The sequence below is a fragment of the Chamaea fasciata genome, unplaced genomic scaffold (genome assembly GCF_029207755.1).
Source record: "Chamaea fasciata isolate MVZ Bird 193981 ecotype frontalis unplaced genomic scaffold, bChaFas1.0.hap1 SCAF_2, whole genome shotgun sequence".
NCBI lineage: Eukaryota > Metazoa > Chordata > Aves > Passeriformes > Sylviidae > Chamaea > Chamaea fasciata.
Genome location: NW_027094087.1, coordinates 20,976,219 through 21,250,281, shown reverse-complemented (window position 1 = coordinate 21,250,281; position 274,063 = coordinate 20,976,219). Strand labels below are relative to the sequence as shown.

The following is a 274,063-nucleotide window of genomic DNA, read 5'->3' as shown; positions in this document are numbered from 1 at the left end:
GGAGCAGCCCATCTCCCAAAGAGACACAGTGGAGAACAGGAGAGAGAAGGGACTTTTTGGGATGAGGCCATGCGGGGTGCTGACCCCACCATAGTGCCCAGAGGCGGGCAGGCACCAGCCTTCCATTCGGGCTGATAAAGGGAGATGTCTGTGGTGCTGTGGGATCCGAGGGAAAAGCCACTCCACACTTCCTTGGGCACAGCCAGAGGCACTTTTCTTCCTTACTGGGACACCCATGTCCCAGAGCCAGGAAAATAAACTGTGAGGGAAAAGTGTGAGACAAAAGGTGTCTGCCTCAGGAAGGTGGAAAGGCTAAGGAGAAGCCCTGATCCAGGGGCCACTGGAGTCCACGGGAAGGATTTAAGGGCAGGCTCCCTGCCACCCTGCTCGGCTCCCAGGACCGGGACACCAAGGCCCAGTGACAGCTGCAGGGGCAGACCTGCGGCATTGGAGGCAGCCAGGTTGTCCTGACATCTCAAGTTTTTTTAACTGGTAGCTCTTCTGCTTTCATTTACCACTTCCCTGCACTTCTTTTTTTAATACACTTGAATGAGGTGTCACAAAAATCACCCTCCAACCTCACATTTAGTAGCTGGGTACAGTCCTAAAGCCCTTCAGAAATTGAAAATAAGGGATTCCTTCCTCTAGTAACATGGAGATTTCAATGGAGATGTGTTCCCAAGCCCTGGCCCCTTGGCTGTCCCAAGGAGAGGATTGAAGGCTACCAGCCATATCCCCAGCATTGCTTCTAGTAGGACAAAAACCTACCATGTAGGCTTTGTGATCAAATCAGGTTAAAAATTACAAACTATCATTAATACCAGGTAGCATATCTACCCTGGTGACCTCAGAAGAGCTATTCCAGTCTTTTGGTGTATTTCCTTTCCACAAAGTCAGGAAGTGGTTTTATCAAAACATACATAAAAACTAGGGAGAAGGCTCTTCGCTCTCTTTTCATGCTGCCATTTCAGTTACTGCTTACAACAACCAGGGAAATATTCATTCAGAAATTATCCTTGGATGGGTTTTAATGCCAAGCAGAAATCTGCTGAGAAACAAGTGCAAAACCAAATCTACAGTGATGGTTTATTAGGAGGGGAATAGTTTTATACACAGTTTAAGGGAATTTGCCTCCCACAGGAGAACACTGCAGCCAGAATCCCAGCCTGTTATTGCTCTCTAGGGTAGCCCATTGTGCTGGGAAAGGGGAGCTTTCCCAGCACAATGTGAAGATAGAACAGCAGTTTTCCTTTTGAACAGTTAAAAAAGCTTTCTCCAGTGCTTCCACTGCTTAGAAGTAATCTGTCCAAACCAGATAGCAGTTCCCAAATCATTTACCAGAGCTGCAAAATCACAGACCAGGATCGCAGATCTCAAGCCAGAAGGAACCCATAAGGATCAAGTCCCATTCCCTGTTCCTTGTAGGACTTCCCAGCATGAAACCCAAGATCAGCATACCCCCTGCTATCCTCAAGCCCAAGGCTTTGGGCTACAAATGCCAGCTTGTACTGAGATGGGACCATGGGTAGTCAGCAAAGCAAGGGTATTTCATCTTTCTGTGTAATTTCTCAGGGTCACACTAAATCAGATTATCTGCAATGACAAAGACTTAGTTCTGAAATCTCAGAACTTTTTGCAGAATTTCAGAACTCAGATTCTGAAATCTGAGAACTTTTGTCTCAGAACTGTGACATGAATCATGGCTGCTTTTACAGTGAAAAAGAAGAAAAAATACTTTACCTGTTCATTTTGATCATTACTCAATTCTTTCAGTCCTATGGGACTATCAGGAAGGCTAATTAGATGTTCCCCTACATTGTTTGTTTGTGAAATAAAAATGCAATTTGAGTAGCATCTTTTAATCACTCATGTATTATTGCAATGCAGTATTAGGGATAAGAAATTATCCAACTCATCAACCATGAAGGAAGCATTGCAAGTCCTGGAACACAGAGAAGCCATCACTTGCCTGCTTTTTAGCATCTTTTTGTAGACTCTGTGTGGTGTGTCTGTGGGGAGCTGAACAGCCAGAAGAGGGTAGCATAAGTTAGTTAATAAACTTCATCTGTAAGGCAGAGTTATTTTCGAGAGAAACACCTACTTACATTTCTTGCCACAAGTCAGAGAAACAAAACATTGAAAAACTCATCAGCAAGCTGTTGTCAGAACGTGGGAAGGCAGATTTGCAGTCAGAACTGACAAGGATTAGGCTGATAGCAGGATGCAGAGCTTTCTGCACTCTATTAACTCTTGTTTGACCAATGCCTCTATTAATAAAAATACACACCCAAAGCAACTCCATTACTTTGATCTTAGGGGATTGCAGCACAAGCCAGCAAGACTAACAGTGTCACTGAGTACATTCTGGCACATGATCTTGCCTGAAGCAGATCTGAAAAGCCAGATGGGGAAGGCATGGAAAGGCATAACACCGAGAGCAACTTAAGGGGATGGTTCTGGCCAGGAAATAGAATATCAAACTTGCTGAGTTCACCAGGCAGATGCGTATTTGACAACCTGAATCAAAAGGCTCCTCTTGCTGCTGCATCTAATGTCTACCCAAAATAGAATGTTGCTCCCAGAGTCTGTGTGCAGTAAATGAGTATTCACAAAGGGAATGTTGCTGGATCTAGCAGAAGCAGAGGCATCAGACCACAGGAGCTTTTGAGAATCCTCTTCTATGCTGGGGATTGTCCCTTATCCATGCATGTGACTCTAAACAAGCCAGAATTGCTGCTGGACATTCCATTATACAGAGACATATCTACATGAGTTAGCTTGCAGTTTTTTCTTTGTAGAGGCCAAACAGCAGAACCCTTTTCTGAGAATTTGATAGGGTGTGCCTGAGGAGTACATGAAAGGGCAGGGAAGACTGGGGGATGGCTGTTGTTATCTGCATCACAGTAGTAGTCAGAAATCCCATACAGGATCTGGACTCCACTGTGCTAAATATTGTACACTCACACAGGATGGGAAAAGCCATAGCCTGAAAAAGGAAGCTGAAGCAGACAGAATGAGAAGGGAAACAGGTGTGAAGACATGAAATGTCATGCCCAGGAGCTTACACCCAGTAAGCTAACAAGGAATAGAAAATTCCTGTTCTGTCAACTTGCTTCTGGCAGTGCTGCTTTAAATAGCTCAGAGGTTGTTAGGTGAGAAAGACCATGTGTGTGTTTACACCTTGGAAAGGCACTGAGGAGATAACACAACATGTATTCATAGTTTATTTGTACTGTATAGCTGAAGCAAAGTGGAAATCTTTTTTTATAATTCTTTTCCCTCCACCCTTTCAAAAATAGCACATATTGAAAACACTGGAACTTTCCGTTTCAAAGACTGTAACATCAGACTCTAAATGCTAAATCAGTTGCCCTTCACCCTGCTGCTACAATGCAGCCACTTTTACAGCTTGAGTGTGCCCACTGTCCCCGTGGCACACACACAGCAAACAGCAGCTGGAGAAGGGAAGGGGACAGAGAATGCTCTATGCAGGTGGCATTAGGATGTCAGACTAATTTCATCCCCTGAAGGGATTTAGTTTCAGGTATTGTGAAAACCTCTATGTAAGAGGTTTTAAAGCAGTGCTGCCCCTTCAAATGGCCAGTTACAAACTTGCTCACAATTTTCCCTGGACTTGGCTGTTAGTTACAGAAGGAACTTCTAAAATGACATGCAAGTATCCAGCTGCCATGTCTGCTTCACTCAGTCCCATATCTCTGACCACTTTTAATGTGATATAGAAGCAAAGCTAACTAAAAAGATTCTTTCTGGACATCATTCTGAATGATGCATAAAAGTTGCAGTAACAGGCTGGTTCCTATAATATTTCCTGCCTTTGCATTTTGGCTTAGCTGGCACACAAAAGTACATTAGGAGAAGTGATGAAGTCCTTTTCCTGCATACGTTCTGCTCTGCGCTGCACTCCTCACGGGTCGTTTGCCATTTGTGTCACTCTTGGTTGGCTGAGCCTCCCTTGGGAGCTGCCTGTCCATTAAAAGGAGTGTGAGGATGTCCACGTGGAGTCAGACAGCCTGCTGAGAGTGCCTTCCCCTTGTGCTTCCATGCTGCCAGACACCATTCCCTGCAGAGGGATTTGCACTGATGATGCAGCAGGTAAGGGGACATTGCCCCTTAAAAACACGCTTGGAGGGCTGCTGTTCACCTCGCTTCCTGGGTTGGCAACATTCACAGCACTGTTGCTCACTGTCCACAGGCAAGGGTAGTGGCTGAAAAAAAAGTAGCACAGATTGAATGACTTATTTCAAAGCATTTAGCCAGCATAAGACTTGCCACAGTAAAATCAATTTCATTGTCTGTTCAAAGGCAGCTATTCAAATCAAGTCACCAAACTAGATCAGCCTTGAAGATCTTAAGTGAAAAATCACTGGCAACTGTCACACCTGGTGACCTTGGAGGGAGGCATGGAGAGGAATGTACAAGTTTATGTGAAGTTTCAAAATTTAGGGATCTTTTTATGTGGCTCTGTGACTTCTTCCCATCTCAGGAACTGAGTCAGAAGAGCTTCTAGTGAGGGAGGTCACAAAGTCTCAGCAGAATGCCTAGCTACGATGGTATAAACACTGAGAAGAAAACCTACTCAATCAGTAACACTGCATTTGAAATTGCAGCTGATTCTCCTGACACCTAAGTTGAGAGAAGAAATTATTGCATTCATTCATTCATTTGGGGAAAAGAAGAGAAAATATTTGAAAATTAATTGATTTTCTGGGTCCAAATTCCATCTACTCCTAGAATAGGATCCTCATTTCATGCTAGATATTAGTGAGAAATATATGAAGAAAAATAATTTGGTTTTAAAATGTTCACAGATTGTAGAGACCAGAGTTCTTTGTGGGTGTTCCAAGATCCTGGTTTTCAGCAGTGCTGGGGAAAAATGAAGCTCCCATAGATTTAAGAGCAGAAGAAAGATCTGCCAAGGAGTCTTGTTTGGCCACTTAGGGCACATTTCAAATCCTGGACATTGATTAAAGTTTGAAACAAAGGGCAAATCACCAAAACAGTCCTACAAGCCTCAGTGCTCCTCGTACCAACAGTTTCCTGTAACCTTACCTCGGTCCAGGACTGGCACCTCCCTTTGTGTGTGGCACTGAGAGCAAATTACTGTGTGGAGAGGATGGCAAAGTCCAGCTGTCATGTCCTGAGAATACCTGAAGATTATTGCTGGAGCTCTCCAGTAAGTTAACTTTGGGGAGGGGAAAAAAAAAGCAACAAACAAATCCTCAGTGACAATTACAGACATTGTCTTAAGACAGCAAAACAGACAGGCTTAAGGCAGCAATCTGATCATGAGGTCCCCAACCACAGGTAATAGGACAAAATTTCCAGCCACAGGGAAAAAGGCAAAATCCCCTTGTGTTCATTTAGAGAGCAGCAAGGTGCCATTGCAATCCCAAGTGTGATACATGAGAAGGTACAGCATGACAGACACAGGATTTGCATTTTTGCAAGCCTGACTAATAGTTTTTCATAATTGACATATATCAGGCAATATTTTGATACAGATTTCCTTATATTTTGAGCTAAAATACTTCATGAAGTTTCATAAATACTGCCTCATTCCTGGAAATTTTCAAGGCCAGGTTGAATGGGGCTTTGGGCAACCTGGTCTAGTGGAAGGTGTCCCTACCCATGGCAGGGGGATTGCAACAAGACGATCTTGAAGGTCCCTTTCAAGCCAAACCATTCTATGATAAATACTTCCATTAAACAGGAAGCCTTGCTAAATTATAATTAGCAAGCAAATTACTTCACCCCTACTCTTCTCTCTGACCCACTTCTTCTGATCAAAGTAGAATCAAATTCTGGAACTCTGCACCCAGATCTAGAAAGTGAAAGGGACTCAAAGGATGTTCTGACAGTACCAAAATGCCTCTGCCTCTCATCAGCTCCTGCCTGAGAGCTGCTTTGACTTGAGAGCTCAACTGCATCATGACAGGACACTGAAAGAAGACCTGCAATGCTCTTTTTGTGCAACTGGAAGCTGTAGTGAAAGCACGAGCATGCACTCTCGTTTATCATTAAGAGCGCGCCCAGCTCTTGGTACCTCTTGTTTTGCTGCCTCAGTCACCCTGGGTGCGCAAAGGGCTCTGTGCAGGCTGTTCCAGGGACTCACCGTGCCCTTTCCCAGCCTCAGCTCGGGCTCGCTGCAGCGCTTGTGCTAACCTACGGCAAGGGGCGGGCAGGCAGAGGCAGCGGAGCAGTGCTCACCTGTAGGGGAGTGATTCCTCGGGATGCAGGAGGGTGGGTAGGGAGCAGCGCGGTGGCCTCGCAGGGATGAGAACCTCTCGCAGCTGTGGGGAGCCTGCGGGGCGGGCAGAGGCAAAGGTCCGCCGTACTGGTAATTAGAGCTTCCCGAGGCACACATTGGATCTGGGTTGGAAATCAACCAGCCGCCCACTTCGAGGGAAAAGCGAGAACAGAACTATTACTACTGCTGCCTTGAAGTGCTACAGTACAACTAAGAAATAACCAGCCTTCTTGCAGAATCAGCTGTGCCTCAGAAATACCGAGCAGATTCCAAGTTACTGCTTTGTAAAACAACTGACGAAAACATAGCAACCCTCCACCCCCTTCCCAACCCACCAACTCTCAAAACAAGACCTGAAAGCAACCAGAAAATGTCACAAATATGAAAGAACAAATGAAAGAAAAGCTATCAGTAAAGTAAATGCAACTTCTGCTCCCCTTCATTTTTTTACCTGTTTACCTATGAAAGATAATTTTATAGGTGACAAAAACATTCGCAAATACAAAACCAAAGGGGTAAGAAGGCCCCTAAGATGTCATATATCTTCTTGATTCTAGATTCCTTTTAATATTGAAAAACTGGATTGTATGGAAAATGTTCCTTTTGCAGGACCTCTCACATTATTTCCTACTGTGAGGTCTCCTCAATCTCCTCATTTTTTTTTAAGGGTTCCTCTCAATGAACACAATTCAGGACTCAGTAAGTGATGAGTATGAAACAGTTAAGCAAGGCCCAGGTTCCCAGCACCCATCATATCTCACAAAACTTGCAGCCGACATGAACAAAAACCTTACAGTGAGAATATGTCACATGTTGACCCTCAGAGACTGTCTCTGGAGCATCCTTAGAGTGGTTTCTGAAAAGCAAAATACTTAGTGGTAAGTGTTCTCACTGAAAAATTACAAAAGTTATAACTAGAACTATTCATTAAAAATTGGAGCATTGAGTAAAAAAGGAGGGAAATCCCTCTTCTTTAACCTTGCTAGGCAGCAGCAGACCTTCCTACGTTCTGCCATAAAGGAATCAGGAGCTTTTGTTTGATGACATAAACAAAAATGTTCCTAAGTTTGTGCCATACTCGGGAGCTGAACATGGAATTCTAAATCTGCCTATGGGCACCATTCCTGCTTGCAGGTAAGCTGAATGCAGCATTCCCCCTTCCCCAGCTGGAAACCCTGACACTTAGCAGCTTCTTAAGTGGTGAGAGGAATGAAAGGAAACACAGATTCTCCTGCAGGTACATGGGACACTTCACATGTCAGAAGATAAAGCAGGTCCAAACAAAATTAATTTGAAATTATGGGCTGGGATGCATCATTTGGATGCCACTGTGCATTAACGTGGGTGATGCAAGGAAAATGTTGCAAGATAAACTACAATTAATTTCTGATGGAAGCATCTCTGACATCTTACCTTTAATAAACCCATCATAAATGATCACACAGACTTAATAGCAGCAGTGTAGTTACATTACAGTTACACTGCAATTTCACTTCAACCATGCTTTTTGACACCTGGAGTTAACATTTTTTCTCCCCAATCTATCAAATTACAGGATTCACTGGAGTGCAAGTACACTGTAGTGAACATGTCTGGGGTATAACACTACTGGGGAAGCTCACACCATCTCATTTCAGGCTTTCTGTGCAGACAGAGATAAGTTCCAGGATCCCCAAGAGCATGTCAACCCCCTTCAGCACATATTGTAATAATTATATAGTCTCCCCAGCAATGTAATTGGAGTGGCTCTGGATTTAAGACAGCAGAAACAAGAATCAGTTATGTAATTTATCTTTCATATGATGATGTCACAGTTTTAACCGTATCAGCAGCAAAAAGCTACTGGATCATTAAAAGAAAAGATGAACTCACCTTTCCTTTGCATCCAGGAAGGCTTTGGCAAAGGGATTATACTTGATTTTGAGAGCTGTTATCTTGAGTTTGCAGAAAACAAGGCATGTTAGTGAAGGAAATTTGAAATAGAAACTTGACAAAACATATTCCAGAGTAATCTGAGTGGAATTGTCTGGGTTAGCCTAAAATATATCCCCACACTTTATGTTTCCAGGACTGGGTAGGAGACAGCTTTGCTGTGCACTGATCAGTGCCACAGGCAAAACACCACTTGGGGCAGCCTGGCATGAGCTGGTCTGGTAAATCTGGTGGAATGGTGGACCCTTTCAAGAGGGTTTAAACACTGAATTCCTGTCAAGTACAAATAAAATCTGCAGCACCATTAGCTAAGGGATGTGGCCCAGGAGTTAGCAATTCTTACAATCCAAAGCGTCCCTCAAGGGCAGAAATTTTCCCATGAAGTATTGTGTTGTTCTGCAGTTGTATGTATTACAGGGAACATGGAGAGATTTGGTTATCATTATAATTATCAGTTATTGCTGGAAAAAAGCTATTTGGCTTGGCTGTAGGGCTGTTTGGCTTTTTTTTTTTTTTTTTTTTTTTTTTTTCCCCAGTAAAGGGTTGGGGTGCTGGGGCAGATGGACCACTCTGGATCAGCTGTGGCAGGATATTAAACTAAAGCTGGCTTAGTACTGGATCCAGACATAAGATTAGTCAATGTTCTACTGCAGAGAAAAGACAAAGTATTCAACTGGATAGAGTGTTACACTGCATGGGACTGGTGAGGAAACAAGAAAAAGGCACACTGGTCTTGTAGTCAATGAGTTTCTAACAGACCTCATGGGTGGTGAGCAGAGCACAGCGTGGCACCCTCCTACCTCCTCATTCTGGTAGGCAGTCACTGCTATGAACTGGGTCTCAGGAAAGGAGCAGTTCATCACCATCCGGTGGGGGCCTCCTACGCGGACTATGTGCACCTGGGGCTCGTATTTGTGCAGAGAGTTCAGCATTATCTGCAGGAAACAAAACACAGAGACAGCCCCCAGTGCCACTCTGGTACCTCACAGCCACCCCCTGGCTCTGTGGCAGAGCTGCTGTCACTGCTGAACCTCCCCAGCCTGTGACTGCTGAGGCAGGAGGGCAGGTGCCTGCAATGACCACAGGGCTGAAAACAATGAGGCTTCACTGGACTGTATTTATGGCTTTGGATGCAGCAGCATCAGTGAGTATTTGTGCTAGCAGCTATGGCCCTCAAACCTCTGGGCTTCCACTGCACTAGAGGCTGCTGAAACGGCTCAGAGGACTCCCTATCTTGCTTCTGCTGTCTGGAAGGCTCAGAATCACCATCACAGAAAACATGCCAGGAGGAAGCCAAGGCAGTCATCCAGTCTCCTCTCTGGGCAAGGTGAAGTGTATCTAAACAAGCCTTGGCAGATCATCTAACTTGGCACTAAAAGCTGTGAACAGCATTGATTCCAGGAAGTCTATTAGGTTCTTTAATTTGCTCTAGTGCAAGAAAAAGATTATTTTTTTAAGGTTGTACTTTGCAAAGTGATGTATGCATAAATACATACACATATACCTATATATGTATATATAAAATAAAGAATATAGCTATTAGCATAAAGCACTGATAATCATCAATTACTTTCTAATATGCTCACAGAAGGGGCGGCTGAAGCACAGAGCGGGGACATGCTTTAACACTGTGGTCATGATTTCAAAAGAAAGCAAAGGAAGCTTCAGTTATTCGTTATGTAGTAACTTTTGTTTGGGTTCTGTTTCTCACATGGCTTTTCCTCTCCTGCTTTCTGCTATTTTCCTCTCCTTCATATATATACACACACTCTTTCCCTGTTTTTTCCCCAGGGACTCTTTGACCCTCCAAGTTTCTTGTCGCTTTTTTTCCCCTCCATGAATATTTTTCTGAGGCTTTTGACTTTTCTGAGATCCTGGACACAAGGCAAGCATTTGCAAATTCAGATCCTGTTCTATGGTCTACAATAATTCTTGTGTGCTGGCTCTACATATGACTAAGGAAAAGTCAGATCATCTTCCTGTTCTCTTATCTGTAAAACCTGAGATAATTTCCTACCTCATTAGAGTACTAAGCTTACAGAGGTACCTCACAAACCTAATGGAAATAACAGATTGAGAACGTATAACATTTACATGAAAGAAATTGATTCTGGGCTGACAAGTATCATCCACCGTAGGAGTTTTGTACAAAACAAACAAGCGAACAAAAGGTCTTGTGCAACATTTTGCCTTTAGATGCATCATCAAAAATAAAATATGAAACAAAACTAATTTTCCTGTTTGCATTTTTATGGGTTTCAAAGAGAAAGTCACTTATTTCTGGTACATGTGGTTTCTTTCCAAAGGCCAAAGCTGATTCAATAGAATATTGATAATTATCATGATGCAGAAGCAGACATAGTAATTATTTAATTTAGGAGCAGCCTTTTATTCTGCCATCTGACTCCTGCCAACATTCCACTTACACCAAACAACATTGGGGAACACAACAAAAACCTAATACCCATGTCCATTTTTCCCCCCTTTCTCTGAAGTCCTATGTAAAAATCCCCAGCACACAAGACCAACTCTGAAAAGACCCCTGACGATTAAGTAAACCACAGCACTCTATCTCTCTTAACATCAAGAAGTCCATTAAAATCCGAAAGTGCCAATTAAGGCCTGTTTATCCCTGTTTACATTTGGCCTCCAGAGAATAATTGGCATCTGTGGGTGAAGAGGCCTGTAAGGGCTTCTATAATTACATAAATGCACCCTTGATATTTCTTGATTGGTAGGTGCTTGCAATTGAAGCCAAGAGGTGATGTGGAAACATCAGGCCATACCTGCCCACTCCCATTGAGCTTGTTGGTAAGTTTGACTTTGCTGAAGGAAATGGCAGCTTTCATCCAGTGGGCCCCAAAGTTGGGAGAGTCGGGGTGGATGTAGACACAGCTGTGGTTCGGTGGCTCTGGTTTCCCAGCTGGCACCCACTCTCCATTGACGTACTTCCAGCGATGGCCATCAGTTGGAGCGAAGTCCAGCAGGAAGGAGTACATGGCGTTTGGATCCAAGCCCGACACGCTGATCTTCAAAACAGGGAACATCCGCCTGGCCAGGGAAACAGAAAAACGGGACACCGCTGGAAACTGGTCTTGAAAGACTCTCCTCAGTATGTTTGTTTCCAGATGCTCACTGACTAGTTCAGAATAAAAAAACATCCTCCCTTCCTACAATCCACCCTTGCCATCAGACCTTGGACTTGGCAGTTTCTCCAGTAATTTGGTCCCATACTTCCATATTCCCTGACATCACCAGTTTGACCATGTCCTTTTGCTTTTAGTTCAGTCTTACACACAAGCTCTAAACTTCTACCCAGCCTTTCGCTATCTCATATGTTTAAAACTGAAATCCAGCCTTTGTTTAGTTTTGGGAAAATGCTCCTTTTGTGCCTAAAGGTCCAGTGCCACCTTTTCTCAATCCCCTTTCATTTAATTTTTTTTTTCTTTTGTAAAGGAGATTTGCAGGAGCTCACAGCTTGTCTTTCAGAGGTTTTCTTTCTGTCCCAATGCCTGTGATCAATGCCACACAACTCTGAACTGGCACCTCAGTGCCTGAAGTCTGCAGCAGTAGAGCTAGTAGGACTCCAACACTTTCAGGAGCTGGGAATAATGTGTGGACATCAGAATAGAGGTGTCATCCAGCAAAGGTATCCTATTCATTAAGCTTCTTAGCTTGTCAAGGAATATATGTAATTGCTGTTACATATCACTTCCTCCATTCCTGTTCCATGAGTAACTGGCCTCCCTGCCCCAGACACCTCCATACTGACCTCTCCTGGCAACTGCCGTTTCTCCATGCCACGTTTTTATGGGCCATAAATGCCAATGAAGGCCAATGAATCGTTGAGCTCCTTTTCTCTATGGCTACAGAGAGAGTATACCAAGCAACCAGAGGAATGGCCTGAGGTCCACAGCCATGGGGCTAAGGTAAGGTATCTCTCAAGGCTTAAGCAGCCGTACAAGACATCCAAAATACATAAGAAGAGAGCTGAAACTCCAGGCTGGCTTAAAGGACTGGAAGTCTCTGGCCCTGCAGTCTTACTCTCTAGTGACTCCCAAATGCAAATTGCTAACAATCAGTCTCCCACGACATCCTATTCACCTTTCTGGATACTTTTATATGGTTTTTGCTGCATACATTCAGCATCTTCTGCTGACAGGAAAAGACAGAATTTGAGAAGTTTGAGATTTTTCATCTAATTTAAATACTTGCTGATACAGGGTCAGTGCACTACTGAAGAAGATATCATAGAATGGTTTGGGTTGGAAAGGACCTTAAAGATCATCTTGTCCCAGTCCCTGGATTGGTGACCCCAACACCTTCCACTAGACCAGGTTGCTCTGAGCCTTATTCAATCTGGCCTTGAACACCTCCAGGGATGAGGCATCCACATCTCAGGGCAGCCTTTTCCAGCACCTCACCACCCCTTGCATCACTCCATGTCCTTATAAAACAGTCCCTCTCCAGCTCTCTTGTAGCCCCCTTTAGGTACTGGGAGGCTGCTGTAAGGTCTCTCTCCTCTCCAGGCTGAACAACCACAGCTCCCTCAGCTTTTCCTCAAAGGAGAGGTTCTCTCCTCTGGACTTGCTCCAACAGGTCGATGTCCTTCCTGTACTGGAGACCCCAGAGCTGGATGCAGCACTCCAGGTGGGGTCTCATGAGAGTAGAGCAGAGGGTGGGAATCCCCTCCCTCACCCTGCTGGCCACACTGCTTTAGATGCAGCCCAGGATGTGTTTGGCTTTCTGGGCTGTCATTGCTGTGTTGTGTTGTGCTTCCTGTCCACCAACACTCCTGAGTTCTTGTCCTCAGGGCTGCTCTGAACCTATTCTCCACCCAGCCTGCATTTTAATGCAGAACCATAAAGTTCACTCTATGAGGTTTGCACAGGCCTCACTCTCAAGCTTATCTAGATCCCTCTGGATGACATCCCTTCCCTCCACATGTCAACCAGAGCACATAGGTGGGGGTTGCTGGGAAACTTGCTGAGGGTGTGCCCCTGTCACCAACAAAGATAATGAAAAGCTCAGTCGCAGTACTGACCCCTGAGGAACAGCCCTCCTCACTGGTCTCCAAGGTACTGTGAACCATGACCTTTCTAATTAAATAGAAGTTTAGCCAAGGATTTATACACTACATGTGCCTTTCTGAGCAGGATGCACCAGCTACCAAGCTGGGATATGAAAAAAGTATGGAGGCATTGCTCCTTCCAACACTTAGATCTCCCCCAGTCAATGTTCAAAGTAACACATTTGGATACATGGCTGAAATTGAATAAGAGGGGAAAATTAATCCACATGAAAATTCAATTTCACTAGATTGCGCAGAGCTGTTTGTGTTACACACAGATTGTTGATTCCTCTGCCCACAATGCAGGCAGGCTGCTCTGCCTTTTTATCTGAGAGGCTCAAGTTTATCCCCAAAGGTCCTATAGACCAATCCAGAAGAGAATACAGTCACCGTCAATTTTAACCTCCTGTAGCACTAAGATCAGAGCACTTCCCTGTGTTAACCAGCTTCACACCCAGTAATTCCCTGCCTTGCTTGGACCAGCATGTTTTGGCTGTACAGGCTCTAACAATGGAGAACTTACCACCTAATATGTTCTGCTGATTAAGTGGCTTTACTGTTAAAATCTGTCTTTTGGCATGGCAAGTTATGATCTCCCCAAATTTGTTTCAGTCAGAATGTTTGTTTCAATGCTCAGGTAGGTGAACACACGTCCTCCATTGATGCAATAGATGAGCACTTCAGCCTCTTCAATTTATTTAGAGCAAATGTGCTGCAATTACTCCACAGTACAGGCCTTGAGTGGGAAGATGTTTGATATCAAACTTGAAAATGCAGTAACCAGTAAAGTTGCTTTAGCATTCAAGCCTGGAAAGGGCTTCTTTTCCCTCACTCATGGCTGCCTGCACTGATCCCCTACGGATTTTCCCCATACACAGAGGGGAGCAGTGGCACCTTCCTGTCTCCAGGCAATAACAGGGATTACAAAGTCTCAGGATACTGCCCAGCTAATATGGTATAAACACTGAGAGGGAAAACCTACTCAGTCAGGTAACAGTGCATTCGATATTGAAGTGTCAATCTAAAACAATAGATCTGAGTAAAATAGGAGTTTCCCACTGCATCAGCTGCACCCGTTGGGATGTATTTTGTGATACAGCACATGGTTTAATTTTAATGATGTCTATCCTGTTCAGAATATATCTGTCTCCTCTAGGCGTATTGCTAAGGCAGGTGATTCTCATAATGATGTATGATACAGCCACAGAGACATATTTGTATATTAACACTGAAGATCATCTAACTGTGACATTTTGGGACCCTCGGTACCAATTAGAGGTGACTCAGAGCAGATAGAATTGTGCATGCTAGAATTTGACACTTGAGGATCACTAATCAATTAGACTTTCATTCTCTGGGATACTCCTGTATCAGGTTTCTGTTTAATTTCTGAGCTTTGCTAACAATGCGTCTGTTCACATCAACTGTTTCAGTTTTCACACACAAAAGTTCAGGCTGACTCTTCTCTTTCATTGTAGAATACAGTTTTCGAAAGCATTAATCTACCCTTCAGCAAGAATGGTTTAGTTGTACTCATTTAGCAGCAGCAGAATAAGATCAATATTTTTTCTACTGAGAATCTCTCTGGAGACAATCACTGAAGAATCCTGAACCTGAGAAAAACTCAGAACTGATAGGAAATTGTCTCAAGTTTGTCTCCTTTTGAATAGCATGGTTCAGAGTTCTTTGCTGCAGGCCACAGTCTGTATTTTCTCTGTTTTATTCTGCTGTTGTGTCTTTTGATGAAAGATACTTTCAGAAATGTAGAGATCCTTTTTCATAGTCTCTGATGCTACAGTAGCTATGTTAAAAGGATTAATGCAAATGACTCTGTGACATATTTTTCTAATTTTTTATTTTGAAATTGCTGTAGTTTGATCATAAAGAACATATTCCTGCTCTCACTGACATATCTAGAGATGTCACTGGCTATACGAAAAGTAGAATCAGGCTGATAAGGAGTATATAAGTTAAAATAAAAAAATCGGGCAGTGATTGAAATAAAAAGTACCCAGGCATATTCAGATAACGAATGATTCCCTTATCAACGTTATAAAAAGATTTTATCTATACACTCACCCTGACATTTCAGAAAGAACCAGCATCAGCATGAAGTCAAGATTTTCATTAGCTGCAAGGAAATAAACTGAAAAAACCCTGTTGGTAAAGTGTGATTCTTTGTACCAATTTAACTAATCAGAGGCAAACCCATCTTAGGTCATTTTTAGTCACTTACACTGCTAAGGAGCCAGTTTAAGCAACAGCACAGCAAGTGAAAGTCCACTTACAAGTTTGCTGTAGCCTAACAGCAGTTTTGAAATCAATTCAAATGAAGGAAAAGCAGTTTCACGATCTAAAGAGAATCTCAGCAGCAGATTTCTATCAGTGTAAGTTATTAGGAGGAATCAGAATGGCAACAGGTACTCCTACACCAAGAGCTGGTACTTCGGGAAGGAAACTTCTCTCTGCACAATCACCTTGCCGAGCCAACAGACCAGATTTTTCATTTTTACTGCTTTCATCTATCTCCCTCATCAAGCCACAGTCAACAGTAATTTCATCCACAAATTCTGCTAAATCAACATCTGCAAAATTAATAAAACTCACACCACATGAGTAAATCTTTCTCTCCGTCTCTTAATTCCTCTCTTCTATGTGGATTTCCTCAGAGGTCTCACAAAATATGTGCATGTTGAGGGAGCGGCTGAGGTGGGGAGCAGCAGAGGGCTGGCAAGGATAAATTAAATAAAAACCTTAGTGTCACTGTGCAAATCTTATTCTGGTAGCTGCTTGGATTTTATGGGCTGGACTCTGCTGCCGCCCAGTTCAGAGCATAAACTCTGTGGAGAGCCTTCTGCAAGCCAGTGCCTGATTCAGAATTAGCATCCTTCTCGCCAGATTTTTCACTCTTTCCCTGTGCCTTTCTGTGTTCCCCAAATAGTAAGACGTGATCCATTCATACCACAATGTTTTGTCCTTCTAAAACTGTGTATGTTAAGCAATATTCCACACTTCTTTCTAAGGGCACCAGCAACGACTGTGGGACCATGCAACTCAGACTGCACATGCATACAGAGCATGGAGAGCAGTTTTCTTGCACCCATTCTGGTACAGACTGCTTGTACAAGCTGTTAATACCCAAGGCCAAAGGGATGGGAACTGCAGCTTTTGATAACAACCCCAATCTGCTTCTGTGCAGTAATTTGAAACCTACAGGTGAGGACTTGCTAATACAGAATGATGATTATTAGCATAAGAAGTCATTCCAAAGGTTTCGAGAGGTATTCCCTTGCAAAAGTTTCCTTTTTGTGCAATCGTAAGTTAGTCAATATATTTTTTCCAGCATGCTTCACAGGAGGAATGGTTTGGCAGTGACCAGAAGAAAGCAGGGTCACCCCACCTTGTTCATACACTGGTTTTAGCAGACTGCAAGGCTGCAGTCCCCTAAAAACTCTGGCGTGCTCATTGCAGTTCTCTCGAGTGTGCACACACAGTTTATTATTATTAGAACCTAACCCCCCTGGCTGTCACCTCCAGTGAGCCCGCAGTGCTGAGCAGATCACTCACCTGCCATTCTTGGTCACAATCATCTCATTAGTGACTTCCCTGAATCTCTGCCAGAGCGTGGCATCCTCCAAGACAACCTGGAGCTGTTTCTCCGTGGGGTCTCCTTTGTCTCTCCCAGCCCGGAGTTCACTCTCCACTACGCTGAGGAGCCTGGAGACGGTGCAGTCGCTGGTTTTTTTGCAGCCCAGGTCTGCCATGACGGCTTTACTGCCAGGAACTTCAGGTAGCTGCTGAAAAGACAAAAATAATGAGCTAAATAAAAAAAAGAAGTCAGTTCATTGGGCACCGTCTGACTAACGTGCTCTCCTCACTCTTTTGCCACTGCCTAGCTCTTTCCCCTCGAAGTCCCAATGGGCAGTGACACCAGTGTGTGGAGGTTTACGCACACGCTCCACACAAAAAGAGGACTATCTCCTAATTACCTGTTAGACAGTCAGGTGGGTGGCTGGCTGATGACTCAATTGGCTGCCTTGAAAGAAGAGTCCTCCATCCAAATTAGCATGCTTTTATCTTTTTTCAACCTGAAGTGGGTCTAATTGTTCTGCTTGAGAACCAGGTTTCCATTAATGAAAATTGTTTCATTTCCAGACTGAAACAATGCATGGAAATTGCATTCACGCTGGTGCGGACTCTAACTGAAGGAGCTGGGAAGAGTCAAGATAGTTACACAGAGAAGGTTGTCTTAAAATATTTTCCCCAAGAATGTTGCATAAATGCATTAACCTCATTCCTCTACATTCCTAAATCAAAATATAACAGCGAGAGAGCTTTCTGCACTAAAGTTTCAACGCACAGGGAGAAGGCAGCAACCGTACACTCCATTGCCGGTGGACATTGTGTCCAACCCTTGGTCCCACCGTCATTCAAAAAGCCCCTGCTGCACCTTACAGGTGGCTGAATGCCTCTCTGGCTGTGTTTCCAGGGGCAGACTGCACACTTCTGGGGCTGGTATAAGCTTAATTGCCTGAGGCCTGGCATTGCTCACCAACTCAAGGTCCCCCTCATGCAAAAGCTCCCTCAGCATCCCAAAAAGTCATTCCCTCTAACCTCATGTTGAGACCTTCTCTGACAAGCCTGATCCAACAACACACGCCCTCCACAAAAAAGAGCCACCATTTTACTGAGGACTCCAACAATTTCAGTATTCAGCCAAGGAGACGAGAGATGTGGGTTCAGTCCCCTGCTGGAGGGGGGAAGCCCCACAAATAACAGTGACTGGTAAACACTGGGCTTTGGTACATAATGAATGCTGGATTACCTAATTTCTCCTGATACATGTATCTCTGATAATGTCTTTAAAATTTGTGATCTGTTGGACATGACACAATCAGGGACTTAATGATGAAAACGTAGTCCTAGAGGTCATTTTTAGAGAAATACATTTTCTGTCTGCTTATTGAGAACTTTGCATTCTTTCAATTCAATTGTCCCTGTTGAATTTCTGTGCTTCTGTCTCTTTTAGAAAGACAAAATGACTTGGTGGATCACTGCTGGGGTTTTTACAGACAAGAAAGAGTATGGCAGACTTTATAAAACAGAATTTAAGTTAAATCCATCATTTGACAAGGCTCAACAGATTTTGCCTTTAAAAAACTTGAGAGGTACCATCCACCTAAACAACAATGGCCTGAGCTTGATGGCACCTTATTTGGCACCCTTCCAACCCAAATCATTCTATGATTCTATGCTGCTTTTGAACTTCATACTCTGACACCTCTTCCCTTCTTCTTTTATTGAATTGTCAACTCAGAACAGAAATACCTAGATTATTTTTTAAGTGAACTCAGGTGAGTTACATTAGCAGGCATCAGATAACAACTTCTAGTTGATAAACAGCCCACTTTCACTGCTGAACAATTAAAAAAATGCACTTCAAAATCTGTAGGATATTTAGGTACCTGGAAGGTACACCTGGAAGTGTACCTTAGGTACACTTTGCATTTGGAAAAATAATTCCATCTCAGGGATGCTAGTGGAAATGAAATGTGCTTATGTTTGGGTTTCCCTCTCCAAATACTCAAAGAGGAGAGAGAAGCTACTACTGTAATTTTTCCCTGCATGTGATCAAATGGCATAGGAATTGCATAGGAGATTATGTGAGACAGTTTTAAATTTTATTATACTACAGATGCAAATAGACAGAGAAATTGGAGCTGGTGGAAGTGCCGTGAATTTCAGTTGAACATCTTCAGGTTTTCAGTAAGTTCTAAAAAAGGGGCATGTTACTTTGGGAGTTTTTTTGCTGAAGCCCTGTTTCCATACAGCCTTTTTAGATACAGTTGCACAGAAATCAGGAGATTCAAAGTTAGGGCAGGTAAAGAGACAACAGCTCATAAAAGTAATAATATTCCAGTAGTTACACACAGTTCTTTCTATAGACAAATAAAAAGAGAAGCAACCTGGCTTTCAGATGTACTCACTGCCCACCTCACCTGCAGGGCTTCAAGTGGAGTGATACTGGGTTAGGGCCTCCAAAAATCAGATCCCATCTACCTTCCTCAAGATGCTTAGAACTTAAAGGAAACCAAAAGCATGCAAAAATGCAACAACAGTTCATGTTGGTGGAAGGGTTTTCATAAGAGGACGTGAAACTCTCTCAGCAGCAGACACTGGTGCATCACTAGAGGTAAGGAATATGCTCAGCAAAGATGGATTGGAAATGGAGGCTGCCACAAAGCAAAAGAAAGGGAGGTCCTGCTTGGAGTGCACTGCTTGCCCAAAGCACTCCTGGGATGGAGCTGTAGAGAAGGAGGGGTATATGGAAGGAATGGACAATGGACCTGTTCCAGTAGTGGGTTGGGAAGAGAGTTTTTCACCCGTAAGACTGGACGTTTTTTACAACTAGCATCCCTAAGGGAGAAGCATGAATGTTTTTACTTTGGAGTATCATACTAAAACTTGTATCTTGCATAGTAATTAAATGTACTTTCAGATCCCAGAAGTGGGTAACACTCACATGCTTATGGTTATCACTCATAAAAGGTGTCTGATTGTTGGACAGAGGAAAAAATAACAAATAACAAATAAACAAAATAACAAATCTAACAACTTAAAATACCTGACTTTCACACAGTTTGAATTTTAGTAACTATGTTGTCATAGCTCAGGACGCCTGAAACTACATCATCTTCCAAAATGAGAGTAGTTACCTGTGGTTGGTTAGTGGGAACAGCCTAATTACTATTTTCAGCATGGCAAAGGTTGTTTCATCTCTAAGACAGCAATTTGTTTTGTATGTAGCAGAAGGCACAGTTCGCCACTGACATATCTTTCCAACCTAAAAGAATTAGCCAAAAAAATAATAAGTTTACAAGTATGCAAGCACATGATCAGCTGAATGTACTTGGGCCTGAGATTTTACTTTAAAACACACTTCCAGATTCCATTAATGAAGCTTCTTTGCATTGTGCACTGTTTCTGTGTCACATAGCTGTCATGGGAGAGGGCTGCAGACAGAAACCGGATTGATTCAGTCACATTTTTTTTTCTTATTGTTGGCTTTTCATTTAACAAAAATACTATTTGTGGAAATTTACTTTGAATATTTAGCCTGTTCTGGGAGAAGTGAGAGACATCCTCTAATCTTCTGTCCCACTATTCACCTAAATAACAGCTTGGAATACTTTCCAAGCAACCCTTCTTTCTCCTACTTTCTTGCAAGATTAATTTTTCCATGTCTACAGGTGCTGAAACAGAGGCACAAACAGATTAAGGTCACTGGCTGTAGGTATTGCCAGGGCACAGAGAACAACCCATTTTCAGACGTGGGTTATTTCTTGGCTGAAAGTAAAATCTCCCTGAACCTGACATCTGAAGAAAAGGTAGCTGGACTTACAGAGGAGCACCGTAGATGTTCCTGGTGACTGACAGCCAGTGCCACTGCAATTGGGACACAGCAGGACCAAAGGAAAGAGGACTGTTTACTGTCCCTCTTGCACTTGTCACCCATTTAATTAGACAAGCAAATCAGCAGGGGTGGCAGAAGGAACAGAAAGTGCCCCTACAAAACCTGCAAATTTGTAAGCTTTCCCTGAAACCCAGCTGGGAGAGCTGGGCACTTCCAAGCAGGGATTAGACTCCTTGTGGCTCATAGACAGACAGAACTATCTCAAAATGCAAGCACAAAACTCACCATCATCTCCAACTTACTAATAAGAATTTAGTAACTCATATTTTAAATGAAGCAATGAGGACTGGGAAGAGCAGTGAAAGAAAAATCACAACAATCCTGCAACACTTATTGGACTTCACTCACCAAGTTACAGCGGGAAAAAGCAAGAGGTTATTTTTGACTTTCTAATTAAGGTTGTTCTTAAATGCCCCTGGCCACCAGCTGGTGAGGTACACAGAAAGAAGGAGGGGGGGGGGGGGGGGGAAGCAAACAAGAAAAAAGGTAATTAAAGAGGCTTTTCTTGCCTTGACACTGGATAGCTGTTTTTTGGCCTTTAGCTGCACGTTTCCAAAGAAAAGACAGCCCTTCATCATCAGATGAAATTGCAGAGAATAAGACTCATTCTTTCCATCTCCAAAGCTCCCACTGCAGCATTCAACTAACCCCCCTCTGAACACGGAGTCCCAACAACACAGGGAAATATAACCTCCATCACCATGACACTCCCAGGAAATCAACACCTATCAACTACCACGGAATAATTAAGAATGGATAAAAAGACAGCTGCTTTCCTTCTGTTTTTTAATCATGTATCCAGCCCCTTAAGAGATTGCTAGGCTAGAGGAGATTTAAAGAAGATTAGCCTTTTCATTAATGTGGGGGTGAGGGGACAGTTTCAATAACTTACCCCAGGTATGTTTTTACCAGAAAGGAAGGCAGCTTGAGTGGTACCTCCCAGTCTGGTGATATAACTGAGATTATACTGAGATGAATTCTGAGCCCAGAGAGCAGGGAAGGCTTTCCACAGCAATCTTTCTGCTTTTTAAAAAGAGAAGGAAGAAAAAAACCCAACAAACCCAAAGAAAAAGACTAATGTAGTGCGATGGATTAACCCTGGATGGGTGCCAGGTACCCGCCAAAGGGTGGGTACTACTCTGTGTCTCCCATCCTCTGCCCTCCTCAGCAGGGACAGAGAAAATACTACAAAAGGCTCATGGATTGAAATAAGGACAGGGAGAGATCACTCATCAGTTATCATCATGAGCAAAACAGGCTGGACTTGGGGAAATTAGTTTAATTTATTATCAATCAAAACTGAGTAAGCTAACAAGAAATAAAACCAAATGTTAAAACACCTTCCCTCCACCCCTCATTTCTTCCCAGGCCTAACTTTCCTCCTGATTTTCTCTACCTCCTCCCTACCAGTGACCTTCTCAGTGGAAGGACTCCTCACATTCTTCCCCTGTTCCACCACAGGATTCCTCGTATGGAAAACAGTCCTCCATGAACTTCTCCATCAGTCCTTCCCACAGCCTCCAGATTTTCACATAGTGCTCTAGTATGGGTCACTTCCATGGGGTGCAATCCTTCAGGAACAGGCTGCTGCAGTGTGGATCCTCTGCAGGGTCACAAGTCCTGCCAGCAAACCTGTTTTGGTGTGGGCTCCTCTGTCCAGGAGTCTGCTCCAGCTTGGTCTTCCCACAAATCACAGCCTCCTATGGGCATCCATCTGCTCTGGCAGGTGGGTCTCTGCATCCCCATGGACCTCCAGGGGCTGTGGGGCACAGCTGCCTCACCGTGGTCAGCACCACAGGCTCTGGTACCCAGAGCATCTCCTGCCCCTCCTTCTCCGTTGACCTGGGTGTCTGCAGGGCTGTTCCTCTCACAGATCCCCTCCCATCTCTTTGGCTGCATTAGTGCAAGGGTTTTTTCTCCTCAAATACATTACCCCAGAGGTGCTACCACTGTTGCTGGTGGGTTCAGCCTTGGCCAGCAGTGGGTTCATCTTGGAACAAGCTGGCCTTGGCTCTATCAACAGATGGAAAGTTTCTGGCAGCTTCTCAGGGAAACCACTCCTGCAGCCCCGTCACTGAAACACTGACAGCAAACTAAATATATGTAATCGTGCTGGTGATAAATGTAACTTAGTTTGTTTTACACAATAATTATACTTTTCCCTAATTTGTTTATTTCGACTTGAAGATCTTCAGTGATGTTTTCAGATGTGAATTATCACCTAGAGGAAGATACTATTACTGTTCTCATCTTTAGGATAAGAAAATAATTTTAAAAGTAAGAGATTCTAAGCAAAGTTTTAAGTTCTACTTACAACATCTCAGAAGGAAAGTAATGCATTCAGTGTTTATTGGGCAAACCAAACATGCACTTTTGACTTGGATGTGGAGGTTAAAGCTTTCTGCTAACGATGAGGGGTAACAAGTTGCAAGTGTAACTCCGTCATAGCAGTTGATTCTCCAAAAGCCATGAACCTGACACATCCTGTTACACACAAACCACAGGAACATATGCCTATGACAAAATATTTTCTTTTCACACCACATATTGCATCATAGAATGGTTTGGGTTGGAAGGGACTTTCAAGATCATCTTGTTCCAGCTCCTCTGCCATGGCCAGGGGCACCTTCTGCTAGACCAAGTTGCTCAGAGCCCCATCCAGCCTGGCCTTCAACACTTCCAGGGATGGGGCATCGAGAGCATCTCTGGGCAATCTGATCCCGTGCCTCACTACTCTCACAGCAAAGGATTTCTTCCTAATCCTTAATCTAAACCTCCCCTCTTCCAGTATTAAGCCATTCACCCTTGTCCTGTCACTATGTGCCCTTGTACAAAGCCCCTCTCCAGGTTTCAGTACTTCCCCAGCTCCCAGGGCATGACAGCCCCTCAGAGCTGCAATGAAATCACGCTGACCAGGTGACACTTTCATCGTACCATTTTTACACTACACCCATGTTACTCCACACTTATTCCCATGGAGGTTTTGAAGCACGAATTCTTAAGAATAACTTGTCTTAGACATGCCACAAGGGAACGCAAGAGAAACTTAAAAGGGTTTCAACCAGGCTAACTTAAAATAGCAATCCCAAAGATTGGCAGCTTAAATAGACTATTCCATCTCTAATTCACCAGCAGCTTTCTTCTGAAAAGTGAGAAAAACAGAATTTTTTCCCTTTAAGAATCTCCAGCACTTCATGGCTGGGCAGTTACAAGCCTGTACCCCACACATATCGCAACCAAGGCTGAGGTCAACAGGAAAGGTACAAGCAAGGGATGGAAATAACTATCAACCCCCACCTTTGAATGACTCACATCCATGAAATACCTTCTCTTGCAAATCAGACCCTGGGGAAGAAGGGAAAGGGGCAGACATTACAGCAGCTTTCCAAGAGCCTTGTCACTGAATTTGAAAGCTGGTGACTTTGCAAGGTAATGGGATTCAGGGACTAGATGCTGTAGCACAACTGACAAACTCTTTCAGAGCATTTCTAAGGAGCAAATTCATTAATCCACAAGAATGAGCTTCAGGGCAGCTGATCGTTTAGGAATTTCAAATGAAGATTTCACTTTATTTTTTTAATCATTCAAGTATTAAGACCTCAGCATGAGAATGAAGTGGCAAAGTTCAACAGCTTTTTTGCTATGCAGGAGGTTGAGTTAGGCAAGAAAAATACCTTTAAACTATTAGACATGCAAAGGGTTTATTGCCCTTTGAGGAATTACAGTTGTCTTGATACGACACAGATATATCCAGCTTTCCTGACATTCCTGGGACACTCTAACTTTTTCAAAAAGATAAATTGCAAGCCCCTAGGTTTCTATACTGCAGAAGACAGGCTGCTGCTTGTATTCCAAATGCAAATTTGGAGTTTCTTGTAGGACAGAAATTTCAGTTCAGTCAGTTGCGAGACAACTTTCTCAGAAGAACAATCAAAAAAATACCAAGAAAAAAAGATAACTGAAAACCTAACACAGTCTCCCACGGCACATAAGTCTCACCACCACCCTTGCAGACAGGAAAAAAACCCCACCTGCCTGTCAATTAGGAGACAGTGTAACATACCCTGAACAGCCTGATGCACACACAGCCTGGATACACTGCCAAAGAATATTAAACCACAGCAGGTCTTTGGATGCACAGTAGGCACACACTTGAACAGACCAGCTTTTTGAAAGTTAAAAAAATAAAATAATTGCTTCTAATTATTTTAACACACCTTCATAAATCATTGATATTTTACTTAACTTACATTTTATTGAGTGTACATCAGCACTCAGAGCACTATTTGTTTCAGAGGCATTATGCTTCCTGATTTCTTTGCTGACAGAATAGCACCAGGCATTATTTTCTCTCTAGCATGGACTAAAGATAGCTTGTTGGCATACCTAGGCTGAGTGTTGAGGTAAAAAATAAGAAGTAATAAAAATATCATTTCATCTTAACAACTCCACTCTGGCCAACCAGGTGCCTGCAACTGCTGGGTGAAGCTGCTGCAAAACATTGGTGACAGAAAAACTCCCCCCAGCAGTACAAGTTGTGTGCACAGCAAAGAAAGCGAGGACAGACAATTTTAATAAAACCAAACACACTAACAAAAGGAAACAAACTATCCATAGCAATTTCAGCATCATCTGGAGAACCAGCATCATTTAAAAAGCCATAAGAACATTAAGAACACTAACCACAAGAACAATTCATTTAATGCAGTGATAACTTTATTGAAGGAAATGAACAGCACTTGTAAGGGTTTCACTTCATTACAGAGAAAGTTGTAAGTCAGAAAAAGAGATGTTTATCAAAGTAGAGATCAAACAGTGTAAATACATAGAAAAAGCACATCAGCAAACAGAATCAGTAACAGTATAAAACATTGCAGAGAATTTCTGAGTTTGGTTTTTATTTTACAAAACAATTCCACAGCTGGTAAAAAATTTAGTGGTCACACTACAGTGAGGCACGTGGTTTTAAGACAGTAAACCATTTGTGTGCTTTCCCTCCAAAATGGTCAGCATTTGCTATGGTTGTAAACATCAGTATTTAAGATAAATGTGTTTAAACGTCCTACTCCTTCTCAGTTTGCAATAGCACGGTGATCTCACTTTCATAAACATGATTAAGTACCAAAATGAAGCAAGAGCTGTTCTCAGGAAGTTGGAAGCACACATAGAGCCCAACACATTTTCCCCTTTAAAAACACGGTTTCTGAAAAGAATTTCAACTTGTGGCAGAAAATTCTTTCTTGGTTTTTGTAACAACTTGTGAACAATCTTATTACTGTAAATACTAAATGAGATTAAATTGTTCACATCATCAGTGTAGAACCATTTCAGATAGTACCAGTATTCATAACGGACTTCATCATATAAAACAGAGCAAAACCTTGAAGTAGTGAAAAAAAATTCATATTTCAATGTATAGAGTCTCAGTACATTGGGAACAGATAACTACCACCCTCCCTATTTCCCTTTCTAATGTAGCTGGAGAGTCAGCTGATCCAGGATATAGAAATTTCCTGCCAGAACTGTATGCTAAGGCTGCTTGGTTGAGGTTATGTTATCTGTACAGCAAAAAGTTTTAAAAAAAAAAAGTGGACAAATTGGTCAACAGGCTGAGCAAAAAGCACTTTCTGTTAAAACACCAAATCCCACTGAGATGGGCACCCAGCACCAAAGAAGTTTCCTTAGAGGGATCAGCCTTGAATTAGGTGCTGTAGGCAACTGAGCAAGGACTTTGGGAAGGAAGGAGCTTTGTGATTCAAACCACAAACTGTCTATTTGCAGTAGAGTGAACACAACAAACATTTCTGCCCTCAAGGACAGTGAGATGGAAAGCTTCAGAAATACCCACCATGCTTCCTGCCAAGCACATAACCAAAGCTGATGATGTCAAAACATAACACAAAGTAGGTTTAATGACAAAAAAAAAAAAAAAAAGTATAATGGTGTAATCTAATTTAGATTGAAAACTACTCAAGAGGGAATATTCATATAGTTTACTCCCCAGTTACGTAAAAATCATATAAAATAAAGTACTTCAGTAAAGTGGAAATTTCTTTTGCTGCTAAATTTGCCAACAGTCTCACTACTACTATTTAAAAGTGAGTAAGAAAGAGTTTTATTCTGGGGGAGCAATTTAAAATAAAACTGCTTGTAGATGAAGCAACAAACCCTGAGTATGTTTCAAATATTGGCAAGAATATGGCAAGTCTCTCCTACTGTCTGATGTCCCCAGGAACAGAAAACAACACCAAAGGGCAACAAAAGTCAAATTCCATTATCATGGCTGCTGAACCTGGAATGATGATCGGGGTTAATGTAACTTAGCTGGAGAGGGGAAGGAGAAACAATGGATACTGTGCTTGTAGCTTTTTCCAGGAATATTCAGAGATGTTAAAATTAAAGGAATATTGGAATGTAAAAGGCATTAGTGCTGCATTTCAATTTCCCTTATACAACAGAGTTCTGTAAACATTATCAAAGTCCTAAGAAAAGACAGGCATAGGTCCTTTGACAGATGTAAATTAGGTTTTGAACTTACTCCCTGATAAAAAAAAGACACACATCAGTTTAGACACTTGTCTTAGATCAGCCAGGGAAAAGAAGGATTGGTTTTCTTTAATTCCCAGTCTCTCTTGGGCATTTAACCAAATCTTCTTTTCAAGGAGAGTAATAGTCAACATATTTATTTCAACACTAACTTCTAAATCCTGGGAGATAACAAAAGCACCAGGACACAGTGCTTGAATCTGCCTAATTGATTCATCCCAACATCAGTGCCATCTTTCCAAGGTGGCATTTTCCATTCAAATGCCTTTGCAACAGTAATTCTAGCCACCTGGAATCCACAGAACACTTGCCAAAATCTCCCTTTCATACCATTTGCAAAAGGGAATCTTTAATTTTCTTTTTATTTTAGAGGATCCTTACAGGTGAGTAGTACGGAGCTTCATAAATTATCAGCAGGACACTTAAATTTAAGATTTTGGATTAATTAATTTCTTAGTAACTTTCTGGAAGCTGTAGAACTATTTGCCTTCACTGTGAGCTTATACTTTACAGCCAAGTAGGTCTAGGTTTTTCCTACATTAAAATCTTTGTGGTACGAGTCAAGGTTACACTTGCCATGCAAACACAATGCTCTTAAACAACAAAACTCTTGGAAGATTGAGGAAGAGATGCTTCAGTTCCCACTAGAGTACACTGGAAAACCATCATCTTAAACACTGGCTCCAGCAAGACAGTTTGGTAAAAGGAAAGGGGAAAGCAGTTAAACACTATCTCACACAGCAGAAGCAGGAATCTGTGCTCAGATATTAGACTGACCACTGCAATGCTGTGGAAGTAAATGATTACATGTAGCTCAGAAGATAAACAGAATACAGAGTGGCCTTGGAATTTGGATACAGACTGCTCAGCGCTTGTTTGGAACTGGGATTGTTTCATGGTTTCCTGACTACCACAGGTAATAGTATATTGTGCTTTCTCCACCATGCAGAGAAGTTCTCTGGTGTGTGCAAGAGTTTTAGCAGAAAGAAAACTGATTCCACTTACAAAGAAACAAAGAGAAAAGCTGGAGTTTTAACTTATTTACAAGTTCAGAAGAAAATGTCTTCTCCCTGACGAAGGCTGCTTAAAAACAATAGCCCACTTCGACATTATGGCAGTTTGTCCTTTGAGAAAGGACATACATAAATTCTTTTATTGCTTGCCTACCATGCCCTTTGCATTGTTCTTATGCTACAGCTGGAGGAGAAGAGAAGCACCTCACTTCATGTGAAAACTGTCAGCTTCCTACCTTGCAACCATGAGCAAGGAAAAGAATTCAGGTTCCTGGTAGTGAAAACATCGATGAACCTCATTTTATGAGTACTTTTCCAACAGGAAAAAGTTTTTTCAGATTAAATATCTCTTTCATATATTTTAACGAAAGACTATCAGTATAGACCGAGAATTAAGTACTTCATTAAAGATGCAAACACTTCATGGTTAGTCCAGAACTGTTTGCCTTTAGAAGTCTCATAAACCTAAAATTTTGCAAGAGAGACAGGAAAAGAAAGAATACCAATATTTCATTATCCAAGGCAAACAGTGTGAAGATTAAGTGACATAAGGCTATTTAAAAAAATCCCAAGTTGTTGGTAAAAAATCAGTTTTCAACTCTAGAACTGGCCCGTACCCATCAGAGACAATGTCTTCACTTTACATACCTCACACATTACTTTGAAACTTTTGCAAAACCAAATGCATGAATTTATGCAAGAATCACCACCAAACTGTGGACCTCGGCCCAGTTCTTCTGCCAGACGGTATTTCATTTGATCACAAGCCCCTGTCCCACAGACACCATGGCTTACAAACTCAAGCAACTGCAGACACTGGGTGGAACACAAGGAGCTTCTAACAAGCAGATGAAAGGCACGTGCTCAAAACAGAAGTAGGAAACTACACAACACAGTGATCTCAACACAGTTCTACCTAGAACTTCCTAGAACTTTGTGAGGCATCCAGTATTCCTGTTAGGACAGACAGACTGAAACACATTTCTTCACAGCATCCCTATAGGCAGGAGAAAGAAAAAAACACAAGAGAGTCAGAGTCACCTCAGTTACATTACTGGATAAGAGTCATTCCATGCTGCTACCCCACTGACACTGAGGACTGTGGAGATCACCTGACCATGTATTAATTGCACTAATATGATTTGCAAACAAACGCCTTAGATACAAGCAGGTCTGCTCAGTGGCCACCTGCTGGGGAAGTGACACCAGCAAGGCTGCACGGAGGCAGCGCACTGCAGAAGGGTGGGGCAGGAGACACAACTGTGTGCTCACACAGAACAGTGCTCACGGGGGAGAACAGGACAAAAGGGACACAGAAGAATCCACTTGTCTAGTAGCAGTTTGGACCAACATTCAGGCATTCCAAAGGCAAGCCTTATGCTCAGCATTTGGTCAGCAGGCTTACATTTTTCTATGGGAAGCACTCTCATTTTCTCCATTTGTGTTCTCCAACTAGAGAAGATGCTTATTTTCATTTTCAGATGTAACCACTTGTATTTCCTGCACCTTGGAAAACCTTATAAAGTACACATGACAATGCTTCTCTAAACTTATCTTCTGTATGCTTAAACCTCAAAATGAAAAAGAGTAAGAGAGTAGGGAAGCTTACCTTGCATATGGTATGAAGGAAATGCTGTACCTAAGAAGACAGATTTTGGAAGTTACTTTTCATGTCAGATTTTATTAGAGTCACAAACAAGAACAACCCTTTTGATACTCTAAACTGCAAGTTACAAACCCAAAATGAAGCTTTGAGTTTGTGAGTAACAGGAAGGAGTATCATTGCAAGCCATCTTAGCCAAGCCAGGCTATGAAACACTATGGCAAAATAGAGGGGGATGTTGTGAAAGCATTTTAAACACAGCTCTCCTACATCCAGTATTCTTCATGCTCCAACACCTACAGGTAGGCAAGATTAGCACTGAGGGCTGGCTAAGTGTCCATATCAGTTTGTGCACTCCTTTGGTGACCTTGCACAGACCGTATGTTAACATGAAGAACACCGACAATTTGATTGGCATAACTGGGTCTCTGAACGAGACAAATTCAGGAGAGTGTAAAAGAGGAACACCAGATAGTAGGCAACAATTTGATTTAAAAGGGGAGGAAAAAAAACAAGCTCAGTTCAAGCTCAGAGAAATCAAAGGAACTTTCCTCCAGAAATGAAGCCCTGAGCTCTGTTTCCAAAGCCTCTGAAGCAGTGTGAGAGATCAAGAAGTGGGAACAGGCCAGCTCCTCACTGACACATTGTCTTGAATCTAAGGTATTGATAAGGTAAAAATTTTCCTTCCACCTAACTCAACGTCAAAAACCACTCACAATTCAGCTACTGATGTCAGGTGCAACAGAAAGTGGAGTGTGTAGGGAGGAAATCACTCACCATGCCATGGCAAAAAACTGTAAGATGCAGAAAAGCAGCGCGAGTCCTGCCTTACGCCACTGGAGAGGGGAGGGGATGGGGGAAGAAACACAGCAGAGACAACAGTGTAAGAATCTTACTTTTAAAATATTCTCCAGCTATATTAACTCCAGTTATATATACATACAGGACTCCAGTACTCACCCAGAAAGCAGAACACAGTGTTAGTATGAGGCACAGCTAGAAGAAAACAGATTACTTCAATTAAAAATAGAAACAACTCCAGTTTCTATAAATATTGCAACACTGTAATGGGTTCCTTCACAGAGACAGAAATCAATTACATCATTTCACAGTTTTATTCAATTCTGCACCATAAGAGTTCATTGTATTTAAAAGTTCCTTGTATTTAAAACGCTTTCGCTATTACATTTCTGAAGTGAATTAAAGCAATCAGGAAATATCAGCCTGGTATCTCCAGAAAATGATTTTATGGCTGCAAAGGAGCAAGAGGAAGAGGTTCCTACAGCTCTTTTCCAGGTCCCTGCTCCATCCCACACACTTCTTGGTGTCACAGCCACACACCACATTTCATCATTTTGCATAAGTAAGACTTTTAAAATACTTTTTAGTTACCACTCTTAGTCTTTCTGCTTCAGCACAGTTCCTGATGATTACATGGTTACCACAGCATTGAAGTTATGTCATTACTTAAAAGCTCACCAATTAAAACTACGCTAGACTTTCAAGAACTTTGGGCTATTGCTTAGTAGTTCTCTGTATATATTTAAGTAAGGCACAGTCATTCAAACCAGCACTTTTTCTGTTTTCAGAGTTGCACTGTGTCTTTCTTTCTTTACTACAGGTAAAATCTTGGGGGTAGTAGGATTGTTTTCTGCTTTAACTCCCAGTTTTAACAGAAGCCTCCTATTAGTTTGCATTTTCAGTTTAAGACATGACAGTTCATTTATCTACGATAGATACTGATAATTCATGTTCCTTCATCAGCACCTAACAGCCTTTACGTGCACCTGTACCATTGTGCTACTAGAGGTTATAATGTCCATCTTTCTGCTAGAATGGAAAGAACCCCATATAGTACTGCATATTCAGGCACCAAGACATGCATTGCCAAAGAAATCATACACTTGAGCTCAACCAGTACTGACAATAAATGCAGCTCTTCCATTACTTTTAATGTGGTGATTTGTATATTGGTCTAAATACTGCATCATACATCTAATGATGGGCTTTATCCCAGTGAACAACATTCCAGGAATTCTCCTGACTCTAGGCATCCTGAATGCATACTAAACACACACACACCACACAGTAGCTTCTTGCTTGGATCTGCAAGCATACACGGTCAATTTCTCAAGCTCCGCAGCATCTCTGGATGCATAAAGAGAAATTGAGAAGTGCTGATGCCAAGCAAACACTCTGAAGACATTCAGACTAAAAGTAGGAGTTTCATGCAAGTTAAACCACCTTTCAACTCTTTGACTTGCCAGGAGAAAACAGGAAAGCTGCAGAGACAAAAAAAAATCCATGTACTTTAAAGAAGAGTCGGTCTGAAACTTAGCAGCAACTTTCAGACACAGAAACACACACAACACAACGTTTGCTATAACTTCCATCTTCTGAAAAGAAAATAATTCCAAGGGTCACTCCACTGAATGCTGAATTTGCAATTTCATTCTGAAGCTATCAGCCAGTTGGGATGATCCCAAATGCAAGGTGACCAAGGCACAGTTTCCCCAGCTGCTTTGTCATGAAGACATGACTTTATCAAGGTAGAAATACCTACACAGCTCTTTCAAGGCAATCAGACAGAATATATAAAGACAAAATTACGCAAAATAAAATATCTAGCAACATTCATAGGACAACTTAAAAAACCCCTAGTTTCCCCATCATTCACTTCTTAGGCAACACCTAAATATAATGTTGTGACCTCAAGCACCCTAAAAAAGCACATGCATGGTTCACACACACCAGTCACAGATCCTTAATGCCCATTTAGCAAAACAAGCTGGCTTCAGCTCAGTCCTGCCTAACAGAGAGGCCCTCTTCTGGTCCTACACTCACCTTTCCAATACAGCAGATACACAATGTTTGACATTTTAAGAAAAGACAAAGAAATACGAACCAAGAAACCACGCCCAGACACATGCTGAGCCATAGCAATGGATCTGAAAGGACTTCACAATGAAACTTGTTGCCAGGTTTGTATGAGTTAAAAGCGACTCCTCGGACACTTACTAGCATAACAATAGTAGCGATCAAACGTGTAGGCTCAAACATCCGCTTCAATTGTTTCATTGGTCCCATAAGAAACATAGTGCTGTGAAAAACAGGTCGAGAAGAACACAGAAATGAGAAAGGCAAAAGTGAAACTTGGTAAGACTGAATTGTCTGCTGCCATAGGGGCATCAGTTCACTGTGTCGTTATGGCAATCAGTGAGGCATAACAAAAGAAATGGGATTATACAACGAGACAAAATCCATTCACCCTTTTCTCTGTGCAAGTATTCACAATTTTATTCACACTTGTTCCGCTAAAATTAACAGAAGCAGAGCGGAACTATCAAGTTCGAAGCATAGGCCAAGGTCAGCTCCAATCAGATTATCCTTGACAGATGCTTTTCTAACCTGCTTTTCAAAAATGCTTTTAAAATCTTGCTTTTCAAGAACACCATCCACAGAGTTTCTGCATGGATTGCCAGGTAATCCAGCTCAATTCCTTTACATAAAAGGCTGTTTTCAGGCCTGGATCCATTCTCTGATCCTTTACCAGATCTGCAGCCTCATTGAGAGCCCTAGTGATGGATACTGGATCAATTATACAAGGTGAAAGTTTTATCTAAAGTGATATTTCTGCCTCATATACTATATTATTCTGCCTCATTAGCACATTACTTCCAGTTCCATTATTTATGCTTTCTTGCATCATGCTAACTTTCCACAATCACAGAAAGCTGGGCCTGTCAGAGTATGTAGGGCTCTGCCTCAGGAACCTGGATGGCCATGAAATTTTTACTCCATATGTTTGCCCTGACAGACAGACTACCCCAAACATATTCACCAAAACACACAGCACACTTCCAAATGCAAAATGGCAAAGAATTATTTTTATCTGGGGGAGGAGGAACCACCAAAATCAAAAAACCTCAATGCTCAGAGCATGAGTGTGATTCTTGTTTACTGATGAGCAACTTTTACCTTGACTGCATTACTAATAACAATAAACAAAACTAAAATTTTATTCACGATTTCAGAGCACTGTTGGGGAAATGCTGTTCTGTAGAATTTGACAAGAAAATTATCGACAAAAGCAAATCTGCAAATGCAACAGTTTCTACCACTCATGCACTATCATTCTGCTTTTGTTTCTCATCTGTATTAGGGAAATGATATATAAAGACTGTTACCTCCCAATAGATGCAATATTCCCCAGGGTATAAAACACTGCAAAGAGTACCAGCCCTTTCTTTGGTATCCACAGCAGACAACTACCCTAAAAAGGAAAATTGCGAGAAAGGGGAGGAAAATTAACAGGTTTTAAATTGAAACAAATATATATATATCCAAGAGATGTCACGTCACAAAAGAAATCTTAGTAAAACTTCAAGCCAAACTGCAGAATTACATGCGCGAAAGTAAATCGCATTTATTGGCATTCTTGTTAAGAGTCAGTGTATTGCATCTAACTGGAACCGAGTCAAAAGTCTCCGCAGAGACTCGGAAAAATCAAGCAACAGCACAGAAGGAGGCTGCAATTATCTGGGCTGAAACTCAAATATTGGGGAGATCTGGCAAAAAGTCCTTACCAAGATCGAGCACAGGCATCCGATCGCAAAACACGCAATGAAACCTTTCACTCGGGTGCCCCAACCTAAGGAAGTCGCATCGATAACCTGGAAACGAGGAGAAAAACAAAAGCGAAACTTGTTTACTTGTAGCTCTTGCCTCCTACCAAGGGCGAAAACTTCCTCTCAGGCGCTGCGCTGCTGTCCCGGCACCCTGCTGAGTGTCCCGCGGGGAGCGGGGGATGCCGAGGCACCGGGGGATGCCGAGGCACCGGGGGATGCCGAGGCACCGGGACGCGCGGGGCCAGCGCCGGCGGAGCCCGCTGGGGACCGCCCGCCGCCGCCGCCCTCTCCGGGCTGGCTGCTCCGCCACCGCGCCGAGCACACCGGGGACGGGCGCCCGGGTCCCCCCGCCCGGCAGCGGCAGCGCAGCGCTACCTCGGCCAGGCCGCTCGGCTCCTCCGCGTCGCGGCCGCTCAGCACCCGCTTCAGCTTGTCCATGGCTCCACAGCCCGCCCGCCCGGCGTGCCGTGCCCTGCCCTTCCTTGCTCTTCCCTTCCTTCCCCAGGGACTACCAGCCCCGGCAGCCACCGCGCCCACCTGCGCGCCGCAGGTAGGGGAAGGCCGGCGGGGCGGCGCGCAGGCTGCCGGGGGATGTAGTCCGGATGTGGATGGATCCTACCTCCCCCCCAGCACTTTCCAATCCGTCACTTGGCAGTAGGAAAACTCATTTTCTAGTCCGTGAGGTTTTATTCTATTCCCACGACTGTGGCTCTTCTCCCGCTCACTTTATCTTCGTAACGAGACGAGCAGTCTCCTGCCAGACAAAGGTATGTGGATGCAATGTCCTACTAGCAGCCAAAATTCAGCATCACAAGTAGTTCTTTCAGTTTATTTTGCTCAGTTAAAAACAGAACTATAAAATGTTTGGTACGTTTTATTTAGCAACATACAAGGAACAATATAAACTGCCACATAAAACTCGACACAAAACGGCTGGAGAATCACCCCACTCCCTCCCCCCTAAAGTTATTTATTCAAAGTGGTATTTTTCTGTGGAAATTTTGTGCCAGAGAGCTTGCTGTATGCCAGTTTATACCGCTGCTTCTTGGTAATCTGCGTGGTGTAAGAAAGTCACAAAGTGCTCCAATTTTGAACTTGTTCTAACTGTGACTTCCTAAAGGTGTTCTTGTGATTTCCCCAACACGAGTGTTCCACTGAAATGCACAGCACCCTTTAGGATAGATGGAGAGCAGGTATCTATAGAGTCAGGATAAAAGTCCATTCCATAAAACTTTACCAACGGGTCACAAATTAGGATGTATGATGGACAAGAGAAAACACACAGTATAAGCTAAACATGCAGAGTTTCCTTTCCACTGCTCCCTCCCAACTCTGCGGCTTTCCCCCCACACTCTATTTCAGCCCGAAGGAGTTTAATGTTAGCATCACTAACCAAGCCCAAATCACCGTTTGAATTAATGAATGCAGATATAGTTTCCTTCATGTCAGCACCACGTGAACTCTGCTCCCAGTCATACCAGCTGTAAAGTGTTTTTATAAGCTCTAAGGCATGTATACTAATATATGCTTACACTAAAAGAAGTGCCATGATTTACTTCTACCAGAAAAGTATCTCTTCACCCCCATTTGTTGTTCCCTTTTCACTCTTTCCTCATTCCCCTCTATCACTGGAATGGACCCAATCTTCTATTACAGAATGGATTTTAACCTCTTCCATGTTGCATTCATTTGCAGCCCCCTTCTTCATCCTGACACTAAAATGTTTAGGAAACAAGGGCAGGAAGATGAAAAAAAGCCAACAGAATTTAGGACTGTAATTGGGAACATACAGGATCTTACATCTATTTCAAAGTGGCCATAAATTCATCCACCCAGATGATGTCTAATAATTATCACGACTGACAGCTTCTTTCAGAAACTGTTTCATTTTGGTTCTCTTCACTCATCCTATGGATCATTTTTTTGCAGTAATCCTTTCCAAAGGATTCCAAAGATAAGGCTGAAGGTGTACTCAGAAAAAAAAATATTCTAATCAATAACTTCGTACAAACTAATCCTCACAGTCTCTCTGTGAGGTAGGCATATATTAACTCTCATTTTAACATACAGGGAATGGAGGCACAGAGAAATGTCTTCCCCATGGTTAGAGTAAATCAGTGACACAGGAAAAACTGCAGTTAGTTCCTGCCTTTCCACCTGCTGTAGAATTCACTAGATCAGGCTGCCTCAAATAAAAGTGAAATTAGTGTGTTGTTTTTACTAAGGAAACAGTCACTTAGATGGCAGTAGACTTTTTTCCCCCACTGAAAACCTGAGGATCTTTACATGAAAACCATTTCACAAAAGGTATGGTTAAATACTAGGTTTTATGGTGTGTTGCTTCTAGTAAGCCATGCAGTGTAGAAAATGAAGCTTTTTAAACAAAAACCCCAAGACATCAGAAATTGTACATGTTCTTATCTGCAAGCACCTTGCAACACAAGGCCTGCTTTTCACTGGAGTTACTTGCTTCCTGCACTGAGTGTCAGCAGCAAACCCAGATAAGCCTGCTTAGCTGCCCCATTCTTAGGCCAAACCAGTAATATATTGCAGGATCTCCAAAAGCAATACAAGTATTTCAGTTTCATCTACAGAGTGTTGAAACCATGACTATACAAGCGATCACACTTCTATCAACATTAGAACTCAGAAGAATTTTAAAATAAACCAAAATTATGTATCTGGAATATATGTTAGCATCTTTCTAAGGCCATACAGGATCTCCTTTCTCAAACTGCAAATACCAGCATCCTTTAGGGATCAGACTTCCCCAGCCTTAAGCCACACTGCAGTTTTGCAATTTGGCTGTCAGGGCAGTAGAAGTGTCACATGTGGGCACATCCAAGAGAAGGCCACTGCAGGGCAATGCCTTTCCAGCATCATACATGACTGGAGCAGCACAGGGACCCCAAGTGAGAGTCCCAGAACAGCCCAGAGTCCCAAAACTGCCCAGAGAACTCCAGCTGACATCAGATTAAACCAGCATTAGTGAAGAGACTTACCAGTGTCTCTGTCAATCTCCAGCTCTGCTCCTGCTCAGGAGTTAATGCCTCACAAATAATTTTACCTTTATATAGTGTTAAACAAATGTACTTTTTTCCCTACACTTAAACCTATCCTCAGATGAAATGAATGTTCTTTGGTGAGACTCTGGATCAGGAAGTACAAAAAGTAATTTTCTTGGTTATCAGTAGGGGAAGCCAAGCCAAATGGGTAGTTTAGGACTGACAGATCAAAATAAATGCAGAGGATTTTTTTTTTTCTTTTTTTTCTTTTTTTCTGTGGATTATTTCTCAATAAAAATAAAATCATGCCAGTTTTACAACTCTGGTAGTTTCTTAGTATCTGAAGCTTCAAAATCATCATAGAAGTGTCAGCAGATGTGGGTCCAGACAATACTCCTGCCTGTTTGGTGAACTAAACAGAATCCAGACTCCCAACAGTCATTTCTCCAATGCTGCTGAAAACTGTAACTCACCACCAGTCTATCATCAACTCCAGACACAGGTTAAAAAAAATCCAAACAAAAAACACCATTAGCAAAACCCGCTTGAAATGTTTTCTCTCAAGGCTACAGAAAAATTAGCCAAATTCTTCATTCCACTAGTAGTGAAACGCCCCCCATGACAACAACTGTGATCACATTATCTCCAGTCTACTTCAAGTCCTTATAAAGTCACATTTATTTAGACTTAGCACATGTGGTTTCCAGTGATGTTTCTGGTTTGGGCTCCAGTTTCTCTGGGAATTCTAGTTTTTCACAGATTGTCTCCTTTATGGGTAGATACTGAGAGATCTCGTTAGGTTCTGTGAACAGCGAAGGTGGAACGTTCTAAAAAGCAAAAATTTTATGTGAAACGAGTGAAAAAAAAAGAGGGGATAAGAAAAATTATTCCAACCCCAAACTTCTACAGACAATTAATTTATCATTTACTGGATGTAAACACTACTACTAACTTTTTAGAGGCAAAGGAAAAATAAGGGAGAAGGAAAGGTACAAGAAAATGAAAGTTCAGGTGTTTGTCACAAATAAAAATCAAGAGTTGCAACACCAAATGTACCACAAATTATTCTGAGCCATCACCAGAATTTTAAGGCGACCAATTTACCTCAAATATTTGAGAAAAACTGAGACAGTCTATTACCAAACAGATCCTAACCCCTAATGTTGCTTGGAAGCACACAACCAGCCATGAAATTTAACATCATGGGACCTGGAGTACCTGATTTTGCAGCTGAACAGTTCTATGAAAACATAATATAATAAAAACATTTTATTAACTCAATAGTAGAAAAAATTACCTAATCCCATACCTTGTCATGTGATCTGAGCATTCACAAAATGCAAATCTGCTCTAAAATCACCAAAACAAAAGCTACATAAGCAAAAAGAATTTTCTTCTGTACTAATTCCAAACTGTACAAAGAAGGACTTAGAGAGACAGCATTTTCTATGCTGACCATAAAGATGAAAAACAGACAGAAGGAAAAGAAACAAAGTTTTAAAAATGCAATACCTTTAAACTCGATATTTTGCTTTCCCTGGATGTGTATTCTCGCAACATGTAGGTCTTGTCAGCCTAATGGAAAAAAAGCAATAATCTGGTATCAGTACAAACTAAGCATTTTAAATACATTGAATTTAGTAAGCATTGGAATTTGGTTGACCACATATTTTCACCTAGGAGAATAAATGCACATTCAAATTCATGAAGACAGATGATAACAAACTTGTTTTTCTTCCAAAAACCGCCTGTGTGCATGCTTCAAAAAAAATTCTATGACTGAATGTGCTGGTTAATTTTTACTCAGCTAGAACTCCTACACATCTACACAGAATTACCAAACCACAAATCTTAACATCCTGTATTATTTATAAGATACCATAACTCAATGTACAATGGACAGTTATTTGCAAGTTACACTTGCAGTCTAATTCTATTAGGCAAGTCAAAAATAACACACTTGGAGACAAGACAGTATTGAACTCTATTTACTGTTGCCTTACTTTTCCTCTTGTACTCCCTTCTCTAATCTGTGTTTGTCAAATGTATTCAAATGATTACATCACATGAGGAGTAGCCTACTCTGCTCATACACCACGGCATCCAGCACTTGGTTGCCAGCCCAGCACCACCACAATAATAAAATACACTCAGAAGTTTTTATGCCCCCAAACATCAGTATTAAATTAGAGGAATATCACCAGGCCACTGGAAGTAAAATGGCAAGGGAACCTCTGCAAAATAAGTCATGATGGAAAGCAAAGGTCTACCTCATGATGAAGCCTTGTATCATTCATCCTGATGAGTACCCCGTCCACTCGCAAGAAGAACCTCAGCAGCACAAAAAAGCTGGAAGGCATAACTCTCTGCAAAAATAAAGATGGCCCATTCAACACCTCACAAAGGCTTCCTTTAAGCATGTACTTGTCTACATTCACAATGGAAGACAATATGAGAAGTTTTTAAGAATGAAGTCAAAATGTGGGCTGTTGATTTGCTACAGCTATGGCTGGCCAGCAGGGCAGACAGTGTCTCAAAGGACAATTTAGGTAGGATGCAGAAGGAGGGAAAAGACTGTCCCCTGGAGCAAATGACAGATGGCAAAGGTTTCAAGACAACACCATTTCCAGTAAGATCATATTTCTAAGAGCAAGGATGAAGAAGTTTGTGCTTTGAAGTTTAAATCCCAGAAGGAACAACATGCAAAAAGCAGCTGTGTTTTGTATTAATCAGCCAACTGAGTCCCCAGGTATCTTTTATACACCTCCCAATACTCACTACTTTCACACTCAAACTTGATACTCCATGATCATGGAGTTCATCTTCAAACAGGAGTACTTCTTCAAAAAACATAATTTGTTCCCTGGCTTTCAATTTCTCTGTATTTATGTGTTCTGTTGTAGGAACAACCTAGAGAAAAAGATTAAGAACAGTTAGCATATTAATTTGTTGCCAAACTACATAAAGTTTGTCCTGATATTTTGAATTCCACAGTTTTAAAAAGGAAAAAACTTCTAGAGCACTGAGCTTAAGACACCCCAAATTTCTAAGAGAAAAAGTTAAACCAAAGTTTCCAAGAGTTTCTTCTTGGAAATAACATGAAGTAAAAGCAAAAACTAAGACTGGAAAATTCTAAATAAACTTCTCTCTGGGTACAGGCTCAGTAGGGTTTCAGCTGCAAACAATTCTGCTCCCTTTCTTTCAAATCATTTGAAGATGTCTTGTGTTTAACATATGTATGAGAAGTTCAGGTTTATAAAGAGATTTCCATGCATTTAGCACCCCTAGTTCACTACGCACTTTGAAAAGGATTCCAGTAGGCCTTCCCATGGAAATGAAGTGCCTATATGTTTTCCATCTCATGATCTCCATAGACACTACTGGTATCTAAAGATTACGGACTAACATTGTTTATTTCTATGCTGTACTTTTAATTCCAGCACAACTCAAGTGATCCCTAACTAAAGCAATTCCAGTGAATTAATACAGATTATCTGCTTAGTAGCAAGCAACCTGTATGCACTAAAGAGAAGCTGGGAACTTTAAGCCTTATTTTCACAAAACATAAAGACATCAGGAGGGCCTGTGAGTTTAAATATGAGGAGTTAATGTTGCAGAAAAACATCAGGCCATTGAAAGCAGCCAGGTCAGAAAGCACACAAACTTGCAAGCAGCAGAGCATGAAGGCACTACAGAATGACACAGCTGATAGCTCTGCTGTGTGTGAGCAGCTCAGGGCCTCAGAGCAGCCCCCAGCAAGAGCTGAAGCCTCCCATGTGCTTTAATCCTAAAACACTTTAAGACACCACCCACCCCCGTTATTAAAATAAGCCATGATTTGATTAGGATAAAATCATGAGCTGAGAGACATGAGAAGGCCAAATTACACTTTGAAATCAGAAATTATGAAGCACAAAAGATTTTACAGAAGCCTACTGAAAGGTAAATGACAGCTTTATAAAAAAGATTGACTGAAGCAAGATGCAGTCAGCAATTAACAAGAAGAAAATTATTACCTTTAATGTTGCAGTATCTCCCAGCAAAGTTCCTTTGTAATCTGTTGTGTAAGTCCAGTCATATGGCTTGACAACTTCCTTACTGTGTTCAGTCTCACTCCTCAACAGTGAAAGAGAAAACAGCTTTGTAGTAATTGCTTTGTAGCAATTCTCAAAAAATTACAACCTCACATAAGACTGTGCATTAGAATTCCCACGCTGTTCCTAAAGAAAAACAGCAGCATTGTCTGAGCTGCAATCAAAATGTCAAGACTTAATCATGGTTTCACATCTGTTTCCATAATAACTTGGGAAACAATTGTGAGAATTCTCGATCTATCTCAGTTCTATGACTCAAATTAAGGATTTTCATGCAATATTGCTGAAAAAAAAATGTATTTCAAGATCAATTTTTCTTTTAAGTAGGCAGAAAGTGATCTCTTGACAGCACACAGCAATCATTTACACTGCAATTCAGCTTAGTTTTCATGACAACTTTGCTTTCTTTTTGCGCTTTATTTCCAGGTGCTCTACAACTAATCCCATCTGGTAAATACTAAGCATCATAATTAGCTCTCATGCATGGTAATTGTTCTGCTTTATTCCTAAGGCTAAGATTCTGAGCATGTACAGCACTTTGCAACCCCACACAATGCAGTCTTGTAGTGCCCGAGGCCCTATGAGTTTGAGTAACAGAAACAGCATTAAGTCATGTTAAACTTGAAGTTTACTCTAAGAAAGCCACGACACAGCTGAAAAATACAGCTGACCCAATTTAACAGAAAGCATGATGACAGCAAAGAAAAGCCAAGTGACTTCTGTGATCACATGCTGTATCTAGGGTAGAAGCAAATGCAACGTGGTCCTCAAGAGTTCAGTTTGTTCCTTTAACTACTGTATGACAGTTTCATATACAACACCACCAGTACTTGCCCACTGTTGATAAAAATACTGTACCTGCTCTCTTGCCATTCCTCTGCACAAGCGACTTTGATCATACCTTGACAATTATTGACACATTTTAAAGCATCTGTAGCATTGAACTCAATTCCAAAACCATGGTCATGCTGTATTCTTAGGACATTGTCTCCAAACATCATCTCCGGCAGGGAAGGCATGTGTAATTCCTCAGCCAACCTGCAGAGGAAAATAAAAGAGGCATCAGTCAGCTACAGCTCTGTGAAAGCAGTCCTTGTTTTGGAATAAGGACTCTTCAGACCAGGATGACTTAGAAGACACACCATCAGTATGTTCTGAGACTTCGTTGTTTTCCCAAGTTAATCATTTCACCTGAAATGCAGAGTCATTGATCCAAAGTGACTTTTCCACCAAAAAAGTATTCCTAAAACATGCCTTTGCCATCAGGCTCAGACAAAATTCTCACACGAGGAATCAAGAGTATCTGAGAAGCATGCAGAAGAAATTTTCCACTTGTGTTAGCAAATCCCTGGATGATCAATGGACCAACTTCAGTAGGTGCTCAAAGAAACTTTCAGGAACAAGGACTCATCATGAGCAAGTCTGAATTCACTGCACAGTGGTCCATACCTCCAAATTTAGAAGCCTACAAAAAAGATGCTTAAGACAACCCTGGCAGAGTATGTAAAAAGTGTAGAAGACACTACTGCGCTCTATTACTTTTTCAAGCTGGTAGAAGGCATGTACTGGTACGCTTCCTAAACTTTTCTTTTCCTCCCTACCTACCTGACTTACCAATATCAAAAAGGAATACATGACAGCTGGAAAGAAGAAAGCTTTAGGAAATACATTCATTTGAGTGAGGGGAGGGAGAAGAGTGTTCTAATCATAATGTCCACATTGATAACGAAGCACTCCTGAACAAAAGTGTTTATTTCTGTAACCCTGAATACAAAAGAACATTGTTACCTAACTAAAATAAAAAGAGCAAATTCACTATTCATTCAGACCTGGAGAATAAGATCCTATGTTTTTCCCAGAGAAGGCAGAATAACATTATGAACTTTTCCATTTCATCAAGTGTAGGAACCCCTGACCTGCAAAAAACCAGTCCCTGCACAGAAAAGAATTCTTGGCGATGGCACATTTAATCCTTCACCTTTCCACACAGGTTGCTGAGGGATTTTTACAATATATATCTGCCAGAAATAAAATTCCTATAGATACTAATAATGTTCTCCAAGCAATGAAAAAGACAAAATGGGTCACTGTGACTTTGTTGCACGTCTTACAATTGGCCTCAGCCCACTGATCCAGCCTGTCCAGATCCCTCTGCTGATCCTTCCTACCCTCCAGGAAAACAACACTTCCACCTGACTTGGGGTCATCTGTGAACTTACTGAGAGTGCACTCAATCAGCTTGTCCAGACCATCAATAAAGCATTTGAATAGGACTGGCCCCAGTACTGAGCCCTGGGGAACGCCACGGTTGACGGGCCACCAGCGGGATGTAACTCCATTCACCATCACTCTGAGCTCAGCCATCCAGACAGTGTTTTACCCAGCAAACAGTGCACCCATCTCAGCCACGAGCAGCCAGTTCCTCCCAGAGAATGCCTCATCAGCCTCAGAAAAGGTTAAAAGCAGGATAAATGAAAGCACATTTAACAAGACTAATGAGATTCCCACGTATATTGAAATTTATTCCAGAAAATGAGACTGAGAAATATCTGCCAAATCCATCTGCCACTAAGGTCAGTTATGGCACAGCTGAACTCTTCAGTTCCACATTAGCAAATCTGACTTAAGTACTTGATGTTAATACAGGAACATTTCCTCCAATGATTTCACTGGATTGGAAATTCCTACAAGAAGAGAGCAAATTATAAATTTTTAATGAAAACCACTATCTTAAGACAGCTATTACCAAGACATGGTATGAGACATTGAAAATACCCTTTTTTAAGAGTAATTAAGAAAATCAGACTTCTAATTAGCAGGTCTCAGTTCACAGACATCCAGAGATCCAAAACCACTATAACCATACAATCACAGAATGGTCTGAGTTGGAAAAAACCTTAAAGGTCAAGTTCCAACCCCTCTGCCATGGGCAGGGACACCTCCACTAGACCAGGCTGCCCAAAGCTCCATCCAATCTGGCCTTGAACATCTCCAGGGACGGGGCATTTACAGCTTCTCTGGGCAACCTATTCCACTGACTCACCATCCTCAAAGTCAGGAATTTCTTTTCTAGGGTCCAATCTAAACCTCCTCTCTTTCAGTTCGAATCTATTCCCCCCGTCCTCGTACTACACGCCCTTGTAAAAAGTCCCTCTTCGTCTTTCTTGCAGGCTGCCTTCCGCTATCATTAAAACAAAATTTTGGAAATCGCCTGTAACTCAAATGGCCCCAGTTTCTCCAGCCAAGGAATCAAGCTTGTAGAGAAGGAACTCCCCCAGTTTGCCTTGTAACTGGGCCGAACAGCGTCTCCCCCGCCCCGGGAACGCTCCGTGTTTCTTTCGCGAAGTCACCCGACGCCGCCAGCCCCTCGCTGTGCGGGCCGAGGCCGCAGCCCCGCGATGGCTCCGCGAGCAGCAGGGACAGCGTGCGGGGGTTCCCCGAGCAGCGGGGCGCCGTGCCGTGCCGTGCTGTAATGCGCTGTGCCGTGCCGTGCCGTGCCGTGCCGTGCTGTAATGCGCTGCGCAGTGCAGCGCTGTGCTGTGCTGTGCTCTGCTGTGCCCCCCTGCGCCCCCGGCCCGCAGCCCGCCCCACCTCTCGGCCTGCGCCGACTTCATGATGTGCGTCCGGGCGGCGCTCAGCTTCCACGGCCCGAAGGTGAAGTCGCGCCGGCTGCTCTGGAAAACGGGATGCATGGCGGCCTCCTCTCCGCCGAGCAGAAGGCAGGAGGCGGCGGGAAGCGGCAGGAGGCGGCGGAAGGGGCGGCGGCGGAGGCGGCGGAGCCCCTCTCCTCCCGTCTCTTCCCGCACAGCGCTCAAGGCACCGGCGGCGCCCCCGGAACCGCCGCCCCGTGGTGTTTCCGCTTCCCGGGGCGCGGATTCCACCCGGCGGCGGTGGAATCCTGGGATGCATCAGGAAGAGCGTTGGCAGCAGGGCGACGGGAGGGGATCCTGCCCTGCTGCTCAGCTCTAGTGAGCCCACATCTGCTGTCCAAGACACATCCTGTTCTGTCCAGGACAGGACAGACATGGAGATCCTGGAGCGGGTCCAGCGGAGGGCAACGAAAATGATTGACTGGGGCATCTCCGTTAGGTGGAAGGGCAGAGGGAGCTGGGCCTGTTCAGCCTCCAGAAGAGGTGGCTGAGAGGGGCCCTCATCAATGTGTACAAATATCTAAAGAGGGGATTCCAAGAGTATGGATCCAGGCTCTTCTCGGTGGTGTCAAGCAGTGGGACAAGAGGCAACGGGCAGAAACTGATGCACAGAAGTTCCACCTTCCCCACCTGAACATGGGGAAGAAATTCTTTACTGTGCAGGTGACTGAGCACTGGAACAGCTTGTCCAGAGAGGTTGTGATGCCTCCACCACTGGAGATATTCCAGACATGTAAAGACACAACCCTGTGCCATGTACTCTGGGGTGACCCTACTTGAGCAGGGAGGTTGGGGATCCACACTTCTCTGTGCTGCTGGAGCCACGGTCAGGAGGGTGGGCTCTCTCATCTCCCCTGCCCAGGATGAAGATCGAGCAAGCTCACCCAAGCCCCTGTTCTGCAGCAAAGCTGGGCTGCAGAAGCCAGTGGAGAATGTTTGTGTGCCCCACAAGTGCTTGTGCCTCCAGCCACTTCCCTGTGGATATCTCGCTGAGAGCAGTGGGACAGCTGGGTAGGAACAATTTTGGGGAGCTCTGAAGCCTTCAGTGTGGTGACCCTGGACCATCTCCATGGCCACACTCAAAGTTGCAGCAAGCATTACGTGGCTCTATCACACAGGTTTCCTGGTGCCCGGTGCTGTGTTAGATAGTACGCACACGTGTGTGCACACAGAAACACATCTGGGCAAGGTTAGAAGGGGCCACAGTGGATCATCTGGTCCAACTTCCCTGTTCAAGCAGGGTCATCCCCAAGAACATGGCACAGGATTGTGTCTAGACAGGTCTGGAATATTTCCAATAAGGGAGACACCACAACCTCTCTGGGCAACCAGTGCAGAGTCACTTGCACAGGAAATAAGTTTTTCCTCACATTCAGGTCGAACTTCTGTGCATCAGTTTTTGCTCATTGTGGGATTTCTTGTGCTGGTTCAATATGTTTTTGAATGCTGTCAAAAGATGGTCTTTTTAAAATGTGGAAGTGCAATGGCGTGGTAAGCTTAAAAAAGTCCTGTAGAAAAGTATCAGTAGAACTGGTTGAAAATGATACATCAGCTTACTGTTCCAGCACTGATGGGTGGGTGCGTGTCTTGCTTTTCTGCGTCATCAAAAGGGCAGAGTGAGTCCCTATGGACTTCCCCTGGCACAGGAGCAAGACACACAGTCCAGCTCCTGTTGTTAGAGCATGGGACTGAACTGAGGCAGCAGCCACAGGAAAACTGATGTCCACAGCGTTAAAAACTCCACAGAGCAATCGAACCAGCACAGCTCACATCAGGGCGGTCACCCTCCGCGCTCAAGGGCGTTGCCAAGGAAAGGCAGGAACTAGGGATGCAAAAGCACGGCATTTAATTATTGTTCACCCTTTATACTGTCACCAGTATCTGAAGACTCGCTTCAGATGTGCGTGCGGGAAAAACCTCTTCCACAAATCTTCTTTTGTGTTACTTTTAATAGTGTTTTGGGATCGAGGAAGTCTAGCACTTCGGCTCTACGACTGCCTGGCACTACGAGCCGGAGGAAATCACTTTAGCTCATCCATGTAAAGTACTTTTCCCCCCGCCTTTTAAGTGAGCTCCCGGGGAGCGCGCGGGCCGCCCCGGGACGGCCGCGGGAACATGGCGGGCGGGGAGGGGGCGCGGCGGGCTGAGGCGGCGGGGCGGGACGGCGGGAGGGGCAGGCACAGGGCCGGGGCAGGACGGGGTCGGCGCCGTGCCCATGGCGGGGGAGCTTCGGGCCGCGGCGGCTGAGGGGCGTCCCGGGCGCCCCAAGCGGAACATCCCGCTCCCGCGGCGGCGGGCGGTGAGTGCGGAGCCGGGGGCGGGGGGCAGAGGCGGCGGGACCCGCTCGCCGCCGGCCGGTGGGGGGAAGGCGACGGATGCCCGGGGCGGAGGACGCCGTTCCAGCCCTTTGTTCGCTGCCGGAGGGAGCGCGGGGGCAAAGTGGCAAAACCCCCATTCCCCACCGTATTTCCAACTCGGTCCCACCCGCTTTGTGCGTGCGGGAAGCCTGGCCGCGTTGCCCGCGGCTGGGATGGGACGGAACGGGACGGGATGGGATGCTGTCCCCGCCCCGGGTAGCCCTGCCCCGGGGAGGCCGCCTCTGCCAGAGGCCGCTTTGCCCCGCCGGGTGCAGCCGGGCCCTGAGAGGACCGGGAGCGCCAGGTGCCCCGAGCATCGCCATCGCAGGGAGCGGCCGCGGGGCTGAAGACGCCTTTCCAAAACCCGCTCCGGCCAAAAAGTGTTGGAAAGGCACACAGAGGTGGTGCCGGCATGCTGAGAGAGAAAGAAACTCGAGGGGAAGCGTTTTTGCACACATCCTCAGTCAGAGGCTAGGGAAGAGCTAAGTTACGTTTTTACAAAGCATGGCCCAGTAATGTCTTTAATTATGTTCTTAGGAAAGTACAGATAAAAATGGAAAAAAGGCGTCTTTCCAGACTGACAGTTCTTCCTAATGCCACGGCAGCCACGCAGATGGAAGCATTTCTGTGAGTACTCCCGGCTGTCTGGGACCCATGTCTGGCACAGTTGCAGAATTAGCTGAGATAACTTTCCTGAGTCCTTTCCCAGAAATGCTAAAATCAGCTTTATATTCATTGGCGGACTCTTTTAATTTTTTTGGTCCGCATATTTGGATTTTGTGGTGGTTGTTGTTCTGTTCATTATGCTGTCCTGCAGATGGGTGAAGGACTGAATGAAGTAGGAAGTGAATGCCATTTGGGGGCAGCAGGGAAAAGAAGAATAGCTAAGGAATGGAAGAAGTAACAAGGTTTCACAAAATGAGGCTGTGAATAAATGGGATGGATGCTAACACTTGAGAAGTCAAGGATTAAAGGTTCTCAAGCATTTCTGTAGCATGGACCTCATCTTAATGCAAGAAAATGTCTTTCAAACCTCATGTAAAGAAAGCCAATTCCTCCAGTCCTTTGGTGCTAGCAATAAAATGCAGTCAGCACTGTAGCTAAGGTGATTATGAACATGGAGAAATGATGTTGGGAGAGTACGTGCAGTGGTCCCTGAGTCTTTGAATGTTACTTAGCAACTGTTACGGAAGAGTCAGCAGGGTATGACTAGCCAGGCATCCAGAGACCACCAGCTACTGCTGTATAGGTAGAATACAAGGTAACTATTGGGACAGGCAGAATTTTTTTAAAAAGTGACTTTCTTTAAAGTAAGAGAAAAAGACTGATAGTGACATTCTTGTTTCTTCACAGCCCAAGTGAAGGGGCTGGTAAGTAGGACTTAGAAACAAATAAGATCTATGGGAAATTTTAAAGTTAAACGTGCCTATTTTCTTTCTTATTTCCCCCCTTCATCTCTTCTTGTCTTCGCTGTTCCAGGTTTGGTGTTGTCCTCTTCGGTGTGCCCACAGGCAATTTACTGCCCCTTCACTTGCCCATCTAAAATATGCAGTTTCCTGCATACTACAGGTAAATTTTAACAAGGGCAAAAGGGCCTCCAGTGATTTGAAAGAGTTTGAAGAACTATTACCTGAATGTTTCTGAGCGTTGTTCTGCTTCTAGCTGCTCAGCATGTCTTGGCTGCTCCAGGTCTGCACGCTCTGACCATGAGCAGCAATTCCTCCCTGAGCAATGGGAAGGGCCTGAGGAACCTGACCGCAGAGGAAGATGGGGCAGTCAGAGTCACCGAGTCCATTGCTATAATTGTCATTGCCATCTTCATCTGTTTGGGCAACCTGGTGATTGTTGTCACTCTGTATCGCAAGTCGTACCTTCTCACCTTGAGCAACAAGTTTGTGTTCAGCCTGACCCTCTCCAACTTTCTACTCTCCGTGCTGGTGCTGCCTTTTGTTGTCACCAGCTCCATCAGGCGAGAATGGATCTTTGGGGTTGTTTGGTGCAATTTCTCAGCCCTGCTCTACATGCTGATCAGCTCAGCCAGCATGCTCACCCTGGGACTCATTGCTATAGACAGGTAAGCTGCTCTTTGGTAATGAATTGTAACAAATTGTCTGCTCCTCTCATAGAGTAACTCACTGCCTGTTCATAGAGTTCAGAAGCACTGCAGAGGGTACATGGTGTACTGCTGGAGCATCATTTTTATTTCAGCCCCTCATGAAATTTTGATGTGGACCAAGAGAAAGTGATGTCATCAATAATGGAAAATGCAGACATTCATCTCGAGTATTTTAAAGCTCTTGATGGTATAATAACATACTATTTGATAAACACGAAATAGTGACTTAAAATTCCAGATTATACCTTAAGCATACAGTCACACATAGGAACAGATTAAAGGGTTGCATGTGTGCCTTCAGCCAAGTTTGACAGTCTTGACCGCAGCGATACCTACTTTCACATGCAACTGTTTCTAGAAACAGAGTTTCTGAGCATGTTTGAAGAAAAAAGTACTAGATATTAGCATCATTAAAGCGTGTTCTTTTCTTTCTTGTATGTTTTTTATGCTCCTGTGGATTACTTCTTCTCTTGCCCCGCAGGTACTATGCTGTGCTGTACCCGATGGTTTATCCGATGAAGATAACGGGCAACAGAGCGGTGGTAGCTCTTGTGTACGTGTGGCTGCATTCCCTCATTGGCTGCCTCCCTCCCCTTTTCGGCTGGTCCTCTTTGGAGTTTGACCAGTTCAAGTGGATGTGTGTGGCAGCCTGGCACAAGGAGGCTGCCTACACGGCCTTTTGGCAGGTCTGGTGCGCACTGCTGCCGTTCGTGGTCATGATGATCTGCTATGGATTCATATTTCGTGTGGCGAGGATTAAGGCCCGCAAGATCCACTGTGGGAGCGTTGTCATTGTGGAGGAGGACTCGCAGAGGAACGGGAGGAAGAACTCCAGCACCTCCACGTCCTCCTCTGGCAGCCGAAGGAATGCTTTCCAAGGGGTTGTTTACTCAGCCAACCAGTGCAAAGCTTTCATAACCATCTTGGTTGTCATCGGGGCTTTCGTCATTACGTGGGGACCTTACATGGTAGTGATAACATCAGAGGCACTTTGGGGTAAAAACAGTATTTCCCCTGCCTTGGAGACATTGGCCACGTGGCTGTCCTTCTCCAGTGCCATTTGCCATCCACTAATTTATGGGCTGTGGAACAAGACGGTGCGCAAGGAACTCCTGGGAATGTGCTTTGGGGATCGATATTACCGCAAGTCCTTTGTTCAGCGGCAGAGGACGTCGAGGCTGTTCAGCATCTCCAACAGGATCACAGGTAAGTTGTGGCTGCAAAAGACACTTCCTTAATGCCACCAAGAGCAAGGCTTCCTGTCTGCCTGTGTTTGTCACGTTTCAGGGCTCTGTAAAGAGAGCTGGATGTTTCTGGAATTTTCAGCAGCCTTCTATCAGTCAGGTTATAGGCATTTGAAAGGAGAATTTTTCTCTTTTTTTATAGTTAACGTATTTCTCCTACTATAGTAAAACTTTCTCCGGCAGAGAAGACATAGTGATGAGGTTAATAAAAATAATTTATTTTCTTCTTTCTCAGGCATTTCCTTTTGTGTGCCTTCCATTTTGTGTTGCCCAGATTTGAGCTCTACCAACAGTACTTTTTACTGCACTTTCTCTTTGATTAATGGCCTTATGCTACAACTGTCTAAAATCCTCTAAGGTTTCACTGGCATAACTCTTTCTGCAAGTTCAGCTTTTAGGCTTAATGGTTGGGAAGAAAACATCATAAACAAAGTAAAACTGTGTAAAACCTTAGAAGTATTTGGTGTGTCCCCAAGTTGTAGACTGAGACCGCCAGTTGCTCAGTTTGGTTATTTGTTTTGGTTTTGTTTTTTTTTTTAAGCAGCAATGCAATGACCTTCAGATTTTTAATAATTTCCCTGGTCATGTTCAGAAGCTTCCAAAAAGAGAGCATCTTGAAGGGATATTTCATGCAGAGGCAGGAACTGAAATTATTTAATTGGGAAGGATGATCTAAAATACAGAAGGAAGATGAGAGCAGCAAGGCATCAGTTATCTTTTCTGCAACCTGTGAACATTGGGAGAGACTGTCATGTAAATGAAAGAGTTGTGGAGCTGTGGTCACATCATAAGCTCCAGGAGCTTCGGCAAGTCTGTATCCTGGAAATGCTATGGATTAATACATTGGAAACTGAGGTGGGGAGGGAAAAGACAGGAAAATTCTTTCTTTTCCCAAGCAATAAACTTGAAGCTGTCAGCTCCTTACCAGATGTCTTAGCTGGAGGCTGACAGGGGAAAAAGACCCCCGAGAAGCTCACAACAAAATCTCAAGGTGGGATCCAAAGCAGCACCTTTGTAAAAATCCCATGATCTCCTCCCTTCTTGTTTTGGAGATTTGAAAGAAGTTGGGCATCTCTGTGCCCCAACCTTGCTCATAAGCTTCTTCCCACACTGCTGGCCTGGCACGGCTGCTGGTGGCTACCAGGTTATTCTCTGTCTAGAAGATGCCTGGCAAATCTCCCCATCCATGTGAGAGCATATGCTTGGTGCTCAGCCTGTCTGGCTGATAAAACACACACAGTTGCAACAAGAGTTGGAGGGAGATGGTGCAGAGAGAAAGGAGACTTGCTTTTCCAAACCTGAGAGCTGCTGACTGGATTTCTAAGATGAGAAGTCCAGAAGCTGGGCTCTCTACTTCAGCAAGGTAAGTTTTATATGCAGAATAATAAGTGAGGCAGTAGAGTGGGTGTTACCGGAAGAAGTTTTTACCTTTGCAAACTCCTTAACCATCCACTGTGTAACAAAACCAAAACTTTGTTGCAGATTTGGGACTATCTCCTCACCTTACTGCCCTCATGGCAGGTGGGAGGCCACTGGGAAACAGCAGCAGCACAGGAGACACAGGTTTCAGCTGCTCGCAGGATTCAGGTAACTGCAAGTCTCTTGCTCCTCTACTTGGGCAGAAGTTGGCACTTGGCAGCAGTCTCGTGGACAGCCAGTGTTTACACCCACAGATGTCTCCTGGTGGACTAATGACATGAAGCATCTGTTCCAACAAAACTGCTGCAGTTGCTTTTTTCCTCCCTTGCTCTCAATAGATTTACTTGCAAAATGCTGCTTACAGAAGGGTGACCCTCCCCTGGTAATGTGTCCTGGGAACAAGACTCACTGCTTTTGTGCCCTTCTCCTTCAGTTTCTGTTGTTCTTTTGGAGACTTTCTCTGTATCCACAAGGAACAGAGCAACAAAGTGCTGTGAAGAATGTGCTTCTCTGCTTCCTATTCTGTAAGAGACCTTGACTTGTTCATCCTGCAGTGTAAACATAAACACTTAGGATGGCTTCAGCTTATGATTTCATTATTACTTAAGATCTCTTAATTGAAGATGGTTTGAAAAAAGGAAAAAGAGTTGTGATGGTAATTTTTTATCCAGATCTGTTGCTAGATTTTTCTGGCAGTTAACTCAGCTACCAGTCCTTAACTGCAGTAGTTATTTTAGAGAGTATTTCTGCTCTAGAGACACCAGAGGGTGATCTTTTAAAGGTTGCTTAGTGTAAGGGTTTTGTTTCCTACTTTTGTAAAGGAAGTCTGTGGAGCTGGGATTTATTTTTGGTAGTTGTTTTGTGCTGGTAGTTTTCTGCCTGTTGTGGATATTCTGCAGTTGTATGTGATAAAGGAGAGCAGGCTCCTGGTAAACCTGCCTCAGTTAAGAGGATGTGGTGTTACCATCTTGTGACAGCAGTTTAAGCAAATGAAGAAAACTGTAGCAATGCCAAAATGCTGTTAGAAGTGCCGCTGCTGGTTAAGGAGGGAGCACATTCCATAGCCTGGGAATGGATATACAATGATCCACTGTGGATGCCTTTACTGTGCGTTACTAAGGAGCAGACAGAAGCCTTAGTCCCTCCTCCGCGTTGCTTGCTGCATGTAGTTAGTACGTGATCCTGGGGCCTGCGATGCCCAGTCTCTAATGAGAAGATTTCCCAATCCTTTCAGTGAAAACTCACCTCATTCTTTTCCTGTGCAGTGTTTAATTTGAGTTGAAATTTACTCACAAAAGCTGGGTTTAGACACCTTTTGAAGGAACTGCTGAAAATAGGCTGAAAACATTTTGCCACCAAATTGTATCCCAGTGTTACTGTGTGACTTGAGGGCTCTTGCTCTTTCCAGGAACAGATACAATGCTGCTTGAAGATTATAGCTCAGATGGCCCTCATGCCCCACACTGCATCTGTCCCCCTCGAAGGAGGAGTTCTGTGACATTTGAAGATGAAGTGGAACAAATTAAAGGTGAGTGTAAGGGTAAGTATGAAAATGCTGAGTCAGCTATATCGAATGCTCAGGAAGCTTCTCATGACCTTGAGAATTGTCTTGAAAAGTATCTGACCACTGTTTGCCTTGACAGACCTGATCATTCATGCAGGTACAACAGAAAGCAAAATCAGGTCTTTCTTCCAGATCTCAAGTAGCAGCAGGCTAGGACAAGAGTTGGAAGCTGGGATTCCCTGCATATATATAAATTAAATTGCACAGCAGTGTCCTCTCTGCAATTCCACTCATCTTGGTGGCTGGTACAGTCTGGTTTTTGTTTGTCGGGGAATATATTTTCCTGCCCTCATATTTTGATTGCATTATGCCTGTGTTTCTCTTTTACAGACTTCAGTGATCTGAATATAATTTTATCGTGTTTCATTTACTTTTCTTTACTTAAATTCTACTTTGCTTTAATGCATGTGTTCCTCAGCAGGTATGGGTCAAAAGAGATGTACCACATGCAGTTTTTTCAGTCAAGTTGCTTGTTGATTCAGGGCTAGCAGAACGTTGCTGTGATCATCTGTAAAATGTCAGAATGTTAACTTATGCTGATAGTTACAATAATTTCAATAAAAGACTTGTTAATAACCACTGAATTTTCTAAACAATACATGATTGTGGACAGGATGAAAATGAGCAGAATGCCTGTAAGAATAAAGTAATAGTAAAACCTGAAATAATGAGAAAACTCTTACTATGGAATTTTTAAACATCTTGGGAAAATTCCCTTTTGTCCTCTTCCCAGCATGAGATAAATATTTCTTTGTACAAACATATTAGCATACATTTCCTACTATCTTTCTGAGTGATTACGTAGGAGCAGACATCTAATTTCTTGTGAGAGTGAAAGAGGGAAGTCTCAGTGCACAAGTCCCCGCAGGTTTAGCAATTCTTCCTGGTGAGTCTCAGGGTTTTCAGCATCCCTGAGGCTTTAAATTATTTCAGCAGTCTCACTGAAAAGTTACGTTTAGGATGAAGTCTTGTATTGCTCAACATGTTGCTGGGTAGAGAGGTGTACAGATGCTACAAAAACAGCTGCACCTACACAGATTATCCCAGGTCACTATGAAGCTTTGTGTTCATAGAATGGTGTAGGAAGCCCAAATATTGTTGGTAAATATTTTGCAGAGGGCATGATCATGCCTCTACAACAGGATCTGTATTAGTCTTCAAGCATTTGCACAGCCATGCTTACCAACTGTTACCTTTTTTTTTTTCTTTCTCAGAAGCTGCAAAGAATTCTGTTCTTCATGTAAAAGCTGAAGTCCATAAATCTCTGGACAGTTATGCAGCCAGCCTGGCCCGAGCTATAGAAGCTGATGTGAAACTCAGCCTGTTTGGGGAAGATGCTTTACCAGGAGCCCTGTTCCCCTTGTGGACTCTGGCAGGAAGCAGTGGGAGCTCCCGGCGTGGTGCCAGGCCCCAAGCCAGCCAAAGACTGAAGCTGCAGAGCATCGATGAAGGGAACGTTTGACACAAGCACTGGAGTAGGAAAACAGAATGAAACCACTAAGCAGGGCCTACTGCAGCTGGCAGTGTTTCACCAGGACCAGGACACCTTGTAATGTTTCCAGTGTTTTTTCAACACCTGGAAACAGCTGGGTTCTGGTACTTCAGAATGCATCAGCATTTTACAGCAGTGTTTGTTTACTGGTTAGGGTGCTACTGACTCTTCTGCCATGTCATTATCACACAGTGCATAGGAATGCAGGGCTTGGTTTCATTGACCAGATCATTAGTCAGTTGAATCTTGGGTCCATTACTGGCCAAAGCTGATACAGGAACAAAGCAGAAAAGGTATGTGCAGTGTTTAATTCATTGTTGCATCCATCCTCTTCTGACCACCAAGATAAATCAGTTGATACTTGATAGCTGGAGTGCTCTGACAGGAGCTTGTGCATTGGATAGTACATAAAGCCTTACTGTCTCAGACTCCCTGCTGAGAAATGTGGACTTCACTAAGGGCAAAACCTGAACTTTTCAGACAGCTCCTGCAGATTATGGTCCTGCTTACCTTTGCTGGGGGATATTTCAGTCTGTTCAGCCATCAGAATGCCAGATGTGACATTGGAATGTGCTTTGCTTCAGCAGCATGGGACACCAGCTCCTCTGGATGTAATGAATGGGAGTAAGCATGTGCTGGGAAACAGCGCAGAGATGGATTTGAGGAAATCATTAGTGCAGAATTCTTAGTTTCTCTGAGAACTTCAGCTCATGTCCCTGGTTTTGCTGTTATTAGAAGGGCACTCTGTGGCTGTGCTAAGCTTGACAGAATATAAATAAGATTTTACCACTTCATAGTCAGGATTCATCTTCTAGAGAGAAGAGTTAGCTGTTTTTTTTTTTAAATCATGAGGGAATGTAGTATTTAAGCTGTAGTTACCTCAGTGCTTCTATTTCTTGGAGTATTAATTCATTAATCTCAAAAATAAGAACATTTGGCACTTATATTGCACTTTGCATGTTCTTAAGCACTGTACAGACATTACCTTGTTAGGCCTTTGTGAGAGGGTTGATCGGCCCTGCTTGCCAAAGAAGGGGAACTCAGCACAGCCAAGCTGCTGGCAGTGAAACAAGCTGCAAAGGTGGGAAGTTTTGTAAGGAAGAGGGATGATGTGGATCATTCGAGTACATCCAGCTTGAGGAACCTTTCTGTGCCTTCATGGGCAACCCCCTTCCTTAATTTGGGGGGGTTAAAGCTCTGCCTTACCGTGTATTTCAAAGAGAGGTAGACATAAGGATAATTTTGTGGGGTGTGTGTCAGTAGCAAATGGACTGAAGGACCAAGGATTTGCATTTGTTTACTCTGGGTCTGCTCCCCTGTGCCTCTGCCTTTCCCCAGAAGTGCTTTATATGAGGTTTTCCTGCAGATTGTTTGGAAATCAGGAGCAGGATGTTTCCATCTGGGCAAAACCAGGGTGTACACTCATTAAGTTTTGTCTTTGTGTGACTTACTCAGAGGCACCGAAGCAAAGTGTTGAGAGGCAGAGCCTCGGTCCAGTACTGTATTTAGACATCCTATTTGTCTGCGTTCCCGACTCAGTGATGTGTTTCAGCACAAGCTTGTGTCCATCTCTGGACAAAGCAACTTGACTTTCTGAACTAGCCTGAATCCCATTGCGTTCCCATGAAAAATACAACTGCATGCTTAAAATTCAGTACATGGTTTGCTGATTTAAGAACAGGCTGTTAGAGCAACAACACTTAAGCTCCAGTAAGATGGCTCTTAGCATAATGCAGGAATAAATCAATTAATAATAGTGAGGTTCTAACTCCTGCATTTTTTACTTCTAATGTGTTAGAGAAATTCCACCTGTGGGCACTGGTTAAGAAAAAAAGAACCAAAAATCCCAGGAAAACGGGATTGCCGGGAAACGCCCTGCAGCGAGGTCATTATTGCTGCTGTTAACATTACGATCACCGTCGCTTGTAGTACTCAAGACTCCTTAGTCTGTACACTTGCCTGGAAGTATTTTGTCTGCATCCCTTTTATTCCGTACTCCTGCTTGAAAGAGGTTGAGCAGAGTCATGTCTGAATGCCAGAAGGGCACACACGGATATGATTGCATTGTGGAGGAGCAGGTGCTGGCCCAAAACGCTCTGTGTTTAGGAGAAATTCCAAGGCACGTGTGAAAGCACAAAATCGATAATATTGTGTAAAAAGCACGTTTTTCACACAGGTACTGAGACAAATGCAGCCTTCAAGCAAGTCAGGAGGGTTGCAAGAGTTTACACCGTGGCTGAATTCGGCTGCCAGTGTTAACGTCACTAATCTATTATTTAGTGTAAATGTTGTTCATATTTTTGTACGCACGTTATAACCCTTCCGTAACTATTATTACCGGAGTCATTCTCTCACTTGAGTCGCCATTAACAGGAGCAGTAATTGAGAAATGCACACGTTTTGTAAAACTGTATTTCCCATCTTAAATCCAGAAGAGAAAAAAAACTCATTTCCAGTTCCTGATGCTCTGTGGTGTTTGTTTGTACTGTTATTTCAACTTACGTTCATCTCTAGGTATTTTACTTTTAAACGCTTGTGCAGTGGGCAGGACGAGCCTGTCGGGCTCAGCGGCGGGAGGCATTTCCAGGACAGGGAAGTGTCCCGGGTGGAGCACGGCTCCCTCCGCACCGCGCAGCCTTTGGGAGCGCGGTGGGCACCGGGCGGGGCCCGAGGCCACGCCCCCATTCCCACGCCCCTCCCCTGCATGACCACGCCCCCAGCATAACCCCCTCCCGCCTGTTCCCGCCTTCGGAGCCGTGAGGGGAGGGCACAGCGGCGATTGGCTGCCCCGCCCCGTGCCCCGCCCCCACCCCGCGCTGATTGGTGAGAGTGCCAGGCCGGCGGGATTGGCCGGTTCAAAGGGTGGGCGCGGCCGTGCTGCCTGGCCATGGAGGCTGTGACTTGCGCCGAGCACGGTGAGCGGCGGACCGGGGGTCGCCATGCCGGGGGCAGTGTGGGGGGCTCGGCCTGACTGGTTCCGCTCTTCTCCGTTCCGCAGGGTCCCTCTGCTTCCTGAAAACGGGCGTCCGCGATGGCCCCAACAAAGGGAAAAGCTTCTACGTGTGCGGGACGCATGGCCCCGCTGCCTGCGACTTCGTCCTCCCAGCGCCGTAGGTGCAGGGCGGGGGCGGCAGGAGGGGAACGATGGGACGGGACACACTTGGCTGTCCTGAGGGAAATTCGCTGCTGTGTCAGCAGTCGCAAGCTTGTTTGCGCACGCAGCCTTTGTTTTGTCGCAAGTGATTGTTTTGCGGCGACAGTTTCCCGGGCACTTCGTCTTGTTATAAATGATAAGCCGAATCCGTGAATTAAAAATATTAATAACAAATTTATTAATAAAAACAAAAAAAAATCAAGCATTTGAGAAATAGATAAATCCCGATAAAACCACAACCAAAGCGCAGTTCCGATCCCGGGAATCGGCCCTGGGTGAACTGCAGATCCTGCGCCCTGTGGCACAGAATCCCCCTTTGGTTCACAAATTCGGGGAGCGCAGGGTCCATTTTTACACAGTTCCCGGGCTTGTGCAACCGATTACTTCATCGGTTCTTTTGTGTGTATGGTCTTGGATTCATATTCATCTGGTTTCTTTTCTGGATGTGATTTTGGTGAATAGTTTTTCCGGGGAGACATAAACCTATGTCTGGGTTTGCAGGAACCAGGTATTGAGATGTATGTCCTTGATGGGTTTGGGATGATGGATATGGGGTGCTGAGCGCTTGGCTGATGGCCGATGATGGCGGTGCTCAGCCCCATCTCCCATGGGTGGCACCCTCTTTTCTTTCGGTGATGGGTGTTTTCTTGGGCAGAGGAATGTCTTCCCGGAACCCTGCATTCCTTAGGCTTAAGAACATTATACAGTAACATACAAACTAACTCTCAGACTACAGTTATATAGGTTTTATACCATGTTATAAAAAGAAAACATGAATTAATCCTACTATATTTATCACAGTCTTGTCTGTATTCTTCCGCTTCTCCTTTCCCCCTTTCAGGGTTCCTGCTTCTCACTGCTTGATCCATGAGGGTTGCGTGGTGGAGCTGCAAGTCCTGGTTCAGCAGCCCGACAGAGATGAATACCAGTAAGTTCCTCAAATTTTTTTAAAAAAACAGATGCCTGCCTTCAAACGGGTAAAGCCTATGTTCCTTCTTCCTTCTTTATCCTATGTGCACTGCTTAAAATAATCTTCTCAAACTGATTCTGACCAATGGTCGTTTAGTTTTTACAGTTGCACGTCAGAAAACTTGAATCCTGTGACTCAGTAGTTTTTCTGTAATGAGGATTTAACATTCACCTAGGCAGTACCTGTGTTTGGCGAAAGGAGGGCTCTTAGTAGAGTATCTCGTTTTTATGGCATCTTTGAAGACTTACTTTGTAGGATGCTGCCTCTTAAAGATCGTTATTCTTAGGATCAGGAGGATCTTAGCTCTCTCATTATTTGTGAACAAGTGAGAGAGTTAAACTAACAGTCATTCAAAGTGGAAACGGGTTGATTGCACACGTTGAAGCATTGGGAATTGTTTGATGGTGACTGATTTGCAGTTTCCTTCTAAAACTGAAGAGTGTCATGAGCCCTGAGGCCTTCACTTACCCTGTTTCCAAATGTTTGCCACTTTTATTAGCAGTTACATCCAATAGTATAAACCTGGGTCATCGGATAAGGTTTGTTTTTAACAGAATTGAACATGGCTCTGTGGTTGGGTTCATCCAAACTCCGCATCAAATTCACCAATGTTAATTTTGATAAAGTCCTTGCAGCAGTCCTGATTGGGTGCTAGTTTAAAAAAGAAATCACATCCAAAGTATTTCTGTGTCTGAGCTGCTATAAAAATGAGGTAGCCTGTGCAGTATAATTAAAATGAGCTGTCTCCTTGCACCATGAAATCATAAAATGCTTCTAAGGCTCTAAACATAGACAGTATTTTTGCCTAAGCAGTTACTGTTCTATTGCTAAAATTTAAAAAAAGCCCAATCTCTCGGAATCTTTATTCAGAAAACACTACTCCTGTAAAAAGCTCTGTTGCCAGTGTTCGTGGCCTTTTGTTATGCAAAGTACGGTATGTATGAATGTAAAGTACAGGCTAGTAGAACTTGTCTGTGATGGTTTTTGGTGCAAAGTACTTTTGAAAGAATGCTTAAGAGCTTTTTTACTGGCTCCTGGGATTGAAATCTTGTTTTAATCCTTGGTAGGTTGTTTTACCGGTGCCTTAAGAGTAAGCTGAAAGGCAAGAAATGGTGTGGAAGTGTCCCATGGAAGGTATGAGTGTTTTGTTTGTATTACAGTATTGCCTGATTCCAGCATGACTTCTCCCTCCATGTACCATAATCACCTTTGAAACTCTTAGTGGGAGATTTTATATTTTCCAGTTGAGAAGTGTATCCGGCATGCTGTCCTCTAGATGACACTTCTCTTTCTCCTAAGCTGTGTGAAGTACTCGCTATTCTTTAGTCTTAGATGAAACTTGGATTTGATTCCTGGCTGTCCTCCTTTCTAGAGATTGTGCTATTGGGACTAGATCTCAAAAGATAATGGGAATGACAAAGAAAGTAGAAAACCAGCTGTTTTATCTTGGATTTCTTATGAAATATTTATCCTGATTCTGTTAAAATGATAGGAAGGATGATCTTGATAGAGGATGAAGTCTTGCTTGAGGTGATCAGGTTGTGTGTGTTACTAACAGGCTTTAATAATTTGTACATTAGCATTTACTCCCATGTACATATTGCAGGATCCAAAAGCTACCCAAGTGTCAAAACCCTTGGAATCCCAGCCCAGAACAGTACCTTTCTTCAATCCCACTAACCAAAGAAATCCATTCAAAGTGCTAGACAAGAATTGTGCACCATCATCCTGGAAACAAATGAAGCAAAGAAATGGAGAGGAAAGTAAAGCCCAAGGAATTAAAGCAGAGAATGAGAGTGTGCTGGCGTCACATAAAGAAGAGAAATCAACCTCTGATTCCTCCACAGATACAGTACCTCTAGAAGAGCTTAAAAATAAAAAAAAGCCATCCACAGGAAGTAAAAGTGACCCAGAATTTCAGGAGACTACAGTGTCTGAATCTAAACTTTGCCTTTCTGAGACCGGGAAAGGGAAAAATACACTTTCAGAGGAAGAGGAATATGGTGGCAGTGGCTGGGAATCCAAGAAGCCTTCTGATTGTGTGGACAAGGAGCCAGGCACAAGATCAAAACTCTTGCCACTAAGTCTTGGAAAGCAAAGTACAAGTACCAAGACTCCAGGCGAGGAGCAGCTTGGAGAAAAAAGCTTCAAAAGTTGTAGGGATAAAGAAACCAGAGAGAAAGATTGCACTGGTCAGAAGAATGGTGAAGTGAAACCAGTGTCTCAGGAAGACGCCCCTTCCCCAGCAGGAGCACGGTCGGCATCGCAGCGTGCTGCCCTGAGGGGAGGGGCAGAGGCAGAGCTGCCCAAGGCACAGCTCGGGCCAGGGCTGCCACAGCCTCCTGGTGACACCTCTGGCAGTGACAGTGATGAAGTACAGTTTGTTTGTTCCTCATCAGGTAAAAGTAAACCTGAGAAATCCGTTGAGATTCCTTTAGGAAAATCAGGAAAGAGTGTGCAGGGGACATCATTGCCAGGAGCAGCAGCATCACATCACATGGAAGGACCCCAGGACCCTAAAGTGCTTCATAACCACCTTGTAGTCCAGCTGAAACAGAAAAAGGTCATTTATTGCACCTATTATTTGGGGGTTTATTGTTCTGTTTTCAAGGTGACTTCCCTTACTCATACACATAGTACAGACCAGTTGTATTAAGCAAATACAAACCAATTACCTCTAAGGTAATGCGATATTCTGGCTTTGGGGATATGCTCGGTTTTCACCCACCTGAGGTTGTGTCTTGTCTTTTACCCTGAAAGTAATTTGCATAAAACGGGATAGTGCACAGCCAGTTTAACCTTTGTGAATAAAGAATAACATGGCTGTTTCTGGTAGCCTCTCTTGGCCTTGTGCACTAGGAGTCATCTAGCTCTGAAAACTCACACTAGGGTGAAATAAACTACCTGCCTGCTTGCTTCATTTTTCCTCCAGTAATTGGCAATCACTATGTTTTACAGTTTTTGTTTTGAACCCCCGTTTGTCTAGAGTTCAGAACAGAACCTTTAAATAAAGCCAGAACTGCTGTTTGTGCAAGCATAGAAAGAAAGGTGCAAGTAGGTTAAATGTTGTGGGTGTTTTGAGAGATATTAAGATTGTCTGACTCACCTGACTGCCTGTTTCATAAAAAGGAGGAGTCTGTGTGTCCTTTTATTTTCTGCTAAATGACTGTTTAACTGCACTGAATGGCATGTGAAAGCTTTTGGAGATCACAGAACAGTATCAAAATACAAATTAAAATGGGATAAGATTAGTTCTTTTTAGAATTTTGACCCGATTGTTCTGTGTTGGCAGAGAGCTTGGTGACCACACTCAAGTTTTGGTTTCTTTCTTTTTTGCAGAGTACTCTGGCTACAGTGAATGTTCAGTTGCTGCCAGATAAAGGGAAACGGTTATTAAAGCAAGTGCAGGATTTGGAAGCTGCACTCAGTGCTCTTAACATTTCAACAACAGATACTAGTGAAAAAGGTAGGGGGTTTTTTTGTTGTTGTTGTTTGTTTTTTTTTTTCTCCAGAAGTTTACAAAAGTTTGTCTTAAAACAGTTTTTAATGTGGAGGAAATATAGCATAAACTTATATATGGCCTGTGGTCTATAAAACATTTGTCTGTTGAGATTAACTGAAGATGGAAAGTGTTAATTGCAAAATATGTGTCTGGGAGCAGATGAATTGAACAACTCAAATGTTTCCTCTGTAATGTGGTGGCTTCCCAAGGGAGTTCCCTCCCACCATTAGGATCTAGGTTCCCAGCTTTGGCTGCATGATTGAGACAGGTATCTCTATGAGAACATGCCAATGAAGTGTTAACTCCCTCAGCTGCGTTATGGAACTGTGGTGTTCGTGCATGTTGTTGTCACTGAATATCCCAGTTACCAGATTCAAAATGAGCAGCTTCCAGTGTGCCATTCCTGAGAGAGGAAAGCTCATGAGCTCTTGGCCCATTTGTTCGTGGATGTTTAGGTAGTTTTTGTGTTCAAAATATTGACAAGAGAGAGGTCTTCAAAATTAATAAATCATCTGGGAACAGGGTGCAAAACTGACCTTGTGTGCACTACTCTGATCACAGCTGCAGAGTTAACTGTGTTGCTGTAAACCACATTCTGAGGCTGGAGCTGGACTCACTGCCTGTCACCGCAGCAGGCCAAGAGCACATGCTGGTAGCTGCTTGGCTCAGGTGATGTGGCAATCTGCTATTAAATTGGTGTCACTGCTTTCATAGTATTTTGCAAGCAGACTATTGGGCAAAATGAAGGCTCTTTGGGCTGTAGAGCAAGGCTCTGAGGTTCGTTGTGCAACCTTTTCAGCCCGTGATTCCTTTCTCCTTAAGGGCAGGATAGCACAAGCAGCAGCTGCCATGAAGAATCCTTGTCTAACCCAGTTGGCAGGCCAGGTGGTACAAAGTTGATAGCACCACTCCTGCTCCAGGATCCTACAGCAAAAGCCTCTGCAGGCTCACACAGTCACCCCTCAGCTGCTGCTACTTGGGGTTCCAGTGGCCAAGATTTTGGAAGTAAGTATAGAAAGACTTTCCCATTACAGAGAACACTGTTGATTATGATTTCTGAAATAATCCTGCAACTTGTGGATACATGTGACAGTACTAAGCCTGTTTTGTTACTGCATACTGTCCCTCGGGCATCTGTAGCTGCTGAAGTCAATCTCTGAGGTGAAAGGTCTGTTTGGGAAAGTTAGCTTTGTAAACACATCTCTGGTACTGTATCTTTGCAGTGAGCTTTGGTATGCAGAATCTGTATGGGGGAAGAATGACAGAAGATCGAATCAGGGCTGTACACAGTGCCATATTTGAGGCTATTAATCATCTTCACAAATCTCTAGAATCCTGTCCAACAGAGGAGACAGCAGCTGAAGATCCCTCTGGACTGAAGGTGGGTTGGCAAGGATGGAAGCTGTCATGCTGATGAATGAATCACAACCTCTGAGTGGTGCCCTAGAGCATTCCTTCCTTCCCACTTTGACATACTTTGCATCCTGCTGGAAGGAGATACTCTAATTACATTCCTTCCATGTTTGTACGTGACTGGCAGAACAGAGGTGTGAGGAACAGCCTGAGAACCTCACTGTTCATTCTTCCTGGTGAGCTATAAGAAATAATCTTTCAAAAAACTGTTGCAGGTGATTGAGTTCATGCAATGTGATGGACTCCAGAGTAGTCAGTTCTGATCTGTTTGAGGTTATATGCAAGGTATTGGAATAAAGGCACATGCCTCTACCGGATGGTGTGTAGATGCATGTGTGTTGTGTCACTTGTCACATTGTCTTGGGACCTTTTCAGTGGTGGGGAAGGCCACTGAATGTCCTGTGATGGTAGCATGTGTCCCTCTTCCTGTTTTAAGAGTCTGTAGGGGTCTTAGTCACAGTGAGAAAAGGGGAAGTGTTCTCAATCCCTTTTCTTGACAGTGGTAGCTGTTGGAAGCAAGGTAGTCTGGGGTGGATTTTCCAGCTGAGCAAGCCATCCTTATCTGCTCTCTGAGGCACTAGGCTGATTAGTGCAGGAAACATTAGGAAGACTCATCTACGGTACTGCTAACCTCCTGTCTTCAGAAGCTGCTTACCTTGGGTATCCCAGCCCACGTGGAAAAAGAACAAGTAGGTAAACTCCTTTTAGTAGGACTGTAGTAACACAGTTGGAAAGGATAATTGGTACATGAAGCAGAAGTGTCTACATTTTGCCAGGTGTTTCCTTAAAATCCTCTGTCTCACTCACCCCTCAGGTCCCACTGCTGCAGCACCAGAAGCAGGCGCTGGCATGGCTGCTCTGGAGAGAGAGTCAGAGGCCGTGTGGAGGAATTCTGGGTGAGCAACAGAACGACAGTAAATTTTGTGGGGCTGATCTGTGGCAGCAAAGTTTTGCATGTAACTTACTTAGAGGCCAATAACTGGCTTTTTGTAAGCATGTCAAAAGGGCTTGGTTTCCGTGCCCTATTACCAAGTACAAGTATTTAACAATTACTAAATCATACCCTGAAATTTTCACCTGTGTATTTTTGATTTTCTGGGTTCCCCAGGGCACTTTCTGTTGTATTATTTTCCTCGATGCTGATCCAAGGGGCCTCATTTCTGCAGGTGGTAACTTGAATGTGTTTTTTTGCAGCGGATGACATGGGCCTGGGGAAGACTCTAACGATGATTGCTCTCATTCTGGCCCAGAAGCAGCTGAAGACAGAGAAAAGAAAGGAGACGTTAGAAATATGGCTATCCAAAAATGGTACAAAGTTGATTCCATCCTACAGCACATACATTATGATGAAGTGCCATCTGAAATGCCTAAAGCATTATAGGTTAAGGGATTGTAGACCAACACACTGTATCTGTGCTCACTGTCCTTATTCAGGAAACTTTCACTTGGCTAAATTACACTGTGCTTCCTTGCATGGCCTTACTTTTGATCAGGGTCATTTTTGTCTGCCCTTGGATATGTAGGATTTTCCAACTCATTACTTTATATTGTCTGGGGATTTTTTTTTTACTGTTTTCCTTAAATAGTTAAAGCCAGTATATGCTGGGTTTGCAAAAGGTTTCATGGGTTTTTTTAAGACATATGCATAGTTTTCATAGGGACTTCAAACAGCTACTACTCACCTCTCGGTAACTGATTTTTTTCTTTCCAACTCTCCCCCAAAGATTACTTTTATCTTGTCCACAGGCACTGGGGATGTTAGTGCTTTTTTTAAGGAGTATTGCATCTGTGTCCACAGTTTGTACTGTCTGTATCCTCCTGGAACTGGTTGGACACTCTTCTCAACTGTGAATTTCCAAAACTTGTGTCTTTGTTCTCGTCTAATGTAAAGACATTGAAACCTGTCTGCAATGTTTTTTTTTAGACTCCACTGTTATCCCTTCCCATGGCACATTAATCGTTTGTCCAGCATCCTTGATCCATCACTGGAAGAAAGAGATTGAGAGACGTGTGGCCTTTGGCAAACTGAGGGTCTATTTGTACCATGGGCCAAATCGAGATAGGCATGCAGAGGTGTAAGTGCTAACCCATAAATATGACCAAGAAAAGCAAAACACTATGTAGCAAGAGACTGCGTTCATCCAAGTTGAAATTCAGTGGATGTAGAATGATGGGAGAAGGTGAAGTACTGAAATGTGGAAGGTCCAGAAAGTCAGGCTGGTGTGTGCTGTCAATGTGTATTTAGTAAAACATTTATGGCCTGTGCCCATGCTCAGTGGTTCTGGTGGAGGCTGTTGCTGCTTCTGATAGCAAAAAAAAAAAGAAAAAGAGGTGTATATTCTCTAAAATGTTTCTTGCTTGCAAAGATTGTCAGCGGCAATTTCTTCCATGCTTGTGCTTCGTAGTTGTATTTTTTTATCAGCTGTATGTACAGATCAGTGTGTTTTCTAGAACTCTTCAGGCCATGCTGAGCAGTATTCCTGGGTGCCAGGCTCTAAGCAGGGCTCATGCCATGTGGTGTGCATTCTGGTCAATGGCTTTTACTGTCATCTTCAGCTTGATGTGTCTACATCCAGTATCCATCCATAAAGTGGGCACGATGTGTCTTTCCCGTTTGACTTCAATGAAGCTCAGTTTTCTGTAAAACTCAGTATTTGAGCTCCTGTAGCACTGTGTTGTTCTTAAATGCATTCTTCAGCATGTATTAAGTCTCTCTTGCAAAATGAATTCCTTATTTGTTCTTGCTCCTGATTCTACTTTCCCTTCATTTAGGCTTTCTGGATATGATGTTGTTGTCACAACCTACAGCCTTCTCTCCAATGAGGTTCCCACAAGCAAAGAGGAGGGGGAAGTCCCTGCTCAGGACCATGATGTGGGGGTAAGAAGCCATAATGTCGACAGGGAGTCGCCTTAAGGTTTTGTTCTGAAGTGTTGCAAACCATTGTTGTTTCAAGTAACACCTTATATGTGCTACAGTGAGCAGAAGCTTGTTTTTTGTTTTTTTTTTTTTTCATAAGCCCCTGTTGATTTTTTTGTAACAGTGAAGTGATGAGATGAAGTGCTGGGAAGTGCAGCAAAACCAGATATATATATATCATATATATCAATCACAATATATCTGTTCCATAGAATTACAGAATATGCTACATTGAATACAGTTGAAATGTCTTAAGAAGTAATTTTAAGAATGCAGTGGTGAATCTCATTCTCCTTTTGAGGTAAAGGAGCAGTAGAATCTCCTGTTTGATGATGTTTGTCACTTGAGACACTAATGTCACTCCAAACTACCAGAAACCTGTTGTGCTCAGGCTCTGGGTCAGTCTGAGCTGAGACTGAGGCAGCTTCCATGCTGCCTTGAAGAAACAGCAGTGTGCTGGCTGGGCTATGAAAATAATGATGTGATTACTAAGTGCTCACTGAAATGACTGCACAATGTAGAGGAAGTCCCTTGCTGTCTCCTACCTCTGTGCACAGCTCTAGATGTAGCTCTTGAAGAAAACAGGACTTGGAATTTCCTGAAACTTCTAGATGGCATCTATAAAATTTTGAGACATCAGAATAATTGTTTGTGGCCCTTCATCTCAGCATAGCAAAACTTTACTGATATGAAACACCTTGAGGCAAGAACCTTGTATGATAAAATGTTAAAAGCAAGAAAACGAGCAAAATACTAGAAATTGTTATTGAGATCAGGCAATAAGTTAGTTTTCAGCTTATGAACTTTAAATGTGGAAGCTTTAAAGAGATGATTTCTGGAGACCATTTCTTAGATGACAGTAAGAGCACAAACTGCTGCTGACTAACATCAGGAAAAGACTTCTTGCTGGAAAAATGTGTTTGCTTGTGGCTCTTTGGAGAACCTAGGTTTTGCTTCAGATTGTAGTCTGCTTTTCCTTTCAGAGTGGATCATCTCCCAGTTCCCCTCTGCTCAGAGTAGCTTGGGCTCGGATTATATTGGATGAAGCTCACAATATTAAAAACCCACGGGTTCAAACCTCTATAGCTGTGTGCAAACTGAGAGCCAGTGCCAGATGGGCTGTCACTGGGACACCGATACAGAACAACTTGCTGGACATGTACTCTCTCCTGAGGTGAGCTGGCTGCACATGACCACGTGTCCTGTCCCACATGGACAGGGATCTAGTCCCAGTAATTCTTCTCTGAGGAAGTGCTGGAGTTGTTTCTAAGTTTGAGATGTCTCCAAGTTATGTGGAGTAGTAGGATTGGTTATATTAATACTTAGCACTGGATTGCAATATGGTTGAGGCATGGCACAAGGCTGACCATGTGTCTGCTGTTGCCTGTGGCTTTTCTGCCTCCATGGACAACAAAGGGGAAATTACCTTTGTCTTCAGGATGAGTATGCATGAAACCAATATTGATGAACAGAGGTTTTATGAGTTAATCCCTGCTGTTACCAAGGCAGCCTGGGAGAACCTTCTTGGAGTGTTGTGCTACAGGGACACTGAAGTGAAAACTTTGGATTCTCTAAACAGTAATAAACAGATGCTCCTCATTGCTGAGGGGGGAAAGGTTACAAGTGTGTTTGAGAACCAGAGAGAACTTGCATTTGAAATTAATTTTGGATAATTAAAATTAATTGTCAAGTAAGAAGTTTGGTATTTTGAAATAACAGATGAATATGCTTTTTGGCAAGTGCCTCTACATCTTGATGTCCTTTGCTGGTGATGGTTGAAACATAGTGGGCTAAGAGGAAGTGATGGGTACAGAATCATAAACAGGTGCTTACAGTATTAGTGATGGTAGGACATCTAAGCAAACAAGTTATGACCACCATTACACTGGAAATGTTTTACTGCTCCTTGGTCATGCAGTTATGGCATTACGAAATGGTTTCTTTTGGTAGCAAGGAATAGCCACGAATTTGGTTCTGGTCACTCCAGAGGAAGTGAAGAACTCTTCTTCCCTTGGTATGAAGTCTCCTTCCTTCCTGTCACAGGTTTCTACGTTGCTCTCCTTTTGATGAATACAAAGTGTGGAAGTACCAGGTAGATAACAACACAAGGAAGGGACAGGAGAGGCTAAGCCTCTTAACCAGGAGCCTCTTACTGCAGAGAACTAAGGACCAGCTGGATTCAGCTGGCAAGCCCCTGGTAAGAGCTTCACCCTCCAACACTATACCATCATTCCATTGTTTTCCTTGCAGCAGGCAGTTAGTTATTTACATGCATAAATTTGTTAATGGGTGGGGTTTCCTATCTGCTGCAGTCTCTTGAGCGAGAGAAGCAAATGCCTGTGGGATGCTTTGGTTGCTTACCCAGAAAGCAGAATTAAAGAGAATAATGAAACCTTTCAGTTATAAATCACATGCAGACAAAAATATGCCAAGTAATTGCACATAGATGGCCACTTTGAGGAAAGTTAGTCTAGATCACTGGTAGCCTAGATCTCTGACAACTCAAGCTGCTACATGTCAGATGGACCTAGTGTCTGCTGGAGCATTGGCTTTCTGCATTGTTTTTTACAAACAGTCTGTTGAATGGAGTATTAGGTCACAGGTGTGTCTTAAGCCTTTAAAAGGTATAGTTTTGGTGTACTGTCTGATTTTGAATGAGGAAATAAGCTACTTTAACAACACAAAATTAATCCCTCTGTGGTAGTTGTCAAGCAGCTCATACGTACTAGCTCATGCCTCTTGTTATTGGATGAGCTGGAATAAAGATTTTATTGTGTTAACCAGGCTCCTTGGAGTTCTGGGAGTGTCTGTGTTGTGTCATAACTGTGTTAGTACATATGGCTTCAGTGGACAAACAGCTATATTCTGAGACTTAGAGTTCTGTGTTAAATCTTGGATTGCTGGTGTTTGTGATGCTCTCTAAAACTTTTGCACTACATACATCTGATCCTGTGAATTTTCACTTCAGGTTTCTCTGCCCCAGCGCAGCACACAGTTGCATCAGTTAAAACTTACAGCAGAGGAGCAATCTGTGTACAATGTGCTCTTTGCAAGATCCAGGTATGAATGTGGGTAGAGATACGGTATTTTGTGGGTTTGTTTCTTCTTGTTATAGAAATCAGAAGAGAAATTAACTTCAGATGAGGAGAGCTTTTGGACAAACTTCTGTTAGTTTTATCCCCTTCTGATTTATCTGTCTAGTGTCTTTGAAAACACATTGATTGTTTGGGTAGTAGGCAAAACTGATTTATTTCTTTTCTCCCATATATTCATGTTTCATGTGAGCTTTAAATTCTGGCCTTACACTTAATCTCACTCATTTCAAGACTCCAAAGACTTAAAATTGCAACAAGTAGTTCTTAAATGGTGATGTGTGAGTGCCTGTAAAGGAGAGAATTGTCATCTTTGCTCTGTGATTCCTTTACAGTGAGAAATTATGCTGGCTTGTTCAGACAGCTGTAATGCAAACCAGCATCACTTTGTGTTCTCCTAGGCTCTTTCAAGTCTCACTGTAAAGAATTTTCCTTCCTTCTAAATATACATTTAAAGGTGCTCTCATACTCAAGAAGCAGACTTACTTTCTGTTGTGATTTCCAAAATGCATCTTTGGTTTTGATCATACTCAAGTTAAAGAAAACTGGGGGGGTGGGGGGTGGTTTGTGATCGTTTCGTGACTGAATGATTAATGAAACCTTCCTTACCTTAATGCATCAGCAGCTTGCTAATCTCAGGTCCTTCTTGCCTTTTTTCTTGCTCTGAATCCCAGTGTCTTTGTCTTGTTTTTACAGGTCAACGCTACAATCCTACCTAAAGAGACAAGAGCAGAAAAATGAAGGCAGAGAGTATGATGGTGGTAACCCCTTTGAGAAAGGTTTGAGCATGCCCTCCCCTGAAAACACTTGCAGAAGTGGCTCTTAAGTGCACAGTTCAGAAGGGGGAAGAGACCTGGGGTCAGGACTTAGAAATTCTTCAGAAAATGCTCTCCTCATGTTAAAAAGACTTATACCTTAGTATTTCAAAAGTGTGTTCTCATTGTTGTAGCTCTGGGAAAATCTCTTAACCCTTCTTGTTTCTAAAATTTCCTTTGAAATAAAGGTCTAGTTATTCAGATAACATATGCCAGCATTAGTGTATGGTATATCATACTATGACTTGTGTTGTTACCTTTTTTTCTTTTTTTAATTAAAGGGGGGGTTGATGAGTTCCTATGTTAAATCAGGTATTTGCTTGCCTGTTCATTCTTGACTCCTCTTCATGAACCTCTTCCTGGGGATGGATGGACAGTGCTTGGAAATGCCTCCAAGAGCTCTTGATGTTCTGTCTTCCTTCCCTGACAGTTGCACAAGAGTTTGGAGTCAGTCAAAAGGAATTTCTAGCAGGCTCACAAAGTGCCTCCCAGGTCTCAAGCACCGCCCATGTCTTGTCCATGCTCTTGAGGCTCCGTCAGTGCTGCTGCCATCTCTCCTTACTCAAAGTGGTAATTGCATTGTAGTGGTGTGGGGGGGTTTTGTGGGGTTTTTTAAAGTGTTTATGCAAGTTAACAGACTGGTAACACCTTTGTTTCTCTTCGCTATGAGAGTATAAACAGAGTCAATTTTTGGACTGTGTTTTAAAGCCCAAGATGTTTTAGATGGGCTTACCTTCTACTGAAGAGTTCCCCAGAATGACTTACATGGGCAGCTGTATCTTTGGAAATACCTTTATTCAGATAAAAAGGGAACTAGAATTTTAATGGTAAAGAAGTCTTAATCTTATCCTAGCCTTGAAAAGTGCACAAGTGTAGCCTGTTTCAAGGGCTTGTGTGTTGGAGAGCTCTGTCAGTGCTTTGAGGTTGCCTTGCACGAGGCAGACTAATCTTTCAGGAGTTCTTGGCTCTGAACTCTGTATATATGGTAGCTGTAGAGAAAGTTCAGCTGTTAGGGGAACAGGCAGGAATTTATGTTCTAACATCTGTAATCCTGCAGTTGTTAAATGCAGTGGGGGGGGTTGGTCTGAGGAGACTGGACTGCAGGAAATGGCTAAGCTCACATGCTTTCCATACACTGCCCCTTTTGGGACAGAGTAAACGTCCAAGGGGACTGTTTGATCCAGTAGTGCTTCTTAATTGTTCTGTCTTCATACTGCATAGCATCCTTCAAACCCAGTGTCCTCAGCAGGTACTCTGCTGGCTGGATCAGTACTGACTTTGATCTCAGGCTTGACTGGGATTATTGTTTTGCTTTCTTTCCATAGGCTCTAGATCAAGCTAACTTGAACAGCGAAGGCCTTACACTCTCCATTGAGGAACAGCTTGGCGCTTTGACGCTGTCTGAGCTCCAGACTCCTGATTCCAAATCAACAGTCTACCTCAATGGCACAGCCTTTCAAACAGATATCTTTGACATCACCAGGGAAAGCACCAAGGTATTCTGGTTGTGGCATTCTTACCTTCCTTGAGAAGCTTGGATTTCACCACTTCGCCTCTTAAATGGCTCATGAATTGTCACACCTTGGTAATTGCAGATCAGGCTAAGTTGCCAATTGAGATGAAATCAGGTGAGTAGGTTAGATGATAGCCTGCTGAACCCCTTCTGGGAAGGCTCCAACTTCTCACATGTTGAGGGGTACTTCTAGTAAAGCTGTGAGAATGTGACTGCTGAAAAACTAAGTGAAAATCGTAAGCAGTGGATTCCCAGAAGCTCAGAAGAGCTTGCATGTGAGACCCATGGTGCTTGTGATGAGATAGGAAAAAGGGATGGTAACAGGAGGAGAGGTTGCAATAACTTCTCACAGGAAAGTTGTACTCTGTAAGACAGGCTTCTATGATTTGATTTCCTGGCCTTGTTTTCTGTGGTGGGAGTATTCTTACCCAATGACTATTAAAATCTCTTTAAATTCTAACCACAGAAGAAATTCCAGTTGAAAAGCTATTCTGATCCTTTCTACTTTTAATAAAGAATATCCCAGCATGAGCTGGATTATGACAGCAAGCAGACTAATGTTTTGGATTATTTTTTTCCTGCAGATAGCTCAACTCTTGGCTGAATTGAAAACTATTCAGAGTCACTCAGAGCCTCAGAAAAGGTTAGCGAGCATGTCCTTTTCTTTAGTCATCGTGATTGAGAGAAGCACACTGTTCCTTGACAACAGCAGAAATACCTTAAAATAATTGAATACAAAACTCAGGGTATGGTAAAATGGTGACAGTACTGCAGTAGTTGAACACAAGTGTTGAGAAAAAAGTCTAAGACAAAAGAGGGGAGTTTAAGATACAGGTAAATGTAAATGTAAGGGAACGTGTGAGAAATCTCAGGCCTTGAGGCCCAGGAAGACTCTTCTCCAGAAATAGGCTTGGGAATAATTTGGTTGTGATGAGAAGTATTTGCCCACCCCACAACCCAGAAAAAGTGGGAGGACTAAAGTAGCGTTTAAAACTGAACCTGTTAGAGATAAAGGAATGCCTGGATCAGAGGACTTAGAGAAAGCTTTTTTTGTAGTCTTTTCCAAAAAGCATTCCCATCATAAGAATGGGAGCACCAACATTGCTTTTGTTCCCTTTCAAGCAACTATCAAATTACTGCCTCACAAACTGTTTAGTCCAAGAAACTGGGAAGTAAGAGGCTGTAGTGAATCTAGATTTGGTGTTGCTACTGTGTTTTGCAAAAAAGCTGTGTTGTAATTCAGGTTTGGGGTTGGGAGGTGGAAATGTAAAATCCAAAAATAGAGGTAAAAATTAAAGACTTAATTTATGTGAAGTTAATTGGGTATTAGCCTTCCACAGCAAGTCCTATCACTACACCTCTATTTCTGAAATGGGAAGGGGCTGGGCTCCAGTTTGCAGTGGGGAAGGTGCCTGAATTGTTGCAGCCCCTTGGGGGAGACAGTGCAATGACCAAACTGTTCCAGTAGAGAGAGAGCTGGTAGTGAACTCCCTGTTGTCTCTGCAGTGTGGTTGTCTCTCAGTGGACGAGCATGCTCAAAGTTGTGGCTGTGCACCTGCAGCGCCTGGGGCTGAAGTACGCCACAGTGGATGGCTCTGTCAATCCCAAACAGAGGATGGATGTGGTGGAAGAGTTCAATAACAATCCCAAAGGGCCCCAGGTATGAATTCAGGGCAGGGAAACAGTTCCTAGCACTGCTATGAGCAGCTGTGATGTCTGACTCTGTGACTGTGAACAGGTTCCTTAATGTTCTTTTGGCCTTTGAAGGTTATGTTGATCTCGTTGCTGGCTGGAGGTGTTGGCCTGAACTTGACTGGAGGAAACCATCTCTTTCTCCTTGACATGCATTGGTAAAGGGAAATAACGAATTTCTTGGAGAGACCATGTAGGGCATGCTGCTTGCTTTCTCACTGCATGTATTGTAATGTCTGAGGCAACTGGGTTTGGAGGGAGGTGTTCAGCTTATGGTAGGGGTTAGTGGTTAGTTGTGGAAAAGTGGTTTTACTACAGCCTTCATCCAAGATATTGATCGGTCAAGCCAGTTCTCACTGCCCTGAAATACAGTTCTGTAGGGGCAAGAAAAAATAAATAGAGGAATATAAGAGCAATCCAAAGAAGCAGGCGTGCAGCTTTGTATCACAAAAGGCTACCAGTAACTCAGCAGTCCCTGGCTTAATTTGTTGCAGTAATGGAAATGGTGCAGTAATGCCTACAGACAATTTGGCTCGAAACAAATCAATGGTGTTGAGCACAGTCAGTAACTGGGCACAGCTAGAGTACCTTTGGGTTTTACACATGAAGGAGTGTGTGCAGGCTCCTGATATTTGTGTTGTCTTATCAAAGTCAGAATTGTAGGTTTTTTAAACTAAATGTTACTCATGAGAACTCGCAAAGCAAACTAATGTACCTCATGCAAAACCAGCTCCTGAGTAGTAGCATTAAGAAGATGCTTCTACAATATGGAAGATTCACAGTTTTTTAGAATTCCCTGTAATTTTGTCAGATGAACCCATTTCTTATGTAAATATTCCTGAGTGATGGCCTCTTTCACTGGTGTTTGCCTTTTTGCTTCACTCTTCCCCACCACCTACTCAGCTTTTTCCGAGTAGCAACAGTTGGCCAGGCTTGGGGTTACATGGACCAGTGGTCTCAGTCATGCAGTTAGCTTTGTGTGGAACCCTGGGCAAAGGGAAATACAGTCAGGGTGAAGGCTGGCCATCAAGCTGGAAAACCTAAGGTAGCCTGGGAGCAGTTTTAGTTTTACAGAGGAAGAAAACAGGATTTCCTGGAGGTAGGAAAATGAGGCCTTTTTTTTTTTATTATTATTACCTTGTAGGAATCCTGCTCTGGAGGACCAGGCATGTGACCGCATTTACCGTGTGGGGCAGCAGAAGGATGTTGTGATACACAGGTCAGCATTTCACTTAGCAGAATGAGGAGCTGCTGCTTTCTTACTGTCTGCCTTTAGTCAGTGAGTCAAGACCTTGACTTCTCTACTTAGGGCTGGACACAAGGTCTGACAGTGGCATTGAGGTTTGGGCACTAAGACAAAAATGTTTTCATGTGTTTTGTGTGGCACTTGCACGCATGTTGCTGTCATGACAGCTAGCAGGGGTTTCTTGTTTTTCAGCCTGTGGATAATTGGGAACGTCCTATTCATTCCTAAGAACATTTTGGGCACCAAACCATTTCTCTTAATTAAGTGGGGATTTTTTCACTGTGATCCCTAAGCCTGAACCTTTCTAGTATTACTAATAAAAAACACATAAAGCACTTCCAATAAGTGGCAAAGTTGACTTTTAGAAAAAGCATCAGTAACTAAGTACTGAAAGATTAATTTAGTTACTATAAATGCACAGCACACTCAAAGACTAAAATCTAAACGGTTATTTGGGGTACAATGTTTTTGGTATAATAGGTGCCATCAGTTATCAAGCAGTAATTACAGGATTTTGTCACAGAATTCCTTTTACTTCAGATGACTGAAGTTGAGACCTGAAGTGCATCAGACTTATATTTGGTTGGATATGAGGACAGCTGGTTTCTGTTCAGAGATTGTCTCAGTTTGAGACAAATTAGGAAGTACTTTGTCAGTCACATAATTGGCTAATTATTAATTTCTAAGTAAGATGAATCCTTTCAAATTTACTGGGGAAGTATTTATATAACACTTCCACTTTTTGTAGCCCTTGAGATGGTGTGGCTTTGTTTTGTCTTTTTTTTAATTTTTTTTTTTTTCTTTTTAAGGTTTGTCTGTGAAGGAACAGTAGAAGAAAAGATCCTGCAACTCCAGAAGAGGAAGAAAGGTCTTGCCCAGCAGGTTCTGTCAGGCAAAGGAGAGACCTTCACTAAGCTGACTCTGGCTGACCTCAAAATTCTCTTTGGTGTCTAATTATCATTTGGAATATCCTACAGAAAGTAATTTATACCTATGAGTAACTGTGCAGATTTCAACATAAGGCTTCTGTTTGGAGGTGGTCATTTATTTTGAACAAACAACTACATTTTTATAACTGTTCTGGAAAGTTGTCAACTTCAATAACTAGTTTCAATTTTGATTGTGTATCCAAAGGTTAATAAAATTTTCAGTTAAAGTGTTGTTTTGAAACAAAAATGGCTGTTTTCTATGAATGCCTTCTAGTTAGAAAACTTTCCTTTGCCAGGACAGGAGATGCACAGACGTAAGTGAAACAAGAACAAGGGAGACAAACATGAGGTAGGGAAGTGTCTTGGTTTGGGAAGACAGGTATCTGCCAGGTAATAAAAAAAAAAACAACTGCAGTTTCCTTTGGGATGGAGAGTGTAAACCTGCCCCCCACCCCCCTTTTTTTTCTTTTCCAATTATAAATTACAATCAGAGGCTCTTAGGCAAAGATTTGGGAAATAGGAATAGCAGTTCTTAACTAGTATGTATTACAAAGCAAACAAACACAAACCCACCAAACAACTACAGCATTAATAACAAACGAAAACAGTACCAAGAACCTTGAGGGCTTTGTTTCACAAAACCCAGGGCAGTTTGGTTTCCGTGTCCCTGCAGGATCCTCAGAGCACCAAGCTGAAACAGTGGAAAAGTCCCGGGCTGGTAGCTGGGATGGCAGAGTGTCCCGGCAGGCAGGGGCAGGATGTCCCGGCAGCGCAGGGGGTGCAGGGTCACGCTGTAGCAAGAGGAGCAGCGCCGAAGAAGTCCAAGGCGAGGCAGTGCCTGGACCAGCTCCCCGCGGGTGACAGAGAAAACTCAGGATTCAGGCCGAACCGGTGATAGTAGATTTCCCAGGACTGGATCCCTTTGGCCACAGTGAAACTCTTCCAGCCAGCAACAGCCGTTCTCTCTCTCCCCGAACGCCAGAAAAAGAAAAGCCCGCAGCTGCCTCAAGCTTTGTCTTTTACCTGCATTATCTCCCCCTTCCACCTTTGTCCACCTCTTTGTTTCGGCTAAGTACTCTCAAGTATCCAACACTTGCTCTCGGTAACTTATGGGAAAAAATTCTTTAGAGAAAGAAGGAACAAACCTAACCCCCAACAGGAAGTTCAGATGTGGCATGGTGAGGTGGTGTGGGCATGAAGAAAGGAAAATAAAAGCATGATTCTGTAAGAAGACTGTATAAACTTTAGAATTTTAAGTAACAAAATGAACGAGTTAAAAGAATACTTCACTTTCTCCTTTGTTCTTAAGGAGGACTTTTTCTACCCTGTTCAAAATATTTACTGAAGCAGGGACCTATATTTCTGTTATGTTTCTATGAAACAGAACCTGAGTTCCTAATTGTTGTGGGGATATTTTTCTGAGTATTAGTTTTGAGGAAATTCTAAAGTTTAAGGTCTAGCACCTGCCTTTAGCTGCCATCTCATGAACTGGCAAATTTCTGCTGCAAAGTGATCTGAATGTATGGTTTTGGTACTCAAATTATTTTAAAGGAATAATAAGTGACTTCGGTTTGCACAGTTACCTACAGAACTGAGCAAAACTGTAGCTCTAATGTTAGTCCAGGTCTCTGGACTGCTCCAATGTAAACATGTCTTTGTAACCCAAAAATCTTGTGGAGGGCTGAGAGCAGCCTTCACCTGTGGTCAGTGAGGGTGTGACAGAACAGCGGGTCCTGCTGCTGCGTGGAGTTTCAGGGTGGTCTGTCGGGGGCGTTCAGGCAGTGCCTGGAGGCTGTAAGGGGCAGCCGGGGTGCCGCGCTGCCGTGGCACCGCTCTGCCGCTGTCCCCTCTGTTCGGGTGCCATGAACAAGGCACGCTTGTTCCGGGCGTGCTCGGGGAGCTCCGGGTTGTGGGGGGACCGAATTGGGCCCGCCGGGCCGCTCGCCCAGCGGTCAGGATGGCCGAGCGGTCTAAGGCGCTGCGTTCAGGTCGCAGTCTCCCCTGGAGGCGTGGGTTCGAATCCCACTCCTGACATCCTTTTTTCCCCCCCCCCTTTCTGCCTGTGCCCCGTGCGGTGCTGTTTTGATGTCTGGTCCCGCCGAACGCGGGTGGGAGCGGACGGGGCGCCATGCCTGCGCCCCCGCGGTTGGGCCAGCGGAGGAGGGAAGCGCACCAGGACACGCGTGGGGCCCGCGCATGGGCGCCTCCGTTCGGTGCGGGCGATGCCGTCGCGGAGGGGCGCGGACGGGATCGGCGGGGGGCCGTGGTGAGCTCAGCCCTGGCTGTAGTCCGACATATACAATAATGGTAGTTGGCAAAACGGACAGGCCGGTTAGCTCAGTTGGTTAGAGCGTGGTGCTAATAACGCCAAGGTCGCGGGTTCGATCCCCGTACGGGCCAGTTTCCTTTTGGGCCTCGCCCCCCGCCCCAGCCCCGTTTCCAGCAGGAAGGGGCACGGAGCCCGCCCTTTTGGAGGCGCCCGCACCTCGCCGTGATCGCCGCCGGAGCCGGGTAAAGGCCGCCGCCGCCGCCGCCGCCGCCGCCGCCGCCGCCGCCGCGGTTCCGGTGAGAGCAGCCAGGGCGGTTCCTTGGGAAGACGGTGTGCAGCCGCACGTGCGGAAGCCAGGGGCCGAAGGAAGGGCGTTGCCCAGGGCTGCCTTATCACGGGCGGTGCCCGCAGGAGGGCACAGCCCGACTTCCTCTATGAAACGACGCGTCCCTGCTGGAGTATGCTCCCCGAGGGAGCAGCCGCTGGGGACACGGAGCCCCCTCAGTCTCGGCGGGGAAAACAATGAAAACAAAACGACTGGCGCCCTGTCCAGCTTATCCCGCTAGCCAGACAGGCACGAGCCACTCGCGCCGCGCTGGGCTGCTGCGGGCACGGGAAGAGCGCGAAGAAACCCGGCCAGGGGACGGCGGCGGCTCCCCCAAAACAAACCTGCGGGAAGGCCGGGGATAGCCCAGGCACCGCTGGGATTTGAACCCAGGATCTCCTGTTTACTAGACAGGCGCTTTAACCAGCTAAGCCACGGCGCCGGGCGGGCCGCGGGCAGCCCCGCCTCGCCCTGCCCAAAAGGGCGGGGGCGCTCCTGGGGGTGTCCCCTTCCTGCAGGCGGGTCTCCGCTCCGAGATGGGGCTCTCGGGGAGACCCTCCGAATTCCCTCTTTATTTCTTACTGGGGAAAATTTTTATCGTTTCAAAAAAGAAAAAAAAAAAGAAAAAAACCCCACGCAAACAGCGAGCGGATTTGGGATACCGGAGAGAGAAGGAACATTCAGGAAGAGAAAAACAGTTCTTCGTAGTCGGCAGGATTCGAACCTGCGCGGGATGATCCCAATGGATTTCTAGTCCATCGCCTTAACCACTCGGCCACGACTACCGGATGTAAATAAGGTTTGGTTACCCGAATTTCCCCGCCCGAGTGGCGGCTCCGCCCCCTCACCTTTTCCCGTGCTTTTCCCTGGCGTGTTCCCGATGGGCGCCGCTCCCGCGGAGGGGTGCCGGGATTTGCGCGCGAGGTCCGGAGCGGCCAACCAGGCTCGGCGAGCGGGGTCGAGCCGAGGCAGCTGATAGGCTGTGGATCGACCCCCTGGGAGCGCGCGGACGGCGGGCCGGTTAGCTCAGTTGGTTAGAGCGTGGTGCTAATAACGCCAAGGTCGCGGGTTCGATCCCCGTACGGGCCAGCGGGACATTTTTTTTGGGTGACGGGTTGGGGTTATTTTGCGTTTAATTTTTCTTGCTGTTTCAGCGTTCTCGGTCTCAAACCACTCCCGTCCAGGGACGGGTCTTGGGCGCACCCACCCCGCAGCCGGGGCCGGAAAGACCAAAATCACGTCGGAACGTCCCGGCTACGGCGCTCGCAGACAGTGACGGCAGAAGGGAGAAAAACAAACAAACAAAAAAAGAAATGTTCCTGCCGTGACTCGGATTCGAACCGAGGTTGCTGCGGCCACAACGCAGAGTACTGACCACTATACGATCACGGCCGCTCAACGCCCGGCGCCACCGCCGCGGACGCCGCCTTCGTTCACCGCCGCACCCCTCCAGGCATGTTCCTGGTGGTAAGGCGGTACGGTAGGCGGGAATCTCACTGGGAAAAGCAAAGCGGCAACGGTGCGGGCAAAACGGTACAACCGCCTCCCCGTCGGGGAATCGAACCCCGGTCTCCCGCGTGACAGGCGGGGATACTCACCACTATACTAACGAGGAGCGCGCTGGCGGCTGATGGCCACTATCGGCCCCGAAGGCGGGAAGCGCCTGAGGCAAATGGCCGCGGCCGGAGCTCGCCCTCAGGGAGCCGCCCGCGCTGCCGTGCCCGAGCGGCCACGAAGGGAACCCCACCGAGGCTTTAGTATCCACCTGTGGCCCGAGGTTCGCCTTACTCGCAGCTTAAACACGAAGTTTACAGTGAGTCCCGCCTCACGGAGCGGATTTGAGGTGTGTGGCTGACACGGACACGCACCCCCCGGCCCCCAAATCCACCAACCTGTTGTCTGCCGACCGGTAATTCACGGGAAGGCTGGTTTGCTGGCTGGTTTATTTACATTCAGAACTTTCAGAATAGTCTTCCAAGGGTAGTTGGGCTTTCCTTGCTAAAAAGGCAGCAAAGTTGGCAGCGTGTCATCAGTTTCCCATAAAGTAACAGAAAAAAAATAAGGGAGGGGGGGTGGTTAGCAATTTAAAATGCGGTTTCCTGTAGCGTTACACAGTCCGAGGGGGATCAGGAACCCGCAGAAAGCCGTCAGCGGGAGCTGGCGTTTCTAAGGCACGTCTGTAACCAGTTTCTGCCACGTGCATGCGTCGTTTTGCTCCACCTGTCGCCGAAAGCGTCGGGATAAATCAAAGATTTATCTAGATTTATCTAATATTTTATATTAGAAAGTAGGCATTGCTTTATTCACAGCGCCGGCGTGCATGGGTATAGCTCTGCCTAGATGCAAGGCCACTTTCAAAACTGTTCACTTATTTATACATTTTTATCGAGCGAATCCATTGGTTATAAACTATATCATTCTTTCCATTAAACAGTGTTCTATATCGTGTTGGTTATTGATTTCTCATGATGCACATTTTCAGTCTTTTTACTATCTTTTTTCCTGATAAGGCGTTTCCAGCACAAATGCTGAATTGTCTTTGTTAGATTCTTCTTTAACTTCTGGTTTCTGCAACATGTCCTAGAAGGCTAAAATTCTGTATTCCAGGTGTCCAGTTTTCAGCAATACTTCTCCAGACTTTGTTCACTGAAGCTCATCAGGGTTAGTTTAGCAAAACTTAACAAGTTTCAGTGATTTTCCCAATCTCTTCTAACGATAGCAGTCTTTAAAACAAACAAACAAAACTTTGCTGCTTGCTGGTTTCTCGGGTTTGGTTTTCTTTTCCTGAGATTTCAGGTGGTGGTTCGAGTGAGTCTTTTTTGCCCTCTGAAAGCCCCGAGCCAGACGCAAGAAAAAAGCGGAGTCTTCAAGGTCTTGTTTTTCTTTGGTTTCTTGCGTTGTTTATTATTTTCTTATCTTGCAATGTTCTTTGTGCCCGGCCGAGATGTTCCCAGCTGCTCGGACACAGGACGACTCCCCCCCGCGATGGGAGGTCACTGGCTTTTATACAGATAACTACGTGTATATTGTTTACAATTATGTGCCAATGCCCATTACCTTTACTAAAGGGGTCATCTCTACTCTGACCCAGTCTCCTGAAACTACTTTGTGCCACCTTCAGCAGAAGATGGAGGTCAGGGGAGAAGAAGGAAGAACTCAGGGCAGCACCCTAAATCCTCCATCTTGTTCCCCATGCACCTACATACTAAGAATCCTAAAACTACAAAATTTTCCACCCTGTGACACACTACACTACTGTCTGTCACATCTTTGTGACTTGTAATTCTTCTCTCAGTGTCAGAAGCTTTTTTCCATGGACTGAAGTCAAAGGCTGTGTCTCTCTGGGCTCTGTGCCAGGGTCTACAACCCCCCTGGACAGATTCCAGACCCCCCTGTACAGATCTCAAACCCTCTTACTCCGGTCCCAGACCTCTCTGCTGAGGTCTCTGGCCTCCCAGGGTGCCCAAAGGAATGCCCTGGACTCCAACAGTTAAAGTGCAAAATCACACTGTTTATGAGTAGTATGTCACTAGATGGACACGAAAAGTTCACGCTCACCCATCAGGTTGAGAGATGAGAAAAGAAGGAAGTTTATTTCGGTTTGGAGTTTAAATAGGGTGTGGACTTTGACTAGCGATTGGGAGACGAGGTTGACACCTTTCTGACCCCACAGGTCAAACCAGAAGTCCATCAATTTGTCCTTCCCCCTGGAAGGAATGTATTATTTACCAAACATCAGTCTTTGATATTTTACAATGGGTAAGAACGTTCCAGTAGAAATGTAAACTATCAGAAGGCTGAAAAATCAGGGCGACAGTAGTACACTGCTTATGATTGATTAAAAACAATTAATTGGAAATCTAATTAAAACCATTGTAGGGTAGAAGAGTTCTTGGCTAAACTGAAATTCAACAGTTAGTTTTATGAACATGGTCACTTACCCACAATGTACCATATTTAAGAGGGGGAAAGTAAATGCCATCTTATTCTTTACTTCCTTATTCCTGGACTAGCTCTGCTTGTGTGATATTACAAAGTTAGGTTATATTTGTTTTCTTGGAACAATTGTTTTTCCTGGGAAAGGAAAGATGTTGAATGTATTAAATTTACTCATTGGGTAAGGGGAAAGGAAATACCTGTTTCAAACATTTAGTTCTAAGTATTGCATTTAGACAAACATCTGTCATCAAAGATTCACCATCTTTCACCTTGTGTGTTCCTGATGCAATAGGTGACAAGACAATTACTTATTTCCTACTCCAGAAAGAAAAAAATAATGTAAACCTCTCCCTAGGCATCCTTCTTATCCTGAAAGTCTGGGAAATGTATTTGAAAACGTATTTTGAACTATAATGACACAATAGCTATATATATTATAGATGCAAAACAAACCATGCTTCTTGCATTTTTAAAATAGTGAATAGTTATTTCATAATATTCTTAGAAAATGGTATTTTAAAGGACTGAGTGATGTATACATTAGGGATAAAAAAAAGGATCAGGGTTGGTAATAATGTGAGTTAGGGCTGCAATCCCTTCTCTTGCAGAAAGACACCACGTTTCATTGCGGTTGCTTTGTAGCTTCTGGCTCCTGGCACACCAGTTCATAGTTGTTCTTTCTTTACTGAGCAATCTCCTGCTCTGGAAAAACTCTTATCCCAGTGGCTCTGAAGTTATTTTACAGTGAGATTAGGTCTACTCACAGCAGCAGAAACACGAAGTGACCTTACAGCCTCTCTCTTCTCTGACTGTTTTCTTTGTCATGATGACATGACAAAAAAATGTCATGAGCTTGAAATTCTAACAAAATCCATTAGAAGTGTTTTTGAGAAAGCATGAGACAGAGTTTAAAATCCATATTCTGCCTACAACAGGCACTCTTCATCTCACCTCTAGAATGATTCTGTTGCTTCAGTCCTGTTTCTGTTTCCTAAATTTTTTTGATCGACTTCCTGAGGGCTGTGGTCTGTGATGGAGGAGAGCCTACAGTCTTGGAGTCCCGCAGTGTTAGTGATTGAATGCTGCTGTTTAAGAAAGAAAAACAGCACCTGTTGAATTTAGACCACGTCAGGGTTGCTTTCTTAGGTATATGACTTTTTGCAGATTCTTCCAGTTCTGCAGCTAATCAAATAATGGTTTTTTTGTGGACTGCTGACTTTTTTTTAAGGCCCACCCAGCATGTCACTGGTAAATGATACCTTTTCAATTTGGAAGTCTTGATTCTAAAAAGCCCCCTTATTGTGGGGCTTTCTGCTTCTTTTTTCTTCATGCACATCTGGGTTTTTCTGCCCTTTTTGCAATCAGATGTCTCCTGTCCTTTTCCTTCCTTACTCCCTATTTTCTTGCCCATGATCTGTGACCATCTCCTCACACCGTGTGTTGGTCATTGCTTCAGTGGCTGCTTTGGGATCTTTTCCTGCGGCGTGTGGGAATGTCTGTGTTAAATGTTGCCCGGGTTTGAGGAAGCTCTTGTATTGTCATGATACATTTTATATATGCTTCTCTATGCAGATATTACCTTATTTTTGGCTTCCTAGTATGTTTTTTATCGATGCACTTAATGATAGGTCGTGTTAGTGGCAAATGAGATAAAGGAGAGGGGCTCAACTTAGCAATCCTACTGATGGTTTGTAAAGGGAAGGGCTGGGAATTTGATGATGTCCTCTGCCTCTGCAACTTTTTAATTGATTCAGAGGTATTTAGTTCTGAAATATTTTCTTCATTTTTCTGATCAATATCTTGATTTCACAAGTGATCCAGATGACCCGTCACCGGGGGAAGGGTCCCCGTTCCTGAGTCTCGGCGCTGGAAGCGGCAGCGGCGCCTGGGGCGGGCGGGGGTCTCGCTGGCGGCTCTTGGGAGCCGCCGTGGGGAGCGGCGCTCTCGCCTCGCTCCTCCTTAGTAGAGTGGTGGATATCCCCGCCTGTCTTGCGGGAGACCGGGGTTCCATTTCCCAGCGGGGCCGCAGCCTTGCCTTTTACTCCTGCTTCGTCCTCTTCCCATCGCACCCCAGTGCGCGGTGTGGCCGGGAGGAGGGAGAGAGGGAAGGGTGGGGAATGGTTCCTGCAAAGCGTGGCGATTCGTTTCGGTGGTGCTGCTGCCCCGTCGGGAGGTGCGCGTCCGTGTGCGGGGTGCAGCCTCCCGAGCCGCTCCGTGCCGCCGGGAATCGCCGCCCGCACACCGGAGGAGGGAGCAGGCAGGGAAAAACGAAAGGTCCGAAAGTTTCAATTTTTTAGGCATGCTCCTCACCGCGGTTAGTGCCCTTGCTGCTCTGCTACGGCTCCATGAAACAACTCGCCGAGGCGGTGTCTGGGAAGAGCGATCGCGGTGATGCTGCAGAACGGCGCTCGGCAGCGGCTGCACCCGCGGCACGTCCTCGGGAGCACCTCGGCTTCTTGCCCTGAGAGAAACCAGGACAACTTGGCCGGTTAGCTCAGTTGGTTAGAGCGTGGTGCTAATAACGCCAAGGTCGCGGGTTCGATCCCCGTACGGGCCAGCAGAGTTCTTTTTTTTTTTTTTTTTTTCTTGGACATGACGAGATCGCTGACTTAGCAGAACATCACTTTATTTTGGTTTAGGGGCGGAGGGGTAACACGGAAAGGAACGCGGTGCCCCCCACCACAGGAAGCCTGACTTTGGACGGCCATGGGAGGACAGCGAGTACGAGCCGGCGCCTCTTCCCCCCCTGCCCGGGCACGGGGCCAGGGCAGCTACCCCCCGCCCTCCAGGAGCCCGCGGCACCTGAGATGGCAGCAGGTGACGGCGGGGACGCAACAACCCGTATCCAACTCCTCGTTAGTATAGTGGTTAGTATCCCCGCCTGTCACGCGGGAGACCGGGGTTCGATTCCCCGACGGGGAGACGGTGTTCCTTTTTCCTCGAGGGGGTGGAAATGCAAGCCGCCCCCACAGTTGATTTTCTCTACCGGATCCTCAGCGAAGTTCGTGCTAGGGGTCCATCAGTCCAAAGCTAAGAGGAGCGTGAAGGCAGAGGTGGATGCCTTACGGCAACGCCCAACAGCGTCCTAACACACGGCTGACGCCCGAGCAGCGTTGTTCTGCTGTCGTGATCGAAGCACATTTGCTCAGTGCTGATTTTCTTCTCAGGCAGCCATCCTTCTGTTCTCATGAGGTAACACTGGAACCTCAACCCACATTCTCCCGGATACTGATCAGCCAAGTTATCCTGCTGCAGCATATCTTAAACCATTACCCGCCCTCTACAATCAACAAGACATCATTAAAATATATGTGATTAAGTACCACCTTTTCCACAGCTTCCTGAAAGCTTTAACAGTTTAAGGTTTAATATAATACCAAATATTCCCTTTATTCTTTTTTAAAAAGTTTTTAAGCATCCCAACATTTTATAAGGGTAAGCAGTGCTATTTAGGCACAGATAATGCTTTCATTTCCCTGCACACATCACAGTAGTTTGCCATTTTGCAGTCATCTAAAGCATGCAGAGTAACCCTGTGAGGCCTTCACCAGTCCTTCACAAGGCAACAGCAACAGGGGGGACAGTGTTAGCCCATCAATCTAAAAGAATGAGTTCACACATTTGCAAGTTCTAACAAGTCTACAGCATAATTAAGGCACGAGGTAAGAGTGTAAATAGACACACAGAAACACCACGCAACAGCAGTTTGAATGGGCTGGTTTGCAGGCATTCCTGTTCTCTCAGAATGGCTCAGTGGTAGCAATCCATCTTCTTCATGATCCGTGTCAGTGCACCCAGTCTTTGGGATGGCGCAGAACCTCCAGGATTTCTGCTTCTTTGGAGCTCTCTGGTGGGTTGTGCATGTACTCCCACCTGCAAGGAGAGGGGAAACTCACTCAGACAGCCCAGCTGGCAGCCACTTCTTCTGCACCAGGCTGTGTTTGGACTGCAGTTGCCTTTTTTAAGGATGTAAAGCTGCATACACAGTTGATACTCTTGGCTGAGGTGACAGATACGGTTACAAATCACAAGTTCAGTAAAAACAAAGAGTAATGCCACCAGGGTGGATGGGAGAAATGTTAGCTTCATCTTTTTTAGCAACTTTTGAAAAAACTGGAAGGACAAGGAAAAAGAGGGGTGCCGCACTTCCCACAAGGCATGCAGGTTTATTTGCAAAAATCTTCTAACAGTGTCTTGTGACACACTAGTATCACAATGAAGATGAACAAAGAAAGGAACCACAGAATTTTGACAGTGACACAAGACCTTTTTCCAGAATACGGACTGGAAGCTCTATGAGTCTTTGTTGAATTTTGGTTTTAAAAATCAAAGTGGTGAAAGATCCCTTTTTTTAACTGAAAAGGTAATTGAAAGAGGCACAACAGAGAAAGGAAAGTGTCAGCAGTCACAGAGATGGGTACATCCTCCTTCCATATTCTCCCCAAGGAATGACCCATTCATGCTGTGAAGTGAGCTGGTTACACTGATGAAAAAGAGCAAACCCAGACAATTCCAGGAATTAACACATAGGACATGCTACACCACCAGGTCAGGGACACATCAAGTGTTGTCAGTGGGATGAAGATACCTGGTGAGAACAGCACTGCCTTCACAGTTACAGCAGGCAGTTTTCCTAGCAGAGGGAGGTCACTAGTGAACTTTATGGAATTCATGATAGGATCTGTACTACCCACCATACCCAAAAGCAACCTGAAAGTGGGAATAAACAGTAAATGACCAAATTTGCTGATGTCACAAGTGTAAGCAAGATGGGTTAAATCCTAAAAGGACAGTTTAAAACAGTATTTAGCTAAGCAACTGAGCAATAAAATGGCAGGTAAAATTCACTCTTGATTGATGTGATGGACACAGAAGAAAGTTGCATACAGATTGAGTTAAATTTTATTGCTCAGAAAAGACCTTGGCATCGTAACAATTCTGTGAAAAAGTCACTTCAATGCTGAACAGAGGTCAAAACCAGGAAACAGATTATTAAGATTTTTAAAGGAATCATGAACTGAAACATCCCTGTGCCACTGTGAGTCAGCAGCACACCTGCACCTTGTATACAGATACGCAGCTTACATTGTCTGTTCCTTATCCCCAGTTCAGAAAGGGCACATAAAACTTAAGTCTAGAATAAGTGGCAAAAGTATGAAACAGCAACTGCACAAAAGACTAAAAAGAGCAGGAGTTCTCAGCCTGAAAAACAAACAGTGTAAAATCCCCAGAAGCTCATAAAATAAAAACTGTTAAGAAGAAAATGGACAGGAAGAAAATCATGTTACTCAGTGAAAAGTCAGATGAAGTCATCAGGTTCAAGTAGAAAACAAAGAGGTGCTTTCTCATACAACACAGTTAAACTGTGGAGCTCCTTGCCACGCATTTGGCAGCACTGCCAGAAGCTCTCATGGTTTCTAAGGGCTACTAAACAAAAACCAATGGTGAGGACAAGAAATCTATCAAGAGGAACTAAACACAAAAACCGTAATTTTTTTTGCCAGAAAATCTCTATGCCACACACTACTGGCAACTAGCTGAGTACAACAGGGAAGCATCTGCATTTGCAGAACAGAGGACTGTACTTGTCCAGTTCTTGTATCAGGCATGAACTCAACACTGTTAAAGAGACTGGAGACCAGGAGAGACCTCTGATTCAATCCTATGAAGTATTTTACTAAGAACAGTGCCTACTGCAACCCCACATAACTACACCCTTACCTTGCAGTCAGTGGCAGAGACATAAGAATGCTTTCGATTCTTGATCCTGGTGTCAGGAGGCCAAACTTTGTACCTCTGTCATAAAGCAAGTTGAACTCTACATACCTACGGGAATGAAGAGATGTAACAGAAAAACGAGTTTGTTAGCAGGAGCTGCTTGTGCTTTCTTCAACTGGCAGACCTCAAACAAAATTGTCTTTCTGCTGAGTTGGGATCAACTGTTCTTTAGCATCCTCTGCATAGGAACACAGGTGTGATCTTGCCATTCCACAGAGCACAGGGAGAAGTAACCTCGGCTAGGAGACCAGAGCAGACCAGCTGTTCAAAGGAGCAGTCTGCAGACTCCTGTGCTGTACTGTACTGTACTCCTCCCAGGCCTCAGCCCTTCCGGCAAGCTCAACACCACGTCTACCTTGGTTATTCTCTTCTTTGTGGGGGTGTCAGACATAAAGAGGGGCCTTAAAGGTACTGAAAATAACCAGAGGAAAAAAAAATCTACTGTGCACTGTTCCATGCTGAAGGACACATAAGCAGCAAGGTCAGAACAGTATTTCCTGGTTCCTGGGCAGATCTGGAAAGTAACACAAGTCAGACAGCTTCAGAGTGCTGGCTGGGACTTGTAAGTGATAAATAGACCATTTTCTGCTCCCAGCAGAGGAACAGAGCTGTGGCAATTCATGAGGGATTACCTTGATAGCCAGTACAGGGTGTTTGTACTTTAAGATACAGGAAGGGAAACGCTCTTATCTGTCTGCAGGAATGGAAAGCTTTACATGGCCCCATAACCTGCAAACAGACCCAGGGAAATAGACAGGCCTCAAGAGCTGGTCCTGGCTGCAACTTAGAAAAGCTACTCCCCCTTTTAAACTTTGCAGGTTTGCTAAATCCCATCCACAGACTGGATCCTGAAAGCCCAATGTTCTCAAGAACAGTCCCACCAAATTAAGGATGCTTGCTTAAGTGACCAACAGCTGCAGGCCAGTGATCTGAACTTGAATGCTTACACTCTTTCCATGCCAGTGTCACATTTCTCTGCAGAACAGGCAGAAACTAAAGGCTCTAGTTAAGCACAAAGCACGTGTAATTTCATTTCTCCATACACTCACACAATCACAGGACATGGAGAACAGAGTACAGCTGTATTGACAGATGTACTTAAGCTTTTGCAGCATTAACAGTTGGTGACATTAACAAGCATCCTTCTAAGTCTTTTACAGTAACTTTTGATCAGGCCGGAATAAAAAAAATCCAACCCTCTGTATTCCTTTAAAGGAATCTTCAATTCCTTTACAGGAATTTCAGTGCCAAGATCAGACAGAATAAATATGTATGTAAGGAGCTGAAAGTACTCAAGTACAGTTATTTCCTGACTTTCTGGGGTTTTGCTGCATTACTTAATAGGAAGCACCATTCCCTCACCCTTAGCACCTCATGTGACAGGGCAGCCCTATATCCAGTACCTGTGGGCTGCAGGAGAGGGCAGGATTCAGAACACCAAGCACACCCACACCCCTTTCCCAGTTATACAGCAGAAGCTTCTCTTGCTTTTTGGAGTTGGAAAGAAACAGTGGTGTTTTGTTTGGGTTGCTAGTGCTGCAACATGGGAGAGTGGGAAATGTCTTCTTTGCACCCTATTTCACAATCTAGCGCTGGATTTCAGAATTAGTTCTTTGCACAAAAATGCTGAAATTCTTGGTGAGCTTTTTTGGCCTACACAACCTGTAACCATAACCATACAGCTCACAACCATGAGCTGTAATCAGCTCATTTTTTTTTTCTTGCTAGCACAGTCCACCTCCTGTGTATACTTTTGTTCCTCCAGTACTCACCGTCCTCTCCGAAGCTGTTGCCATAGCTTTTCCTCTGGTGTGAAGGAGTCATGGCAGTGCTTTTTCACAATGGGAATGTAACAAGGCACGACAGCTTTGGCACAACTCCTTACAAACTGGAATACTTCCTCCTTGGAGGGAGAGTCCAAATCATCAAAGAATATGCCTCCAATCCCTCTTCGCTCACCACGGTGCTTGATATAGAAGTAGTCATCACACCTAGAAGATGCATCAGATGATTACTAGTATGGTCCAGAGTATACAAAGACATGAACAGAACTCCAAAGAGCTGCATGCTACAGGACAGAACCAGTGAAATACTGACCATAAGTCAGTTTCTGCAGGGCTGGGTGCCCCACTGTTTCCCTGACTGCCCAGAGTCAGGACTGTGCAACATCACCTGGAAAACACTCCCATGTCACTTGCAGTAAAAGCTCTGATTAAATGGTCTCTGTAAAGCTGCACATCACCACAAAGTCTCTGAACACCATGGCAGATGTGTCCGTGTGGGTTGATTCAGTCCATATCTACCTACTCAGAACAGGGATATCTGATTTCAAAACTTTCGAAACTAAGGGCTTCTGACAGATTCCATTCCCAGCATTATATGTAGTTCCCAAATTATCTGGATAGCTTTCATATGAACTCAAACTTGGAAGAGAATTAATTCTCTTTGCCATTCAAGTAAAACAATTTTCTTCATCAAAACAAAAGTAATCTAAGACCCAAAGACCAGATAAGAAAGCAACTGTCACAGCACCTTTCCTTGGAAAAAGGCTTTTTAATAGTTAAAACCTGGAAGATTGAGTCATTATAGCAGTGGCTTTTGAGTCATTATAACAGTGGCTTTTCATGAGTCATGTTTAAGTTTATAAGTGAGTAAGGGCAGCTTATCCTAAAAGCAATTAATCTCTTTTATTTACAGGGAGTATTTAGTTGCTTAAATGACTTAACCCTGTCTTTCTTGTAATTCCTTGTTTGAGTGTGCAAGTCTTCACATAGAGGAGAAAGCAAAAGGAAATAGGAAGCAGAAACCATGCACATCAAGAAAACCTGTCCTTCCTTTAGGACTAGTTTTCCATATAGGACCAGTTTTCCATACAGCCACAATCATTCTCAAGCATTATATATGGCACAGCCATAACAAGAGATGCTTGGAGATGTAACAGATAACTTATGCTATTTTTTATTATTCACTGGGATCATCAGTGGTTTTTATTTTATGATAGCAGGAAGTGTTAGGAAAAAACGCCGAGTCAGAAACATAGAGTAAGCCTAACAAAAATCTTAAACCTAGATCAGGGATATAGTGTGGTAAATGTAATAACATTTATCTTTAGCAAAGTGGGAAAAAGTCTCCTACCCCCTGCAGCTGGCATCGCTAACCTAACTTAGGCTGCAAACAACCTGACCATTAAGGCAGATTCTCTAAACTACCATGCAAAAAATCCTCAGACAGCAAGACTGTAATCTCAAGGCTCTGAGACCTGTCTCTCTCCTAAGTGATTGCCACCCAAACTACAACGCCCACTTTATCTCCTGTCCTGACAAGACTTAATAGCTTACAAAAGGGCACCCCCACCTTCCTGCATACACAGCTTGCGGCAGATAGGATTATCAGACACAGAGCAGCAAGTTCCCACTTAATAGTGGAAGATCCCACCACTTGTATCTCTCAGCTCAAGAACATTCAAAGTTTGCCTCTTAGAAAATGTGCTATTGAACTCCCAGTGAATGTGTCACCAGAGGGAAAAAAAAATACAGCTTCATCAAATTATGAAGCTTCTACATTAAGGACAAAGTCCTTTACTTACCTGAAAATTAGGGAAAGAAAAAAAAAAAGTCACGGAGGCCAGACTGAAGGCAGAGAAACAAAAGTGGGATTTTCAAAACTGCTGTGATGGCCCAAGAACTCACACTGAATCATGCACATTTACCACGAGTTCACTGTAAACAGAATTTGTGCAAGTCCACGGGGCAGAAGTCTTGTCCTAGTTTAACACCAGGGGCTAAAAGGAATTTTAAGTTGCCTAGTGCAACAAAATCTTGATGAGTCAGCTTGGTTTTCCTTTGGGCTATGGGCTTATGATCCTAGTTATCAGCCCTCTGATTTGAAAAATCCAGGATTCTGTAAACAAGATACTTCTTTAAACAATGTTTTATCCCAGTACACTTCTGATTTTCCTTAGGGCTTTCTGATACTTCTCAGAAGGCAGCAGAACCCACAGTTCCTAGTGTACACTTAACTGCCAACATCCAGTGCTGCTTTCTGCTCCCCCCCAAGCACACCTTCCCCCACGTACCATTTCTTGTACTTGGGATACAGCTTCAGATCGTGCTTGTCACAGGCTTCTTTCAGAGTCTTGTGAAAGTGAACAGCGTCCTCTTCATTCAGGTAAGTTGGAGTGAGGTCAGTCCCACCACCAAACCACCACTGTATAGTTCCTATAGCAGAGGCAAGCAGCAACATTTTTCTTTTAAACTTCTGAACAGCAACTTGTTGCTAGTGGTTCACCAAGAACTAACAACTACTTTTACAATACAAAACAAAATCATTTTTCAGTGGTGTTCCTAAACTTCAATAGTGAAAGATCTGACTACAAGGTAGTGCGATTATCAGTGACTTCAGGAAAAGATCAAACAAACTTCAACATAGTGAAAACCATTTTGGACCACTGATCTTGACTATAGGACAGCAGTTTCAACAAGATGGGCTGGTGATTCTTGACATAGTTGGGGGCAAACTCACACTGGTTCTTGATCTCTTACCCCAACCACGCATTCACACGTCCTTTGGGCAGAGTCAGACATTTCATACATTCCTCGTTGGATTATAATCCTTACCATCTGCTTCTTCGATTTCAAAGTATCTGTAGTTGAAGTGCATGGTTGGGACATGGGGATTTTTTGGATGGATAACAGAGCTCACACCCATGGCACAAAAAGGCAGCTTCCCTGGATAAAAGGATGCACAGAGAAAGCCCTTCAGTTTTTCAATAAACTTCATTTGTTATCATTAAAGGAACATCACTATTTTTCCTTAGGCTCCAAGCCACAACAGGAAAATGTCTCATGTTGGGTCACCATAATTATTAATTAGCGGGCAAGTTACTTCACATCCATATACTTCTGCGCACCTGACTCAACTCTTTCTTTGGTATTTGTTCTAAAATGTGACAATACTTTGGAGAACTCACTAGATGAAGACCACTTAAAACATAAGGCACTGCTAAGGCTTTCTATCACCCCCAGTCCTCACAATTAGTCTTTGCTACATAAACATGCGTTGCATCCCCTTTAGCCTTGAGGTGTTGCTGGTTTTCTCCCTCCACCTCTCTGGTAGATAATTCCTGCACTGTTTCACTCTTGCGCTACAGCGTGAATTGCAAAACCACAAGTTTATTGCTAAACCACCTGTTCCTACAATACATTCCTTACAGCAGCAAGACAGAGGGAGAAGCACTCCCGTACCTGGCTTTCTAGGGATATGAAAGTCCACCTGTCAGGCTTACTGATTAGAAATCACTACGATACAAAGGAAAACCTTTTGAGCTTTGATCAGTCTGGCCTTCCTCATGTTCCGCTCAAAGGCCAGGTTGCTTTCAGAGTACCTGCAGGGGAATACTCAGGTGAACACGTCCCGGTTCCCTATGCCAACTGCGCGCTGGACACCTTACCGTCCTTGGCCTTCAGAGACTTCCCCCTGCTCCGCATCTGCTGCGCTGCCTCCTCGGACAGGTGCCCGGACACGACGGACACGTTCACACCCGCTTTCTCGAAGACCTCGCCATCCTGCAGCACGCAGCTGATGCCGCCTCCGCCTGCCAACGCCAGGCTCCACGTCAGGGTCACCGAGGGATGACCCAGCCCAGGGTGCCGGTGTCCGCGCTCTCCCCCGCGGCTCCCCCGTACCTTCCTTCCTTTCCCAGGTGTCCACGGTGAAGGAGGCGCCGGGGTCCAGGGCGGCCAGGGCGCGACACATCTCCGCCTGCGTCTCCATGATGAGCAGCTCCATGCGGCTCCGCAGCTCCCGCCGCCGCCGCCGCAGCTCCCGCAGCCCGCTCACCGGCGGCGCCATGAACCGCTGCCGCAGCTCCTTCTCCTCCTCGTCCTCCCGGGCCGCCGCCAGCGCGGCTCGCCGCCGCCACAGCCCCAGCGCCAGCCCCAGCCCGCCCAGCGCCCCCGCGGCCGCCAGCGCGGCCCGCCGCGGCCCCCGGCCCGCCGGCCCCGGCGGCGCGGAGCCCAGCGCCCGGGCAAAGGCGAGCGCGGGCGGAGCGCGGGCAGCCCCGCGGAACAGGCGCGCTGCCGCCGCCATGACCGGCACCGCGCCGCAGTGCCAGCGGGGCGGAGCGGAGCGGGGCCGGGGCGGAGCGGAGCGGGGCCGGGGCGGGCATGAACGTGTGTCTGCACACGGAGGCCATATGGGGGGAAAGCACCTCTGATATCATCCCGTCCGCCCTGTCATTTATCACCACATTGTCAGCTACGCCACGGGGCACGGACTGGCACGTCCAGTCTTTCTTTAAACACCTCCAGGGACAGTGACTCTGCTACCTCCTTGGGCAGTCCAATCCAATGTCTAATCACCCAATTGTCCAATGTCTAATTCTTCTTCTGTGAAGAAATTCTTCTTAATGTCAACCCAAACCTCCCCTGGCACAGCTTAACGCTATGTTCTCTCTTCATGTCGCTGGTTGCCCGGAAGAGAGTGATCCCCACCTGGCTACAACCTCCTGCTAGGGAGCTGTAGAGAGTGATATGGTCACCCCTGAGCCTCCTTTTCTTCAGGCTGAACAACGCCAGCTCCCTCAGCCTCTCCTCCTAAGACTTGTGCTCCAGACCCTTCACCAGTTCCATTATTTTTCTTTGGACCTGCTCCAGCACCTCGATGGCCTTCCTGAACTGAGGAGCCCTGAACTGGACACAGAATTTGAGATGTGGCCTCACGCGTGCTGAGCATAGAGGAAGAATCATTTCCCTAGACCTGCTGGTCATGCCATCTCTGTAACAGGCCAGAATACCATTGGCACACAGCTGGCTCCTACAGGTCTGTACAAGAAAGCCCATCCACACTGGGTGCTGCGAAAGAGTGCAAGCATCCCGTAACCCTCCCATCTGGATCGGGGCTGCCCACTGTGTGTGGGTGCTGTGACAAGGAGAGGCGTTGATGGATGCAGCACTCAGGTGCCACACTTCACTTGGTGCAGCTTTGGGAGTGGGGCTGTGCCGTCCTTGCGCCTATAAAACATCTCTGCGTACTGCTTACAAATAACCTGGTATTGTTGATGCAGCTCTGTGGGGCTGCAGAGCCATTTTGTGAGTAATGGCTTATACAGGGCCAGGCATTGCTGGAATAGGGGTAAAGTTGTATTTTACTGAGCTGCCCTGTGAACCATGTGGAATTTCTCTTCTGTGTTATGGCATTTCTGGTTTTCTACTCAAAATAATGAGTATTTTAGAACCTTAATAGTTTGTGGGACCACCAGTTTAGTGCAATAGGAATATTTCCCATGGATCTTGGAGGGCACATGCTTATACATCCTTTGTTCTTTCTAAAGTTGAAGTACATTTTCTTTCCTAATATAATGGAGGAACTAGAGACATGTGTGCAGTGAAAGGGCTTTGGTCTCACTGCAGTTATGAACACATGGTGGGATAACTTGCATGACTGCAGTGTTGTCATGAAGGGCTACGCCCTGTTTAGGAAAGACAGACCAGGAAAGTACAGTGGTAGAGTTGCTGTCTCTGTGAAACACGCTTGAAATGTATCGTGGTCTGCCTTTGAGTGGACAACAAGCAAGTCAAGAGCTCATGTGTTAGGAATAAAGGGCAGACAAATAAGGGTGACACTGTTTGGGGTGTTTTCTACAGGCCATCTGAGCAGGAGAAAGTGGATGAGGCTTTCTACGGGCAGCTTAAAGCAGCCTCACAGTCACAGGCCCTGGTTCTGGTGGGGGACTTTAACTACCCTGACACCCGCCGGAGAAACAGCAGGTGACAACAGTGATTAAGGGACTGGAGTGTCTCTCCTGTGAGGAAAGGCTGAGGGAGCTGGGTCTGTTCAGCCTTGAGAAGAGATGACTGAGAGGGGCCCTCATTGGTGTCTGTGAATAACTGAAGGGAGGGTGTCAGGCTCTGCTCGGTGGTGCCAAGCAATGGGACAAGAAGGCATCAAGCAGGAACTGACAGACAAGAAGTTTTACCTGAACAGGAGGAAGAACTTCTTTACTGTGACCAAGAATGGAAACAGGATGCCCAGAGAGAATGTGGAATCTCCCTCCCTGGAGAACCGTCTGGATGCAATCCTATGCCATCCCTGGGATTGCGCTGCTTGAGCAGGGAGGTTGGACCAGATAATCCACTGAGGTCCCTTCCAACCTACCCAACCTTTAACTCTGTGAAAATAAGAATTAAGAATAACAAAGAGAAGGTCTGTGTAGAGCCAGATGTTGAAAGGTACTGCATAGCACAAAAATGGTTCAGCCCTGCAAATAAGTATGTTCCTTTGGTATGTTCCTTGGAAACAGTAATCTGGTATTTCTGAATTTATTTGCATCTGTAGTACCCAAGTGTAGATCAATTTCAAGGGTGACTCTGTGGAGATTAATCCCTATTATGGATCTGGGCTTCAATAGCTGTCTCTTTTCACTGCAGGGTATTTTTGGGGGGAGTGTCTGTCTGTATAAAGTGATAACGTTTGCTTGGAGGCATAGCCCACGTTCACATGTCTGAACTGGTTCTGCTCTTTGGCAGCAGAGGATGCTGTGAAGCTGTGAAGCTCTGCAACAAGGAACGAAAGATCTCTGAGATTGTGTCTCTTCTGAGCTCGGCTCTCTTCTGCCCTCAGCTGGAGAACATGGTTCCTGATGAGCAAGGAAACCCGAGCCAGTGGAGGTAGGAGTGAAGGAGGGGGAATGTGTTCAGAGAGGTCTGTGACTTGTAAATAGTTTGGAAGTGCATAATACTGTTTATCATGAAAACGTTTAGATACATCCAATAGATACAATTCAAGAAGAGACTGTGCTATCAATGCCAGCTTTGGATAAAGAACTGTGGAAAGAGCTGCTTAGAGCAGCCAAAACCCCTAAGATGGTAGTGCCTTTCCAAACTCTTTACTGTGGTAAAAGCTCTGTTCTTTCAGCAGTTTTTTTTAGACACCATTAAAAACAAATAAATGTCGGGGCCAAGACATGTAAAACACATTCCTGCTGATTTAATGTGCTGGTGGATTTTTTTCTGTAGTAGGTTGAATGCAATCTTTGATTGATAACATCTGGTAATTCAGCTGGATGGGACCTCTGGAGGTCTCTAGTCCAACCCCAGGGGTTCGCCATTCCCAGGCTGGATGAAGTTGTGCAAGGCCTTCCTTGTCCAGCTGCAGTTAGAAAAAACCTCTTTCCTTGTTTTGTCTGGGCTTCTGCCTCAGCACTCCACCACCCCCACCAGGAAGAATCTGGTGAGACTTCCCTTTGCTGCAGCCACATTGCCAGGCCAATGTCTTGCTCTTGCTGCTGAGGTTTAGAAGCATGACTGCTTTACACACTGGGATTGCTCAGGCTGGAGACAGGAAGGCTAGTCAGGCTTTCACTCTGTTGGAGGTGAGGAGTGACAGAGTGTAAAACACTCACACTGTTTCTGTGCTGACTCCTGCCATGTTAGCTCCTTGTGAGGACCTCCTCTCTGGCAGCACGTTAAGGCTGAAACATCAGCCAAGTACTGATGTGTGTGAGATGCTCAGCAGTGATACAAGGCAGGAAAATGACAGCTCACGTTTTGACCTGCTTTTGCAGTGCATAGTGGTGGTGTGTACGGTGGGCCTTTCTGTGGAAATACTAATGGAAGAGGAAAAAGGCACTCAGAGTTTAGCTTAGGGCCAAGAGGAAATCCTGGAATTTGTTTTGCATTTACCTGAACGAGAATTAAATCTGAGGAAATGTACCTTGTGGTTTTTTAGAGAGCTAGGTGAAATTCCAAGGTTATGGCCTCCCTTAAAATCTCCATGTCAGTTTTTAAAGTCTGACTGAAAATATGCATGGTAAAATTACTTTAAATATTTTGTCTCTTAGCGTGTTGTCCATTTTCATATCTGTATGTGTTTTGTTGTGAGGTTCTTGTGGTAGGTTTTGTTTTCAGTGACAGCAAAGCCATTTAGATTTGCTCTGTAGCCAAAATCTCTGCTGGTGCAAGTGAGTGTGATTCTAGAGAAGGTTGTAGGGCTAGTGATTTCAAGCAGATTTGAAGAACTGGACTTCTATCTACAGTATTATGTAATGTGATCTCTTATGAAGAAAAGAATGTTTTTAATTTTATTTCTTTTTTGTTGTTTTCCCCTATACTTTGAAAAGAGCTCTGGAGTTTCTCTGCAGCTGCTTGTATTTAGGTGTCACCTACCTTGGTTTTATTTCTCTTTCTAATGAGAATTTATGGACAAAAATGATACTAACAAAAGAACAAGAGACACTGTATGTTCTAAGGTAGCAAAGCATGATCAGGTCTCATTCACACTGAGACAGGCACATGCTTTCACTGAGGCTGTTTGATACTTTTATTTTGAATACTAAATTAATACAGTTGCTTATCAGAAAATAGGAAGGAAAAAATGTGTTGAGAACTGAAAAATTCCCCATGAAGTTGGCATTTCTCTTACTTCTGAAATTAAAAGAGCCACTTTCATCCAGTTTATCACACAAAGCATTGATTGTGACTTCAAAAGGATTTTGAGGGCTTGCAGTTAGACAAGTACTCTTGTTTAACAGAGGTCATCTCAAAGGTTTTGCATGACAGTACAAGTTGAATTAAGTTATTATCTCAGTAGGATAACAGTGAGAGAGAAGTGAAAGCTTTGGTGACTGAGCTGAAACAGTAGGCAATTGAAGGTTATAAGAGAAAGATGAAAACCTTTCTTTCTGCATCTGTCATCTCAGTAATTTGTCTGGATGGCAGAATCATAGGAATCCTACTTTTTTTTTTTTTTTTTAATGCAGGATGGATTCTTCTGGGTGTTTGAAGAAAGGAAAGGATAACTACAGTACAAGAAGCTGCTGCAATTCTTTTAGGCTCCCTCCTGGAAGGTAAGAGGAGTTATGCAGTGCCTTAGGAAAACCTTTCTTCCACTATTGACTGATCACCTTTGCATAGTTAATAAAAGAGAAATGAAAAAGAGAAATATAGAGGTTTTCACTAACAGTTAGGCCCCAAAATGTACTTGTGTGCAGCCTCCCCTGGAAATGTGCCAGCACTCCAGGTCAGGTACTACATCTTCCCTGTGATGAGATCCATTGTTTTCCCACTTCCTCTGTGCAGTTCCATGAGCTCTGCCTTCAGATTTGCTATCGCATAGCACCATCTTCATAAAACATTAGGAATTTTCCCCGACCATAGCTATTGCATATGTGACTTCATCCAGGAAAAGCCAAAGCATGACCTCTCTCCCAGGTTTCCAAGGAAAGGGAAACAATGAGCAGAAGTGATCTGTTGGCGAGAATTCTTTTCTTGACTTCTCCGAGTCAAACATTATTCCCCTGCCCTAGTGTCACAATTTTTCTTTTTTTTTTTTTGGAGCCACTGTAGCTGTTTGTACACACTAAATGTAATGTTTACTGTTATGAAAGTCCATCCAGAAGCCAAAATACATACCCTTGCGTCTTTTTTGGAATAGTAGGTACATTTTTTATGGTTAAGGACTGGCTGAGTTAGCTCACAAGTCTCTCAAGACTTGTGCCTGCAGCTAGTTCTGACATACATTGTGGTAGTCTAATTGAAACTTCTTTACTGTCTGGGCAGCTCAGGATTATCAGGAAGATTAGAGGCAGGGAAGGGTGTGATGCATTTGTTGAGATTCAGCAGGGGGTTTTAGGACAGAAGAGCAATTTCCATGAGAAAAGGTGCTATGCTCACCCTTGCTGACAAGGAAAGTGACCAATGTTAAGAATTGTGGACAGCACACAAGAGGGCTTCTGTGGTCATTTTAAAGTGGGCAGTTTGGGACTCGTGATGGTCCTTGGCTCAGGCATTTTTGACCTGGTGCAGTGGGACTCATTTACCATCTGGTAGAGCTCTAGGCTTAATGCACCATCTCTATCTGACCCTTACACTGTACTGCAAGGATAAGGCCAGGAATTCTATTAAAAAGAAGATAAACTCTTTTTGATGCATCGCCTCCAGAAAACTAATGATAAAGCCTGCTTAGTCCATTATTTGTTGCCAAGGAAGAGTTAATTCCTTCCTCATGCTGTTAGTTCATAGAAGTTATAACAGGTTTTGCCAAGGCCATTATTCAATTACCAGATCTAACTATCTGACCTGACTAAAACCAAGCCAAATCCAAAAGCAAGATGCCAGGGAAGTAGAAGAATAAGGCACAATACTTCACACAGATATACTTCCAGACTCTGTGTGTCTTCTCTTTAGGGATTTCCTGAAGCTGATGTGATTGATCTAGTTAGTGACTGTCAACAGGCCTCTCTTCTAAATACTTGTTCAATCTCTTGAGAATTTTCTGCAGCTAAAAAATCCTCAAGCAATCATCATTGTGGTCTGTAGGGCTTGCCTAGAACACCGCTTCTCTTAGCATCATTGATGGCTCCTTATTCTTCAATATCTGAAGAGACAGTGAAGAGTTTTTCCTATCCATGCCATCCGGCCTGTCTCTGCACCAGAGTGGAGAATCATAACCTTTTATCCCCTTGTATGGTGACCACTGTCCCCTCATGCAAAGGATGTGTCAGGAACACATTGCTTACCCATGAAAATGCGTGTGTTTTTCACCCTGAAACTTCATCAGCAGGCTAGTGAATTCCTAAATGAACTCACTGCCTTCACCAGTTTTTCTTCTTTCAAAACTCTAAAAAACAAAGAACAGTGTTTTGTTACTCCCTGTTCTTGTGTCTGGTTTGAAAAGGAGCACTTCAAAAGGCCAGTTGGTAAAAGTGGCAGCGCTCAGATTGCAGCCTTGCCTAAAGTGAATCACCACCTTTTGAATCACAGCTTTCACTTCCTTCATTGCCTGCGTTTCTTAATCTTTCACCTCACATTGGTTTAGGTCTGTGGACAGGACAATGTCACCAAAGTGGAAATATCACGCCTGAGGACTGCAGAGAGAACTCAAGGGCAGGAGTGCTGGGGACTGGGCTAGAGTGAAGAAGTGGAGCAAGCCCTCTGCAGATGGGGGTGCTTTGAGGAGAGCAGAAGCAGAAGCAGAGAGCAGAATCTTCTGAGGAAAGGCTGGGACAATTTGTTTGGATACTACTGATGTGTTTTAAAAGTTTTCCAAAGTGAGCTGAACTCCTGCAAGGGAACCCTCTTGGGTAAGTGTGGATTGCCCTGAAATGGATTTGAGTCAGTGTATTGGAAACCATGGAGTCAAATTGTAACTGATACTAGAGCCTGTCAAGAACTTACTCGGTAAAACTCCCTACTAAAGATCTCAAAAATGCTGATAAGGTGTAGGATGTTGTGGGGCAGCTGCACCATCTCAGCATTAGACTTCCTTCTTTTGTCTATTTATAGAAGTTGGCCTTCTTGCCAGAGCCTGCCGTGTCATGAGTTCTGTGGGATTTCATTGTCTTTTCAGCTTTTAAATGAAATGGAGTGTCCTAGACAATACTAGATCTTAGCACTGCGTTATCTTCCCCTTCTGGGTATTTCTTCTGTTCATTCTTTTTCAGCGTAATAAACCTCAGAGCCCTGTCCCGGTGCCTTCCTTCCCCTGTTCTTCAAAACTGCCTTGAAAAACTCCTGTCTAGACTGTCACATGCTCATCACTGGTTTTCCCCAAAGGTCCCAGGTCTGCTGGTAACAGAAATCCTTACAGTTGTTACCCTGAGACTACTTTTCATGAGAGAGATGTTTTCTACTCATTCTTGTGTAACACTCCTGCAGCTTTTCCTCTCCCACAGGTTTCAAACTTTGTCTCTTCTGGACTTTCTCATTCTCCACTAATGTAGGATTTGACCTGTCACAGGAGCATGGTGCCTGCTTCCTGGAGAAACAGAATTTCTCCCTCTAAATTTCTTAATAAGAGGCCTTGGAGAAATTCTCTTTTCATCTATCAAAGGAAGAAGTAAGAGGATGACCTTATTTTTTAAAACAAGGGGCCAATGTGAAAATCATGGGACGTGGGGTCCTACCTGCTTCTGTTGATTCTTAAGGTAAGCTGTCTCTTAGGTTATAAGGATGAGTTGCACAGTTTAAAAAAAAAAAAAAAAAGATTTTAAAGTGGACTTTAATCCATTAGTTTTTACAGTCTCTATATTAAACAGGTAAAGGGCTTCATCTGTTAACTGTGAAAAGGGAAAGGTATAGGCATGGTGCAATAGCTGAATAGTTGTTTCATTGCCTCGCTGTGGTATCAGTGTGACCTTTCTCTGTCACTGTGATCTGATTTTGTTATATTTAGCTATAAAAAGAGATAGTGGACATACAATATTAAGCTCTTTCAGAACTGTACATCAAGTTCTTTAAACTTGTAGAGCATTATATGAACTGTCCAATGTAACAGAAAAGTGAATTATTTTTGATAGTGCTGTAACATTTCTCTAGGTAATTCAAACCATATACAGTACTCTCTATTAGACTGTGGAATTGTGGAAGATACTGTTCTTAAACATATTGACTCAATCCTGTTATATTTCCATGGCAGTTTTGTCACAGGACTGTAGTGCTATTATCTATTGGATGACTTTGAGGGCATCATGAAAGCATGAGCATTTTAGAGAGCAGACACCTTTCTTGGAGAATAATCTTACAATACAGAAAATAGGCAAGGTTCTTTAATTCTTCTAATTTTTAAACGGACTGATTTCTTTCTAATTTGAAGTCAATGTTATCTGAAGCTTAGTTATTTCACTTACACTTGTAAAAGACAAATTACTTCACCACTCAAACTTCTGTATGTTTTAATGCTTGCTGTATACTTTTTTTGTGTAATTTTGACAAGTTCTCCATCAACTCAGGTAGCAGGTTACAGCTTGCATTCAACAGTTTGATATATTTGATTGAATTGTTTAATGCTGAGGTCCTTGGACCTTGAGAAATGTTTTCCACTAGCATGTTTTCCAGCCCTTCTGGAAGTACTGTGTGAAAAACGAGGTTCACTTTTTATGTAAAATTTAAAAATAAATTTAATAAAGTTATAAGACAAGGGAGATTAAAAAAGCAAAATATGGCTGGCCGGGTGACTTGGCACTCAGCGAAGTCCACACCCTGCTATATCAAAATCATACTTTAAATACCCTTTCTATTGCATCAGTTTGTTGAATATTTATATTTTTCTATGAACTAGTTTTTATATTCTAGGAATTGTTTTGCATGGCCCCTCCTTGGGTCCACTTTTTTAGAGCATGTGTGTTTCTTGCTCGTGTCTTCGTTATCACCTCCAGTTTGGGCCTTGGTCCGTGCTTTCTTCAGATGGTAGATGCTTGATAGTTGGTATATCAATTGCAGAGTCCCTTTTTGCATGTTCACTGGATGTTGTTTCGACCAAACAGACAGTTTAAGCAAATAGCAGGGTCTTCTTTACCTGTTCACTGGATGTTATCTTGGCCAAACAGACAGTTTAAGCATACTATATCAGCTAATACTAATATGCTTAGTTCTCTTTACTAATAGTAGAAATAAAAGAAAAACTTATATCCTTACCACAACATTATTACTCATATAACACACATTATGCGGAAAGCCAACCCTATAATATAGATTTATAACAACTGGAAGGTGAACTCCAAGAGCTGTCACCCGTTAGTTTGAGCAGTTTCTTTGTTTAAAGTACAAAACCCTGGGCTTATTTTGCAAGGGAGACCTATGGGATCCCTGAAGCATTTGATTGTTATTTAGTGAGTTCAGAAACTGTTGAGATTCAATGCAATTCTTCTTCTGAAAGTCTTCTCTGTCTTGTGGGTATGGTGATGGCAAAAGATAAAACATATGTTTTATCTTTATGTTCTTTGTTTTGTCTCTGTATCTCATTTTGTAGTTGTAAATCCCACAGAGGACTGTGGGACACACACTGGTGGACTGTGGTGCCACCGCTGCTGACCTGGTATTCAGCATATGGTCTGTGGGTGATTAGGGAGGGGATTATTCTATCATGGAACAAGAAGTAAGAGTGTCTACAGAAATTACGAGGAGCAGGCTTAAAGCAAGAAAAGGCCAGTTCTTTTTACACAGCACAGTTGGAATAAATTGAGACTGAGAGGTGCAGGGTGTTACAGAGACCAGGGATGCAAATGAGCTTTAAAAAGGAACTAAGAAAATCATAGAAAGGCTTTGAAATTCACAGATGTAAAACGAGCTCCTGGCTCTGTCTGTCCCTGAACAGCGAATTAGCAGATCTCGCTACAGTGTATTAGAAGAGTAAATCTTGCCCCATTTTTTGTACTCTTTCCCAAAATACCAATTACTGGCCACTGTCAGAAGAACGAGCGTGACTTTTTGTAGGTTTGGTCTGATTCACTGTGGCTGTCCTTAAGTCACTGACCCCCAACATCTGGGAAGCAGGATGCAGGATTAATGGCTGAGTGCACATTTTCTAGTGTGCAGAAAAAAGAAGGGAAAGTCATGTCCTCAGCCGCACCACAACCTGCTCTCACTTTGTTAATATGCAAGGTTAATCAGCATAAACACATCTGCTTGACCTAAACACACTCCCTAGACTAAGAACAGAAATGCATTGGATCCTGGGATGGTTTGAGAAGAAAGAGTAAAACAACATCAAATTACTCTTAATTCTGCTGTGTCCTTACTTGGTTAGCTCAGTGTCCTGGGGTGACTTTATGATGCTTGTATCTCCAATGGTCTGTTCTGTCTATGCTCACAAATATTCAGAGAGAGCAAGAAAAATTATGGCTTCCAGTGTAGTCCAGTGCCAGGAATGTAATCCACAGTTTGTCCTTAATCCCATGAGGATCCTCTCAAATGTTTCCAGTGCTTTTGGCAGGAATATTAAATTACAAATCTAGGATGCCTGCCAGAAAGAGAAAATAGAAGGTTCACAATAAAAGCAATGCCCCTGCTCTATGCTTTTGCAGGAACAAAATGGCCTGTCAATATGGACTATAACTTCCAAAATAAAACAAATGAAAAGGGCAATTTCTCCTAAGTGTCTTACAACAATCCATTCCAGTACTAAAATAAGCACTGTTTACTGCCTGATGAGAGTTCAAGGAAGTAAGTGAAGGTGATTGAATTGTCAGTATATTGAGCTGTTCTTTTGAGCTAAAAGTACTTATCTGTCTCGTTTCCAGCTCAGGCTGGGTCCTAAGCTCCAGAGCCTGACTTCTGTTTTTCCTGTTGGTTGGAAGGAACTTGCAGAGTACAGCAGGGTTGTTTCAGATTCACTCTGATACAACCACGGCCAGAGTTCAAAGACAGCTTGTTTTGTTGAATTTATTGTAAGAAGATGTTAATACTTTTGTAAACGAAATCCTTGACTATACAAGGAATTCCAAGAAGATAGAGTTGGAGAATTGTAAGGTCTTTAATCTGTGTCAAGCCTCTTTTGAGGCTTTGAGGCATGAATTACATGGAACTCAATACTTGCTTTATTTGTCAAGGTAAATTCCCATTTGTCTCTCATTTAGAGAGTGAGCTTTTGGGCATTTTTGATAAAGTTGTTATACTAGGGTACTGGCATGGATATAAGCTCCCCACTAGGGAAAAGGAAAAATTATAAACTCTTTATTTAGTTAGTTGATACTAGAAAATTTTCATCATAGAATCAGACATGTTGATTTTGACACATTTTTCTTCTTTTGGAGACAGTGGAACACGTTGCGCAGAGAAGATGTGGATGCCTCATTCCCGGCTTTGAGCAACCCGGTCTAGTGGAAGGTGTCCCTGCCCATGGCAGGGATTTTGGAATTAGATGACTTTTAAGGTCCTTTCCAACCCAAACCATTCTATGATTTTGTGATTCTTTCTGTACCACACGGCTGCTTTCTTTCTCACAGACTCTTTCTGAAGAGTCTGACACTCTCATCCCTTATAGGCAATTCTCTAGTTGTTTCTGCAAGAGACAAAACCACCAATGATTTATTTAGTAATACATTTGGGATTTGCTACTCTATTTGTATTCTCTTCCTCTGACTTTATTGAAGAATTGTCCTTAAGATCAGCTACAAGTTAATTTAGAAATTCCAGCTGTACTTTACCAAAAATGCACATCTTACAGAATACCAAAGGTGTAGAGATGTCACTTTATTGGCTATTATTTTAAAATAAGAGGAGTATGAGCTTCAATCTCCAGATTCTTCACAGTGCCTACCCCATTCAGGTCCATTGATGTTACGAGGAAGTAAACAAAACGTGACGTAGTTACATTAAGCTGATATCAGTGTTTTTTTGCCACACTGTTGAGCACCAATGCTAAGAAGTCTTCATGGATGGTGCTGTACTTTGCTGGTGCCTCCCATTACAGAAATAAACTAACTCAGGCATGAATGTCACAAAATCAGTCTTACTTTCTGTCAAAAATGAAGTGGCTGAAAAACACTTTTGTCATTCATACCAAACACTTTTTTTGAACTTCTTTTGTGGTGGCAGGAAAGGGTGGAGAGGAAGAAGTGTTGACCTCAGAGTTGCTTTCATGCTTATCTTTCTTGCTTTCTCTTGGTCTGAGGGATGTGGATGTCTGCAGCTGGGGCTCACCTGCATCTTCATGTCTTACCTTACAAGGTAGACCTGTATAAGCTGTCGAATTTGCACCAGATATGTTGGAAGCCACATCCTGTATGGTTGCACAATTGCAACCATAAATGACAAATAGGACACATTTTACACTTGGTGCTCAAGTTTTGCTGTACATAACCATGAGACAGCATATACCTTGCTATTTTTATTCTTTTTTACAGCTCTGTTCAGATGAAAGGTTTTGAAAGAATGCTGAAGCTAGAAGGAAGGTGACAGATCAAATACGTGGAGGAGCAATGCACGCTCTGTCTCTCATGTGAAAAAGGTAGATATGGGCTTCTGGAAAACTTTGTAGGCACGAAGCTTGTTAAACCCACCACACATTCTTCAGAGGAAGTCAGGCATGTATTCAAGAAAATGTTGCTGGCAACATTAAAGTTGCTCAAAAAAAATAGCAGCACTGCTTTTAAATACAAGTTTCTCTTCCTTTTATATTATAAATCACTAGTTCCTTTCATCAAAGAAAACCATAAGATATTTTTTTCTTGTAAACCATATATCTAGTGACGGGTTTTTTTTCCTTTTGAAGATCAACTCGACCTTTTGTTAAAACAATACCACGGGGTAACTCATCAGTGTTAGGAGAAGGGGCAAGGCAGTAGCATTGAGAGAGAAGCAGACAGATGTTTCTGACTTGTTATTGTCAAAAATTTATGTGGCTGGGTGACAGCATATTCAGCTAGTTTCTCACAGCAGTTATTTTGCTCTGTGACCTCTGTTTTCAAAACCTTGAATGCTTAACTCAGACTATATGAAAGCAAGTTGTATACATCTACTGAAAAAGACACCTTTCAAAGGCTCTCAGGCAAGTCATCATGTAAAGCCCAGTTCTTCAGCTGCCATGTTTGCTGAGCACCTGTGAGGGAGCATCGACTGCAGAAACAGCCATTTCATGTACCTGTGCCGCAAACAGTGTTACATTGCATTGGCATTGTAATGTGAGGGACTAAAATGCATAAATAGTTGAGTGCATGAGATATCTGAGGCTAAACCTACTGAATAATTAGCTTCATGGTAATCAGAAGCAAAATATCCAGCAACGCTGGAACAAGAAATGCTGGCCTCTTTTCTGGGTATAAATAAAAAATGAAACAAAATTAACTGGAAAACAATCTCAGATAGGCTTGGATTCCTAAATGAAAGAAAGAAAAAGAAAAAGGAAAAAGACGCAAATTTAACAACTGAATTCAAAGCCTTCAGTAGGTTTCAGACTTAGCATGGCAGGATCCAGGGAGAGTGAAGCCCAAACATTTTTTTTGCAAGGTTTGTTGATGTACATATTAGCCCTTGAGAAACTGTGGTAATCACCTGTCTTCCCATTAAGAAGTGACTCTGTCACGATACTCTCTGCTTCTTACATTATGTTGTGCAGGTTTGGTAAAAAGCGTTCACCCCCCAACTTTTAGCATATGGTTGCACTGCTCAGTGCTGGCATGAAAATAAACAGCAGCAGTTTGGGACTCATGCTGCTTTTCTGGTTTGTTTGTTGTGTTTTTCACATTTGCTGTTGTTTCATTATGAATACCTGGATAGTATATGGGGTGCTTTAGCTGAGAAGAAATTGGTCATTCATGGGTTTTTTTCTTAGTGTTCTTAAGGCATGTTGATCCAATCATATTAACTATAGAGATTGGGCAGTGATTAATGAACTCTTTGCAGAATGTAAATGAGTTCTGCTTCATATTACATTCTGATGAGTACAAAGACAACTACCAACATTTTCAGAATGTTTGTTGATGCTGCAAGCTTCCATGTCTGGGACATTCCCTAGGCCCTGTTAAAACAACTTGGATTCATGCTGTCTGACCATACATCTTAAAAAACTATTGCCAACCAAAACCACTGGCCATGGGATCTTAGAATGTTTTCACTTCTTAGGTCTCGTATTGAAAGATGCTGATGACCTGCAGCCCTGGTCTGCTGACAGCTGCTTCCCCTTGGGACTTCTGAGAACTGGCAGAATGTGTTTACAGCCAAGTATCCAAAAATGACTGTTTGAGTCATTCAGCATTAAGACCCTGGGGACTGAGCCAGGCTTCCTGTTCTGTGTTTATGCAGTGTGTAATATAACATAGGTCTGGATCCAGCGTCTTATGAGCTATGCAATACACTAGATATTAATAGTAGTCATAAGTAAGGAATATGGCTTGGCTTCTGATTTCATAATTTTCAAACCTTGCAGAGCTGAATGTAGAAATCATGTCATCATGTCTCTAGACCTCAGCGTTCATTATTTGAGCAGCAGGCCATCCATTACAGTAGTTATTCAGTTCTAGAAACAGCACTTCCCCATAAAGTAAAATAAAAACAATGAGATGGAAAGAAAATACTTGATGTGGTATCTATTGTCTTGTTTGCTCAAATGGCAATTACAATTCTGCCCTGTGCAACTGGAAATTAAGCTTCCTACTGCCAGGTCCAATGCAAACATGCTTGAAGGTACAATCGTGTTTCCACACAATTCTCTTAAAATGAGATTGCCTGTAAAAATTGCACTTGGACACTGAGATTATAAGCAGAGTTTAAGAAGTGGTTAGGAGATGCAACATTGCCCAAGCTGTTCATTCAAAGATCATTCAAAGATCACTCAAAGTCACAAGATTTATTTAAAATACATAGTAAGTTATGGTTCTTCTCTATTTGCCATCTTGCCTGGGGGGTCAGGTTTTTCAGCTTTAGATCTTTAACAAGGCTGCCTTTTATCAAGGCAGGTTATATGTAGTCATGTGATTGCATGAGATAGTCTTCAGACAGGAGCCAATATTACACTATTTAGCAATGTAGAGTATCATTATTGTCCTTTTAAATTGCTTTTCAGCACCAGTGAAAGATGGTATTTCTAGTAATTCTTCCTAAGAATATGAATGGACCCTCTTGTTGCTGTAATCTCAAGGAATGATAATGAATCTTCTCTATAGCCATAGGGAGATCACATTTTTCAGGATGTGGGGATAAAACACTTCTTGGAGTAGCATCCGTGTGAGTGAATGAATGCTTCCTTTAGGAAACGTCCAGGTTTCTTTGCAGGGCCACATGTGTGTCAAAGCAGCACTTGCAAAATACCAGCCATGATTCAGGCACTCTCATGACTCCAAAAGATTAAAAGTGAATGTTGCTGAGAACCATAAGGCAGTACAATGTGTGACCATCCTCTTTTTAATCTAGTCTTGGTGGCCCTTCCTCTGTGATTGGCAACATTCGTGATAGTAAAAATGGAGTGAATTTTTACTGAGTGAATTGGTTCCAAAATCTCCTTGGTGGGCTTGCTGTAGCCTAAAAGCCACACATACCTAAATGGTAAAATATTTCAGCATTTCCTCTGCCAGGGAACTGGCAGGCAGCACACGTGGACCTCCCAGCAGGTCTACAACCAGTCATGCCAATGACTCCAAAGCACCTGAGTTCAAGATCAGGCCTTGGCGCCGTGTGAGCCTTACTTATATAGGAAAGGAGTATCCTGACTACATCTGTGCTTTGTTTCCATTCTCCAGTATTCAGGTTAAACCAAATCAGAAGATACTAAATTAATTAGACTAATATACCTTGTTTCTCCATATAGAAGTTAAAGTTGTATGCACACATCACTATTTTATCATTGTCCAAAAGCTAAAACACACATTTGTATATCAGAAGGTGGCATGTGATGAATTTACATTGGCATTCACCTGAATAACAGTGGAGACAGCAATTCCAGAAAGAACTTGGCATAAGCCTCTTTTGTTCAACTATGATCTTTTCTATAAACTTTAACTACTGTAGCCAGCCCAAGTTACACTGGCCTGGTGGCTGTCTTAACCTGTCTTAAGTTCCCCCTTGGGTCTGGAGTTTGGGTGTGGGGTTTTGGGGCAGGTTTTTTTCAAAGGGTATGTTAAAGAATCCAAGTTTCTTTCATTCCCTATGAACAAAAGAAAAGAAAGTAATTAGAAAAACTGTTAACAAGATAGAGGAGGCTACAGTTTTAAGGATCGGCAAAACTTGAAGTCGGGTTTATATCAGACATAACTTTCTTGAGGTCACACCAGAGCCCCCAGCAAGGCAAGGATTAGAATGCAAGATGTTCTGGCCACTTTTCACAGTTTATTCATGCCTACAAAACGTGTGGGCAAGCAAAGAGAGAGAGGGTCTGTTGTTTTATTCTTGAGCCTGTGTGGCAATTTCGTAACCAGTCCTGTGGCTGTGTCTGCAAGTGTTCAGACACAGAGGGCTCAGTTCTCCCTTTTGCAGGTGTAAGCCTGGAGATGTGTATGCTCTGAGACATGCCCTAATCTTGGCCCATGCATTGCTGTATAACATTAGATCACATAAGCAATCTGCAGTGATGTAGGGACCTTATGGGCTGAGGAGCTCATGTTGCATAATGTTCTCTGAAAAAGAAAGCACCAGGTAGCCACAATGTTTCTAATACAAACAGAAAGCAGCCTATATCCCAGGTAAAGTTTTCAAAAGTGAAAAGTGAATTGTATAGGTCTGCAAATTGGGCTGACAGTTCTAGCCCTAGTAATCATTTGGGTGATGGGTTCATTATTTTTATAGTCGTTCATTTATTACTACTGAAGACATTCTGGAGTATCTTACTGTTTTCTTTTCTTAAGTCTTATTCAGTCTTATTCTTCTAATACACCTTCAGTTCATGCACATTTCCCTCCTATAACAGTTTTCTTCCTTTCCTGTGTCTATTTCCAGCTCTGTGTTTTTCCTTCAGCCCACCTCTGTCTCCTCTGCTCTTTCTACTCTCCTACCAGATCAGGTATGTCATTAGTGTATGCTAACCCAGGTTTTTTGGTATGTACTGCATGCATATGGCCACAGCATAATATATGGCAAAATGTGAAACCATATGGTGTGATAGAGAAACTGTGACTATGTATTTCTTGTTGTTGCCATGTGTGCTTATTATAATACCATGAGGTCTCAAGTAGCAAACTACTTTAACCCAGACATGTTAAACTCACCTAGCTGTCCTCCTGCGAGCTCTGCCATTATTCAGTTTTTATTGACACAGACAGACTGGAAAGTGTCTAGATCAGAAGGAAACATCATTAAATATTAAATTAAATTTTCACCAGCAGTCTGGCTGACATACTGCAGCAAGTGCATAATCCCAACCAATGAAATGACACAAAAGCACTGCTTTACCAAGCAGTGTTAGGCTTTAAGTAGAACAGCTTTTATGCTGTTTATCTATTTTCATTCCACCTTGTGATCTTTTTTCAGGTGATCACCACCTGGACTCTAATTAGAAAAGTCTTCTGAGGCAGTTGCTTTGTCTGCATTTTTCCAGGAAAAAGCCTATGACATGGCCCTTCTTAAATAAAGTAGCATTGAGAAACCAAGAGGAAGATGATCAAGACCGTTGCATCACTTTGACTCAATCTATTTATTTTAATCAAGGCACATACTGTTTGTGGGCATTTTTCCTAAGTCATCAACAGTTGAAGCTAGTTTAGTCTATTATCTCTGATTAATTTAATTTCAGATTGTCAGTCTACTTTAGCTAAATCAGTACAACCAAGTCAGAATAAAGAGTTTGAGTGGGTAGACACAAAGCTTGGCCAGCTGTCCTCTTCTATGGAGTGTGAGGATTACTGTTGGGATTCTGAAGGTAAATAAATGTATAAAGAAGTAGTCTTTTCCCATTTAAGCCTTAAGGAAAGTTACATTGATCAAAATGGAAAGAATGCCAGCAAAATCAACAATGGATTAGGACAATTGTGCAAAACCAGATATTCTCAGTCATTTGCTTTGGGAACAGCTAGCTACCTCAAAATAAGTTTTTTTCCTTTTCCACCCCCCGGTCCTCCTTCCAGCAGGAACTGTTTACATAGGGGTGCACTGACTTCCAGAAGAGCTGGTCTAAAGAAGGCTTCTTATTTTGTTCCCTTTCGTAAAACCTAACTTTCAGTCCAAATCAGAGAAAGTGTTTTAGTGGCTTTCAGGAGGCTTTCAGTGTTTTAGATCAGGCTCACAGATTCTGTACCATACAACAAAAGCATTTTCAGAAATCTTTAGGGTATTTTTCTCTTTTGTATCGATGGGCTTTTTTGGAGGGCAGATCCTGGGATCAGGGGAGTCTCTTTCCAAGTGGCCAAAGAGTTGGACAGAAATCAGGGATGTGGGTAGTGAAAGGGAGACTGAGGAAGGAGAGAAGCCTTTTGTGCACGTATTATTCTTTTCATAGGGAGGAAAAAAAAAAAAGAGGATAAGATACTTGAAGAGAAAAGCTCAGGTATGGGAATGGGCATGCTTCAGTGCAGAACAGAAAAGAGGGAGTTTGGCAAGAAAATATGAAAGAGAACATGAATATGAAAGAATTATTTTCTGTGTGGATGCCTTTTCAGTAGACATCCACACACAGAAGAGTTGCCCAAGAGAAGAGGTAGATTGCAGCTCATGTATGAGTTTTCTGAAGGTGTTTTCATTTGTAGGGATCATTAGAGCAACTTCACACTCACTGAGTTACTCAAACACTGAAAACTGGACTGGTTTTGTAGCTATTTACATTAACTGTGTTTTCAGTGATTTCCTTCTCAGGACTTTAGGGAGTATGACAAACACTTCGTAGGTCACCCTAGCAATGCGTTTCTACAAATGCTTGGCAGCTCTTGAAAATCTGAGTCACGTCCTTTGTTGTTCCCAAGGCTCACTAGGGAACTCCCTCTTAGTACTTGGCACCTCTCCACTCCAGCAGTACCCATGCCTACCTGCACACCACAAAACATTTCTCATACTATCCCAAGTGAACTCTCTCTGCAAATGTTACAGTACCCTAAGCAGTCAAGGTCCATTTTTGAGCAAAACTCTTAACTAAATACTGAGCTGGCTTCCCTTGGAGTTTTGGGGGTTTGTTGTTAATATATTTTTTTAGTGATTACATTCATATAGGTCAACTAAAAGGAATTTGGAATCAAGATGCTGCAAATTCACCTCTAAGTTTTTCTACAAAATTGCTGCAATTAATCATGAGTAATTCTGCAAGTAATTACAAGTTAGCAAATTTACAGAATCAAGGTTTTCTTGTAGGCAACAGAAGAATAGCACAAACGGACAAAGTTATCAAACATATTTCATTAGTCTAAAACTGTTATTATTTCTGATAATTGGGTTCAGGTTTTTTGCTGTTTACATAATAAATTTTTGGCAGATTTGTTATTGACAATTGATCATACTGTGTTTTGTAACAAAACATGTAGGAAGATAAACCATTAGATACAGCTGAGTCTCCTGGCATACAAATAGGCAGAGGAAAAATGTACTGTATGTATGAATAAGTTTGGGGTTTGGTTTCTTTTGTCATTTTAACACTGCTGTACCATGACCATTTTATCCCCACAGTCGATAAAGCACACTCAACCCAGGTAAGTATGAGCCTCACCATCCTGCATAGGTGAAAGCTGCAAAGAAATCTTTACCAATTTTGTCAAAAAAACAGCGTCTTTAGCTGAAAGTCAGAACCAATATTGATAAGAATTGCTTTATAAACTAGGGTGGGGAAGAAAAGTCCAATGATGGTTTATTTATCTTTACATTGGTAATTGCCATGTCTCTTCCTTTTCTGCAGACATAACTATCAAACATACTGATCAAAAGAGTGTTTGCTTACTCCAAAGTGGGGCATCTTTCATCCCTAATTTTTTTGCTTTGCAAGGAAAAAAAACCGTTTCTTAAAGTTCACAGTGTAGAATTTAAACACATTCATGGGAGTAGAATTGGTTTAGATCAATACCAGGATGGTCAAGCCTGCATTTTGTTTGTTTGCTCAGTATTTATATCAGCTTGGCTGTCTCTTTATTGCCTCTGAGAACTGTAGATACACTTTATCTTAAAGATGCTGGTAGAGTAATTCCTCTGATTACACCTCCGTTGAATTCCAGTTTATAGTGTTTGAGCTTAAGAAATTATTTCCCAGTCAAAGGTATGGGTTTATTGTTGTTTTACCTTTTTTTTTTTCCTTCTGTTGTTTAGGAAAAACTGGTTTTGCTCAGTCTAATTAGCTCAATAGCCAAACATTCAATCTCCAACATTCTCAGTAAAACTGAGCCCTAAAAAAGTGCTAAAGTAGTAAGGTGAAACCAGCTGTACCAGTGGTCATACTGGATATAGTTTTGCAAATCTCCACATGTGATTTTCTCACTGTAGTTTTAATAATTTTTTTCCTTTAAATATCTTCTATTCCTGTGGCAAATGTTTTTGGAAATGCATATTTTTTAAATCAAATTTTAAATTAATAAGAGGCTTTTCCTCTTCAAACTTGCCACTGCAATATCTGCAGACAATTATTAATTACCTCTTTTTCAGACATAATTGCCTGTCTATCTTTCCAAAGACAGTTCTGATGCTTGCCAAACCAGATGCAGGAAGAGAGAAGAGTCAATTCCCAGCACAGATGACTTTGAAAATCGATATTTCTGTTTTAATTCCAGACTGCATTGAAAGATAATTGCTAAGTTGTCCACAGAACAGCAATCTGAAAAATGTTGGCTCGTGGATTTCAACGAATTAGGACTGGGGAAGATAAGGAAATGGAGTCTTCCAATTTCAAAAGCCTCTGGGTTTGCCATAAAAGCTGGGGCTTGTTTGTTCCTTCCCTTTCAGCCCATGCAGTGGAATGGCAGGAGAGGGAGGGGCACATCTGAGATTCTTTGATTTCCAGACTGTTGGGGGCAAGGACTCTGAAAATCCTGGACACTCCTTCCCTGGAGGGCTGCTAGGATCTGTTGGGCTCCTAATATTCCCGACTTTGAAAGAAAACAAAATCTGCTAAAGAGGCTGACTGCAGGCCAAGACACTGGAAGCACTCCCCAAAGTCTGTCTGTTGAACTTACAAGAATCTTAATGAGTTAATCAGGAGGAGTTCAAGCAGGATCCTAAGGGAAAAGTGCCCCCTGACTTTGATTTAAAATGTATTTTTTAAAAGTTAACTAACAACGACAACAGTAGATGAGGGAAAGCAAGCAGTCTGCATAACAGTAGCTGAACATCCCAGGGAGCACTGGCAGCAGTGACTGGCTGTAGAGTCAGATGCAGCTAATAGAGGTTTTCTTACGGAATTTCTGCCTCTTGGTATCTCACAGTGACATCACATCTGTACCAGCTTAAAACTAAACTGATCCCCTTCCTTAGTTTTTCAGCTACAGCTTGTCCTGATCTTCTTATTCCTAAGCTCTGAAATGCTTTCACAGTCAGCTGACAGTTGTCCACAGAACACACCAATCTGAATCACGATGTGTCTGAACTGAACTGCAGTGTTGGCCCAAACCCTCTTTTTCCAGATACTTTGGACATAGATAGAAGACACTGTCAAAAAGCAGGTAATGCTTGTTGAAAAAATTAACTAAAACTGTGCAGTTTCAAAAAAACCAAACCAACCCCTTTTCAACAATTTTGGGGCTTTTCTTAAGTCACCCTTTTTCTTTCCCTTCATATAGCCTTGTCTTCTTCCTCTTTGCCTACTGATCTTGAAGACCTGAAAAATCAAGATGTATGTCTGATTTATGTGGGCGCAGTTTACTGTCTTGGTTCAAGACGTTTTGAAGAGGCCAAACAAACCACCTTTTCCGTTTGTAAAAAGCAAAAATTTTCCACTTAGAATGGCACATGACATCATTCATTTGCATTCACTTTGCAGAAGCTTCTTACTCTGAAATACATTTTGATAAATCTTAAGTTAATCTAAAATAATCAGGCAAGTTCTAGTAACAAGTGATAGTTCATTCAGTCTGTTTTAGTAATCATCCACTTTGCAGGCATTTTAGATGGAAGAAAAGCAGGCTGTGTTACCTGCCATGCTGAAACACTGTTCACAAGCAGTGAATAAACATTGGATAAACAGAAGAACAACAGCCTGTTGGAGTAAAAAAAAAATGGAAACATGGGAAAGAGTAAAGGCAAAAAAGCTCAGCCTGGACAAAGTAAAAGTCCTCCTCTTTCTTAAAATAAGTCTTTAATCCTTGGTATGACTTCTGCAAAGGCCACCTCTGCTTCTGTCAAATGAAAGGCATGTAACTTCTGCAACTGTTAGCATCCTGTGCTGCTTTACTCTCCTGCAAAGGTGACAGGACCCTTCTCTCCAATAAAGTGGACCTTTTGACTTGTAACGTCAATAATTCAGATTCTGCTCTCAAATTTCTCTGTCATTATCTCTGTTATGCTGTGTTGTAAGTCACTGATTGTGATTTCCTGCCAGCAACAGTGGCACAGTATTAGTGGGGTAATTGTCATGGTCATTGTCACGACCCTTCAATATGAGTTACAAGAGTATATCTACTTATGAGATGTGGACTTTACTGTTGACTTAAGATCAAACTTTTTGTTGCCTAAAGGTAGATCTTCACTTTATAAAGCATTCTCTGGTTTGTCAATTCAGCTCCAAGTATATATTTGAGCAAATCTTACTGGCAACACTTCTCCAAAGTTGTCTTTGTTTGCTGTGGGGATAAAAGGCTAATTCCTGGCAGCTCCTACCAAGCACAGTAATGGGAAATCCTTAACAGAGCTATTTATTCAGGTGGAATTATTTTGAAATAACTATCACATATGTACATTAGAATTGATTTAAATAGAGACTTCTGATCATCGCAAAAATTGTGCTACCCAAGGTGGTCTAGCTTACGGGACAACTGCATAAACTGGCAAAGTGAAGCTGTTTGTTAATTGCTGTTTGGTAATTTAATTCTGTAATTATCTTTTCCTTCTTCCTATAAGCCTGCAGGGCAAGAATCTGCTGTGGTTCAGAGCAGATTCATAAGAAACTGAAAAGAACACTGAACTTCCCAATTACTAAAACAGAAAAGAAGGAAATAAACAAAATTAACAAACCCAAAATGAATCTTCAGAAGGAAAAAGGCGCTTGTTAAAATAGACAATGAGGTAGTTTCTGCTTTTAGCTGTGAATAATGGAAGGGCAGTGCCTGGTTTTCACTGCTTCTGTTGCAATGACAGCTGGGCTTCACTTGTACGTGCTGGAGATAAGACACTTCCACATGGTCATACCATGTTCAACAGCAAGCTCAAAAGCATAAGTAATGATGCAAACATCTGCTGTGCCAGGGAGAGAGTAATATTACGGAATGCTGCTTAATTCTACTTATATTTCTGTAAGAGAAGGTGTGAGTTTGCAGCCTTTTATCAGCTGGGTTACTCTGAGCACTGTCCAGTTACAAAAAGCTCTTTTTTTGTGTGTATTTTTAAGTACTCTGACTTAGCCCTTCCATTTTTTTAAGGGAACAAGGAGAAAGGTGAAATGCATTTGGCTTCAAATGATGCCAATTTTTTTTAATGAACTCCACCCTAATGAGGCATGGCCATGCAACTTTGCACAGTGAGTTTGTGGTTCAAAAATGTCCATAAAACATCTTCATACCCCACCAATTTATGTTGTCCCAAGGGTCTTTTCAAAGTGCTTTACAACAAACTTGAGGGTTGTAGGAAAAGGCCCAAGGACCAAAGGATAATGTGCCACAGACAGAAGGGCAGAAAGCATGGCAAGGATACCAACAACTCTGCAGGTTTCTGCTATGGCAAGGAATTTGTTGAATTCACAGTCAATTTGTCTCCCTTTGTTCTCCTGCCAGCATTGTTTAGCTGCTTTCACAAGAAAGACTGTCCATGCTTGGTGTAACCCTCCCCTGTATCTTTTCCAGAACTGCTTTCTTCTCAAGCGTGTTCTGGGGGAAGCACCACAGAGAGTTTCATACACTTGCATTGCTGGTTCCCTGCCTCTACTAGGGAAATGCTAGCTAAGGCATGTTCTCCTTTTCTGTGAGTGGTTGAAGATTTATTTCTTGTTTACTTCAATCATCTTTTGCATGTTCCAGCTCATTTGACTTTTGAGAAAACTGGCCTTAATCCTATACGTCTCTCTCTACTCAGAAACTATCTTTGTTGACCAGGATTGTTTACTAGTTCTGACTCCTAAGAACCTCTCTGAAGTGGGATTTTCCCCCATTCATTCAGGTTAAAAGTGCTTCCCAATAAGATTTTTTCATCTGGGAATATATATATTGGGATAGTTTTTGTATCTTTGATCTAGATCTATTCCAGTCTTCATCCACAGTCGAGTCTTCCAGCTCTTCAGTCCAGGTGAATTTGCTAGTGAGTTTCCGTAATTTGACAGTTTGCCCTTTGCTTGAGTTTGTATTCTGTCCATGGAAATGGAAACAGTTGCTGAGTACTCAGCCCAATGCAGTTTTCTATGACCAGTTCCTTTTAAGCGTCTTCATTACTTACTAATTTGAGGTTGTCTCTTTTTGTCTCAGTGACTACTGAGAAGGAATCTGGCAGCTATCACACACATGGCTAGCTGGGCCAACGTTCATTTATAGAAGCATTTGTTTCCCAAATAGTATCTGGGAAGTTAAAATTGGCCATGGCACAATTCCCAGTAGTGTTTCTATAATGACATTTCAGTGACAGACCTTTTCTTGCACCATTATATTTTTGTTGCAGACAAGAAAGGCCAGGTTTCAATGATGTGTCCAAATCGAAAACAACCACTCCCTAAAAAAAACAGAGGCTGTGAGCAGGTGGCTTAGGCTGCTGGATGTGGAGCTTCCTGTTTCCATACAATGGGGAACTTTATGATGAATTAAATGATGGTGAGTTAACTGACCTGGCTTTTAATAAATTGCAAAGATCAGCTGATGTCTTCCACTTGCATGATGAAATGGCTAAACATTGAAATAGAAGGACTATTGTACTAAGATTCCACATGGCTTGGATATTGGCCTATTGATCATACCCACATGGCTTAGGTCTAGCTTCCATTTGGAACAGGAGCAGAGCAGTGAAAAAGAAAAGTCTGATCCATGAGCTATTGTTCTCCTGAGTTACAGAGACTAAGCCGGCCTTTTCTGCCATCAGATTGCTCTGTTCAGCTTGGAGTGCCATGAAGGGAGGATACTTTCTCCTGTGTCACCAGCCCAGTTTTGTGTGGGTCCCTACTGATTCTCCCAAACTGTGGCAAGTGACCATCTGCTCACTAGCCATGGGCATTACCTGGCAGGACTTGTGAGCAGGTACATCAGTCAAGGAAAGAAATACATTGAACATTTTCCCATGCTTTGCGTACATCTAAGAATCTGAGTGCAACTTGAAGTCTTAAAAGTAAGAAACATGCAAAGCACTCTTCTTAGCACGTGTCTGTGTCTCATTGAAATTAGAATTCTGTTCACACATGACAAGGCTTCTAGCACTTTGTCATACCATTTCTGACTTACAGAGGCTCACCTAACTTCTCACTCTCCTTCTCCCTGGAATCTAATCATAACTATTTGTATTGCTTTTATATCCCTGTTTTGTGTACTGAATTGCTGTATCATATCTTCAAGTAAAGACCAGTCTGAAGAGTACCTGCCAGAAGAACTGTGTACCTGTTCCCAGATCTCTGGCACCAAACCAATAAAGAACTCCAGGCCAGTTAACACTGGCCAAAGAAGTGGGCCAAGAGTTTGAAGTGGAAAGGTTATACATCTGAGAGCTGCAGTAGCTGCCAGAGCACTTGTAATAATGACTTGGCTGCACAGGTGAAGCCAGCAGGACACAGGACAAAAACTTGGGGGTCTGAAGGCCAGAATCAGAGGCTGTGCTATGGGGAGCCAGTGGGAAAAAACAGGGAAGTCTTTTCCATAAAATGCACAGAGAAAGAAACTGGGCATTAAGCTATGCTTTAAGCTATGCTATGCTTTATGCATCTTACATGCAGGCCTCTCCTTGGAAAGGAGACAAGGAGAGTGGGTCCTGGCCAGGTACTGTAAGACTGACAGAGCTATCATAAAAGGGCAAGGATTTCTTCTTCCAAAAGCAGCTTATGGCAGTCATCTGAGCACACAGGCCAAGTGGGTAGGGACCCAGAGCCACAGGATCAAGGACTTGTTCTCTCTGAGCTCAGTGCCCTCCTGCATGTGGCACTGGGGCTGTGACCTAGGAGCAGTCTGCAAGAAAGTCTCCCACTGCCCTGCCACCTCCCCCAGCTGGTTATCACTCCCATGCACCCCTCCACGTCTCTCCTTTTCCCAGACTTCCCTTGTGCCAGATGCCACAGCTGACATCCTATGGGAACAGCAGTCCACTGCATGCCTGCAAGCTACAGGGAGGAGACTGCTGTGTCCCAGGCAGATGGGTAGGAGAACTGGATCTTGAGAGGTTTGTCTCCTGCCAGGGGAGGAAGCAGCAGCTCTTGCCTGCTTTGCTGCTTTTGGTGCCATGCAGCTTCAGTTTGGGTTACCCTTGGACAGGCACAGAGATGGAGTCACTCAGTATACTGACATCCATTGGGAAGATGAAGGGACAAGTGGAGAACCTGAGTTCCATATGACACTGTAATTAAATGGAAATGAGAACAACTGGTGGGGTGAAACCTGAGGTTGAATGTTGCTCTTGATCTGGTGAAAACCACAAGCTGCTCAGATCACATTTTCTGTAATTTTTCAAACCCTTTTTCCTTTTCCTTTCCACTGTTTTGTTTGCAGTGCTCTTTAAGTGGGTGTGCTTTGACCTATTTCTTCCTCTGCGTATGCCTAATGAAGCAGAAGAATGCCTAGTGCCTATTAGATAATGTATTTCTTTATGGGTTTGTAGATGCTCACGTATAAACACATGCATTAAAGGCTTCACTTTGGTTGGTAAACAGCACTTCCTAATGTGCTCATCACCTCAGACTGCATTTTACTGGAGTAAAAATAAAGAGAGGCTGTCTCAGCCAACTTGGGTTACCTCCATGACATTTCCTGCCAACGTGTTTGCTGGTGTCCAGTCTCCCAGAACGAGTAGAGGAGCATTGCACAGCCCACGGCAGGAGAAAGCACTCTGCAATTCCCAGAAAAGGCAGGCTCTGGGGACTGGGAAAGCATTCACAGCCTAATGTAGTTCTTTGGTTGACCAGGTCTTGAAAAAATGACCTCAAACCAGGTGGGGGTTGCACGCTGTGAGGTCATGACAAACACTGGGTTCTGGTGAGATGTGCTACAACCACTAACTAGATTTTTTAAAGCTCGTGGGACAGGCTTCAGCAAGTTGTCTCCTGGCAAAGAGTCTCTGGAAGAAATATCGTGCAACCACGGATTGATGACTAAAGCTATGTAAGGACTGGTGCTTACTACAACTGGAACTGTAAGTGCAGTGAAGAGCACCTGGGGGCAGCCCCGAGCACCTAGGCAAGGGAACTGAGAGAAGCTGTACAAAAGAGTTGTGCTGAGACAGGTTTTGGAGCTCAGTAGCAGAGATCTGGGCATGTGTGGGACCCAGGGCAGTTCTCATGGTGTGACATAAAGATTAGGATCAGACTGTGATGGTAGGCAGTAAAGCTAGAAGATGGGTGGAGAAGGAATCCCAGAATCACAGAATATTCTGAGTTGGAAGGGACCCACAAGCATGTTGTGACAGTCTGTATTTCTATAAATCCATTCATCTCCCAAAGTAAATATGAAGGGTGACAGTTCTGTTGCATTTTAGTTCTAAGGCCAGAAGTGTATGATAGATATGGTGCATTGCCTACATGCAGCTTGATTAGTCATCTTTTTTATTGGATTGATGGGGAAATCACTTCTGTGATGCTGCAACTTTCCATTCTCTTTATCCCTCTCTATTCTCCAGTTTTGATTTTCCCATGTTCAACAGTTTTGCCTTTCATTTCCTGTAATTTTCCTCTGATTTTGCAAGCTGGGATATAGCTAACAACATTTTTCTTAGTTTAATAATGGCTCAGGAGGTACATGGTTTCTCCTGGAACTAAAATATGACTATATTTTATTCAGATTTAATTTAGTTATTGCTTTACATTTAAAGGTTTATGGGGTTTTATGTTTGGTTTGGGGAGAGGTTAGTGTCTCAGGCGTGTTGATTTTCAACTGAAAGAGCAAATCTGTTGACTTTTTGGTCACATGCACTGAATTTGCTTGCAGGAGCATTCATTTGACTTCCTGCTAGTCATCCATTTCAAAAGCATTTTGAAAGATTCTTATTGTTGTCAAATAATTTGTTTGCAATAGACTATATCCCAACGATTCCTTATATTTTCCTTGCATTTTGTGCCCAAAAATTTACTGGGTTGCAGATTAGTTACTAATTTCTTGCTTGTGCAGATTATTTCAAAAACAACTAGGAGCTAAACTTTTTTTGCACTATATTAATTATTCAAATTGCCATTTGAATCCTTGAATTTAGCTCAACATATTTAGAGGACAACAAACACCAGCTTTCATTCTGTTGCTGGTGTGGGACAGCTACAATTGCCAGAAGAAACCAAAGTGAAATTACATTACTGCAGGTTAGATTATTACATTAATTGACCAATATAGTGCAGTTTACTCCAGGTAAAAGTGTGTGCAGCTACCTTAGATGCAATTCTTTGTATTTCTTACACACACTGCCTTTGATGGAAGTGAACTGTATCTCTCATGGACTTTGGGCTGCAATTGTCAACAGCCAGCTCTTCCTAGAGTTAGATGACTCGTGCAAGATTCCGAGAAAATTGGTAAACACTTAACTTGCAGTCAGCTGTAAAATCAAATGACTTCTAAGTCACCACATGGCACCACCACAGGAATGAACACTGCATGTGTCTAGCTCACTTCAGAGGTGCACCAGTAACTTGAGCTGGCCTCTGAGCCGTGGCTCAGTCGTGGTCATGCCCACAGCATGTTTGTGTTCTTCCTCCTGTGCCTTCAGCCTGCCCAGAGATCCCTGCTGGAATGGTACCCATACCCACCTTAGCCAGTGTGTAATAAGCTCATGCCCATGAACTCATGCACAAAAGGTGCAGCTGCAGCCCACGCATCCTGTCTGGAACAGAGGCAGGAACAGCATCTATTTCCTCAAGGTTTCCTACACTCTTCTGTGGTGAATAGTCCCAACACCTTGGTCTGCAAAAATCTGGCACATCCTGAAAGTCCATCCTGTATCCTAAACAAAGGCAAGACCGTGCAAAATAAAGCAAGGCCAGAACAAAATAATACTGGACTACATAATTTAAAAATGTCCTGAAACATATGAGCAGGGGGACTGACATGAAGTCACAAAATCAGTCTTCTAATATATCCTAATTATGACTCCTTTGTTGTGCAACCTTAATGATTTTTTTAAAATTGGTTGTGTGCCTATAATACTTAGGTGAGCTGAAGGGTAAGGACTGAAAAGCTGACCGCTAATGGGAAAAAGATATAGCAGAGTTTAATAAAGGCACACAATTTAGCCATATACTTGGAAGAAGCTTGGTTTTGTAAAGGGCAGGATGTGAAGGGTGAAGACCTGAGGAATCTCTTGGGAGAGGGGGTACTAAAGTACTAAGGTATTTTCAGCTGAAGGGAAGACAGATTTCAGAGGACTGAACTTTAGTTCCCAGCCCAGAACACATTGAAAGTCATCTCGGCAGGCAAAAGACTGGAATAGTCCCTCGAGAATAGACTATATTTCCCAGCTTTCAATCTGTTATTTTTCTTACGTGTACACATAGACTGTAGAAAACTGCTGCTGAGAACAGAATCCACCTCTGGTCATTCCCAGTGACAGCCATGAAAAAACGGGAGCTGCTTTTCCAATCAAGGAAGCATCTTGTTCTGATAAAATGCTAAAAACATACTGTGAGGTCATTGAAGCATCATATAGAAAGTTTTCAGATTGGAAGTGGTCAGGATCACAGACATAGAAACAGGAGAGGACAATTAAATTATTAACAATCCCTCAGATTTCTTCTAGCATGATACACTCCCCTGGGCAAAATACAGCATTGATGAAGCGCAGGATTCCAAACAAACTCATTCTTTCATCCTCTTTATCAGAGGCAGAATTATTTAATAATTTTCTTTAGAAATAGCAAGGTCCAGCTCCAAACGGTTGGGTCCAAAGGCAGGGAGAGATTTTCCAGGAGCCCAGTGACTCCCGGCTGCGTTGCCTGGTGCTTCATTTTGCTCCCGGCAGCAGCTCCTCAGGGGGTAGCTCTTCCCCTGACGCCTTTCCCTGGGGTTTCATGGCTGGGGGCAAACATCCTTGGAGAGGGAGAATCCTGCCCCTGCTGGAGCGCAACCCCCCCTCGACACACACACACGGCGAGATTAGTTTCTTAATGAGATGGTAATTCCTGGAGGCTGGGGGTGGTTCGCTACCCCCCGTTTTGCCTGTCGCGGCGGGGGAGCGGCTCCTGCCGCCGGCCCGAGGAGGGGGAGGAGAAGGAGGAAAAGTAGTGTCTGCGGCCCCGCAGAGAAGTCGCTCAAAAAAGACAGATTCCTTTCCGAGGGGAAGACGTAGCACCGCTTTATCTCTCTTCACGTGTCTCCTCCCCCTGGTGGGCTTTGGTATAAATGGAGGAGGAATTCCAGCGGCCTCAAGCCGAGTAATATTTCTGACTAAGTACACAACGTGCTTCCTTCTACGTTTTCTCTTGCAGATGGGGCTCAGCTGAACAAGCCCTCCTCTTGAAACCTGTCGTAAGCACCACCACACGGGAACTACGCTGGACCTGCCAGAGGCTGCGGCAACAGGCTGGGCGGCTCTGAGCAGCAGCGACGAGTTCTGTCCTCTTCTCTGGGATGATTTAAAGATAAAATAAGCTGCTCTGTTAACAACCGGTAAGTGAACACCCCTGCTTAGCTCTGTGAACCCTTGCACAGGCTGAGTGGATCTTGTGGATGGTGCCTGAACCCATAGGACTGGGTGCGCTGGAAGTGCTTGTTCCCGAGTCTGGCGGCGTCTCTGCCGCGGGACTTGTGACGGTTGTCGGGAGACGTTCCACGGTTGCACACGACGGATCTCGGGGGCTTTTCCAACCTTGACCGTTCCATGGTCTTCTTCAGTCGTTTCAGACGGGAAAGGTTCTAGATTTAACCTCATGTAGAGTTTGTATGCATGCTTCCAGTTTCAAAATTTCCTTCAGGTGAACGCTGATGGGAGCAGCTGCAAAAACATTGTTACTCAGTGTAAATTACCGCTTATTCAAAGGCAGAGCTGGCTATTTTAATGCATCAGCTTGTTCTCGGTGAAAGCATTTAAGGAATTAAACAGAATTTCCAGAGGGATGGAGCCTGCCTCTACAAGCCTCTCTTGAAGAGAACACAGTTTTAATCGGTTTTGAGAGCTGGTGAGATGAGACGTCCCAGACCTTTCCCAGAGATTCCTGGGAATTTCACGGGGAAAAAAACCTTAACACGGCGGTGTAGCTGGGAGCCGGTTCCCGGTGGGGATGAGCCCGACAGAAAGCGAAGTGCCGCCGCCCCCCGCTTTCCCGGCGGCGCTTGGATGCGCCTGATGCCGCAGGCGGGCGGCCGGCGCCGGGGACCGGGGGAGAGGCCGGGCGGAGGCGCTGCCCGGGTCCGCATGTGGGGCCGGCTGTCGCCCCCGGCGGGCAGCACCGGAGGGTCCGGCGGGCTGCCGGGCGCCTCCGCACACAGGTAGGCGGCTCCGGTGGGGGGGAGGGGGCGTCAGGAGGGAGGGAAGGGGCCGCCCGAATTTCCCCGGCTGCTCCTGGTGGGCGCGGGGCGGGGGAGCCGCCCGCCTTGCCCCGTCTCCCGGAGCAGCTCCGCCGGCAGGCCGGGGCGGAGCCGCCTCGGGGCCCCCCGCGGGCGGTGAGTCGCGGCGGGCGCGCCGGCGGGAGGCGAGCGCGGGAAGGGGGATGGGGAGATAGGGGGAAAAGGGGCGGCGGGCCCGGTGCTACGGCGCTGGGCAGAGCAGGGCTGGGGCACCGTGGGCTCGTGCGGGCAGGACAGCCCCGCGCAGGGGGAGCCTCCCGGCGGAGCTGACGGCGGCCCGTAAGTAAAAGTAGAGGGGAGATTCGTGGCTTCTTGCTGAATTGCTTGGATCGGGTAATCCCACCGTTTTGCCATGGCTGCCGGTCTGGCAGGTTCGGATAAAGGATTGCTTCTGGCGAGGGTACCGAAAGGGAACCGCTCCTTGGAAATGCCGAAGGCCTCGGGGAGGGAGGGAACAATGGCTCTGTGGGTAGACTCTGCCCTAAGCTATGCAAATTTATTATTTGCATTTTAGAAAAGAAACGAACCTAGAAGTTTTATGTCTACTACTTTTTTTTTTTTTTTTTTTTTTTTTTTAAACTATTTGGATTATTATTTGGCAGCGGGGGTAGTGTTTCACTTTTAGTTAGGGCAAGCGGTGAGATCAGTCCTGCTGTCCTTTCTCAAAATTTCCAGGGAGAGCGGCTGATCTATTGAGATTTGTGCCTATTGTGTTCTTACCTAGATGAAACTTTCTATCCAGTTTTCTTCAATTTTTGTCTCTCTTCACCCACGTTATACTGAGTCATTTTTGCATAGTGTGATTGCAGAACTATTAAGAATGAACTTTGTGATAAGATTACTTATTTTAAATCGGTAATTGGGCTGAACTGTGTGAAAATGTTATAGATAAAAGATACATGTAAAATACTTCTTGTGGAGGGTGCCGTGGTATTAGACTGGTCACTCCTAAACTGAAAGAACTAAATTCAGAGAGGTGTTGAAGAGGAAGGAAATGTGCATGGAGCAGAGTTTCCTACGCATCAACATGCAATACGCTTGTCTGACTAGGTCTCAGAAGTGATATTTCTGAAACTAACATAACTCTCCTTTCATGTAAGACTTCAGCAGCTGTAGCTCTGGCTTTTATTCCACTTAAATAGATCTGCTTACCTTTTCCCCCAGTCTGATACAGTGCCTGCTCCTTTAGCTCATCTGTCTCAGCTGAACTGAAGCAGTCCATTAAGTTACACTTTAGGCTTACGGCTGTTATTAAGGCAGCAGAATTAAAGGTGGCTAAGTCTCAGGTCTCCCTGAAGGCCATATTGGCTTTAGCAGACTCCTCCTGCTTGTGGGATGTGTGAATCATCCCCTGAGGCTCATGAGTTGCCCAGTGTCCTTATCCCTCCCTCCCTGTTGAAAGGCAGGAGGAAAAGTTCTCTCTGGAAGCAGTTGCCAGTCAGGGATGTGCCCATGGGAGCAGCTGCAGAGTGTTCAGTTGAGACACTAAAACCTGAAAGCTGACAGAAAGATCACCAGTACCTGAGTCCTAAGTTAAAAAAGGACTCAGGTCCCTTTATAACTTAAAACAGCTGGGGAAATAAGCGAGTTACAGTGCTTTGGCTAGAGCGAGGTGTTGGGCAGGACATGGTGTTGATACGTGCTGTGTGTGCTGCGAAATAATGGCTTTAGCAATTACACAGGGGAGTTGCCTGACTGAAGAGGGAAATACAGAGTGTGATATGGTGACAGATCTCCGTCATAGGGGGAAGCGTTTGAGATGCTTCTCCTTCACCTCTTCATCAAGACTGATAGCTTACAGGCAGAGGCAGCCTTAGAAGATTTTCGATGATTGCTTTCTTCCTCAGGTGTTCATTTTTGGATAGAAGCTGTTACGATAACTTGTTTGTGCCATTAGCGCTTTTATCTTGGGGCTGTTTTCTTTGTTGGTTTCTGAGCATGCTGTGATTAGTGTCTCTTGGTAAAAATTGGATTTGTCTTCCCAAGACAGGTTTGGAAAAGTTAGCGTAAACCTGCTTTGGCTGATTTGTTGCTTCTATATGCTCCTGGGTGTTGATTCAAGTACACTGGCCTGGAAGAGGATGCAATCAGATGGATCATTTGAAGATAAAACTTGGGAGACCACTGTGTGTCTCCATGAGGATTGTCTGCACCATTGACTTAAAAGGGCTTTTGAGGAAAGGCTCTTGGTTTTTTCTTTTGTTTTTGGTGGTTTTTTTTGGGTTTCTTTCATTCCTCCACAGTATAGCTTGAGCTGTAGCACAGGATCTTGGTTTGTTTATCTTTGTACATTAACATTAAGGTTATTTTACTTACAAGCGTAGAAGGTTGATTTTGCTTCATGTATGATGGGAGGTACTCTGCTTTGGCTCCCTAGTTAAATGCATTTTAGGAATGGCCTCAAGACTTCTTAAAATACCCTTTTTATAGACAGCTCTCCCTACAGATGTTTTCACTGTTTCAGCTAAATCAGTTGAAGTGTGTTGAGGAGGAGTTTAGTTTTTCAAGCTTATGTTGTCATTCATCTGAATAATTTATTCATCAATTTCTCTAGCCTTACATATCAGCTATCGAATAATAATACTGAGTAACTAATTTATGGGGTAACTGAACGTACAGATTTTTTTCATCTTCAGAGTCTCTATTTTCTATTTATTTACTCAAAGACCGGAAGCTTTGTAGCAGAATAAACCCTCCCTTGAACTTCCCCTTTAATCCAGTTTCTTCTGCTTTTGCTGTATTATGTATGTTGCTTACTACCTGTTCACACTCTTCTAGGGAAGTGAAAATAAAGCTACTCGTACATATCATTTGCTGTGTGAATTTCCTAAAGCTTAAATCTTTCTTTTACCCTCCTTCTACAGAAGAGCCTAAAACCTCAGCCTCTCTTGATTTGATGTATATTGGGAGGAAAACAGGATGTGCATGCTGTAGTGTAATAATCACTGGCACCAGTAGTGGTATTAGTACAGAAAGGTTGAAAAGTGATGGGCAGTATTAGCTAGCGTGGGCTATGAAGCAAAAACAGGGAGTATGGGTGGGTTGCGTGCAGTGTTACCACCTTTTGAAAAACAGGTTGAAAAAATGCAGGTACAGAATGTGGTAAAATACTCTGCCAACAGTACTTCTTGCTATGTTCTGTACCTATCATTCTAAAACATCATGTCCATATTGAGTTGATTTTGCTCAAGGTGGATTGGCTTTTCAGCCGTCCAGGCTTGGTAAGTTCTTTGGTCTTGAAGGCAAAAATGAAGCCTTGGTATCCTGTGAAGAAGACCCTTTACAGCACTGTTACAGGGTGAGCAAATTGTGCATATCCCTGGATAATACCCGAAGATTGTGTGGAGCTGTTCAGTTACCTCTGCTCCCAACCCTAACAGCAGCAGTAAAATTGGAGTATGGTGTGTCTGGTGCGTTTTTTACATTCTAGTGGAAATGGAGAGTTAGGAAGAGCAAGGTAGAAGAATGGAACATCTTCCACTTGCCTTGACTGGGAAGGGAAGGCTGGAAAACCTACGGAGCCAGTTGGTCTTCACTCCTGGTAGGAGGGCCAGAATGGAGTAATCTAGGAACTGGTTTTAAGAGCAGGCAGGAGTGAAATGATGGTCTGTCTTAATCACTGAAGCTCTTAACATCTGTTGGATTATCGTGCCAGTTTCCATTTCCTGGGTTGTAGTGTTGCTTGCTTTTGGGCCGCTAGCCAGTAGGAAGCTTTATATGTGAGATGTATGGCTAGCAGTTTTCAACTCAATATTAAAAGAATAGTTTTAGCCCTTGTGAGTGCAGGTCAGAAACACTAAAATAAGGATCTGCTGCAGAGCTCAGAGAAGTAGTTTGTTAGACTGGATCTGCACACTGACATTTGGATTTCAGTGGTATCCAGATACTGCTTGTTTTCCCTGCTTTGTGGAGTCCTGAGGCTAGCAGTGAAATGAGAATGGTGTGAGGGACATGGGCTTACCCAGAGCCTTAGCAGAGGTGGGCAGAGGCAATGTGATGGCCATTTGATAGTCAATTTGGAATGTGTGTGTGCATGTATGAAATACAAATTGCATCACGTGTGGCATGAGGGGCGAAGTCTCAGGGTAAGAAAGAAAGTGAAGGTGTGTTTTTGCCATAATCTATCTTTTTTTTTTCTCATGCAATTGTAGGTTAACATAGCTCCCTCCTGGGCACATAATTTTTGAAGGTGGGGTGTGCTGACAGTTTTTTGCCTACATGATGATATGTGGGGGGAATTGACCTGTTTTGGAGCAGGGGTGTCCAAGCACAATGCAATGGAAGAACCTATGGGTTTTTCTCACTGCAGTGAAGAGACAGGCATATGTTTGCTGCCCAGGAGCTGTTGGTGAATGAGACCTTGTTTATAATTTGCCAGTTAAAATAGGTATTTCTTGGTTCTTGGAAGTTACGGAACCTGCCAATCTTGTATCACCCACCAGTGTCACATCTGAGCACCCCAGAAACATCAGCTCTAGCTCTGCAGTGCTTCGGGTAGTCTGATGTGTGGAGCTGAGACCAGGAGGAGCTCAGTGGTGTAGATGGGAGATAGGCTGTAAGGTTTGTTTGAACACCACATTTGCACAAGATTAAATGGAGCCATAATATTAAATCCACTCGGTGAAGCATGGGAACAAGTCAGGATTTGTCCAGATTGCTGAATGTGCACGAGGTTTGCTGGCATGTGGTAGCTAGTCTTGATCATGCTCCTTGTGTAGGCAAGTTATTGCCTTCTCATTTCTTATATGGGAAAAGCCTGTGTTTGGTTTGGTTTTTTGGAGGTTTTTTGTTTGTTTGGTTTGGGTCCCCCCCCCCCCCCCCCCGCAGGAAACTGTTAAAAACTATGGCTAGTTTTGCTTGCCCAAATGTTTTGCAGTATTTAGTAAGGCAGGGTGATGCTTGTCTGAGCTGAGAAGCTAGAGTGCTTTATAAGCCTGTCCCTCCCCTTCTCCCAGTTTTATAACCACCCATGGCGGTTTTAACTTTCCATTCTCAAAGTTGAGATGTGCAGGTATGGGTGGACAAGGGGAATAATACACAAAATGGCCATGAAATGCTGTCCCTAAGTAATCATCTCCTGCTGTCACTGCTGGAGACAGAACTGGGCTGGATGGACACTGGTCTGACGTAGCAGAGTGTTTCTTGTGCTTTCATTGCTCACCTTGTGCTCTGGAGTGCTGGCCAGGTGCATAAACTAGGTTTTGAGTAGCCAGGTGATGAAAGTGCTGGTTAGTGTACTTACCATTAGTACAGTTTCTCAAGAGTGACTGCCTTGCCTTGCAGTACGTGTCAAGGAAATACTGTTACTTTATTTTCCTTGAAACAATTTGAATGGAATAGTGATTTTCATTCTTCTGTGCTAATGGCACACTGTAATTAATTTTCAACTTGGGACGTTGGTTCTTAGATAGCTTAGCCTCCAGCTAAGATTGGTTTTATATTAAAGATTTCGAACCTAAATAGAAAATGTTGTTCAGAGCTTTGCAGAAAGAAATGTAAAGTGAAGTAGAATATCTCATTCTTCAGTTTTGACAGAGAACATTACTTAAAATAAATACTGGTTAGTGTTGAAGTGAATTTTTGAAGCTGGGTGACTGAAGTCAGCTAACACTACCTCTTAAGGGGTTGAAAAGGGTATCTAAGTTGTTGAACTTCATACAGCTCTTTTGGGAAATTTGGACACTTACGTGTTTGTGCAAGGCATTTCAAAGTTTGAGCACTTTTTTTTTCTCGGTGGCTAGAGGCTCTTCTGGTACCTCTACCACACAGTTGTGTGACAAGATGAAATGAAACCGTATTTTTGATGTCCTTCTGTTGTATGTACTTTCTGATCTTTAATGAGAAATGAATTTATAGGGTTTCTTTGTTCTACCCAGCCTGGTGTTTATTTTTGTTAAACTTGAGGAGGTCTCAAACACATTAAGTTCCAAATCTCTCGCATTTGACTGAAATCAGCCAGAGGGGTTCAGAAGTTCTGTAGGGAAGGAAAGAAAGGGCATGCATGCTCACAAACAGGGTACGGTTGCATAAAATCTCATTTCATGGTGAGAACACGTGTGATAGAATAGAACAAAAAGCCTTTTACTGTATGGCATTTCATGCTCTAATGGAGTTCTGCGTGGTCTGGGGCCTGGAGAGCAGTCTGATAGGACACGGAGTGCTGGAGGCTGAGCCGCATTTGGTGCGGTCAGCGTGGCAAGAAGAGATGTCAGTAGGCAACCCAGCAGGTGCAGTGTTTGTTGCTCTAGACGTCTTTAAGTTTTATGCTGAAGGAAATATTAGACTTCGTGTTTTATCACTGGTGCAGGATGGGCCAGTTTGGTTATGGGAGAGCAGATCTGTGCCACGAAATCCGTCACCCTGCTGTCGTCTCACAGGGAGGTGAGCCCTGGCTCACCGGACTCTTACTCTCTTGTCATCAGAGGAGATAGTCTCATGCAGCCTGGAGCATATCCAGTGCTCAGAAAAGATCAGGTAGGGTAGGGCAGTTAATCTGTTTAAAGATACTGTGGTCATGAAGAAACTCCTCTTCATTTTGCTGTAGCACTCAAGGACTGGTGAAACAGAAACTGAGCATCAAAACCAGACTCTCTGTTTCTCCTACAAGAAGTGAGACTTGGATTGTAGAGCAAAACAAACTGTCAGAGGGAGCTGTGATATGCAGGAGAAGGTGCTGTGTGAAGCCAGTGCTCTAGCAGAGACCAGGCTGTGTGTCTTGACCCTGCCTTCAGTTTCCTGCCTGGCTGCCCTTGAGCCTCCTTGCTCTCGTCTGGGCTTCTAGGCGTTTTGGCAGCCCCCAGCAGGAGGGCTGTGAGACTGGCAGGGAGGATGCCTGGGTGGGGTGACAGGCACCTTTGATTCCCCGAAGTTTTAGGCATGACTGTCCTTTTCAATTAACTAAAAAAGAAAAAAGGCAAAAGGAAGCAATACGTCAGTTTTGGGGAGGAAAGGGGTTGTGTTTAACCTTCAGTGAGGATTGAGGTCTGAAAGTCTTGTAAATGGGTTTCTCTGTGTAGCTCTGAGAAAAGCATACAAGCTTTCCCAGCATGCCATAGTGACTGATGTAGGCAGCTTTCCTCCCAGACAGATGGCAATTGAAGATTACCATCAGATATAATTAGCTTTCCTCTTGCATAGGTAAGAAAACTGAAGTGCATAATTCAGGGCTATGAGCTGCGCTGTAAGATGGATACTCACTAAAAGTTTGCACTGCAGATTGCTGTAGTATCACTTTATTGCTCTGAATACGCAAAAGTACATAAATGAACATGTGCAAACTTTTCTGCAAGGAACTGAATTCTGTTACAGCAACTAACAGTTGCCCTGTGAAGAATTTCAGTTCTGGGTTTACATTGTTTAGCCTGCTCCTTTGTTCTTTGTTTTTGTTATGAATTTGATTTCAGTTATGTTTAAGGAAACACGATGAATGTTACTCTAAATGCTGAACTCAGATACACCTTCATCTGTGTTCCATTTGGGAAGCTCACTACCTTACAAACAATTTATCTTTCTTTTTTTTTCTTTTTTTTTTTTTTTTCTTTTTTTTTTGCATTTTATGCATGTAGACTCACTGGTAACGTTTAGCATTCAGAGAAGATGCCAGGACTTTACACGGAGTTCAATGCTCTGCAGGCCTGCATTTTTCTGCAGGGCTGTGTGTCTTGTAGCACTCAGTCCTCAGGATATGCGCGGTTTGGATATTCGGTTTGGTAGTTTTTCCTTTCACATTTAAGAAACAAAACAAAGCACCAAAAGCCATTAGGGGATCAGATACAGGCTCTGATGGAAACAGCAGGTTTTTGTGAGTTCCTGAAACGTTTTATTTACAGAGAGCATTCTCATGATTTTGAGGCGGCTCATTAGAGCTTTTCTTATGGGTGGCTTTATTGTTATTGTAAATAATACATCTGAGCTGCAGTGCTAAGAAAACAAAGCTGTGTATTAAGAAGACTTGTGAAAATAGTCTTAATGTTTACAGTATTCAATATTTTCCAGTTCGGCACTGTCAGTTTGGGGTTAGTTTTCTGATGGTAGTCAGCACTGGAGTTTTGTGTTCTGGTATTCATGATCCAAAGGCAAAGTCAGTACACTCATTGAGGGCACTGGGAAATGTAAGCATTAATGTTATCAGAGAAGCTGTTTAAATTGCTGGTGTCCTGCAGATTTCTCCCGAGCCTGCAGGATCCCTGCTGTGAGAAGCTTCCAAGATTTTGTAGTAGTGTGGGGTAAGTGCTACCACTTATCTCCATTTTCTTCCCTCCCTGAATTAATTTAGCTTTACACTTTTCACTTACTTGTTTTGCTGCATTCCTGAGAATCCCAGAGCTCTCATTTGCACAGATGCCTTGCAGCAGATTGACTTGCAGAATTTGCTAGTGGGGTAAATTGCATCACAAACAGCTGGGGATTTAGGGGATTTTTTTTGGTTGTTGGTTTGGGGCTTTTTTGGGGTTGGTGGTGGTGGTATGGGGTTTAATTTTTTTTCCTTAGGCAGTTGAGGCAAGACAGGGAGCAACACAGCAGAAATGAAGAAATACCTTGTATTTGGGGCTCTGACTACAGACATGTTTGGCATGTTAGTTAAATGAAAATTTAACTGTTCAGTTTTGTATGCTGGCCAGGTGCATGTTCACACTTATTTTCTGTGCATCTTAATCCGCACAAACCCGAGTAATGTAACCTGTTCCTTTTTAAAATATGGTGAAATGTGGACAGTAAAAATTAGAGTAAAAACCTGTGCCATCTGATGATGGCAGTCCTAGTAGTGCATTTGATATTTGTCACGACTGGGGTTTACAAATGTTACTGTGAACACAAGTCATACAAAAAGCATCTGTTTCTATTCAGGGACAGATTCTGACACCAGGATGGATCAGGATTGATACTATTACAGTGAAGTGAGAAAATACTTGAGATTTATTGTCAGTGTAGATGTGGAGCATATAATTCTTCAGGTGCTGGTAGTGAAGCTAGTAAATCAGCCCTCTGTTGTCAGTCAGGAGAAAAAAAAGGCAAGAAAAACCCCACCATGTTTTTCCCTGTGCCCGTGAGAGCCCTAATTTTGCTTGTGACTGGGCTTTGGTGTTGTGAGTTTTTGTGTTGTTTTGTTCTCTTGGATTTTGGGGGCGAGATTTATTTTAACCTGGTGTTGAGATTTGTTCTTTTTTCCCCCCTGACTGGTAGATTTAGTTTTATAATTCAAGCCATTTTAGTGAGAGCTGAGGTTAAATCACTGCCTCCAAATCAACCAGGATGTTTTGGATATCCTAGGCATTGTTAGGAGACAAAGTGTGCCTTGTTTTAAGGTGAACTGAATGCTGTAGTGAATTTGCGCATATAATAAAAACAGATCAAATTTTCTGGTTGGGCTTTTATTTGTTTAGATTTAGATTTCCTGGAGGAAAAAAATGGTGAGCAGGATAGGGTTTGTGACTGAACTGTTTTGAAAGCTGACTAATTTGCCTTTTTCCAGCCATTTCTCCTTCCACTTTTTTCCATTTTTTTTCTGTCTGGGAAACCTTAGAAGGATTGCTGGTGTGACCTCAATCCTCTGACTCTGCAAGCACTTGTGGACAAAGAACACTGGTGTGAATGAGTAACTGATGTAGTTGTCTTGGTTGGTACTGGGTTGCATATCTTTCCGTTAATAATTTTCTATTTTTTTAAGCATACTGTAACGTTTCTGTAGCTTTTTCAAAAGGAGGTGAAGGAACGAAACAACTCAAAATCATGATGCTCTATTCCTTGCAGGAAGAGCAGCTCAAGTTCACTGAAACCTTTTGGTTGTGTAAATCAAAGTACAAGAAGAAATGACCTGAACTCTGACCCCTAGAAGATGTTCCATGGCTTGTTTATATTCCAGTCCCTTCTGGAAAAAGAGCTGTAGTAAAAGGGGAAACAGACTAGGAAGGAACACTGCTGTCACCACAGCTCGCAGAAGAGCTGCATGGATTTATAGTACTCTGTTTCTTTGTTCTTTCACTTGTTATATAGACACCTATGATGTGTAATATATAAATAGCAACCTAGCTTAGGCTGGCTAAAGCTTTAAAGGTTAATCTGGGAGAACGTAAGAGGGCTAGGAAAACTCTATCATGTGAGGTTGTATTACTGACTTTCTGTGGGGGGAGGATTTAATTATTCTTTTTTAAAAATGTAGTTAGAGCTGGATTTCTTTATCTTTTTAAAGATTTGGGAGTTGAGGAAGCAGAGCTGTGTGTGCTCAGCTCGTACTTGTTTTGACTTTGTGTGCACAGGTTAGCTTCTGACCAACCGCCAAATAATTGTTCGTGTACTTCACTGCATCTCTGTGGCTGCTGGCCGTGACAGAAACTGCCTGTCTGTGTTCCAAGTACACAGGAGAAGAAGGAGGGAAAAGCAGTGTTGATGCGAGGGCTGTGGAGGGTCAGGACAGGGAAAGCATATGGAAATGTCTGTTCCCAGCTTTCGTGTGCCTTTGCGTAAATTTTCTGCTTCCTATTCTCCCTCATCTGGAGGCACAAAAACAGGCAAGAAGATGAGGCTGTGGACTTGATCTTACACTCTATTGTAATTATAGGCACAATTTCTGGAAATCTGTGATACTTACAAAGCACCAGTTAGATGAGAATCCAGTAGTTATTATTCTCTCTTCTCTCAAAGCCACAAGTTAGATTTGGATCTATCCAGGGCTGACTTTCCAGCTTGAGTTAGCAGTGTTTAACTGTGTGTCTGTTATTAGAATGAGTCCTAAGTCGTCTTGGATCATTAAAGAATATTGTTTTCTATCTTGGAGGGAAAAAAAAAATTTAAAAAAAAATATACCAGATGAAAAATATCAATCCAGTTCCCTCTTTTTTGTGCTTGCAGTTTCAATTGTGTGTCTGCAACATGCCATGGAGCATGCTGTCACTTTGAGCTGGTGCCAGGGATCCACACTGCACTGTGATAATCAGCCAAAATACTGGCTCACATCTCGAGGGTGGCATGGCAACCCTGTGATAGCCCCAAGCTGGAGGTGACATGTTCTGCCTCTCAGCAGGGCTAAAGAACTCGGCCTCAGACATTTCAGTGGTACCCAATGCCTGTGCTCCCTTGTATTTTGCTCACCAGGGTTTTCTGGCAGGATGCACTGGCTGATGCTTTGTGCTTCTGCTTTCCATCTGTGGAGCTGGTATATCATGTCAATTAGAAGTGATGTGAAATAATGCATCAGTAGGCCCAAAAGCAACGTCTCTGTGAAACAATGCACATAATTGATTGTGGTGCCTCAGAGAATAGGATCACAGCATTTTCTTTTTCAGCCAAATTGGGACCTGTTTCAGTAAGCTTTAAAAAGCTTGTAACTTGACCTAGGCTTGTACACATGCCTTTGCGCTCTCCAGGAAACAGTCTGATGAGTGCATGTAGCCTCTAATTTCTCTCTGATTGTGCTCCCACTTACATGTCTGTGGGATATGTGTGAGAGCTCCTGGGTCACCACGCAGAAGGAGGGAAGAAGAGGCAAAAAGGAGTTAACCACTGGACAGATGACACCTTGTCTCCTGCAGTAGGAACAAGGGAGTCTGAGCTTGGTGATGAGGCTGTAAGTGAGGACATGCAGCTTCTGCCAAACCCTCTGTATTGATGTTGAGTTGTCTTTGAAGGCTACAAACTTGTGTTTTTCTGATCTTGTTTCATCTGATGTAGTGAGAATGCACGGGGCTGGGGATAAGGTTTGGAGAGTTGTAGGTGCTGTGTTGTCTGTTCTGTCCAAAACACAGAGATGAGCTGTACTTGTTCCTGCAGCCTTTGGGAAGGCAGCTAACCTTCCTCTTCCACCAGATATGCTGTCTAGGGAAATCAGTATTAGAGAGGGTGAAGGTACAATAGATTTAACTGGACTTCAAATCTTTATCAGTCCCCTTTAGCCAAAGAATATGAAGAGTTTCTGACATTATAAATATGTCTGCACAGCCACACGAGGGAAAGTGATGCAGAGATCTTCTAGACTCTGGACAGAAGCAAACTGAAATAGAGATAATCAGTGAGAAATACTAAGTTGCTTTTTCATTTTGCTTGACCCAACAGGCAGTTATGTTCTGAAGGACAAAATATCAGTGTCTATTATTGAAAGACAAAAATGGAATAAAAGCATCCTGAATTGTCCACAAAGTACTAAATGTATTGCTGTCTCTTGTGGTACAGAATGTGTTTTCACCATTAGCAGGATGATGAAGGGGAGGGAGAAAAGCACTTGGGCCCTAAAACCAACCTATCTCAGCCTGTCCTGAAATACTGCACAAGGTCAGAGATGGGCACAGCTCTAGTCTGTGTCTCCACAGTAAATTAATGTCAACAGAGGCTACATGCCTGGCTTTGGGAGCTGATAAAGAACAAAGATGGACTAAATCTATTAAACATCTCTACTGCTGTGATGTCAGTCTACTGGTTATTATTGCTTGCTGTTGAGTACTTGGAGAAAAGGTTATCTTGCTGTTCGTTGTCAGGGTTGCTGCAGTGTTTGGACAGAGAGGAAATGATAGGGGAAACATTGGAAACTTTCCTTAACTGAGAGAAGTTGTCTTTGGAGAAAGACTGTCTTTTCTTTTTTTTTTTTTTTTTTAAGATACCTGCATACTGTGGAAGTAAAATGGGTAGTTTGGTGTGCTCTTGGAGAGGAAGAAGGCATCAGTTGTCACAGACAGCAAATTGTTCCTCTACTGCTTATCCCCATGTTGTTGGAAGAGATTAGGGCAGAAAGTGTCTTGTTTTACAGTGCAGGGGATAGTTTTGACAGCAGTTACATGTATGTGTGGTGTGATGCTGGCAGTCCTTAGTGACCTTTTGACGCAGTAAAACCTTCGGGTTTTTTTTAGCGTCATGGTTTGTACAGGTTTTCAGGAACAGGAATAACTGCTTTGGTTTGGTGTGGGGCAAGACAGGTTAACAAGAACCCTTTCCAGTTCTGATGCTGCCAAATGTACAACTTCAAAACCAAGTCTGTTTTGTTGGAGAGTTAGAAAACTAGTTTTATTTCTGACCCACTTTGATAGCATAACCCAACACATCTAGCTTAAACAATATTTCTGAGGACTTCTTGTTTCTTAAACTAAAATCAGAAAGAACATTGGGAATGATGAGAATTTCAGATGCATGGTAGTGAGGGAAGGCACTAGTCTGACTCAGCTACTTTCAGACTGCGGCAGTGCTGTTGTGTAGTCTCTCTGCAGCATTCCCTGCCTGAGGAGGGGAAGAATTAATGAACAATGCAATTAGGCACATACTTAGAGCAAGAATTGGAAGAGTGGATAGTGAATAGTGTTTAGATTTGGCAGAAGAAATACATTGGTGCTGTAATGTACTCCTGTTTTACAGCTTAACTTGGGAAAGATGGTGATGTGAGAACTCCTTCCTTGATTATTCTTTTGCTGCATGGTTGTTTCACCAGACATGTGCTACGTCCTGACCAAAAGGAAGCAGTGCTGCAGGTCACAAGCTCAAACCCACAAAATACTGACTACATCTTAAAAATTCTGATGTTTCTTTTTAAACCTTTATTAGGTTTTTATGTGCTTTTTCTGCTGACCCTTTAAATGTCAAGATCTGCTCAAAGCATATTTTCAAGCTCGTTTCCTCCCCCACAACTACAGGGGCTAGGAATCTGAGGTCCCAGTGAGCTGAAATTTTCAGGCTGTCACTTAATGGCAGTAGCAGAGAACTTACATAATCTTGTGGCAGTTTATGGAGCTAAGATTGTTTTAAGCTGTGTAGTATTTAGTTTAGTAGTAACCACTTTATAGTTAAATACTTACTGCCTCTACTTCAGTAGTAGTCAAAGGTACTTTACAAAATAAGTAGGACAGATGGAAAAGCTTCCTGCACTGTGCTATTAGCACTAGTAATTTTTAAGGAAGAATGGGAGGCTTATGAATGTTATGAAAGAAAGGTAATGGTAGTGTGGTCATTTGATTGCCCAGTCCAACAGCTGTAGATTCCTGCAGGGTTTGTTCTGTGGCATAACTGCTTCAACTGCAAGTGTAGTTGGGAGATAAACAGAGGGGTGTGAGATAGTGGCTCATAGCAGATACCACGCTGTACGAGAATAAAGACTAATTGTAAGTAATGATGTATCTCTGACAAGGATGGGGTTTCCCTGCTTCCACCAAGGGAAGGAAATACTCACCTCAGGTCTTAAATAGTTAATAGATCATAGTCCCAAGTGAGTCCTTCTGGTGGGTTGATGGGAGCTTGGGAGGATCTCTCTGTCAACAGGAGATGCAGACTGATCTCTGAGGTTGTCTTAATCCCGTAACAGAGTCAGTCTTGTCCAATTCTGTAACTCTGTCCTCTGGGAGAGGTGGGAAGTTGACCCACAGAAGTTATCTTAGATTACTATTAAAAAAATGCCCGGGAATTTTTTGCAGCACTTAGGCATTGCTTGCTTTTAGAAAATTGGCCAGCTGACACCATGCTCATCAGGCATGGTCATACTGGATTCCTTGTTCCTTTCATTGTGTAGATCACTAGGGTTTTAAGAAAGAGGAGGAATTTGAATAGGTGAGTTCCAGCTTTGTCTTCCTTGTTTTGCTTAACTCTGATTGACATTGACCTAAGGGAGGGAACCATGGCTTCTGTCACTTGGGTTGATGGACTTAAATCAGTCTGCTGGCTCTTGTGTTGAGGTAAATAAACCGGAATGGAGCTGCTATTTTCCATCTGAACTGTGTCTTCTCAATTCCCTGTTTTCTTGCGTCTCTGACTATGGGAATTTTCTAGTACAATATTTGCATTGTAGGAGTTTGTTTTCCTTTGATTAACTTTCTATAACGCTCAGCTGTTTTAAAATAGGAAGGAAGAGCTGGAAGATGCTGTCATCATTAAAAGTACACCCAGAATAATTTCTTCTGTAAACAAAGCAGTGGTTCTGTTTACTAAAGCAGATTAAGAAAGACAGTCTTCTTAGTGCAGACTTTCTTGTCTACAGAACTTTCTCTCAAACTTGGAATGAAGCCAGGCACTGGGGGACAGGATGGTGATGAGAAGATATTTATATAATTAAAGACCGTTTGATGTGTCTAAGGGCTGAGTTAGGTACACTCTTAATGATTGTTTGGAGCTGGGGTGGACCCGTTACCACATGTGTACCAGGCTGAGTGTCCTACATAAAACACTGGAAGTTGTTACAGATCCCTTTTGATCCTGTTTAAAGAATGATGCTAACTTCTGTTATCTTGTTTTAATGATTTTTTTCCATGCTCTATGAATATCTTTGTAAATACTTCGCAAGTGGAACAATTTCTTTTCCCCTCTGTGAAAAATACTGTTATGAATACTATTTTTGGTTTTTAGTAGATCCTTTATGGACTGCTTTTCCTTGTCTTTTTTTCTGTTCTGTAGCTTGGTCTTGTCTCTTCAGCATGGTTCTTTCTTACACTGAAGTCAGCAAAATCAGGAATTTAATCAGTTGCTAATTTAGCAACTTCATCTGAAGAGCTGGTTTGTTATGTTCTATTTAACTGAAGTTTGCATTGATTGAATTAGGGAGTAAGGATAAACACTTTAGTGGGTTGTTTTGGCAAACCTTTTCAAAGCAGGAGGGGGTAAATATACTAATAGTGAAAGGAAAAACCTATTAGAGAGTGCAGTGTCTTTTTCAAGTAAATAATAGCATCACTTAGGTTGGAAAAGATCATGGAGTCCAACTAATAGCCCTGCACTGCCAGATCCACCACTCAAACATGTCCTCGAGTGTCACATCTAGACATCTTTTAAATACCTTCAGAAATGGTGACTCAAGCGCTTCCCTGGGCAGACTGTTCAGTGCTTGCCAACCCCTTCAGAATTTTTTTTTTCCTCCTAATACCTAATTTAAATGTGTGCTGGTGCAACTTGAGGCTGTTTCCACTTGTCCTGTCACTTGTTGCCTGGGGGAAGAGACCGACCACCACCTTGCTACAAATTCATTTCAGGTGGTGTAGAGAGTGCTAAGGTTCCCACTGAGCTGCTGTTTCTCCAAGCACTTCACCAGCTTTGCCCTTCTCTGGACTTGCTCTGGCACCTCAGTCTCTGTCTTGTAGGCAGGGGCCCAAAACTGAGCACAGGGTTCAAGATGCGGCCTCAGCAGTCCTGGGAACAGAGGAGTGAGTGATCTCCTGCCTCATCTCTCTGGCCACGCTATTTCTGATCCAGGCCAGGATGCCACTGCCCTTCTTGGCCTTGTGGGCACACAGTGGCTCATGTTCAGCTGCTGTCAGCCAGCACTCCCAGGTCCTTTTCTGCCAGACAGCTTTCCAGCCACTCTTCCCCCAGCCTGCAGCGCTGCTTGAGGTTGTTGTGACCCAGACAGAGGAGTTCGACTTGGCCTTGTTGAACCTCCTCCAGCTGGCCTTGGCACATTGATCCAGCCTGTCCAAATCCTTCTGCGGAGCCTTCCTGCACTCCAGCAGATCAACACTCCCACTCAACTTGGTGTTACCTGCGAACTGACAGGATGCACTTGGTCCCCTTGTCCAGATTATATCTTTTATTTAAAAATACTAAACAGGACTGAGCTCTGGGAGCCCCACTATTGACTGGCTGCCAGTTGGATGTCACTCTGTTCCCCACCTGTGTTTGGACCAAGCCAACCAGCCAGCTGTTTACCCAGTGGAGAGCACAAACCATGAGCAGCCAGGTTCTCCAGGAGAGTGCTGTGAGAAATGCGGGGCTTGGCAGTACGAAGGACTTGGTACACAGCATACACAGCCTTTCCCTCTTCCTCTGTGGAGGGAACCCTGTCATAAAAGGAGATCAGGTTAGTCAAGCCAGACCTGCCTTTCATAAACCCATGCTGCTGGGCCTGATCCCTCACTTCTCCTGTGTGTGTCTTGTCATGGCACTCGAGATTATGAGCCAGTTGCTGATAATGACACTTGACTGAACCCAGTAGGTGAGTTTTCCTCTATTTTTGGAGTTTCAGGGAAAAACTCCTTCTGAATTACTGCAAAAACTTAGAGATTGCTCTAGAAGTTGAGAGTGAGTGTCAAGACAAATTTGCAGTGACTCTTGAAGTAGAGTCTAGGGAATTGGAGCTGAAGAGCAGCAGTGCTACTTCTCAAAGAGAGTTGAAAGGTTGGAATTGCAACAGCTGCAGCCTGTGAAGTGTTCCCTCCAGAACAGAGTGGGATAGCCTGTAGGATATACTTAAGGTTGATAGATTCTACCTGGTTCGTTGCATGGCTTAGTTACTGGTAGTTACCGTTATAAAACCATATCTCTAACTCTACAGTTAAATTCTGCTGAAAGATAGGAGTGGAAAAGAATAAAGAAGTAGTGGCTTGCTGCACAAGTAACCATGACACTTTTAGGGGAGAAGTGGAATACTAGAAGACTGTACCTGTCAAGTAGATTTCCATGGTAACTTGTGGCTGCAGTTGCTATTTTGGACTTTCACAAGATTATGCAACAACAGTTCATTCATAGCTACTGAAAAGGCTGCTCACTCTGTAAGATGTGAGCAATACAGGACTTGATTTTCCTTGAGTCTGTCTTGGCAGATACGTGAATTTCTGATATTTCTCTGTTTTTCTTCTACTAAACTGTACAATGAGGTGAAAACTCTATTTGGAAAATGCACTTTCTCTGTTATTTCTCCATAATTTCACAAGTTCAACAGTTGGGTCCTAGCTTTTCTTCCTCGCTTTGCAGTGTGTAAAAATAACATTTTTTCTGTTGCTTGTGCAATGAAGTTTGGTTTGTGTAAGGAACTGAAGACTGTGCAGGCATAAGCAGACAGTTTGAGGGCAGCTTTAAATGTCAAAACTGGACTTTAAGAACATTCAGTGATCCTAAAAAAAGGCAGTAGAAATTTGTGGCAGCTCATACCCTGTTCTGTTTCATCAGCATCAGTCTCCTATCTGCCTCCTGCACTGTGCCAGTGCTTGTTTAGCTGTGTAATTATGGAAACTGATAGTGTGTGGCACAACAAATGGGAGAAGCACACAGGTACCTATAAAGGCCAGCTGGTTTCTTTGGGCTGCCAGTGGACAGAAGAGTTCCACTCTCACATGGCCTCAGAGAGAGCCTAGGGTGGACTCATGCTTCTGTGCAGAGTATACACACATAGTAGGTGCAAAGCAGCATGCAGCTCCTGGCACTGGGTCTTCGTGTGAGAAACCTAAGTGGAGGGATCACCTGTCAGACTTGTGGTGGTAGAGAATGTCTGTAATAATAAAAACTTTCCTTCTCTGTGTTTCCAGACGCTTTATAAAATGTTCATGTATTAGTTCATCTCGTGTTTCAGTTTCCTGTGTTGTTATTCTTATGTTTCAGGTTTATCAGTCATGAAACGAATTCTTCTGGTTTTTATCCTGGCTGCTGCTGTTATGTATGGTATCCTGCATGGAAATCTGTGGAGAAATAACTTCTACTGGTATGGTGTTACTTCGTTCATTTAGAGTGCAGACACCTTGTGGCTGTGAGTTCTTGTATTGCTTCATAAGTGTTGACTAGTAATCATCATAAGTGATTACTACTCTGTGTGTGTGTGTGTTTTATGGTTTGAGGTCTTTTGCTACTCTGAGGGAATCATTATGATTGTTCTGTCCTGTCACGTGTTCTCGTGTCACTTCCAAACCTAGTAATTAGTTTGAGCCTGGTTATTTGGCAAGGTCAGGACCTCAGTGGTAGGGAGCCCCTCTGAGGTCCATGAAAATAGGTGTTCAGGTGAGGAGTTACCTGGAATGCAGAAATAAGGTGTCCACATCTCCCTCCGCCCCATGGGGGTTTAGTGTTAGTTCCATTAAATGCCTGATGAGTGGTGTGGGAGAGGCCATTTCCACATAAGGGAGTAACTGCAGGTGCCGGGGGCACCTTTTGAAAAGCTGAAATTTGTTGAGGCCCAACAGCAGCCCTTGAGGTCACTGAGGCTTCACTGCCTCCAGGCTCACAGGGCAAGTGACTTGGGACCTAAAATTCAGGGTGCTTACTTGAAGAAGTTGAGTTTCCGTTGGTCTTTGCATAGCTGTGTTATGTTATGAAGATAAGTGATAGCTTTTAAAAGTAATGGTTAATGTGCTCCCTTTATCTTGTTTATAGTGTACAATTGATACAAAGAGCTTTCTGTTGTGGTTTCTGTTTACAGCAAACCACAGTGTTGTGACATTTCCGTTTTTGCAGGATTAGCTTTTATGGACAGACTTCCTCTGTGAGGGCTTCTACTTCCTATGTGACTAGTGGAATTACAATCAGTTACAATGAGTAAGTTCAGCAGTTGAGTATTTTTGTGGTGGGGTTGTTGGGTTGTTTGCTTTTTTTGTTTTGGATAGGTGGGAGGGATTGAGGTTGAAATCTGTAGCTTTTGTCTATAGGCTCCCTGCTCAATTGTACATTTGTGTTTAGTGGCTGTTCCAGTTATAAACACAGTGGTAAGGTGTCTGTCAGAAAGGAATTTGTCCATGTTGTGTTCCCAGTGTATGTTTAATATTTATGGCCACTTGCAATAAATGTCTCTAACAAGCAGTGAATTGTTGGAAGGACATCAGCTTAAATTTCCAAATCTGTGCAGTTCTGAGTTAAACCTGAATAAAGTTAGCACAGCTTGGAGGGCAACTTCAGTGCTTAAAACTTACTAAACCAGAGGTGTGTTTCACTTGTGTTCAAATGCGTGTACAGGCAGCTCTTGTGCTTGTGACTTCCTGCAGTTAGATTTGTGGGACTAATGAGCACCTATGCTAAAACTTGAAAGCAGACCTGTCTGCTCTCTGAAGCTGTCCTGCAGAATGCTGTGTGAGGCTGATGCTGGAAAGCAGCAAGGTGGCCGGCTGATGGATTTCAGCAGGTGCTTTCTCAGCTTCAGCATTCATGTAAGAACTTGAGGTTACCAGAATCAGTTAACGTTAATGGTCTCGTTGGCTTGTGGTTCTAATGTTGTGGTTTCATCCTTCTGTCCTTAATGCAATTCAGTGGCACATGTTGCTCACAATGAACTTCACCTTCCCTTCTGGGCTTCGTATTTGTGATTAATTGGGCTAAATCTCCAAGTCAGGAATGTGCTTAGAAATGTAAGTCTTAGCCTTATTAGGAGCGGAATGACTTATCCCAAAGACTCTCTCATTTTCCTTAAAGTACCCTATTTCCTTCTCCAAACAAGACTGTCTCCTCCCTGAGGAGTGATGGGAGTGCTGTCTGGAATGGCTGCAGGGGTGGTTGAGCCCAGGAGTCCTCCTTCTCTGGAGGTTGGCCTCAGTTCTCACTTTTGATTATGCCTGCTTTGATACTTGGTGAGCAAGGGAGGTCACAGCCCCCTTGGAGCAGCAGTGGGAACTAAAAGCTTTTGCTAGTAAAAGTAATTGTGCTGCAATGAGAAAGTTCCTTCTCTGTCAGACAGTGGGAGGGAGTAATGAAATCTTGGTGTGATCTTAACTCAGTAATCAGCTTTTACTAATTTGATTTGTCCAAGTTTCCCTACCTTGTTTCTGCTACCCATTCCTGGTCTTGCTATTTATTTGGAATTGGTTTTTTTTGCAGGCTGCCACCCACGGCTGTAGAGAGGAGGAATGCCTTGGACACTTGTCTGCTGAAACCAGCATTTGAATCTTTGCTGGGGTGAGTCTTCTGTGGGAATTGAGGCAGGGAAGGAAAGACTGCTGATTGAGGTAGAACTGGACTATTTACACGTTTTGGAGCTGATGTTAAGTAGTGCCCTGAGAAAGACTGGAAAGATTAGACAAAGTCCTGGCTGAAGGAGTCTCAAACCTCTGCACAAAGACACTGTGGTTCTTTTTTCCCCTGGTACTTTTTGTATATGAGAAAATTCGGCTAAGATTTTAGTGGTGGTGTGAGTTTCAAAGCACACCAGAAGCAGGTAAACTTTGTGCCACTCAAAGCAGACTTGTAGTCTTTGAGTTTTGATCTAGTGAGATGGTCCTAATTCCCTTGCCCATGGATTGTGCCCAGGCTGTCTGTGTGTTGGATGCAGCAGGGTAGCTCTAATATTCCAGAAAAGGGGCAGGAATGGGCTCAGAGATACAGCCAGAAGAAGGTACTGCACAGCTAGGACAGTCTCACACATTTCTCTAGCTTCTCTAGAGAGACAATTTGCATGAGCTGAAGATCTGTTCTGTGCCCTTTGGTAATAGCCTGGGAGGTTGAAAGAATTTCTGACCTCACAAAATTATTTACTGGAAAGGAACCAGAGCTAGAAAAGCTAGAATTAAGAATCTTTTCTCAATAGGTGAATTATTTGTTATTTCTAAGCTTACCAGCTGCTTCTGAACAGCAGAGCTGTTACTAAAAGAGCTGTACTAAAAGTACTAAGTTACTAAGTTCAGTATGGGTATTTAGTGCATCATGTCTCAAAGTTAGCTGGTCTTGCTTAGTTCATTGTCCATTTCTCACTGTGTAGGCTGTAGTGTTTTGTTTTGGGGTGGTTTTTTTTTTCCCCCCTTTTTACTGTCAGTATCTTCTAAATACATAGAGCTTAGAGAATGAGTTTATTTGGGAAACTGAAAAACGTTTTCTTAACAGCTGTTAATACTCCTAATGGACAAGTCGTGCTGACTGGTGCTTCTTATGATTAACATTAGGTTTTCGAATGGCTGTATACTTCTGTGTTAACATTTTAATCTAAGACCCAGTATGCAGGATCACTACAAAGTCAGCCAGTACACTGAGTGTGTGCTTAGTTAATTCAAAGGTGAAGCCAAGGGCATGATAATACGTGACATGTTTGTGTCTGGATTTGGCACTAAGGCAGTAAGAGTCCTTTCCCTGCTAGGAGAGACCTTTTTCTGTGGTTCCTGTCTTTTGACAAAAGAAGTGACCCATTCTTTTTAACTTCGTACTTACAGGGTATAATACCATCACGTTCTAGTTGCAGGAAGAATGTGCTTTTCAGGAAAACCTCCTTGTGATCCCCACACGCTGTGCTTCTCATCCCAGGGTGGCCGTGGTGTGAATGCACTGGAGCACAGCCCATGTGCTGCAGCTGCCAAGGGGTGGGACCCTACTAGAGTTAGTCCAGAATATAAAACAGCCAAGATGTATGTAATGTGGATGTGAGAACTCCATACTTTTTTGCTGCATGGATACACCCCTGTTGCTCCAAACAACTTATTAATGCCAACCCAGTCATATAGTGCCACTTGTTTGGAATAGGAGTGCGGCTCAAATCAGGAGATGGCATTTTCAAGTTAAAACATCTTGCTTCAAACCCTGTTCTTATTTATTAAATTGCCGTATAACTAACAACTCTTAATTTTCCTCGCTACCTCTATTACGCACTTTTTAAATCTGAAGTTACTCAGTGTCTTCTTGAGTTACATACATGATGTAAGCTTTCAGTCACACAATTTTAATGAGTCTATATAAATTGTACAAATGGACAAATCTTCTATCTCACTCTTTGCCTATATTTTCTGTTACAAGATCTTCCCATTTTCTGTCATCTGTTTGCCCTCCCTGTCTTCATGGATTTTGTTCTTTTAAAATGGGTGATAATACGATAAAAATGGTAGGATAAAGAGAGCTTTTTACAAAGCAGTTGCGTGGCTTACTGGCTAATGCAGGTATATCATGTGGATTTTGAAACTTCTTCCTTTTTTCCTTCATCAGTGTTGACAAAATATACCCGTTCCTGTGCGCTAATGATTTTATCAGAGTGGCAGAGTTCCAAGGGAGCACCAAGTTTGAGCTACCTTATGGAATAAAGAGAGCAGGTTTGTATTTCCCATGTGCCTTATTTTTAATCAGAAATACCTAAATGGCTTGTAAAGCCATCTGAATCTCTGTTCCTGATCTTTCCTGTCCACTGAGGCCAGTCCTTTTGGGGTGTCTAGCAGCATCTTGGTGGTTCCATTCAGTCCCTCTGACCTGAAACCTTCCTGTTTTTAACAACTAAAACACTGGGTTGGGGTTGCCCTTCTTAGCAGAGAAGCTCCAAAAAGGTGTGAGTGAAGAAGAGTGGACCTTACTCAGCTTCCTTCTGTTAGTGTGTGGGCTGGAGTGCTAAAGGTACTCAGCTCTGATTTGCTAGAGGAATTACTGAGTCAGTGTGATGGGCTTCAATCAGCACACTTAAGCTTGTTGGAATCCAGAGTCCTATTGAGGCAGAAGTCCTCAGGTTTAGGCAGTTACATCAGTGAAATTTTCCTTTTACTGTCCTGATTTTGACTGGAATAGAGTTAATTTTCTTCTTAGTAGGGGGTACAGTGCTGTGTTTGGGATTCAGCATGAGAATCATGTTGACAATACATGGATGTTTTAATTGTTTCTAAATTCCAAATGTTCTTTGATGTTTTTATGCACAGTGCACTATATTTAATAACATTGTGCTCAGGGTGACAGGCTTATTTTTTGTATTGAGAATACTGAGTGTTTTCATTAATCTTGTTTATATTTGCTTTTTAGAGCAATTTTTTCGTTTAGCCCTTTCAAGACTGCAGAACTGTGGCCTTTCCAGTGAAGAAGACAGGTGAGATGGTTTATTTGCTACTGTTCCTGTTAGTTCTATTTTTAATATTTAGTACTTACCTGAAAAGGAATGTCCATGGGGTTATCCTGAAATTACTCAAGTTAGTCAAGACATGGAGCAGACTGACAGTGTCCAAGCAGTGTGTAGCTGATTCTAAGGTTTCAGTAGGCTTGGTTTTACACTTCAGTAGCACCAGCATGCAAGAAAAATTATTCTGTGATGGAGCTTTAACTTAGAGATTTCCTTTTGTAAGTGTATTAGAAATTCTCCAGCTGAATCCAGTCCCATCTTCATGTAGTATCTTTTTATACTTAGATTGTATGTGACCTCTTCTTGTAAATTCTGTGCAAGGTGGAGAATATTTGAGATAAGCAGATGCAAATGAATGTCATTCCCCTGTGTCTCTGCATCCTCTGGCTGCTGCATGTGCTTGTTCCTGCGTAGGCTCTACTTCCTTTCCTTGTGGATGAGGGAGACCTAGGAAGACAGGAAAGGCTGTCTGTCCTTTTGGGAGTAATAAGGGTGTGGCACGGAAGGGAGCATGCCTTAGATAATTTGCTTCCCATGGATTAGATAGATTAAATTAGATTAAATCTTTAATTAGATTCAATCTCTTGTTGGAAGCCGCATCTGCCAGGAGGTTTTGTTTTGAAGGGTCTTTGTGATTCTGTGTCTTGTTTGTTTGGCTTTTGTTGGGATTTTTTGCAGGTCTGGTTGGCAAGTAGACTAAAGTCCTGTGTTTCCAAAGTGATGCAGGTGACTCCTTCGATTTGCAGCCTAGCAAATGGGCTGACAACCTGCCAGATACGACGTTTGTATACAAACTTCTTAGCAGAGTTGAATGCAAATAGTGCTGAGGTTGGCTGTACTTGTTTTTTGTTTTGTAATTGCAGAGACCATACAAGATTGCTGCTTGAAGCCAAATGTCGGATCACAGTTTAATTAAACTTGGGTGGAATATGTTCAAACCTAAGAATTTGATTTAATACAGAGGTTTTTTTCTTTTTTTTTTTCACTACTGTACTTCTTCCTTTCTTGGTGTTTAGTTTGTTTCTAGGATGTTCAGGTTTACTCTTAAGAAAAGGAAGGAAAAAATAAAACACTGTTTTCTATCAGGAGTGTGATAATGGGGTAATTTTTTACAGAATTGGCTGCCAGAAGCTGCTCTTTTGTCTGGAGTTTGAAGGAGAATGCCAGATGTTGTATTAAAAATTCCCTGAAACCATAAGTTCAGGACCACAATTGTTTGTGCGGTAAAGCAGAGATGCTTGTACCTTTTAAATGGAAATGCCTGTCCTGTATATGAAAAGTGAGGAAATCGGTATTCATCCTTTGAATGTAGATTCTCTGAGATGTAGATATGGGTAGTAGTTCTGGGAAGTATGCTTCATTTTATTAGAAGTAACATACTTCAGTGGTACTGAAACAAAATGGACAGTTATTGCTATTTATTAGGCAATAATATGAACAAATCAAGCATACAATGACTTCACACAGTGTATTCTTTCTAGATCCATCAGGTTTTGTGTACAGTAGTCTCGGGGCATGAATCACTGTAGTTGGGAAGAGTTTTTATGCGTACATTTCACTGAGATACGGTGGCTTTTAAAAGTGAAACTCTCTAGGGATTAATCCTAACAACATTCTCCAGTAATACAGAATCATTAGGTGGCTCTGTAATGCTGTTGTCCAATTCAGCTTTCTTGGCAGAACACAAACCAGGTTTCCCTATAAATATTTTTTAAGGCAGACAAGTACTAAGCTAGATAAGCACAAAGTCTGTGGTGCTTATATAGCTGTACTTACGTACCACTTAGGTAAATCTGTACGGAGTGTGCTACAAAGGTGTTTTTTTCCAAATAGTGTCATTTTCCAAACTTAGGTCAAATTCTCACTGTGTAAAGGTGTAGCTCTCCCAAAGACTTTGGAAATGAACAGTGTCACTGACTTCAGTTCAATTGTGACTTCAGTTCCTCACTGAGTACTTCAAGGACTTGGAGCTCAACAGTTCTTACAAATGCATTTACACAATCCTGAGTCAACAAAATGTGACCTCTGCATCCTCCTTTCACCAAATAACCTCAGGAAATAATTTGCATTCCTCAAGTGACTATGGGGGCATGTGTTAAAGGAGCTGAGTCTGAGATCATTTTCTTTTTCCACTGAAATAGTATTTCAGTGGAATGTGGAGGATGCAAACCTTTTGACCTTTAGAGGCTATATTTCCGTTTAGCAATATTTTTCTTCTATAGTCTAGGAAAATGTTTCTTTTAGCATTTCACCATATAAACAAAATGCATGAGCCAAAGCCTGGCCTTGAGATTGAGGCTGTTTTACACCACCTGAATAGGGCAATGGTTTGAGTGACTACTGCCTGCAGACACTGGAGATCAGTTACCTTGGTGTTTGCATTGGGATCCATTTGTACTCTTAGTAGATCTCTGACACATAAAGGCAATCCCTTTGTCACTTAGACCTTTCCTACAGCTATTGTTACAGCCAAGGTCTTAGTATTTTTCACTGTCATCAATGTTGTGCTAGTGACTGTAAGCTGAACATCCAGACATTGCAGTCTGTTACATTTAATTTGTAGCACACCCTATGTCATTTAAGGCTATCTAAACTAACTTCTCCTCAGTATATTGACTTAGAGAAAGGGTGAGTGAGTGGGGTTGTTTAATTTGAAAACATTGTGAAAAGGAAATTTTAAGAAGTGAGATTGGTAAAGTATCTGGGAGTAACAGTCTGAAAATGGGTGCCTTGTCCTCTGATCTGCTCTTAAGTACAGGTCAGTTGATTTCACTTAAGAGCCTTTAAATGCAGTTCAGCCTTGCTACATATTTTTTATCTCTGTCATTTGTTAGTTTTCTATGATACTGTGCTCTGGTTTTTTACATGAACAGTTTTCCTCCTTGCATATTGTTGTTAGTGGCCTCAGTACTACTGTGGGACTTAAGACTTAGGATCATAACTGAAGACATTTGAGTACTGGGAGGGGAAGTGTAAGGCAAGGAGGCAATTCAGAAACAGCACATTTGTGCCAGACTTCCTATTAGAGCCAGCCCACTTTGACTCCCTGAACCTGACAGAGATTAAAAGCTTGTGGTTTTAATTTGTTTGACTGTACTTGTGTACGCTTCTTCAGGCATATTTGATCTGCTTGTTGACTTTACCCATTTCAAAAGTCAAATGCAAATGTTAGATTCTTTATTGGGTATTTGATGGCAGCTGATAACTTCGAGTAGGCATGTTTTGAAGGGCATTGTAATTCAAAAACTTAATCAAACTTCAAATTTCACTCTGTTTTCTGGCCAAGTAGTACTAGTCAACTCTTGGTCATAAACAAAATCTAGTCTGCATTCATCAGTAAGAAAGAAGAGCTTGAATTTGACTTGAGAACAGCTACACAACTTCTGTAGCTGAGCAAACCTCAGTTGCTCAGCTCTGAAGTCACATTTTATTTTGCCCTCCCTGCCCAGTGTGTCCTGCTGCATCATGACTACAGAGATGAGAAAGCAAAGACCTCTTAATTGTATACCAGTTGCTAGAGACTAACTTACTGAACAAGTATCTTGAATTACCTCTTCCAAAAGTTGAAAGGTATGTAATAAGGCATTACTTTAAGTTCATCTACAAGGAACAGAAAAAGCAGCACCTCCTCAAAATAAATACCAGGACACATGATACAGCCAGATGCTAATTAGCAAAAAGCTAATCTCGTGCTTTTTGCTCCTGTGCTTCACTCCACCTTCATCACTTACTGATCACATTTTTTCATCCAGTTTTCCATTTTCCTTCCTTACTCTGAGTTCTAAACTGTAGCTGTAAGCAACAAGGTGTAATTCAGGAAAAGGACAACTTCTGCTTTCTTACTCCTGCTGTAACTTGTAGGAGGTATATGTTCATCAGCCTGCTTTCTTAAGATCCTTTCAAACTAGATAGAAAAATTAAATGGAAAATGAGTGGTCAAAAGAAGTAGAGAGGGAAAGGGTTTAGGGGTGTAGAGGGAATGAGTGTACTGCGGACAGGATGGTATAACAGGTTTTAACCTCTCTGATTTTCAGGATACCACATCATATGAGTTACGGTATTAGCTGGAATTCTTTTTCTGAATCCTTGCCATCTACTAAGCTTCAGAAAACAGTAGAGAAAGGTGTGCATGAAAGCTTTTTTCATGTCACCCAACCCTGAAAACTGCATTTAGAGCATCAGTTTTTTATACACACATTTATGTGTGTGTCTGTGTGTGTGTGTATGCATATGCATGTATGTATTCAAAGGCAACTATCTCTGTAGATGTTATTAATTCTGTAGGAAATTCAGGAAACTGCTTTGTACATTGAGATGTTGCTCAGTCTTGGCTGGAAGCTGCTGTTTTCATTGATGTTGAATAATTCTCAGCTGAAAAAACAGGTTGGACTGTTTGAGGAGAAAGAAGTTAATTAGTTGGCATAAAGTGTCATGCTGGGAATTCAGTGTAAGTTATAGTGTTTTTCGGGACACAGTTTTAGTGTCCTGAACCTAGAGCAAGAAGTGGCATAGAGCCTTTTTCTTACTTGAAGAAAGAACCAAGGGAGCAGGGTGTTACTGTGAGGTCACTCATCCTTGGTAAACTGTGACCCTGCTTGTGTCTGAAGAAAATACCAGTGTTTTTATTTCCTCATTGTTCCTGCTGCAACCAAATTGAATGGCTTTTGCTCTAAACAAAGAGGCATTTTTACAACAACAAAAAATGATGTGCTTATTCTGAAAGGAGTTTACAGTCTTACATTTAAACCTTCGCTAAAAAAGGCAAAATGTCTTGAGTAAAAAACCAGCAAGCCTGTTTGTGAGCTTCCCCCCCCCTTTTATTTTTTTAACACGTTTCATTAGCATTGAAACAAGACGTTAAAAGGCTAAATGTGAACTGAGAGAACCTGTGATAACTTTGAAAATCTTACCCTTATAATTTACTTTCATAAGTTTAGCATCTGCTTAATAGCTATTTTGGGTGCTTTTTATCTCTGAATGTACTGTAAATTCGAAGTTACTGTTTTGATTTGATGTAGTATAAGATCTTATTTTTTTAGCACCTAATATTTTATATGCCTAGTAATGGTGTCTAATTTGAATCTGGTCATATGAGAATGCAGCTTTGCATCAAGGAATCTATCTTGTTGCATCATGGCAGTCACTTGTTTAAATGTGTTTAGACAGCACCTTTTAAGCAGAGGGAGAAAAATTCACACCATATTCATTTGGAAAGCTGTCCTATGTTATTGGGCTAAGATTTTTTTGCATGTACAGTTCATAAGCCTGTGAGGGGAATTGTGAACATAAATTTTGATGCTTTAGCTTGTGTTGGAGCTGTGGAGTTGTATAATACTGCAGAAGCACCTTAATATTGATATATTAATAGAATAGCCTTTCCAGACAGGGTCAAGTTTGAAGGACTGTGGAGTATAATTTATCAAATGGCACCCGTATCACCAGCTGGTAAGATGATCTTAAACAGCAGACCACTAGAAAAAGGAGATGTGTGAAAACGCTTTCAGAGGGTGGAAGCCAGTTACTGACTTTGTCATTCCCTGAAATAGTGCCTTTTTTTCTTTCCTAAAGCAGCCATAGTACATGAAAGAGGATTGGATCTGCTTTGCAGGGGCCAAGGGCTGTAAAAGATACAGGACCTCAGTTAGAAAATAAGCCAGTTAACATGCAGAAGTATCATTAATAATATGAAGCCAGGGAAGTCATGAATTTTGAAACTTCTCTTTGTTCCACAGCATTGCCTGTCGACGGTGTGTTGTGGTTGGTAATGGAGGAGTACTTCGAAATAAGACATTAGGAGAGAAAATTGACTCATATGATGTCATAATAAGGTAAATGCTGTCTCCTTTTTATTTTGTGTACATGGAGCAATGGGTAATTCTCTAAGGCCAGGGACTCTCTCTCTGCTCAGCTCTCATGCCTGTGCTGGAGCCAAATCAGAAGGCTTCCTTTCTGCTTGAGTGACACACAATAACCAATTGTGTGATTGTATTCTAAGCCACCTTGGCCAAGTTCCCATGTGTGCCTGATCCCTCTGAGTTTAGAGGGTGAGTGCATCTGGTAATTGCTCCTCTGCTGGGTAACGTGATAGGTAACTGCTGGGCTGCTGAACTTTCCTGTACCCAGACACAGTGTCTGTCCTGCAGACTAATATCTGGGGTGGCAGCCACTGCACAGTAGGAACACGTGTGGGGCAGTCACTGGTGTTTCTGTGTCCTCTGCAGGATGAACAATGGCCCTGTGATAGGGTACGAGGAGGATGTTGGGAGGAGGACAACTTTCCGCCTTTCCTACCCGGAATCCATCTTCTCAGATCCCATCCACTACGACCCCAATACCACTGTTGTTCTCATCGTCTTCAAACCGCGGGACTTGAAGTGGCTTTGGGAGATACTTGGCGGTCAGAAAATAGTGAGTTCAATTATTCATGTGCCTTGGCTCATCTTGCCACTCATCTCTTACGTGAAATACGCATTTGCTTTTAACTGTAGTCCTCCCAGGTGAGAGGAGCTCTGGGTCTTCTCCTAGTCAGTTTATTAACTTTTATTTACTCTTCTATAGATTCTTTGTCTTCTTTCTAATGCACATATTTGATCAGTTCCTCACCACAAAGCAGTCTACCTCTGGGAAGTGTATTTTTATCCTCTCCCTAGTATCGTTTGATACTTTAACATGCATGCTCCAGACATTTCCCACAACATTTTATCCTGTGCACTTGCAGGAATTGCAGGATAATTTTAAAAGAACCTCTCTCAGGTCCAGAATCTTTTTAAATCTTCATTAGGGCCAGGTTTAAAGCCGTATACCAGGTTCTCAGGGCATTGTCCGAGTAAATTTTGAGTATTTCCAAGGATATTTCTATATACTCGGTTTCAGTGCTTCAGCACACTTGCAGGAGAGAATTTCTCCTTGTCCTTTCACTGTGTTCCTCTGAGAAGAGTGTGATCTCATCTTTGTTAACCCCTTCCAGATAGTTGAAGATGGGCTGAACAGACCCACCCTGCTCAGACCCTTTTTGTTTGCTGTGAGCTCTGGCCCCTTGGCTGTTGTAGTGACCTTCTGTGTTGGACACTCTTCTGCACAGAGGAGCCCAACACATTTGTGGGAGTTCAGGAAGGGTACAGTGCAAAGTACTTGAGAGAATGCTAACAACTTCTGTCTGCCTGTTGTCTGTGCTCTTACTAATGTGGCCAGCACACAGTGAGCGTTTATGGCCTCCAGGGCACATTGTTGGTACATGTGGTCTGTCAGGGACCTTTCTGCAAAGCTGTTTCCCAGCCAGCTGGCCGCTGCTGTGGCGGTGGGTTATCCTGTTGCCGGAGCAGCTGTTTTTGAACTTAGAGAGATTCAGCACTCTTCTTTAACCTCATGCCCTTGGAGTTTATGCTGGTTAGAGTTGCTGCAAAACTAAATTCAGCTGTATTCAGTCGTTAAAAATCTGTGTTTACTTGCCTGTCAACAGAGCGCAAAGGGCTTTTGGAAGAAACCCGCTCTGAATATGATCTACAAATCGAGTCAAATCAGGATTCTTGATCCCAGCATCACCAGGAAAACTGCTTATGAGTGGCTTCATTTCCCAGCAAGGTTTCCTAAGAAGGAGGTATGCTTTTTTCTTTTGTCCCTTCTAGTTTTGTGCAACCAAATGTGTATTTAGAGGCAATTATATCTTTTTTACAGTAGACGGTAATGTAGAAAACCTCCTAGGTTCGCATCAAAGTAGTTTGCCATTTAGATGGTGCTTAAAAAAGATGGGAAAATGGAGCCCAGAAAGAGAGTGGCTAGCCTTGTGTGCCAAAAGTACCTTTTTATGGGTTCTGTAATTGGTATGAAATGAGGCTGCTTTCTAGACAGACAAAATGCTTTTAACACAACTGGGGAAGACAGGCAGGTAATGCAGCATGACAGATCCAAAGTGCTTCTAGAAATAATTGGGAGTTTTGAACTACTGAATGTTGGGTGCTTTTCTTAAAAAAACGCAAGGCACGTTAAAGCAACAAAGAGACAAAAAACCTCAAACAAACAATGAAGCCTCCACCAAAAACCAAAACACTGAAAATAACCCCACACCAAACAACCCCTCCCCCTGCAAATCCCAGCAAAGGGGTAAATCTAACTCTGCTCAGTTTCACGCTCCTGGGGCTGGGGAGGGACTAGGGAGCAGAGAGGATATTCCAGCCCTGTGCTGATGATGAGTGTCTGGCAGCATGGTTGTGCTTACTGATTTGTTGCCAAGCATTGTAATGAGCTGACCGGCAATTTGGACATAAAAATACATTTTAATTGTCAGTTCTTGACTGAAAATGTTTTTGATGTAAGGTAAAGCTTCAAGCTGGGGACCTCCCTTGTGCAGTCAGGAACAGCCATGTGCTGTTTTGCACAGAGACAGCACTCTGGGGGTGACATCCCCAGTTCACCAATACCACCCAACTGACATATGTGCAAATGTCTGTGGAATATCTGCCACAATTTTTTTCTGGTGTACTCTTTCTAGTATTCGAGGGGTTGGCGGGGGGGGGGGGTAGGTTCTGTACCTCTTTCAAAAACTTAATTCTGTTTTCTGAGCCTAAGAGTGTCTTTTTTCTCCCCTAGTAACTCTCAAACTGGAATTGTCTTTTTGGCTGTGTGCTTGCTTGGGCCTCTGTGACATTTCAGCTTTTCAGCCAAGGGTGGCAAGAAAGCAGCATAGTAATTGGATGCCTGACTAATCTCCTAAATGGCCATAGAACATGCATGACCTCCATGGGTCCAGAAATCCCTCCTGACTATTCTGGGGCTCCCCTCTCAGTGGGAGTAGACGTTAAAGGCAGTGTGGTCAGTGAGTCAGAGAGATGTGTGTGGTGTCAGCTGGTGCTTGGGCACAGGCCCCTTGGTCACCCTTTGCTCCTCTCCTGCCTCTGGGTGCTCCTGCACAGAGCTGGGTTAGTGTCACCATGCCTAGAGTCCCCTTCTGCTACCTCCATGTATATCCTACTTAGTGCATGCCTCGGGTTTTGCAGTCCCTCATCCCTGGGCAGCAATGATCAATCTCAAGCATGCTCTTCCTCCTTTTTCCTCCCATCTCAGAAGCGGGCTGTGGCTGGGAGCCTGCACATCTGCAGTGAGAACCTGCACATCTGCAGTGACCCTGGCACAGCTTGGTTAAACTGCAGGTCACACCAGGAGCTCCGTAGGCAGGAAGGTTTCATTCCCAGGCCCTCTGTACCATTGCTCGTCCCTTGGGAGGGCTGGTACTGCCTTGGCTGTCCTGTGCTTCAGCCCCCTCTGCCTGCAGGAGATGCCAGTGACCACTGTTGCTTTCCCTGCTGTCCCTGCCTTTTCCATTAAACCAGTGAGCACGTTAGCGCGTAGGCAGCAAGAATTTCTGATTATTAGTAAGCCAGGAATAAAATCAGATGTGTTGCCCCAGCATCACTAAACTCAGAAAGTGTACTGGAGTCATTCCAGGGCTTTGCCTATTCCCATTAAGTAGGCTGAAAATACTTAATTACAGGCCCAGGATATCTGGATATTGCATGATAGTGCATTTTAAAAGTAGTGGCTTTTAAATTACATCCCTTTAAGGTGAATTTTATGACAGCTGAAGGTGAACAGGGCTAGTTACAACCAGTGATATTCCTGATATTTCCAAATAGCACTAATCCTGACACGTAGCATTCCTTCCATAGTTTTGGGGTCCTGTTTAGTATGGATGTTACAACAGAGTTACCACTAAGTTTATGACATTGGGGCCCTAGGGCAGAAAGTTGTTTTGCTAACTGGCAGGAGCCCTGGGCATCGTGCACATTTTAAGCAGATACTATTTCTGGAGTACCACAAGAGTTGCATAAAGGTACCAAAAACTCTTCCGTAAAAGGCAATAGCTCATTTCTGTGACTTCAGTTAGGCTTAAAAGAGCTGAGAATAGTAACTTAACTTCTTCCTGGGGGTTTTTTGTGTTGTCATATGATGTGTCATCACAAAGAAATACATGGAGTGCATCTGCCTTTTCTGTGCACAGAGTTGTCTAGTACTGGTTTGTCTGCTTCTTTTTCAGAGACAGACTGAGCCTTTGGTCAGAGTTCAAACAAAACCCCATGATTTTGTGCTCAGTTTGAGGTTTGACTGCAGGTACTGAGACTATATAGCTCATTTGTTCTCTGAGAAAAATCTTACTTTAGCTAAGAAGGGTAGTGGTGCCTGAAAGTTTTGCCCATTTCTGGGGACACTTTTTCACCTTAGCTTCATCTTGGTCGAATGAATGAGTCATCTCTCTAAAAAAGCTCGCCTCATTGAATTCCCCAGATCATATTAGCCTCTGCTGCTGCTAAAAAAGTCATGTATCTGAAAACAGGATAGGGCAGATGGTTGCCTGGAGTTCTGTGCTTTTGTGAGAAACGTTGCCTTTTGGTTAGGTGCTCTTAATTTTGCACAGTTAAAACCTGTTTATGACATGCTCTTCATTTTTACATTGCATTTACTTCTGAACTTATTGTAGGGAAAAATAATTTATTTACAATTTTGTTTCTATTGGGGATGGGGGGGAAGGTCTGAAGCAAAATTCTTCAGGAATTTCACTGCTTTGAAGAAATGCAAATTCAGTCAAATTTGTGTAGCAGTAGCCCTCGTGCTTTGTTTGTTGCGATGAAAATTTGGGAATATAATTTTCTGTTCATCTGGGTCTCCATCATCTAGAAACTCCTGAATACACCTCATAATTCAGTCAAATTTGAGGGGGTTGTAAATTGTTTGGCAGTGTAGTGAAGCCAGCCCAGTTTTGTGAAAGTAGCTGAGCAGAGCAGTGGGGAGACCTTCCTGATGCCTCTGTGGAGGGAAGGGCTACACTGTGGGCTCAGCCCTCACTAGAAGCCAAGGAATCCTGGGGGAGGCTGGCACGACAGACACCCTGGTCATGGGAAACCTGTGGGGGCAGTACCTTTTTCCTTCAGGGACCAGAGGGGATCAACCTATGAAACCAAACATCTGTAGAAGACCCAGGCTGCCTGATTTCTCTTGTCTCTGTTCTTGAGTTTGCTGTTCCCATCAGGCTGCCCAGTATTTATGTGTGTGTTCTCTTTGTGTTCTGTTGTAGAAACCCAAGCATCCAACAACGGGGCTGATTGCCATTACACTGGCATTTCACATATGCCATGAAGTCCACCTGGCGGGCTTCAAGTATGACTTCACTGACAGAAATAGTTCTTTGCACTACTATGGCAATGAAACCATGTCTCAGATGATGCAGGTAACTAACACTTGTTTGTGCTGAGAGAAATAGAGCTGGTAACTGGGGAAGGCAGTTCAATATAGATAGAAGTGTGGACTGCAGGTCAGAAAGGTCTCGCACTTTCTCCTGGGTCACCTGCTTGTGGGTTAGCATGACTTGAATCTCTTCTTGTTTCTGAAAAATGTAGATACTCATCTTTGTGTCCTTTGTGCTGTACCATATCCTGCAATGTCTGTATGAGATGTCCATCTGTGTGTTGTGTTCCGCTTTGCTGGTGTTTTCCTTAGGCTGCTCAGCTCTTGTCCTAGAGATGTCTTTGTTAGCAGTGTCAGCACACGAGTGGTGTTGTTCCTGTTAGTATTCTCTTTTTCCTTGGCACCTACTTGTACTGTATGTCATAGCTGTCAAACTCCTTAAAAGAAAGAAGAGCAAAGGGGAATGGAAGGAGTTAAGACCTATGCACTTGTATAGGTCTTGGATAGGAAAAGAACTGAGTTTTGGAAACTGAAAGTAAAAAAGCAAAGCAGCTCTTGGAGGAGGGTAGGAAGGAACTGCTTCTAGGGTGGGGAAACCAGAACTCAGCAGGAGGTTCGATAACATCGGGAATGCTGCCTTCTCCCTGCTGCTTTGCTAAGGCCATGCCTCTGTTTTCTTTTATGTCTCTGCTCTTGTATTCAGTTGCTTTCATTTCTGTATTTCAAGCAACCCTGTCTCAGCCCTTCACCGCAGTGTGAAGTTTTCTTTTCCATTTGCCCAGAGCATATGGATACCATTTTCCTTGTCTTCCATTTGCTGAAGAGGAAGGGTAGAGACAATGCCCATAGGAGCCTTTCATGTTTCTCTCAGAACTCCTAGATGCCTGCTGTTCTGAGATAATTTTTCTCTGACACGGAACTTGCCTTCCTTTGGAGGCTTCTCTCTGAAGGTACTTTTTTGCAACATACAAGTTGCAAAAAGTATGTTGCAAAAAAGTACCTGCAGAGAGGTACTTTTTTGATCATTAGTTGAAGGTTGATCAAGGTTGATCATTAGTTGAATAGACATCCGTAAGTTTCCTAAACTTCAAAAAGCAGACTTCAAAAAACAAACTATTAAACAAAAATGTTCCTGACAGTTCTTCAGTGGCAATAAATTGCAAATACTATACTACATCTGTATAATCTTTTATGCAGTATTCGTATTGTATTCATTTTAATTTACAGGATTCTGTGTCTTAAATAAATTTACTTTCCTTGTGCTGCCCTCCACTAACCTTAGTGGTCTCCTGTGTATCCAGGACCTGGAGACAGCACAGAAGATGGGTTGGTTTGGGCTTGCTGAACCTAATTGGCAGGATGCATCTGACCCACAAGTGCCTGATGTGCTTTTCAAGAACCTGCACTGAGCTTTGAGGATTACTTGTTTTCTGACTGTTTGTGCTGTAAATGTGGCTACACAGCTGTTGTTCTGAATAACCAGGGCAAGGAGGTGGGAGAGTTAATAATGGAAGGATTTCTGTGAGACCACATCTCACTCATTCTTATCACCAAAGGATCATCCTTTTTGGTTGTGTCCTTATGGAAGTATCTAATCTAGTTTTGAGCAACCTGTTTTTTTGGGAAACTGTGCTAAGCCTTTGCTAAGAAGTCTTTTCTCCAGACCTTTTCTGTTCTTAGCATCTTCCAAGTGTCACAGGTAATAGAAAGGAACAGCCAAGTGATGCTGCTAGTTATAATTTGATTTTATAATTAATTTTATTATTCCTTCACATCTCTTTAGAATGAATACCACAACATCACTGCCGAGCAGAAATTTTTGAAGAAGCTTATAGACAAGAACTTTGTGGTCAATTTGACATGAAAGCTGAATGGAAAATACAAAGAACAATCACTATTTTCAAGATTTGAAAAATTTTTATTTTTTGTATGACATTTTTATTTTTTAAGTGCAGCATAACTGTTTACTGTTTAAAGGAGCCCAGAAACCTCATCAAGGCAAAACCTTCTAAGCCTGAGGGTAATGGACTATGGCAAACGGAGTTAACTGAATTTCTGTGAAGCTATTTAATAGTGGGAAAACCATGAAACTTTCAACTGAAAGTATCAGGGATATATAAAAATGTGATGCACGTCACTTACATATCAGTGAGAACTCTTTTCCAAATGATTAATTCTCTGGAATACTTTTCTTTCCGATGTCCTCCAAAAGAGTTCCACTGTCAAGAGACTGAGATGACCAGTATTCAGTCAGTAGGTGGATGTAAAGTCATGAGTATCTGTTGTGTTGTATGAAAATGGCTTTAAAACTATGCATCTAAATCATTACTGTGTGTTTTGGAGAAGGGGGAACACACAGACTGCACAGGTTTTGTTCTGCCATGCTCCTGAGGAGAGGATGTCCCCCTTCAGCCAAGCAGCCACAGCTTCTGCACTGACCATCAACTCCGAACTTCTGTCTGCCTTTGCCAAAGGTGAAGACCCTTTGTCTGATTTGTGGAGATGTTGGTGTTGACAATGCTTGTGTTGTACCCATTTTATGGAAAAATCATGCTCCCTGTGCTGTGCATCCCGTAAATTTTACAGTTGCTGACTTGACTTAAAAAAGAGGAAATATGAAGACTGAAAAGCTGTCCAAACTACCTGTGTGTCAGCCCCCAGACCACAACAGAAACACAGACTTGGACAGAGATGTTCATGCCTGAGTTTAGAGTCAATGGTTGTTGGAGTCCTAGTTCTCTAGGACAGGATCTCATGTATTCTTTTGTTTGCTCCTCAAAAACAGGTGGATTTTTCCGAACGAGGACAATCTCCTTCCTCAGATGTTGTAATGCATCAATACAAGCAAGGAATACTCCCATTTTTGGCAGTAGAGTGTGGTAGGGAGTATCTAGGATGTACCTCAGCCGAGTTGTCATTTGGCATCTGTTTACCTCTTCTGTCTTGGTATTTAAGTTTGAAGTGTGTGGCTGAACTAAATCATTTAACAGTGAAAACTTACTCGATATTTTAATTGAAACATTTGATGAGATGTTTATGTTTCCTGTTTGGGTTTGTCTCTGACAAGCCTGTGAATAAATTAAATCTGCCTGGGAAGGCACTTGACAACTGTCAAAGAACAATATGCTGTTCCAGTTCTCTCACAGGACATCTGTATAAAGTTGTTATTTTAATTATGGCAGAATTTCTGGAAGATTTTGTGGTTATCTTTATCAGTCACAGCTGAAGAAAGCACAAAGAAGTCCACTTAAAAGAAGTCTTTGAAGTTGGTAGGAATACTTTTGTTGATTTTAAATAAAATTATATAGAGTGAGTATATTTAGGAGTAATGCAAACAATCGCAAATGAACAGAAACCATGGTGTTTGTTACTTTCAGAAGCTGAGGATTGCAAGAGTACTGAACAGAATTTATTTTACTGCAGCTATGTAGAGGAATGACCATTGAAGTAACCAAAGAATCATCTTTCTTGTGGGGTGCAGTAGGTGTTTAAAAAAAACCAACCAACTACACACACCTTCCCATAGTTCTCATTTCCAGCTTTAGCTCCTTGGCTCTGCCATTTGGGAATTAGGGAGAGCAGTATGGTTTGGAGAGGTGCCACAGCTGAAGGAGAGTTTCTACCCGGTGATTCCTGAGCTTTGATCTGTTTCAAGCAAGCTGGACATACCTGAAATAATTCGAGATGTCAGAAAAATCTATGGTATGGGGTGGGGAAGGATGGAGGAGTGTCCCAGCAAGGCACAGGGTGCTTTGGTGTCTTGTCTGCTGTGGGTCCCTTGGGTGCAGCTGCACTCCAGCTGTATGCAGGGTGGCAGGTGGGAGTGTGTGGGAGGTCCTGGGGCACTGCAACAGGTGACTCTGGTGGTGGAAACGGAGGAAATCACAATTACTTTTTCAGCTGGCAGAAGTCCTCTTAATTTTTTGTATTTCCTTTATTTTTTCCTGAGACTTTGAAGAGGTCTTTGCTTGAAAATCTCAATACAAACACGTGGGGTTTCACTTAAGAAAATAGTGAGTGTTGTCTTTGTCTCTACTAGCATTTATTTCTCCTGGTTATTTCAGTTAATGAAAAGGTTTGTATGTGATTCTGCAGCCCCAGACCTACAGTGATTTAAACTCCTGACAACAGTAATTCCACCTGAAAAAGCTGCTGTGCCAAGGCTTGTTGCAGACATAGCAGTGTTCTCCAGGCTGTTGCTGTGTAGGAGCCCCTGGTAGATCTTAGACTGTGTTGGGAGCCAAGGCTGGCAGAAGTGGGGGGCTGCCCGTTCACCCCCAAATTCCGCAGTTGCTTCCAGAGCTGGGGCCCCTGGCTCTCCGAATGGCTGCTGCCACTTGCCAGCTGTGTCCATGTAACATCTTGCAGGATGCAGTCCAGGAGGATTTTTTTTCAGGAGAGCTGTTGAATTTGTTCCAGACACTGTGAGGAGAGCTCTTGTGATGGTGCAGGCTGCATCCCTCTGCTTCTCCACCCCTGTCTCCAGTTCCAGAAAGTGGGTAGGGAGAAGCTGCTTTTGAAGATGTGGTTATTCTCTCTGCTTTTTTTCATCTCCAAAGATACTCTTCCCACAAATCTAAACTGATTCCTTCTCCAGTTTTTCTTGCAGGTTTTCTGCTTTTTGTGGGAGGATCAATTTGGATTCTAGCTGCAGCAGAATAAACAAAATAATGGGGAAAAAAAGCAGCTTCATGGCAAACAAATGGTGTCTCTTAAACTCTTCGTACTTAAAAAAAAAAATCCCTTTAGTCTTTTTTACTTTTGCCACATCAGCTTTTGGATCTCTCTAAAATACTTTTTTTAAAAATAATGTTTGGTGTTCTCGATGAATATGTGTTGAGTCCACCACAGTTGCTGTTCCAGGGTGACTGGGTAACATCTTGAATGAAACCTATTCCCTCAGGATCAAGCCAAGAGCTGATGCTGCTGATAAACCATGGTTTGGTTTGGTTTTGTTTGAGGGGCGTGTTGGTTTTTTGTTTTGGTTTGTTTGTGGTTTTGTTTGTTTGTTTGGGTTTTTTGTGTGAGTTTTGTTTTGAAAGCCCAGCTTGCAAGCCAGTAGCTTTTCTCCTCAGTAATAAGCAGCGAGGCAAGTAATGACTTTTTCTCCCCATAAGATGTTTTGTAGGATCCTGTGTCCACCAGCCCTGTTCCACCACCTATTTCACGCACATCATTCCTGCTACTCTGCCTCAAGGACAGGTCTTGCTTTGGCACTAATTTCATTCAGACAGGAACACCCATGTGTAGTGTGTTTCTCAGCAGTGCTCACAGACTACAGTGTCTCTTCTGTCTGGGCACACATTTTCACAGGTGTTTTGCAGTACCAAAGACTTGACTTGGGGCTTTTGGAATAAAACAATAATGCTAACACCAAATACTTAGATAGTCTGAGTGTGAGCTGCTATTAAGACTTTCTTTTTCCCTTTTTGCCATTCCTGAATATGAAATCTCTGCACTGAAACTTCCCTTTAAAAGCTATCCAGTTTTTTATCCTGTCAGGAGTGAAGCTGCCAATTTTGAATTCCAGGGTGCTGCCAGCTTTATTTTTGTGTCTGATAATGATGTAACTGTATAGGTCCCCAGTGTCTCCCATCATTTTTCTATCTGAAGTCAGATGTTCTCCTCCCTTCTTACTTCTGTTCTTGTTCTCTGGCAGCCTGCTGAATTTCTAGACAGCATCACCTTACAGCAAAGGTGCTTCTGCATTTTATCTGCCACCCCTCTCAAAATGCTGCCCTGTCAGAAAGACACAGCTCTAAGATACCAAACTATGCACAGAACAGGCAGGGTGACACATGTTGGCCGAAAGCTCTCTTTGTCTCAGTCTTTCAGGAGGTTTCTTTGTTGGGAAACGATTTCTTCCTCTGCTGTAATAATTAAGGGACGTCACAGACGATTGCACTAAATATGAATCTGAGAGTGCCTAAAAGGTGTTATAAAATGACATTTCCAGTGACTATATAGGTGATAATAATACAGAATCACAACTTGGGTGTTTAATTAGCATGTGGTACTTCTTGTTTCCAATGCCGTACTTTTCCTTTTTAGCAATGCTCTGGGGGAGAGTATAAATACCTTCACTTTTAAGTGGACTCTGATTTCTAGGAACATAAAAAGTTCAACGTACATTTTTGGTATTGGGAAATATTTTATTTGCCATTTGTCTTAAGTTTTATATGCCTTTAAAGTGCCACCTGTATTTTGAAGAATTCTTACGGTTGTTTCAAGTGAAATTTTGAATGCTACAAATGGAAGGAGATTATTTTCCTGTGAATAAACTGTTAAATACAGTGCCCTCAGACTTATTTTTGCAAGGCTGGTGCTCTGTGTGTGAGTGTGGATGTGTGGGTGTGCTCAGGGCTGTTATTGTTGGTTTGTAAAGTAAATGGCGTTGTCAGATACGGTATCAAGTTTTGGAACAAACTTCAGTGCTTTGTAGAGCAAACAGCTGGAAGTTTTTGAACCTAGATGGGCTGTGTTGTACTGTGGCTGGAAATCTAATTCCAGGCTGAGTACAGCCAGAGCTGGGACATGTTTTTTGTGGATAAAATCAAGAGCAGCATCCTTGTGATTTGAATTTTTGTTTTTGGAATCTTGCTTGTCTTACTGTGGAGTGTCAGGGGAATGCTAAAATAAGAGATGTAGAATGAAGAAGATGGTGTGTGATAAAAAATTTCAGAAAGTGAAAATGGCTTCAGATAGGAAGTGAGAGATGCTGAGTGCAGTACTTAGCTCATTATTCGTTTTCTCTTTGTGCAGTAAAAATGAGATGCTCAGGGCTTCAGGGAGTCCAGGGAGCTTTGGATAACAATTCTCTGGCACAGGGTATTCAGTGCATTACTTTCAGTGTGGACAGTTCAGGAGTTCACCAGCTTGGCGGAAATGCTTGTCTTGGAGGTGAGGTGGGGAAGCCACATTAGGAGAGCCAGCATCTCTCATCCCGATCGGTCAGTTCTGCATTTTCAGGCAACACAAGCCCTTAGCAGCAGCCTCTGTGGCCGATTCCTTAGCTGCCCCTCTGCACCCCTGCGCTGGCTCATGATGAGCAGTATCTGTCCCCACGGGCTGCCTGAGGGAGCTCCTCCCTCTTCGTGTTCCCCCCAGACCCTGCTGTGCCCTCCCACCGAATGGGATATGTTCTCTCTCTGGCTTAGATCAAGTTTTGCCAGGAGATGGGAACTAGAGAAAAGGATGAATCTCTGCAGATTTCCCTGCATCAGGCTGTCATTGGTTTCAGAGAGCCCTTGTGGTCTGATAAATGAATTCAGCAGGTTGAATGTTCCTTCTGATCATTTTCAATAAAGACAGAATTGGTTTTCGGTTTTTAATTTTTAAAGATATTTAATAAGATATTTTTTTTCAAATCAGTACAAAAATTTTAAATACAAAATTATTTGCTTTTGACATATCTCGTATATTCTGGGAACATACTGAAGTCACCAGTGTCTGGTAAACTGTCCGTCCATTCCTGCCACCATTCCATAAAATTTCTGAGATAAAGCACCACATTATATCACTGGAGTCCTTAGTCAATGTTAGACTGCATTAAACTCTGCATTTAAATAATGGTAATGCCAGTTAAATCCAATCTTAGTTCTGCATGAAAAAATCTAGTTCATTTTTGAATCAAAAGCAGTAGCGGTAGCTAAAGACATCGAAGAAGTGATGAGCACCTAACTCTGACCTAGCACAGGCAGCCGTGTGTGATGTGCAGCACTGTACAGGGAACCACAGCAAGGTCCACTGCCCTTCGGAAACAGAACACTTGTTGAGGTGAGATTAGCACCATTGATGAGCAGACAGAGACTTCGCGCACAGAAGTCGCTGTCCTCAAGTACAGAGAATACTGAGGCCTGCAGGTTCTCCTTGACAGCTGGTAACATATAAATAAGGATTGGAAATCAGCTTTTGGCTAGAACCAAGTTCTGGGATAAATCTGCGTGATCAGTATTGCCGGTAAAGTTACTGGTTGATCTGAAGCGACAAATCAGTTAAGCAAACAGAGCTACTTCTGCTTTGCCTAGTCATTGAAGAGCAAACTGATTCAGCTTTTGCTGAGTGGCAGAATAGGTGTCTCTTCTGACAAGCCAAATGGGTTCTTGGTACAAGCACAAAAATCCAAGCAAACTTATGCCACCCTGAAGTATTGCCATGTGTTGGCCAAAATGTCTCAATGACACAAGTGGCACAAGTAAATGGGGGAGATTTACCCTCATCTACCTGAGCTGTGTGAATAGAGAATGGAGACTTCTCAAGTGCTGTGGCATTTGGGGGTGAAACCAGTGCCTGCTGGAGTCAGTGGTGACATTTAAGGTCCAATGACTGCTGGAGAAGGCTCAGAGGAAATGGTCAGGCCATGAGGATTCCTCTTCCATCATAAATAAAGTGTTCAGGGAAAAAACACACCTGCAGGATTATTTTATTACAGGGGAAGGGAAATACGAGTCTCCAGCTTAGAGAAGCTTTGCTTGTCAGGCAGACCTGCTGTAAAAAACCCAAGAAAACCCCTACCCAGACAAATAAGCCACTCAAAAATTTTAATATAATTAGAGACTGACCTACTCTGGTTTAAGTCAGCGTAGTGACTTAAATGTAACAGGAGTGAGTGACATACACTGATTTGAACTTTAGTACTGAATTACTGTGAATGAAATTAAGCATGGCATTGCAGAAATATATAATGTACAGCTAATATGTCCCCCTAGGGTGCAAAACAACTGTTTATGAACCTGATACACATCTTTAGATATGTTCACCACACCTTTTTTTTTTTTTTTTAGTAACTAGCTGTGCATAATGTTAAACTTTGTTGTTTTGTTTTTGTACAAGACGGTCCAAAACGGTCATAAAATGCATCTTCTTGTGGTATAAAAGTTTGAAGCAGAGGAGCAAGGTTTTGATTTTGTGTGTGTGTTGTGTGTGCGCCCGTTTGTTTTGTTTTACATGGGATACAATAAATACCCTGAAAAAGACGAATGAACGTACTGCCCGGCATAGAGTCCTGCCGCCTGCTCGGATGGCATCTGAACGTAAACCTTGTCTCCGTGCATCAGCGGCACCACGGCGCTGCCCGAAGCCTGGTCCAGGAAGCCCTTCTTGTACTCGTCGTAGGTGTACATGAGCGGCTCGTTGTTCTTGTAGAGCGCCACCCACACGTTGGCGCCTTTACAGTGGACGTGGTAGGCGAAGTAGTAGACGCCGGGGATCTCGCAGGTGAAGATGCCCGTCTGCGGGTTGTAGTTCTGCCGCCCGTTGTACAGGAGCTTGTCGAACTTCACGGGCACCCCGACGCGGGGGAAGGGCGTGAGGAGCTCCGCCGTGAACGCGGGCATCTCGTAGACAATGCCGCCAGCCTTGCCTTTCTTGCCCTTGTAGCCGTAGGGGGGCTTCACGCCGTCTACCCCTGGCCCCGCCTCGGGCAGGTACTGTCCCACGGCCGGTGGAGTGGGCGGGATGATGACCGGGGGGCCCGGGGGCCCGGGGGGGCCCGGAGGCCCCTGGAGGCCCGGCTGGCCGGGAGGGCCCAGCGCCCCCGGCTTTCCCGGGGGTCCCTGCAGCCCCGCAGCACCAGGTTTGCCTACCCCAGGGAAGCCGGGGGGGCCGGGCATGCCCGGCTCGCCCTTGGCCCCCGGCAGCCCGGGGGGGCCGATGGGGCCGCTGGGACCCGCGATGCCCGGGATGCCCGAGGGGCCCTGAAGCCCCTGGGCACCGGGGAGCCCGGGCTCGCCCTTGGGCCCCACAAGCCCTGGGACACCCGGCAGCCCCGGCAGGCCTTTGTGCCCGGCTTCCCCCTTGGGTCCTGTGGGGCCGGGCGGCCCCCGCAGCCCAGGGCCACCCACCTCCCCAGGAAAGCCTGGCTTTCCCGGAAAACCCTGCAGGCCGGGTTCTCCCTTGGGGCCGACCGGTCCTGGCGGCCCCACGGCACCCCCCTCCCCTTTAGGTCCTGGGAATCCGGCGGCCCCCGGGGGGCCCATGATGCCCGGCAGTCCGGGCTGGCCGGGCTCCCCTGGCGGCCCTCCCATGCCAGGCGGCCCCGCGTGCCCCTTCTCCCCCTTGGGCCCCAGGGGCCCAGGCAGACCGCCCACACCTCGCTCCCCTTTGGGCCCGGGGAAGCCCGGCTTCCCAACCCCAGGGAGGCCGGGGGGCCCCGGCAGGCCTGGCAGTCCCTGCTCCCCTTTGCCGCCCGGGAAGCCGGGCTGGCCGGGCATGCCGTCCTGGCCTGGCTTGCCGATGCCGGGCGGGCCAGGAGGGCCTTGGATCCCGGGGGCCCCTGGCGGCCCCTGCAACCCTAACTCTCCTGGGGGTCCGGGTTTGCCCAGGGGTCCCTGTGGGCCGGGGAAGCCAACCATGCCGGGTTTGCCGACCCCCGGCAGCCCCACGGGGCCGGGGGGACCAGGCAGCCCAGGCGGACCCTTCAGACCCGGCAAGCCCGGGATCCCCACCCCCTTCTCCCCTTTTGGCCCTGGGATCCCAGGGATTCCCGGTGGCCCCTTCATCCCAGGCTCACCCTTTGGCCCTGGTTGCCCCTGCAGCCCCGGAGCACCCGCCTTCCCTATGCCGGGAAGCCCGTGAGGCCCTGGCGGTCCTTGCGGGCCGGGTATCCCCATGGGCCCAATCTCCCCCTTCGGCCCCATCTCCCCTCTTGGCCCTGGGGGCCCCATGACCCCTGGTTTTCCTGGCATCCCTGGCAAACCCGGCTTTCCAATTCCTGGGTATCCTTGTGGGCCCGGTTTTCCTTTGGCTCCTGGTACACCGTGACCTGGTAATCCTGGTGGGCCTGGTGGCCCTCTTGGTCCAGGCTCACCCGGGGGGCCTTGCTCACCCCTCAGACTGCGCATGGGAATTTCTGGGTTGGGAAGAAAAGAAGAAGAAAGGGGAGAGAGAGAGAGAGATAAAAGGTCATTGCAATCACACCCTTAAGAAAACAGGCAGTTTTGAATTGAATATGCTTTTTATGATGCCTTGCGGTTTTGTGGTGGACAGAGACAGCTAGAGAGTTGAGAAATGAAGAGGATGTTACTACTGTTTTTCATACTCCAAACTTCCATGCATGCTTCTGTTTCCACAAAGTAATTACTATGCATCATATGTAAAAGCCATTTGGGCTTTGGTGGTGTTTTCTACCCATACAATCTTAAACAGCAAAATCTGCATTTTGTCCCATGTTGCTCAATCTACCTTGAAGAGTTTTAAGTGCTCTCATGCTGTGGGAAGAATTCTGTCATAAAAGTGCTTTTTCTGGAGGGGTTTAAATGAGCAGGATCAGTTTAAAAAGATTGTACTGATTTATACGAGAGTATGTCTGTATTTTCCCCAAGGCTTTGGTTCCCATTAGGGCATTACTGGAAACCTGCAGCCTGAATCAGTGTTGCGCTTTTGGCATAGCCATGTCTAGTTATGGCTCTTTTAAATGCTTTGCAAAATCTTTGTATTGTCCAAACCCACATTTTTGTGTATGTGACCACTTATCGTTGCAGGTCAGGGTGGGGAAGTTGCTGCTGCGGTTGGTTGCTTTTCAAGGTGCAGGCTTTTTGGGTTAAGTGAAAACTTTCCAGCTCTAAAATATGTAAAGAAGTGACAGATTTGGGGAAGGACAGGAGATGAGGTTTCAGGACAAGAGAATTAACTGTTCTTTAGGAGGCAGAAACCTTCCCTCTCTGCAGATGTTGTGTTTTATGCACATCAAAAATCTTTGCTCATGAGATAGGTTTATTTTACTACAGCCAATGGTGCTTGTTCAGACACTCCGAAGATGGGCCCTGAAATCTTCCATTTCCTTCTGAAGTCAGTGGAGGATGTGGTTAGCTGGAGCCTCAGTAAGACAGAGTTACCCAGCTTGTCTGCAGTTGCACAGACGCTCGTGGTTCTCACAAGGATTTTATGACCCTGGGTGTTCCTGGTCACCCTTTGTATTTTGGACTCCTTTACTTGTTTCCTTAAATATCTTAATACTGTCCAAACATCCTTAACTGAATACGGTAAGTGCTTGTACGTGCAGACTTGTGCATTAATCCTCTGTACTTCCAATGCCTCTGTTACACCCATAAATAACCTACAGAAAGAGGACTCCAGAGTCTGAAGAGCAATTGTATGTTTCTATCTGCAAACCTCAAAATCACAGGGTCTGGACAAATTCAGACAAAATGGTGATGCTCCTGTAAATTCAAATCTTGGGGCTCTTAGTTCATATGTCTGGTTGTTGCAGCGAGAGTGGGAGCAGATCCAAACAGGACTCTGGGACATCATTTGAAACCCCATCAGAGGGTCTCCTGCAAACAGCTGGGATGACAAAGTTTTTCCTGGATTTGAACAGCAACCTGAGCACACCTGTGTGCTGGAGGCTCATTGCAGGTAGGGCTGCTCAGAGGCTGTGCTGCAGCCCAGAGGATGACTGTGGTCTTGTGCTGGTGACCCTGAGCTACCCCACAGCTCCCATGAGCCTGTTCAGCCCACCTGTGGCCAGGTATGAGCCTGGCAGTCCTTTGGGCACAAGGATGCTGTGCCCAGCCTGCAGCAGCAGCCCGCTCCAATGTTCCATTTCCCCGTGGCAAACAGCGCTCTGGCACGCCGGATGGGACCATGCAGGAGCGGAGAGGGACGTGCTGACCTACCTTTCTCTTTCTTGGGAGCCATATCCTTGCCGAGCATGGGCATCTGCGGGACCTCCTTCCTGTACTGGGGCAGGTGGGGGTACTCCTTCCCGTAGGGCATATGGGGCACCTCCTTGCCCAGGTGCTGCATCGGGATGCCTTCTTTGCCCAGCGGCATGTGAGGTACTTGTTGTCCGAGGGGTTGGTACTGGGGCACCTGAGGTGGCAGCTGCTTGATCCCATAGTAGGCACCACCTTGAGCAGACCTCACCAGCTCCAGGTAAACAGTGACAGCCACCGCCAGCAGCTGCACAGGGAAGAGCGGCATGACCATCACCTGTGAACAGCACCACAAAACACACCGTTGGCAGAAGATGTTTTTTCGTGTTGTGCATTCCCCGTTAGGGCAAGCTGTTCTCATTTTCTGCAGCAAACTGGACCTAAATCTCTGTGAAGTGGCCCTGGTTTGTGTGCTGCCCTGGAGGATATCCTGCAGCAGCCCTCTATCTGGTTTGTTGGAGGCTCTACTCAAGCATTACTATTACAGCAAATGTCCTTTTATGTATTTAGTTTTATGCCAGCCCAGAGGTGCCTTCTGTGGTTACTCCACACAGGAACCTGTTCCCAGTTTGCTGCCTTCTCACCTGTGACAGTGCCACAGCACAGCTTTGGGGAGCTCTGCTGCAAGCTCTGGCTCAGGGGAAGAGTAGGCAGGGGATGTGGGGATCTCCTAAATGCGTTCTGCCCGAGGAAGCTCTATTGTCGGTGCCCCTTCTGCTTTCCACAGCAATGAAAGCTCTGTTTCTGAGCTTAAAAATCTGTGCCTGGGATTGTGCCCTGTGGCTGCAGTGTCCAAGGGCTGTCTGTTTCTATCACAGCTCCTTGCCAGCTCTCCTCGTAGCTGGGCTGGGATCCTCTCAGCCTCCTCCCAGAAGAAGTGGGCCTGCTTAGGCCGCCACTGCTCCAGGTAAGGTTAGCCAACCCAAGCCTTTCTCTGGGAATCTCCCAACTATTTTCTAAAGGTCTCCCCCACTGCAGATCCTGGCCCATTGCAAGGCAGTCCATCCCAGCCCCTCACTAGTCCTGCTAACACAACAGGATAGGATTGGGCTTGCTTTCTTTTACTTCTTTATCAAAATGTTAGCTTGGGACTTCTTGTCCCACCTGCTCTTGGCTTTTCTTTTTGTAGTTAAGAGTGTTACCATCAGCTGAGCAGCAAATTAGGAACTGGGAACTCCCTCAAGTAATGCAAATTACGGGACAGCATGTGGTAAAAAGAGACTCTTGTGTGTTGGTAGTATTTTGCCCACAGCCAAATCTGGCATGCAAGTCCTGCCCTTTTCAAATACACATGGCAATTGCCAACGTGATGGCTGTCACCACTCTCCCGTTTTTTCATGCGAAGATGCCTTGCACCCAACCTGGGTGCATTTCAAGGTAGTTTCTGGATTCCCTATGCATTTCCAGGTCATTTGTGCTCCAGAGCTTCTCCAAACAGCTTGTCAGGACTTGCTCCCAGCAGCTGCTGTGCTCTGGTGTGATGAGCATGGCCTGAAGAGGCAGCAAGGCCTTTGTGCCACCTCCTTATTTTCCTGTCCTTCCCCAGCAGCCTGGCTCAACATAGAGGATAAAAAAGTACCTCAGTCTGTGGCACAGGGGCTCAGCACTGTGCCCCCATGTCTGAGAAGTGTCTTTTATGGGGAGATACTTTCCCCTGTGTGTCCTCCCTGCTTTATTTTTGCTCCTGCTTGAAGTTTTCCATTCACATCTCATTAGCAAAGCACCTGGGGAAATGCTTGCTGCTCTGTTAAAACATTTTCCCTTCATTTTCCTCTATGAGGTTTAATCTCTAAATGGCAATCAGTGTATAATCATTACTGAAGGTGTAAGTGGGGGCTAGATCAAAATGGTGTTGTTGAAACAACAAGCACAAGGTTATTTTCAACAATGATCATATAGACATATGAACTACAGAAAAGATGGAAAAATGTGTTAACAGCAAACCAAACCTTTCAAGAAAATTAAATACTATGAATAAACACTAGATGGAGCATATGTTGCATAGCTGTGTTTCTGCAGTCACTTTCCCTCCCAGGAATTCTTGGACCTAACCAGCTGCCATGTGGCAAAGAAAACCAGAGCCAAGATGTACAGGAGTTTGTAAGTGTAGCTGAAGCGCAAGCACAGTCGCTCATCCTTGTTCAGCAAAGCATTTCAGCAAATGCTTCTCCTCCAGTGAGTTTAACGTGGCTTTTAGCCCACAGCTGGCTGTGCTGCTGTGAGCTAAAGGATTAGGGCCTTGGGACGTGGTATTTCTGCTTAAAGCTCAATGGTGAGCTTCGGAGTGGGAGGACAGCCTGTGCATGATCAATTTTTGTGGCTTGGCTGAGGTGTGGTGTTTGAACTAACCCACTGCAGCTTCATCTGTGCACATGGACCCCAAGCAACCTTTCTTTTTTTTGGGGGGGGAGGGAGGGTATGGTGGTGAAATGGGGGAGGCAGGGATATGTCCCCTTTCTTGGCCTTCCTGCTCATTTCTGTACAGAAGGAGTAACCTTTGCCTCTCTGTAGCTGAATAGGGTAATAATGCCTGCCTCAGTTTGCAGGGAAAATCCCAGTCATTGGAAAATTTGCAGTATTCTCTGCATCTCTCTCAAAGGAAAAACATTATCTGTATGAAGGGAGAAATGCAATGAAACCTTTTAAAAATTATAAGATACTGGATAATACAGGACTGTTTTTGAAACCAACTAGTATGAAGGGCAAGGTGGATTTTGAAGAATGAGGTTATTAAATTAGCATCTTGGCTACTTTGTTGTTCTGGTGGCCAGTTTTTGGGGGGGGGGTTGTTTTTTTAAAAAAGATAACTTCACTGGAATAAGCAGAGGGGGAAATAGGTAAAATTCCTTTGGATGAGATTTTCTCCTTGTTTTTATTACAAAACATGGGCTTTGTGTGCGAGTGGGAGGTATTTGAAATAATTGAAAAAACTTTCCTGCGGGGAGACACCAGCCCGCCTGCAGCTCAGGGAGAACTGGGCCTCCTGCTGCTTGCGCCGGGCTGGCCTGGCCCTGCCAAGCCTCACGCAACACACCTGCCCTGCAACAGCCACGAGGTGCACGGCATGGTTTTGTGTGCACACATGGAAATTCTGAGGGAGATCAGGCAAGACTTGTAGAGATAGGAAGGCTCCAGAGAAGGAGGTGATCTCACCACATCTGTGTTTCCTGTAGTGTTTTTTGACTCATCCATAACCCAACCAGTGTGGCCTGGAAATGACAGATTGCTTCTCATCTATTGATTTTGGCTGGAGCTGCTGCCTGTGACTAGCTGAGGTGGAAGGTGGGGGTTTATTTACTGAACAACCTTGGGCTAGATGGGACTTGGCTGACATCTTTGTGAGAGGAGGTCAGAGCCTCCCCCGTGGCCTCGAGAGCTGTCTGGGGCTTGGGATGTGCCGCAGGTACTGGAGACACAGACTGTCTTTGGTACCGTCTGCCCAGCTTGTCTCCCCCTGCTCCCAAAGGAAGGAGGGATCAGACAAAATTAGTCTTGATGAGAAATGTGGTAGAGTCATGTGTGCTGCTGCTGGATTACTGCTGTCAGATACCATCACTACAGGGAAAACCTGCCCAGGAGCATGAGGGATGCCGGGGATAGTCCTTCAGAGTTTCCACTCATTTCCTCTCATCCTATTCAACTTCTCTAAAAAGTTATTTATGTACTGAGAGAAGTTGAAGGTGTGTTTTTTCTGCCTTGCAGTTTGTTTCTGAATGCCTGGGTGCACAGCTCTAGTTTGAAGACCTCACTAGGAAACCCCCAGCATCTTTAAATACCTGAAAGCTGCTGAAAATCCTGCTCTTGGTTTTCAAAAGAAGCCTATAGATTCTAAATGTTGGACAGGTCCTCCAGAACTTCTGAACAGCAAAAGGAGATGTTTTCCCAGCAGTGACAGAACTCAAGGAAAATAGAGTGAGGAGGAGAAAAACCTGTGTTGAAGATGCAACCAAAGTGTAAGACTTCCCACCCCCTTCACCCAAATCCCAGCAATTTAGGGATCACCTCCAAACCCATTCACGTAATATGATCTGACATGCTTTCCAGGGTGACTGTTGGTGGAGCAATAATTTGGCTTTGGATCGGGATTTTCCAGGTTTTTTGTCAGAAAGCAAGAGGAATGTGTCTGTGTACTTGTGGTAGGTAAATAAGTGCATGTGTGCACCTTTAGAGAAGGCAAGGGTTTAGAGAAAGCAAAGTTTTACTGTAACTTTGGATGTTAGAAGGAAGATGGAGGAGAGAAGCCACTGAGCCTTCTCACCATGTGACATGTCATTTTGCAGCAGTCATTCCGATAAAGCCACAACAAACATTTTGCTTTACCTAGGGAGGGACAAGACACTTGAGGGTGAAGGAACACTATCCTGAACCACAGTGTTCAGTTGCTTGTGTGTGAAGAAGGCATCTGGTTGGCTCTGTGGGCAAGAGTCCCTGAAAAAACACATTTTTAGAGGCAAAGCTTGAGTGAGAACATTTCTCAATAATCTCTTTGGTAGAGCTGTTCTCCTGAGAAAACTAGAAAGGACCTTCCTCCGGCTATTTGAGTTTGTTAGCAAAAACAGGAGACAAAACAAAATGTACCAGCAGTCATAATTCCTAAATTGGTGTGAAGAAATAATGGCTGGCTTAGCCTAATTATGTAAAGAATGTATGGAAAGAGTGATGCCCGTCCACTTGGGACCTGAAATCAAAGGTGGTCTTGCAAAGAGTGGAAACTAGACCTTGATTTATTGGTTCTTACAGGAAAGTCATCACTCTGCAACCAACATTGGGTTGTCTGAGAACTTCTAAGGTACTCACCCAGAGACTACTCCTGTGGGCTTAATTTACCAGCCCTTGCTTTTGAATTGCTGTATTTCCCAAACAGCCATAAGGCATGAGCAGATCTCAGTGACCTGAAGTCTTTTCCCTGCAGTCCCTTCCATAGGGGCTGCCTGAGGCTGCAGGGACCAGCTCCCTACTGCACTGGGGGGATGGCCTTGCTGGTGCTCTGGTTTCCACATGGAAAATGACTGCTGCAAAATAAAAATCCTTGTGACTCTGGAGGTTTTGTTCCCAGAAGAGTGCTACTAAAAAAAAAAGATGATAAAAAGCTAAATTCTCCAGGGTGTTTTTGTCTTGAGATCAGATGTGGTTAGGGTGACTTCTGGGGTGACCATGATAACAGATCCTATTACCAAGTATCTACAATGGTGTATTCAGGGATGGCTCTGCTGTTGGGGACAGGAGATCCAATCCCACAGGAACATTATACACCTCACTAAAGTGTCTGTCACACAGACACATGAAAGAACAGTATAATGCAATGGAAATGGCAGAGTGTTGAGCCGCTCCACTGCATTGCAGAGCTGGTGGCTGAGGGGCACAGCTGCCCTCTGGGGGTTTCCGCTGGCTGGCCCCAGTTGGTACACAGAGGTACAGGGCAGCTCAAGGGACGTCACAGAAGGGCTTGTAAGAAAGAACTGAGGTCCTCACGAAGTGATAGCACTTTCTTTTTTCTGTTTTCATTTTTAGTGCTTCTTTGGGAACAAGTACCTAGCCTATGCCTGCTTTCTACAATACAGATCCCTTAAACCACTGGGTTGTGCTTGCAAACGTGTGCACACCCCCACCACATACATGTTTTTCTTAAGGTGTCCACTACAAGAAAAGCATTGGATTAAGCACTGGGGTTATAAATTGGGGATAGGGGTGTTGGCATTTGTAAACTAAATCTGTTAGCTAGCTACTTTTTTAAAAAAAATTCTCAGTGCTATCAAGGCTTTAGTTCCTGTAGTGAACTAAGCTATTCCTGTCCAGTGAATAGCTGTGGTGACTTCAAGGGTTGGGTGTTTTCAGATGTGAGGGTCAAGCAAATATTGATTGTTGTTCTCAGCACTACAAAGTGTAGGTGACTTGAACAGTGAATTTCCCAGCACATTGTTGTCCACAGTTTTCAAAGACACTATTTCAAAACTTCATCACAGCTAAAATTCATCTCTGGATCATTAACTCCTTAGAGGACTAACCTGTCAGTGAGTGAGTACTTTCTGAAGAGACCTGAGGATACCTTGTACTGTACAGAGACTGAATTTTAGTGGAAACTTGTGTTTTAAGGGACAGGAAAAAACAAAACCTTCTGCATGCCAAATTATTTTGTATGTGCTCCAGAGCCATTTAATGCACACATTGCCACACTTCTGTCTTTCTGTGCCAAATGAGTCCTTATGTCATTTGGACAGATGTTTTCAAATTTGCCAGCAAACTAATTAAACACCAGTGTAGGGGGTTTCTTTTTGCAAATTCAATCATATTCCACATAAAAGCAGGGAGTGAAGGCAACCAAATATACCTTGAGATGGATTTCTTCTGAAAGCCAACCTGTTTGGTAACCCAAATTGACACTGGCTCCACTGGTTTAATCTTACTTTCAGCAGTGAAGAGCAGGAGGACAATAAAGGAGAGCACAGCTCCTGTGTGAGGACCCAGCCATGCTGTTGGCACAAGATGGTTGATCTATGCCCCAGCATGCTTGGGGGCCTGCACCATTTTGCTTGTAACAGTGCCTAAAGCTTCACTGAAAGAAATACCTGTATCTTGAATAGGTGAAGAATTTACCTTTTTAAAGTGTCTGTAAGGGCCTGTGCATTCAGTAGGGAGAAAAGTAGGATTTATTGTAAATAAAGCCTTTTTGCTTCTTGTGAAACGCTCCCACAGAGATCAGGTTTATTTTTTTGCCCTCCCTTTCACTGTCCCCTCCAAGGAAACAAAGTAGTCTCAAGTGTCTGTGTTCAGTTTAGATTACCAAGAAATAGCTATTGTTCAGTATGTTAAAAATAAATTAAATCATATTTTGCTCAAGGTCTAACAACTGTGTCTGATTATCATGTGGTATTTACTAAATCTAAGGCAGTCATAACAAGTATTGTCATAATAAACATTTTAAAACGCGTGCATGCATAAACCTGCTGCTAATGGGGAATATTCAACACGTGGCAGATGCTTGTTTCTAGGGTTTTTAAAATTCAAAATGGTGCCTAGAGCTTCTTTCTTAGAGAAGTGTGATAACATCTTAATAAATGGCTTCATCTTAAAAACCAATGGTCATCCATAAGCTATATGTGGCTTCAGTGGTAATTATATGATCTTTTCTTGTCATGCCTGGGGAGGTCTCTGTTTATCCATCTGTAGATGCATTTCCAAAAACAAAGCACCTGCCTCTGCTCCAGTTCGTCTGCAAACATATTCATGTGTGCACACTCTGGATGATCACCCAGCTTTCTGTGTGAAAATGGCACCCTTGGGCTTCCCCAGTTTCTTACTTCCAGACAGAGTATATCTGCATGTGGGCCTGTACCTGTTGCTTTGGTGCAGGTATTTATGTGTGCCTATGTGTGAAAATACACCCTGGCAGTGGAAGCAGCTATAAGGAGGTTTTAGCCCACGCAGACATAATTATGTTGCCTCTAGTCTTCTCCTCATGCCCGGTGTGCTGTGAGCCTACCCATGTGGGCACAGGTAGGCATCTCCTCATCTCTCTGCAAATCTGGGCGTGATGGGATTGTGGCATCACCACAACCCCAGCTCCCACTGCACAGGGCTCTGCTGGCTCAGCACAAACACGAAGCTCGCAATTTATGATGATATTAAGATGCTTGGCGCTGGTAATTGATTTCCAGGCGGGTTCGTCTCTTGCGTGTTTTTGAGGATCTGGCCCAGATGCTGTTTGCTGGAAAATGCCTGAAAGCTACTTGGAGTCAGATGGCAGGGAGCCGTGACAAGGATCAGTAAGTCGGGCACCGCGGGCCGGGTGACCACAGTCCCCGGGGACGCAGCTCTCTTGCCTGGTGGCATGTACTCGTTTGCACAAATCGGTGCCTGACCTCGGCCTGGGGAGGAAGGTCTAACGTGGGGGAATGTTTGCAGAAAAGCATGCGACTTTAATTATGGGATTAGAATTAATTGTAGGTAGGATTTAGCAAATACCTGCCTTTGAATACGTTTTCCTGTTCTCTGCCATACGGCATGCGCCCGAATCCTCTGCCTAATGCTGTCTTCTGGGCAATTTGCCTGCAGACTTGGTGGCGGGCAGATTTGATGGAGACGCTTCAATGACTGCCACTAGATCCCCGTTTGGCGATCGGCGGGGTGAGACGCACAGAGCCGGACCCAGTAACGTGGAACACACAAAGTGATCAAAGTGCAGAGCTGCCTCCCCGCTTATCAGCATGGAATCGCGCTGCTGGCGCGGAGCCTCGGGCTGGCCGCCGATGTGTCCGAGCACAGCTGTTTGTTCAACGTGGGAACGGCGCTGAGGGCTCCTTCTCTGCAGGGCCGGTGCTACTGAGCGCTGCAGAAGGAGCTCCCTGCAGGCCACAGCCACTGACACCGTCCAAGGAATTTGCCTTATCAGATGGAAGGGGTTTGCCGTGCACAACACGCTGGAAAGGGGGCTGGTTTTCATGGAAGTGCTTGTATAGTCAACCAACTGTTTCCTAGGGGTGTTGTTGATTTGGGTTTCGTTTTGGTGAGAACGCGTCACATATACTGCCAGTCCCTAACCCCAAATAATGCAAAGACAAACGACTGGTGAGGCACTTCAGAATGAAGTGTGTGATCAGCAGGCTGAACCCTGAGGTGTGGATAACAAACCATGGCGATTGCTGGTTCCCTAGCAGTGTGAACAGGGAACTGCGGGCTTGCTTTGGAAACCTCCCTTCTCTGCTCTCACTCATTCTTGGCCTTGCTCTGCCCTGGGATAGGTTGTACTGGCTCCCGCCAGTAGAAGTCTCCCAAATTTTCATGGTACATGTTTGTGTGTTATTATGGTACAATAGCTTGCAAAGTGTATCACAGCATTTTACTGTTTTAATCCAAAGTGCCACTAGCAGTGCTGCTATGAATTATACTCACTGGTAGAAGTGTAAAAAGTTTCCATTTCACTACCTCTTGGGTCAGCCAGCTACGGCTTTGTGAACAAGCCACAGGCTAGCAATTGGCTCTAAAAGACAAGTGAATAATCTGCACAGTTCACTTTTAAACTTGTTAGTCAGTGGAATGCTCCATCTCATCAGATGTATGGGAGTAGACAGAAGTGAGAGAAGAAGACTCTATCTCTTTCTGTGACAGTTAACAAACTCAAGTATATCCTGAATCTTTGGCCAAATATGCCTAAGTGCTGGAATGCTATTCTGAAGGATATCTACCAGTTTTACTGGTTAGAGAACTCTTACTTCCTCATTTGGTTAACTGAATTACTGTACTTAAAGCAGAGTAAGATTTTGTCAGCTTTGTGAAGGTGTGCTGAGTCTTAAATCTGTCTATATATATTTTATTCTAATATGGCGTGGTTTAGGATTTTATGTCTTGTGTCTGGGAGGATTGCTTAGAGAAGGAGCGTTCTATGAATTAGTAGATCTTAATACCTTTAGGAAAACTTGAATGTGCATGCAGAAATTTCCTTCACTGACATGTACAAGACATAAAGAGGTGCTGGAGTATGTCTTTTTCTTAAACACTTCCCAAAAGATGGCAGTGAAAAGAAAAATCCTGATCGTAGAAGTGTTCTTGATAATGACAGGGACTGATTGTTGCAGGTGTTGCAGGGAAGATAATCTGTCTTCTTCTTTCTTAGTTTAAGTGTTATGTAAAGCAGTACAGCTGTCTGCAGTTGTAATACTCACGTAGGCTGGACTTCTCAGCCTGAGGTGCACTTGGTGCCAAACCTAAGGATACAAGGGAACAGTGGCCAGAAACTGCTCTTGGGCTCCTCTTGATCCCAAGTCCATAGCCAAGTACTGTTTCAGCTGCTGGTGCCACTTGAGGTCTGACCTGCCCTGCACAGCCTGTGGGGCACTCACAGCAATCTATTGTGGTGTGACGTCCTGCCACGGCATGGTCACTGTCACCAGGTCTTCATTTTGGGGATGAAAAGGCTGCACGGTGTTGTGGGTGGACAGAACACAGCCACAGCTTTGGAAAAGGCAAGTGTGTGTCTCCAGTAGCACCTGGGCTGGCCAGTGCTCTGCTGTGGGACATTTTGGAAGGGGAGGGCTCCTGGCAGCTCTAGGGTGCCTGAGACAGGCAGGAGGGATGGCTCCTCCTTGGAGAGAGGTAAGGTTTAGCCTTTTTATTATCAGGATGAAGCAGGACTTTCTCTGAGGTGTAGAACTTTGTAGCTCTTTTTAGCATTGTATGCATACTGATTAAATTTAAATGCTTTACAGTGAACTATTACAGGGAGCCATTAACCCCTATCAAGGAATCAAGATCATGAAATTTCATTAAGAAAGAGAGCCTAATTCTGGGTGCACAGGTTTTTTGGTTATAAAGAAATTTTATTTCCTGTGCCCCTCTGAAGTGATCATACTCCTCCAGCAATCCAAGCAGTGGTTACTCTAACAGTCCAGCGAGTTCTTGCACTACAAAGCAAGAAATCTGTGCGGGACTCTTGAAGTACTTGGTCTGATCTTAATTTGAAATAATTTATTGTTCTCTGACTCCTGTTGCAATCCTGTGGCCTTATGCATTGCCTTCTTGCCAGAAAATTTGCTTGATTGCCTCTGTCTGAAACTGGCACAGCACAGCATTTCTGTTCTTTTTCTCACTTTGATGGCGTACAAAATGTGTTTTCTTGGCTCTTGCCCTCATGCTGTTTCATTACTTTTTTTTTTTTTTAAATAAAAGCAAGAGGCTTTGGAGGCTTTATTTTGGAGACAAATTGTTACCATTTTACAATATTTCCGTTCACTGTGCTTTGATGAGCCTGTCGAGAGAAAGAGTGGTTTCTCTCTCTCTTATTTTTATTTGCTGTGCTCTAACTCTGCCACTTCCCAGAACCCAAAGTCCCAGTCCAAGGGAGATATGAAAACAGTAACAAATGTCTGTAAAATATTTTTCTTGAAAAAACTTCCTCTCAGACAATTTTTTTTGGAAGGTTATTTGCCATTAAAAGAATTCCTGCCCTTTTCATACTTTTCCTACCTTTGCTCAAACAGTGGAAGAAATAATCTTGCCTTAGAAGGTTAAACATACTAGAGTACTCCACCCAGAGAGAAATCAGGAGCATGCTTTAAAATTATTTAGCAGTAATTATTTTCCTATTTTATTATCAAATGTTGCAGGTATCATCATATTTGTTAGGATGTGCTAATCATGACCTGACACTCCATTCAAAAATTCGAGCAGATCTTTGCTCACAAACATATTTCCTAAGTGGATAAACTATTTTACTTTTATGCTACTTTTCATGATAAAGACTATGATGACAATAACTACAGCTAAACATCCGCTTGGTTAAAATGGTTTCAAAACCAGGCTTGTAATTTTCATGGAAGACCCTTTGTGCTCTGGGCCACACCTGTGGGCAGACATGAAGGAGGAAGTTGTTAGACGGTAGGCAGTGGATCTACCAATGTAGGTCTCTTCATCATCTGGCACTTGCATAAAAAACACCACTGAAAATCACCAAAAAAACCTCCTCTATGCTACTGCCATGGCTGAACTGCACACACACATCCCTGTGTCATGCAGGGACAGATCTGTTCCTAAAGACCTTCTGTCTTTTCCTCTTGTGTAGCAGGTAAAAAATGCATCTTACTCAAGTCTGCTTCAGCACAAAAGCACACATCAGTGGAGGGGCAGAGAGACAAAGCTTGAAGTCACTGTTATTTGTTAACAAGTGTTACCTTTACAGGCCTACACAGGTACCACCCACTTCCCACTCTGCAAGGGCGGAAATAAGGGTAGTAGGACACAACCTAAAAAACTTTCAGCCTGAGTTGTGAAATACTCCCTGTAGGTTTGATTCAGTGAATACTTCCAGCAAGAGTTTGCCACGCCTCTCATAAGCGCAGCAAAGAAAAAAGACAACTTCTGAAATGTACACACACACAAAAGGCCCTCCCCATCCCACTCACACACACTTATCCTGGATCCATGAAAATATACAGTCATTTGAACTCCAAAAATGTCATGACGTGGAATTAATTTCCTATATGCAATCCAATGTGCTATGGATTAAAGGACTTGAAATTGCACATCTGTCACCTTGGAACAACCCAACCAAGGCCAAAGGAAAAAGCAAAGCCAAGTCCTGAGGAGCAAATACTATCAGTCACTCACTTAAGTCTCTCAACTCTGCTCAAGGAAAACAATCTGAAATGTTCAGTGCAGTCATTTGGACCCATGATGACTGCAACTGGCAAATGCACAGGCTGAAAAGCTGGTCAGTGCTCAGCTCTGGGGACTAATAGTTATAAAATATCTGCAGTGAGAGCCGGCACTTGTGTTTCATCCATGCTGCAGCTGGGATGAAGGCATAGGTTGACAAACGTGCAGCTACCCAGCTGCTCAGCTGGATCAAAGGTGGACACCAACCTCTCTTCAACTTCCTGGAGCACTATGAGGTAGAGCTGGGGCTGGAAGCACAGGAGAATATAGGATTGGCAGGGGAAATTAAAGCACTTCAATCCACAGCTGAAATCCAAGCCCCTGATCAGGGCCTGATAAGCTGATGCCTGATCTGTTAGACCACTGAAATCCTCCTCAAAGGTACCTTGGTCCCAGTGCACAAGCCTTTCTTAGTGCCGGGTGTAGAGGCTCCCTTTACCTGTGGACACTTCCCAGGTTTTCAGACAAAGTCCCTCATTACTTTCCCTCCTCCCTGTGGCTTCTTGAGTCTGCTGTGACCTGTGCCAGCTCTTACCCACCTCTTGGGAGCTGATGCCTGTAGCCTGCTGGCTCAGGCATGACCAGGAGGGAGGGAACGCAACCCTCAGAAGCACCTTTTGCTAAAGGAAGAATCAGACCCATGTTCCTCAGCCCAAGGAAAACTGTGCTCGAGCTGCTGATGGCTGCTTGGAGTTTGAAAGAAAAATTTGGCACCTGCTTTCAAAAGAGGATTGTGAGCTGTGAGCTATGAGCCGAGAGTGGAGGGACTTGTGCCTGTGTACTTCATTCACCAGAAGGCACTTAAACCCAGGAGAGAGCTGGGATTTAGGATGAACTGCAATCTTCAGCCTTCCCTATTTGGCTGGCTTAGGCAACTCCCCAAACAGAGGCTTTTGTGAATCCCCCTCCAAGGCGCTTAACTCCACTTACACACATGCATGGAGTACCGGCATCTAATTCAGGCATGTGGACTCCATTATGGAGCCAGATGCAAATATCCCCTCATGGATTAGGATCTGAAAGGTTCTATATCCTGTACTGTCAATCAGCTACGGCCTTCATTCCCTGCCCCATCCTCCTTTTTGTGTTTCAAAATCTAGACTTTATAAAAGCAGATAAGCATTTGTAAAAATTATTCTTGTATCTGTGCAAAGGCATAGTTAAGGCATGTGCTAGATATTCCCAGGATGATGCAGTTAGATCAACAATGACTAATTCCACAAAATCTGGCATTAGAAAAAGCAATGCACTTAAATTATGTCATATCCTTCCCTGCAAACTTTGTCCACCAGATTCTCATTGCTGAACATCAGAACCAAAGTTTTATGGCTACCCACAGGCCTTGGCTCAACCAAATTCAAAAATAAATTCCCTAGGCTAATATTTCTCTAGCAAGCCAAATGGAGTTATGTTTCATACAGCAGGATGGCTATCAGCAATGCTTAAAATTATTCTCATTTGTGTGTTTTGTTAGACTCTGAGATGGGGCACCTACATTAATTCCAAGTTAATTTTGCTTTTGGTCAAGAAACATGCTCAGATTTTCAACTGTTAGCAGAAAACATGTTATTGACAGAAATGCTTTGTGGAAGGTTTAACTATGCTAATGAAAGAGATATTCTAGAGTATATCATTATAGCCCACAGGATGAGAGTGAGAGGGTTTTTTTCTTAGGTTTGAGCACTTATTGCTTGAAAATTGTTGCAGATTTCTCGATAAATTAAATAGTAAGGCTGATTAGATCCTGCAGGAATGAGCTCCTTAGAGGACTATACACTATACTTACAAATTGTATTAGTAAAGTCACCCAGGGGCTCATGTTTTCAAAGGTGTGTTTGCAGATTTGGGAGACACTTGGACAAGTGCCAGCATTGGATGCCAGGTGTATTTGGGCTATGTTTAGGGCAGGAGCATTTTGCTGCTAAAGCAATACTAAATGACAAGGTATTTGTAGCTGAGAAGCAGCCAAACCAGCAGCCCTGAGCAAGGTGCAGGGAGAGTGCTGGGACAGCCCAAGCATGCACACAAATGAAATAATCAGCAAGAATTCCAGTAAAGAAATCAAAACCCCAAGTCAGCTTTGCTGTATTTCTGCATCTGTATGAGCAGCTTGTGGTGATATAACTGTTTCACACTGAGGGGACCCCAGAGCACAGCAGCTTCATGGCAGGCAAAGGAAGAAACACCTGAAGGAGAGCTGGGTCTAGAATGGACGGGAATGTGTGAAGGAATTAACCAAGATACCAGAGATTCAACAGCTCTCTGCATGGAACTGAGAGGTAATCCCATTTCTTCAATCGTCACCGATTTAAGCTTTAATAATAAATCAGCAGTGATTGTACTGGACAAATATCTAAAAGGTTTTATAATCTCTGGGAGTATACGGCATCCATGTTTGCTCTTTCATTAGATACTGTTCTCATTACAGCTTTGTGAAAGTAACACGCAAAGAGGGGAAATAAGGCAAACTTACAAAGAGTTTTCATCTCTTCTTTCAAGAGATAGAGGGCAGAATGTACAAACTGCTGCCACATGACAATGTCACTGCCTTTAAATGGATTAGTTTCAAATACTAACTATAGAAATAAATTATCACCCTCCTCTTCTTTTCAACTAAAAGGCAGCACCAGTAATCAAAATCACTAAGAAATTGAAAAAAAAAAACAAAACCCAATTTGGTATATATAATTTTTGTCAGTTTTGGGGTTTTTGCCTATTCTGGTTCTAGACTGGATTATCTCATAATATGTGTCCAAATCTCACAAAACACCTTTGCGAACTGCTGTTAAATTCTACTCCTGCTTCTCCTCTTCCTGAAGTTTTCTTACTTCTCTCTCTTCTCTCTCTTCTCTCTATGACTAGTAGCTATATCTTGTTTTATTCCTTCTTGTGCTTAATATTTATTTCCCAAATCAATCTCTTAACAGTGGTCTATTGAAAATTGTTTACTTTTTTTGGGTACTGTAATAAAGATTACATGCCATTATGTCTTTGGCTTGGAATGAGGTCCTCATCTTGATTAAATGTGACACCTGAAATGAACTTGTGTTCAGAGGACTAAGCCATGACAAGTTATGCAGAGGAAGGGGAGAGATTTGTGTTTTCCTGCACTTGCAGTCATCAGTGTTTTGTGACCATCCAACACTGCTGTGGCATTCATAGCCCAGTGATAACTGTTATGGAAGAGAAGACAAACCTACTTATTTTTCATTTGGAAATGCAAAATTATTAACGCAATATTGTTGAAGAATTTCCTGGCTAGTTTTCTCTTGTCTGCCTCAGGCAAAAAAAAGATTGCTGAAGTTTAATACTTTATGAAATCTCCTGACTATGAAGGTCTAGTAATTCTCCTTGGGATGATCTGTGACACAGATAAAATGCAGAAATCTGAACGGGCATGATGGAAAACTACATGCAGTGGAGAATGTAACTTTGAGAAAGTTGTGTCCCACCAGTTTCTGTGCATTGATTATAGTGGTGAATATCTATTTTGTAAACTAAAAGGTGTATTTCCAAGAGTTCAGTAATTCAGGCCACTACATGATCTGGAACAGATTTTTCTCAAGTAATTCAGTTAATTACTTCCATATAACAATTAGCAACATTAGAAGCCTGTGAAATTCAGGAGTCAGAGAACTGGTCACTTGTGCAGACAGGCAGTTTGACATATGTAGATAACCCCATTAATTTCAATGAGAACTGTAACCTGTATAAAATTTGCTAGTTGTTAAATACTTTTAAATTAATCTCAACTTATACATACCCAGACAGTTGTCCATGCAGTAGACTGTAGCCTGTTTTTCCTAATCAAGCAAAACTACAATGAGAATTTTGCTCAATTAAGAACTGAATAATTTGGCTGACTTCTACTCAGTTTTTGGCAGTAGAAAAAACCCTGGTCTTTCCAACAGTAAGTGCCAGTGCAAAATATTTTGGCAAGGAACAAATGTCAGTTTAGATCTATGAAATTAACATTTTCAGGCAGTAAAATTAGAATCACTCTGGTTTGTATTAACTTAAAAATACCCAAACCCTGGCCAGCTATTGTGCAGCTAAGTAAACAGGTATCCACTACTGGCCCAGATTCTGTTCTCAGTTATAGAAGCATTTTGACTGCAGTGGAGGTAATTTCCATTTGTAAGCAGAAAAACCAGTATCACCGAGTCCTAACTTTTGCATGTGCTTATCTTATTGATATTGATATTCTGCTGTAGAAATTATCAGCATGGTTAAATGTATCTGGTTTGAAGTGGACAACAGTGACTGGTACTGAGTCCATTTTACTGCAATTTATCTTGTTAGTTATGACATTTAATGGGATGTCCCAGATGAACAGCTTTACTAGCCTAGCCCCTCTGAGCTAAAAGGAAATTTTCCAAAGATGGAAGAGTTGGAAGATAAGTGGGAGTGTTGCTTTCCTTTAATTATTTTCTTTTAAGGAAATGTTTTTCTTATCATTCTTTTCATCTATTCAAAACTATCCCAAAGTCTTCCTGGAAAATGGGCTGGAAATGTCATGAGAACAGACATTATTTCATATATCTGATTTTTTTTTCTTCAACTGGCAACAAAGATCCCATTTAATTAAATGAAAGCAGACTTTGGGATGTCTCTGTTGATGTACAGACCTACAGGCAGTAGGAGAATGAGGAAAGAACCTGTAATGTAAGCCTATCACATTAAAAATACATAGTTATGTTCAGACTTGACTATTGTTTTATAAGGAACTCCCATGAAAACATGCATATGGATCCCATTTCCTGCAGAAGTTTTCTTTAAACACTCATGAAATCAACATATTTCATGATTTCAAAGATTTCTTCATCTGGCTGGAAATCGGGGTGTAAATGTTCTACTCATATCCTTCACCATGGGCTAGGTGATGCCACCAGCAAACCCACTTTATACCTGTGGAAAAGACTGCTCCTCCTTGGCCTGCTTAGGAGCTCTGCAGGCCAAGTGTCAGTGCTGCAATCAGCTCTATACATCTGCTACATTATTTGTGTGCTGAAGTTTCTCTTCCCATTGTGATGAAGAAATAATTGAGTTGCAGAATTCCACCAGTTGCATGTGAAGCTCATTGAATTTTATTCTCTAACAAAAGCATTATTTTGTAAATGGGGAGGGAAAAAAAGTTTAAATGTAAATGAATACATATGTTTTCGGTACTTAAACCCATTTAATTATATCATTATTTTGCCAAATAACATGTCATGGACAAGTCAGATGTTAGCCTTTTTTATAATTGAACCAAAGTGATCATGCATATTTGTGTGCTGGCTACATAACTATGTTTGATCTTTGTCCAAGCACAGAAAATTAGTGCAAAAAAAGCATGGGAGGATCCAGGGCTTCCAAATATATTAAACTCATTACTAAGATGCTTTAAACTTCCTCACAGTTCAGCCTTGTTCACTCATGGTGATGATGCCTCACTGACTTAAAGTAATAATCCTAAATTGAATTGTCTTGCAAGGAAATGCAGTGGTGCAGTTGTAATTTTAGCATAGATGCTTCTCAAAAAAACCCCTCAATTTGAATGTTACCACATTTTAAAGTACATTTCTATGACCTTGTTCAGCTGTGTGCTGCCAAAGGATGCACACTGTAAATGAGTTGAAGTGTAAGTGTGCAGAAAAGGCAATGCTTTCAACTGCAGATAAAACACAGCCTCCCACAGTTGTTATCTCTGAATGTGGGGCTGGTGCTCTGATTCAGAATGGTGAAACAGGCACATGCTGAATGTTTACTCTTCTCATAAGATATTCTTTCTTCCTACAGTGCTGGAGGGGAGTGGGTTAGAAAATTATAATTGTGAAGGACTGTTTCTATCTCCTATGAGAATATGCTGCCCCAAGAAAACTAAGGAAATACTGACTTACACTTTTTCCAAATGAATTTACTGTAAGTGTGGCAGTGAGTGGCAGTAAGCTCTTTTATGCACTGCATTGTTTCCCACAGTTTCCAGTCCCTGCAGTTGACTGTTTACAGGTATCTCTGAACCTCTGACTTCAAATAAAGCCACACAGAGACCACAAGTCAGCAGACACATTTCTCCACGTTCTCTTCAGGGCTGTGCAATGCAAGAGTTGTTTCTTGAAAATGTTTCCTGACATTTGTCAAGAAGATGACAGGTCTTACTGGAAGGAAACTTTACAACCACCTACACTTTGTGAGAGAGGAGTAAAGTTTAGGCCTTGATGCTCATCCCTGAGTAGTGTAATATAAAAGAATCCTCCGCTGCATCAATGGCATTGTCCATGTGTGGATACATGGCTGAACCGTGTTTGTAGCTAGTTCATCTGACAGACAGGAGGGGTGTCTTCACCTATGCAGTCTCTGGCTCCTCCACCTCCACCCTCTCCCAGGGTGGCAAAGCAAGCCAGCCTGGGGTTGCTGTCCCAGAGGATTAATCCTTTGCTCCAGGGGGCTGGGGGAAGGACTCCTACTACCATCAGTGGTCCCACCTCAAGCTCAGCGATTCAGACTGTGACCTGCTTTTGGAGGTGACCTGTAATGACTTACAGACGAGGTAGCGCTAATGAGCCAAAGGAGAACTGAAATCTGAAATGGATGATGGAAATGAGCCTCTGAAAGCAGTGGGAACGATAGTATTTGCACAGTTCTGTAAAGGAAATAGTGTTATTCCTAAGGAAAGGGCACTATTTCTACAGCTATAATCCAAGACATTTTCCTCTTCAGCACCAAAGCTGCACTCTGGGATTCATCCTGGCTTAATGCAAACACTGCACAGGGCAGTTCAGGGATGGTCAGATCTTATGAGCAATTGCAACTTCATAAGCTGTGGGGGTTCATTAGATTCTCTACTGCAGTCTTTAGTAGACAGAAGGGGGTTAGCATTTAAAACCCATCTTGTATAATTTTTCTAATTCCAGGTACAGTCACCTTAACTAATTTGTGGCAATAACGAAGGAGAATTAGAGGTCTTTGTAAACTTGTAACCACGATAAAAAGTGTTTTGTTTTGGGTTTTTTTAACATAAAGTATATTTATAAAATGAAGCACACTGAATGCCAAATGGTGTAGCATCTGAAGATCAAATGTTTCTTTTCGATGTATATGTATTTAAATACTTGCAGGTGCTACAGCCAGTTCCAGTGTCTGTTGGAGCAATTTTTGATCAGGATGGAAACCGCCTTGGGTTTTCCCGGGCGGTCCCCGGGAGCAGACACGTCTCGGTACTGAAGCTGCCCTGCAGGTGGCGTGAGCCACCCGCTCAGCACAGACACGGGTCCAACACTCATCTTGCGTTTCAGAGGAGAAAAGCAAAATACTAAAAACATGCTCACGTAACTGTCATTTATATAGGTGCTGTGGTCCGTGTTGGCTGGTGCTTGGCTGTGTTACACCGCCTTCAGTGTTGCGAGAAATGAAAGATTATTTTTTCTGGTAAAGGTAAAATCGTATTTTAAGACACAGGTTTTTCCCTTGCCTTTGAATGAAGAGAATCTGCCTTTCTCTCAGGCACTTTGATCACCTCCAGAGAGCTCATTACAAGCTCAATGCCTTGTGTTGGCCAGGGCAAATATGATATAAACTAAGCATTAACAAATACCTTTCCTGTTAGTTGTTTCTGGCTTCCAGTCTTTTAGACTGTGTTTAACTTTTTAGACTCTCATTTGTCCAAAGGCTTTGTTTTCTAGCTATCATGGAAGTGTATCATGTTGGAATGTGCTTTGCTCTGAGCATAGGAAAATCTGCAGACTTTTCTGCTGGTGAGTAGAAAATGGTAAGCATCAGCCCTTTGATCTTAACCATTCTATATTTAGGGGAAAAAGGGAACAAAATCTGAGTGTGTCTGCAGTTTCTATGCATTCTGACTCCCATTTAGGGGTCATATCCATTCCTGGCTGAGTTTAATCACAGTGTGAAGTGGTGTTTGTATTCCAGGTCTGGCCATGGTAGTAGGAGGTAACATCTACATTCAGGCATCTTTTCTGCTCCATTCAGCACTACTGAATCTCAGAGAAAAATCATCCATATCTAGGTAAAAAGTGAGGGGGGAGAGGAAATTAAAAGGACAGGGAAGTCAAAGGAGGACAATCTGGCAAGACCTTAAATCTTCAGCTCTTCACAACCACTGTTACCCGTGTGGGTAACTAAGCTCCTAAGCCAGGTACAAAGGACATCAGGTTTTAGGGACAGTAAAGAAATTCCTATCTCAAGGTACAAAAATACGTGTCTCAAGAAGGATATGAAGGAATAAACTGCACAGTGACTGGAATGGGAATTCTGCCCGAGCCTGAAGGACAAGGTGTGCAAGGTATGCGAGCGTCTGAGACTGGAAACAGATCCCTCATGACATTGTCAGGTATGCCTGTGGGAGGAACAGGGAAAACCCCACCAGGCATGTTCAGCACCTGTAGACACAATGTGCGCTTGAGTGTTTGACACTCACAGTGTGCACAACAATCTCCTCAGATATGATCATGCTGAGATATGCCAGAGGTTGTGAAGTTGGGAACACAAAGAAAAAGCTTACTTGGAAGATTAAAAGGATACACTTTGCAAAAAAAACTCAGCCAACACCTGGGTCACCCACTGTCCCATTTTTACTATTTAATCCCCATCACACTCCTAAGATATCTTTGAATATTCTGAGTCCATGAGACATGCACCCAAAGAGAAGATTAATACTGAAGATTTTTTTTTTCATTTCCACAGCACAGTCCTGAATACAGCAAGTAGTGATTTCACAAAAAGCAGTGGTTGCAGTCATGTCTGAGGTACATAGGTAATATGTACCTTCTTTAGATTTCTGAGGTTACATACCTCCAGGAAAACAACTTCCACTTGGTATATATTTAATTGAGTTTGGGAAATAAAAATGTCATTGTCAGTGTTTCACAGGCCAGAGCTAAACCGTTCCTAAAGGAAATGTTAATAATATCCAGAAGAGGGAATGAACTCACTGCAGGCAAAAATTATAATATAATAATAAAAAGTCAGACTCCTCCAAGTCTCATTTGGTTCAACTGCAGATTGCAAGAGATTTCTCATAAAAGTATTTGATGTATTTTAGTGTGATTCTACAATGGTTGGGATAAAACAAACATATCCTGTTGAGAGTTAACATATTATGTAACTCTTCCTCATCATGCTAAATTTTTAGCAGAAAAACTGCAGGCCACTGGGCTTAGCTGAGCTGGGTAAGCCTTTTAGCTTACCAAACATCACATCAACAGCTGGGACTGAGTAAGTGTTAAAGCTTTGTTAGGATGGCGTGTCCTAAAATAATTGTAGAATGCCAAAGACAGAGCTTCCCGTGTTCCTTCAGGCTGAGCAGGGATGCCAAGTATACAGAATTGGAAGCTGTCTATCAGGGGTTTTTTATTTGCTTGATATTGTGCAGACAGCAGAGACAAAATACCAAAAATGCTTGAAATCCTTATGACCTTTCACTGCAAACTGTGAACTTTGTCCGCTGAACTCAAATTTCTATTTACACTGTCAGCAGAGGCTCCATGCTATTGCCTTTTCTTTGTCTGTTCAGTTTGTCATTTATCAAGGGACCGCTTCACAAACACTGCACAGGAGGGGGACCTGAGCGCATACCAGACCTTTTGCACGTTCAAAATACTTAGTTGCCATTCTGTAGATTGCTTAAAAATAGATGTAATGCAAGCAAAGTAGCATGAAATATGCTGTTTAGACCCAAAGGAAATATTCTATAGAAAGTCTTAGCTTTGCCATCAGCTGGCATAGCTCACATTCCCAAGTTATGTCCTGAATCCTTGCTGCTGCACAGCTGACTCCGTTTACACCATCTTCCATTAATACAGGAAAACCCAGGTGATTACTGAATAAATGGCCCAAAAATACATTCGGTAAAGAACTGCATCACCTTCTTAAATGAAATATCCCTGGTTTCAGCCTTGTGCTTCATTGTTCATCCACCCATGTAAATGAGGAGCTAGACTGTTGCAGAGAACAAGTGCAGGGGAGATTTCACACATATAAAGTACAAGTTGTGAGAGTGAGTAGAGGGAGTAGAAAAGTGAGGGTGACTGGACTGGCATTGTGGAGTCTCATTGTTGGAAATCATTCAAAAGCTTTCTGGACATGGTCCTGGAAAACCAGTCTAGCTGTCCCTGCTTGAGCAGGGGGGTTGGACAAGGGTACTTCCTGAGGTGCCTTTAAACCTCCGCCATTCTTTCATGGTGAAATTGTTCCTATGGAAGACTACTGTGAACTGTAATATTTGTTGCTATTTGTGTAACTTTGCCAATTAAAACAGGACAGCCTTAATCAGTTATTTAAATAAACCAGACAGCTACATAAAACTCCTTTGAAACTAAATATAAGATTGAATTATATAACAAATGTTTTAGCTGAACTCTTAGTATTAGATGGGCAATTATTCTGACTGTATTTCAAATTTCATTTCACAGTGTGGTAGCATTCCTTCAACTTTACAAGGCAAAGGCATTAATAGGGTTGTGTCTGAACTCTTTAGGGTCTAGAAAACTGTCTTAAAATGTGACATTTCCTGAGAGACTTCTGCATAGAACATACATTAGTGTTTCCAAATGAAACTGAGTTCACAAGGAATCTTTTCACTGATACATTATGTTTATGTGGCTTTTGAAAGAAGACTTTTCACTTAGTGTTACTTTTCCCTGAATGTGAAAGCTATGGAAAATATGTAGAAAACCTTCACAAAGTGATGATGGCAGCTGTATGCTCTATATGTTGCTGTTAATGAGCTAGCTCTTAATAAACCATATGCTTTAGCATATAAACAGGAGGATTTATGCATAATGCAAAACCCATAAGAAGATTTATTGTGTGGTATAACTGTTTCCCAAATCAGAGAGGCACATTGTTCCAGTCTTCCACAAACTTCCTGTTATCAGTATAAAAATCTGCTGCCTACTGGCTTCAAGTTCTTTTGATGTGAGTCGGTCTGGGGAGTAGGGGGGCTCAGAAGCAGAGAATTTAATGAGCAGTGGGTTCCTCAGATCTCTGCTCTGCACAGCCTGGGATCATAAACTTGTCATCACGGTTACTAACAGCAAGCGGGAGGTATCTATACAATATCCCCAATTCTAAAGATTTGTGGAGGCAACTTCATCCTGTTCTTTTTATGTGTTCTTCTGTACTGGAGGTTTTTGTGTCAATTATCACTACTAAAGCCCTAAACAAGCCCCTCTTCTTCAAAACACAGACAAAAGCAACCATTGGGTTTATTCACAGTAATGCTTGGATTAGTTAAAGAAACCGCATTCACCAACAGGAAAAGTAAATTTCTAAGCTATTGAATAACACTGCTATGTTTGGAAAAGATTTTTCTTTTGTAATTCTCCTTTAATTTCCTCCCATCCAGAGCTGCTGTGAGGAGTCTGAAGGTAGGTTTTCATGAGCGAGTGAAGGAGTCCAGCAACTGATTCCTATTTAAAATAAATGGTCCTGGAAATGTAAGGTAACATTTCCATAAATACTTGAGTAATTTGAGGTTTGGGTTCCACTAAAAGTCATCCAGTATTTCCAGCTCCCCAAGTCAGACAGGGAAAAGGCAGACCAGTAAACTAATCCTTACTATCAGATAAGCAGGGATTGAATGGCGGCACATAAAGCACAAGAAAATGAGGAGGAAACTGTGGACAGGGGAGATGCCTATGTTCAAGAAGTTTATACGCTGACAGGCATAAAAGGCAGTTCAACAGGAAAAAGGATAGACAGAAAAAATATCAGACTATATAAACTGAAACATTACTTTCAGTTGCTTAGGTTTGCTTTGAATTTTGAGATACAACCTCAGTAAATGGACAGAAAATTGTATAACTTTATCACCTGACTCAGTGCCTCTGAATTCAGTATAAGTTTTTTTTTTTTTTCCATTCTGCTTCCTGATCAGATTAGAAAGTTTCTGAAGTCAAACTGTGCTTTCTGGTAACCTTTCTGAATAGTTTTGCTTTTTTCATTTCAGTTTTGTTTTTCAATTTAAAAATATTATTAAAATACCACTTTTGGGTGGGTAGTGACTACCACGACATTGTGTAGAAAACTAAAGCAATCTGAAGCAAGCTAGACATTCTAAGTACATTTTTTAAATACCTTATTGCTTAAATAAAATAAATCCCTTAGTCTAGCAATTACTTTCAGATGTTTGATTGTTTATTTTTAAAGAACTGTCATGTCAACCATTTAGAACTGACAAGAACTATTTTCATATCTTCACGAGGTTTCTCTAATGTCTGCTCCCCTCCTTATATTGGGAACTACACACTCATCTTCACTGTCTCTTGTATTTATCTTAATTTTGCTGAATTTTATTTTATTATTGGATGAAAAACTTAGCAGAGCAGAGCTGTTTGTGGCAAGATTTAGTTACAGGAAACCCAACAGCTAAGCCCCAGTTTCAGCTGAGACAATTAGACTGTTGATTTTGGTAGCAGCTCAGGACTTCTATTTGACCCAAATGCCTTTCAGGTCTATCTGCCAGTTGATGCTCAAGCCTGAAAATTTTCTGTATTCTTGCTACAGATAGAGGGCTTTGTTTCCTTTTCATCTGAGGTATATTTCTATCCAGATCCCAATGTTTTGCTGAAATTCTTCTCCATTCACTGGAACAGATTAAAAGAAAAAAAGGAAATAACAATATTTTCCAGAACTTTCAACCTCCTTTTGAGTTTGTTTTCCCCTTAATTCTCTGTTTCTTGATATCTGTGAATTGAGGACAGTGTTTTTCTCAAAGCAATTTTGCCACTCATGAAAAGTAATGGGCGCTAATTTGTAATGCTTAGCTTAACTGTTGCTTGTTTCTATCTAGCAGCTATATTTAATAGCTTACATTACTGTTTCACCTGTTGGAATAAAGGACCCCAAAACACTGAAAACTCAATACTTAAAAAAAAAGTGATCTATATTATGTAACACCAGAAGATATTTATTGAAAGGTTTGAAGAAATTACTAATGAACAGAGCAGTGTTACACGGTCTTTTCATCAACTACTACAGAAACTTCATAGCTGCATTATCAAAGTCCACTGCCATTCTTGGATGGATGTTTTCTTAAGTGGATGGGCTCTAAAACTTTTTGGATGCTCTGGGAAAATGCAAATACTAACTGAGCAGTGTTTTATTCTATGTCAATAGTTTCTGAACTAGAGTCGTGAGCTTTTTTTTCCCTCCTCTTTTTGTTTCTTCTTTTTCTTGTTAGACTTTTCTAGCACCTGATGTAGGGTAGGTTACAACAGCTGATGCTGGATGAAAACAGTTACCAGGGACAGCTCCAGGCATGGAGTGGCCAGAGATCCTAAAATCCTGTCACTGCATAAGTCCACCCCAGTGGGTTCCAAGAGCAGGCTCTTTGCCAGGGCTGGTGCTCTAGAGCCACATTGTGGGGTCACGTTTGTGTCACTCTGCTGGTTTTTCACCTCGGACAAATCGCATGTGACTTCTCGGCAAGCGAGAAATGCTATTGAATGTGGCACTCACCCTCCTTGAAAGATGTCCGGAAAGTCTGAGGGATTTACATGATTGATTCTTACCATGTGGATTCTTTTAATTAGTTAGCTTTCTACAAACCAAAACAGAGTGCAGGACACTACTGCAATGCAACTTGTTAAGCAATAATGCATTTTTTCTTCCAAAAGTCACACTTGATAACAAACAATGCTCATAGGCATAAGATGACTGTGGACAGTATGAGCTAATGTCTCGTTGTCAGAAAGTTTTCCATTAGGGCTCAGAATGATGTTTAACATATTCTTCCTATTATTGAGCTAAACTAAACATTGTATTAAGTATGGATTTCTCAATGAATGTTAATGCTGTTTACTTTAGCATGTACATACATCTGGAAGCGGACCACGTGCATATGCATTTTGGGGATCAGAAGCACATCAACAGCGCAGTTCACTCTAGTCCCAGGATAAAATGTTTTTTGACGTTTCTTTTCTAATTAAACTGTCCTTACTCTTTTCCGACCATAAAAGTATATTTAAACCAAGCTTCTTTACAGAAACACAAAATGCCAAAGTTACACGTTCTCTCCTATCAAACAATGGAGAATAACTGAAAGGGTAGATTTCTTTATTTATGATAAAAAATGCTGCTGAGGATGATCACCAAAATTTATGGACTGTGTAATTTTCCATTAAAAATTCAAAAGCTTTGGTGTATAGCAAACACTTGAATAACTTATCAAATCCCGTGTAAGTGATGGCTTTAAGACAATTTCAGTTTTAAGCCTCTGTGCTTTGTTTTTGGCATTACATAGAACTCACTTAGGATTGCAAAGCTGAAGATACTTACATTGAAGTTTTGGGACAGGGCAGAAGACGGACAGGTTGGTTGCTTTTCACTCTAAGAGACACAGATTTCCTGATTGTGTTATGCCCGGTGTTATTTTGTTGATTTTAGGCTGGTCCTAGGGGAAAAAAAAACCTTGTAAGAAATGTATGAGCACAGTATCTTTCCCCCCCGCCCCAGAAATATTAAGAACCATTAGTTAAAATTTTCAAACATAGTGGCTTAACTTAGTGTTTTAATTCCCTATTCCAGCTTCTTATTCAAGGTCTACTGTTCAGAAGTATGAAAATCTGGCAATACATTCACTTTGAGTAGCCTTTTTAGTTATTCAGTGCTTGTGAAGACTGATGTAGCAGCTTGAATATGGACCAAAAATTCTAGTGTTCGGTGTTTTGGTTGGCAATCCTGTAATAATTATGCTGTAAATCAAAATATGAGTTTGGATTTCAAAAGTGCCTTGAGCCTTGTTCCCACCCTTCTACAGAGACACTGCATAACTTTTTCAGATTACAAGGTATAAAATTATCAGTCTGAAATACAGATGAAAAACTTTTACCTCATCTTATATTTCTCCATGCGTGTCATGCCCATGAAAATGTACACACAAACCCTTTCATGCAATGCATAAATAAAATCATTAGTTCCCAAGAGGCATTGTGCTTGGAAACTACCAAAGTCCCAAGCATTACTGAACTTATATGTGAGTTAGGTGTTAGTTACTCACTCGTAACGGGAGGATACCAACAAGGGGAGGCACAGACAATGCTAGTGTCCTATAGAAAATAAAAACTGCTTTTCTATTTCATATTCTGATCATTCTCACACAGCTGCTACCAAGTCCTATGTGCTTCGCCTGACACAAATCCCACAGACATGACTGGGAAGATTCTCTGTGATTTGTTGGGTTCAGCTGTGGATGGAGAACTCTGGATGAGTTTGCTCCAGCTGGAGTGAGCACGTGCTTGAGTGCTGTGCTGGATCAGAGCTGGGGAGAGTCCTGCACCTCTCTGCATAGCCCCTGCCCTCCGCTGCTCACCATACACTGCACTTGCTGCTCAGCATCCGTCCCACAGGGTGCCATGGGCTCCTGCAACCCAGCTCACGGATAAGCAGGGTGATTGCTCTTCATTTGCTGATTTGCTTTGTGGTTGAAAATTGGTCTAAGATCTTCCTTGCCTGTGGTTTTGCTCTCCAGAGCCACTGGTTCCCCAGCAGTCAGAGTAACTCCAAGGAGCCAAACACACCCAAAGGTATCTCTCCATTTACTTTTAGCATTTTATCAGCCAGGGCAAAATGCGAATTCAAGAGCAGTGGCTCCCGACCCCCGCAAGGCTGCTCCAGGGTACGCTGTTGCCACGCAGCCCCTGAGTTTCTGACTGCTGGATGGAATCTGTTTCTCCCTTCAGGTGACTCCAGCTGCCCACCTAGTCCCAGCAGGGGCTCTGAGAGCTACTGAATCATGGCAACCAGGTGGGCACTTTCCTCTCAAAGCCCAAACCCCTTTCAGACAGAAACTGGCTGCTTTTCAGGCCCTTTGCCTTAGGCTATGGATTAGATTAATCATGACAAAGCCTTCTGGCCTCTGGTATAAAACTAATTTTAAAAAATCTCTTTAAAGATATCATGCTAAGTTTTTTGGCAATACCAATCTGGTCTCCAATTGACCTTGCTTTGATAGATAATTGGTGTTGATTTTCTCCTGACTCCATCCACCTCTTGCAAGCAGATCCCTGATGAGTTTGTGGTGCAGTTTAGGAGATTTGTGATCAGATAAGGAACCAATAGGAGATAATGCCCGAGTGCTGTGGATTGTTAGCAATTGATTTCATCCAATTCATTGGAGCTGTACAAGGAAATGTGTATTTGCCACCTTTCTGAGAGGACTCTAAAGCCTTAAGAGCAGAAACTGCCACTGTGTTATGCAGAACTTTGTTGCCATTTGCTTCCTAGTTTTCTGAAGAGTAGGTTTTCCTCGTTTATCCTGCCAAACAGGCCTTCTACTTCAAAGGATGAGGCAGTAATTCAGAACACATCTACACCCTATCAGAACTTTTAGAGACACCTCTGTTCTCTGCAGTTCAGCTCGGGATACAAACTTCTCTGCAACTTGCAGATATTTAGGTTTGGGACTTCGCCTCGGCTTCCTGAGTGACTGAGGGGAAGCCACTAAGTCAGAAGTAGCTTTGCATACTTAGCAAAATGGAGATCTGCCAGACTGAAGGGGATAGCAGCTACTTTGCCTGTGACTAAGGAGAGAGGGATTAGGCATTTCAGCCAAACAGCTCATTCCTGCCTCCTTTTGTACCATCCATGCTGCTGTTACTGCCCTTGCAGGATTAGGGAGAGGGTAGAGGAGTGCCAGTGTGTACCAGAGGGCCCCAGAACAGCAGCATCAGTCATATCTGTCCTTTTGTCTGCAGCAGGATTTCTCTGTCTTTCTGCCCTGGTTCTGGCCTAGTTCCTGTCCCTCCAAACCAGGACTGACCCCTCCATGACAATCAAGAAAGAAAAGAAAAATGTGTAGACAGTGATGTTGGAAACAATGGAAGTAAAGGGAAGGTCTCTGGGTGTCCTCCCTCTGAAGAGGAGAGAAAGGAAGCAAAATAAGGGGTCACAAGGAGGAGAAGCAGCTTCATGAGCAGAAAAAGTGCCCTGTCTCATTTAAACTTCTCCACACAGAGGCCACTCAATCCCAACCTTTCACTCTCACATCTTTCCCCATCCCACACCACCACTGCTACCTCTGCCTGCCTTGTCTGCTCCAAGGATGCCCTCAGCTGAGAGTCTGGTTTTGCTACACAGTGTAACAAATAAAAAGATAAATTCCAGCTCCAGCAGATCCCTCAACAGGCTCCCACTGATTTTTCTTAGGGGAACCCCTGGCCACTTTGAGATGCTTTCTTTAACATTCATCTAATATTATTATCATTATTATCCAGCTCTTCATGTCTTGAGGCCAATCACTTGATGTGCATTCTTCCACTTCACTACTTTCAGAACCAAAAACCTGTAATGGTGTGATTATTTCTTTTAACTTGAAAAAATAATCTCTTGAAAGATTTCCTACTGATACAATCGCTGTCATCCCTGTGTTATTCAGTCATGTGCAGATCCTGATGTATGTATTACAACTATTTGGAGAAATCCCAAGTACAAGCCATGATGATGAGCAACTTGAAGCAACAAGAGTCTTTTTTTGCCATGGAGAAAATAACTCCCAAGAAGGCTTCTTGGAGAAGGAAGTGAGGGAGGGAATATGAGAGAGAGGAGAATGAGAGAATCATTCCTAAGAGAACATTTAAGCATTGAATTTTCTGATTGATAGAGTTTCATTTCATTGCTCTGCTTTTAAGAATTGCTTTGTGCAAAATTGTATCTGAGAGGACAGAACTTATTTTCTGTGTACTAAATCTTCAAATATAGTGAGGTGGCTTGCAGTCTTTTCTCCTTTCCGCTCTGCTACCTGCAGGTATTAACTGAGTGTGGAAAACAGCGTTTTCTGTTTGCAATTCAAGTTCAGAAAGACAAATGCAGAACGACAGAAAATCACAAAATCACTGTATTCTCTCTCTTAGCACAGAAAACAGCATGAACCCTAGTTAATTTAAGTAGTCAGTCACAGAAATCTAACTTCTATTTTAAGCAGGTATTTAAGTCCTGCTGATTCAATATTCAGCCCAAATGCAAATGACTTTTGTGGAATGAGGCTTGCACTGAACTGGATCCTCTTAGTAAAATATTTCAGTCTGCTATTTGAGGGAGAAAAGAAGAATCTGGTCAACTGTTGGAAATGCCTCTGTAGCAAAATCACTTCTGTACTGATTGATTGTTCTGTTTTCTAGGGAATTTCTAAGGGGTTTTTTTGTTGTTTTTTTTTTTTTGGTGAGAAAGTACTACTGTGGGATAGAAGGTTGATCTGGAGAAAAGTTACAAGAATGTATACACATAATTGCATTTTTTGAAAGTAGCATGCTACATAGGATTTCCTGAACTGTACCAGAAAACATTAACATCCTGAAACTGACATTTGCAATTTTGAATTCCAGCTTTCCAAGTATAATTAGTGTCATTGTAAATGTTTTGGTATCAAAGTTGGGACTCACTTTGGATAAGACAGTCCATAAACTCAATTTTTTTTCCCATTTAGTATTTCCTTTTCCACTGTTCCAGAGATGACAGCTGTAGTATTTAATACTAAGAAATAGTAAATTAAAATAACATGTTTTAAAGTATTTATTAATTATAATATATATAAGTTGTTTTCATTTAAAATTCACTTTTCTCCTGACAATTTTTTTTTTGCTTAAAGTACCTCTGATTCATATCTTCCATTATAAAAAATACACAAATAATTTTATATAACTACAGCGTTTGTTTAATCACACACCAAAATAGAAGGTAGAGGATATGAAAATTACTTATGACAGATGAGTCACATTAATATTTTGTTCTAAGCCATGAGAAAAATGAGACAGAAGGGGTGGGAATCAGAACAGATCAAAACCCTTAGTGCTTTATGATCCAAAACCACAACTAGCTATTGAGGTGCAAAATGTTCTTTTTTAAACAAAGTGTGAGAGAGACGCAGAGTTTTGTACTGCAGATGCTGGCAGCACATAATGTTGCAATTATTCTCAATATTTTGAGATGCCTGAATCATAACCAAAACTTTGAGCAACACTAAGGTAAAAGCATTTTTATGCTCCTTCACACACACACACACACACACAAATAAAACAGAAGAAAAACTGAGTTTGTTGCAGTTGCTTCAGAAATGGTGTGCCAAGTTTCTACCAGTGACTGAGAGTAGTAACAGAAGGAAGGGATGTCATGGCATCCTCTTGCCTTTTTTTATTTTTTCCATTGTAGTAAATTCAGAATCATTCAGATAGTACTCCTGTTAGATTTATGGGATTTCTGTGCTGCTTAAAAAATCTTGTGTTTTCTGTCTTTGAAAAGAATCATTCTGACTGCCTTTTAAAGGGAATTTACTATTTCAGTATATGTGGCTAACTTAGCCTGCATATGAAGCATAATCTTGCTTCCTATTTAGAGCACAGTAATTGGGATCAGTCACACTGGGAACACACTCAGTAGGTTACCACTCACTATTGGACTTAAGAAGAAACATTGCTCACTCCATCTGATGTGATCAGATCATGTTATCTATAATATGACTCACTGTTGGGTGAGCAAGGTATTCTGTTTCCCAGGCCCCGAGTATTCTCTTTTTTCATTCCCTCTTCTTGATTCAGTATCCAACAAAGAACTCAAGTCAGGAAGACAGCAAACATCCTTCATGAGCTTGTCAGCAGCCTCAGTTCCTGGGAAAGGATGTGCTTTTTGTGGTACCTGCTGGAGGCAGGCAGAGTCCTTGAGGGAGGCCTGTGCACTATGAGAGTTTCCAGCTTCCCTGGCTGCACCAGGGGGGTTTCAACGTGGAGCTGGCAGACACTCCAGCCTGCCAGGCCCCACTCCAGCTAACAGTGGGGAAGGATCTAGGCATCCACACGGACACCTGTATTAGGCCATTTATGGTAACTTCAGCGCAGTTGTATGTGTGTTGTCAACTCCAACAGTTACTCTTCAGGACTGGAGCCGTGTTTCTCATCATGAGAGCGAATTAGGTAGAGAAGTATTAGCTCTGCTTAACACCACTTGTTTGTTCTTCTAGTTAGGACCAGGGACCCCATTCCTACCCACTCCCCACCAAAATCCGTCCTTTCCTCAGATGATAACAAAAGTAGCTGTTCACTGCATACCATGCTGGGCTGCTTTTATGCCACTTTTTCATGCTGTGTAGGAGGCATTAAACATGGAAAGTGAACAGGCAATTTATGGACAAATAGTGAAAATTTAAGAAGTAAATGGGTGGTCTTGACCAGACAATTCCTGAGGACTTTATTCAGACAAATACATGTCTGAATAATTAGGAACCAGCTCAGTGCTTTTAGTATCTAGCTGTAAAGGTGTTCTCTTAAGCCAATAAAGAACGTTCTCCTTCTTCTACAATTTTAATTTGCCTCATCACACCCAAAGAATTTTTCTACCTTCTTAGTTTATTCAATACTTTGGACTTGTTCTATAGGTATAAAACACATTTGCTATAATCCATCAAAAATCAGTAATTTGATTCTTCATGACTGGGCTATCAGAGGCTAATGAGGTGTGATTGCAACTTGTTTTCAAATAGGTATAGTTGCTTTATTTTGTTTAGTCCATGAAAATTCAATAATTTAGATTTTGCTTGCCAGGCAATGTGTGAGATCCCTTCCTGGAGGTAAACATAAGCACAAGGGTAATGGTACTCCATTTCTTTAGTGATACTGGAACTATTACAAGATGTGTTTCTTGTTAATAGTGGCTTACAACTGTGATAAGCTTCTCAGGCGTTTCAGCCAAAGCAATTCCTACAAAACCACCTCCCCAGAAAAGGTTTGTTGGAGCACGCTGAACTGCAATTAAGGAGTTGGCCTCTGAGGGCCAAGAAGATTATAAGGAGGTATTATTGGTCCAGACAGAAATTTTGCCAGGCCTTCAGGACAGAGTTATGCATCACTGCATGTTTATCTCTGGTATGTTTCTACACCATGAACTTGGACAGAAATTCAAATTTATGATGAAATCTAAACTCTGTTAGGACTACTGAACTTCTGTCTTGAAATTTTTCCTGATTGTAACTAACACAGAGAAGGATTTGCTAGTACAGCCAAAACTAGCTGTTTCTAGGAGAGGTACTTGTAAAAGGAAACAGTAGGTATAAAGGACATGGTGTAATTCAGTCAGGTTATTTATGTGTGCCTTTTAAAGAAAAAAAAAAAAGAAAGGAAGAAAAAAAAAGAAATTAAATGTAAACTTTCCAGTTCCTTACTGCTGCCAATCTCAACAAACCAATTCTTTATCCATTCTGGAATTTTTATCAGCTTAGTCTCATATTATAAGAAAAAATGAAGTGAAGTGCACATTTTTTTATATAATCTAATAAAAAGTTAGAACACATACTTTGCTAATATATCATGCAATGACCAATGTGGCCTGTTTGCCACAGGTACAGGTAGGGCTCCTTACCCTGATTGGCACCAGGCAATTCTTGATGCTTTGTTGATTTGTTTGGCTAAACTCCATGACCCACACCACATCCTTTTATGTAATTTCTCTTTAAAAGTTAAGGACGGCCATAAGGACTATGCTAACTTCTGTAGAGTATATTGGAAAGAATTGATCTAAACTCCATAAACATAATCCAGATGAAATATATCAGGGCAGAGAACAACTTTGACTGTCATCTGCATAATGTACATGTGCAGAAACAAGCAAAAAAACAAAAGTAAATTCTATCTTTTCACTGCTGATACCCAGATAATTGAATATAGAACACTCTATACCTTTGATTCTTTGCAAATAGAAAAAGCTAAAAGGAGATGAAATTGCCAAACAGTTTCTACATCGGCATTATAGAATCTCACATCATAAAGAAAAGGAAAAACTTTTCTGTTTGAGTCTCCAGAGCACTTGATGAAGTAACTAAACAGGCATCTCATTTATTTTGGAGAGTAAGAGTTAGACATTGAGTTGTGTACATGATTAGATTCTTTGCTGAATAGGGCCTTACACTGAAGTGGTGAAAATGCCCCCATACTTAACAGAGAGCAAAATACCAATGGCAGAAAAGTATGGGTGGTTTTCTTTTTCACCATACTTTTCCTCTTAAATAAAATTAAAACAAATAAACATACTCAAACAGACATGTTTTATACTCAGGTTGGGAGGAAGAAATGAAAAAGAACATAGTCTACTGTTATTAATCAAGAAGGAGAAATGTTATATTTGTACATTTCATCACAGAGGAAAATGCTTTCAGGTTTTCAGAGGAAAAGTACTGAGAATATATTAAAAATGCTCCCCTTGGAAGTAAAATGCCTACATGGACGGCAAAGTATGACCTCCTCTTCATCCCCCTTAGGGATTCATGCTGTTTGTTGTCTGTTCCTTTTAAGGCAAGATTCTAGGAGTTTCCCATTACAGGCAAGAAGGAGAATTCCTCTCCATGCTAATATAGTACCCAATAAGTTCATGCCAGTGGCTTATTTGGTCATCTTTACAGTAGTACCTAAATATTCACATATTTCTCTTGACAGTACCTTGTAAGATAGGGAAGAGGTACTACTCCCATTTTGTGGCTGGAATGAGGCCAAGTCCTCTCCCCAGGCTTGGTCAGGAGATGCATAAGAGATGTGCAGCATAGGAAGGAGGTATTCCCTGCCTCAGGGTACTGCGTTCATGGGTCAGCCTTCCTTTCTGCTGGAACAATGGACCCTTATCCAGGAGCAGCAGCCAAACACTGCTTGTGTGTTTGAAGGAATTATGACACATCCCACCTCCTGAACTTTGTTGCGCTTGGGATATGTCCTGTGAACTCAGCCAGATCTCATGTTCCCCTGCCCCTTGATTCCCTAACCCCAACTTGCAACGCCTCCAGTTTTCCAAGCACCGAATTATTTTTATCTTATGCTTTGCTAATTAAAAATTACAGCACATACTGTGTTTCTATCATGCTTGGAATTTCTGCTCTGAAGTTTCATCCCTTGATGTGTTTATGTAGGTGGTATTTACACGTGTGACTGCATTAGGCTCTCAGCTGTAGTGCTGTGCACATGAAAAGCCTTAAAGAGACAGCAGCTGTAAGGTGAGTTGTGTGACAAGGCAGCAGTGGTGCTCAGATGTCAGGCATGAGTCCTGCAATAAACATGGCAAATGCCACTGAATATTTGTAATTAATAACGTGGGATGATAAGAATGATGACATTAATTAAACATAGAGTGATTTGGGCTGGAAGGGACCCTAAAGAACCCCTAGTTCCACGCCCCCTGCCACAGGGCATCAAAAATTTTTCTCGAATTTATACAGTAAGAAATAGCACAAGCACTGCAAAATGAAGTAAATGCTTTGACTCAGCTGAAGTCCTACAGAGAGCAACAGAAAGAACACTTGCATGGAAGCATAACTAAGCAGAGATTCTGTAAATATTTCAGCTATAAAAAGCCACAGAAATCCAGGCTTTGATGAATTCCTGAGAATAAAATGATTTACTAATGCTAATTCTAAAGACAGATACCTCTTCTGAGTTAACAGAAAGATTTTGGTGATAGAATGTTTCTAATCACAGTTCTAACACTTCTGAATTTATGAAGATGTGTAGAAAATACAGATCTTGAACAAATATGGATTGTAAGATGCTGACAACATTCTGGCCAGCAGAATGGAAATAGTCTTTTTAAGTATAAATCAGATGTGTATCACTTTAGATTAATTAATAAAAATTCAGGATGATATCAGTTCATTTATGTCATTTTACTTTTACATAAATGTGGAATTGAGTCTGATGTCCGTCTTTTCAGGAGGCAGCAAGAAGGATTTTGACAGAGCGCGATGGAGTGGCTAAATCTAAACTGTTCTCCATATTGCAGCCATGTGAACATGGCAATATAACTTCTCCGTTCTGCAGTTCAAACTGCAATTAGTACTAAAATCAAATTTGCATGCATGTGGGAGAACTCTCCAGGAGTTAAGCCCACTTACTTTTAGCCTTGGTATTTTAACCTGAACTAATCTGAAGTCATATGCTACAACAGTTATAAAACCACTTCATAGGTAAGTTCCACCCTTCTTCTGGATAGTATCACAGTGACGTGACAGTGAAAGTGATCTATAAACTTATAACTTCCAACACAGATATAACCTTACTCATAGATAATTTCTGTGTCATATGTGATAGAAAATAAATCTGTTCTCTGTTTCCATGACTTAAAGGGTGGAGAATTTAAGAGACTTAAATACTTTCACTGGTGTCCAAGTCACAGGGAGATGGGGATCAGAGAATCTTAAAATGCTTTGGGTTGGAAGGGGACCTTGAAGGTCATGTGGTTCTGGTGCCCCTGCTGTGGGCAAGGACGTCTTCAACTAAAGCAGGTTGCTCAGAGCCCCATCCAACCTGGACTTGAATTTCCTTGGGACTTAAATATTTCCCAGGGAACTTACATACTATTAGTGATTTCAAATGGGATGACCTCAGATACCATGCTAGCGAAGTGATAGTCTAAACCGATGGAAGTACAGAGTTAAATGTAACCTTTAGCTTTTGGAAACTGGAAAAATACCGGCCATTTCTTCCCTCAAAAACTGACAAATGCAAACAAAACCATGAAATTACTTACCTTCCTTAGCAGCTGCTTAATGCCTTTTATTTCTTAGGCAATAATAGTACAAGGTTGACTGGGGTAAGTTTTAGGTCTGACAAACATTAAAAAGATATTTCAGATCTTAGCAGGATAGCTGGCAGGTTTAGTAGATACCATATTTGGTTACTAAAACAGCAAAACAAAGGATATGGTTATTTTAATTTAAAACTGGATTTGAATAGGATGAGGGCGGATGAAGGAAGATGGGTCAGATTTGTATGTGACTGACAGGTATAGCTGTGTTAGAGATCAAAACTAGCAACAGAAGTGCACAGCTATTAACGTCCTCTTTTTAGATCACTATTTTCAGATGAATTTGTATTGGGGAAAGAAGTGTAAAAATATCTGAGGACAGATATGGGATGACAATGACCAAGGATGGAGAAAATCAGATATGCTCTGACTCCCAAAAATCACAAGAGAAAATGAGTATTTCATTCTCCTAAAATGAGCTCTTCTTCAAAGAAAGATATCCCTGTGGGTTAATTTTCCCCCAAAGATGAATTCTCCATTACTTAGAGGTATGAATTCTTGCAGAGGTCACCAATTCACTGAACATGAGTATCTCCAGCAGAGGATATGAAATGTGGTTTTCATGAAGCCATGTATCACCTACATGGTAGATCCTATTCTGAGACTGAAAAAAGACAGGTAAATTAGGCAGAACATGTAGAGATACGTTGTCAACTTATCTTTAGCTGACTTAAGAGCACACAAGAAACAGCCTTGTTAGATGCAGGGTCCACCTCCCAGAGAGGTAGTATCAGCCAGCAGGCAGGCCATTTACCAGCTCTGTGCTAATGTCTTCCCATCTACAGAATGATTATATTAACATTTACCCACCTCATAGTGGAAACTGGAAGAGATTAATTAACATGTGTAGTTATTTAAAGCTCCTGGACTGAAAGCTGCGCTAAAGATCCAAGATATTTGCTAATATTATTATTTCTATATCCAGATGATTTGCTCACGTGTTTGCCATATGCCAGCACAAAAACCCACTGGATGAATGCAGTGTTGGACAGTTGCTCAGATGAGGTCAATGGTATATACAATAGTTCTAACTGGCAGAGGGCTTTGGAAGATCCAACCATCCTAAGGCTTTATTGCAACTCTCTGGCCATATAGAATACAAACGAACTTCAATTTATGATTCTATTAGCTCCAAACACACTGAGGAATGATCTGGGAGTTCATTCCAGCAGTGTGCAATCTCATTTGAACAGATGTCACAACCTCCACCTTGGACTGAAAGCTCAGTGTGAGCCAGCAGAAAATACAGTTTTAATATGCTGGATAATAAGGCACATGCTGTTATTTGGAACTTCTAGCAAAAACACCTGCTGACAGCTGGCATTAAAAGGGCAGTGACGCCTGCTAGACACATTGCAAACAGGCCAGAGCAAAATCTGATCCTTTCTCAAGTCAAGGAAAGTTTTGCCATTGACTTGAAAGATGCCAGAATTTCTCTTACCACTGCTAATGATTTATACGTGTATCTACAAGGTTATGGATAGTTCATGAAATATTTATACACAGGCAGATATCCATAGTGTCAAATAATGGGGACACTGAGATACCAAAGGAATATTATTAGTGTAATAAATATCTAGTGGAGAAAAAAGATAGATTACATCTTACATTAAAAACTGATTGAATCCAGAGTTTGTTATCATCTCAAACAAAAGTCATAAACCAGACCATTCAGTGGTGCTGGGGAAAAGCACTTTTCAATGTTTAGCTGGATTGTAATTCCTAGTAGCAAAACATCATCCAAGAATATGGGGAAAGGAAAGAATTCCTGTGCCTTCACTTTGTGCAGCAAGTACATCGACTGACTACTCTTTAAATTTATGCAAATCTGTGGGCTTCAATGGAGATCATAAATAATTTATGCAAAGCAAGCTCTGATGAGAACCAGCTCTGGTTTTTGCTCATGTATTTTGCCGAGTGTCTTTTTCTTCCTCTGTATTTCAGTATTGTCAGTCTCCCGTAAGTGTCAGTACCTTCTGTGCATCACTGTGGCCTTTGGGGCTCTGTCTTTCTGGCTGAGATTGAAAGATGCTAGAGAAACTATAGGGTGTGCTTACTTGTACTAAAATCCTGGATTTGGAGGAACTCACAGTGACCAGGTGATACCACAGCACTTACTACTTCCATTTTGGTGAGTAAAGCGGAATGAAAGCTTGTGTTCACACAAGGAATGGAAACTGAGTTGGCTCTGAATTTTTTTTCCAGAATGGCTATTGCAAAGTGACCCTATCACCACAGTGAAGGCATTAGACTAAATAGTCTGTGTTGATGCGGTTCCCCTGGTAACAGCAGCTGCTGTCCTGCCACAGTGAACCTATGGCAGATAAATTCACCAGTCTAGTTTCAGACAAAAATTGTGGGCAACATACTGGTGCCTAGGAAAACACAATATGGTGGTTTACAGACAGAAGAACCCTGTGGCTTCTGTTTTCTTCCTCCAACATAATTGGTAGTGGGAGACTTAAAATGTGACTGTGTTTTAAAGGGAAGTGTAACTATGACCAAGTGTCACTTGGCAACATGCCTTGCACTGCAGGTAACACAATTCCACCTGCTCGTATCTGATGCAATCACATCACATGTCATAATGTCTTTTAAGTTTCAATAAGTACTCTGTTTAATTTTTCCTGCTTTATAGTATTTTCTTCCTAAATCTACCTCTAGATCCTGTAATACTCTTAACATATCTGTAAATCTACTACAGTAGCTACTTTATTTAAATAACAAGACTCCCCCTTTACTGAGGAATTAAGCAACCTTTGTTGGCAGCAGTCTGCTAGAGTGCTTAATTCTGTAAAGGTTGTGCAAAACCCAGGCTAAACTATTGAAAGAATGTTTCAAAAAAAACCCCAGAACTGAAGGTTTGCTCTGTTGGAGAGCAAATAAACTTGTATTAGCTCTTCAAAGCAGACCTCATTGTTCAATGTCTCTGTGGTAGCTGTTGCTTTCTCAGCAAAAATGCCTGTGATTCAATTTAAACTGGTCCTCTGACCTTTTTCGCTGCATCAAATGATATCAGCAGAAAACTCTGTGCTCTACATGACCAAGGAAGTATTCTTCAATATTTTAAGTAAGTCTGTCTGTACAGCAGAAAACTGAGAGTGACATGAGGAGATTATCCTGATTTGGCTTACACATGGATGTTGTAGCTTCTCTCAGCCCGAGCAAGTCTTTGATTGTTAATCTCAGTGCCTCTGATGAAAGAACTCGAGGAGAATCAGTACAAGTCAACGTGAGCAACAGGCACAAGATCACTCTTCAGGTCTCATGAATTGCTATTGCTCAGCATCAAACTGATACTGCTGATATGAGCAGCCCAATGTCATTCCCACTTGATGGAAAAGCCTCTGAACCAATAGTATAACAAAAAATGTATGTGAAGGTGTAAACAGCCCACTGAAAACAGCATTATCAGGAAGACTCTGGTTTTCAGTCAGAATTTAAAAACAACTGGGAGTGGGTATTGCTTCCTTTGGGAGCATGCTGAGGTACCACAACCAGAGAAAATGAAATGATGCCTCTGCTCTCAACAAAATGAAGTGCCTAACACTGCCAGTTGTGTAGTAATGCTGGCTAGACCTGAAGACAACTTAGAGCCACAAGACTTTCTAGGATAAGTATTCAAGTTTTGTTACTACCAACTTAGTTAGGAAAACAAAGGAAAATGGAAAGAATCGTTTGCCTGAAGGTTCCCAGCAAGTCACTGGCAGCGCCAAGCCTCGGGTCTTGTTGCTGAGCTCTGTGTAGAGTCAAGTATCTCTTTGCACAGATATGTTTAGCAGCCAACTTTCATTCACATTGGTGGAAAAAATCCAATTCCTGTCAATTCGTAATTTGGCTTAGGTCACGATTAGACACTAAGTAACAAATTGTCTTTTTTTTTTTTTTTTTTTTTTTTTTTTTTTTTTTTTTTTTTTTTTGGTACCATTCAATTCTGTACTAAAAAGCGCTGATCAGTCTGTCATTACCAGCATTTATATAAAGAGAATACATATAGATAACCTGTGTCATTAAGTAATATGTGTATGCTACTGAGACATAAAATTTTGAAGGTGCAGGAATTTTGAATATTTCTAGCATGCCTAGTTTTCCATTAATATAGTTTAAATTTTTAAAAAATCCTGACACCTTAGTTCTCTTTCCCAATCCTTTCAAAAAATGTAACCTTCCCTTTAAAGGGCTGGTGGTGCCCGATATTAGAGAGTTAAACTGGGCGTCTTTTGTTTAAAGTTGTTAAAGTCTGTCTCATCTGTTCTTTCCCATCATTTTCAATTTATCAACAGTGTGTAGTAATATGTTTGATTCATTAGAAGAGAGAAAAGGATGGCAAAAGCAAGTAAATATGTCAGTTAAACCCCACAAGTATTAAGTCACCTCAATTTGTTTGTCTGGTAAAAACTGGGCTCTCATTGGGTGAACTGAGGCCAGGTTGATTCACCACCAAAATGCGAATCTGGATCTGTCTTTGAATTTGCAGATGTGCATAAGAGAAATCCCTTGAGTTTTGAAATAATTGACTTTAGGGAGAGGCAGGAAGAATGTAAACAGCATTGTTAAGCAGAATGAAGTTAATCAGTTATTGTCATTACTACTGAAATCAGTCTCAGTTTGACATCATGTTGATTTTCTCATTATTTTGTCTAAATGGAGATTAAATTATTTTTTTCAATTCATTTAGATTACACAAATCCAGGATGTTTCTGAACAATCTTCTTGCTTATAAACAACAAAAGGAAGTGATGTCATACATGAAGTTAATAACTAAGAAGAGCTTTTGAGTGTGCAAAAATTTCAGTTTTAGAGCTTTCAGGGGAGAATGAGGTATAAGCACTGAAAGAAAACCAGCATGAGTTGGAGTGAAGAGTGCTGAAAATATCAAGCATATATGGAAAACCTCAAGCATGTAATTACATGCTGTCCTTATAGAGAAAATACTTTCTAATTGTAAATTTGGGCTTTTGGAGGCGATCTTAAAAACAATGCTGTAGTGAAAAAACAAGACAATGTCTCTCTTTCTTGGCTGTCTGTTTATGTAGGCTGTCATCCAAAACTGTCAAAGAATCAAGCCCTCTTAGCAGAGCTTTTCCAGGTGCTTTCTGTCTGGTGGAAGTTTACACACAGGCCGATTCAGAAGTGCAATAACTAGAATTGAATTACCCATGTCCAAATGCATTTACGCTTCTGTTCTCTGGTATTCAGTTGAGCCACAGAGCATCTTTTGGGTCATTCAGATCCATGACAGCACTTCTAATGGGAGTGATCTACTTTACATGTCAACACAGACTAACTTATCTGGCTCATATTTTCTCTCTTGGAATGCAAGACCTAAAATAGATGCCATTGTAATACTTGGCTTTCATTTCAAGACGCATCTACTGGTGCCTGATGGAAACATTTTTAAACACTCCATTTAAAGATAATTTTGCTGCTCATATGTTATAGATTTCTTCTAATTCCTCTTCCTCCAGCTTAAACTAGCAGGGAAAAAAAAGGGTTTTGTCTGATTAAGATTTCAGTCTTATTTTATTCGTGACTCCGAAGTGCTGAAACATCCGGAGCAATCCTCAATGCTATCACAAACAGTGAATTGAACCTGTTTTTTAAAAGTAATGAACATTTATGTCTCACCTTCCTTACTTTAAAAAAAAAAAAAGTAACTCTAGTATTTTGGATGATACAAGTGATGACAGTATAAGTTTTAAAAGTGTCTGATGCTCAGTTTGAGACACTTTGAGGCAATCTTGTTCTCAGAAATGGGTGGTCTGTACTTGGTGAAGGTTGGGCTTGTTGTGCTGTCTCCAGCTGGGCATTCAGAAAGCCAAATATCCAAAATCACTCTTTCCTTTGAATGTGTGTTCCAGTCATCTGATGTGTGCGGAATTTGAAGCAGCTAAATATGTGCCCACAAACTGAATGACAGATTGCAAGAACAAAAATTGAAATCAGTTTTATAAATTATCAGTGATGGTTCAAATGAAAAATAAGTTACAATTTCAGTGCTGAAACCAACCTAAATAAAAGATTGCTAAGAAACTCTGTAAGCACAAGTCTGTCTTTAACAAATGCAATCAGTTTTATTGTCACTGTTACCAAGATTGTGGCAAGTGCTCATGAATGATGGCAATTAGCCAACAGAAAAATACTGTCTTGAGTTAAAAAAAATAGTGAATGCTATGATTTGTAAAGGGATATCTGCTTTTGCCAGAATGATCCCTAAAAAGCTCTAGAAGGGAAGAAGCATTTGCTGCAAAAGAGAAAGAAATGGGTCAACGATCAAGTAAGTAGGGTACAGTTAGAATGTCTGGGCTTTTTGCTTTTCTATTAAATTATCCAAAAATTCTTCCATTATTCAGAATGCTGCCTATCATGTCAGGAAAAGCCTTATTTAAGCCCTGAGATATGGTATAAAGGACTTTGCATGTTTAATCCATGGAATGGGGGAAACAAACCTTGAAATTCTTAAAAAAGTAGCAAACAGAAACAAGTGACCTCAGGTTTATGAGCCTTTGCATTTATCAGCCATCAGGTGGACTCTTCTCAGCCACCTCAAGTTAATGTTGAACTGTATCACATCCTTCTAACCAAAATGCTCCTTTGTGTGTATCTCAAGCACTGCTGCCTTCAGCCCACACAATGACTGCTTGTTTGCTTCATGTTTACAAAATTCTTTGTCAAAATATGTAGAGCTAAATTAAGGAGCTTTGGCCAGCATTTTCCAAATGTCACTGCCTAAAGCCTAGTTTCTTTTCAGAGGTGCTGAGCATCAAAACTTTCTAGAGACTTGGAGAATGAAGTTTTGTGCTCAGCTGTGGCCAAGCACAGATTTAAGTACCTTAGTCCAGGCACTCAGTATTTTTGCTTATGGTTAGGGACTCGATGTTACAGCACTGAGCCACAGAGCTTCTATCATATGCATACAAGTAAGGTGAGTATTTAGGGTACACTAAACATCTATTACAATGATGAGAACAGTAATACTTTATGGATATACTATATAGGCTGGTTTTTGTGCAGGTATTTTTCATTTCTTCAGAGGAAAATGTAGGTACTGACTATCTATCAGGAATGAGTTCCTGCATGAGGACATGAGTCCTCCCTGCATGACTTTCTGCTGTCAGGAGTGACTGGCAGTACCCTTGCCTTATGCCTGCTGGCCTGGAAATGTTATTGTTTTAGGACCATAAATATTGTGTAAATGAGGTTGGTGCAGGGATCAGCATGAGAGTTATTTGACTGTTTTCACCTTACTCTTCCTGGAGTGGATAATTAGGGGGAAAAAAAATCAATTCAGTCTGCATTGATTCCATGGAAACCTAAAGCAAATCACTTAATAGCCAGCCATATGTGCATGGGATCAGTTCTTCAATCAAACTGTGCCAGAAGTATGATGTACAGGGGTCAGTTTTTATAAGGTCAGGTCTGGATTAACTGTTTTTATGGAACAGCATTAAGCAACAAACTCTGCTGTTGAGTCATTCTGAAAGAAGTGAGGCTAAGTGAAAGGGAGGGCTGACTCCAGATTTCATGTCTGAAGCCATGAAAGGTCAGGTTCAATGTGAGAAATGTAAAGTAGAATTCATATAATTGGGACTAACTTCCAGGATTCAAGCATGTTCTTAGCATAGCAGTGTAAGTTTGGGTATATGTTCATGGCAAAATGTTATTCAGATTTCAAAGTTTGCTTCACTTCCCTGACAAATTTTGATCTCCTTTTTTTATATTTTCCTGCAAAATTTTCTTATTTGTTTTACATGAAAGGAACATCCTCTCAAAGTCACAAAGTAGGAATAAGCCTTCCTCAAGACACAGATTCTTATTTTTGTATGTTCTTACTTTCATTTAACTTCAAGCATCACTAGTCTCCAAATTTGTCTTTCATGTTCTTCTAGTCAAGTGGCCCTAATCACAGGTGAAAGTTCTGGAAGTAAGGTATCTTTGAAGTTTAGGTGCTCCCATGCTTAGGTGGCAGCTCTAGGGTGGTTTTAAGGTTACAGTTTCAGTCAGAAGTATGTGCGTTGCAGTTAAGCATCATTTTATTCTCTAACAGGCAAATGAACAATTTTTTAAAGATAACCTGAGCTGTTTTTTTTTTTCACATTGTCCATGCTAATAGATTTGTCTACTCCTATCTTTCAAAAATAAAATCAGAGCAAAAATTCCTTATTTTTGCTGAGAGAGAAGTCATCTTATGTTTATTACAGTGCTTATGTATGGGCAGGTATCACAAACTAGCCAAAGCACTGGAAGTTAATTTCCTAGCTGGCTACCAGCCACTTCTCTATGTGCAAGTGTCCTGACTCCTGCATGAAATTAGGCCTAACTTTACTCAGTTTTGTCTTAAGAGATAATTTTCAGCTACTTTCTAGGAGCTTATAGAGATTTGTTTGGTTATTAACTAGCTTTAAATGTATTTAATGACTTAGAACTTGCACAGCATTTGAAGAACACTAAAAAATGTTCTCGACACTGAACAGATAACAAGAACAGACCATTAAAAATAAAGATGCAGGGAGAAACTAGTAGAATTGTGATGACAGAAAACACTTGTTAACTCCTCCTTGGTACTGAGCTATACCAAGTGTCACTTACCCCTTCCCACAGCCTGTTTGTATGGTGTGTTATTGCCATCTACCTGTCCTTAGAGTGGTTCAGAAGCGGCATACAGGAGGATTGTTTTGATATTTATGCTTGCATTTCTATGTAAATATGTTTTAATCAAAAAGATCTGGTGTCTTTTTTTTGTTGTTTCTAAATGCAAAAAATCATAGTCTCTTGGGGACATCTAGCTCTTAATGAAAAATACCGTATCTGAAAACTGGCAAGACAGCAACAAGAACTTTTTTCTCCCCACTCTGCTTCTTTTGTGGCTTTCTATTTGTTATTGGTAGAGCCAAGAAGCTACAGCCCTATCGAGGCCATTTTGGAGCTGGCTGCAGCTTACTACACGTCCTTCTTCCAAGTGGTAAGTGCTCTTGACTCCTGCTATATTGTTTTAAGACTCTTATTTGTTTTTCTCTGTCACACTTAAGGAGACAGTGAAAATAGAATGAATTTCAGGACCAAAATGAAAAGCTAAGGCTTTTGAAGTGGGTTTATGTTTTCTAAGTGTCATTCTTCTGGGGGAAAAGTAATAACAAGTGTGCGTATTTTTTTATATATCTATATCTATATAGATATAGATATATATATATGTAAAAATGGTTTTTAAAATTCATGCTGATAACGTATCTGCCATACCACACTTGGAAAAAATAACACTTACTGAGGAATGATTTTCAATCTTTAGGCCTCTAAAAAGTGCTGTAGTTTGGTTTTGTGCTTTTAGGGGAGGGGAGGAAGGAGGGAAGGCAGGATGAGCATTTAACCATTTCTGAATTAATTTGCCAACTTCCTTATTCTCTCTACCATATATGCATACACTTTCTCCATCCTGTATCTGTTAATAAAATGAAGGCAGAGATGTTATAAAGGTTAGCTCTCCTGAAATGAGAGGGATTGTATTAGAATTTTACATCTTATTTTGTAAATCTGCTTGTGAACCTCATACTTCAGGAAGGCTTGAAATAGCCTTGAAAAACATGAATTAAATATAACTCAAATGTAGTAGGCTTTGAACAGGTTAAAAATAATTTTGAAAATGATCAACAGCTTTATAATTTTAAATGGCCTATAAACCTCACAATCAGTACCAGGGCTACCTCAGCAGGTGACTGTAGAAGATGGAGCACAGAGACCTAAACGTGTTGTGCTTACTTGTGTTTGTCTGTCTCTTCCCAGACCTCGGAGGGAAAGTATCTTGTGTTCCTGCTCTGGGGGGATGTTTTCTACCAGCCTATAGGCAGAGGAATCTATCTGGCCTTTCCCGTGTTCTTCTGGAATATAGAGGTGGATTTACATGACATAAAGAGCCACGTTGCACCAAAGGCTCTTGAAGTGCCTTGATTTGATGCCCCCCAGCTCCTTCCTTTTACCATTCTGAGTTTGATAACAAAAAATACTGTGATGAGGAATAAGGAATTCATAATTATGATGTCTCTGTTTTTAAAGAGTCAGTTTAAAGAGCATAGTTCCTGTTTCTGTTTTTCATTCTAAATAACCTCTGGCGGGAAAGCACCAGATATTGTGGATATTGTGAACTGTGTCTGTACCTGACTCATCTTAAGCAAAGCTCTGTTTTCAAGAAACTAGGAGCATTACCTGAAGGCAAAGTGTTGAACTGGGCCCTTATGTGGATGGTTTCCATATTTTAGTAAAAGCTTATGAACTTAATGCAAATGTTTGAAAAGGGTGAAGCTTGAAATATGCCTGCAGTGGATGCAGATAAGATTTTAAGCCACAAAGGTAAGACAGAAGGGACTCTGACAGAGTGTTAAAAGGAAAGGTATGTATTGCTGCAAGAGGCAATACTGCTTATTATTAATACAGGCTGATGACCACTTTATCTCTTTTCTGAAGTCTGACCACATTCTCTGGTGATTACCTGTTTATTTCTACATTTACAGATTTTAACATTTTAAAGGATTTTTTCAATTTTTTAAGGTGTTCTGTTACTAACTCATTTCACTTAATCCCTAAGATTGAGTAGGACTAGATAAAAAAACCAAAACACAGAATCTGGTATTTCAGTAGTAGCAAATATAGTAGAATACCTGATAAGCTTTCAGATTTCTACTATGTGTACAGCACTTCTCAGGCAAGGCTTTTTTTTCTTCCTTTTTTTTTTTCAATAGTGCAATAATTCCTTCACCTTTTCTTTTAAGCAAACTCAGTACTCAGTCCTCTTGCTGGACAGTGGCATCTATTTTCCATCCTGTGGGACCTGTGTAGATCAGAATGATGATGGCTCTGTTTTTCTGTCGTCTGTTTCATTACAAATCTGAAGTGCTTTAAATTGTCCTCTAGATTAAAATGTGTTGCTAAAGGGAAGGTCTTGCATGAGTAAAAACAAACAAGCATGGAAAGGACTTGTTCTAATTTTAAAAAGACAGATCATCAGGCTGTTCTTCCATAAATTCTGTGTTTATCTTAATATTGGTCTTGTACCTAGGTAATGTGTCCCTGATTTGCCATGGTGAGGATGAGGACAATATTCAAAAGAATTTTCATATCGAAAACTAGCTGAATTTCATTGCTGAAGATGAGTGAGCAGTGGAAGGACCAGGCACGAATATGTGCACTGCAGAAAAATAAGTAATTAAGAGGATCTGAATAATTACCATTCTCCTAATCAATTCAGTGGGACACACATGCCACTGAGGTAGGATTCTGGATACAGGCAGTGCATGGGGAGGAAAGCTGAACAGAAAGGTGGCTATTTCAGCATATTAGCAACAGTCTGGTGTGTATGTTGGCTATGCCATACTCAGTGGTTTTCTTAACATGGCAACTATTTTTTTCACTCAGTTTCCCTTGTAAGCCTGTCTTTTTCAGCTACCCTGGTAAGTCTGTCTCTCTGAGCAAATACTAGCAGTAGAAAACAAAATCCAGAAATGTTTCTCTCAATTCTTTGTCTATAGGCTTCTTTGCTCAAGTTCTAAATGACAAAAGAGTTTGTTGGGCATGTTCTTTGTAGCAGCCAGTTGCAGCTGAATCCGTCTGCAAGCAGGCTTTTAAACCTGTAATGGCATCTTCTGGCCCTTAAAATGCAAGGCTGAGCATCCCCTTACGGAGACAAAATATCTTTGGATTGTATGTATGCCATAAGGGCAGCTCATTTTGAACATCAAAATCAGACGCTAAAGTCTGAATCTACTTAAATGAAATTCTGATTACAAACACTTCATTAAGCGTAGAAGATAACACTTTAATTCAAATGAAGTGAAAAAGTCATCTATCTTTTTTTTTCTAGTCAGGATTTTTTTTATGATCAGGATTCATATTTTGTCATAGGATTTACACAGAACCTAATAGATCTATAGAAAAAAATTTGGAAATAAGCATTCAGATCACTTAAGCAGCTTTGAACACTTCTTTCCCCACAGGACAGAAGCTGTGGTAGATCATTATAACTTTTATTCAAGGGAACAAGTCAAAACTAAGTTAACTAATTGACTGAAGTTGATAAATTCTTCCATCATGCTCAAACCCAATGTAACATCCATGTGGCTAAAAACTTAATCCATTTTTGTGAGTCACTAATGTTAGCAAAAAGTAATTTCAAAATGGGATATAAACTCCTATCCCTGTCTGCTTTTTTCATAATGAATTATTCCAGAGATTTTTTTTTTCTTAAAGATCAGCCTATCCTTCTCTCTCCCGTGCTTAGTCTACAGCCTAACCAGGAAAATATCTGCTTTGTTAATGGAAATTACCTTTAGATGACATCCCAAGAGCTGTATTCTGAGTTAGCCTACAAGGGCATCCTAGCCTGATTTTACATGACAAGTTAAGCCAATGAAAACTGTTGTAATGAATTCTGGTTTTCTGCCATGCAGATCACCCTGAAGCAGAATGCTGGCTAAAACTGAATTATGTGTTTACCATTGCTATTTAGTATCATTAGTCTAAACTGGGTCCTCTAGGAATAGTCTCATCACACACATATTCCCTAAAGAAAAATCCATTTTTCTGGAACATGTAACTGTCCTGTGACACTTTAAAACAAATAACACGACACAAAAGAACCCAACTAAACAGGCTGATGTTTGGAAGATGTAGTGTTGGAGTGGAATACAAGAGTAGCTTCCTAAACTCTATAGTCACATGAGTGTATTTCTACTGATGTTCCCTTCCTACCTCAATCAATAGTGAGGAAGCAGGATTTGATCCCTAATGGTTTGTTTCTGTATCACCCAAGATAGCAAGATTTTGGATTTTCCAAGTTGCTATGTTAGCAACAAAACCAATGAATTTTTATTTCTCCTGGATTTGCATTCTTTACTTTCCTGAAGCCAAACTGAATGACTAACAGATGAATCTTGTCTGCCTTTCCGCCTGTGAAAAAGCCAAGTTTTGTCTCTACCCACTGCTCACCCACTCATTTTCAGGAACTTGTGCAAGGATATAGTTTTCTTTTGGACTTTCAGGATGAGTTTCAAATTGCCCAGCGATCGCAAAAGTTATTCAGGGAGGAATATTGGATAGACCAGGGAACATCATACTAGATAAACACTCCTTTTTAGAAGAACAAACAAAAACCAAAAGAGAACCCAAACCCAAACAAACAAACAAATAAAAAGAAATGTAAGCCCACACGTTTTACTTCTCACAGATAACACAGCATTAAGGATTTCTTGGACACTAAGTCCTGCTATTCATGCTGGAGTCTAAAACCACTCAGAATGGCATCTGGCACTAGTGAACATACAGACTCAGCCAAGGCAGTACACAGACTATCAGAATCCTTTAGCATTTTTGGTAGGACGGTGAGGAATTTCAGATCTTGCTGTTGGAAATGTGTGTATACTGTTTTGAATCACACCTACATGTAGATGCATTCCAGATCTCCAGAGATGCCAAAACTTTTGCTATCTAACTTGGCAAATGTATCTTTTCACTTTTCTCTCCAAACTAGGCTCTTGGTTTAGCTTGCATATCCTATACAGTGATTTAGCAGTTTTTAAAAAACTGGTTTTTTAACATCTTGATGTAATTACAAAAGCATATGTGTATCACTTAATCCTTTAAACCCTTCCACTGAACTGAATTACATAGCATTTCTACAGCCAACCTTATGATCACTTTAACACTGCATGTATATGAGGGTTACTGCAATAAATCAGATGATTTGTTGGATATTTTCCCCTTTGCTTCTGCTTCAAAATAAATTCCTAGTGACTTGGAAAAGGTGACAGAATATGCTTGCAAATGCAATGCATGCAGCAAGCAGCTGTTCTAGTATTACATTTTTAAAAAAGGGTTGCTTCAGGTTAAAGATTACTTTGGTCCTGTTTCTGGTTCAACCTCTGAGATGTAAGAAAGCTCTGCTTTGAGGCAGAGGAGATGAGCAAGGCAGTGCTTCTTGTGACAAAGGGTGTAGGCCTAACTCAAAAACTTTCAACTGTGGCAATGTATTTAGGTGAAGAAGGGACATTCAAAGCCAAATGCTGTCAGAAAGTTACTTGCAGAACCTACCCTGCTCCCCTGCTTTACAGAGGCACTGGACTGTGACTTCCTACACAGTTCTCACCCTGGCCAAAAAGCAGGGATGAAGGGAAAAGTTAGAATTGCAAGGGAGAGATTTCAAATGCATCAAGGGCCTCAATTTTGACATTGCTTTTCACGTCTTACTGCAACCTTTTTTCCTTTTTCCTTTGATATTTATGTGTAATGAATGCCCCTGTGCAAATAAAACCCCCGTAGGTATATAATGATACCAACAGAATTATTGGTGCTTGGCCTTTCCATTTCTGCTGCTCTAAGTACATTTGCAGTTCCTGCTTTCAATTCCTGTTTCATGGCAGGGGAACCTGCAAAATGCTGTGTGTCTTTGCAAGAATAAAGCACTGGCTTATGTTTGCAAGGAGCTCCAAGATCTGAAATGAAGTTAAATGTTAAGGGCTATTGATAAGCTGGAAGCCGAAATGGCAAATACCTGGACTCTCAACCTCTACAGCCTCACTCAGCTGAATACAGGACAGCAACAGCAATTAATTCTGTTGCCTGTCTTACAGATGTAATGTCATCAAGAGAAGTGATTGTCTCCTTTTTTTTTTTAAGTTGGGTAGCAGAAGCAGCATCCTGAACATGGACTAGAAGTGATTGTGAGCTGGACCACAAAAATGTCTGCAAGCTCAGTTAGTGTTTATTTCCAGATATCCTACTATTATTGCGTTTTTAGCCATTTATCTTTTTCTTTTCCAAAATGTGACTCACTGAAGTATGTTTCCTAGCTGCACTGCAATCTTTGTGGTACAAAACAGAAACAGAACATGTCTGGGTTTTACTTCAAACTTCATCTCATAAACATTGTGCAAAGACCCCGTGTAAACAGCCTAATTGAGTTAGCATTTGAACTTACCATAGATTCATCCTTTAATAAATTTAGGGTCTTACAGATGCCAATAAATGGGTCTGTTTCTTTTAGCACACTGAAGTCTGGGTAGAAATAAATAAATGCTAACGTTTTTAAAGTTTCATATCCATAGAAAATGATGAATGGTGTCCCAACAAATGATGTGAAAACTGTTGTGTAATCTGTCCCTATCACATTATGAAGAGGACATTTGCCTTCTGTCAAGGGAGCACTTGTCACAGTGCAACGTTTTGGCTATACTTGTAATAGGAAATTACCCGAGTATCTAATAACAGGGTGTTCTGGTTTAAATGCAGAATTTTCTTCACTTTGAAGGGTGGATTGTCACATTGACAGGTTTGTGAATCCCACTGGATTCCATCACAGGCATCTGATGGAGGACTAGAGGATCTAGCTTGGAATATAAAGCCCTTTAGTTCAGAGTTTGTTTTCTTAAAATAAAGTTAAAGTGCCATAACGAGGAATTGATTCAAGACTGAACAGTCAAGTATTGTTGGGTTTGAAATATTTCCTAGAATTTTATGCATTAAATTACTTCCTTCATGGAAGATTACGTGTGTGTTTATGCACAGAAAGTAAAAGTAGTTGCACTCCTTTTGTTGTCTCCATAATTATTTCCTGCCCTGTCTTGTATTTAGCAACAGAGGTAGAAAGACAAGTTTGTTTCCTTTCTCTTTGGTCTGGCAAAGAAGTTACTCACAGCAAAAATGTGTTGGCAAGTCCAGGGACCTGTGAAATCAGTCAGAAATCAGATGAATCAGCTAAGGAATTAACTGCAGAAATAAATGACAAAATATTAAAGCATCCTCATTGCTGCTTTAGCTGTGTTTCTGCACCTGAATCTATTAGATATTCATAAGAAAAGCACAATCTGAGTTCCCCTACTAAGCCAATAAAACAAATGTGAACTATCACATACAAATTTACATATAGCTTAACAGAAATACTTGATTTGAATCAATAGACCTTGCCTTGGAAGTGGGAACCCGCTTTAAGAAACCTATCTCCAAAGTACAAAAATTGTAAAACTTGGATGAAATCGTGGGATAAACCCAAAATAGTTTAAAAAGGAAGGCAGGAAAGAAAGACAACAACTTAGTTGTGTGAGAATAAGCTTGGAGTTCAGGTCTGTATGTTTTTATTTCTGTAAGTTTTTTAGAGAATTTTCATCTCAAAATACTCATAAAGAAGAGAGCAGTGTATCTGATAAAATATGTTTGAGTGCAGCGTTCATGTCGCTGAAAGAGGGAGTCTGAACATCATGCAATCAAGCATACTACTATCTGGGGAAATTATTCTGCAGACTTATTGTATTAAACTAAATACTGTCACTTCTGTCAAACTCACTGGACAGATACTACTACATAATCTGTAAGCTTTGGTAAATTAAAGAAAGCAGATAGAAATTTGAGGTCTTCCTTCCCTCTCAAAAATCCCAGGGTTGTTTCTTTTTCTTTTGGAGAAACTGTCTTGACAGCATGAATGGGGGGTGAAACAAGTGGAAACTGTACCTGCTAGTAGCACTGCATATTTATTTTAGCAACTCTTAGGTGGCTGGCAGAGCTTAAGTGTCATATCTGACAGAGAAGGGAGACCAAGTATTATTAGCCAGTATGTTTGCTTTGTGTGGAAGCTAAAGTCACTGGAATTTTTTCTTAGAGGACTTGACTGTGACCTCCACAATCAAAAATTGCCCTCTGCTGCTCACAGTTGGGTGCTGTCAGCAATCATTCACACCCAAGGAGCGACAGTGGTTTGTGTAGCTGTGCACAGAGCTGGGAGGGCTGTGGTTTTCACAGCATTGCTAAAATACCTGACCAAGCTCTGCGGGCCAAGCTGGTGCTGCAGTGGACAACACAAACAGCAGTGAGCCTTTCATCAGCTTCCATGGCCTCTACTGCTTGCCACAACTTGCACTTCTACTGGGTTGGGCTCCAGGATGTAGAGCAGCTAAATGAGCTGGGATGAGGCAGCATCCATGAAAGAAATGGCATGGAATATCAACTGAAATTTAAAAGGAAATTACTTATGTCAAACTGGCTTCTGCTGGAAGACCCATACTGACAACTGCTTAGCCACAAAGGTTTTCAATTCCTCTGTTCAATGTAAAATCCCCAAGGCTTATTAAAGAAGGTGGTTCATGCACATGTAATGATACAGGGTCAATAAGCTGCCCACAATTGGATTAGAAGTCACTTGCCTTACAAGAGTTCTGTCTGGTGAACAGAGATTCTTTTGCAGGAGAAGGGAATAAACCAGCTTGTAATCTGTCTCTGCAGTGAGTCTTTCCAGGACCAACATAATTGCATTATAAAGAAGTTATTTTAGATGTGAAAAAATTATTATAAACACATTACAGTTTGTTGTATCTTCTTCACTGGACTGTTTCAAGGCAATACCATCAGTGAGCCTGGAAGCTGTTACAAAGTATTTGTGAAGACGCTTGATGTGCTTATTCATGGGAATTTGGACTTAGAAAGCTTTTTTTTCTCCTGTTTTTATCAAAGTAGTAGCTCAAGCTGTGGAATCATCTGCCCCAGCTAGAGAAGGAAGCACCATCCCTCTCCATTCTAAAGAACAATGAGAGGAAAACAGGAAATGTACCTCAAAGAAATGTTCCTCCTGTGTTGTAAAAGATGGTGACTTATTAAACAGACTTCATCTGTTTTGCTAAAGGTGCAAATCAAATAGCTTTAACCAGTGTTATATTGCCCATCCACATCTCTGTCTTATACCTACCTACCAAACTGATTGTGGGTTGTTTGGGGATGTGTGGTGTCTGGGGTATTTGGGCTTTTGGGTTTTACTTTTTTGTTTTTCTGATGATAAATTCCTAAATTAGTAGATACACAGTTTTTAAATTTCTGTGAATCAGGAAAAAAGAAGCGTTAGCTTTTTGTGAGTGGGAGTGGAAGTAGTGCAATACCTAAAATTCCTCCTCTTTTCAATTTTATATACTTTGCTCAAGTGCTGGCAAATACCTGATTGTTTTGCTGCTTGTATCGGAGAAAAAGCCTGTGAATCAAATTTCTCTTCCCTCTGACTCTTCAAGGGAACTGTGCTTCTTTTAATGCCTTAAGTTTAAGCTTTCATATTTTCCAGATTCCTTACTGCCTTAATGTGTGACTCTGAACTTCATATAAAGTGGTAGCAAGTTCTCTTCACAGTTTAGTTAGACAAAACAATCCTTTTCCAGCCCGAGAATCAGGGACACCATTGCAGCTTCAGGCCCAAAAAGTATAAACAACAGTGAACTGAGGTGAGCAATCTGAGAGGAAGAGACTTCATAACCTGAAGCTGTAATTGGACAATTAACCCAAATATGTAAATGGACCAAAAACTTATAGAAGTGTGAAGCCTCGTGACCCAGGTGTAGCCCTGGCCAGGCTCTTGTACTGCCCAAGGTGTGCCCTTTGAAGGCCTTTTAATAAATACCTACTTTATTCCTTTAACTCTGTCTAGCCTTTGTTCCAGGTAGCCTCTCAAGGTATCACTTTTAGTAAGTTTTATGACTAACTGTGCATTTGACTGAATAGCTGGAAATACTACAGATGGTAACTTCCATGCATAGCTCTAAGAAGGAGGGTTGTTCCTTTTTTTTTCTTTTTTGCAGTTCCTGTGACTGTTGATTCAATAGGAAGTTTTATTTCTTTTTTTATCTCATTACAAATATTGAGTTGATCTGAAGGTCTTTGCAGTGTTACTGTGCTGTCTTTGCCCTGAAGCTACTACCTCAAGCCCGAACAGGAGGAAGCTTGCCCAACCTTCACTAAAGGTGGATGGGGGTTCTCCACTTCTTGTCAGGGTGCAGATTAAAATTTAGTTTAGGATACCTCATCATTTGTTGTCAAAGACATTCTGTGGCATGGCTGAAGTTAAATGGGACAAGTTTTCAACTGCTTTCCCGGGAACTGCCCTTCCACAGTTTACTTGGAAAGAATTAATTGAAAACATAAATTTACCACCAAAGGAAGCTGCACAGATGTGCCCAATGGAGCTTCCCTGCCCCTTCCCTGGGAGGGCATCACTGAAGCAGGAAGCATTGTGTGCTGGTGGGACCAATGATTACTGTGTTGCTAATTAATAATTCAGCATTGCAAAACACTCTAAATTATTCTCTCCGCTCTTTTTAATGCAACAAGTATGTATATTTTCAACTCACATCAAAATTTTGAAAGTCCCTTTTTAAGGCTGGCATATGTTTTAAAATAGAAATTGGATGTCAGTTGATGATCATCCAATTTTTGATAGTTCAGGACAAAAACCTTGTGCTTCACAGGACTTTTCTGCTTTTCTCCTTTTTGAATGTTATTACAATTCTTCAAATGAAGTACAGAAAGATCTAATTTTTAACCTGTTTTTTTTTCATTTCAGATGTACTTGTCTTTATTCTCACTAATTAGCTTTCATTTCTGAAATTGATGCTGCTGAAGTAAGCAGCACCCAAGACAGTTTCAGTAAAATATAAAAGAAAAGACACTGGTTTAGCTCTCTGAATTTTAATTAAAATAAGATACTGATACAGCTTTTCTGGCTCTACTTTCTTTTTTTTCTAAAAGAGCAGCAAAAGATTTATTAAAATTAAATTGCCTTGTATAAGTTACAAGTTATAGATACTTTCCAGATTTCCACAAATTACTTGTAGAACTATTTCCTTTTCTCTTCTGGATGCTTTAAACACCTTCAAGAACAATCACATTAAAAGAGAAAGCTTCTTCACTGTCAAAGGAATTCTGTCAGAGACTAAAATAAAGTGGGGCTGAGACAGTTTGGAGGAAATAATCCTTCAACTTTGCCCTTCCATTTGTAATCGGCATAAATGTGTCAAAACAAAGGACACATCCAAGAATATTTCTATCCCTTCAAAGACCCAGACCAAATTACAACCAAATTCTTTCATCATTTTTGTTTTATATTTGGCCAGTCTTTTGAGTTAGGTAATGGAAACTTAATCCTTCCCTGCTGCAAACTGTTTTGCAAGACCAATGACTACGAAGTCCACCTGCTCAAATCTGAAGGACAAAAAGATATTTAACATTTGTTGTTGTTCTCAGAAAACATCCCTGAGTACTCTGGCAAGGCTCTTTCAAGACAAAGCTAAACCTCCAGTTCAAGAATGACGTTTATCATGACCTGTAGTACAATGTTGTCATCAAGGTAGCAGACTTGGACTGCTCAGGTTAAAAGGCTGTATTACTCAATCTGACAAACTTAACACTTCCACTCAGCAAACCACTCTTAAATTCCTGTCTTGACCTGACTCTTCAGATGTCTAAAACCCTTAGGCCATATTTGGCCGGTGGTTCTTTAGGAACCACCAGCCTTTGCAGGAACTACAGAGGGATCTCTTCACAGACATCAGGATTTCACGATGCTGAGTCTGCACACAGCCTGCTGAGTGGTAATAAATCTTTTCCCACAACTACTCTGTCAATAACAGAACTGCTTGGAATGAGTTGCTGTGGGCAACTGTGTCTGTAGCGTGACTGTGAATATTGTACCTATATGTGATACTCTCCTGAGCACATCCATTCAGCACAGACGGGTTTGTATTCAGTCACCACTGGGCCAGTGTTTTTCTCCGTATTTTTCTGCTTTCTTCAGGCCTCTTTATTTAAATAATTTTGACTATTTATTTAAATGGACAAGTCACTAGTGACATACCACTTATTTTTCACTGCAGTATGATCATTCACCAGTCCTTCTAACCTGATCTGAGGCAGTCAGCTTTTGGTTTTAACAGATACTCTCCCCAAAGTTCATACTGAAGAACTGAATATGTTCCAAGGTGGTTAAGTACCCTTCAGATGCATCCTGCCCAGCTGGCACACAAGGACCAGCAAAAGAAGCCTACTAGATATTCTCCTAAAATTAACTGCTATAGATTTCCATACTGTGGAACACCCTATTCTGGGAATATCAGTTCCTGTAGGCAGTCTCCCTTCTGGATTCCTGAAACGCCCTGGCACTACGGAGGAGGAAGAATTCTTGAGTGGAAGATGAAATAAGAAGAGACAGGAAATGCTTGATTGAAGAGAGGGAGGATAAACCTGCCTGACAGAGTGTGCCAGTATGTGTCTAAAGGAAATGCTGGAATCTCCCTTCTCAAGGGACTTGAGTCCTCTGAAGACTTAGTCCTCAAAAACTAAGCATTAGAAAATGTACTGCAGGGAACAATACTGCATTGGCAGGAAAATGGGATGGATGATCTAATTGTTTTCCATCTTGTCTAAGTCTATGAATAATCCAGATCTCTTTAGCTGCTCTTTTTCTTACTAATTTCCAAAATATTGTTAAGTCGGGAATTGCTTATTTTGAAAGAAATTATATTAATAGTTATTTCTTTTAACCCATCAGGTCTGAGGTACAGCATGTTCTGTAACCTACTTTCAAAGTTTGTAGCTTGGTGTAGTACCAAACTCAGGCAAATATATATATATACAGCCTGCTTCTACAGTGTTTATCTGCAGTTCTGCGGGGAGTCATACTCAACTGTTTGGTGATGTGGTATAAGGAATTCTGTGCAAGTAAACCTGTCAAGTTTGCATAATAATCTTTGAAGAGATTTAAAATTTCCTTTGTTCTCCCGCTACCACAGATTTTTCCTGATACAATGACAGTGTCCCAGGATCTCTATGGATGTTAGTTAGCATGACAAGCATACTCCACCTGTATGTATCTAGCAGGCTTGGTAGTGTTCATTCATTTAATAAGGGAACAGAAATAGAAAGGATATTTTTGCTGAATTGGATAATTTACGGCTTTTGTTGTGTTGTTCGCCTACAATGTTTAAGGTGAATTATTTGTGCAGAGAGCCTTCATCTTACCTCTCCCTTATTTCTGTAGCCCAAATACAGTGTCGTTTGCATTGTTTCTATGTGACTTTTGATTTTAGTTCCCCATTAAGAAAACTCTATATATAAGCATACGTAGGCTTGCATAAATATCAAACAAAATATCATGGAGGTACTTAATTCTGTCCGTGGTGTGAAATGCATTACATTGCTTTAACTCCAGCCATTCACAGGCTGAGATAGCTGAATCAGATCTCAGGACACATACACAAATTAGATCAGCAATGTGGATGTCTTAAACAGCAAGACTGTAAGTACTTTAAGACAGAATTCATATAGCTCTATCCTTGAGTTCAGGGAGGTGAGCTACGCAGACTTCAGCATGCTGCAACTTCACAAACAGTAACCAGTTTATCATCCTAACTCCTGTATTAAGGAGTATCACCAGTGTGTTTTCACACAAAGGAATTGAGGCACACAAATAAAAATTGTACTCAGACCTACATAAGCAGTGGGTGGCCTTGCTGCTGATCAGTGGAAGTATTCAGGGAAAGTTATTGCCTCATGAGTGTGGGTACAGGTCTTGCATCCAGGCCCTTGCACTTGAAATGTAGACCTTGGCACACATGGTAACTTGACCCCAGAAATGTCTCGTTTCATAATTGACTCGATCAATGAGATAGAGCTCATTCTAAAAGCAAAATACCAGCATTAACTTTCCTTTAGAAGAAGTAGTATTAAGAACCTACATCCATCTAAGTATCTACCTGTTATGAAGAGAACTGATTCTCTTTTGGATCTGAGGCATTACGATGATTTGTTTAGGACAGACTTTCAAGGCTGCAATTAGTGCTGAGAGCCAGTTACTTTTGCTAAATTCATAAAATTGTTAATCTGTTTGTGAATCTATTATGGAGAGCTTGTATTAGTCATCACAATGAAAAGTAAACTTTTTTGAAATGTCCATGCTAGAATTCATGATGCTGTTCAGTAATTTGAGAAAATGGGCTTTCATTTAGCTCCTGCCACAGTGAAAGTTGTACAACACACTCAAAACAAGAGCATCCAGCAGTAACACAGTATGTTCCTAATCAGAACAAACTTACTGTGAGCCAGGGGTCAGACAAAAAAAGAAATTGGAAGCTTGCAGCTCTCTTTGTGAGCTTCAATAAACCTGTCCATCAGTATCTGTTCAGTAGTTCTTTATGTTGCAGCCACACTTAAATGAAATATCAGTCAAATTTAGCCTGTAAACTTCGGTCATATATACCATAACTGTTCATGATTCAATTATTTTGTATATATTATAACTCTTGAAATAATGTTGTTTTAAATAGATATAGCCAGGAAAAAAATCTTGGGTTTAGAACAAGAATGGCTAAACTAATGAATAGTTGATAAAAATATGAAATAAATGTTAATTCATCCTTTACATTCAGTAATAATAAAGTTGTACCTAGAAGAGCTAAAGGGAAATAAAATTGCTGAGTCAGTGTCAGCTCTGTCTAACACTTGTCTAAATCACTGAGCTTTTTCTAAGAGACCTGACTGATGTTTGAATAGTCCTTTGGGTTGGGGAAGATTTTTATTTTGAATTGAAAATATTTTCAGTCTTTTTAAACTTCCTCCTACTTTTATGCAGTAGAAGTTAAGTTATCCTGAAGTACTTCACTAAAAAACAACACACTTCTGTGTGGTCTCAACATAAATGAATTTGAAAACCTGTGCCTAGCAACCACAACAATAAAATGCTATTGGTTTGGGTTGGGTTTTTTTTAAGGTATTATTTTTTCAGGAACACAACTTTGAGAATCTGATGGAGGGAATGATTCTTTTTTTTTCCTAATAAAAAATTATCTTTGAGGGTAGCCTCATTCTAGAAAGGGGAAGTTCTCCAGCTGTTTCAAGCTATGTGCTTGAATCTTCAAGCATTTTGACAATTTTATGTATTTTCTCCCTGCCCAAGCAAAACCACGAATTTCCTATTGAGGATGTGATTGCTAGTCCACTGAGCTAAGAGACTTCTTTTGAGTACAGATTCAAGACCTTTAAAAAGGTATTTACCCTAAAGAATGTGGAACATTTTTTCAAATATGCTTATGATTGCCGAAAGAAGCGACTTCTAATGTATGCATGTGAAATATTCAATAGAAATGAACTGCTGCTCCAGTTCTGGAAAAAGACTGTACTGAGAAACTTTGCCAGATGACACCAGGTCGTGAAGTGCTTTGTGAGAAATGTCTTGGCCTGGTCTAGTTACTGATGAAATCTGCTTTCCACTTCAGTAAAGCCAAAATTTCGCAGTTGGATGATGCCCTAGAGATTATCAAGAACACTAAGAAAAATTTCCCATCACCTCTGATTAATTACCCAGAGTAACAAGTGTTCCCCTGGGCCACGTTTTGTCTCAGCTATAGATAAGCACTCCTGCGTGAATTTTAATGAAGTGCAAACTCTGCAGCAAGCAGGATAAATTCACCACTGCACCATGTGGTCCTGTTGGCAACCTGGTAACATAAATCTAGAATAATAGTAATTGCTGTCTAATACAATAGTGCTAAGAAATTTAAGGTTATTGATTCAAGTGTATTTTGAGGTGGGGAGGATGAAAGGAGGGGAGAAACACACTAAAAGAGCTTCAGCAGAAATTACTTTAATGTATAAGAGTTATTTGTAGAGGAAATCATGGAATATTGGCAAGAGCATGAAATCCCTGAAAAATCTCAAATTCCTCCTACAGTATGAATACTGATTTTTTTTCCTTGTTAAATATTTCTTCCTTTAAATATTTTTTCTTTTAAAATATTTTGTTTTATATCTTTCTATCAGTTAGTGCATTTAAGGTATTTACTAGTGTCCATAAGAATATACAGTCGGTTATCCAAAACAGATGTGGTTTCTTAATTAAAATAAAGTATTCCTTTGTTATAATCAGTATGTCACAACATATAATTAACTCATGAATATCATGATCACATCAGGTTAGTACATTGAGAATTATTCATAAAAGTTAGATCTCTTGGTAGATTTGGGATGCATGTCCTTCTTCACTTGGTTAAACAAAGTCATTGCTTTTCCCAACATACCTTGCCTTGTTTATATTCTCACAACTGAAGGAAAAAAGGTATTTGTTTAGCTATGCAAATGAAAACTTATTTGGGACATATTTATGTTTTGCCAATTCATGCGTTTCAGTGTTTTTCTTCCTCATTTTTAGCCCTAAGCTGAAGCACAGCTTTTCTTAAAATTGAAGTGGAGGGTGTATGTGTTTTGAGCCTCTTTTTTTCCCCCCGTTATTTGTGCAGAACACAAGTTTGAAAGAGCTGGAATAAGAGAGAGACAAATGTCTCTTAAAAATCTGCATTGTTTCAAAATTTTGTGTAGACTTGTCTGTAATCCTCCAAGAAGTCCTCTTTGAGAGAAGCATAGTTTGTCTCATTTTAGAGATAGTAAACACAGAAGTGGAAAAGCTACACAACTGTAAAAACAGACAGATGGTCCCTAGTCTTTGATAAGAAAAAAGGATCAAGGGTGGTGGTGGAATAAAAGAAACAACCCAAACAAACAAATCAAGCCAAACAGAAAGAACCCAACCCAAAACAATTGCCAGAAGACCTATCAGGTTTACTACTGAGTTTATCCAGGGAAAAGCTTTGATGATTCACAAGTGGCTCTTGAGCTGCCAGTCTTTTCACTTTGCTTGCTGTGCATGTAGTTCTGCCCATCACCTGTTGTTAATTATAACATCCTATAAATCTAATGTTAGAAGACTAGCACTGGGACACGGTGCCTGCCCTGGCTTAATGGACACTCTAGGAAAAAAATAATTTTTCAAGAATTATTCCTGGACAAGCTTCTATGAACCTGGCATTGTCATGAACTGATATTTCTATTAAGAAAAACACAAGTGAGTGCCTTTAAACAAATAAGGTGTTGGCTTTGTACAATCGTTGTGGTTTCAAACACTGTATCAAAAAACACTATGATGGGAAGCTATCATTTAATAAATCAAAATAGCTTACTTGGTAATAAATATTTTTCTTAGAAACCACAATATTCTCTTTTCGATGGATCATACGACTTTCCAGTTCCTGAATTTTTTTACATTACTGGAGTAACCAAGGAACGTGGGAAATAACTCTGCATGGTGAAATCATTCAGTTAAGCTGTGCCTACACTATGGTTAGAACAACTTTAAAATGTTTGATTTCAGGCATAGGTAATCAAATTATTCCCTTTTTCAGGTAGCCACAAGTTGGCTGAATTGGGCAGTGCTGCATTTCTGAGATGAGGAAAGTATTTAGTTTTGACTAAATCATTTCAATTTCATTTCTTAGCTTTGTATTCTACAAAAGGGTGAGCAGTATTTCCATCTCCAGTATGGGAAATAGTTTCTTGCCTGTATGGGCTCAGAGCATTAAAAAAACACAACAAACTAAAGAAGGCCATGAATTGCTGCTGTTGACTCTGTCCTATGTTAGCTGTTGTTCGGGTAACTTCCACTTATATTGATAAATCAGCCTTTGTAGTAAGCAGTGGAAAGAAAGTCAGTATTTAAAATAAAAATAAACAAGAAAGAAACTGCACAAAGAAGTACATTCTGCTCTCAGTGACAGCAGTCTAAATTCAGATTCAGTCTAGACACAAGCCCTGTAAAGACTTGCACATAAACAACATCTATCAGAAACGTACTGTTGGATTTATACAGATGTATTCTCACATGTAGAATAACCTGCTGACATAAAATATCACATTGACTGGCACCTATCTGTTGATATTACTACAGACTATCAGGTGGTCTTAAATACTTAGCAACAGGCTTTGCTGGAAACATATATGCAATTTCATACTTGCATGTATTTGTGTATCAATTCATACATAAGTAAGTTTCACCTGAAGAATATGAGTAATAAATACTTCTGTAAGTAATGCTGCTCTGTACAAAGTCCTTCAAGTTTTCCAATGTCTCCTAAGAAGGGCATAAAAAAAGTTTATAGAAAATCTGAAGAATCACCTTCTTTTACTGGAATCCCTTTTATGATGCACTTCTCATGCAAAGACCACCGTATTCTTCCATTTTTTGGTTCCACAATTATTCAGTATTCTGAATTTCTGTGTTCCTGGGTGTGAGATTCTTTTTCTAATGAAGTGCAATGTGGATATGAATATATTTGTATAGCTTCAATGACTTACTGGCTCTGCTTGCTGGTAAAAATATGGTTTTGATTATCCTTAAAACTCCTGATTCAACCTACTTTGGGAAAGTTGAGCTATATTGTTTTTTGCTGTTCACATGACATGGTGTGCATTCTAGCTGAGATCCAAGGTAAGGTACAGTGGACTCGCATCAAAAGAGAAACTGTTGCAGCAAACCTTGACTGGAAGCTGAAATGTAACTTAAGGAATATTAATAACAGAAAGGTATTGAAATCAGAGCTCTGGCTTTAAGCAAACGATTTCTCAGTGGTCCAAAGTGCTGGTTTAGGAGACGGATAGGACAAAAATTGCTGAAAATATATAAGAAATATGAAGCCTTGGAAAAAAATTAAAATTGGAGTATCATTTGTTTAACAGACAGGGCTTTAAATGACCTCAAAGAACTTTGTTCCATGTTGGTTACTGTTTTGTAATGGAATTCTATTACTTTGAAAGCAAACGCGGAGCCTGCGGCAGCTTTGTTAGATACACGTATAACAATATATCTAGCCTCTAGCTGATCTTCCTGTGCTCCTGGTTCTGCATTTTGTTTGTTTGTCTCGAGTGCTGATTTTATGACAACCCACTTAAGTCTTTAGGCTTCGTGTTAATACCCTATGAAGGTTGTGCAATGCTATTAGGGCAATGGACAGAAAACTGACAGTATCTTGATTACTGATGTGCCAGGAAAGGAAGAGATAATTTTTCAAAATCTTTTACATAACTTGGTCCTGAAGTTAATTTTATATCTGGATGCTTATGGGTGAGCCTCAGAGCCACCTGCTTAGGTTGTTGTTTTTTCACTACAGTTCAGACAGCCTTCCTGTCTGCATCCTAAGCTGCAGGTTCCTGTAACACACTGTGCCTACGTCAGCCCTGTGCTGTGTCCAGTTCCTTTCTTGAGGGCAAATGTGACACTGTTGACCAGTGACTGGTGGGCTTTCAGAAAGGCAGTTTTCCTGCTGAATGAGTCATATTTGTGAAGTAGGGCACTGTAGGGATGCCTGTCCCAATAAGCAGAAACCCATCTCAACTTGTGTCTGAAAAGAAGCTGATGTCCTCAGCAAAGCCTCCCTCAGAATAATACCCCAACATCTTCTGGCTTTGTGAATGGAGAAGTTCCCTTCTCTGCCTAGAGGTTTGCGTTCTCATGTAGTTTCTACCTTTTGTCTCTGAAGATTTGTGACAGGATAGATCCTTTTTGATGGTGATAATTTTTCTTAGGAAATGAAACCCTGAAATAAGTGTTAATTGTGTTGTTTCAGCATTAGGCTTTTTCATTAATTATGTCAGAAAATTACCTCAGTTTAATAGGAGAGTATTTCACTGTACCAATTCTGATATCCAGACTCCACATCCAGTAATGAAGAGGTCATAAAAGTGCTGAGTATCAAATTTGAAGGATTCTGACAATCTGCATTTTCTTTTCTAGAAAGAGAAGGAAGAAAGAATGTATGTTAATAGCCTTCAAAAAGGCAGGAGAGCAAAGAGATATTTTTGACTTTACTTGAAAAAATAAGCTACTGAGAGTTTATTTTATTTTCCTGTTTTAGTATTTTTTATATAATCAGACATTAATACATGAAATAAACATGAAACAGCCCAGGAAAATTGTGTTTAAAACTGTTGCTCAGGTTACAAAGGCACCATGAAGGGCTCACATTTTGGTTTGTTCTGTTTTTATCTGGAGGATCTGCGTTCCTCCACTATGCTTTGGTGCAGCTCTATAATTCACAGAAAACGATGTGTTATTTTCTCACTGGACTACTTTGTATATTACAAAGGATCATTATTTCTAGTTGCACACAACTATTTTTTCTCTCCTCAACAGCAGTTTCAAGCTTGGTCAGAATTTTGAACAAGCAAAAGCTGGAAAGATGAGAGAGAAAATTGAAATACTTCAGCATACAGCGTAAACTCTGGTTTATCACAAAATACCAGACAACAAATTGCATCAACCAAAGCCTAAAACCAAAGTAGTTTTTCCCCTGCCTCACAAACGAGGAACAGTCGACAGCTCTGGAATGTGCACTCCTCTCCCATGAAAACATTTTTCCGCTCTGCCTTTTCCAAAACTCAAAAGTTCAAAGCTAAACTACTACATGTTATAAAAGAACAAATTTACCATGACACTTAAACAAAGACATGAGTCAGTGTATTCAGATTTCTTGAGGGAGGAAGGAGTTATGTTTCTTGTTAAGGCAAGGTTTGCAATAAAGAAGTTATTTTTATAGTTTTATATAGCTCCTTATAATTATTTATTCACGCAGATGTTCTGTTTTACTGCACAGTTAAAGCTGTAATTTATGCCCTTTTTGTAATGGATATATTAATTAAGGTTTACTACATTTCTCCTCAGAAAGCAAAATATTAACATCCTCATTAAACAAACGGGCAAATGCAATCACAGACATAAGGAAATTTCGTTCACTATTATTTAGGATATCCATGGCAGTCTGGGAACCTCAGCAGTTTCTCCTTGCTCTGAAGAGTGCTACTTCTGTTCTTGGGAATGGCATGAGCAAGGCGGCCAGCATGTATGTTAACAACAGAGACAAAATGAGGTGGCTGTGGACTGCTGTGGACAAAACTACCTGTATCTGGAATAAAAAGTATGCAATTTTGTGTCCTCTCAAATGTGAGATGTAGAACATAATAGATTAAGCAGCTGAATTGCTGTATGTAGTTTTTAAAGCTGTCTAGGAAACTTGGAACACCATTTCCATTTATTTGGAACAAGTGGCTGACTCATTTGTCTGCCTTGAAAAACCTCTACGACTGTTCCTGACTGGAATAAGATGAATATTCTGAAAGTCATTGCTCTTGTGAAACAGGAAAGAAGTACAGAAAGTCACAGAGCTCCTGTTAATACTGAGTCTCATTGAATGTAATATCGATTTGGAATATGTTAAAGGATGCAAACTTCTCCTAGGTACTGTAGCAGCTTTATTATGTCCACTCTTTCAAGCAGATTGATGTGGCAAAGTCTTGTCCTTCGTGGATAAAAACTTGGGATAGCTAGATCAAAGGTCTGTTCTAGATTCAGACCTTTGATACTGAATGTTATATTCAGTAGGATGGAACCAAAATCAGAAAATCCTTGAGCATGGAGAAAACTGACATATAAAATTGGATCCAACAGCCCTTGAACACCATCAGGGTTCAGTTTTCCCTTATTAATATGTAAAGATTTATTAGGTCAGTCTCCAAAAGCAGTGTTTAGCAACTGTAGAGACAATATGCTCAAATTGAGTGGCACAGGTTTTTTTTCTTCAAATGCAATTTTCTTTTGCCTAGCTGGTTTCTTTACCTGTAGTCATAAGTTCTCTTTAGCCTTTTAAAAATACTATTTTATTTCACACGGGAATGAAGAAAGGATTTAATGTAATTAATAAATGGGGTTTTAAAACTTAACTTTTAAAATGGGAATGTTTTGATTTTTCATTTATCTGTTTTAGAGGCCTTTAACCAACTGTACCATTGATTTTAATGGTGGCTATGAAGGAGATTGTCTGTGGCAAGTAATATTAGTAGTAAGGGAGAATGTCACAGTCAGTTTTGTTGGATACAGGCATGTCACACTTGGTGACAATGGCTAGAAGCACAAGTCACACAAAGAGGGGGACCTGCATTAAGTGGCCCACTGGGTAGATGAAACATGCCTTGATAAACTCTGGAATAAGGACAAAAGTGAACTCTGCTTGATAGACAATAAACTTATCTAATTTTCAATCATCATGTGTCAAACTTTCAAAACTACAAATAAAGGAACAGCAGGATATAAATGTCACTGAGCAGTAGGGTGCAATTAGGAGGCAGTGCCTTGATAGAAAGAGGGCAACTGATCAGTAACAGCCAGTGGTAGCTGTGCTGGCCTCCTGTGTGCAAACAAGGGTGAGAAGAGGTTTGCTCCCCCCTTTCCCTGGAGCCAAGCACAGTCCTCACCTACGAGCTGCTTTGTCTGGCTACGTGGGCAGCACAGGCAGCAATGCCTTACATGTTATGCACCAGTCAGAACCACAGACTGGGCAAACTTGGTACCAAACAGTGCAGTAAGGATCACACAGGGCAAGTATGTATTTCCTTGGCCCTTGCTTCCACCTCCCACGTTATGCAAGTGAGCAGGGAAGGGACTTTCACCAGGGGTTTTGAAAACTGTGATTTATAGCGTTAGTGGCAGGTGGAACAGGGGAGACTATGGGACTGGGAGCCAAGTATTTTAAGCATCTGTTATAGGCCTGTGCCAGATGCAGGATACCAGACAAGATGTGCCATTTGTCTGTCCTTGAATGGAATTTCCTATGTCCCTAATACCAAGCAAACTCTGTTTATTTATAATATAACTACTTCTGGTTTTGTAGAGCTGATACACATACGCCACACGTCATCTTTTTAGTTTCACAATGACATTTAAACACTTAAAAAGTTATTTATTTAGCTGTGTGAATTCAGTCAGGAGGCTGTTTTGCTTTGTCATGGGTGGATCTGTAAAGGCTGGAAAACTGCTCAGCTTAGGGAGGCTGCCTTGTTTCCTGAAGTACAGTTTTCTCTAATGCTTGTCTGGGTTAAAAATGGGACTCGGGTTCTTACAAGACCTGTGCCAGGCAGTGATTTCAAATGATTGTTTGCATGGGCACAGAGAGAAGAATGATTGGGGAAATGCTGACTGTTCTCTCCTGAAAGTGGATTTTCTTCCAATTCTAACTGATTATATTTAATAAGTAATTCCAGTTATTTCCCAAAGGAACACGCAGGAATTTCTAAGCACAACATTTTCTCAGAATATGTAAATTCAAAACTACAGCTTCCTAGTGGAAATGCAAGCATTAGTCATAAAAGGAAATGTCTCCCAATTCTTGGACTGCATTTCTTGACAAATTTTGACAGAAACACAGACTTCCCAGAGTAACAGCATCTCATAATGAGACTGATTATCTGGAGTTGATTATCCTACCTTTAAGTCTCCTTGTTAATACAAAAGACATAAGCCACAAATTACATTTAAGACCAGGAGAAAAAGTCAGTGCTGACATATGTTGCTCGAAAAACAAAATGGAACAGCCCTACTGTCCCAAAACCTAGACTCCAGAGTAAGCCAACTGCATAGAAAGGTCCATCTTCTGCTTCTATCAACCTTGCTTACTGTCAGCATCCTTCCTGTCACCACCGGAATTCCTGTTTGCTCTTGCTCCAAAGGCACATCAGGCTGGACTATCCAACCTGCCAGCCTTTTCCACAGGTCCTTTCTGGTACTTCTACTCCAGCAGCACATCTCCCAGTCCTTTACCAGCAAGTTGTGTCCTGATTAGCTCACTGCTCTCCGAACTAACACCTTTCTTTTAACTGTTGCTAGATTTTGAGTTTACAGCAGGTGACACCCAAGACAGACTTCTTGACCTGGGCCCTCAGTTGACCCCAGCTTTTTCACTGAAATGCCTTGGTTTCTCTTGTACAGGAAAAGAGAATTTAAAATAAACAAAAATCTGCAAGATGGAAGAAGGGAAAAGTTATAGTAATGAATTTTGTAACAAAACCGTAAGGCCCACAACACAACTAATCATAAACCAGGTTCCTCCAGTGATATTCTCTATAACGTTTTAGGTCACAATGTACATCAAAGCATGTGCAGTTAACTGCCTGTATAAATGCGTTTCATGAGCTCATCCCTTCCTGCCTCATTTTTTCTGTTTGTAAAGCTGAGGCTGTATTATTAGACTGGGGCAGTGCTCTGAAGTCCAGCTTCTGACAAGAGTTGCTACAATAATTACTGCAGCAGGTATCAGAATCAAGTGAAAGCAGCCACTCAACAATCAAAATCATCACTTATGTTGTGTGCCTTTGCAGGTATAGAACCAGCAGAGCAGACAAATGTTCACGCTTGCTTCTAGATGTAATCCTCTGTTAGGAGAGTATCTCCCTCCCCCCCTCCCCCAAAAAGGTTTTTCCAGTACACTTTGCTGTTTTTAGCTGTAGCTAGAAAAGATACAGCTGCAGTTTTTGGCTTATACAGCTTGAAGCTTGAGCTCAACATTCAGCAACAGCTTAGTCTGAGCTGTTTTACAAAACTATTTTTCTGTAAACATTTTCATTCAATAGTTACCATGTGATATCTGTGCTCCCTTAAAGCATACTAGTGACTGGGTGCCTTATCTTCATATTGCCAGACTGGTCAGATACTTATTTGGGAGGTGGTCTGAAAGCTGGGGACAGAGGCGAGACAGAGAGCATTTAATGAAAGCTGGATTCTGACATGGAGATAGACAGTCTAACAAGCTGCTGCTGAGTGACACAGAGAGTAGCATCTCAATTGGCAGCTGAATGAATATAGTCAGTTTGAAGAAGATTTTTTAAGTTAACCTTTAGCTCATGGCTTTGGAAACCGTCACTTGCAAATGGACCCCACACAAACAGGGCATAAAACAGAGGATCCAGGCTGGGGCCTGGGGGTTTTGCACACATTTACACCTTCAGGTACTCAGATCCTTGCTTGAGGTTCAGGACAATCATAAATGTAGCTAAATCATACAGTGTACAGAGGCTGCTTTAAGGAGGCTGCTGCTTCCCACAGAGGTGAAGTCCGGCCAAGAATAGCATGTGTTTCCTCCTCTGCATCTAGCACAACTGCAGCTAAGTGGTTGCTTATGTTCAAAAATGAATGAAATATTCAATGAAAACAAGAATCTTCACTGACACGATCACTGCTTCTTAATCGTTACACAAAATAGTGTTGTCTTGCCCAAGCGTGCCTGGCTCTCTAAGAATAATGGAGACAGGACAGTGTTTGGATAGCTGCTGTTTTTTCTGAAGAGTGGGGAGGGTGTGCCTGTTTTGGGGACATGTTCTCAAAGGTTTTAGCCCAGAAAGAAAGAGGTACATCTGGAAAGAGCATAAACCAGGTTGCCAGACTCTGGCACTATTACTAGAAATAATTCTTTCTCAGGAAAGTACCAAAATGTGGCTGTCTGGTTTGCCCACAAGTATCCGGGCATTTTTCTTGGCAGGCATGGATACTGGTGGTTGTTTGGCATTTTGACTGCTGCCCCAACTAGTGTCTATTCTTTCTCTGCTGAAGATGGAAGAATACACTTGTGGTTAAATCACTGGCCTAGGGATTAGGCAAAGTGGTTCTGCTCAGATTTTAGTCTGCATCCTTGGCCAGGTCACTTAAACAAGAATTTTGAGAAGTGCTCAGCACCCACAAACAGGATCAGATTTTTCAAAAGCTCTCTGCCTGTACTGAGGCAGTGGCCAGATGATCAAAGGAACTTCCTAGAAAATCTGCCTGCAAGTGTCATTGTGAGAGCTACTGGGTGCTGATCACTCGTGAAAACCTGGTTCTCATTGAAGTGCCCAGAGGGGAATCAAAGTCTCCATCTAGCTCCCATCATGATGGGGAGACACTTGAGAATCTGGCCAGGAGCAATCTCTTGAAATGCTACACCAGCAACTTTCTCTGTGCCTCAATTTCCTCTAAAATGAGACTGATGTTGCCAGGGTGCTTCTAAGGATAAATTTATTAACCTGCTGTGTGTGAGGTTCTTGGATGCTTCTGAAGCCAGGAAAGGGAGGTGAAGCATTTGTAGCATAGTGTCTTTCCAGACATACCAATCATCTGTGTAAACAGGGCTGTGTTAAAGTGACTGGAGCAAGAGTCCAGGAGTCAGCTTTACTCTGTACAATTTACAAACCTTCAAGTTCAGGAGCTGCTGCTTTTTGTTTGTCTCAAACCCTTGATCATGAGTCAGGGCTTCGCCATGCTAGAGAGCGTAACATACAGATCAAAAGGACTCAGCCTTAAAAACCTTTGTGCTGAACAAAGCAGGGCCAGGAGAATGGTTTGTAAAGAAATGATGAAGCTGTTCCATTCAGCTGTTTGCCTTCTGAACTCCCTGCCTGTTGAGTACAGTAGTTTTATCATTTTCTTCCCTCATATGACATCTCTTTCCTCACATCCCACCCAAGTATTTGGTATTTTTGGGGGGAGTTCTGAGGGTTTAGAATTTTAACTCTACAGGGCTGGTTACTCTCATATTAGATACCCATATACAGTAGTATCTTTTGCAGGTGGGTTTTTGGATTTTAAGATTCAAGAATATTAACTTCAAAATGGGCCTTTTTTTCTTCTCTTTTTTTTTTTTTTTTTTTTTTTAAATTAACTTACAGTGGCTTCAGTTTTGCCTCCAGATGTGGAAATCTGAAAGGTCCTGAACCTCCTGTAGTGTGTGCTGGAGCAGCCTGCCTTCTCTTTCCAAGCAGCCTTCCCTCACATGATGTGACATTTTCTTTCCAGCTCAGAGTGGAGCCCCCCTCCGCAGCCCCCTTCATTTTTGGCCTTCCAGCACCGTCGGCATCTGTGCGAGCTAATGCTGCCCAGATCCTTCTCCGAGGGGCACCAAGGGCTGGCACGCAGAAGCCAAGCCCCGGGGCTGTATCTCCGAAACCCAAGAAACCTCAAATGCATTGTGTTTCCATAAATGCTCCTCAGCTGACTGGGTTGTGGGGAGTTTCTGCTCTCCTCAACCCTTGCCTCTCCTTTGGGAATGGGAGGCGCAGGTTGTAAATGAGTTTTCTGACTTCCCCTGTGCAGAAATGGCGCCGACGTCGGAGCGTGAGGGAACCACAACCACCACAGGAGGTGACAGGGGCTCCGGGGCGAGGGGCCCAGCCTGACTGACTGGGGCCCCAGCCAGGGCCATGATTGCCCGGCCCTCGCCACAGCCCGGTGAGGGCGACATGTCACCACAGCCCGGTGAGAGCGAGATGTCGCCACAGCCCGGTGAGGGCGACATGTCACCACAGCCCGGTGAGGGCGAGATGCCGCCACAGCCCGGTGAGGGCGACATGTCACCACAGCCCGGTGAGGGCGAGATGTCACCACCCCGCTGGGCCATGGCAGCTTCCCTCAGAACCGAGTTACCAGCAGGTAATGGCTGTGGAGCCCTCAGGGTGCCTTGCGGTTTACTTTTGTTTTAGAGTCCCGTTACAACTCAATGGTGGCTAAATGCAACACTCTTGTTGCAAAGCATGGAATACATAAAATTTTCTTAAGAAAGGATGTTCTTTAATGTTTGGTCTTTGTATACTTTCAAGCCTATTCAATAAGAAAGGAGGTTTAATCCATGAAACAGGGAGCAGCTCACAAGCAAGCTCTATGTGACGGCTAGGAGGTAGAATTGCCTTGTTAAGGTTAGGCCTTAATCTTAAGGTTTAGGCCTTCACATGCTTCTGTCGAATTATTTTGAAGAATAATATAAAATATTCACTGCAAGTGAACTCAGTGAAACTCATTGAACTCAGTGAAATGCAGTTTTTTGTGCTTGAAATTGGAATTGAAGTGCTACCATGTCCTGACTGTGATAATATTCCATTGTTGCTAATATTCCATAAGAATCACATGCCAGAACTAACCACCACTGTTTGGATTTTAGATACTAATCATTTGCAGCTAGTTGCTTAAGAGCAACCTAAAATCAAAATGGACTGAAATGGAATGAAGGTGACATTACAAAACATACCTGAGACAAATGGATTTCCTTTCAATTACAATTTAAAAGCCATCTGATAATTCTGTACCAGTGTATTAAAAAAAAAAAAATTACTCCTGCAAATTACTCTTTAATCAAGGATGATGACTGAATGCTAAGCATACCATTTTCTATGTGAATAATGTTTTTAGCTGAGACTAGTAATGCAAGCTTAAGGAACAATCGTGAAATGTCTTCCGTGTTTCCTGATCTAATAAGGTATACTCAGATACCCAAAAGATAATAATAGTCTGTCAGAGTTCCTAAGCATAAGAACTAAAAAAACCCCTTGTAGTGGCAGCTTGGACTGAATAGACTTCCTAAATTTAGGTGGGGTGGCTGAACTGGAGGAGAGCAGGAAGTCCTGTAACAGACACAGAATGTCCAACTCTGGCACTACTTCCTTCCGTGGAAGACAGGAACTGCTGCTGAGTCTGCACCTATAGCAACATTCAGCAGAACAGTCTGGAGCTCTCACTGCCTGGCTTTGCATGCGGCTTGTGTGAACAGCAGGAACTCAGTCCATCATGAACACTTTCAGCCTCCACTGCAGCAAATTTTTTGAGTTCTTCATCCATAAGGCTGGGATAAGATGGGACAGAATCCTTCCTGTTGTTAATTCCCTTAGGGAATTACTGCTTAATAAATGGGCAGGGTAGCACTTCTGAACTAACATTCAGCCTGTGATTACATATTGAAGCACTGAGGCTTGTCCAGTAACCTACAGCAGCATATCACAAGGTGTACCCACCCACCATGAATACTGCAGTCCTGGAATATCTTCAATTAGAGCCTAATAATGATTACAGTCATTTTTGAAAACATAGCTGGATTTTGCTAAGCTCTGCCCACCTTCAGCAAAAGTCTGTCCATTCACTGTGGGGCTTGTGCTCTGTCTCGGTGTTTTTTTTTTTTTACCCTGAGTTAACCAGAACTTGGCTTTGATCCTTTAAATCCTTCTCCCTATCAACTCAGCAACCACAGAGGCAGTTTATTACCGAAAAGAAATCTAAGAATCAGTTTTGGCCAGCATTGTCTTGGAAAGTTCATTTTATTAACATGGTTTTGGTTTTATTTCAAAACCACTTTGACAAGCACTGACATTTTTGGAATCAGTAAAGCACAAGAGACTTACTCCTAAAGGCCTAAGCTTTGCATTTTTCTGCAGCAAACAATGTGACGTGCTACTATGGTAAATTCAATTCAAGCCACTGACTGAAAGAAAATAAGTACTGCATGTTGTATCTTTTTCCCCCTTCATTTTCTAAAATATGTTTTGTGTGAATGCTAGTGCTTGTGAGATATACTTCCTTAACTGCTCTTTGTTTATTTGCTTTTTATCTATAGTGCAGGTGGCAGATATATCAATGCTGGCAACATAAACTTTCCTCACACTCCTGCTTTTATTGCTCAGCTTTGACCTAAAGCAACTACCTCTTGACTTTTTGCTGAGATTTGCCAGCAAGGGTCCCAGTTGTGTGTTTTACATTAATATCCATCAGCCGAGAGTTCAACTAAGATCACCTACTTCATTTAGAAAGGAATACTAGGAAATATCTGAGCTCTTTTTTGTTGTTGCTGCTGCTTTTCTTTAAGGCAAGCTGAAAGAGAATTTCTGGTCTCCAAGCTACACAAAGACTCTTGTTCTGACACTGTGCATTCACTGGAGCTCCGTGCGTGGTGGGAAGAATGGAAGGGCAGAACAGAGGTGAGTTATGTGCTGGCATAAGCAGACTTGACTGCTAGATTTCCTTAGTGGTAAATTGATTCTCTTTGGTTTGTGTGTCCCTGAGGCTGTGCCACCTTCCATTCTGTCCCCTTGAAAACTATGTCAAGTGAGAGGCAAAGTAAGCATCTCTATTCCAGACAATATGTATTACATACATGTGTTTTTGCTTCATATAACCTCTTTTTGCTTCATAAAACCACTCTTCATAAGAGTGGTTTTGTTAGTAACTTGTTTTACTCTCCAGAATTTTCTGTTGCAAAAATGGTCAAATGCTTTGGTTGGAGTTCCCAGTGCAAATCCACAGCGTGCTACTGTCAACCTCTTACTTTCAGAGTGAAGAATGCAGCAGTATGCTGGTCTGGAAAGAGTGGTTGCTTTTTCAGTTAGCAGGAAACATATGCTGCAGATGTTTCAAAGTTCTGGCTTTTAATATACCTTTGATATCTACTATGTCAAGCTGTTAGTTTTGACTAATTCTCCCTTTAATGGGATACCTTTTATGAATCTTACATGTTGCCATGATAGATTCCTAGGAGCTGGAGTAAACTGGCATAGCTGATCCAGGACTTTGTGATTTTTAGTGCTGTGGATATTTTTTTAAAACAAAAACTCTTTAAGTTTGAAGTACATTTTTTTTTTCATCTCAAATTATTTCAAAGTGACTGCATAAATTGTATGACCTGTTTCTCCAGTTGTGTAACCAGGTTATGTAGGCCTTTTCTTACAGGAATGGGAAAGAAGTAGTTAGGTTCTTTTTCTATTTTGTTTTGTGGTGGAGTTTTTGTTAGTTTTGCTTAGTTTTGTTTTTGGGGTTTTTTCCTAAGGTTGGAGTGTACTTTTTGGTACCATTTACTCCTTACTTGTAAATGTGGAGTTCTCAGAAGCTGACATTTTGAAGTGTTACACTTCAGGATTGCCAAGAATATTTGTGCTAACTGCCCTCTCTAAAATGAGTGTAATGAGCACACACTCGCATTTGTCTTGAAGAGGTGGAAAAAGCAAGGTGCAGAAAATAAGGATGCCCTAGCTGTGTAGAATTATGAATGGCACAGCTGCCAGCATGCTTCTCAAATACAAAGTGGGAAGTTTCTTACCTACCAGGAAGTCCACATTATTTTTGAGTGCCCTCATGCTGAACTCAGCGTGGCTGCTGCTGAGCCCCCATAAAGAATGATGTCCAGAGACATGCACAGACACCACAGTCATCAGTTCACCACAGGCTCACAGCTCTGGGAATAGAACCTCAGACCTTCGCCTCCGCAAACACAGCTGCTCATCTGGCCTGGCCTTTGTAGCCAGCAGAGGGAACTGATAAACACTCTCACAGGGCTGCTTTATGTGTTTGTTGTAACCAAGAGAGGGCACTGATTCTCACTCCCTTTTGAAAAGGGTCCATTTAATGCCACCGCTCAAGTTTCACCTGCCATTCATAAGCAAAAAGCTTATATTTATCTTGCTTTTGCTATAAAATATGGACTTGCATGAAGTTTTAATCACCTAAAGATGTCCCAAGACTTCATAGTGGTATTAATTCCCTGCAGTGCAATTATGAGACATTAAATTCATTACACATCAAGACAATTAGAGAAACACATCCAACATTTCAGGAGTGCAGGGAGAGCAAGCATAATTGTTTACTGGTGCCTACAGAGAATAGACAGAGCTATTGCCCAAGACCCACAAAAGGTTTCAGAACCAGGAGTCATCATTATCCTCTGGAACATACATAGATCCACAACTTTTGCTGGGATTTCTGTTTGCAGTGGGAAAGCCACAAAAAAGGCAGTAACATTTGCACAAAACTCTAGAAAGTGTAAGTGGCAAAACCAAGGAACTTCTGTACAGTTAAGTACAGCTGTTTGCTGTTTCTTTAACAGGCAGAACAAATCACCTCTGATGTTTTTGTCTTGTCTTGTTCCTCACTACATTACCTCCATTGAAACATTGCTCTTTTAGAAATATGACAATAGCAAAAATTAAAAATTAGCTCTCTGTAGAAGGAAAGAACTCACAGCCTACAATAACTGAAAGGTAAAACAAGTAAGGGAAAGTATAGGGATATATTTAAGCTTAAAAGATAAAACTTAATCTTACCTCCCCTGAGATACATAGCAAGACACAGAGTAAGTGGGCAGAAAATTCTGCCATGCAGGTATGCTCATAGATATATAAAAATTGTCTTCTGTGGCAGATAGTGAGATGAACATTAATGGTTCCTTTTCTAGTCCTCTCACACGTTGACTACTTTATCAATGAACAAGGCATGCTTAGCAGTAATTTTTAAGGTAAAAGAGTAAGAGACAAGGCCTCCATTGCTAGGGTAATAACTCTGGAAATTGAGAATTGGAATGTGTTGGGTAAGGTGGGGGGTTTTGTTTGTTTAATTGGTTTTGTTTTGTTTTTCTGGTTTTGAGGGTTTTTTTGAAATGCAGTATTTGCAAGGCCACAGGAGCAGTTATGAATCTGTACCCTCATAAAGTAACTCCAGGGCTAAAAACTAGAGGGATAGGACAAAGCTGCTGGTTGGGGCTTTGGGTTTTGTTTGCTTGCCAGTCTGTTTGTTTGTTTTAACAGCTATGAAATTATATCCTGTATGTTTACAGAAGTGGCACATGATAACAAATGTAGAAAAGAAAGGAAAATTAATATTAATGTCTCCTACAAGATCCTTTCAACAATTTTGCTTAAGCCCTACTAGTTTCTCTTTGAGCTCTTTACTGTCGCTGAGTTACCAAGACTGAGTTCTTATAGTCAGATGTTGCCCATCATTTCTGGTCCATGACAGTGGATCTCTGCTTCCTCAGCCTGCCAAGACTGGGCTGGTCTCCTTTAACCACAGAATGTAAGAAAGAGATGAGCATTTGCCTATTTGTTTAATTGTTTATTTACATCCTCCAGGAATGATTTATTTGTAGATCCTATTAAGGGGTTTGTTAACAGTTTCACAGGAAGTTCAAAAGTGTCAGGAGTAAATTACCTCTCTCAAGATTTGTCTTTGGAATTCTTCCTGCTGTTCAGCCCTAAGGAGTCATGCAAAGACAGAGCACCTGCAAAGGGGTGGACTTTATAAGGCTGAATACAAAATGAAGTGTGGGATTAGTGCTGGCCTGGAAACCAGAGGAGCTAAATCTGACACTCTACCATGAATTTTCACTGTGACCTTGAGTAAAGTATTTTATATAATTAGTGATAGCAGGGCCAGAGGAAAACATAATCTCTCCCTACAGAGAGGTGTGAAAATAAATTCCTGAAGGTAAGAATTTCACCCAAGCAGTGGTAGTGGCAGAACTATGCACAGATAAGCAGACAGGGATATGTTTATCCCCTGTTTCTATGTATCTAGTCTAGCACTTTAGACAGCACTGGGAGTTACACTGGCTCAAGTAGATATTACTGCCCTAAATAAGCACATAAAAAACCTAAGCATAACTGCCAGGAGAAGTGGCTTAGCATCCCTGCTTAACACTTAACTGGTCTGTGGATGAAAAAATTAATATAGTCTCTTTACCTTTATTAATTTTAAGTGTTTTGATCATTACTCAAAAATCTGAATTCCTTGTTCTCCCAGTGGTTATATTTTTCCCTTTAATTCAGATTGTAGCATTTCTTTAAAATTGCAGTGTTTTTATTTTAATACCAGTGGGCTTTGATCTTGTAAAAAGGAGTTTCAGATGACCACAGAGGTCAAAAATTGCATTCCTAGACATCTGAGTTCTCTTGGAAGCCTGCTGGATGCAGTTTCCCTTCATCCCTTGCTGCAAAGTGATGCTAAGCTGAATTATCTACTCAGCCTAAGAGAGAAACTGCTCAGAGGAGCTTCTGATCTAAATTAGATGCATTCCTTTGAATAGAGTTTTCTTAATATGTCCTGCAATCCATTTTTCAAATGCCAAAACATTACATTTCACAGCAGGCTTTAATAAAAGATATTTTGCTATATATACACTTCTTGTGGCAAATGCACTTTTTTTTTCATGAAATTTGCTCTCTTAAAAGTTTTGATTTTTTTGATAGAGTAAAATTCTGTGTGAACATATGAGGCTTTACTGCCACACTGTAGACTTAAATTCTGTATGCACTGAACTTAAAATCACATGTCTATGTTTTACAACAGTTTTTGGAAAGGTGAGGTTTGCTGTAAAAATCAGATGTTAACTGAGAAATAAAATTTTGTAGCTCAGACTTAATGCCAGTTATGATGAAAACCATTGGGCTCTCCTCCTGTCTTCTATGGGCAATTTATATTAATTACCTGGATGCAAAAAATAGTTTTACTGTAAGTTTGTTATAGAAAGCACTCTACTTTGGTTTTTGAACAGTTCAATTTATTTGGGTTTTAGATTTTTTGTTGTTTGAGGGGTTTTTTTTGAAGATACTTATGTAATCTTGCAGGCAAATAGCTGAAGGCGGTGTTTTTCCTTTCCCCACTAGTTAGAATAGATAACATATAAAATCAGAAAAAATCTTAGATACAGTATGCAGAGAAGGGTACTTGGAGGAGAGTTCTGCTGTTATACAGTGCTATGGCTTAAAATATTGCAGCTAATGTGAGTACAGTTATATATGGACATAATTCTTTTATAGAGCAGACTTTCTATTTGTGAAAGACCAAAAAAGACTCAGTTTAGCAAGAGAATTAGACATTAAGAAGAAAATATCACTGTTTAACTGAAGAATGTATTATGTATTTACAGAGAGTGTTAACTGCTTGCTTTTGGTAGCTCATGCTTTCCCTTCTCTCTGAGCACTGGAGGGAGGCATTGTAGGATTAGGATTTCTGTGATGGAATTTCTTTAAACAGGTGACTGTGTGTTAAAAGTGCACTGACTCACACAATGTGAGAAACTGCTACTGGTCACTAACAGATTCATCCCCGTGAGGATGGACAGATGCATGGATGGGAATGCAAATACAGTTTTGAAACCACTTTTCAATGTTTTAACTGTTCAGTAGCTGTCTCTGAGGCACTTAACTATTCCTTCCTCTACTGCTAGAAATGCCTATGTAGGAAAACTGCAGATAAAATATAAACAAGCTGATCTAAAAGTTTCATAGAGACACAAGGTCTGTCGTTTCAAGAAACAAAACTTTGCTTGTAAAATATCCACTTTAGCATATTTGGTACAAGATAATGAATTCCATCCGTCTTATTACTGTGCTTCTGTGAGGGCTTAAGTTCCATCGTCCTTTTTTTAAAGGCAATGAAACCTGTGAAGATGCACTTCAGTCCCAAAATTGTCTCAATCTGGCTAGTAAATGATATTAGCAATAAAAGCCAGTTCCTTCCTTAAATGAACGCTAAGCGGGTTTTCTTTTTTCCTCAGACAGAATTTAAGGAAGCTTTACAGTGATTTTTTTTTTTCAGAACTTTGACTGGACTGAGAAGGAGACTATTAAGAGGGATAATAAATTGTTATAATTGGTCTGGGTGTACTAATCTCTTCAAAATCAATCAGAAAGGGAGAGAAGATCTTTTCCCAGCCACAGTGTTTCCCAGCAAGATCTGTTTTTATTTCACTGCTAAAACAACAGACTGTTACTAACTTAAATGTCAGATGACACTACATCTGAAAAAAAAAAAAAAGAAAAAAAAAAAAGGCGGGGGGGAGCCAGCACCACCCAGCAAGGCAGAGCTAGAGTTCACATTAAGACTTCCTCACAATAGCTGGTTAGAACAGAAACCTGAAGTAGCAGTAATCTTACCTTGAGTACACAAGATCCAAGGAGAGAAGATCACTGGTTCAAAACAGTGGAGGACTGAGAAAATGCTCTGATCTGCTGCTGGTAGCATGCACTTGGCTTTTATGTGCAGGTGGGAGGAGCTGCTCCCTACGGTAGGTGGGCAGTGAGGATAGCAGGCAGACAGCCTTCAGAAGGCATTGTAGAGTAGGTTTTTGCTCTTTGGGGACAGAGAGAGGGAGGAGAAACAAGCTGGATGGCATATACATGAGAAATAGGGTTGGATTCATTTGCTGTTTTTTTTTTTTTTTCCTCTAAATCTATAGTTAACTAAAGATTTCTGTGGTATTTATTTTTCTAAATCTGAATCTCTGAATTATTCCAGTTGCAGTTACAATGCTACTGGGTGTTACTTTGTCTGATGGAAAGATTTTTGTGGCAGTGAGATACTAATGCAAAGTCTTTATCAGGAAGGTCAATGTTTCCCTTTCTGAAAAGGGATAGCCATGAAGAATCAGCCCCTGGATCTTTGAAGTTGTCTGTTTTCTCAAGGATTGAACTTCCTTTATATTTCAAACATCTACTGGATCTCAACTCCGGAACCCTCCTAAGTTTCTGTTTTGCTGAGCTACACAGCTTTCTCTTGACGCAGCTGTAACATGTTCCATCTACACACTGACTTTCTAGCAGTTTAGTTTAGAGCAGTTTTATTGTTCACTGTGTCTGAGTTCTAAACAATTTTCCCAACTGGTATTCTCAAAAGGCAAATGTAGCCAAAAAGACAAACCAGTAGGAATATGCATTCCTGGTGGTTTCTGTGTAAAATCATTCATTGTTCATTTTAACTCATTCATTGCTTTCCACTCAGAAGAGTGGATGGCACAGATTACAGACACTGGCTCCTGCAGGTGAAACAGTTGTACCCATCTCAAATACACTAATTCTCTATTTATGTATCTTCCTTCATGAGGCATCTGGGCCTCTGTTTTTTTTCCATAATACACGAGTAAAACCTGTGTCATATTGGAATATATAATGGGTGGAGAAAGCTGGAAAGATAGAACAGGAAGGGGAGAACAGTAGTGTGCAATTAAGGGAAAGTCTAGAGGTACATCCTGACTTAAAATCTGGGAAGGACCAAGTAGAAAAATGAATGAGTATCTTAGTTACAGAGTTGAGATAAATTTATAGCAGAGCTTGTGGAGATGAGATATGATATCTAGTACTCCTTTTGCAAAAGGGCCAAACTGATCACTTGTTAAGGAGTTATAAGATACTTAAAAAAAAACCAAAACGGTACTGAGTGATCAGAATATAGTGAGTTGCGTGCAACTTTAGTCTTGTCTTTTTAGAAAAGGGCTTACAAGTCAAGCACCCATCAACTTGGCTGACAGTGTTATGTGGCAAAAGAAGTTGCATAACTCTGGTGATGTAGCCTCTGAGATTTGAAATTGTCAGGCTGAAAAGGACTGGCTTAATTGTTCATATTTCTCACAGGTATTGATTTGCTGTTGGCTAGGGCATTTTCTACATTATTGCAACTAACTGGGAAAAGAATTCATGTTATTTTGTTATTTCTGCAGCACTCAAAGTATTTTTACAGTTCTCATTAAGAAATGAGTTTCTACTGTGGAGAGATTACAGCATGTTTTTAGGAAGGCTACACAAAGTAATTATAACATGGGAATAGGGAAAGAAAGAGTACAACTTACTGCAGTAAGTTTATGTAATTAGTTCAGTTATGGCACCTGGTAGTGGTTCAACTGACTAAATGACATGGGTAAAGTGGAGTTCTACTCAGCTAGCATCTAAATAATCAGATGGTTTTGAACTTAGTCAGATCTAGGTTGAGATTTTCAGAAAATAGAGTAAATAGGTACCCATGTCCTTATCTGATGATTAAACTGCTCTGCTGTGTCAAAATTGCTGAGCTTTCTTGTAGGTCTCTTCTAAAATCAGTGGATACTTCTATAAACTCAATACCTTTAAGAGATCAAGTTCTGTGTTTTCTTATTTTCTTGGGAACAAAAGTTTGAATGTAAAGGATTGTACTGTATGTTGGTTTGGGGTTTTTTTGGTTTTGTTTTTTGTTTGTTTGTTTTGTTTTTGTTTGTTTGTTTGTTTTTAAACTCCTGACCATAAGCTTCAGGTCCTAAGCACCACTTCAGTCCTCAGGAGTGAGTCAATACTCTTCCCTGCTGCATGGGTTATGTGCACTGCTCATGTGTCGTACAGTACTTCAGAATCAAGGATAGCCTTACCTTTTTATACTTCTAGAGGAGAACAATTTTTGTTTTTCTTTAGTTCCTTTCTTTGGGGAATCTTAAAGCGCTTTACAAGTGTTAAATAGACCCACCAACAGTTGACATGGATAAAAAGTATTAGGGCTATCTTAATGATTATTAAAGCACTAGCAGTTCTATGGAAGACTACCTGGTGAGGTTACAAATTATGCAGATGATGCCTTAAGTTTAAGTTTTCGTATTTCCCAGATTCTGTACTGCCTTAGTGTGTGACTCTGAACTTCATATAAAGTGTTAGCAAGCTCTCTTCACAGTTTAGTTAGACAAAACAATCCTTTTCCAGCTTGAGAACCAAGGACACCATTGCAGCTTCAGGCCCAAAAGGTATAAACAGCAGCAAATTGAGGAAAGCAATCTGGGAGGATGAGATTTCATAACCTGAAGCTGTAATTGGACAATCAACCCCAATATGTAAGTGGACCAAAACTTTAAAAAGTGTAAAGCCTTGTGACCCGTCATCTGTCTTGGGTATAGCCCTGGCCAGGCTCTTGTACTGCCCAAGGTGTGCCCTTTGAAGGCCTTTCAATAAATACCTACTTTATTCCTTTAACTCTGTCTAGCCTCTGTTCCAGACTAGCCTCTTTAGGCATCACAGAGACTTCACAGAATTATTAATACTCTTTCCCTGAGTTGGAAGGGAATCACAAGGATCTTCAAAGACCAACTCCTGGCTCTGCACAGGGCATTCCAAGAATCAGACCATGTGTCTGAGAGTGTTGTCCAAACACTCCTTGAAGTCTGTCAGGCTTGGTGCTGGGACCACTTCCCTGGGGAGACTGTTCCAGTACCCAACCACCCTCTGGGTGAAGAACCTGTTCCTAATATCCAACCTAAACCTCCTGTAACAGAGCTTTAGGCCACTCCCTCGAGTCCTGTCACTGATCGCCACAGGGATCCGTTGTTTCTCCTGCACATCCCCATGTGAGAAAACTCCCCTCAGTCTTCTCCATGCTGAACAGATCAAGTGACCTCAGTCACTCCTCACATGGCTTCCCCTCAAGGCCCTGCACCACCCTCACAGCCCTCGCCTGGAAGCTCTCTGACAGCTTCATATCCTTCATATGTAGTGGCACCCCAAACTGCCCCAGCACTCGAGGTGAGGCTGCCCCAGCTCAGAGCAGAGCAGGACAATCCCCTCCCCTGCCCGGCTGTGGTGCTGTGCCTGATGCCCCCCCCAGGACAGGGCTGGCCCTCCTGGCTCCAGGGCACTGCTGGCTCAGGTTCAGCTTTCCATCGACCAGGACCCTCAGGTCCCTTTCCATGGCACTGCTTTCCAGCCTGTTGTACCCCAGCCTGCACACACCAATGGTTGCCCTGTCCTGGGACCTGTGGGTCTCTGGTGATTGCAACACTTATCCTCCCTAATGGGACTTTTAGTAGATGAAACTTTACCAAAATATCTGTGGGAATCTTGAATTAAGTCATCATATGATCACCTGGATTTCAGGACACATTGCCAGCCAGCCTGGAGAGTAAATTCAATGTGGACACATGACAGGAAAGGTTGTCATATTCCTGTGACCAGGAGCGATGTCCAAATTTTCAGTTTCCATCTGCCTTTTAAAAATAAAGCTACTTTTTCAATGAGACCCTCCAGTGCTCTAGCCCTATTTCTCCATTCTTGCCTCAAAATATCTAGATTGGTTTGCTGTGAGCTTCAAAGAATTGTTTGAGGTAGCCTGTCCTTTCCAAACTCTGAATCGGGTACTTGCTTTACTTGATGGTAGGGCTATACTCATAGTGCAGAACAGAACTGCTGGTAAGGGAATTGATTTCTTGAAGTACTCAAACTTGGATAGATGGTTTTATCACACTTTTGAGAACAGTGCACATTTTCTTTTCAATGAGTCTTCTATAAATTTGTTTAGTAATAGAGTCTTCTATTAAATTAAATTAGTTCTGGCATACAAAGTGTACGGCAAAGAGCAATTATTAACAGAGGTGGCATCATCCTTAAGAGACAGGTGAAAACTATAGCTGTACAACTGACATGCATTTCACTCTAGGTCTTTTAAAAGGAGATAGGCCAAAATTCCTGCATTTGTTCCATAAAGGAATTGATTACTCCCAGTTTGCCCTGAATGTGACAGAGCTAAAATGTGTTGGTAGTGGAAAGAGTAACCATGGATAGACTGGGAGGTTGAACCTTTGGAAATAAATGACCATTTATGTAGGATCACAGCAGTAGCTTGGGTAGATGGCTACTTTCTTTTTGGCAATATTATCAAAGGAGGAGAGTCCCCAGACACTTGAATAGCATGGTGATGGCAGAAGATTAGCTATCAAGGTAAAGGTGTCAATGTTACTTTTAAACACAACCCAAAAAGTATTAGAAGAAGACCTAACATAAAGTGGGATAACACAGGCAATAGCAGCCTTGTGAGGTAAAAGTTAACACTTCCAAATTTCAGCTATAAACGTAAAAAATTAATGATTCAGGAAAGAGGAAAACAGGATTTTGTTTTGATGGTTGTTAATAGAAAAATATTCTGAACAGCCTGCAGGTAAATTTCTGTTACCCTCTGCAACCCTCATGTAAATATATTCTTCTTTTCATCTTATTTGACTGTAGGACCGCAGACACCAACAATGTCTCCATTTCACCAGTGGTATATTTTATTAACCTGTGGTTTCAGGCAACATTCTGTCTTCTGTCATGATTCCCATCATTGTAAGTTTTATTCAAAGTCTTTCCAGCAAGTTTTCCTTTTAAAGAATTAAATCTGACAGTGTTGCAGCTTTTATAGAGTATTGTTGGCTGGTGGGTTTTTTTAATAGTAGATTCATAAACTTCGAGGGGAGAGTAATGGGAGAGAGTGAACAGTTCTCAAAGTTTTCTCTGCATGATACTGAGGATCTGTCTGATATTGCTTTCACATTTGTATCTGTAGATTAGTGCCAGTTGGATGTCTGGCTACAAAACCACTGTATGCCATCCAGTGTAGGTTACCAAACCAGGATACATTTTGAAAATGCCGATCTTGCATTGTCGATCCAGGGCCTGACTGTGTGTAGAAAGCACATGTCTACTTCAAACCATGTTTGCTCCAGTATTGCGAGCTTCATTCTTTAGCACAGCACTGATGGAAGCAGAATTGAAAAAAGAAAGAGAAAAGAATTGATACAGAGCATACTGTAGCTGTAACTAATGCCATTTTGTATGTCTTGACATACATACTTGGTTCTGTTATGTCCACCAGTGAAAAGGGAATGCAGTCCAAAGCTGTTAGTATCAATTCAATCAATCCAGCCCACAAATGCATCTCCTTCAAATGCACATCTCCTCATTTACTGAATTTCTTTATCTGTGTGCCAGCTCCGGAATTTCCAATGAGATTCTCTAGCTGATGTTGATGCTTGCCATACCAAAACGGAAAAAAGGATAATGTATTTTTTTTAATGGAGCAACTCTTTGTAGTGTTAACTTAAAGACCGGCAGTTTTTCTGGTAGGTGTATTAGCCCAACTGAACATATAAAATCTGAGAGCTCACCGACAGGGGAAGAGATTCTGCTAAAACTGGGAGAGTCTTGCTAGACAGCAACATGAGCCAATAGTAGTTTGTGGCAGCAAAGAAGGACATTATCTTGGACTGTAATCACAGGAGCATAGCCAGTAGCTTGGGAAAGTGATTATCCCCCTCTACTCAGCATTTACTAGGCCATATTTAGAAGATTATGTCTAGTGTAGAGCCTCCTGGTGCAAGAAGGATGCCAGTGAGCTACACCGGGGTAGGCGGGGGGGCCACTGATGTCATCTCCGGGGCTGCTCCACTGCACTTCAGGTCAGGCTACAGGAGCGGGGCCTGGCTGGCCTGGGCACACTCGGGTCTGGGGCTTTGTCAAACAGCTGCCTCCAGGACCTAAGGGGACGTTATTAAGAAGGTGGAGACAGGCTACATGGTGGTGGAAGGACTACTGACAGCAGGCCTCGGTTGAGTTAAAGGAGGTTGTGTTGGATATAAGGAAAAGCTTCTTTCCTTCAAAAGCAATCAGGCAGTGGAGCTGGTTGTTGGTGAAGCTGTGCAAGCTCCATCCTTGGAGGCTTTCAAGAGCCACGTGGATAAACCTTGAGAAGTGTGGTCTGACTTCATGGCTGACCCTTCTTCAAGCAGGAATTGATTCCATTAAAGATCTTCTGTTATTCCTAATGAGGCTGTATTCCTATGTCATTGTACAAAAATCCTGTGTTTCCACTCAGGTGATATTGTACAGGGTGTCAGCTCGTCTGCATTTCAGAGGTTGGGACATTGACCCAGAGGATGATCAAAGCTGATAAATTGTCCCTGTATTCAAATGTAGTGTTTGTCCGTTTCTGAGAAGTAACCAAGGTAAAACATGGAAGTCATAACCTTTTAACACATGATTGAGGATTAAGTTAGATTTCTGTTCAGTTCCACCAGAATGTGCTTGGTGGCAGTATTATGCATTCTGTGTGTGCATTTTGAATATTTTTCTTTTAAATAAGCTTCCTGAAATTTTATTTAATGAAGCCAAGTTGCACACATTTTGTCTGTAAGATATGTATATTCTTTTAAAACTTTCTGCCAAAAGATTGTATAGGGTTTTTAAAAAAATATTTTAGAAAGATAATTTGTGCTCTGTTTCAAATGAAATATAGCATCCTTGGGAAAATATATTTATGATCAAAGGAAATACTTAGCCCAGTGACACTGAAGTTAGAAAGGGAATGAAACAGCACTTGAATAAAAATGTTCATGTTTTCTAATCCATCTCTGCTGCATGGGTCTTATGCCTTATCTCACAGATATTGCTCAGTTCATAACTACACAATTAATCAGTTTTGAAATAAACTAATTTGATATTCTAGTTACACCATTAATAAATTCTTTTCCCTTTTGCACAAAAAGAAGCTTTATGGAGACAAAATTAAATTTTTCATCTTCATCAATGTTCAAACTGCCTGATACTATGAGAAAATCACTAAACCATAGGAATTTGATTCCAAACATCATAACAATTTTTTTTCTTTAGGGCTGGGGAAAACATAGTTCTATTGCATATTTAGTCTTGGCAGAAATAGATCTTGTAGCAACAACCCTCATTTTCTTCAAATTGCATCAAATTTTAGTGCTGGGGGACACACAGTGTTTTTAATTCTCACTCCTGAGAATGTGGTGTGAAGGAAGCAGGCGAGCTTCTGCTCTCAGCTGTACTGTGGAAAAATAGAACCTTGACCAGAGACATGGTTGGCAGTGCTCACAGATTTTGGTAGAGTTGCTTTTCAGTCCTTCATTCTATTTCAGTCTTCTTACTTGGCTGTAATAGATCAGAGCACGGCCTGTGGAGTATTTAGCAAAGAGCCTGTCAGCTCAATGCCATTTGCAGATCTTTCATCAGTTCCATTGTTTTTATTATAAATTAAGTTGCAATAAGTTAAGTTGCAAGTTACTGATTCTGGTTCACAGTGCTTCCATAGCTCTCTTTTAGTGTAGACATTAAACAGTGTTAACTTGTTCCCAAGAACCATAGGCTGGCTAAGTTCATGGAAGTGAAGGACCAACACAGGGTTTTTCCCCCCTAGTTTAGTTTTCTTCCTGTCCTGCCCCGCCCTCCTCTTTTTTTAAGAGCAAAGCACTTTAGTGAGCTTCTAAAAGAGCAGTCACTTATGGAAACAAATCCTGAGTTCATCTTAGGAAGATGATGAAGAAGACAGGAGTGATCTGTCCAGCCTGTGTCTGATCTTTCACAGAAAGCCACTGAAATCATTGCTACTGGGTAGCAGCTACAGCAAAAGAAATTCTTATGTGGATGAAAAGTTTGTAAAAGGTTGGTAAAAGGAAAGAACATTTCATGTTCTTTCACAGAATTTTTCTTCTAGTGCAGACCAGTTGTATTAATGTCAGGGAGGTGAGGCATCCATAATTATCTTATCTTTTTAATAATAGTGTGCTTCCACTGCCAGAGAAGGAGAGTAATGTGTCTAGTACAGAGCCTACATTCTCCTCTGGGAGATATGTAGACTTATGCTATTCTAACAATGTGGCTCTTTTGCTCCAGAACACTTCTAGACTCTTTATCAAAACTGCTTATAGTCCCATCTCCATGTCCGAACTCAGTGTTACAAACTTTTAAAAGTATATAGAAATTGACATTGCTTTATTTCTGTGAGTGCTCAGTTCAGGGTTGTTTATTTTACAAAAGAACTCTTCTAGCATCTGTCATTCATGCAATTGCAACAAGAAAAGGCAGGCTGAACTACTGGAGCTTTAACTCTCAGCATAGCATGTTATGTGAAAGCCTTTCTACTCCATCCAAAGGCCCTTCATGTCTTAAAGCATTTATTTCTATTTATGTTGGACTGGATGGAATGAACAAGTGTAACTTTTTCTCAAACAGTTCAATGTTTGTATGTTACTGTTAACATTTGAATAAGCTCTAAGCCAAAATCATTCTGTCCCACAGACATCAGATGAAGTTTATGTGAATTAAAGAAGCTTTTTATTTGTATATTTTTGGTTGGTTTTTTGTGTGTTTTGTTCTGATTTTCTAAACTGATGGAGTCAGTTCTCTGTAGCTCCATTAGGCTTCCCAGCAAGAATTCTAGAGTAATTCTAGAACTAGTTTCTGAACACAGATGTTCAGAAATGAACTGGGTGTACACAGTTGACTACAGAAGGAAGTGTTTGTTTGGCAAGTCAGCTGCTGCTTGACAACTCTGCATATTCTTACCATGCAGCAAAACTGACGTAGCTCTGAACAAAGAACCACTCAGGGAAGAAAATTTGGTGTAAAATGCTGTCAAATGTGCTATCCTGCACCCCTATGTCTATGCCATGGTTTCTTACAATTTTGCATGATAAAATGTTGTCTAACCAGATATCCATTCCAGAGAAACTTTTGTTCACTTTTTGGAGAGTCAGCAGAAGTCAGAGATGCTGGAAATAAGTTTCTTGTAGGATTCTCTCTACTTTTCTGATGTTGAAGGAAATACCATGACTGCATTCTTTCTCAGGCTGTTATGATGACTAGTTTTGGATGAGGAGGACATTGTTATATGTACTTTGTTAATGATTTGGAACTATCAGCTGGTTTTCTCCATAATTTTTCTTCAAGAACATTTTCATATTAATTCATTTGCTTTGTATTATGGAAGAAAGAAAATCACGACATGTACTGAGCTCTTCTTCTGTTGGCATTTCAGAAGATAAGGCGCACTGCTGTAAGAACACAGAATCACAGAATGGCTTCAGCTTGAAAAGACCTCTAAGATCATCAAGTCCAACCATTACCCTAGCACTGGCAAGCCCACCACTAAATCATGTACCCAGGTGCCACATCTAGATGTCTTTTAAATAGCTCCAGTGATGGCAACTCACCCTCTTCCCTGGGCAGCCTGTTCCAGGGCTTTACAATCCTTTCCCTGAAGATTTTTTTTTTTCCTAATAATCAATCTAAACACATTTAAGGCACAGTTTAAGGCCATTTCCTTTTATCCTATCACTAGTTATCTGAGGGAACAAACTTACCCCTACCTCACTATGGTCTCCTTCCAGGCTGTTGAAGAGGGTGATAAGGCCCCCGAGCCTCCTTTTCTCCAGGCTAAACATCCCAGCTCCCTCAGCCACTCCTCATAAGACTTGTGCTTCAGACCCTTCCTCAGCTTCATTGCTCTTCTCTGGACAGGCTCCAGCACCTCAATGTCTTCCCTGGATTTAGGGACCCAGAACTGGACACAGGACTCGAGGCAGCCTCACCAGTGCCGAGTACAGGGGGACAGTCACTGCCCTGCTCCTGCTGGCCACACTATTGCTGACACAGGCCAGGATGTCACTGGCCTTTGTGGCCACCTGCGCACACTGCTGGATCATGTTCAGCTGCTGTCAGCCAGCACCCCCAGGTCCTTCTCTGCCAGGCAACTTTGCATCCACTCCTCCCTCAGCCTGTAGTGCTGCCTGGGCTTGTTCTGATCCAAGTGCAGGACCTGGCACTTCACCTTATTGAACCCCATACAATTGGCCTCAGCCTGTCAATCCAGCCTGTCCAGACCCCTCTGCGGAGCATTCTTATCCTCCAGAAGATCAGCACTCACTGATTTGTTGTTGGCTGTGAACTGACTGCGGGTACACTTTAATGTATTTTGAAATCACAGTCATGTTGCCTGAAGCAAATGAAAATTATTAGTGTTTCTTCATTTATGGTAAACAAAAGAAATCAAACTGGGATGTAGTTGCAGGCAGCTGGAAGGCTATGTAATGCACTCTTTTTCATGGAGTCTAGCTTTGTCACCATTTGCTTAAGATTGTTTTAAAGTTTCTTACCATTTTTGTCTTACACTGTACTCCGATTCTTACCCTCAAACTCACTTCCTCTACCCAGCAAAAAAACATTTCATTTTTTTCTTCCTTCTATACTGCAGGTGGTGAAGTAGTACAGTAACAGCAAATTCCACAGTGTGGTAAGAGCAAAAATGATTTCATTTGTTTTTTCATGGCGTTCAGTTCATGAGGACCAGTTTCCATCAGGCCTTTCCAAGCTGTGTCTCAGTAGGCCAACTTTGTGATTCTGGAACAGCAAATTTCAGGGCTCATATGAACCAGTGAAGAGGTGGACTTGATCAAAGCTTCTGACTGTGGAAATCCACAGAGAGAGACAAGACAGAGCCAACGTCAGATAACACTCTAGAAATCTGCAGATCCTGTTCTATTTTTCATAATATTTTTTAAGAGTTCACAACTTTCCAAAACTACAACTTGAGGATTCAAATATGGCTATACTTCAGAAATGTCTTATTAATTTATTTTCTTATTAGACAGTGCTTTTTGCTCTTTTTGGTTGGTTTGTTGGGTGTTATTTTTTAAATAAGATCCCTACCATGGGTAGGGTCCCATTGCTGAAGTTGCTAAAATTTTGGTAAACATTGCTTACAAATTTATGGATTTCTTACATTAAAAAAAAATATCCCTACAAACTATTAAAAGGGCAATTTTTGGAAAGGCACTGTGCAGTTCCAATATATTCACTCAGGTACAACTTTTTCAGAAAGAATTTCTGTATAACATTTAGGTTCTGTAGATATTCTGCCAAAAACCCCTAACATTAACATACCTATATAATATTCATTGTCAATCAAAAAAGAAGGCCTCGTGTACAGATCTGAGCTCATTTTCCTTCAGCATATTTTTTTCCAGACTTATGAGAAGAGGGAAATAGGAGGGTCCTCAAGAGAGTTTTTTCCTTGTTTGACTGAACTTAGGATCTTTAGGAAAGGGAACAGTGTATTCCAAGCGTGACTGTCTGGTGGAGGAACTTCCAGCATATGTATTAATTTATTTACTTAAAAATGAGAGTTGGGAACCAGTCAGAGTCTGCAGATTGGCTAGTAAGTGAAATGGGAATGCAGTTATATTTAAATCTGTCGTTTTAAAATATATGCACTCGGCACACTGGCTACAGAAGAAGGATCAAGGGCGTTTACTGAATATAAACATTTAACTTTCTTAATGCTCCCAAATTACATTTCATGTCATAACATTTTCCACATTCCTAAGACAATAGAGAATAAATTATACTATATATGAGGAAAGAATCTGTGACCTTTTAATAAGAACGAAGATAGGTTTTGAGTGTTGTTTCCATGTAATTATTTGATTTAGCATTGGGGGATGTGGGGGTTTTTATGTATGCATATACATATGTAGCTGTGCTATACTGAGTTGCTGTAAAAAAACTTAATAGTGAGTGATTAGAGAGGTGGCTTATAGCTCTTACTTTAGCTCCCCAACTATTAAACACCCCGCTCTTCCTTAGGTGAAGTATTTGAATTTTTGCTCAACAACTTCCAATGAAACTGGCATGGACTGATACCTGTGCAGCAGTGAGATGGGTTCAGTGTGTTCCCACTGATTGTTTATTCATTGTCGTTCAGTTGGTGCTTAACAATACAGGTTGAACAAAATAAAATCATAGATTATTGACATCCAGAGACAGAACATTGGTTTATTTAAATTTAAAAAGACCCATTCTGGCTTTTACCATGTGAATATTTGGTAAAAAGGTGTCTTTCTACATAAGAAACTATTCATATTCTCCACAGAGCTGACAAGGGCCCACTTCAGGCACACAGCTTCTAAAGATATGATTCTGCAGAGGCAGAGGATTCAGAATACAGCCGGGAAAATGATCACAGTGGTCTGTGACCTCTTACCTATGAGAAATGTAGGAGACCTTGGGTAGTTTGGTTGAAAGAGGAAGTTTAGGGGGGACACTAAAAGCTTTCAGAAGTATGTAAAAGCACATTACAAAGAGGATGAGGCAAAAGAATAAAAGGTCAAAAATTGGATTAACAAAAAGCAGAGTTTGCTGTCATATAAATTCTTTATTTGGAGAAGGATCTCAACTAGTCTGTTTGTGTTGGAACATCTGTACAGTCAACTTTAGAGACTTCTGTGTTGCACTGGGAGTTATCCAGTGTGAGAATCAGTATCAAACACTCTAAATGACATTGCTTACTTTGAGTAGTATGCACTTAGGGCCATTGTGGTTATGAAAATTTTGTGTGCAGTCTATAAAGTAGAATACACTCACATTAAAAAGTTACTTAAATAATTTTGAATGCTGATCTGTTCAGGGATCAATTCTGATTTTAAAGGGCCTAAGTTATTCCTATGAACTGTCCAGCCACACTCAGTATTTGTTTTTCCTTCTAAATCATTCAGCATTAATATTTCCAGGTTTTCCCCATGTATTCAATCCTCATGTCTCATATTGCTTCCTCTCACATTAATATAATTTTTTAAAGTGTGGTTGTTTTCTGTTGTCTCCCATGCCCATCTATTTCTGTATGTTTCTCTGTGTTTCCAGCTGCTCTTTGTTTCCCGATTATGCCCTTCGTTGGTAGAGCTGTTAATAAAGAATAATGTGTTTCTTGGAAAAAGAAAAAATGTACCAAAGGTCTTTTCCAAATTATATTTTAAGATATTACAGAAACACTGTCTCACTCCACATTACCTTTCAGTATCACAGAAATCAGAAAAAAATCCCAAAATACTAAGAAGAAAAAAAAGTTACAATTTTTAAATGACATTTCCCCTATCTTTCAGTTTCCCTCTTCTTCTTGAAGCAATTTTGCCCCTCTAAAAAATCAGATTACTATCCTAGTAAGTTAAGAAAATAGGTGTTAGGAGAGAAACGCATTAACTTTCTAGATAAGAAGCTTGATTCTACAGATGGCACATTGTTGATTTTAGCAAGAGAAACAAGCAGGCTTGTTGTGCAAGCCTGGGTCTTAGCTAATGTGAAGACTTCCAGTAGATGAGTGGGCTACTGCAAAACCAGGTTTTCACATTATATCCTAATTGTGAGATGTACAGGTGTAAAATGGAGAATTAGGGTCAGTATCAGAAGATAGTAAACAATTATAAAATATTTTTACAGACCCTTGTATTTTTTTCTGAATCACGATCCAATACTCTCTTGATTTGTAGAATAAAGTAAATGATAAACTGCTGCAGTTCAGAGTTACTGTGTGCATGTGTGTGACTGCTTGTGGAGATCTCTTAGCAGAACAATATAAGTTAGACTTTTTTTTGTTTAATTGAACTGTCTTGTGGTTTGTCTGTTGCCAATCAAACATTGGCAAGGGAAACATTTTTTAAAAACTAAAACATGTTGAACCTTTGCTTATGACATAAATTTAGACATTTCTTTGGAGAATCCATCTCATCCCCTGTTCAAACTTACGTTATTTGCAAATATATTGAACTTTCAGTTGTAACTGCAATTCAATTTTTTATTCACTTAAAACTAATGCTTTAATATTTTATTAGGGAGAAGTGATATGTACTCACAGGAAAATGAGTAGTAAATTAAAATTAGTGTAAATACAGTTAAATAAGCAATAAAGAATCATTGAGAAGAGAGATTTGGGCTGCACAGGTGTAGCAGGGGAGTTGGTCTTTGCTGCAGGGCCTCAGAAGGATTCCTATAGCCTAAGGAAAAACATGCAGGCCATACAGAGGGGGTCACATCTCAGGGTCTGGGAGAGTGAGGCTGTTCCCCAGCACTCAGAAGGTGACTCTGAAAAGGGAAGAAAGGAGACCAAAGAAGGAACATTGCATCTTGTTGGCTTTTTAGGGCCACCAGTGAGCAAAGTATAAATCTAGATTCTTACTGCTCATGTGATGGAGACTGTAAGTGCAGATCACAGTTCTGGATAATTTAAAAGAATGGCAGCTTTATGATTAATGATTCCTCCCAGAAAGAAAGAAGTCTGCATATAAAATCCAAAGAGGAAGATGAGGGAAAAACCATCATATAGAAATTGAAGCAATGCTAAGTCAAGAATCTGTAGTTAAGAGAGAACTGAATATATATTAGGCAAAAGACTGGTAATTCCAATGGTCTGTCCATCTGTTTGTTTGGAGGGATGTTTTTCTTTCATATCTAACTTCCCCCCTCCTTGTCTCCTTCCCCACTGTTTTGTTGCTGTCATTTTCTCTCTTGCACGCATCACAAAAGATACCTTGTGCTACGTGAGAACACTGTAGTAATGCACCTTCCACACCCAGCAAGTGCTTTTCATATAGAGAAAGTTTAAGGCTCACCCCTTAAGGTAAAGAACCTAGATTCTTCTATACCTTTCTGACAAGGATTAGCTCAGAGCCAAGAGAGAAGCATCTATTGGATCTTGTCACCGTTCTTTAAACCCTCTCTCTCTCTCTCTCTCTCTCTCTCGGCTGCAAGCCAAGTTATCTCTCCTAAAATATTCAGTATTTAAGAAAGAGCACACAAGGAAGTAAGGGCTTTTTCAAGGTGTCTTAGCAAGGTGCCTGAGGTTTCTCAGGTGCCTCTGCGTGGCTTATTATTTGTTTTCTGTAACGTTTGTTATTTTGTTATTTTTTCTTTATTAAACCTTTTGATTTACAAAACACCTTCGAGAAGCAGTCTCGGTCAAATTAATTACAGCCACTTTTCTGCCAGGCTGGACCTCAGAGTGTGGGGCAAACCCACAGAACAGAAACAAAATGTTGCTTTTGCTATTGCACTCTGTGAAGTAAAATCTGAGGTTCCTAAATTGTCAGAAATAGTAGGTAAATGAGAGAAAAGAGGGAGGAAAAAATCTCTGTAAAGACCTATGGAGACATGGGCCTGATCTTACAGTGCATGCCCAGGTGAACAACGGGGCTTTAACTGCTGTGGAGGCTCCCCAGTTGCAGTACTGCTAATTACCTGCTAATTCTGTAATATTACTTGTTGTGTGAAGTCTCACTCCCCTAAGTGAAAGAAAAGCTGTGACCATTTCTATGTTGTGACTGGACAGAACAGTGTCAGTTTTCTTCAGAGAGCTTCTAGCGCATTGTGCATGTATTTCTGAAACAGATTATGGTTTTCCCAAATCCTTGTAACTTTTCTTATTGCTGCCAGAGCCACCCAAAGAATTTGAATTTGAGCAACAACTTTGCCCTATAATTCTTGTGTGGAAGAGACAATGAAAAACTATCATAATTTCCCAGTAACAGTAATGATTTTATGGGCCACTGCTATAACCCTTCTTGGCTGTCATTTTTTCCAGATAATAATCTCTGGGCCTCACCCAATATCCACTGCTCTTTGTGTGAAACATCCTGGTCTGTGAGCCAAAGTGCAGAATACCTGATCACATCCAAAACTACAGGCTCGTGAAGTGGCCTGTGGCATGTACTCTGACTTACACCTGGAATTTATATTTGTGCACAGTGATGTGTATAGAGGCCTGATTAAGGTATGGGGGACGCTGACAAAACAAACACTAAGTCAGTTAATTCATCTGGATATAATTTTTTGTGTTACTGAAAAGCCCATAGAAAAAAAGCCCTCAGTGTAAGACAGCTATTCCTGACCATCAGGCAATCAGAAAGAATAGTACACTGGAAAGTTTCTTATATAAACTAGCATACACAAAAATATACACATGCAAACACTTAGTGTAAGAAAAGCCCTGGCAAGAATCCTAAAAATGTGTTTATAGGATCATTACAATAGTGAAAATGTCACTGAAAATATATAATTAAACCAGTGAGTATTTTGAAGAGAGAAAAATACTTGAACTTCTGTACATTGGGGTTATTTGCAGAGCTGCTATCACAGCTGCAGTGCAGGTACACCTAGATATGGATGTTCACTGCTGAGCCTGAACCACAGGACTGAGTGTGTAGGAAAATTATATTTAAGGGTAATATAAGATTGTTAGTAAGTGAGATGATGTAATATTGTGGCACAGTTACAAAATAAACAGTGTTTTACTCTTCTCTGAGTGTACCGTGGCTTCTCAGTGGGCCTTGCTCTGGACAGAACTATGTGTCCCAGTTGCTGGGGGATGACAGGGGAGCCTTTCCCAACTGTATTGGCTTGTCCACTTTGGCACACGTGAGACCCCTTGCTGTGGGAGGAGGTAGGCCTGTCACTAGGAACCAGCTCAGGGGACTTAGAAATGTTATTTGTTTTATCCTTTCCACATGTGCTGAAAAACAGTAGAAAGAGTAAGATGCTCGCATGCCTATATCTATCTTGTACCTTCATCCTTCCTTGCCTGCACTGAAATCCCTTCCATGTCTATTTAAACCTCTGAGAGCCTGATGCCCTTGTCTAAACTGAGCTGCAATTCCCTAGCCCCAACACAACAAATTGCTGTAAATGGTTAGAAAGAAAAGACGACTTCTTCCTTGGGTCTGAAGCCCAGAGATGCCACCAAGCGCAGGCATCAAGCTGACCTTTCTTGCAGACAGACTAGCTAACTAACTAGGCACTCTGTGTCTTCTGGGTAAGAAATACTCTGCATTCTTTTGCTTGTTGGTCTAAAATAGCCCATAAAGCACAGTGTTTATAAAAACCTGGAGTGGACTGAGTGGCACTTAAATCTTTAGATGGTTCTTGAAAGCTGATATCTAGCACAGTCAAGGTAAAGTTGAATTACACTGTATTGACCATGGATGAAACTCTGTGCTATGTGGGCTAGGGGCAGACAGGTGATAGAAGGCATGTGTGGTTAGTCTGAGGAAATAAAAATACTTTTCTGACATGTGATTCCTTTTGCCCACTTTCAGTGAAATGGGTTGAACAAACTGTGGAATTTCTTTGTCTTGCGTGATAGAATTGTAATATAGTGGTGGATGTGGAAGAGGTCTTTCTCTATGAAATTTCTGTTGTCTTGATAGCTGGATATTAGTATAGGCTGTTCCCATGCATAATAAATCCTCTGTGAGTGAAAATAGCTGTGAGGTTAAGTCCAAGTTATATGCACAGGAGCGACATGGTAGGTAGGTGCTGCTAAACACTTCATGATGAAGAAGTCATAGTCTGGGCTGTTTGGTGATCATCTCCAAAAGTTGTGCTTTTTCTTATGAGAGAAAATCCTGTGTATTCTTGCATAATAATAAAGGTAATGTTTAGAGTTTGTCTTCTAACCCAGGTTTTGAAGATATGCTTGTAAGCAAGAAAAGAGTGAAGGAAAGCAGTCTTTTTTCTAAAGTGACAAGTGACAACACCTCTTTTTTTTTTTCTTTTTTCTTTTTTTTTTTTTTTTTTAAGTCCACTTTCCCAGGGATCTCTCATCCAAGTGGCCTTACACTTTCCCAAAATAATTTCCTCTGGCTACAGACCAAACACAAGAACTTAAGGCAAAAAAATATTTCTGAAAGGGTATAAATTGCATGATAAAAATGGAATTGTATTTAATGATGTTGATTTAGTACTTAGGGCTAATAATTATGTGTTAAAACCAGATTCTGATTTTTGTATGGCTGCTGTAGATTTTTCTTCTATCTAGATGTATACATACAGTATGAAGGAAATATCAGATGGAAGGACCTCAGTGATATGTCAGACTTGTTCCCAGCCATATTCTAGCAGTGCTCTGTCCTCTCACCATTAGCAGAGCCCCTTCCCAAGGTCTCTGGTGGAAGGAAGTGGCACAGTTCAGGGCTGGCTGCCCTCACTGCTGTTTACTTACATGGGAACAGCAGCTGGTCCAGTAAACACCATAGGATGCTGTAACCCTTTCATTCCATTATTTTGATAACTGGCTGTCTGTCACAAGTATCAAACTCTAAGACCTCAGAGGGCAGAGGTTGCAGCTGTTGCTGATTTCATCAGCTCCCACAATAGCTGCATCCTCAGTACAGACACACGCCAGTGGCAAAGGTGAGATTTATATTTGGGTTGTTTTGTTTTACCATAGTGCCTATATTCCTTAAGCTAGATGAAGTCTTCTTTCTTCTTTGCCTGGTACAAAAAATTGTAATATGAAGAAAACATCCCCTGGGAATTTAAAAATCTTGACAGATTCATTTATCTAAATTTCTAAGAGCACAGCAATTGCACTCTTTTAGAGTTACAGAATGAAATAAAACATCCACGTCCCAGCCACTATTTTCTTGAAGCTGGGAAAGAACGAAGGGAAGGATCTCATTAGACAGAAAAGAAGGAATTTATTGTTAGCTACTGATTGAAATAAAAAGAGAGGCAGCATTTAGGTTTCTCTTCAGAAATTACTGGATGAAGTTGCACATCACTGGACTATGTGTAGTCTCTGTATATCAGCAATGTTTTCCTAAAAACCAGCAAGAACACAATTCTTTTGATCAGTTGCTGAACGTCACATAGAAACTTAGGTTTTTGAACATCCAAATGGACACAAGATTTCTTTGCTTGGATTCTCTTTGCCTTCTAGGGTTAGATTTCATATGACTTGTAGCTTTGTAGGAATGGCATCTGTATCCCTTTCCCACTTGTGGAGTATATCAGTGACAGTGTCAGACTGCGGCGTATGTAAAGTGTAAAACATGGAAATGAGTCACATGGCCCTCACTTAAAAGTTTTCTCACATATGTAAGCCATGAGTAGACTCGAGTAATGAAAGTTTGGGATAGAGAGGACTTAAACCTGCTGATTACAAAGGACATTCTATTATCTAAGAAGGGGTGTGCATACATTGTGGCTTAGAGTAATTTATTCCATGTTT

The 274,063-nt window shown here is 42.2% G+C and overlaps 8 protein-coding genes, 2 long non-coding RNA genes and 9 other non-coding genes across 25 annotated transcripts; 9 read left to right on the top strand and 10 right to left on the bottom strand.

The window, feature by feature from the left end:
• Positions 1-3,149: 3,149 nt before the first annotated feature.
• On the bottom strand, positions 3,150-17,050 carry TBX19 (T-box transcription factor 19). Of its 2 annotated transcripts, none has more exons than XM_066177352.1 (8): positions 16,839-17,050; positions 10,987-11,251; positions 9,001-9,135; positions 8,141-8,202; positions 7,063-7,124; positions 6,229-6,417; positions 5,071-5,203; positions 3,150-4,226 (listed from the first exon to the last, which is right to left on the bottom strand). In XM_066177352.1, exons 1-8 carry the CDS (start codon positions 17,033-17,035, stop codon positions 3,992-3,994), a joined length of 1,278 nt encoding a protein of 425 aa, XP_066033449.1. In that variant the 5' UTR covers positions 17,036-17,050; the 3' UTR covers positions 3,150-3,991. The 2 variants fall into 2 exon arrangements, with proteins under 2 accessions (XP_066033449.1, XP_066033448.1); XM_066177351.1 differs by having other exon boundaries at positions 6,229-6,330; positions 16,839-17,035.
• Positions 17,051-25,439: 8,389 nt separating this feature from the next.
• Positions 25,440-35,025, bottom strand: SFT2D2 (SFT2 domain containing 2). Its single transcript, XM_066175221.1, has 8 exons — positions 34,911-35,025; positions 34,494-34,580; positions 34,095-34,180; positions 32,926-33,007; positions 30,868-30,903; positions 30,685-30,743; positions 29,914-29,943; positions 25,440-29,301 (listed from the first exon to the last, which is right to left on the bottom strand). Exons 1-8 carry the CDS (start codon positions 34,971-34,973, stop codon positions 29,262-29,264), a joined length of 483 nt encoding a protein of 160 aa, XP_066031318.1. The 5' UTR covers positions 34,974-35,025; the 3' UTR covers positions 25,440-29,261.
• A 371-nt stretch (positions 35,026-35,396) lies between these two features.
• Positions 35,397-45,468, bottom strand: TIPRL (TOR signaling pathway regulator). The gene is made up of 7 exons (XM_066175220.1): positions 45,226-45,468; positions 42,493-42,672; positions 41,557-41,656; positions 40,319-40,450; positions 39,811-39,906; positions 39,053-39,115; positions 35,397-38,367 (listed from the first exon to the last, which is right to left on the bottom strand). Exons 1-7 carry the CDS (start codon positions 45,324-45,326, stop codon positions 38,218-38,220), a joined length of 822 nt encoding a protein of 273 aa, XP_066031317.1. The 5' UTR covers positions 45,327-45,468; the 3' UTR covers positions 35,397-38,217.
• A 1,999-nt stretch (positions 45,469-47,467) lies between these two features.
• On the top strand, positions 47,468-57,932 carry GPR161 (G protein-coupled receptor 161). Its single transcript, XM_066175219.1, has 8 exons — positions 47,468-47,583; positions 48,179-48,268; positions 49,121-49,210; positions 49,304-49,715; positions 50,239-50,963; positions 52,484-52,588; positions 53,829-53,948; positions 55,199-57,932. Exons 2-8 carry the CDS (start codon positions 48,235-48,237, stop codon positions 55,444-55,446), a joined length of 1,734 nt encoding a protein of 577 aa, XP_066031316.1. The 5' UTR covers positions 47,468-47,583; positions 48,179-48,234; the 3' UTR covers positions 55,447-57,932.
• Positions 57,933-58,338: 406 nt separating this feature from the next.
• TTF2 (transcription termination factor 2) lies at positions 58,339-76,954 on the top strand. Its single transcript, XM_066175217.1, has 23 exons — positions 58,339-58,391; positions 58,475-58,586; positions 59,472-59,558; positions 60,668-60,734; positions 61,207-62,163; positions 62,940-63,066; positions 63,925-64,107; positions 64,326-64,483; positions 65,330-65,411; positions 65,710-65,823; positions 66,440-66,590; positions 67,288-67,393; positions 68,416-68,606; positions 69,476-69,629; positions 70,401-70,492; positions 71,221-71,303; positions 71,770-71,909; positions 72,665-72,835; positions 73,437-73,495; positions 74,359-74,512; positions 74,620-74,702; positions 75,689-75,763; positions 76,600-76,954. The coding sequence occupies exons 1-23, from the start codon at positions 58,364-58,366 to the stop codon at positions 76,742-76,744; spliced, it is 3,519 nt and encodes a 1,172-aa protein (XP_066031314.1). The 5' UTR covers positions 58,339-58,363; the 3' UTR covers positions 76,745-76,954.
• On the bottom strand, positions 58,785-82,282 carry LOC136284802 (uncharacterized). Of its 2 annotated transcripts, none has more exons than XR_010719300.1 (4): positions 81,206-82,282; positions 71,134-71,239; positions 65,593-65,771; positions 58,785-62,148 (listed from the first exon to the last, which is right to left on the bottom strand). It is a non-coding gene; the product is annotated as an uncharacterized lncRNA (long non-coding RNA). The 2 variants fall into 2 exon arrangements; XR_010719301.1 differs by lacking the exon at positions 81,206-82,282 and adding an exon at positions 71,664-72,850.
• On the top strand, positions 78,671-78,753 carry TRNAL-CAG (transfer RNA leucine (anticodon CAG)). Its single transcript has one exon. It is a non-coding gene; the product is annotated as a tRNA-Leu (tRNA).
• TRNAI-AAU (transfer RNA isoleucine (anticodon AAU)) lies at positions 79,046-79,119 on the top strand. Its single transcript has one exon. It is a non-coding gene; the product is annotated as a tRNA-Ile (tRNA).
• Positions 79,682-79,755, bottom strand: TRNAT-AGU (transfer RNA threonine (anticodon AGU)). The gene has a single exon. It is a non-coding gene; the product is annotated as a tRNA-Thr (tRNA).
• TRNAS-AGA (transfer RNA serine (anticodon AGA)) lies at positions 80,017-80,098 on the bottom strand. Its single transcript has one exon. It is a non-coding gene; the product is annotated as a tRNA-Ser (tRNA).
• On the top strand, positions 80,329-80,402 carry TRNAI-AAU (transfer RNA isoleucine (anticodon AAU)). Its single transcript has one exon. It is a non-coding gene; the product is annotated as a tRNA-Ile (tRNA).
• Positions 80,634-80,705, bottom strand: TRNAH-GUG (transfer RNA histidin (anticodon GUG)). The gene has a single exon. It is a non-coding gene; the product is annotated as a tRNA-His (tRNA).
• TRNAD-GUC (transfer RNA aspartic acid (anticodon GUC)) lies at positions 80,857-80,928 on the bottom strand. Its single transcript has one exon. It is a non-coding gene; the product is annotated as a tRNA-Asp (tRNA).
• A 3,034-nt stretch (positions 82,283-85,316) lies between the features above and the next one.
• CPOX (coproporphyrinogen oxidase) lies at positions 85,317-95,117 on the bottom strand. Its single transcript, XM_066175216.1, has 7 exons — positions 94,715-95,117; positions 94,480-94,623; positions 93,647-93,757; positions 93,106-93,247; positions 90,803-91,021; positions 88,974-89,078; positions 85,317-87,125 (listed from the first exon to the last, which is right to left on the bottom strand). The coding sequence occupies exons 1-7, from the start codon at positions 95,115-95,117 to the stop codon at positions 87,038-87,040; spliced, it is 1,212 nt and encodes a 403-aa protein (XP_066031313.1). The 3' UTR covers positions 85,317-87,037.
• On the top strand, positions 85,736-85,809 carry TRNAI-AAU (transfer RNA isoleucine (anticodon AAU)). The gene has a single exon. It is a non-coding gene; the product is annotated as a tRNA-Ile (tRNA).
• On the top strand, positions 86,103-86,174 carry TRNAD-GUC (transfer RNA aspartic acid (anticodon GUC)). The gene has a single exon. It is a non-coding gene; the product is annotated as a tRNA-Asp (tRNA).
• A 2,450-nt stretch (positions 95,118-97,567) lies between the features above and the next one.
• On the top strand, positions 97,568-102,081 carry LOC136285838 (uncharacterized). The gene is made up of 3 exons (XR_010719571.1): positions 97,568-97,696; positions 99,787-99,873; positions 101,844-102,081. It is a non-coding gene; the product is annotated as an uncharacterized lncRNA (long non-coding RNA).
• A 23,877-nt stretch (positions 102,082-125,958) lies between these two features.
• Positions 125,959-167,850, top strand: ST3GAL6 (ST3 beta-galactoside alpha-2,3-sialyltransferase 6). 5 transcript variants are annotated; one of them, XR_010719299.1, is made up of 12 exons: positions 125,959-126,045; positions 145,213-145,312; positions 146,059-146,139; positions 147,409-147,486; positions 149,494-149,597; positions 150,289-150,352; positions 156,115-156,210; positions 156,604-156,790; positions 157,842-157,979; positions 161,448-161,600; positions 163,341-164,031; positions 164,343-167,850. XR_010719299.1 is itself a non-coding variant. In XM_066175212.1 (11 exons), the coding sequence occupies exons 2-11, from the start codon at positions 145,224-145,226 to the stop codon at positions 163,419-163,421; spliced, it is 1,071 nt and encodes a 356-aa protein (XP_066031309.1). In that variant the 5' UTR covers positions 125,959-126,045; positions 145,213-145,223; the 3' UTR covers positions 163,422-167,850. The 5 variants fall into 5 exon arrangements, 4 of the variants coding, with proteins under 4 accessions (XP_066031309.1, XP_066031311.1, XP_066031310.1 ...); XM_066175212.1 differs by having other exon boundaries at positions 163,341-167,850; XM_066175213.1 differs by lacking the exon at positions 125,959-126,045 and adding an exon at positions 126,219-126,554 and having other exon boundaries at positions 163,341-167,850.
• A 1,040-nt stretch (positions 167,851-168,890) lies between these two features.
• COL8A1 (collagen type VIII alpha 1 chain) lies at positions 168,891-254,891 on the bottom strand. Its single transcript, XM_066175210.1, has 5 exons — positions 254,827-254,891; positions 239,172-239,298; positions 200,638-200,752; positions 174,172-174,487; positions 168,891-172,406 (listed from the first exon to the last, which is right to left on the bottom strand). Exons 4-5 carry the CDS (start codon positions 174,482-174,484, stop codon positions 170,500-170,502), a joined length of 2,220 nt encoding a protein of 739 aa, XP_066031307.1. The 5' UTR covers positions 174,485-174,487; positions 200,638-200,752; positions 239,172-239,298; positions 254,827-254,891; the 3' UTR covers positions 168,891-170,499.
• Positions 254,892-274,063: the final 19,172 nt, after the last annotated feature.

Bases quoted from the DNA above. Each gene is read 5' to 3' on its own strand.
- TBX19 (XM_066177352.1), bottom strand. From the start codon at position 17,035: ATGGCAGACCTGGGCTGCAAAAAAACCAGCGACTGCACCGTCTCCAGG. The intron at 9,136-10,986 runs GTATGGCCTGAT...TGTTTCCTGCAG, and splicing joins AGCTCAATGGGAGTGGGCAG to ATAATGCTGAACTCTCTGCA. The intron at 8,203-9,000 runs GTAGGAGGGTGC...TGCAAACTCAAG, and splicing joins CTGCCTACCAGAATGAGGAG to ATAACAGCTCTCAAAATCAA.
- SFT2D2 (XM_066175221.1), bottom strand. From the start codon at position 34,973: ATGGACAAGCTGAAGCGGGTGCTGAGCGGCCGCGACGCGGAGGAGCCG. The intron at 34,181-34,493 runs GTAAGGACTTTT...TTTCCTTTTTAG, and splicing joins GATGCCTGTGCTCGATCTTG to GGTAGTTGTCTGCTGTGGAT. The intron at 30,744-30,867 runs GTGAGTACTGGA...TCCCCTCTCCAG, and splicing joins CACTGTGTTCTGCTTTCTGG to TGGCGTAAGGCAGGACTCGC.
- TIPRL (XM_066175220.1), bottom strand. From the start codon at position 45,326: ATGCATCCCGTTTTCCAGAGCAGCCGGCGCGACTTCACCTTCGGGCCG. The intron at 39,907-40,318 runs GTGAGTATTGGG...TTATTTTTGCAG, and splicing joins CAAGTTTGAGTGTGAAAGTA to AGAGTTATGCCTTCCAGCTT. The intron at 39,116-39,810 runs GTAGACCTTTGC...TTTTTCCATTAG, and splicing joins ATACAAGGCTTCATCATGAG to GCTGACAAGACCTACATGTT.
- GPR161 (XM_066175219.1), top strand. From the start codon at position 48,235: ATGCCACGGCAGCCACGCAGATGGAAGCATTTCT. The intron at 49,716-50,238 runs GTAAGCTGCTCT...CTTGCCCCGCAG, and splicing joins GGACTCATTGCTATAGACAG to GTACTATGCTGTGCTGTACC. The intron at 50,964-52,483 runs GTAAGTTGTGGC...ACTTTGTTGCAG, and splicing joins CATCTCCAACAGGATCACAG to ATTTGGGACTATCTCCTCAC.
- TTF2 (XM_066175217.1), top strand. From the start codon at position 58,364: ATGGAGGCTGTGACTTGCGCCGAGCACG. The intron at 58,392-58,474 runs GTGAGCGGCGGA...TCCGTTCCGCAG, and splicing joins TGTGACTTGCGCCGAGCACG to GGTCCCTCTGCTTCCTGAAA. The intron at 65,412-65,709 runs GTGAGCAACAGA...GTTTTTTTGCAG, and splicing joins GCCGTGTGGAGGAATTCTGG to CGGATGACATGGGCCTGGGG.
- CPOX (XM_066175216.1), bottom strand. From the start codon at position 95,117: ATGGCGGCGGCAGCGCGCCTGTTCCGCGGGGCTGCCCGCGCTCCGCCC. The intron at 91,022-93,105 runs GTACGTGGGGGA...TGCATCTTCTAG, and splicing joins TATCCCAAGTACAAGAAATG to GTGTGATGACTACTTCTATA. The intron at 87,126-88,973 runs GTAAGGGTGTAG...CTCTCCTTGCAG, and splicing joins TCTCTGCCACTGACTGCAAG to GTGGGAGTACATGCACAACC.
- ST3GAL6 (XM_066175212.1), top strand. From the start codon at position 145,224: ATGAAACGAATTCTTCTGGTTTTTATCCTGGCTGCTGCTGTTATGTAT. The intron at 145,313-146,058 runs GTATGGTGTTAC...CCGTTTTTGCAG, and splicing joins TGGAGAAATAACTTCTACTG to GATTAGCTTTTATGGACAGA. The intron at 150,353-156,114 runs GTGAGATGGTTT...TTTGTTCCACAG, and splicing joins CTTTCCAGTGAAGAAGACAG to CATTGCCTGTCGACGGTGTG.
- COL8A1 (XM_066175210.1), bottom strand. From the start codon at position 174,484: ATGGTCATGCCGCTCTTCCCTGTGCAGCTGCTGGCGGTGGCTGTCACT. The intron at 172,407-174,171 runs GTAGGTCAGCAC...TTCCCAACCCAG, and splicing joins GGCTCCCAAGAAAGAGAAAG to AAATTCCCATGCGCAGTCTG.